The sequence below is a fragment of the Ochotona curzoniae genome, unplaced genomic scaffold (genome assembly GCF_017591425.1).
Source record: "Ochotona curzoniae isolate NIBS_2020 unplaced genomic scaffold, NIBS_Ocur_1.0 contig_430, whole genome shotgun sequence".
Classification (NCBI taxonomy): domain Eukaryota; kingdom Metazoa; phylum Chordata; class Mammalia; order Lagomorpha; family Ochotonidae; genus Ochotona; species Ochotona curzoniae.
In genome coordinates, this window is record NW_024466219.1 from 12,921,737 (window position 1) to 13,209,458 (window position 287,722).

Below are 287,722 nucleotides of genomic sequence, written 5' to 3' on the forward strand. Positions count from 1 at the left end.
GGACGCCATAATTCTGCTTCTGTCTCTTTTAAAAGATTTACTCATTCATTCATTTACTTATTTGAAAAGCAGAGCAGCACCCCAATCAGAGCTATGACTCAGTTGGCTAATCCTCCACCTGGGATCACGTATGAGGTCTGGTTTGTGTCTCAGCTGCTCCTTGAGGATGGTCCAAGGCCTTGGGACCCTGCGCCTTCATGGGAGACCTGGAAGAAGCTTCTGGTTTCTGGCTTCAGATTGGTTTAGCTCAGTCATTCTGGCCATTTGGGGAGTGAACCAGTGGATGGAAGATATTTCTATCTTTCCATCTCTCTAAATCTGCCTTTCAAAAGAATCTTTTTTATTATGATTATTAATTACATTGCATTATGTGACACAGTTTTATAGGTACTGGGATTCCCCAAACCCTCCCCCCATGGTGGATTCCTCCACCTTGTTACATTACCACAGTTCAAGTTCAGTTGAGATTCTTTCATTGCAAGCATATACCAAGCATAGAGTCCAGCATCTTATTGTCCAGATAAGTTCACTTTCAAAAGAATCTTTAAAAAAGGAAAGGCAACGCAACACAGAATGAGAAAGTACAAAAAAAGAAAGATTTCCTATCCATTGGTTCACGATCCACATGACTGCAAGATCTGATTTAGATCAGGCCAAAACCCAGAGCCAAGAACTCCACCCAGGTCTCCCAAGTGAGCGCAGGGGACCAAGCCCCTTGGGTCATCTTCCACTGTTTTCCCAGCATTTTTAGCAGGAAGTTGGATTGGAAGTAGAGCACTAGAACTTGACATAACCCATTTGATCTGGCTGCTAGTGCTGCAAGTGGTGGGTGAACCTTCTGTGCCACAACATCAGCCCCCTTTTCATTTTTTAAATATGACTCAACATGTCAATAAAGAAAGCTTTCTCTTGGCTAAGCCCTCTCCTGGACAGAGGAGTAAACCGAAGGAGAGCTTGGCTGAGATCCCACAGCTAGTCTCAGTAAACTGGCAGGAGAGATGTACAAATATTAGAACAGAACCCATATGCCTGGTACACACAATTCCAGAGTCAGATAAGCCTGGGTTTTAATCCCAGAATTACTGTTCAAAGCCAACAGTCCTCGAAGTTTCTTTTTTTAAAAACATATATTTAGGGATCCTTGCATTCAGTGCTGGGATTCCATATGAGTGCCAGTTCTAATCCTGGAAGCCCCGCTTCCCATTCAGCTGCCTGCTTGTGGCCTAGGGAAAGCAGTCAAGGATGGCCAAAGCCTTGGGACCCTGCACCCGTGTGGGAGACCTGGAAGAAATTCCTGGCTCCTGGCTTCGGATCGGCATAGCACTGGCCGTTGCGGTCACTTGGGGAGTGAATCAATGGATGGAAGATCTTCCTCTCTGTCTCTCCTCCTCTCCATATATCTGCCTTTCCAATAAATAAATAGATAAATAGAAAGGAAATGATAAATAAGAGTGAAGGAAAAAGTTATTTAAAAAAGAACATATATTTATTTGAAAGGTATTGACAAAGTGGGAAAAATGGATTATCTTCTACCTGCTGGTTAATTCCCCAAACAGTTGCAAAAGCGGAGGCTGGGCCAGGCTGAATACAGGAGCCCAGAATGCCATCCCGCATGGATGGCAAGTACATGGGCCAGCTCCTGCAGGTATACCAGATGCATTAGCTAGGAGCTGGCTCTGAAGAAGACCCCCCCTCTCCCCATCAACACTCTGATGGGGACATCTCAATCTAAGACATCACAAAATAGGCCCCTTATATTTTACTTACAATCTCTTTCAGTCTGAGGTCCATCCTAGGGAAAATGGGATGAAATGGTAGCCAAACACTGAAAAAATTTTTTTAAAGATTTTGTGTATAAAGTTTAGCTTGGTGCCTGGCAACAACTTTCAGGTCAAAAGGACCTCGATAGAGAGCAAGGAATCAACTCCAGACGAAATTGTCTCTGATGGGAGGCCTGACGCTAGGGTCCCTCAGGACAGAGCCTCGTTTGAAACACAACTTCAGGATCGTGGTTAAGGGAAGAAGGCACTAGAAGGCAGCAGAGTCTGGTGGGGTGTGGGATCGGGTGAGCAAGGACAATGAGCATCCAGAGAGGAAAATAGAGTAGGGACAGAAGGAGGGTGGGGCAAATGAGACACTTCAGATAACTGTCATCCCCGATAGAGGTGGACGGGAAGGATGGGTCTGCTCTGGGGACCCTGGTGGGAGGCAGGGGCCTCATGCTGAGAAACAAGGAGAGTGGAGCGGTTGTTTCTCTGCATAGCACGGCCATGTCCATACCTCAGCCTCCATCCGGCTCCTCTGGCAGACACGACAAGTCCAGGACTGCAAACTACCCAGGGGAGCAGGTTCTGAAACCACAGCCTCTCTCCCTCCCTCTGGTTGTCCCAGCCTAAACAAGACAACCTGGGGAGGGGGGCCACACGCTGATGGAAAAATACACACTTGGCTGGAAAAGCAGCTTTATTTGTATGTGTTGAATTCCCGCAGCAGCCAGAGGATAAATAGCTGGTCCTAGCCTGTGCTCAGAGCCTGCCCACTAGGTGGGTGGTAAAATCTGTTCTTATTTAGATAGCTTTTGGGGAGAGGGGCAGAGGGGGATTGGGAGCTGCGGGAGAGGGGACTTGGAAGCTGTAATGTTTATATGATCAGTCATGGATGTCATCTCTCCTCTTTAATTAGGGGTGTGGCATGGAGAAACAGCTCAGCTGGCATGTCCCAGGGAGCTCGCAGCCCGGAAGGCAGGCAGGCCCAGGGCAGGCCACTCTTTGGGGCCCACCTCTTGATGGAGTCTCCCTCCCTGCCGGCTGAGGACTCTGGCAGGTGCTACTTCCGTCAGCCCTCACAACCGTCTCACGAGTTAAGGACTACCTTTCTCCCCACTTCAGAGAAGTGAAAATGGAGAAACAGATGGAGTGGAAGGGAGTGCTACCCAGGCTGGGGCCAGGTCTTCTTGATCTGAGGCATGTAGCCCTTTGCCACCCTTCCCTGGCCTGGAATGAGGAACCTCAGCTTTCCCAACTCTTGAGCATGTTCATTCTGCCCCTAGCCCAAGTCCTTTGCATTCGTTAAGACAAAGAGAAGGATGGATGACGTCTAGCAACTTTTGTGATTTCTTGTGACTAGGCAAATTCCTTCTAACCACCAAATACCCAGTACTCGCAGTTAGCTAATGTATACATAAATATGTTTCCAGATAGGTCTAAGCACTATAAAAAAAAATGTACAGAGCTAATGGGCTAGGAGTTTCTGAGGCTTGAGGGTTTCCTTAGAAGGGACAGACAAGGCTTCTGGGATAACCAAGGCCATCATGGACAATGGGGAGGCAGTGGAAATAGCATATGTGGAAGTCCTGATGCAGGAATGGTTGTGTCCGAACAATGGGGTAGAGGTAAGCATGTCTGGATTATGTGCCAGAGTTAAGTGTACACGAGGAGGTAGCAGGTGAGGGCCAGATCACATCTGTTCCAATGGCAAAACCAAACACCGGGAGGATTCTTAGGGACAGAAGGCCAACTTCATTTGTGTTGTCAACAGCTTATTTTTGCTGCTATGAGGAGCATGAGCTGGCTGGGTCAAGGAACCAGAAGGCTGTGCTATAGAGCAGGGGAGAGCCTGATCTAGTGTTAGGTGGGCACAACTGACCACACCTGGTGACAGGTAAGCAGTGAAGGGGCTCTGTCCTGTATCAGAGGTGTTTCTGTAACTCCGTCTGCACCCAGCTCTCATTTCCCTGGCCACCACATCATCTTGGTTCTGTGGGGAGTGGGCCCGTAGGCTGCTGGGAAGAACACAGTCCTCACTGCTGCTAGTGGGAAGAGGGCATGAAGCTTCAGGACTGCAGGTCTGTGAGAAGCTGTGCCCAGTAGCTGGGGGGATCAGGAAGCCGATTTACTGTCTGAGCTTTAGGGCACCATCCCAGCTGCCTGCCCTGCCCCAGGTAACAGATCTGGAGAACTGGCCTACGAATTCCGTAGAAGTCAGCAAGCAGTCTGTATTTTATGGCATCACCTGTCGTTATGGACACAAACTCACATTCCTCATCTTCCTTGCAAGTTGAACACGCATGCTGTAAGGCAAGATTGCTGGAGCCCCGATGTCAACACTGCTCAGTGTTTGCTCAGCAGGGGCAACTTCTTCCCTCTTCAACTGATTACCACTCCAATCTGTCAGACAACAATACTCAGCAGGGATGGATTCAGAATCCCTGAACAGGGGGCAGAATGGATGTGCATTAAGGGTTGGGAAAAGGAGGTTCCTTATCCCAGTGTTCACTAAACATACATTGAGCAAGTAGTTACAATATCATTGTCGTCCTCATCAGCTACAGAAGTCACAGCAGGTGAAAGCTGCAGGGGTGGGCGTTTGGCTGAATAGTCAAGCTACTCCCACCCCATGTGGGACTGCTGGGGTTCAGTACCTGACTCAATTCCTGCTAATGAACAGACAGCAGTATTGGTTCAGGTAATTCTGCTTGATTTGAATGAAGAACTGTATTTGAGTTCTGCTTTCCTGGTTTCAGGCTGGTCTGCCCAACCTATTCAGGCCATTTGGGGAGTGACCAGTAGATGGAAGACCTCTGCCCCTGTTTTGTTCCCCTCTGTTAAGTCCCTTTCGAACAAATAAATTAAAACACAATGATCAGGAAGAGCATTGCAGTGTACCGGGCAGAGCTGCCACCTGTGATGTCAGCATTCCACGTGGGCACTGGGTCATGTCCTAGACACCCCACTTCCAATCCAGTTCCCCACTAAGAGCCTGGACAAAGCAGTTGACAATGGTCCAGGTGTTGGGCCCCCGTGACTCATGTGGGAGAACGGGGTGAAGCTTCTGGCTCGTCTGGCACAGTGCTGGCCATTACGGCCATTTGGGGAGTCAATCAGCAGGTGGAAGATCACTTTTTCTCTCTCTGCAACTTTGACCTTCAAAATAAATGGGGGCCCAGCCGGCGTGGCCTAGTGGCTAAAGTCCTTGCCTAGAATGTGCCAGGATCCCATATGGGCACTGGTTCTAATCCCGGTAGCTCCACTTCTCATCCAACTCCCTGCTTGTGGCCTGGAAAGCAGTCGAGGACGGCCCAAAGCCTCGGGACCCTGCACCCACGTGGGAGACCTGGAGGAAGTTCCTGGTTCTCGGCTTCGGATTGGAGCAGCACCGGCTGTTGTGCTCACTTGGGGAGTGAATCATCGGATGGAAGATCTTCCTCTCTGTCTCTCCTTTTCTTTGTATATCTGACTTTGTAATAAAAATAAATAAATCTTAAAAAACAAAACAAAACAAAGACAAAATAAATAAATGAATCTTTAAAATAGTAGTAAAAGAGGAGCCCAGTGTGGTAGCCTAATGGTTAAAGTCTTGGCCTTGCAGGTGCCAGGATCCTATACAGGTGCCGGTTTCTATCCTGGCTGCTCCACTTTCCTTCCAGCTCCCTGCTTGTGGTTTAGGAGAGTGGTGGAGGATGGCCTGAGGCCTGACCCTATACCCACAGGGGAGACCTGAAAGAGGCTCCTGGCTTCAGACTGGCTCGGCTCTGGCTGTTACGGCCACTTCGGGAGTGAGCCAGTAGATGGAAGATCTTTCTGCCCCCTTTCTCTCTGTAAACCTGCCTTTCCAATGAAAATAAATTCTCTTTTTAAAGTCATTATCTTTCTTTTTAAATTTTGTTTTAGAAAGATTTATTTTTATTGGAAAGTCAGATATATAGAGAGGAGGAGAGACAGAAAGGAAGATCTTCCATCCGATGGTTCACTCCCCAAGTGACCGCAACGGCTGGAGCTGAGCCGATCCAAAGTCAGGAGCTAGGAACTTCTTGTAGGTCTCCCACATGGGTGCAGGGTCCCAAGGCTTTGGCCATCCTCAACTGCTTTCCCAGGCCACCTGCAGTGAACTGGATGGGAAGCTGGGCTGCTGGGATTAGAACCGGTGATCATATGAAATCCCGGCGTGTGCAAGGCGAAGACTTTAATGACTACGCTATTGCGTCGGGCCCAAAAATAAATAAATCTTTAAAAATTAGCAAGAGGATTCATCATCTTACTCCTACGTATTTTCAGTCTTTTAAAGAGTAAGAATCCAGGCCCAGCATGGTGGCCTAGCGCCTAAAATCCTTGCCTTGAATGCGCCGGGATCCCATATGGGTGCTGGTTCTAATTCCTGCAGCCCTGCTTCCCATCCAGCTCCCTGCTTGTGGCCTGGGAAAGCAGTCGAGGACAGCCCAAAACCTTGGGACCCTGCACCTGCATGGAAGACCTGTAAGAAGCTCCTGGTTCCTGGCTTCAGATTGGCTCAGCACTAGCCATTACCGCCGCTTGGCGAGTGAATCAACAGATAGAAGATCTTCCTCTCTGTATGTCTGCCTTTCCAATAAAAATACATAAATCTTAAAAAAAAAAAAAAAAAAAGACTGTAGTTCATAGAAAATGCCAAAGTCAATTATTCTTTAAAAATAAATAAATAAAAAATAAAAAGCAAGAATCCGTGAGCATTCAGGGTTAATGTTTCTCACAGCTGTCCGACATTCGCGTCCTGGCGATGGTGCTAAGCTGCCAAAACAAAGCGCAACAACTCCAAATATCTAACATCCTGATCACAGAGCTCTCTGGCCACTTCACTCCCAGACACACACTCAAGATAAACACACTCACAGCATTAAGTGATAATTTATTTTTCAGGTTTAAAAGGCTTCATAATATATATGTACAAGATAAATAAACTACAGAGAATTACTGTAGAGCAAGGTACATAAACACAAGGTCTTTTTTAGCATACAAAAACTATGTCACTGAATTTAAAAAAAAATTTCAAAAGATGAAGGCAAATTAGAAAACATCAACAAAGCATAAACTGGACCAGGACAAACCCCTAAACATCAAAGTGAAATTTCTTTTCTGTGCCTCCGAGCTGCGTGGCTTTCCTTTTCTGCGTTGAGCTGTGTGCTTCAGAGTCAGCAGCCTCTGCTAGCGCATCGGGCACCTCTTCTGCTTCCACCTAAAACAGAGTGGACCAGTAAAACACAAGGGCCACATAAATGTCAGCATGGACACAGATGCAGCAGCGTAATATTATTTCCACTTCTTTGCTGCAAGATTTATACGCTACGGCCCAGCACAGTAGTCTAATGACTAAAGTCATCGCTTTGCATGTGCTGGGATGCCATATGTGGGGACCAGTTCATGTTCTGGCTGCTCTGCTTCCCATCCAGTTCCCTGCCTGTGGCCTGGGAGGGCAGCGGAGGATGCCCCAAAGCCTTGGGACCCTGTACCCATGTGGGAGACCTGGAGGAAGCTCCTGCCTCCTGGCTTCAGATCAGCTCAGTTCCGACCATTTTGGCCACTCGGGGAGTAAACCAGCTGATGGAAGAGCTTTCTCCTCCTCTCTGTATCTCTTCCTCTATCTGATTTTCCAATAAAAATAAATCTTAAAAAAAAAAGAGATTTACATACTGTACCATGTACATAGCATTGCATCTTTCTCAATTTTTTTGTATGTTAAAAATATTTTTATTTCTTAATTAAAAAAAAAATGTTTTAAAGGTACATTTTCCATCCACTGTTCACTCCCAAATGGCTGTAATTGCTGGAACTGGGCTGATCCAGAGCTGGGCTGATCCAAAGCTGGAAACCAGGAATTTTTTTGAGATCTCCCACATGGGTGAGGGATCCCAAGGCTTTGGGGCATCCTCCGCTGCTCTCGCAGGCCACAAGCAGGGAGCTGGATGGGAAGCAGAATAGCTGGAACATGAACTGGCATCCATGTGGAATGCAGGTGCTTGCAGGTAGAGGATTAGCCAGTTGAGCCATCAGACTGGCCTGTAAAATACTTCGACTTCTTTAGGACGTGCTCATTTCCATATTCTTGCCTTTTCTATTTTGTTAAATGAGGAAACCTTATCAACTTAAGCTAGGGGAATTTTCTCTTTTTCCTTCTTCCCTGAATGGAATTTTACATAGAAAATGTAAAATTAAAAAAATTAGTTTCACTCTCATGCATAGTCCCTTCCTTGTATTAAAAAGCTTGCAAATAAGAATGCAAGTGACTTCCCTTCTAGTCCTGCTCAAGAATTAAAACACATATACTCACATCTATAAATTAGTATACATTACTTTTATATGTATAACTGTTATAAGTTGATTGCACTGATTACAAATTATTCATTTGTGTGTATATATGTACACACACATGTATTTATATATACATAAATTAACCAGATGTTGTCTGCCCTCTAGTGTTGCCACTAGATGACAACTGTTAGTAAAAACCTACTGCTGGCTAAGCTACCAGGATTTTCTGCTGAATAATCACTTAGGGTTACAATAGGAGGACATGTCAACTAGTCAGGTGCCAGGGCTGTGGCGTACTGGGTTAAGTTGCTACCTGTAGCATCAGCATCCTACATGGGCGTTGATTTGAGTGCTGGTGGCTTTACTTCCATCCCAGCTTCCTGCTAACGTGCCTGGAGAGCAGAAGATAGTCCAAGTGCTTGGATCCCTGATTGTATGTGTAAGACCAGGAAGTAGCTCCTGATTCCTGGCTTCTGCCTGGCTCAGACCCAGCCATGGGAGCCATTTGGGGAGTGAACCAGCAGACAGAGGACCTGCTATATCTCCCTCTCCTGCTTACAACTGTCTTTCAAAGAAATAACATCAATCCACCAATCTTTAAAAAAAAAATGTAGCCCGTTAGCTGCCCAACAGCAATCTATTTCGTGCACAGAGATGATTATAACACGCGTGGACTACTGACTACCAACCAATAGTCGAAGCTTCTTGTGGCATCAGATTTTTACAGACCGAAGGTCACATAGGATAAGGGAGGAGGTGTTGAGCTTATCTAAGGGACCCATCAATTGCTCCCATACCCTTGTTTGGAGCTCTTTTGTTTTGTATATCCCACCAAGTGTTCTCATTCACATGCTGTCCACTCAGTTGTTCTCACACAAATGATATCCATTTAGTTATACAACTGGCATCCATTCAGCTGTTCTCATACAAATGTTATCCTATCAATGATAATCTATGCTCGCTGACCTTCTAGAGTTCACAATGTCCTTCTGCAGTAGTCCTAGAACTTTAATAAACAGTACTTCGAATCTGAAGACACATGCACAATTAGTGAGTTGGTAATAGCAGCAAACGTCATACATACCATCTGTTTCTGTCGTGCGTGCTTCTCTGTCCACAGCCTGGCATTCCTGAGGAAGGCTGGTCTGTTGTATTTAAATTCTGAGGACTGGGATCCAAGAAAAGAGCCAATGGAGAACAAGCGAGCTGCAGTGAGAAGCTCCCGCAGGCCCAGCTGTCCCAGCCACCCCAGCCGGTAGGACAGGCGCTGCAGGGACAAGGGAACACTCACGATGTCGGCCATCAGCGGGTCGTCAGGGTTGGGCTCCGCCATGAGTAGCTGGATGGAGGTCAGCGCGGTGGCGATGTTGAGGGACGGCCTCCAGGCACCCTGCCCACAAACAGACAAGCAGTCCCTGTGATGTCCGGACTGGACAGTCCAATTCCGATTTTACAGATGAAGCAAACATAAACCCACTGTGTCAACTCTTCTCCCGTTACTCACTTTTGGCGGCAATTTAAGAACATCTAGACAAATCCTTCCAGCAGAATCGATGTTTGGATGATAGATTGGAGTCAGAAATCGGATCTGAGGAGGTTCAAACGGGTACCTTCGCATGCGTAGGACAGCAGAGGGTTTTCATTATAACATTTCTTCTTAATACATTTTAAACAGTCTCCTACTTTCCCATGTTCACACACATACATACATATGTAATGCTGGTATTAACATTCAAAAATATTAGGAAGACAGCCTTTAGCAGGCAAACCTCTTTTCAAATTTCTAAATATTTCAGTATGTATCTCCCAAGTATCAGGACAGTCCCCCTATGTAATTTTAGTGTGATTACACTCAAAAAACTTAAATTTTCTTAATTATCCCTCCTCTTCCCCAACTGTTTTACAGTTAGGTTTGTCAAAACAGGACCCAGTTCTGATTCATAAACGGCATTTGGTCAGTGAGACCTAAGCCTTGGCAAGTCCCCAGGCTATTTTCAAAACTTAAGCAAGGCACCCTCTCTGTATTCTAATTAGTTGGTTCAGGATCTGACCTGGGAATAGATATTCACATTTCATCAGATAAGCAATTATTCCCTTCCCATTTTTCACAGCTACAACTATTAACTTACTGAGCAGAGCCTTAAAGGAGGGTTGAATTAAAGGGGGGGCCTTAACACTGAACTGGAAAGAATGTGCTCGTTGCCATGGGCTGGGGCCACAGAGGAACAGGAAGTAACTGCTGAGTAGGTATAAAGTTTTAGTCTGGAAAGATGAAAAAAAGTTCTGTAGATAAATACTGGTGATGGTTCAACAATGCAAATGCATTTAATGTTACTGGGATGTACACTTAAAATTGGGGGCAAAATGGCCAATTTTGCTATGTATATTTCACCACAATCTAAAGAGGGGGGAAGACTTACATATGGCCTAGTCATTTATGTTAGAAAAGAAAACTGAACCCCAGAAAGATAAAATAAATTGCAGAAGTCATCTTAAGTCATAAGAACAAGGTTAAAATCCAGGTCCTTCAATCCCTATACTTAATACTCTATTACAGGGCCCTGTTTTATGATATCTTATCCTGTAAGTAAAAATGGAATTCACACTAACCTTTCAGGGACCATGACCTCCAGCTTGAAGACACCTTTCTCATAAGGTGTGTTAGATCCACCTAATATTTCTTAAAAGAAAAGAAACCAGAATGAAAAAGTCAAAAGGGAATAAGGAAATCAGATGATCCGAGTCACCACACCATTCAGACTGAATGAGGGTTATGGTCCTGAGAAAGCAAGGTTTGAGAGGAACTGTTCTCCCAGGGCCTTGGCACAGCATGCTATGGCGATGGACCCCAAGCATTCGCAGTGTCATACAAAGGACACACAGAATATCTATAACCTACACTGCAAGGTGTTGGCCACAAGACCAGAGAACGCACGGATTGGCTTGGATTGCAGTATTACAAAAATTTCTGTTTCCCATAAGGTTTCACGGATATTTGAGATGTTGGTTTTGGCTTAACAATGCTCTAGAGCTGATGTACACTTTTGGCTACAAATCAGCACAACATGTTGCAAAAAGTCAAGAAGCAAGAAGCGACAAGCAACCTTCTCCAAACAAGCAACCTTCTCCAAACGGAAGCAAATAGGATGGGGGCAACACTTGGGCAGTTTTCCACAGTGCGGTGACTGGTGACTCGTGACTCGCACCACAGACCCCTGACACGTACGAGCTCGCAGGTCATCCATTTGGTCCTTTTCCTGCCAGCACGTGATGCCCGGGGGTGGCTCCGTGGCTAACATGTGCAGCTCTCTCTTCAGACGCGAAGCTCTCTGCATGATCACACGTGAAGTAAAACTACAAGCAGTTGTCCACACCCAGAGAGGCCGCAGCACACTGTGGGAAGAGAGACAGCCATGAAATAGCAGCAGCGACTGCGGAGCTGGCAGCACACGGCCTCCATTTAGTAAGACAAAATATACATATATTCAGATAGTAAAGAACAGGTGGCTCTTATTTATCTCCGTTGTGACAAGAAAGCATTTTTTTTTTCATTTGCTTCTTAGAAACTTACTCAAATTTTAAAAATAAATTAAAAATGTAAAAATTTCCGTGAAAACTAAAATACTATGGCTTTAAAATTTTTAAATGCATGTTTGTTTCACTAACAAATTATAAACTCATGAAGACAGGGCTTGGGTCTGAAATATCTAAAATAGGCAGTGCCAGAGACAAGGACAGACTGGTGGAGGTGGGGGCGGGGACAAGCTGCTAAAGGGCAGTAACTGTTTTTGATGTGATGAAAGTGACAGCAATGCTTGTGCAACTGTGATTAGGCTTAAAAAGCACTGAACTATAAGTTGGTAGGTTGTCTGGTTTGGAAATACTTCAGTAAATGTTCAACAAAGCCAATGTTCATCAGCAGGACAAGTGAATTATAGTATAGCTATAAAATGCAACACCAAAAAAAAAAAAAACCACCCTGAGTTATTAATCTGACATGAATGGATCTCAAAAGTAATTATGTTGCGGGGCAGGCACAATGGCATGGCAGGCTAAGCTTGGGTCTGTGGTGCCAATATCCCAGATGGGAGTCCATCAGAGCTATGGCTGCTCCACGTCTGATCCAGCTCTCTGCTAAGGTGCCTGGGAAGGCAGTGGAGAATGGCCCAAGTACTTGGGGTCCTGTACCCACGTGGGAGACCAAGAAGATGAAGAAACTCCCGTCTCCCAGCTTCCAACCAGCACACCTCTGGCCACTGTGGCCATTTGGGGAGTGAATTAGCAAACAGAATATCTTTGTCTCTCCAACTCTGCCTTCCCAATAAAAACAAATCTCTAAAACCAAAGTAATAATATTGAGTGTATTTAGCCAAACAAAGAGAGTACATATGGTTTGGTTCCATTTTATATGTATTTCTAGGAAATGTAAACTAGTTTATAAAGGCATACAGACTAATGGCTGCTTGGAAATGGGGGGGTATGGATTGAAGGAATTACAATGGGACATGCGGCAACTTTCAGAGGTGGTGAACATGTTCACCACACTTTTTTGGGTGTTTGGGTGGGGGAGCCTGAGTTACAGAGAGAAAGAGTGGGAGAATAACAAGAGCTTCCATTGATTTGTTCATTCCCCAAATGGCCAGAACAGGGGGTGCTGGGCCAGTCTGAAGCCAGGAGTGTCTGTGAGTGCAGGGACCCCGGCACTTGGGCCGCCCTCCACGACTTTCCCAGGCACACTAGCAAGCTGGCTTGGAAGTGGAACAACTGGGCCTGGAAATGGCACTCACAGGGACACCGGTGGTGCTGGCAGCAGCTTTACCCACTATATCCCATTATATCCCAGCACCAACCCCCATGCTATCTTGAGGGTGACAATATTTTCACAAGTGTATATCAAATCAAAACTTACCTCTTTCAAAATAAATTATAAATCAAGAAAGCTAAACTTAAAAAGAGTAAACCAGCAGACAAATCTTTTTCTGTCTTTCCTTGGCTAAGTAAATTTGTCTTTCTGATGAAAATAAACAAACTTCTAATATTTAATCTGAGACTAAAATCACATATTTTTAAGGTAGATACAAGATAGAATGATGTGTAAATTTCACTGGGAGGCCCAGCACCACAGCCTAGTGGCTAAATTCTTGCCTTGAATCCACCAGAATCCTATATGGGTGTTCGTTCTAATCAGACAGCTCCACTTCCCATCCAGCTCCCTGCTTGAAGCCTGGGAAAGCAGAAGAGGATGACCCAAATGCTTGGGACCCTTTGCCCACATGGGAGACCCAGAAGGCATTCCTGGCTTTGGATCAGCTCAGCTCTGGCCGTTGCAGGGCACTTGGGGAATGCAGAAACAGACAGAAGATCTTTCCGTCTTTCTTTCTCTCTGTAAATCTGCCTTTCCAATAAAATAAATAAATAGATCTTAAAATTATTCATTGGGTTCTCATAATACAAAAATTATTCATCAAAAATAGCAACTTTTTAAGACAAACCTGTAAAAATGGCAACATTTAAGTAACTACACAAACAAGTTAAATATCTGAAAAATCACATGCACAGCAACATGGCAGATGCCAATGGGTCATGGGCATTTCTGAAGTGTATTTTCAGAAGAAAAAAAAGATGTTATATGTTTGGAGGTTCAAAGATCTCAGGACAGAGGACTAATAAATACCAAAGATCCACGATACATACATAGTAACTCGTTTCTTCCATTAGAAGGAAAGTTCTCTGAAAGCAAAAAAATTTCCTATTTTCAGGTCCAGCACAATGGGCTAGTGCCTAAAGTCCTCGCCTTGAACACACAGGGATCCCAACAGGCGCTGGTTCTAATCCTGGCAGCTCTACTTCCCATCCAGCTCCCTGCTTGTGGCCTGGGAAAGCAGTCGAGCATGGCCTAAATCTAGGGACCCTGCACTTACATGCGAGGCTTATAAGCGAGGCCTAGAGGAAGTTCCTGGCTCCTGCTTTTGGATTGGCTCAGCTCCAGCTGTTGGGGCCGCTTGGGGAGTGAATCATCAGATGGAAGATCTTCCTTTCTGTCTCTCCTCCTCTCTGTATATCTGCTTTTGCAATAAAAATAAATCTTTTTTAAAAATTCGTATTCCTTTTCAAAATTAGGTAAGTGCTTGGCTTAGTGTTTTAAAACAAACAACAAGAAATCAAATGAAGACATCCTGAACAGGGTCCCATGGGGACAGATTAATCTCGGCATTGTCACATTTTAGGATCAGGTGCTCAGGAGATCCTAATTTTTACCACATCCACTTAGAATGACTTCAACTAACCAGAGGTCAATTGATTAATCTGTAAAATCTACAGTAAAAAGTTTTAATTCCACACATTCTAAAAGTGATTTCTTTCTGGGACACTATATTCACCGCATAAGTGGATCGTGGCATTAGTCCACGGTTGTCATTTATGAGACTCGTCACCCGTGATGCCTTTCTTTAGAACCCTGAATTTGTGTACTGCATGCATTAAGACACTCTGCTCAATCAAGTGGCAAAGACTAATTTTAGTTTTTTGTTGTTTTTTTGAAATCTACAGGTAGGATGCTCCCCCACAACTAACATTCTTTCAGAGACAAGTAAGCAGAATACCATACCAGAGTACCATTAGAGCAAGCCAAAATACTAAACAGAACCAAAACAACACGGCAGCTGTGGCCGTCTTCCTCTTCAAGCCCCTTCCACACTGCCCGAGACCACCTGGCGGGGAGCCACCTGACCGGCTCACTAAGCTCACCTCTTCTCCCGCACTACGTGATTACAACCCATGAGAGCAGCATTTCTCAGGGTATTAACAAAGGGGAGCAGCAGGACAATCCTGTCTAGGCACACAACCCCACCCAGCCTCACACTTAGCGCCAGGCTTCCAGGTTCTCCGCACGCCCGGCCACCCGTCCGGGGTCCCCGAGACCCCGCCGGAGGTCGCAGCCTCAGCCCACCGGTGGCAAAGGTCCAGTGTCGGCCACAAACAGGGCTCCGTCCCCGCCGCCCCTCCACCCCGCCACGGGCCCACTGACACTCTCCGTGATTCGCTCGCTCAGCTGGGGATTCGGAAAACGCTTCCCGACGCCGAATCACCTCAACGCCGCCGCGCCAGCAGCCGGTTCCCGCGTCTGCGCAAGCCCCGGTGGTTGGCGTAGCCCCGCCCCCAGACTGTGATTGGCTCTCAGCAAGCCCATGCGACGAACGCAGTCGCCTATTGGCCAGCGCCCGGAAGCCGCTTCCGCACACGCTGGGTTCAAACTGGAGCGCGCAGAGATCGCCGCTCCATCTCGCGCTTCCCTGTTTGGGGTTGCAGAGGACTCCAACCCGAGTTCGATAGGGGTCCGACTTTGTCAGCCAGGAAGGAGCACACAGTCACCTCACGGGAGCAGCAAGCGAAGGAACTGGAAAAAATTATAACCTGGAGAAGGTAGCACCTGATTGCAGTCTGCATTTTTTTTTAAAGATTTGTTTATTTTATTGGAAAAGCGGATGTAGAGAGGAGGAGAGACAGGAAGATCTTCCATCCGATGATTCACTCCCCAAGTGGCTGCAAGTGCTGCGCCGATCCGAAGCCAGGAGCCAGGAACTTCCTCCAAATCTCCCACAGGGTGCAGGAACCCAAAGCTTTGGGCCGTCCTTGATTGCATTCCCAGGACGCAAGCAGGGAGCTGGATGAGAAGTGGAGCTACCGGGATTAGAACTGGCGGCCAAATGGGATCCTGGCGAATTCAAGGCGAGGACCTTAACCATTGCGCTACTGCGCTGGTCCCAGTCTGCATTGATTTTTAAATATTTTTGACATTATAGATTTGTATTACTTCAGAAGCCAAAACATGAGAGGTAAAGGGTTAAAATTTAAGCAGTGGTGAGATGGGATAACAGGCCACTGTGCTGCACCAGCATCCCATACAGGCACCAGTTAGTTTTCTGGCTTCTCCACTTCTGATCCAGAATCTCTTGGTCTTTTTTTCTGTCACTCTGCCTTAAAAAAAAAAAAAAAACAACATTAAAGACAAAAAAGATACCCCAGTCCTGGCTTGGATCTGAAGGCTATTGGAACTTGATAGCCTTTGGGAATGTGCTGGTGGTTGGGGGTGGCTTTCGTTTCACTCTTCTCAGCTCCTCTATGCAGCTTGAAATGGTTTGGCAAGCAGTAATGATCAGGTTTGAATGTGTAAATTAGTATAATTTTGGCCACAGCAGAAATTTCTCTTCTTCTTTTTTTTTTTTTTAAGATGATTTGTTTTTATTGGAAAGGTTGATTTACAGAGAGATCTTCCATCTGTGGATTCATTTCCTAAATGGCTGCAGTGGCCAGAGCTGAACCGACCCAAAGCCAGGAACTTCTTCCAAGTTTCCCATGTGAGTCCCCAGGCTTTGGGCTGTCTTCTCCTGCTTTCCCAGGACACAAGTGGAGTAGCAGGACACAAACTGCATTTTTGACAATGGAAAGGATAAAAAGGCAGATGGCAGACTGCAGAAGAAAAAGGCAGGATGGGAAAGGAAGACAGAAGACCCCACGTGTGGAGTGTACAGTTTTCACTTGTCCACCAGAGGGAGACATGTTAACTAGCGGAACAGAAGCAGGTAGATTTTCACAAAGTGTCAACAGATGTCATTGGCTTTTAAAATGGAATGAAATTATACCATTTGCAGCTAGATGGTTCTAACTAGAGACCATTATGCTTTTTAAAAATATAAATATGTATGAACAATTAATTAGTTTATAAAAACCTCTCGCTGCAGGAATGCACCATAGCTGGCTCTGTACGTTAAAAATCAGAAACCTTATTTATACCAATTCATATCATTGTCAGGACTCACTTGTATGTGAGAACACACTTAGAGTATTTATATATGACATTTAAAGTATCCTACTACTTAATAAGAAAATTCTATGTGTTTGTTATTAGAGATCCTTGGGTGGGATATGTTTTAGAAGAAATTTTAAGTCATAGGCAAATGAACATTTTTGTGGCATGGGTTTTATTTGGCTGAGCTTAAATTGATTAGATTATAATATTGATTACTACATTTGTAAATCACAAAACTAGAAGATGCATTTCTCTTCCTCTAGGTAGTTATACACTTAAATTATCCAAGGACCTTTGCTATTAATATTTTTTTATGTAAAAATCTCCTATGCCCTGGTACCCGCCCCCCCCCCCATGAAGAAATGAAGCAAATAAACCGTTAGAGTAAGGAAGTACTTTCTGCTTCTAGGACATTCCTGTGTTGAGACTGAATTCTTGTTGAAGTTTAAGCTTGTGTCCTGGGAAGGTAGGACGTGGCTAATTTTAGCTTATTTTTACAACTGGAATCAGGTATTTCTTATTTCTGAATACAAAAAGAAAATATAGCCAAAAGAAACAATGTTACTGATTCCTGACATTTTTATCCCGGTTTTAGAAGACTAGTGTGTTAGTATAATAGAAATCATGTTTATATGTTTGAGCAGCTGTCGTGTACCAGGAGCACAACGCTAAAGGTGCCACAGAACTGCAAAGAGGTGGTAGGCTTGGAGCTAAGTATTCCCTCTTATTTGATTAATACAAATTTCTCTCTTTAAAAAAGTCTTTCTTTATTTGAAAGGCAGAGAGATAGACATAGGGAGTCAGAGAACTTGCATCCATCAGGCCGTTCCCCAAATGACCAGCACTGAAAAGCAGGAGCCCAGAACTCCATCAGGGTCCAAGTCCAGGGACCCAGTCCTTGGACCAACATCCACTGCAGTCCCGTTCATCCACAGGGGCTGGATCAGAAGCATTTGGGATGCCCTTGTTGCTAGTGGCAGCTTATCTGTTGCACAGCCATGACAGCCCCAATATCAATTTCTCTTTTATCCTTTAGGAAGAATGCTGGGAACTTGTGAACAATTTTAATTATTCGTAAGAGACTGAAATGGAATATGAAGAGGCTCCCTGTTGATATGTTTCAATGTGAATCTTGGGAAGATTTCTAATTATAACAAATGATAAGACAGGACAAGTTTTGTGGTAACTATAAAACATGTAATAAGGAAAGCAAGGTTGATTAATGTGTTACTAATTTTATGCATATTGCTATTCACAAAGATGCTATAAGACTTAATTAGTATTTATAAGGTATTTAAGGATACCCAACCAAAGCATATAGTTATTAAACATAGTAACATTTTGAATTTACATGTCATTTTTATTTGAGGCTCTCCTCTCACTGGGTTGCATATTTTCTTAGAGCAGGATTTGCAATTCAGCAAAAATTGAGGACTGGGCAAATGTCCACATGTTAACCTACACTAAAGGGCCCTAATCATCTGTACAACAGCTTTTCCGGGAACATTTCAAACATCCAGGACGATTCAAAGAAGCTAATAACTGTGTATGTTCTCATTCATTATTGTTTTAGATTTTGTTTTTATTTGAAAGGAAGGTTTACAGAGAGACAGAGTGAGGCTGAGAGATCTTCCATTTGCTGCTTCACTCCTGAAATGGTCACAATGGCCAGAGCTGGGTCAGCCTGAAGCCAGGAGCCAGGAGCTTTTTCCAGGTCTCTCACATGGGTGCAGGGTCCCAAGGACTTGGCCATCCTCCCCTGCCTTCCCAGTGGAAGGAGTGGATCAAGAGTGGAGCAGCTGGGTTATGAACTGGTGTCCATATGGGACGCCGGTGCTGGCAGGTGAAGTATTAACCTGTTGAGCCATCACACAGGCCCCTCTTATGATTTACTACACATTTAATTATGTTTTGTTCAGGGCTAAGGATCTGGGGGGTATAGCTGTTAAATCAGTCGGAAAGATATAGGTATTATAACCCAAGTTCATGTTAAATATAAAAATGCCTCCATTTACTTCCTTAAGAATTTAGTATGTGACGTAGAACTTTGAGAACAGGGAGGGAATCACAGAAGACCAAGCAGGATTCTGCTTTTAAGATGGAGGAAAGAGTAGAGGAGGAGGAAGAAAGAAGGGAAATTATTTTGAGCAGGCATGAACAAGGTACGACAGGTAGCACTAGGTATGACCCACACTACTACCCTATGAGCTGTAATTACTCACATTTTATACATAAGGAAGCAGGTTCTAAGGCGACTAGCCTATGGAATTAAATTCAATCTGAATTGAAAGCGTAAGCTCTTTCCGCTAGACCTCTGCATGGAATAAGTGTCACGCTGGCTGTATTCGTGTAAAACATGTAATATCATATGTGTTTCTGTGATTAAAACAATATTAACAAAAATCTAGATTTAGAACCAGTTATAGGTCTTCTGGGTATTTTTCACCCTAATTCTCCCCCATTAGAAAATCGAGATGATAAACTGCAACCTTTGCATTCCAAAGGTGTGTTGTGATCCTTACGGAGTTAGGATTAGGTAGCAGTGAAGTCCAGAGTAAACTACGACTCCCGAAATGCCCTGAGGAAGTGGCTGACAGGAGGGTGGAGTGACAGATCCAGCTTTGGAGCAAAGGTGACCCCGCTGGCTCTAGCGGCGGAGGCCGGAGCAGCCCGTTCTCGCCTCTTTTCTGCTGCATCTAGGGATTTGTAGTTCGCTCACGGCCACGGTGTGTGCCCTCAAGGCAGGTAGTTTACTACAAGTCCCGTGAAGACGCGGGGCCCGGGCAACACCTGCGTCACGAAGCCAAAGGAGCGCGCGGGCGGTGCTAGGGGTGGGAGGAGTAAAGATGGCGGTGCGGCGGTCTCCGCCTTCTGCTCCCGACTGAAGCGCTCGGAGGGAGGCGGGCAGTGGCAATCGGAGCCGCTACAGCGATCCAGTGCTGATAGTATCGGCCGCCGCCGAGGCCGGAACCATGGCGGAGCTGGAGCACCTGGGCGGGAAGCGGGCCGAGTCGGCGCGAATGCGGCGGGCTGAGCAGCTGCGTCGCTGGCGGGGCTCGCTGACAGAGCAGGAGCCCGCGGAGCGGCAGCCGCCGACGAGGCGCGGGAGCCCCCGGGTCCGCTTTGAGGACGGCGCGGTCTTCCTGGCCGCCTGCTCCAGCGGGGACACCGACGAGGTGCGAAAGCTGCTGGCCAGGGGTGCCGACATCAACACGGTCAACGTGGACGGCTTGACAGCCCTGCACCAGGTAACTCCCTTCTCGGGGTCCGGCAGCCGATCCCCGAGACCCCGCGAGCCGCCCCCGTGGACAGTGCTAGGTTCCCCGTCGAGCCCTTCCGTGAGGATACTGTCTCTTTGGGCTACTTGGTTTCATTCCTGGCTGCCTTTCCTGCCCCTGACCCGGACCCCAGGGTCTCTACGCGAAGGCTTAGGGTCACCCCGACGCCTGGTCAGTGTTTGTATTTCCCTCCGCCTACTCTACTCTGGTTGTCATGGTTACTGGCGATCGGGACCCGGTGTTATCCCTACCCTATACATTAGTCATCTCCTATTCCATCCTGTCGGTGTGCCTGTGCCGGTGCATATATTTCTGTGCCCTTTCCAGAAAATTCAGTTTCCTTCCTATTCGTGTGACCCCCCATGAAAGAATAGCTTTGGTCACTTAAAAGAGTGCAGCTTGGTGCCGGGCAAAGGCACGCAGATCTCGGGATACCAGCCCTCCTGTTGGGCCGTTCTGTGGAGTCTCACAAGCAGTTTGTGTCCCCTGACTGTGGGTCTGAGGAGGCCCCTGACCTCATCGTTAGGGTATCTGACATGCTTTCCAGCAGTGCCACCAGCAGAGCCAGGGCTTCCCAGGAGATGGAAGAGAGATCCTGCTGACTGCTTGAAACTTAGGGAGTAGCCTTTCTGGTTTTTCGAAGCCCCCTTAGAAACCAAATGTCCTACGTATAGTTTCTGGTAGTTGGATGGTGGGTGACCTGACAATTCTGTGCTTGAAAATAACACCTTTGCTTTTGTCTTATGCCACAATATTTTGTGTATTCAGACTGTCCTAAGTCACTGTGCCCTCTGCCCACTTGAACTTTGTTAGTTACTTCAGTAAGCTGAGAGCTAGGCACCAACTCCTCATCTCCCTAGTTTTTCTTCTGTCTCTGCGAAGTGGATGCATGAGAATCCATTTCTAAATCATAATTCAACTATGTCAGGTTGTTCTCCTATTTGACCAGTAGCCTAAAATTCCCCCCTCATTATATTCCCATCCTCTTCCAGGTGGGAAAAAATCTCTTCTCGCTCTATTTTTATCCATTTGTTTTCCCTTCCCCACCAAAGGTAGCAACCAATACTCGTACCGTGCTTTGCTGTTTGAAAATTCTCTCTGTGTCTCCCCTCCCATGAGTCTCAGGATTGACCGAGGTGGGTGTGGAAGGTGTGGCCCTTCGCGCTTTACAGCTGAAGAGAAACTGGAGTTCAGGAAAGTTGTTGCGTGTGCAGGGTAGGCGATTACAAGGAAGAGGAAGGGTGACCTGCAGGCGTGGATTTTCCTGGTTGAAATCACTGAGCTCTATATCACACTCAAGAAGGAGGTGGGGATAAAGTAGAGTAGAAACTAAGCTATGCTCAATTTTAATGGAGTCTCAAGCTTGGAATTTACGAACTCTTTGGGAAAGTAAATTCTTATTGGGGTTGTGAGAAAGATTGAGTTATGGATTTTTAAAAAAGATTTATTTGTTTTTATTGGAAAGTCAGATTTACAGAGAAGAGAAGAAAGCTCTTCCATTGACTGGCTCACTCCCCAAGTGGCCGCAATGGCTGAACCTGAGCTGATCCAAAGCCAGCAGCTAGGAGCTTCTTCTGGGCCTCCCACGCAGGTGCAGGGTGCCAAAGCTTTGGGCTGTCCTCTATTGCTTTTCCAAGCCACAAGCAGGGAGCTGGAAGGGAAATGTTGTAGCCGGGACATGAGCTGGCACCCATGTGGGATCCCAGCATATGCAAGGTGAGGACTTCAGCCACTAGGCTACTGTGCTGGGCCTGAGTTCAGGATTCTTGACAAAAATCACCTTACAGGTCCGTGGGGGCTGGAGAAGGAATATCCAGCTTTCCATTCCATGGCATGGCTGTCTGGAGTCACATTTTGTGGAAGCAGCTTCCTGAGAGTAACTTGGTAGCCTTGTGTCCCCTAAGATTATTCTGCCAGGAAGTCTAGTCCTTGCCACACCCATTTCAGTATTGCCCCGAGAAAAACTCTGCCTTGGAGGTCAGTCTGTTAGATATCCTTCCCACAGCACGTAACCACTTTTCCTGAGTCCTTCTCTCAGGACAGGCTGCCCTAAGTGCTTCTCTTCACGTCTTCCCCCCAGCCAGGATGGGGAAGTGCCAGGTGGCAGTTGATACACTCTTGCAGGAAGGGGATGACAGCTGTGGCTATTCTCCCCTCCATCCCCCCTCCCAATCTGTAAATAGGCATTCCTCTCCATTTGCAGGGCTGGCAGTGAGTTGAATTGATAACTGTCTTCACTGTCAGATAAATTTGGGTAGAGATTAAGTTTCTCAAAGATTTGAGATTGAAACAGCTTTGCCTTTATTGCCTTGGGAACTTTTACAAGTCTTTCCAAAGAGTTACAATGTTTCTTTCTGATCTGAAGAACTCCCAGGATACCAACAAGTTTATTTTCAAAACTTGTGAGGCCAGCAGGCTAGCAGGACCACCTACATTAGGACTGGTTCTCCTGTGAAATGGAGGGCACATGGTATCATTATCTGCCTTATTTAGTTACTATGGCCATCTGTTATACAGCACGAGGTGCAGTGTGTGAATAATTGCTCCCCTTTGCCTTGTCATGGCTACTTGGCCAACTGGATTATCATCTTGGCCTGTTGGAAGAGCCTGACCAGATCCTTAGGGGGAATTTTTTCTCCTCCTCCCCCAAGGTCACAGTAGAGGAGTTGCGCTGCAGGTGGTGGTGCCTTGGTGCGACTTTAGACTTGTAGACCTTTCTGTCTTGGCAGCCTTTATTGAGGCCACAAAGTGCTGAAGTCAAGATAACAAACCCCAGGAGTCCTATTAATAATACTTGAAGTAAACGAGGATAAGGAGTATGTCAGACGTTAGACCAACTCTGATGAAAACCTTGGAAACTGGCTTTCCTGAACACGTGAAGATTTGTGGTCTGTGCATTCTCAAGAAAAAGGTGTTAATCTGGTTAAGTAACCCTTGAAAGCACTTGTTTGCTCACAGAGGAATTCCCAATTGTATACACATTATAAGGAAGGGGTGTGTGTGCTAGATTGGTACTTTTTAAAGTTTTGTTTTGTTTATTTAACAAAGTTTATTATTAGCCCCTTCTTGGTATTCTTTTTTATTTTAAGATTTATTTTATTTTTATTGCAAAGGCAGATATACAGAGAGGAAGAGAGACAGAGGAAGATCTTCCATCCAGTGATTCACTCCCCAAGTGACCACAACAGCTGCGCCAAAAATCCCCCCAAAGGATCTGGTCAGGGTTCTTCCAACAAATCAAGATAATAATCCAGTTCGGTGCTGTGCTGATCTGGAGCCAGGAACCAGGAACTTCCTCCAGGTCTCCCACACGCGGGTGCAGGGTCCCAAAGCTTTGGGCCGTCCTCGACTGCTTTCCTGGGCCACAAGCAGGGAGCTGGATGGGAAGCAGGGCTGCCGGGATTAGAACCAGTGCCCATATGGGATCCCTGTGTGTTCAAGGCAAAGACTTTAGCTGCTATGCCACTGCTCTGGGCCCGCTTCTTGGTATTCTTATGAGGATCTTAGGTCACACTATATCTAGAAACAGGTTCTTAGAGGGTCTAGCTACCACCTTCATAAGGCTGTAGTAAAAGACAAATGTTTGCTTTCAGAAAGGAGATCTTCTAGGATTTGTTAAAAAAAAAAAAAAGAAAAAGAAGAAGAAGAAAAAGAAGGCCAGGGCCTGGCACGATGGCCTAGCAGCTAAAGTCCTCGTCTTGAATGTACCGGGATCCCATCCCATATGAGCGGCCCGTTCTAATTCCAGCAGCTCTACTTCTCATCCAGCTCCCTGCTTGTGGCCTGGGAATGCAGTCCAGGATGGCCCAAATCCTTGGGTTCCTGCACCCGTGTGGGAGACTTGGAGGAAGTTCCTGGCTCCTGGCTTCGGATTGGCTCAGCACCAGCCGTTGCGGTCACTTGCAGAGTGAATCATCGGATGGAAGATCTTCCTCTCTGTTCTCCTCTCTGTATATCTGACTTTCCAATAAAAATAAAATAAATCTTAAAAAGAAAAAAGACCTTATCAGAAACCTTGAAAAAGAAGAGAAAAGAAAAGAGAAGAAAAGCAGGCCAGCTTATTGTTTCAATTCCTGTTCTGTTGGTTCCTTCCTCCAGGCTCTGTGTGGTGAGGGATCCTATAGTCAGTCCACTTAGATCTTGCCTCTGGCCAGTCTGCTTAGTCTTCAGTTAGAGGGACACCAAGGAGGCTAGAATAATTCCATACTTGACTCAGAAATTCAGGTGGCCTGGTATGGTCTCAGGGTTCATGTTTTGACTCCCAGAATAACTGCAGACTGCAGTACAACCTGTAGTTCTAGCCTAGTGCTGCCTGCAATTGACCTTGTAGCCTCAGGAGTGTTAAAATTGCATACACTTCTGGGAGAGAGGTGAGGACAGGCACAGATGAGGGATCCAGCCCTGGGAGAGAGGTGAGGACGGGCACAGAGGAGGATCCAGCCCTGGGAGAGAGGTGAGGACGGGCACAGAGGAGGGTCCAGTCCTGGGAGAGGTGAGGACGGGCACAGGGGAGGGTCCAGCCCTGGGAGAGGTGAGGACGGGCACAGAGGAGGATCCAGCCCTGGGAGAGGTGAGGACGGGCACAGAGGAGGATCCAGCCCTGGGAGAGGTGAGGATGGGCACAGAGGAGGGTCCAGCCCTGGGAGAGTTGAGGATGGGCACAGAGGAGGGTCCAGCCCTGGGAGAGTTGAGGATGGGCACAGAGGAGGGTCCAGCCCTGGGAGAGGTGAGGACGGGCACAGAGGGTGAAGGAGGATGGATAGAGCAGCGTGTGATTGAGAACTGAGATGCCAGTTGCTACAGTTCAGTAGTCAAAGACTGCATTATGTGTGTCAGCTGGCATGGCAAAATGAGCGTATTCATGCTCTTTCTTCTACTCCAGAGTCATTACACTTCTCAAAGTACATCTATCTGTAAAGTGACTTTTACCTTATCGTGAATATTGCTGAATTCTGTGTAGTGGTTGAATTCATGGCAACATGGGATTCAGAGAAATCTGTTTGCTCCTTGATTGCCGTGCTTCTGGAGCCCTCATCCATCCTGAGGCATTTTATTAGGTTAGCTCTTAAGATTGGTTAATGTGAGCATCTGCTTATGTTGGGCATCTGGCTCCTTGCCACATGAGCAGTAGTTCCAACTTTCTAAAGCACAGTAAATCTCAAAGCCAAATTTGGCAATTAGGGTTTCTTTCTTTCTTTTTTTTTTTTTTCCTTGTTTCTTTCTTTAAGATTTATTTTTGTTGGAAAGTCACATATACAGAGAAGAGGAGAGATCTTCTATCCGGTGGTTCACTCTGCAAGTGACTGTAGCAGCCGATGCTGAGCTGATCTGAAACCAGGAGCCAGGAGCTTCCTCCAGGTCTCCCACATGGATGCAGGGTCCCAAGGCTTTGGGCCATCCTTGACTGCTTTCCCAGGCCACAGGTGGGGAGCTGGATGGGAAGTGGAGCTACCGGGATTAGAACTGGCTGCGCATATGTGATCCTGTCGCAATCAAGGTGAGGACTTTAGCCACTAGGCTACTGTACCACGCCCATCAATTAGGGTATTTTTCTTTTTATTTTTTTGTGTATGTTTGTTTGAAAGTACAAAAGTACAGATACAAATGACTTACTTGTTTCTAGTCAAATTTTGCTCCTCCCTCTTCCCCTCCCTTTTTGTTGGAACAGCAGTGGCCCAGGCTAGGTGGCAGCTGAGAGCTGTTCTCCCCCGTGGGTGGCAGGAACGCAGTTCCTTGGGTCTTCACTGCTGCTTCCCAGGGTCTACGTTAGCAGGAAACTGTAGTCAGGAGCCAGAAGCAGCAGAATCTGGGGAGCTTGACTGGTGTCTTAACTGCTAGGCCGAACACTCAACCCCACCCCCCCCGCCTTTTTTTTCCACTTTATTTGAAAACAGATACACACACACACACACACACACACACACACACACACACACAGAGAGAGAGAGAGGACAGGGCAGAGAAGGGGAGAGAGAGAAAGCAAGATCAGCTAGGCTGGGCCAGGCCAAAGTCAGGAAATCAGTCTAAATGTGTCACATGCACGGAAAGGACCCAAGTGCTTGAGTCATCATGTACTACCTCCCAGGGTACACATTAGCAGGAAGCTGGATTACAAGTGGAGGGCCTGGGGCTCAAACTAGGAACTCTGATTTGGGGTGCAGCATACCTGTTATGCCACATGTCGGCACCCTCCTTCTCATTCTTGGAGTCCTCTATTAAGTAGCTGCATACCACCACTGGGGCTGTTAGAATTTTTTGCATGTTTTAGAATAGGCAAGCTGTTGGCATATGCAGGGTAAGCGCAGTTCTGTCAGTGGTAAGGGGTTGAGTGGGTCTTGCTGTAATTTGAATCATTGTTTATGTTTATTTTTTAAATACTTCCCAGCTAAGATATACTTTATATATGAAAATCACTCCTCTTTGTGTAGAGTTCTTTGAGTTTTGACAAGTGTGCAGTCAGGACTTCCGCCCTAGTCAGGGTGTAGAACCTTACTGTCACCCCCAGCACTTGAGCATGTCCACTTCTCTTTGTGGACATACCCGCTGCCATGGCAGCAGCCATTGCTTTTCAGTCCCTGTAACCATGATGCCATGGAGATGGGATCACACAGTGTGAAGCCTTTTTTTATTGGGCTGCTCTCATGTTCCATATTGCATTGAGATTTATCTGTGCTGTTTCTGGTTGTAGTAGTTTGTTGAGCTTGCTTGCTGAATGGTAAGCCACCATGTGGATATACTCCAATTAATTCATTTGCCAGTTGAAGCACGGTTGGGTTATTTCCAGCTTTTGGGAATAATGAATCAATCCTGTATGAACACTGGTATGTAATATTTTTGTGAACATACCTTTCGATTTCCCTTGGCTGAACCACTGAGTTAACTTAGTCTTGTGAGGAAAGGGCCAGCCTCTTTCCAGTGTCACTCTTACCATTTTGCATCCCAAACAGCCAAGAGTTCTAGATGCTTTGTATCCTGTCTTGGCTTGGACCTGTTTGGCTGACTTGGACAACAAACATTCCTTCCAGCCTGGAAGTGGGAGGTTGGAGATGAGGCAGGCAGCAGGACGGCCCCAGGGTAGACAGCTCTCTGTGCAGCTCAGTCGTTCCCTGATGGACAGCAGCGTGAGGTCTCCCTAGAGGACACTAATCTCACTCGACAGCTCCATGATCCAATTTGCCTCCTAAAGACCCGGCCTGCTAACATCACACTCGGCCGTAAGTTTTTCTAAGATTTATCTATCTATTTGAAAGGCAGAGTTCAGAGAGAGGGAGACAGATTTTCCATTTTCTGGTTCACTCCCCAAATGGCACCAATAGCCTGGGAGCCTGGAGCTCCGTCAAGGGCTCCCATATGACTGGCAGGGGTCCAAGGACTTGGACCATCTTCTGTTGCCTTCCCAAGATGTTAGCAGGGAGCTGGATTGAAAGGAGAGCAGTTGGGACTCACATCACCTGTCCCATGTGGGATGCTGGCTTTGCTGCTGGTGATTTATATGCTACATTGCAATACTGATCTTCTGAGTACACTGTTTTTAACACTGATTTTAGATCTGTTGCATTTGTTTGAGAGAGAGAGAAAGATCTTTCATCCACTGGTTTACTCCTCAGATGACCACGCTGTCCTGAGATTAGCCTAGCTGAAGCCAGACGCTTCTTTCTAGGTTTCCCAGGTAGATGCAGGGGTCCAAGCGCTCGGGCTGTCTTCCATTTTCTCAAGTGCATCAGCAGGGAGCTGGATCAGGAGTAGAGTAGCTGGGACTTGAACTGATGCCTGGGATATGATATGCCAGCACTGTAGGTGGTGACTTAACCCACTCACAAGGCTGACCCATTTACACTGCTTTAGATTGCAGATTATATTGCCTCATTTTTAAAAAATTTTAAAAATGAAAATATACAATAAAATCGAAAGTGATTTAAAAATCTGCTCAGAAGGGCCCGGCGGCGTGGCCTAGCGGCTAAAGTCCTTGTCTTGAACACACAGGGATCCCATATGGGCACCAGTTCTAATTCCAGCAGCTCCATTTCCCATCCAGCTCCCTGCTTGTGGCCTGGGAAATCAGTCTAGGGCGGCCCAAAGCCTTGGGATCCTGCACACGCGTGGGAGAACTGGAAGAGGTTCCCTGGTTCCCGGCTTCAGATTGGCGCAGTACCTGCCGTTGTGGTCACTTGGGGAGTGAATCATCGGACGGAAGACCTTTCTCTCTGTCTCTCCTCCTCTCTGTATATCTGACTTTGTAATGAAAAATAAATAAATCTTTTTAAAAAATCTGCTCAGAAATAAACACCATTAACATTTTATGTATCTTTTCAAGGTGTTTTTCCTGTGGTTCATAATAATGAGTGAATATGTTTGCAAAAATTAGTAGCATGCATTTGCTTTGGAATTTTTTTCTTTTAACTGAAATAATTTTCTTTACATTACTATATATGTAATGTAAAACTTTTGACATTTGAATAATATGTCATCATTGCATGCCCTATGGGATTTTTCTTGTCATGAGTATTTTAGATTGTTTTACTTATAACTGGCCTTGAACGCCTAATGGTAGCATTGTAAGTCCGTGCTCGGCTGTGGTGCAGCTTCTGCCCTCGAGGACGTGGGGTCTCTTTGGGAGACAGATAAATCAGAAAGCAGTGGCGCCCGTGCTGACTCCTTTGATCCGTAAGCAAGGGTGTGCCCCTAAGCGGAGAGACACAGAAAAGCGATCTAGGATGGAAGAACAAGGTAGGCATGGGTGTGAAGGCAGGGGACGCTGGGGAGTCCTGCGGCTGTGCTGGTGAGGTTAGATGTGAGGACAAGGGTGTCATCCTTGAGGACTTAGGGAACATCAACATTAGGCTGGGCGGCTCAACTGTAGTCCTGAATAGAGCACTCTTGTGGGTTTGAGCTGAGCATAATGGAACCAAAGCAGAATTTTCACACCAAGAAGCTGTGGTTGGTTTTATAATGAATGGAAGGAGGAAGATGAAAGAACCAACTAAATGAAAGGATGTGAGAGGGGAGAAGTGTCAGGGAGTTATCAGCTTTAAATTGGAAAGAATCCTATTCCATGGAAATAGGATTCAGTCCACTGTTGGGGCTGAGGTGCTCTGTAGACATCCCAGGAAAAGACCTTATGGTCATCAGTGTGTCTCAAGGCTAGCTAGTAATTCACATGAAAGTGAGAACTGAAGGGATGAGGGTGAGGGAGGGTGGAGAAAATGCAGAGAGCAAAAACCACAACTTAGTGGTGGGCAAAGGATACAGAAATTGAAGTTAGAGCCGTTGGCACGTGTGGTGGGGCTGAATAATTATCCCCTTCCCCTTGACCTCCGTGTCCTATTCCCTGGCCCTTGTACAAGTGTTTCCTTAAATGGTAAAAGAGATTCTGGAAGGAAAAAAAAGAGAGATTCTGCAGGTGTTAGTTTGTTGGCAATTCTGATATGGATAGAGCATCCTGGATTATCCAGCAGAGCCCGGTGTAGAGAAGGCAGAGAGCGGTAACAGGACCAAGATGACAAAGGTGAGGATGCTCTGAGGGAGGGGCCAGGGGCCAACAAATGTGGGTGGCTTCTGGACGCCCCAAAGGTGACAGACCCTCCAGAAGGAGCCAGCCTGGCCAGGGCGGCTGATCTCAGCCTTCTGATCCCAGAATGGTAGTGTGTTGTAAAGGCTACCCAAAAAAGGCCAGTGATACCGAGGAGTATTGGTGAGTGGGCGGTCATTAGTAGAAAAGAAATTGAGTAAAAGCCCCTCTCCACCCCCAAATTTTTGTATTTGGTCATTTATAATCTTTGAAGGAACAATTTCAATAGAGAGATGTTTGAGAATTTTCATGCAGGCTATACAAATTTATTTTACTATTAAGGATAAATAAATAAATTTCTATTGACTTTTGAATGGAATGAATTAGATGTTCCTTCAATGTGATTATAATTTAAAATATACAACAAGACTCCTTAGAAGCTAATTTCTGGCTAGTTACAGTGGTTTCATGATTTATGAATTAAGAATATTTTAGGATATTAAACCTGACACTAGAAGCAGAACGATTACGCCCCTGTTCACTGATGGGCCAATTAGCATCTTTAGCTCCATCTGCCTCCCAGTCTAGTTTCTGGAGCGCTTTAGCTGGGGGCAGCCTTGGTGGCCCAGCCTAGGAAGGCTAATTTCAACAATTTGTTCTACCATTTATTCCCTTACATTTATTTACTGAAAGTTCATTCTGTGCTTTTTGCTTCTTTCTTCCTAACAGTAGGTACAAAGTAGAAGCTAAGTTGGATTTTGTAAAGGGTCTCTGAAATTTCCGGTCCTCAGCGGCGCTGATCTTCGCTGTCAGTGTTCCTGCATTTGGAGTTGGGGTGGAACTGGATTCATCGGTCCCGAGAGCTCCATCTGGGTTTCCCAGGTGGGGGCTGGGGCCAAGCGTTTGGGCCATTCTCTGCTGCCTTCCCAGGCACCTGAGCAGGGAGCTGGACTAGAACTGGAATAATCAGGATAAAAGCCACTACCTTAATGGGTTGCTTTATCCACTTTACTTTTAAAGATTAATTTATTTTACTTGAAAGTCTGAGTTACAGAGAAATAGGAAGAAATGGAGAGAAAGAGATCATCCATCTTCTACTGCTTTCCCACCAATAGCAGGAACTGGATCTGAACTGGAGCAGCCAGAACTTTAACCCATATGAGCTGGCCTGTTGGAGATGGCAGAGAATTAGCTTGCTGTGCCACTGTGCTGGTCCCCATATCCTTGTTGTTTTTTTCTGTGTCTTATTTGCTCAAGAACTGGGTTATTTGAACTCTGGAGTTTCCCAAATCTGGATTTTGCTCACTGCTTACTTGTAGTGTTGCTGTGCCTCTTTGTCCCCTGTATTTTTGCGTAGGCCAATAACTGCATCCAGAGATTTGATTTAATTCATGTCTGAATATTTTGGTGATTGTTATTCATAAATGGGAATTCAGCTAGCATTTAGCTAGCTTTCGTTTTCTCATTTAGTGGCCATTGATGGCTTCACAGAATTGTGATGTTTTAAGCCAGTCTTGATCAGCCCTCATAGCTGAATATGATTTCACAGGAGGATGTATGGTTTTACAAACTGGGTTTTACTTACATAGTCCCGTTTCATGGGAGGCAGGCTTCTTGGTGACATTTTTGCCAGCTTTCTTATTTTTTTAAGTTGGTTGACTTAGCTAAGACATACAACGTTAAAGTGCAGAAGCAGGCCTGTCGCAGTTGCCAAGCGGCTAGGGTCCTCACTTTGAACGTGCTGGGATCCCATATAGGCGCCGGTTCTAATCCTGGCAGCTCCACTTCCCATCCAGCTCCCTGCTTGTGGCCTGGGAAAGCAGTCAAGGACGGCCCAGAGCCTTGGGACCCTGCACTCATGTGGGAGACCTGGAAAAGACTCTGGGCTCCTGGATTCGGTTCAGTGCAGCACTGACCATTGTGGCTGCCTGGGGAGTGAATCATCAGACGGAAGATCTTCATTTCTGTCTCTCCTCTTCTCTGTATATCTGCGTTTCCAATAAAAAAATACATCTTAAAAAAATAGATAAATACATGTCTTGGTCCTGATGTGATGGCTCAGTAGCTAAATCCTTGCCTTGACTGCACTGTAATTCCATATGAATACTGGTTCATGTCCTGACTGCTCCTCTTCCTATCCAGCTCCTTGCCTGTGGCCTGGGAAAGCAGTAGAGGACGGCCCATAGCCTTGGGACCCTATATCTGTGTAGGAGACTTTAAGAAGCTCCTGACTCCTAGCTCTAGATTGGCTCAGCTCCAGCCTTTGTGGCCATTTGGGGAGTGAACCAGCAGATGGAAGATATTTTTCTCTGTCTCTCCTTTTCTCTGTAAATCTACCTTTGCTATAAAAAGGATAAATGAATTAAAAAAAAAAAAAAACTCTCAGTGGCCCAAGGTGTTAGGCCTCTGCCTGCAGTGCTGGCATCCCCTTATGCACACCAGTTTGAGTCCCGAATTACTCCAGTTCTGATCCAGATCCATGATTCTCATGTACCTGGCAAGGTAGTGAAGGATGACGTAAACCCTTAGGCCCCTCCCTGTATACGAATGGGAAGAAGCTCCAGACTCCTGGTTGTTGATTTGCCTGGCTCCTGCCATTGCAGCCACCTGGGAGAGTAAGCCAGCTCATGGAAGATTGTGTGTGTGTGTCTCCCTCTGTAAACAAGATAAATGTATTTTTATTTATTTATTTATTTTTGAAGATTTATTTATTTTTATTACAAAGTCAGATATACAGAGAAGAGGCGGAGAGACAGAGAGGAAGATCTTCCATCCAAAGATTTACTCCCCAAGTGAGCGCAATGGCCGATGATATGCCAATCCGAAGCCAGGATCCAGAAACTTCTTCTGGGTATCCCACACGGGTGCAGGGTCTCAAGGCTTTGGGCCATCCTCAACTGCTTTCCCTAGCCACAAGCAGGGAGCTGGATGGGAAATGGAGCTGCTGGGATTAGAACCACCGCCCATATAGGATCCCGGCGCGTTCAAGGCGAGGACTTTAGCCACTAGGCCACTGCGCCGGGCCCGACAAATGTATTTTTAAGAGGAAATACATGCCTTTAAAAATTGCTGTTTATTAGAAAGACAGAGGTAAGCACAGACAGAGCAATTTCCCATTCATTTGCTGGATCCCTTCTCATATGCCTGCACCAGCCAGGGCTGAGCCAGATTGGAACAAGAGGCATGGAACCCTGTCCAGGTCTCCCAAACAGGTGGAACAGACTCACGTAGTTGGGTTGTCCCCTAATACCTTCTAGGGCACACATTAGCAAAAAGCTGGAATTGGAAGTGGAGTCCTGATTTGAATCCATGTACTTTGATATGGTATTTGGACATCTTAAGTGACATTTTTTTTTTAAAAGATTCATTTATTTATTGGAAAGTCAGATATACAGAGAGGTGGAGAGACAGAGATGAAGATCTTCCATCCGATGATTCACTCCCCAAGGGAGCACAATAGCCGCTGCACCAATCCGAAGCCAGGAGCCAGGAACTTCCTCCAGGTCTCCCACATGGTTGCAGGGTCCCAAGGCTTTGGGCCATCCTTGACTGCTTTCCCAGGCCACAAGCAGGGAGCTGGATGGGAAGCAGGGCTGCCGGGATTAGAACCGGTACCCATAAGGGATCCTGGCGAGTTCAAGGCGAGGACTTGAGCCGCTTGGCCACGCCGCCGGGCCCCCTTAGGTGACATTTTAACCCTTTGCCAAAATCACAGTGGCTTAATTATTTCAAGGAAGTAGTTACCATTTTTTTTTCCTAAGATCAGAAGATAAATTTCCTGTCTTGTCTCTTTAATGTGCTTCTGTATTTTGAATTTTTAAAAAACGAAGAGGATTTTTTATGAGCAATTCCCAACCCCACCTCTTGCCAGCATATAGATATTCGTTTAGCACCTGCTGGATGCTGGATCCTTTAGTAGATGCTTGGAAATATAAAGGGGCAGCTTCTGCTCACAGGAATCTCACAATTACTAAGAAACTTGTAGTTTTCGAGTTTGAATCTAGTCTGTATTCCTCCTGTTTAATGTTGATTCCTTTTCCTATCTGTTCATAATAGAGCAAGGTGTTGATCATTATACAACTTTGCCTATGTATAGATTATGATAATCAAATGTTTCTGCTCAGCCTTTTTAAAATAATAAATTCATTTTGTTTTTGATGATGTCAACATCGTTCAGAAGGCTATGTGCCTATGGAGGCTGCCAGTCAGGGTTGTGGAATGGGGGAAAGTGGATGAGACAACTTTGCCCAATCTCCCTCCCTCTTCCTTTTTTTGTGGGAAGCAGGGAAAGGAGAGAGGGCCACTCATATCAACCCACCTGCATTGGTACCCGGGAATGGGGGGGTGGCCACCTGATGTCATTCCAGGGTCCCCTATGTGGAACATGTTCCAAGGGTACTGCTTCATGGTTTTAATAGTTTTGAGGTGCTGTTGATTTCATTGCTCCAAAGTTGAGGAAATCCTTCCAAGGTCCATTGGCTGACATAGTCCACTTTAGAGCATTAATTCGTCCGGATACTGTCAAAGCTTGACTGGGAGCGCTGTCCAGTTTGTTCTGCCTGCCATGGTACTAGATGTCCTTTGCAAGCCTGAGAGAACTGGTTGTCATCCCCATGTTCATGTGAGCATGTCTCCACTGCATGGGTTTCAGCAACCAAGGAGACCCAGTTCTGACGCATACACTCCACGGTCACACAATTGCTCCTGTGGTTTTCACTGAGGTTGGAGTTCTGAGTCCAATGATCCAGTTGGGAATCCCCAGAGAAACCTCACCTGAGGTGACCTCAGACTTGACTCCTGTGTGTGCCAGCCAGTGCTGGGTCTGGCTAAGTCCATCAACCATGTCAACCTACACACGTGCTGGTGGTTGTAGTCACCTGGTTAGTTCTGTTTCCACCCCATCTCATGTGCAAACCAATGGATGCTGCAGAACAGTCCAACCCTGCACACACTCATTTGGCCCTAATGCACACCAGCAGGAACAGCAGCCTAGTTGGAGCAACCCTCAATAATCTCTACCAGGACTGTCCCCAGCCCTGTTTCCTGTGCATGCTGGAGTGTTCAGCAGACTGGTCCAGTCTGTCTCACATCCCATCTGGCTCTCAAATACATCAGTGGGTGTTAGAGCCTAGCTCAGCCTGACCAATCCCACTATGCAGCCCATACTCACACTGGCATGTGCCACTTCCTGTCGACCCAGACCTGCCCCCACACCTGGTTGTTATGCTCACCAGTGCAAGTTGCAACATATCAGAGAGGTGCTACTGTTTCCCTACTGGATCCACTCCCAGTCCTGGATTCTGCACTTTCCAGCTGGTTCTGTATTCTAGCCTGACAGGACTTACCTTTATTTCCAGCACTTGCCAGCTGATGCTGCGGCAAAGCCCAACCAGCCTGCATTTACTCTGGCTCATGCATGTACCAGTGGACACAATGACTTAGCTCAGCCAGACTCTCCCCCTAACCCACCTCACATGTAAGCCAATATACTTTGTAGCCCTGCTCAGCCTGGTCTGTCCCCAGTCCTAGCTTTCGTGCTCACTAGTGTGAACAGTGCCCATCAGGGGTTCCCCTACAGCCCCCTACAACTCTCACTGATAGATGCTACAGCCTAGCCCTGCCAATTCTGCCCCCATCCCTAGTTTTCATGCAAACCAGTAGGTGTGATAGCCTGGCCTAGTGTAGTATGGCCTGCACCCGATCTTGGCTTCTGTTCATGCCAGTGTGCTATAGTTTGGCATGCCCCTTCCTGGTCTTCCACCTGCTCCCCTCCCCCAAGCCAACCCAGACACCTGCCATCAAGTGAAGCAGCGCTGCCTGGCCTGACCAACACCGAGCCCTGACTGATGTGCTCACCAGCAGGAGTGACGGCCCACCAGGGGTATTACTCAGTTTCCCTCACTAGGCCTACTCCCAGACCCAGATCCCACGTGTGCCAGTAGGTGCTAGGCCCCTACTCAGCACAGTCTGCTCCGCCAGCATTGGCCTTGGTGTGTGCTGGTGGTTGTTGTGGTTTGGCCCACCCCACACTCAATTCTTGGGTGTGCCTATGGATGCTGCAGCCTGGATGGACCAGTCTAGCCTGTTCCTAACCCCAATACCCATGAGTGTTGATGAGTTCAATGGTCATGCCTAGCTCTGCTCTTCACCACCTCCAGTCCTTGAGTAAACACAACTGGTATGGCAGTCCCACAGGGATGAGTCTAGAATCACCCACAGAATTTACTCCCAGATCTAGTTCTCTTATGTGCTAGTTAGTGTCATGGTCTAGCCTGACGCTACCCGTCCCCTCTTCCAACACTCACTGGTGGGTACTGTGTTTGATCCCTGTCAGGCAGCCCCCTATCCATGGCGGGCAGCAGTTGATATAAACAAACCCTGCTCAGGTCTCCCATGTGGGCAGATGTATTGGTTTGGCCCCAGAAGGTTATCTGGTTTTCCTCTCTAACCTGCTTGGTCTCAGCACCCTCATGTGCTTGCAAGTGCAGTAGCCTGGTTGGAGGAAGTCCCCCAGAAGTCACTCCTTCCTTGTCAAGTTCTCCTTCAGCAGTCCTCTCTCTCGCATCTCCAGACCCCCTCTCTTGAGCAGTACATACCCCCCATGCCCATGAGTGTGCAGATCCTCAAGTCTGGTCCTCCAACTGTGTACCATGCCATCCTGAGCCCCGTTTGCCCTCCAAGGGTCCATGTATCCATGCATGCTTGCACGCAGGTCCCCAGGCCCTGTCTACCCACCATATATCTCAAAAAAAAAAAAAAAAACCAAAATAGGCAACTATATTGACTCCCTGGTATAGTTAACCCAAATTCAGCATTATCCAGGCCTAGGATGCCTGCCAGCTATTAGCTGCTTTTCTCCCAGCAGTGTAACACTTGCCCAGGTACAACGCAGCCTAGACAGTTGCTTGCAGCTGGAGTGTCCTCATCCTTTTCTGATCCAGGATGAACATGTCCATCTTTTAATTTCAGTTCAGTTCACAAATCATTAACTGTTTTACTATCTTTCCTGTAGATTTCCAAAATTACCAGCTCCTTTTGGGCCCGCTGGTTCAGTGAGATAAGATAGTAATTTATTAAAATAAACATTTATTTATTTATACAGAGAGAGAGAGAGAGAAATTGGTTGTATCTGCTGGTTCATTTCTTAGGTAGCTACAATGACTGTGGCTGGGCTAAGCCAAGCTGAAGCCAGAAGTCAGGAACTTCATCTAGGTTTTCCAAGGTGGGTGGCAGTGCCCTCTTCTGCTGCCTTCGCAGGCTTGTGAGAATGGAGCTGGATCAGAAGTGAAGTGACTGTAAATTGTCTAGCAGTTGTCCATATGGGATGCCATCATTGCAGATGGCAGCATAACTCAGTGCACCACAACACCAGCCACAACATTAATGTCTTCAGCAGTAAGAACCACCAGGAAAGTGGAAGACAGCACCTCTTGAACGTCTGCCCAGATTTCCAGGATTCTCTGTATGTATTTAATTTGTTAGAGGATTGTCATGTCCCAGTACATTACAACAAATGAACATTATAGACCATCTGATCCACCTCTGTCATTTTACGGAGGAGAGATTTGAGGCATAGAAAGAAGACTTGAGGAACATCTTAAACATGATAGAGGAGTAAGATGTAATGTCCTATTGATAAAGTGGATATTGGATTTCTGCTTGATACTCTTTTCTGACTGTGAAAATGTGGATTGTATGCTTTGAGAAAAAGCAAAATATTCCCTAAACATTTTTGAAGAACTTTTGAAGGAGATTGATACCTTAAAGTTTTGTTGTTTTTAAACTTCAGTATAATAGAAACATGAAGGTATAATTATTTACATTTCAAGAGAATTAATCTAAGGGTTTTTTAAGAATCAATTTCATTTGACTAATTCATCTATATATCTACTGCTAAACGGTATGATAACATGAAAGCAAAATTGTTTGTAAAAGAAGGCAACTGTGTGTACCTTCCTGACACATTAGGGGTTTTTTAATTGTTCTTTTTCAGGCTATCTTAGTATCTGCAAGTATTTTGACATAGTTGAACTAACAATGTGTCATATATTGAGTTCCCTGTGTATTGGGTGTTGTACTGTGTGTGCTTTGATTTTTTTAAAAAAAATTTTATTGGAAAGGCAGATTTACAGAGAGAAGGAGAAAGGCCAGAGCTGATCCAAAGCTGTGAACCTCTTCTGGGTCTCCCACGAGGGTGCAGGGTCCCAAGGCTTTGGGCCGTCCTTGACTGCTTTCCCAGGCCACAAGCAGGGAGCTGGATGGGAAGCGGAGCTGCCAGGATTAGAACCGGCATCCATATGGGATTCTGGTGTGTTCGAGGTGAGGATTCCAGCCACTAGGCCACTGTGCTGGGCCCTTCTATGTATTTTTCAGAGACATCCAAGACACGTGGTTTTGTAGGGATAGGTTTCTTTTAGCATTGTTTTCCTCTGGCAGTTTTGATCAGAGTTCTATGCTTATAGTCTGTGAGATAATGATCTCTGTGAGATTTGTTTCTGTGATCACTTTCATTCCATGGTACTCCCTGTAAATGACATTCAAGTGGCACCATTGGAAAATGGAGGAGATTTGGGGGTTTGGTGTAAAAATTCACTTTATTTTTCTTAAAAAGTCAGTATGAAATTTTACTAAAAAGCAGACACTGGGGCCTGGTGCAGTAGACTATTGGCTAAAGTTCTCACCTTGCATTCACTGGGATTCATATGGGCACTGGTTCTAAACCCAGTGGCTCTACTTCCCATCCAGTTCCCTGATTGTGGCCTGGGAAAGCAGTCGAGGACAGCCTAAAGCCTTGGGACCCTGCACCCATGTGGGAGACCCAGAGGAGGCTCCTGACTCCTTGCTTTGGATCAGCTCAGTTCTGGCATTGTGGCCACTTGGGGAGTGAAGCAATAGACAGAAGCTCTTTCTGCCTCTCCTCCTTTCTGTATATCTAACTTTCCAATAAAAATAAAAAGAATAAGACTTTTAAAAAAAAGCAAACATTTAGGTGGCTAGTGTGGTGGCTTAGTATGCTGATCCTCCACCTGTAATGCTGACATCGCATGTGGGTGCTGGTTCGTTGCCAGCCGCTCTACTTCCCACCCAGCTCCCTGTTAATGGTCTGGAAAGGCAGCAGAGGATGGCTCATGTCCTTAGGATGTTGCACCCGTGTGGGAGACCTAGAAGCTCCTGGTTCCTGACCCCGGCCATTGTGGCCATCTGGAGAGTGAACCAATGAGAGGAACTTCTCTCTCTCTGTCCTCCCTCTCTTTGTGTGATTCCCTCTCACCCAAATAATAAGATATTTTTTGCTCCTAAAATTGGTTTGATTGCTGTCTTTTCCTAACCAGATTTTAAACTTAGGGACAGCATGAACTATATCTTATTTGATATTAACTACAATTTAGTATGTATTATCAGGAAGAGGAGATATATCTATTAAGTTTTAGGCATTGAAAATGAGATTTATTCAGTGTAGGTGGGGAAGTTGGGAGGGAAGGCAGGGTGGCAGTATCACTGTGCTCCTAAATCTAATGTGAAATATGTGAATTTGTTCACTTTCTGAAAGTGGAAAAAAATTAATTTAAAAGAAATGGAAAAAAAAAAGACTGTTCAGTGACTGAACCAGGGGGGAGAGAGTGGTGGTAAGAGGAAAACAGAGTAAGTTATTTCAGTTGATAGTTTAATGAAAATGATGAATTAGAATTTGCATTCATATTTCAAACTGCCTAACTTCTTTTGAAGTATTTTCTTTCTTAACTAATTTATTCTTATTTTAATTTTTGTGTTTTTTTTTTCATTTTGTATTAGTTAAGCTGTGGTTGACTAGGGCTTAATAAGGAATTAGAAATTTGATAGTATGTTCTTAGGCTTTTTAAAGACCAAGAGAGCTAGAAGGAGAGCATAAACCAGGATATTGGTTGCTAAAAATATTGCAGAGTTTGGCTCCCCGACCTTCAGGGGACGAGCCTGTGTGGGGAGTGCAGCCGCGAAGGAGTAAGTGCCTCAGATGTCGAACTTTCTGGCAAAGTTCAGACAGTTCTTGTTGTGTCACAAGTATTATAATTTTGAAACCAGCTGGCAACGAACCGAAAGCATAAACTGAATAACTTTATAGAAACGTGAGAGTGCCAGTAAGAAAAAACAAGAAAATCCTGATTTTAAAGCATAGTTTGTGGATTGATATGTAAATACAGTATTTGAAGCTTTATTTATTTATTTGTAGGTAGACTGTCTCTCTGTATCTGCTTTTTGAATCTAACAACATAAACCTTTGAAAAACCATTGTATCTTTCTATAAATTAAGTGTGGATTAAAATTAACTTTTATCATTCACAAAAAGAACTCTTGTGGGGTTATTGGTTTGTGATGAAGCAGTGTGGAAAGGGTCCTGACTTTTTTACCATGTAATATTCCGTGCTATAGTAGATAATGACCAGAGCAGAGTACCTCAAGGATAGTCGCTTGTTGCTTTCTGAGTTAAGGGAGAGTTGTTCAGAACAGCAGAGAACTTGTTAGTTGCGTTGTCCCTGTGTCCAAGGTATGGCTAGAATACAAAGGAAAAAGAAATGTCTTCCTCGGCAAGGTTGTGTACCATTTGGTAACGTAAGATACAGTTACACGAAAACAAAATAGTTTGCTGTTTGGGGAGGAAAAACTATGGACTGAGTGGACTGGCAAGTTCTAAGGAGATAGAATTGACTCTTAGTTGGAAAAAGTAAAGTTCCAGGCTGATTGAACATCTCACAGTTGATCGCTGCATGAGCAGTTGAACAACCTCGAGTTGAGGATTAGTGAAAGAATGCGTAATTTGGTGAGGTTGTGTTGGTTGCATTGATTTGAGGAGGCAGACTTAGGATGCACGGAAGTGGGGCTGACCTGATGGTGCAACTGGCTAATCTTCCATCCTGTGGTACCAGCACCCCATTTTGGTGTCATTTCTGGTCCCTGCTGCTCCACTTCTGATCTAGCTCCCTACTGATGTGCCAGGGAAAGCAGTGGCTTGTAATGTGGAGGACTGGCCAAAACCTTGCAACCCCACACCCATGTGGGAGACCTGGAAGAAGCTCCTCGTTCCCAGCTTTGAATCAGCTCAGCTCTGGCCATTGAAGCCATCAGGGTAAGGAACCAGCAGATGGAAGACCTTCTCTCTATATCTCTGTTTCTCTCTCTGTAAAATCTGCCTTTCCAATAAGAATAAATTAATCTTAAAAAGAAAAGTGGCACAGAAGTTGGGCCAGTATTGTAGCACAGTGGTTTAATGTGCTGCTTGTAGCTGGCATGCCCCATGAACTCAGGCTGAATCTCTCAAGAGGTAGCAGATACCAACTACTTAAGCCGACACCTGCTGCCTTCTTTTCCATCTCCCCAGGGTGCTCATTGTAGGAAGCTGGGATCATGAATGGAGCCAAGACTGAAACCCAGCCTTCTGATATGGGATGTGGGAATCCCAAGTGTCATGCCAAATGCACAAAACTGCTTCCCAGTGTTTTGTTCTGATGCTTTTCCGAGTTTGTAAACCATGGATAAAACTGGGATTTGCTCCCTCTACTGAATCATCAGGACTTGTTGGTTCTAGCTCTGCAGTGTCTCTTGATTCTTTTTGTCTGCACAGTGCTAGTACCCTAGTTCTGGCTCTCATCCTCATGTGAACGAGTAGGTACTGAGTAGATACTTTAAAAATTTTTATTGCTAGATTATTGCCATAATGTGCTATAGATCTTGCTCCTTTCACCAATTTCTCACTTATATATATATTTTTTTTAAACTTAAGAGGTCTCTTTAAAATATCAATCTACTAATACAACTTTTCTTTAAGAAGAATTTTTAAAATCCATCCATGGTCACCAAAGCTAGATTCACAACAGACTGTCTCTGACTTTCTCCCTCTGGGGGTTTGTTTTCTCTTTAGCAAACCTGGATTAGAACCCGGGAATCTGTATTTGCAGCCAGGCATCCCAGTTACTCTGGTGGGGTTTTGCTTTGTGGACCCGTGGGCGTGGAGGGAAAGGCCTGTAGGATACTTTCTGCCTGCCTCGCCGGTTTCTGTCTCTGCTGCTCTTTAGCCTTACCACATTCACACACCCACACCTTTCCACCTTGCGTTTTCCTGAACATTCCTTGTGAACTTTTGCTCCTGCCATTTCCTTTCCTAGACTGCCCTCTCTGCCCTCTGGACCCTGACGCTCCGAGGCAGCTGAGGTGTCGCTTGCTCTGTGACATACGCCCTGTCAGAATGTCGTCATCCCTGCTCCTGGTTCTTATAGCACCCTGCTCTCACTCAGTTCAGTTACTACACATGACGCTACCTCATACACATTCCTGTCTGACTTTTCTCTGATGGCAGGAAGTATGATCTCATCAGTTCCCTGCATACCATTTGAATAAGTATGTCAGTGTTCCGGAACATTCTGAGAGATGAGTTTGCTCACGCTCAAGAGGAGCAGAAGACTGATCTGATCCTCGAGGAACTGACGTGGCAAGAGGAACCACGGGATGATCAGAGGAGGAAGTTGAAGAACTAGTCAGTGTGTCATGGAGGCTAAAGAAGCAAAGGGAGTGTGTCCAATTGGTCATCCATTCGTTTACTTTAAACAATACACATTTATTGAGCATTTACTAGGTCAGGCTTTTTTTTTTTTTTTTTTTTTTTAGATTTTACTTATTTTTATTGCAAAGTTAGACATACAGAGAGGAGGAGAGACAGAGAGGAAGATCTTCCATCCGATGATTCACTCCCCAAGGGAGCACAACGGCTGGTGCTGCTCCAATCCGAAGCCGAGAACCAGGAACTTCCTCCAGGTCTCCCATGCACGTGCAGGGTCCCAAGGCTTTGGGCCGTCCTTGACTGCATTCCCAGGCCACAAGCAGGGAGCTGGATGGGAAATGGAGCTGCTGGGATTAGAACTGGTGCCCACATGGGATCCCATCACGTTCAAGGCGAGGACTTTAGCTGCTAGGCCACTGCTCCAGGCCTTCATCACTGTTTTATATGTCAAAGAGTATCATGTGCTTTGGGGAACTTTAATGTGTATTCATGGCTAAAACAGAAAAAGAAAAAATAAAAACCTGCAAAAAAAAATCCACCTGGTTTCTGAGTAAGTTTATACTTGAGGCTTCTTTCTGTCCTGTTATAGTTAGCTCTCTCGGGCCCGGCGCGGTGGCGCAGTGGTTAAGGTCCTTGCTGGTTCTAATCCCAGCTGCTCCACTTCCCTTCCAGCTCCCTGCTTGTGGCCCAGGAAAGCAGTCGAGGACGGCCCAAAGCTTTGGGACCCTGCACCCTCGTGGGAGACCTGGAAGAGGCTCCTGGCTTCAGATCGGTATAGCATCGGCCGTTGTGCTCACTTGGGGAGTGAATCATCAGACGGAAGATCTTCTTCTCTGTCTCTCCTCTCTGTATATCCGCCTTTCAATAAAAATAAATCTTAAAAAAAATATATAGTTAGCTCTCTCTATCTTGGAGGACAGAGGCCAGTACATAAACTATTGTTCTCCCCTCCTCCAAATGGCAGACTTCCCCAGGGGCTCAGGTCTGCTGTTTTTCACCATCCTGAAAGGTTGCAAATAAAGTCTAGATAACTATTGCTTACATAATGCTAGACTGTTTCTTTTTTGTTATTGTTGTTATACAATTTAAAGTCTTAGAATGACGCTTTCTTAATTTTGTCAAAGAAATTACTAAAATGACACAAATACAGGGAGTTAAAACCTACCAGGGGCCTGGCACAGTAGTCTAGTGGGTAAATCCTCCCTTTGCATGTGCAGGGATCCCCTGTGGTTGCTGGTTCTTATGCCAGCTGCTTCATTTCCCATCTGTCTCCCTGCTTGTGGCCAGGGAAAGCACTAGAGGATGGCCCAAAGGCCTGGTACCCTGCACCCGCGTGGGAGAAGCTACTGGTTTTGGATCAGTTCTGCTCTGAATGTTGTAGCCACTTGGGGAATGAATCAGTGGACAGAAGCTCTCTGTCTGACTTTCTTCCTCCCTGTATGTCTACCTTTCCAATAAAAATAAATAAATATTTTAGAAAAGAAGCCTATCATGACCTTTAAGTCTGAGAAGTCATAATTTTTTCTGATGAATCCTTGAGAAATCAGTGAAGTCATTTGAGACCCCTTTGCCTGGGTGGAGAGGGATGGCTTGTTTGGTGCTTGCAGCCGGAGAGTTTTGCTAGCCACCTGGTGCTCTCTGCCCAGGGCAGCAGTTGCCCAGGGGAGCTGTTTCTCAGATGGTGAGTAAAGAGGAATGTGTGTTTCAGACAGTTGCTGTGAACAGGGTGGGAACTGTGATTGCTGTTCTTGCTTCTTAACCCTTTTAGTGTGAACCTTGAAGTCCTCTACCCGTCACCTGCCCTGAGAGCTCTCAGCCACCCTTTCTGTCCCTACCTACTGCAGTCTCACAGTCAGAATGTGCCTTGTCATTGCTGGTGCCTACCTGCTCTATGCTAAGACTGTTCATCTGTCCCAGTAGGTTATTTCTCTGAATATAATGTATCACTTTGAAGATCAGTTAACTTCACCAAAGAAATGATTATGTACATTCCTTTTTAAGAAAGATTTATTTATTTTTATTACAAAGTCATATACAAAGAGGAAGAGAGACAGAGAGGAAGATCTTCCGTCCGATGATTGATTCCCTAAGTGAGCGCAATGGCTGGTGCTGTGCTGATCCAGAGCCAGGAGCCAGGAACTTCCTCCAGGTCTCCCACATGGGTGCAGGGTCCCAAGGCTTTGGGCCATCTTTGACTGCTTTCCCAGGCCACAAGCAGGGAGCTGGATGGGAAGTGGAGCTGCCAGGATTAGAACCAGCGCCATATGATGAGGACTTTAGCCACTAGGCCATTGCGCCGGGTCCTGTACATTCATTTTGAATTCTTTGATTTTGAGTCTTCTATCACTTGATCTCAGGTACTTAAGATATAGACTTTGGTTGGGAATTCTCCCTGTCTCTCTCTGTCTTTGTCTCTTAGATAAATTTAAAAGAAACACACCGACAAACATTAGCCTTGTTAAAGTCTTTAGGGACCTGTAAGTTGCAATATTGAGAATCAATGTAATAAAATGATTTAGCATGTAGGTTATGGAGCCCAGCTGGTTGAATTTGAATGCTGGCTCCTCAGTTTTTAGACATGGGTGACCTTTGGCAAGTTACTAATTATTTTCCATTTTTAAATTTTTATTTGCAATGCAGTGTTGCATGGAGGAGGAAAGACAGAGAGAAAGGTCTTCTGTTCATGATTCACTCGCTAAGTGGCCACAACTACCACAGCTGTGCCAGTCTGAGTCCAGAAGCCAGGAGCTTCTTCTGGGTCTCCTTCCACGTGGGTCCGGCTTCCCAAGGCTTTGGAACATTCTTTGTTGCTTTCCCAGGCCAGGAGCAAGCTGTTGGATCAGAAATGCAGTAGCTTGGGCATGAACTGGCACCCATCTAGGCTGCTGGTGCTATAGGTGGCGACTTAGCTTACTATGCCATGACACTGGTCCTAGTTCCTTACTTTTTTTTTAAAATAAAAATAATAATGTGAATAATAATGTCCATCTTATAGACTTGCTGGGAGAATGAATATATGTAACAGTGCTTAATTAATAGTAAGAATTCAATAAATATTAACTGGTATTTTATTACCCTTATTGCTACCTCTAGTACTACGGTGATTTCTAGTACTTCACAGGTCAGAGACAAAGCAAGTATTAGTGAACATCTTTGAGTTTTATCTCTTACTGCACCATCTGGGCCATTCTGTATTCCTTCCCTCCGATTGCAGTGGCAGAGGTATTTTTCCTAAGGCTAATTCTTCCATATTTGCTATGGAATCTTTCTCTCTAATTTCATATCATCTCACCTGATTTCAGTTCTTTCCTTTCATATGGAAATTGACATTAAAAGTAATTCCCTGGGATCCCTATCTCCTCTCTTTCTAAACTGTATTCTTCTCTTTTTTTTTCACAAGAGAAAGATTTGTTCATGTATTTTTTAAATTTTACTTCTCTTTTTATTATCACTTTTTGATATAGTTCCATGGGCCCTGGGATTTTTTTTAGCTTGATCCAACTCTGTTTCCAGCTTTTTGTTTGTTTCCCCCTGCTGACAGGAAATATCTTCTAATTTTGAGATTCTTTCTTCTGTCTCCTTCGTTCTATTTTGGAGACTCTCCACTGTACTTTTAACTTGCTCCACTACATTCTTAGTTTCTGATATATTAGCTTTCATTTGATTCATTTCCAGTGTGATATATATATATTCTTTAAATTCCTTGAGTACCTGGTTTTTGTGCTTCTCATTGTTGATAACAAGTGTTTTGAATTCTGTATCCCCCATTTTCTCGATATCTTCCTCAGTCAACTCTGATGTTGGCAGAAGGTTTTGCTTCTTTGCAGGGGAGTCTTCAGTAATGTTCATTGTGGCTTTGACTCTTCTTTTGCTCTTGGTTATTGTACTTCTGTTTATCAGATTCTTTTTCTGGTGGCAGGTTTCTAAGCTGTGTCACCCACAGGTCTACAGTTCGATTTTACTTATTGCAGTTGGCACATGGCTCTTTGTTTGCAGTCACTTGTGCCATTCCCTCCAGAGAGTCCCGGGTCTGGGTTCTTAGGTTAGCTTTCCACCGTGGTCTCCATAGCCCCAGCTCCTGGCTCACCAGCCTCTGCCTCCTGTGATACCGTGCTGAGGCTGCACTGTTGCCTGTGCAACCTTTCTCCCACTTCTGGTTTGAGTAGATTCCAGGATTAGGAAGACTCCAGGTGTCCTATATAGCTAGGTTGTTGTTTGTGGTGACCTTCTGGTTGGAGTGGGTTCCAGGATTAGAGAGACACCAGGTGTACTATCTAGTTAGGTTGTTGGTGGCGCTGATCTTGTCGGAACCTGTTGGATGTTAGGTCTGGGTGCCACATGGACCTATTTTGACCGGTACAATGTCACAGTCGGTATTATTTTCCTGTGGGACTCAGCAAGCTCTCGCGAGCTCAGCACATGCACAGTTCTCTGTTGTCCCCTGCAGTCCCAAAGCTATTGCCACAGTGTGCAAAATGGCGCCCAACGTGCTACCACAATAGTTCTTGATCTGCTGGCCGTCAGATCCGAGGGCTACCCAGACCTGCCCCGTATGGAACCCGTAGAATGCCGCGTCGTTGCAGTTCACCAGTCAGAAATGAGCTCACTCCCTGCTCAGAGCATGCTCAGTCCTTTCCCTTGCCCTTTCCTCCTTACACAAAGTGGCGCCCAACTCAGCTCTAGGGGCTGACTGGGCTATGAAATTCTCTCTGTTCTCGCACTGCCTGAGATTTGCTGCTCTGTCTCTGCTCCTGGTCAAATCAAACGGACCAGCAGGACGGACAGCACTTTGTCTGGGTTCACCTCCTAAGCTCCCAGTGAAAGTCCCTTCCCACCTGGTTGCTGGTGGAGTTCTGTCTGCTGGTGGAGTTCAGATCGCCGTGCTGGAGTATCAGTCACTGCAACACCCCTGCTGTGCTGTAAGAAATGCACCTGATGTGCCACTACTAGAGTTCTTGATCTGCTAGCTATCAGGTTTGAGGGCTACCTGAACATATCTTGGGTGGAATCTGTAGGATGCCAAGTTGTTGCAGTTCTGTGAGTCAGAAATTAGTTCACTCCCAGCTCAGTGCACGGGCAGTCCAGCCCAATAGCCCTTGCTTCCTTAAACAAAATGGCACCCGATACGGCTCTAGGAGGTGGACTGGATTGTGAAATCCACCCTGTTCCTGCACTGCTCGTCTGGGACATGCTGCTCTGTCTCTGCTCCTGTCAAATCAAACAAACCAACAGGACAGTCAGTTCTTTGTCTGGATTCACTTAGGGAGCTCCCGGTGAAAGTCTCTTCCCACCTTGTTGCTGGTGTAGCTTTGGCTGCCAGTGTGAATAGGACCGCCACTCACTGAATGCTGTTGGCATAGCAGTCACTGCAACATCACACTGTTTTGTCCATTGCTTTCCTGTGTATGTCAGTCTCCAGGTGCCATCTCTGCTTCACTGGCTAATATATCTCCCTCTGTTTAAAAGTTTCCTTACCCTGTTCCATTATCCTGATTCTTTCTCTAAGCCATACTTTTCAAGGCTTATCAATCCTTTCATTTCTCTCTTTGTTTAATTCTATTCCTCTATTGCCTTTGCCTCATGACTGCACTGCAACACATCTTGCTAAGATCATTAGTGACCTTCACATTGCTAATTCTGTTCTCTTTCCAGATGTTGTCTGCATTTTCCACTTCCAATTTTATGTTTATCACTGTCATTATTATTATTATTATTAATTTACCATGCTTTTCCTTCCCCAGAGGATGTTTTGGGAGGTCATGGAAATACATGGGGATACATTTGAAATGTGTGTTTCTTTTGGCTAGCGTTGTGGCAGAGTGGGTTAATCCACTACCTGTGACATCCCCATGTGTCCTTGCTGTTCCCACTTTCCAATCCAATTCCCTGTAAATACAAAAGCAACAATAGGTAGCCCAAGAGCTTGGACCCCTGCTACACCCTTGGGAGACTTATAAGTTCATTGCTTAGCCTTGACCATCACAGCCATCTGATCCACCAGTGAATAAATGATATCTGTCTATCCCTCTCTGTAACTCTGTCTTTCAAATAAATAAGGAGATGTTAAATAGAAATGAGTTTCTTTAAAGAAAGCAAGGCACCATAATTGACTTTTTTATCTCATTAAAATTAATCCACGAAATGCAACAAAACCTAATCCCATCAAACATATTTATTAAGTAATGTATTATTAGAAGAAAATACCAATGATGTGATTTATTTAAAATTACTGCTTTATGAATGAATAATCATGAGGTTATCCAAATACAATAATTTTGGAATATGACTCATAAAACTATTTCTTGTCACTGAAGAAATTGTTAATACCAGTGAAAACACTGACAAGAACATAGGATAGCGCTAACAGAAATAACTTAGATATTTTGAGTTTTTTGTTCATTAAATTTGATAGATTTTCATAGTCTTTGATCTCGTGCTTTAAAGAGAGAAATAGACTTCTGGAGAAATGGGTAATTCTTAGCCAGTTCATCAGCACGCACATACACACTAAAAACTAAGGCAAACTAAAGAGCTCTGGGATAAACCAATTCTGATTTCATTGTTTCCACAGCAACCAGCTGGGATTTTACAAATGTGACATTAACTTTAAGACCTAGAAAATGAAAAGCCCCTGCTTCATTCTCACTGTCATGTTAGTGTCCCTTGGTAGGCTATGACCTAAATTTTGACTGGACTCTTCATAGTTACGGCATTTAATGACACTAAATTGCCTTTTGGAAAATGTTCCCTGTTTAGTTATTGAAATCTTTTCTTCCCTTAGCTTATTCTTCAAAAACAGCTTTGATTTTTTTTTTTTTGAAGAGACAGTGTGCCAGGCATGCTGGTTAGCTCAGCATTACCAGACACAAGGAACCTTCTGTCAGAGGAATTGTGTTGTGTGGCACAGAATCAGTTGGGCACGATGTTGTAGCTTGCCTGGCAGAGGTTGAAGTGGCAAGGGTAGTGTGTTAGGTTGCCCAAGTAACTGTTTGAGTTGGGTTCCTGAGTAGCTGAGAACACATCCTCCTTTGAGTGGCCTTGGTGGATCCTTTTGATCTTTGACTATTTCCTGAAGAGTTTAACACCAGGATCAGAAAATGGCTCCCATTCTATTAACTTCTTAGTATATTGAAAATTTCAGATTTCACTGTTAGTCTTTCCCAACTACCAAATATGGATTATTTTGTATAAATTGAGATGGGAAGTGGGCTTTTGAATTAATCAAAGCTAGAATTACGATTATTATTGTGTGGATTCTAGCATTTTTGCTACCAGTAATAGCACTAAGACACATTCTGTGTACTTTCTGAATATGTTTGAAAATGAATATTATCATGATTAATTTTACTCAAAATAGTGTATTAGGAATTATTTTCATATTGTATTCATATTTGCCATATAGCTAGGAGATTAATCTTAGTTATTAATATTAGGTAATTTTATGGTTAATAATGCCATTAAACCATTATTAAAAATACCTTTAAAAGTTTGCTTTCCATGTGTAGGTAGTCTAGACCCTTAGGGCACAGTCAGTAACTCACAGATTCATGGCAGCAGTCTGGTTGGAAGTTGATCTGTGAAAGATGACTACAATGAAGTGCAATTATTGCGGTAGATGACGAGGATCACGGCGGCAGTGCCTGGTGTCTGTTAGGATGCCAAGGACAGTCAAGGCAGGCTTCATCGTGGTGTTGTTTTAGCGAAGTCTCTAGGATCACTTAGAAGCTCCACATAAAATAAATGGCCTTCCAGTCAGGAAAGATAGCATATGTAAGTGTGTGGAGATCTGTGAAAATGGGGAATATTTGGAGAATTGTTCACAACTGTGGGAGTAGTTATATAGCTCGTAGTAATCTGTGTGACTAGTTAAGTTGTGCTAGTTGTTATTCTAACTGCTGTGCATAGAATAATATAATGCTCACAACAATGTTAAGAGATAAATATTGATATTCTCATTTTAAAGGTAGGTCAGTAAAGCAAAAGAAATTAAATAATTCACACAAGATGTTGTAGCTAGTAATTTTCATAGCTTGCATTTAAATGCAAACTTTCTGGCCAATGCTGTAAGTCAGGGAGAAGCAAACAGTAGTCTACAGGCCAAATTTGACCTGCTCCATGTTTCTGTGTAGCCTATAGGTTAAAAATGGATTTTGCAGTTTTACTTAATTAACAAAACTATACTATTTTTTGGCATGAACTTTATATAAAATTCAAATGTTAGTTTCTATAAAAATCTCTTGAGCACAATCATTCTCATTGATTTTGTAGTTGTGGTGGCTGCTTTTTCATTATGGTGGTGGAGTTGACTATTTGCAGGGGACTGTGACCCACAAAGTCTCATCTACTTTCTTTGATTTGTCTCTTTTCAAGAAAGTTTGCTGACTCCTGCTGTAAGTTAGTACACTATATGGCCTCACAGTGTGTTTTCTTTTATTGAATAACATAAAAACGATCTTGCACTAATAGCAGGACTTGGGTCTATGTTCTTGTTATGTTTTAGAAGTCTGTTTTCATGTTTGGTATCTTGTGTCCTCATATCACCCTGTGTTAAAAGGACAGTTCAGTTTGATGTCTTCTGTCATATGGCCAGGAAACTTGATTGTGGAAGGACTGGGATGGACTGTGACATTGAAGTCAGCCTCTTTTGCCTTTACAGTATGTTGTCATGTCTGTCATTCTGTCCTGAAATCTGACCTGGATTTCTGTCCTAGATAGACAGTTTCTCAGAGATTTGGTTTGAGAGGCAGAGACAGACTAAAAGAGAAAGGTAATGTCCACTCTCTCCCTAACCTTCAGCAACAGCATCTGAAATTCTGTCTTGGCAAGCTTCACCTAATTCCGAGCACACTGCCAGCAAAGTGTTCCAGCAAACTTGGATTTGATTGCAGATTAGTGAGCACTTGCTGTCGATGAGACAGGGGACGTTTCCCAGCTTCATGTCCATAGGGATGTTACTGCATTGCCAGCCTGTGTATAGGAAGGTCTTTGCCTGAACAGTAAATCTTGGATCCTTTTTCAGATTTTCATCTGTTCATTCTACTTTTAGGACCTGAGCTTTCTTCCTTTTTGCTTTCCTGATCTTAGGATTGCCTTCTCTCCCCAACTAAATCATAGAGGCTTTCGCGGTTCCCTCAGCACTGCCACCAAGCTGAGCTGGTCAGGGCGAGTAGAATCCCACTTTCCTGTGTGACCTGAGGGTGTGGTGGTGTTTGTCACCATGCAGCGCTGATTTTTCTTCCCTTCTGCTAGGATACAGCAGTCTAAGGGTTGAACTACAGGCCATGTTTCTTATATTATTAAGCTTGGTTTTCAAAATTAAGCTCTTTGTATTTCTAATGTATTCTCGTTCGGCTCCAGTAGTGAATTTTCATACTCAGATATGAAAAATTGATTATGTTTGGATTTGGATTGGTAAGGCCCAGCAGAACCAAGCTGCTGCTTTGAGAGATCAGCTATGTTTCAGCGTATAACCGCATTTCCTTAGCCACTGACAGTGCTCAGGTGTCCTCAGCATCCAGGGGTCAAATGCCTCAGGGAGGCAACTCGCTCCCCTACAGTGATGGGTGATCCACGTTCAGTACATGTGTACTTGAAATTTGTGCCTTCAACTGTACATACATCCTGAACCAATGTGATAGTCTAGTTAAGGATTTGCATAGTTTAAGTATTTGGAGAAATGACTGATGTTTGAAATATGAGTGGATGAATATGTGATAAAGCAGTATAGGACAGTGTTAATGATGAAATTTAGTTTGTGTGAGTGTACAGGTATTCACTATGAAGTTTCTTCAACTTTTCTGTATGCTTGTGTATTTTTGTAATAGCTTATTTTGGGAAGATGTCTAGATAGGATGTGTAGGTGATTTGACAAAGTAGGCTGCAGATAGTGTAACAGAGGGATGCCACGACTGGCCTCTGGAAGGCAGCTGCCACTGTACTCCAGCAAGTTGTTTCTTTGTGGGAATCTGGCCCTGGTGTTATCAGAGATTCTATTTTTTTTTCAAAGATTTATTTATTTTTATTAAAAGTCACAGAGGAAGATCTTCCGTCCACTGGCTCACTCCCCAAGTCACAATGGCTGGAGCTGAGTTGATCTGAAGCCATGAGCCTGGAGCTTCTTCTAAGTCTCCCATGTGGGTTCAGGGTCCCAAGGACTTGGTCTGTCCTTGACTGCTCTCCCAGGCCACAAGCAGAGAGCTGGATGGGAAGTGGAGCAGCCGGGATACAAACTGGTGCCCATATAGGATCCCAGCGCATGCAGCACAAGGACTTCAGCCACTGAGCTACTGCACTGGGCCTGAGATTCTAACTTTTTAAAAAGGAATTTCAGGTCTGGCGCAATGGCCTAGCGGCTAAATTCCTCGCCTTGAATACTCCCGGGATCCTATATGGGTGCCAGTTCTAATCCTGGCAGGTCCACTTCCCATCTAGCTCCCTGCTTGTGGCCTGGGAAAGTGGTTGAGGACGGCTCAAAGCTTTGGGACCCTGTACCTGTGTGGGGACCTGGAAGAGCTCCGGGTTCCTGGTTTGGAGTGGCGTAGCACTGGCCATTCTGGTCACTTGGGGAGTGAATCATCGGATGGAAGATCTTCCTCTCTGTCTCTCCTTCTTTATGTATATCTGACTTTGCAATAAAAATAAAATAAATCTTAAAAAAATTTCAATTATGGAATTTTCTGTGTATAAAAACTCTTTCTTTGTAAACCACTACATTAAATTTACCAATCAAGATTTGAATTTTATAGAAAGAATTGGGAGTTTCCTTTTTAGAGGTATTGTTATCACTAACGTGTGACTTCAGGAGGGTTCAGCTGTGGCTGAGACCTTAGCCCATAACCTCAGGTCCCCTGTTGTGTGGGCTGCTGTACAATAATGCTCCTTGCCAGGGCCACGTCACAGTGTTCCTGACACTGACCTAACTAGGCCTTTGCTACGTACGGGCCAGGGAACAGCTGTGAGATTGGGCTGCTTGGTATCAATTTCCCTGAGTTCACTTTAGGATTATTTAATATGGAAAGGGCAGCAGTTACATGGATGCTAGTTTGAAGCTCAAATATAATTCCTGGATGTAAGTCTTAGTCTTTTAGATAAACTAACACTGGATGGGAATCACAAACAGAAAAAATTTCGCTGGCCTCGTTATATTCCCTGATTTGGCTCAGTGGTGTCAACAATCCAGTTAGAGTCCTGTGCTCTTCAGAATTTCAGAGTTGCAAATCCTGCCCCTTTCCTGGCGTCCTACTCTGTTACCCTGGTTTGTCTGTTCTGCCTCAAGAGTGCTTCTCAAGTCCGTCCCCTCCACGGCGTCTGCACCGCCAAGGCTGTGCATCAGACCTCATCTCAGCTTTGGCTTCCCGTCTCCTAAGCAGCATCCCTGCTACAAGTTTTCCTGCCAGCAGTTAAATTTTCTTCCTAGTCCAACTGCAGTTATCTAAGATATGGTTCTGATTATATCACTCACTGGTTTAAAACTCCCAGCACCTCCTTGTTGCCTTCAGGAGAAAGGTTAAATTCTTTATCCTGGGGAGAAAATGCAGCGACTTGCAGAGCCACCGCCCTACTCTACCACGCTTCTTATATTTCCCAGTAGGCTGTGGGGTAAAGTTTGAATTCCTCATTAAGGCCCATAAAGCCCTGCTCAGCTTCCCATTCATGCTCTTCCCTCATCTGAGTACAAGCAGGCCAACTCTCACCATTTCAAAACCTGGCGTTCTAGCTTTCCTTCAGACTTTTCATCCATTGTTCCATTTCCTTCAGATGGTCCTAATCATGACTCTCTTCATTTGGCTGTTTCCTTTTTTGCCCCAGATCAATAATGTGTATCCAAGGAGGTGCCTTCCGTCACCTCCGGACAAAACGAGTGACCCTTCACTCAGTACTAGAGTACTTTGTACTTATCTCTCGTTCTATACTCAGTTATGATTCCTATTGCCTTGGGTTATTTACATGCTCCTTTCCATCACTAAAGGTAAAATCTTACACAGTTTTGATTCCTCCACCTCTTCTCAAGGACTGTCTTAACAAGTGTAAACCTCAGTAGATGTTTGTCACATGAATAAATGGAAAAGCATTTTATATTCAGAGAACACTGATTACTAAGGCAAATTCTTAACCTGTTCTTGGGTAATGTGAGTCAGTGTCAGATCCGGAATGTAAGTCTGTCTTCTCAGATTTTCTGCCAGCGCTAACAATAGACTTGCTGGACCCCTCCACTGCCCGTGACTCCGCAGCCCCTGAACTTCCTTTGCTAGCCATAGGAGTCCTGACCTTCAGTCCCAGCTGGGGTTCATTTCCCTCTCTTCCTAGCGAAACCTGACTAAATACGTTTATATCTACAGGAACTTCTGGTCCTCAACTGTATTTATGTCTATTTTAAGTATATCATTTTTACCCTTTCTTGTGTCAAAAGGAGTGTTCCTTGCTAGTTCCTAAAGACTATACAAGAGTGATGATAATAACAGTAGCATTTAACTATGTGTCAGGCACTAAATGTTTAACCCTAATGGTAGCCATAGGGAAGAGTTATGGTGGTTGGAATGACAACTTTACAGATGAGAAAGCTGAAACCTACAGAGATAACTTGATTCATGAACATGAAACTACTACCTGGTAGACCTGGGATTTGTACCCAGGAAGTTTTCTTCCACAATCTCTGCTCTTAACTAATTATTCCCCTGAGTAGAATTCTATAACCTCTTGCTTTGGTATCTTCTCCTATCATGACTTTTCCTGTTAGTGGAGGGATGACATGACAATAAGTGATGGAAACTAATATATGAAATTACTAGCTTTAACTACCAAACTCTAGATAAAAATGTGCTGGGAAAATGATAAAACCTCTAGTTTACTCTTGTCATAGGGATAACATTCGATCCACTGATTTGTGCTTCCAGCCTATCTAACCTTCCTGTGATGTCTTTGTGCCTTTCTTGCTTTCAGGTCTCAACGTTGTCTGCCTTCTTTGTAGGCACACTTGATGCCCTGGAGTCTCATCCATGTTGTGGCTTTCGGCTGTGTTCTTGTAGCTTGTGAAACACTTGTTTATGAGCACGGAGTGATCTGGAGTTAAATAGAAAAATCCCTCTCTGTGGGACAGCAATTTGCTGCACATGCCAAGTTGACAACAGAGTAGATCTTTGTGGGGAGTGGTTAAGACAGATATCCAAGACACGAGGGAGGTTTCTAATCCAGACTCATGCTAATCAACAGAGTGATTACCAAAGCATGGGTTTTTCATTTATTATAGTTAGAAATGACCAACATATACTCACCAGTTGGCCACATTGCTCATATGAGATTATTGGAGGACTATGCTAGTCTCAGGTTACCCTATAGATGCTAGCTAAATTACATATTTTTAGAGAGGTGGTATCTAATATTAAAAATGTTCCACGAGCCAAATGTTATTTTTCCTCCCTCAAATATTATCTTGGGGCCATCATGATGGTTCAGCAAGCTAATCCTCCACCTGCAGTGCTAGCATCCCAAATGGGCACCATTTCATGTCCTTGGCTGCTACACTTCCCATCCAGCTCCCTGTTTATGGTCTGGGAAAGCTGTCGAAGATGGCCTAAATCTTTGGAACTCTGCAGTTATGTGGGAGACCTGGAAGAAGCTCCTGGTTCCTGGTTTTGGATAAGCTCAGTTCTGGCCCATTGTGGCCATTTGGGGTGTGAACCAGTAGATTGACCATCTCTGTGTTTCTCCTGGTAAATCTCTTTCAAATAAAAATAAATGAATGTTTTCAAAAACGTTATCTTGACGCTGGTCTGTGAGCTGTATTCTGAATGCCTCTAAATTGGTAGGTAGTTATGCAACTGAGTATGTGACCTTCAGTAAGTCATGTCACTTTTCTGAGCTAAATCTCTCCATCTTTAAAATGACAAGTCCTAATGCTATTGTATGAGCTACTTCACTGTTTCCTTCCTTTGCAGCTTTGTCATAGTAATCTTTTTTTCCAAGGAATTTTTTTGATCACCTCTGTTAAAGGGAATCATTCCATTTTTTTCTTAGCTAATTTTTATGTACAGAATTTGTAAGAATGGAATTTCAACAGAACTTCATTCCTTATGTTCAAGTGTCAGACTTTCTCAGCTGTATGTACTCCTTTGACTTGAGGGAAAGCCTTACTTGGAATTTTTACAGCTACTGTGCCTAGCTTATTGTTTCTCAAAATTACCATGATCAGGGGGCCCGGCGTGGTGGCGCAAGTGGTTAAAGGTCCTCGCCTTGCACGCCCGGGATCCCATATGGGCGCCGGTTCTAATCCCAGCAGCCCCGCTTCCCTTCCAGCTCCCTGCCTGTGGCCTGGGAAAGCAGTCGAGGACGGCCCAAAGCTTTGGGACCCTGCACCCGCGTGGGAGACCCGGAAGAGGCTCCTGGCTTCGGATCGGCATAGTATCGGCCCGTTGCGCTCAATTGGGGAGTGAATCATCGGACGGAAGATCTTCCTCTCTGTCTCTCCTCTCTGTATATCCGCCTTTCCAATAAAAAAATAATAAAAATAAATCTTTAAAAAAAATTACCATGATCAGAAAATCATAAGAGGGGTTGGAAGATTGGAACTACAAGTCTTCTATTTGAAGGTGAATCCTGAACTTTGAGCCTAGGTAGTTTTTATTTTCTTCTTTTTAAATTTGAAACGTGGAGAGACAGAGACAGGAAGAGACAAAGACAAGAGAGAGACTGATATTTTTTATCTGCTGGTATACTCCCAAATAACCACAACAGCTGGGACTGGGCCAATCTGAAGTCAGGAGCCTGGTGTTCCATCCAGGTCTCCCATGTGGATGATGGAGAACTAAGGACCTGAACCATCATCTGCTTCCTGGGGTGCACATTAGCAGGAAGCTGGATTTGGAAGTGGAACAGCAGGTCGCTGACCCTGGAACTGTGTATGCAAGTTTCCCACGTGGTGACATAAAAGCAGTCTATACTGATGAACCTCTGGCTGCAGCTTTCATTTTCAGGGCTTGCTCTTGATCACTTTTCCCCTTAATTTTTTAAAAAAAAACCTGCCTTGGTGGGAAGATTGTGATCAGATATGTTTAATTCTATGTAGTGCAAAAGTTCCCAGGTGACACCCATAAGACAAGTTAGCGTTTTCTCATGCAGGTGCTTAAATGCATGAGAAACAGAGAGGGTTGAGGGAAGCATTACTTGAAGTAGGGCTGAGGGCATTTACAGCAGCCCTTGTTAGGATCTATGAACTTACTTTTGAAACTTCATTCTTGTTAACCCTTAGGCACTGTGATACTTGTTCTTAACTGAAGGATTTCTCTGGCCCCAACTTGTAAGCATTTGCAGCCATGTGATATTATGTCAGTCCGCAGAGAACAAAAATCTCAGTCAGTGTGACGCTCCACGGAAAATTCTTGACTTCTGCTCTCTCGACTGTCCGTCTTGAAGACTACGGATCAGTGTCCAGACCTGCCTGACCACTGAGCACATCAGCAGATATAGTTCTCACTGTCTGGAAGCCAGGCTTCCTCTGCCAGTGGGGCTGTGTGTCTTTCACACAAGGTTGACAGATGTGAGGGTCACCTGTCACATTGGAGCTGCCTGCCCTGGTGATTCTCACGTCGTTAGTTCCACTATATCACGATTGGAATGGAGAGGCGGGTACTTGGAAGGACTGATTCAAGCACTAGATCAGTCAGCCTGTACTATGTTTGTCCTCGGTAATTTTATGCTGGTGGTGGAGATTTCCAAATTTACTGACCTCCTTTATCACCTTTAATTTACTTGTATAATTTCCTGGCATATGATGAGGCTACTTGATATGGGTAAGGGGGTTTTGAGCATAGACATACTTGATTTCAGAGGAAAACCATCAGTACTGCTGTCCCACTCTCAGTCCTCAACTGAAATACCTTCAGCAAAAGGCCTGACAGGAAAACCTCAGTTAAAGTCTTTCAGGTTTTGCTGTTTGAATTAAAGACTGATTAAAAAAAAACTTCCTATTTAATGTAGTTGGATTTTGAAAAATAAGCTTTTTTGGGGGGAAGGTCACTTTAAAAAATATTTTTTGATGATTTTTACATAGTTAATTAGGGTGATAAGGGTCAAGGGCTACAGGAAGGTGGGGGAAACCATTATTTCCACATTGTTTTTTTTTTTTTTCCTGTATCTGGGAGAAAGGGGGAGATAAGGGGAAAAGCCAACCCCAGCCTCCCAAATACCTCTGTATCCTAGGATGGATGACAGCCACACGACACCACCCCAGGGTCCCTGATGTGGGGCACACTCAGAGGGTCCTGCTCAAGAGGCTTTGATAGTTCAGCAGTTCTGAATTACTGCCAGTCTTGCCACTCCAAGCACGATGAAATCTCTCCAGAATCCACTGGTTGATATAGTCCACTTTAGAGTCTCCATTTGCCCAGTTAGTCGCTGCTAATACTTGGCTGGGGTAGTTGATCGATTTGTTCTGTCCTCCATCCTGCGTTATGGTACCAGGTGTCCTCTGCAGGTTCTAATGTACTGCTGTATCCTCCATGTGCACCTGGATATTCTGCTCACTTCTCCATTTAAGCCACTGAGGAGGCTTGGCTCTGACACATATACTCCATGGTCAGACCATGGAACCCGCAATTCTCTCCATGGTTAGGGTTCTGAATCCAGAAGGTCAGTTGAGGGGATCCCCCAAAAAACTTCATCTAAGGTGATCCCAGACCTGATGCTTGTGTGTGGTTGCCAATGCAGGATCCAGCATAGTCTGTCACCCCAAACTGTCTCCAGCCCTGTCTTCTGTACAAACCAATGGGTGTTACAGCTCAGCCTGATCCTACCCACCACACATTCAGCCCTCACGCAAACAGGTGAGGGCTGCAAGCTGGTTGGAATGACCCACAATAACCCCACCAGGCCTGTCTCCTTCCTTGGTTCCCATGCTTGTCAGTCCATGCTAGACAGGCTGGTCTAGTCTGTCTCACATCCCATTCAACTCTCATACATGTCAATGAGCATTGAAGCCTAGTTTTATGCAACCAGCCCCACTATCCGGCCCACACACTTGCCAGCGGGTGCCACTGTCTATATAGGTATGCCTGCCCCAGTCCTGGTTCTCATGCTCACCAGTCAGAGTGTCAACCCAAGAGGGAGGTGCCCATTATTTCTCCACTGCTGGATCCTACACTCTCCAGAAGATTCTGCAGTTTAACTTAACAGAATCTGCCCCCTCCCCGCCAGCATTTGCCAGCTGAGACTGTGGCAAAGCCCAACCAACCCACACCCACTCTAACTTATGCATGCACCAGTAGGAACAGTCAACCCAGCCTGGTTTTCCCCTGATCCAGCTTACATGAAGCCAACAGGTGTTATATCCCTGCCCAGTCTGGTCTGCACCCATTTCAGTTCTCACGCTCGCCAGTGGGAGCGGTGGCCCAGCAGGGAAGCCCCATGCATCCACCTTACTGGGTTCATCCCCTATCCGGGGTTTCATGTGTGCTGCTTGGGTGCCCGGCCCAGTCTGGCATGGTCTGCCTCACCGCCTTAGCTTACCCATTGCCAGTGGGTGCTGTAGCCTGATCGGGTCTGGCCCACCCACAGTTCCAGCTCACATTGGTGGGGGCTATAGCCTAGCCTCCCTCTGTAGGCTGTGCCTGTCTAATCATCTTTCTATGGCTTTGTAACAAATTACCACAGACTTTGTGGCTTAAAGCAGCAGAAAATTATTCTCTGCCAGTTCTGGAGACCTGAAGTCTGAAACCAAGGTGTCAGCAGGGCCACACTGCCCCTGAAATAGAGATATGGTGTATTTAATATATACATATAGATTAATATATAAGAACACATTTACTCATCAGTGGATTTTTGGATTGCTTCCATATTTTAGCTATCATGAGTAATGTTCCTGTGAACATGGATATACACATATCTCAAGACCCAGCTTTCAGTTATTTTGAGCATATACCCTACATTTATGTTTTAATAGAATAAAATGATAATGCTGTTTTAAATTTGGGGAGCCACCATACTGTTTTCCATAGAGGCTGAATCATACATTGCCTTCAGCAGAGCACAGGATGCCAATTTGTCCACATCTTTGCCAGCACATTTGTTATTTTCTGTTTTGTTTTTTCTGTAGTAATCATCCTACTGGGAGTGAGATGATATATCATTGTAGTTTTGGCTTACACTTCTCTAATGATTAGTTATATTGAACATCCTTTCATATGTCATCTATGTGTCTTCAAAAGCTTATCCAAGACTTTTGTATTGAGGTATTTTTTAAGATTTATTTATTGGGCCTGGTATGGTAGCCCAGAGGCTGAAGTCCTTGCATTATGTACGCCGGGATCCCATATTAGTGCCAGTTCATATCCCATCTGCTTCATTTCCCTTCCGGCTCCCTGCTTGTGGCTGGGGAAAGCAGTGGAGAATCGCCTAAAGCCTTGGGACCCTGCCTCTGCATGAGGGACCTGGAAGAAGTTCCTGGCTCCTGGCTTCGGATCAGCTCAGTACTGGCTGTTGTGGCCACAAGGGGGGGGTGAAACAACAGATGGAAGATCTTTTCTTCTCGCTGTATATCTGCCTTTCCAATAAAAACAAATAAATCTTTAAAAAATCGTATTTATTTATTTGAAAGGCAGAGTTACAGGGGTGGGCGGGGTGGAGAGCAAGAGGTCTTTTATCTGGTGACTCACTCCCCAAGTAGCCATGATGCCCAGAATAAAATTAAGAGCCTGAAACTCCATCCGGATCTGCACCTGGATACAGGGGCCCATCTGTGCTTTCCTCTGTTGCTTCCCCAGGTGTATTAGCAGGAAGCTGGATTGAAGGTAGAACAGTGGGACTTGATGTAGTGCTCATGTCATATGCTAGTATTGCAAATGGCAGCTTAACACACTGTGCCACGATAGCAACCCAAGCTGATTTTTATTTTTATTTATTTATTTTAAAGATTTATTTTTGTTATTATTTGAAAGGCGGATATACAGAGAGGAGAGACAGAGAGGAAGATCTTCCGTCCAATGATTCACTCCCCAAGTGAGCGCAACGGGCCGATACTATGCCAATCCGAAGCCAGGAGACTCTTCCGGGTCTCCCACGCGGGTGCAGGGTCCCAAAGCTTTGGGCCATCCTCGACTGCTTTCCCCGGGCCACAGGCAGGGAGCTGGAAGGGAAGCGGGGCTGCTGGGATTAGAACCGGCACCCATATGGGATCCCGGGCGTGCAAGGCGAGGACCTTAACCACTTGCGCCACCGTGCCGGGCCCCCAAGCTGATTTTTAAAATGTTGAGTTTTGGAAGTTCCCTATGTATTCTGGATATTAATTTATATTACAGTCATCATTTGCAAATAATTTCTTACATTCTGTGGGTTGCCTGTGGCTGTTAGTAATGTGTTCTGCGTGATTTGTTGAAATCAAGGCAAGCATAGGCTCAAAAATCCAAACAAGTCTCTGTGAGGCTGCACTAACCCCGCTTCTGGTGTGACATCTGCCCAGGCACCTGAAGCTAGGTTCTGTGGGAAGGGAATTATTCTGAGACGGAGGCAGGTACTGTTAGCACTATTATGAGATACAACGGCAAGGTCAGAGCTTCAAGTCAGCACTTGGTGGCAGTGACAGTTGCAGGCTATTTTGGGAACCAAGGAAGCTTTGTTTGTGCGGTCTTCTCTGCACTCCTTGATTTAACTCTGGGATTGATCAGCCCTCAGTCACTTTTGCCTTTGATAAAGAGAGAGAAATGCCAGGTAGAGTAGAGATGTCACAGTGCTTGTTGACATAGATTTTATTGGGGAAATTAGCTGTTTTTTCCTTGGAAATAGCTTGTCATTTTCAGAGAAATGTGACACTCTTGTTTTTAGGAAGTTTTATGTATTACATGACAGTTTTTTTTTTCTGAATGGTTTTTTGAGCGAATAACTGTATTATAGCTCCATTTTTTTAAAAGGAGGCTTAGTAATATTCTGTATCTTTTCAGGGATACAAAAATAGGAGGCACTAGATTTAGGTCACAGCAGAAGAAATTTGGGTTAAAGGGAAAAAAGAATGCCCCCATTGTTGTCATGGGCAACAATAAAGCTTGGTTAGCTTCCTTCCCAAGAAAAAGAACAGCCGATTTGTCTGGAGCATTTGGTGCAGCCCGTGGTGTGGGCTCCGTGGGCTTGGGCTGTATTTTGTAGATGGACCAGTCTGCCCGTCTGTGAGCTTCCATCGGGGATGAGTCAGCAGCACAGCTGCAGATGGAGTGGAAAAAGGACATCTAAATTTAGTTATTATTCACTTGAGAAGGTTTCCAGGGACCATTCTTTTCTCAGTCCTCTTGGGTTTGTTTGTTTGTTTGTTTGTTTTGAGGAGGAGGGGACAACAATGGGAGAAAGAGGAAGGAGAGGCAGTTACTCCAAGGTATTCATGACTATCCTGCAACCCTATGATTGGTATCACCTCCCACCTCAACAGTTCCCCAGCTAAACCACAGTCCATAGTATTTTACTCACGTGACTCCTGAATTTAGGTGCTTACAGGACTCTGAATGTTACAGGGGGAAATTTTTGTATTGGTGTTTGTGATGATAAGCCCAGGGAGAGGGAACTGAACAAGCATTTAACCAGCTGGCTGACTACTTCTCTGAGGTGTTCCTTAGGAGATTGGTGAGCTATCAAATTATGTTTCATATTAACCAAGTTTGTTCTGTTATTCTTTCAAACTTGCTTACAATGCCATTTCCATTCCAAATACTGGAATCCTAATAGTTGGGATTTGTAGACAATGATATCATAAACGTTTTAGATTTATAGACACATTTATGGATTTATAGAGAACACTTTTACAAATTTTAAAAGCAGAACTAAAGTCCTAAGGTGATTAAGAAAAGGAAGGAAAGGACTTACATTTGACTGTGCCAGCCCTTGTGACACTGGCATCCTGAATCAGAGCACCAGTTTGAGTCCCAGCTGCCCTGCTTCCAGCACCCAGCAGCTGCACCTGCGAAGGCAGTGGGGGCTTCCAATTTTCACTTGAATGATCAAACTGCATCTTTGGCAACAAGTGCTACTCATTTTCTCTGAATTGTTAGGCTTGCTTTGTTCATTTTTAAGTCAGAATGCCATAATTTGTTAGTTATCTTTTAAGTAAAAGTAATGTTTTATGAGGCAGTTTATCTTGCAGCTCAGAAAGATACACAAGTTCTCTCTTCGAAACAACTGTTACACGTGTATTTGATCATGTGGAATATTAAGATTTACATTCAAGAATTAATATAATTATTTTTACTGTTTCATGAAGGTTGTTCTTTTTAAATTTGATTTTTTTTTTTTAGCGTAAAGGCAAATTTATAGATAGAAAGAGAGACACAGAGAAGAATCTTCCATCCACTGGTTTACTTCCCAAGTTGCCACAATGGCCAGAGCTAAGCTGATCCCAGAAGCGTCTTCTGGGTCTCCCATACAGGTGCAGGGTCCCAAGGCTTTGGGCCATCCTCAATGGCTTTCCCAGGCCATAAGCAGGGAGCTGGATGGAAAATGGAGCAGCTGGGACACAAACCAGTGCCCATATGGGATCCTGGAGCATGCAAGGTGAGGACTTTAGCCACTAGACTCATGTTCTGGGCCCATCAAGGCTATTCTTACTTGAAACTTGGCTTTCAAAAACAGTATATGATAAAAAATATGGGGCTACTAGTATTTTTTAAATAAAAGATGTATCTATCTATTTATTTATTTGAAAAGCAGAACTATAGAGAGGAAGAGACAAAGAGAGAAATCTTGTACCGACTAGTGTATTACCCAAATGAAGGCTGAAGCCAAGAGCCAGAACTCCAACCTGGTCTCTATATGGGTGGCAGGAACCTGAGTAGTTGGCCATCTTCTGCGGTTATCCTGGACATGTTAGCAAGAAGCTGGATTGCAAGGGGAACAGCTTGGATTTTAACTAACACAAATATGGGACACCAGGATTTCAAGCAGTGGCTTAATTCTTTTTGCTAAAGTGCCAGCCCCTTAGCTACAGTTTAAATTTATTATTGTTATTTTATTATTATTATTATTTTTAGTTTTTTCAAAGAAGAGATTAACCAACAGATTTTGTTTGTTTAAAAATCATTCATTTAGACTATACTATTGTAGCAACATGGGAAAATCTATCAGGGGGTGGGATCTCAGTCTATACAAATTTGTTCCACAAAATTCAGAAATTCAAAATAAAAATAGAACAAAAAATAAATTAAAAAATAATTCATTTAATTAAAAGTCAGAGTTAGAAAGAGGGAGAGGCAGAAAAAGAGAAATCTTCCATCTACTGCTAAATTATTCCCCAGATCACAATGGCCAGCACTGGAACAGGCTGAAGCCAGGAGGCAGGAGCTTCATCTGGTTCTCCTGTGGGAGGAAGGGGCCCCGAATACTTAGACCACCTTTCTACTGCTTTTTCTGTTTCTTTTTCTTTCTTTCTTTCTTTCTTTCTTTCTTTCTTTCTTTCTTTCTTTCTTTCTTTCTTTCTTTCTTTCTTTTCTTTTCTTTTCTTTTCTTTTAGGCCATTAGGAAGGTGCTGGATAGGAAGTTGGGCAATAGGGACTCTATTGCTATATGGGATGCTGCATTGTAGGCTTGTAGGCTTTGCAGGCTTTAGCTGCTGTGTTACTACAACCTGCTCTGATAGGCAGGTTTTTAAAAGATTGGTATTCCTTGTTTCACAACTATGATAATGATAATGTTTTAGAAGCCTTAATAGCGATTAACGTTGATAACTTGGCCCTCTTTATCTTTTGTATTCTGTTGCTGTGTCAGGATAGCCTTGGTTTTTGGAGATCCCTTTGCTGTTCATGACTGTATTGTTTAGGTTATGGTAGACCTAAGGCCCTCACTCAAAGCTTCTCTGCTTCTCCCTGCTGAATGAGACAGGCAGCGAAGGATCACTAACCATCCCTGACTACAAGCACACTTTACAATGTTTAAAGCCATTCCGAAGATAGATTTCCTCCCTTTGGAATGTTCCCCTATCCTTTTTCACCAAAACAAGGGGTGCTTAACAGTTATACAAGTTTTAAACTATACCTGTTAAATGGCAAAATTGCATTTAATCCTGACATTGTTTTCTATTTCTCTTTCTCTTTCTTTCTTTCTTTCTTTCTTTCTTTCTTTCTTTCTTTCTTTCTTTCTTTCTTTCTTTCTTTCTTTCTTTCTTTCTTTCTTTCATTCTTTCTTTCTTTCTTCCTTCCTTTCTTTCTTCCTTCCTTCCTTCCTTCCTTCCTTCCTTCCTTCCTTCCTTTCTTAAGCAGAGTTCAAAAGAGAGAGATCTTCCATCCTCTGGTTCACTCCCCAAATGGCTACAAAAAGAAGGATTGGGCCAGGTCAGGGCCAGCAGCATCCTCTGGGTCTCACATGTGAATGCTGGAACCCAAGTTCTTGGGCTGACTGTCTTTTCCTAGATTCACATGTGCCTTAACAGGGTGCTGGGTCAGTAGAATAGCTGTGACTTTTTTTTTTTGAGTAGCTGTGATTTGAATTGATGCCCACATGGGATGCTTACATCGCAGACAATGGCCACAAAGCCAGTCCACAGATTGTTTTCTGTTAAAGTTCATAGCAAGGGACGGGATTGTGATGTAGCGGATAAAGCTACTGCTTGCTGTCTACAACTCTGGCATCCCATATTAATGCTGGTTTGTGTCCTGTGTATTGCACTTCTGATCCAGTTCCCTGCTGATGTACCCAAAAAAGCAACAGAAGATGACTCAAGTGCTTGTGCCCAAGCCACGCACATGAAAGACCCAGATGAAAACTCCTGGCTCCTGGCTTTTGCCTGGCTCAGCCCTGGCTGTTGTGGCCATCTGGGAAGTGAGCCAGTGGATGGAAGATTTCTCTCGCTCTCTCTTTCTGACTTTCAAATAAAGAACTACATCTTCAAATTAAAAAAAAAATATAAGCAAATCAGTGATTTTCCATGTGCCTTTTAAAAATTGCTGAATATACTGTTGAAACAGCTCACTCATTTATAGCACTTCAGAAATCATTTCCACAGTTCTAATGGTACTAGTAGCACTTATATAAAGGATAGTTCTATTGTACTTCTAGGCTTAGGAATCACACCTGGGGCATTTGCATATGCTCTGGAGCAGAGCATAGCAGAAATTAGTAAGTGCTGAGTGAATGAGCAGCTTTTTCTTTTCAGGCCTGTATTGATGAGAATTTGGACATGGTAAAATTTCTGGTGGAGAACAGAGCCAATGTCAACCAGCAGGACAACGAGGGTTGGACACCACTTCACGCGGCAGCTTCCTGTGGCTATCTCAACATAGCAGAGTGAGTGAGTCTTACAGGGTAGGGTGGGGGTGGGAGCAATGGCCTTCTCCTGTCTTGGGACTTGGACTTTCAAAAATAGTTATCATCTCTTTCTATTACAAAATATGAAACCAAGGGATGAATTATTTTTAAGAAATAATGGCAAATATGTTTCATATAGCTCTAAGATCAGTTTTTTAGATTGCTTACATTTTGGCATCATTAATACTTTCTGAGATGTGCAAGGGTGGCTTCTGTCTGGTGCACTGTCTGAGTTGGGTTTCTGAACAGGTGTAGAAGGGTACATTGTAGGCAGATGTCTTTTTTTAATAAATATTTTTAGTGTTATTTATTTTAAAGTTTTATTTATTTATTTGAAAGTATGACAGAGGAAAAAAGAGAAAAATCTTTGATTTGCTGGTTCACTTCCCAAGTGATCACAACTGCCAGAGCTGGGCTAGACCAAAGTCATGAGCCTGGCTCTCTCTTTGGCATGCAGCACCTGGACCATCTTTTGCTACTTTCCTAGGTGCATAAACATGGAGCTGAGACAGGAGCACAGCTGCCAGGACTCATCCATGGGTCTCAATATGGGACACTGCTGTTGCAAATGGCAACTTAACACCAGCCCCTTCTTTGTAAAATCTGTGTTTTAAAAAATTTCTGCTTAGTACAGATGAAGGTGTGAAATGCCTCATGTTAATCATAATGCATAAGTAGTAGTAGAAGAATGGACCTAAAACATGTGGACAAAGGGCAAGGTAGATATTGGCAGGTGTTCTCCACATTGGCAGAATGAGTCTGTTTACTGAAATGTATCAGGGGACTAACCTCCATGACAACTAGTGCCTCTCCTCTGGGCAGCAAAACTACATAGTGCCTGGAATATAGGGGCTCTAAATAAACATGTTCCATTCAACCAGGCAGCTTGTTTTTAAATGGGACAGAGACTTTGGTGGTTGAACATCTTTGAAAAGAAACTGCTGAGTATATTCTAAATGAGGAAAAATGTAAATTGATGGATTCTGTAATAGATTCATGATATCCTATGGTCCCTTGAAAATAAGATTGCATATTTTAAGGCCATTGTCCATAACATGATTAGAGCTCCATTACATTTGTCCTATTCACTTGGCAGTCCTGTAGGGACCTGAGAATGACTTACCCCGGAGTCTGGTTTGCCCAGATTTCCTGGGGGAACCTGTGTCACTGGGTCTGCTGCCGAGCCAGGCATCCTCAGTGGGAGTTCAGCCAAGGGCAATTCAGAGCCAGGGGAGCCCAAGGGAGCAGTGGGTTGCTTCTCCGAAAGAGGATGGACCCCAAAGCTAACAGGAATGACCAATGCAATTTTCTTGTGCATTTTCACTCTGTGTTCTTTGGTTGAAGTCGGTCACCTTCTGACACCCTAAGCTGCCCTCTTCTCAGGGTGCTGGCCTTACTCACTGACATCAGCAATCTGATATCTGAGAGTCCGGGTGACTCCCTGTGGATGGATTTTCCTGAGTACATATATCTGAGACTCATTTGTACAATGTTCTGATCCTCACTGGCTTTTTTTTTTCAGTTATATATATTTTTAAAATTTTATTTTTTTTTAATGTTGTTTACATAGTTGATAAGAATGCAGGCCCATGAGGATCAGTGAATAAGGCGAGGAGGGTCAAGGTATTGGGGAAGGTGGGTGAGGCAAGTGCTTCCCATTTTCCTTTTCTTCCCTTTTCTCCTGTATAGTTATTTATTCAGATAGTATGTTTATGTTAATTGAGCTCTCCAAGCTCATTGAATTCATGGATTTCCTTTTTTCTCAAGGGTTCCCCACCTTTAAAAAAATCTTTTTAAATACTTATCTAAGGAATAATGCATGGTTAGACTTTGGATCACTGTGTTGGCATTATCCTTCTTTTTCAAAAGCTGAGTTCAGGCTTAGCAAAAGATATTACATGGATGTTTTACATTTTAATTACAAGTAAGAGTATTACTCAGAAGCTATAGATTGACCTAAGAGTAGTATTTAATTTGGCGTTATAGCTTATTGAAATTCCAATATATATCAGAATATATTAAGTACATTGACTAAGTATAATATATATACTTACATATGTAAGTGTATATAAATATATACATAGTATATATAAGTAAAATGTATAAGGAAAATGTATTATCAATTTTTTAAACTATTTAGTTACAGAGAGATCTTCCTTCCTCTGGTTCACTCCTCAGATAGCTGCAATGCCAATCTAAAACTAGGAGCCAGGAACTTCTTTCGGGTCTCATGCATGGGTGGCAAGGGCTCACACACTTGGACCATCATCCACTGGTTTCCTCAGACCATTAACAGGGAACTGGATCAGAAGTGAAGCAGCTAAAACATGAACTGGTACACCTATGCAGGATTCTGGCATCACAGATAGAGGCTTAGCTCATTGTGTCACAACACCTCCCTGCAGACTTTAAACACATGATGAATGAATGGCTATTTCTGAGCCTTTGGGTAAGTATAAGGATTTACATGGCCAAAATAGATATTACTGAGTAGGTTGATTTTTATTCTTGATTCAGTGCAATTGTAAGCCTTGAGATTTTTGCTGTTTTCCTCCTAAAACTGGAGAAAATAGAAATAAAGACAGCCAGATTATTTTCAGGAAACAAATGTTCTTGTTCATGGGCTTAAAATTTATAAGTGTGCCAGAAAAGGACAAAGCAGGGACCTGGGTACCCCCATGATATTGTGCCTTATCCAGTGGGGGATTGAACAGATGTTAGAACAGAGTGGACAAGATGTATCATTTCATTTAAACAATGGTTATGGAGTGCCAGGAGAAAATGTCAGAGCACTGGGGTAATGGGGAGGAAGACACAATTGTTACCCTCAATTGCTTTCAGTGTTGAAGTAGTTACAGCAAGGTACAGTGTACCTCATGACAGAAGTCCAGAGCTAGTGCTGCGGAGCAAGGAAGGTGGTCAGGGTTTAAAGAAGGGAGAAAGAGAATCTAGTTAATGAGAACAAGCCAAGGCCTCATGAAGGACAGGCATTTTACATGGGCCGTGAGAGATGTGAAAGGTGCCCACAAGAGCAAAGAGAAGAGAGGGCTGTGCTTGGAAATAATAAGTGGTTCAGTTTGATTAGAATATAGGATACAGTTGAACTCAACCACATTTATTGAGTGCTTATTATGTGTGTTGCATTCTGACTTTACAAGGTGAAGGACATGTGGTTCAATGTTTCTTTGACCCAAGGGAGAAGAATTAGAAAAGCTACTGAACATATAGACGGGAAGGAGTAATTGGAGGACAAAATCTGAGAGGCTCAAAAAAGATGCATGATGTCAAAAGAAAAAAAAACCCATACTTGGCTTTCAAAGTTGAATTTACTTACAGCTCTGTTTTTCCACAAATTTTTGAAAGTGCCTATACACTGGTACTTCATAGAATTCAGACTAGAGATGGAGTTAATCTAGGAATTGGAAAAGATGTGTCATTCTCTGAGACTGTGAGAGAAGAAAGGGCATAGTTAATTGTGCATGCCTTTGAGTTTTTTCTTTTTGGAATTGATCTGTAAATTTTTATTGAGGTTCTGTTATAGCAGTTGCTAGGTGCCAAGAAAGCATAACAGTCTTAATCTAATCATTGTTGATTGTTTTTCCTCTGCCAACTCTTGGAATGCAAGTGTGGCCATTATTGACTAACTCTTTTGAAAAATGTGCATTGTCTAGAGAGTGGATCCTTGAACTTAAACCAATAAATGTTTATTGAATTGTTGAATATATAGAAGCCTAATTCAGCTCATTTTCTTTTCCCCTTTAACTGCTTATGATCATTTGGTAAAGTCCCCAGTATTGTATCTTGACATGGAGAAAATGAACTAGACACAAAGTCCGAAGGCTGAATCAGGGACCAGTGTTTTAGTGTAGCAGGTAAAACTGCCGCCTGTAGCACGGGCATCTCATATGGGTGTTGATTCCTATCCCAGCTGCTCCACTTCTGATCCAGTTTCCTGCTAATGGCCTGGAAAAAGCAGAAAATGGCTCATGTGTTTGGGCTCCTGCCACCAACGTGGGAGACCTGGAAGAAGCTCCTAGCTCCTGTCATTGTCCTGGCCCAGCCCCGAGTGTAGCCAGTGCATGAAAGATTTCTCTTTCTCTGTGTCTCTTCCTCTATCTGACTTTCAGATAAATACATTAAATTAAAAAAAAAAAAGAAAGAAAGAAAAAGAAAAACTGGGTCTACTCTCCCACTTTCCAGTTCCTTGATTTTTTGAAAAAATTACTTACTATATGAGCTTCAGTTTTTTAAAGTAGACAATAGTACCCATATAACCTATTTCAAACTGTTACCTAAGACTTATTATACAATTTTTTGTGAAAGCATTTTAAATATAAAAAAAGAACCATACGGGCCCGGTGCGGTAGCTAGCAGCTAAAGTCCTCACCTTGCATGCGCCGGGATCTCATATGGGTGCCAGTTCGTGTCCCTGCAGCCCTACTTCCCATCCAGCTCCCTGCTGTGGCCCGGGAAAGCAGTTGAAGACAGCCCAGAGTCTTGGGACCCTACACCCGCATGACAGACCTGGGAGAGGCTCCGGGCTCCTGACTTTGATTTGTCACAGTTCTGGACATTGTAGCTGCTTGGGGAGTGAATCATTGGACAGATGATCTTCTGTGCCCCTCTTCCTCTCTGTATATCTGACTTTTCAATAAAAGTAAATAAATCTTTTTTTAAAAAAGGACCACATAAAGTCCAGATTATCAAACCTTGTTTTTTTAAAATTCACTAGAGAAGGTTTTTTTCTTTAGGATCAAGTATTCTGTTTGGGCTTAGAATCTATGTAGAGGTGAATGTTTGACCCTTACCCCGTAGAAGAGTGTTTGAATTGGAGTCCAGCTTCCTGCTGATGTAAACTGGAGGAGGCACCAGGTGATGGCTAAGGAGATGGGTTCCAGCCTCTTACCTGGAAGGGTTGGACTGCCATCCCAGCTCCCAGCTTCACCTGGCCTACAGACACTCTGCCATTTGGGAAATGATCCAGCAAATTAAAAACCCTGCCAATCTCTCTGCCTGAAAATAAATAAAGTTTATTTATTATTTTGATGTTTCTTTGGTAATTTAGTTCCTTTTAGTGTGTAAGAGACTTCATGTGGATGACTAGTTGAAGGGAGAGTTTTGTGGGAGCATAACATAAGTGTATGTATACAAATTCTAATGTGTGCTTTCCTTTTATCTTTGTACCCATAACACTACTTAATAAATTCTCATGTGACATTGAAAACATTTTTCATAAAAGTTGCTTATTTACATAGCCTCTGGGACGCCTTCATTCTTACATTATAAATTCAGTAAGACCTTTTGGGAAATCTGTGTGGATGCCCGGGATGGTAGGTGAGTTCTAAGGGCTATGTGCCTTCCCTGTGTATTTAGAAAATGTCTTGCTGTGTTCTTAAAAAAGAGTAGGACTTATGAATGTGAGTGTGAAAGAAATACTGTTTTATGGCATTGTTTTTGTCAGAAAGTAGAGAAGTCTCCAGTCCTGATACATGAAGGCTAATGGAGTTAGAAATTAATATGGAATACTCTACCTGGGGCCATATATTAAAACCCCCAATTAGAGGGCTTATAGTGTTCTGAACCCTAGGTGCGTGGCTGTAAATTGCTGTTCCATTGACAGAGGTAGTACTGATGCCGAGTCTTGTCTGCACAGATATTTCCTTAACCACGGAGCCAGTGTGGGCATTGTGAACAATGAGGGCGAAGTCCCCTCTGACCTTGCCGAAGAACCTGCCATGAAGGATCTCCTCTTAGAGCAAGTGAAGAAGCAAGGTAACTGGCGACTGGATGGGCTGGGGGAGCCTCTTAGACATTGCCGCTCACAGAAAGCAATCCCTCTGCTGTGAACAGCTTTTGATTATCATGTGACAGAAGATTAGATCTGACTACCTGGTATTAGTCATCAATTACCAACATTGTATATCCTCTTAACTCACAAGACAAGCCAGATGTCAAACGTATGACCAGCCCTTCCTTGTTTTTGTCATTCTGAGACTGCATGCTTGACACAAAGTTAGGAGTCATTTGATCAGGAGCATGAGCATTTCTTACTGTGCATTATTTGGTATTGCGTTTTACTATACATTGCAGAGTGACTTTACATTTTGATGAGAGGTAACAGTCATGCTGGTGAAGATACTTAGTATAACATTTGAAATGATCTTTAACCATACTAACCATGAAAATTATTCTGGTAGTATGTTAGGAGAGGAGGCTAATTTAGAAGACTACAGGGGCCCGGCGCACTGGCCCAGCAGCTAAAGTCCTTATCTTAAATGTGCCAGGGTCCCATATGGGTGTTGGTTCTAATCCCGGCCATCCCGCTTCCCTTCCAGCTCCCTGCTTGTGGCCTGGGAAAGTAGTCGAGGACGGCCCAAGGCCTTGGGATTCTGCATTCACGTGGGAGACCTGGAGGAAGCTTCTGGCTTCTGATTATCTCAGCTCTGGCTGTTGTGGTCACTTTGGGAGTGAATCATTGGGCTAAAGATCTTCCTCTCTGTTTCTCCTCCTGTCTGTGTATCCGAGTTTGCAATAAAAAAAAAAAGAGATGACTGTGGAAACTGACATCATGGTGTAGGGTGTTAAGCTGCTGTCTACAATGCTGGCATTCCTTATGAGTGGCCATTCAAGTCCTGCCCATTCAAGAAAGTGGCTGCTCCACTTTCCATCCAGCCCCTTGCTAATGCTCCTGGGAAAACAGTGAAAGTTGACCTGAGTTCTTGGGCTCCAGCAACTACATGGGAGACTTGGATAAAGCTCCTTGCTTCAGCCTGGCCCAACCCTGGCCATTGAAGCTATCTGGGGAGTGAATCAGGATTGAAGATCTCTCTCTGTCTCTTCTTATCTCTGTAATTCTACCTCTCAAATAAATAAATAAAGGTTGTAAAAAGGATTGTATTTATTTATTTAATTTTATTGGAAAGGCAGATTTACAGAGAGAAGAAGAGATAGAGAGGAAGATCTTCTGTACACTGTTCATTCCCCAAGTGGCCGCAGAGGCTGGAGCTGAGCCAGGAGCTCCTTGTGGGTTTCTCATGTGGGTGCAGGGGCTCAAGCACTCAAGGCATCTCCGACTGCTTTCCCAAATGCATTCTGTTGCCAGGATTTGAACCAGCATCATATGGAATGCCAGTGTTGCAGACAGTGGGTTTACTTGCTACATGTCATGGTGCCAGCCCCTTCAGGGAGGGTTTTTGTTGTTGTTGTTTGTTTTTGTGGGATTTTTTTTTTTTTTTCGGAAAGGCATAAATACAGAGAGGAGGAGAGACAGAGAGGGAGGAAGATCTTCCATCTGATGATTCACTCTCCAAGTGGCTGCAACGGCCAATGCTGAGCTGATCCTAAGCCAGGAGCCCAGAGCCTTTTCTGGATCTCCCACATTGGTGCAGGGTCCCAAGCCTTTGGGCCATCTGTGGCTGCTTTCCCAGGTCACAAGCAGGGAGCTGGTTGGGAAGTAGGGCTGCAGGAACACAAACTGGTGCCCTATGGGATCCTGGCGCATGCAAGGCAAGGACTTTAGATGCTAGGTACTGGCCGGTCTCCAGGGAGTTTTTTGAACTACCTGTTTATATTCTAAAAATGCTTATTTTTAAAAAAATATTTTTCTTTCTAGCTTTTTCAATTGTTCTTTTTTTTTTTTTAAGATTTATTTTATTACAAAGTCAGATATACAGAGAGGAGGAGAGACAGAGAGGAAGTGGAGCTGCCGGGATTAGAACCAGCGACCACATGGGATCTCAGCGCATTCAAGGCGAAGACCCTAGCCACTAGGCCACGCCACTGGGCCCTAAAAATGCTTATTTTTATCTAGTTTTAGAATAATTAATTTCTAAAAATGGAGTAGTACTTTCCTACTGGAGATCACTGGATTCTTTTTAATGAAAAAAAAAAGTTTGTGTTTAACACCAAGTAGAGAGCAGGGAAAGCAGGCTTAGGAAGTCTTCTAGAACCATAACAGAACTATGAGGAAATTGTGATTTTTTTAGTCTTTCTGCTAAATTACGTTGGGAGGATTTTAGTCCAGTAGCCTTTCTGATATGCTTTGTGAAAGTCAGAGTCAAAGACATGCTCATTTGTCTGCATGTCTTCCAAAGCTGCTTTTGTTTTACAACTGCGGAAGTGAGTAGTTGTGATAAACTGGATGACCTCCGAAGCTGAAAATATTTAATATCTTGCCATTTACGGAAGGCATGCCAACTCTCCCTTAAATAATGTTGTTCTAGGTCAGTAATTGCTGAAATTTACTGTCTTATCTGTGTGATCTTTGAGGCCTCTTGAATTGTTTTATGCTTAGTATTCCGAGTACCACTTGATTTTGTCCCGTAAGATTTGCTTTACAATGTATAAATAATTTATTATTTAACAAACAGGAATTAAAAAAATAGTTTTGAGAAGCCGCATTTCTGTCTTCATTGCAGTTAACTGTGCATAGAGTTCTGGTATTTTCTAAATTGGTTACCTTGTCACCACATCTCCCCAGACCAGACAGATAATACTTAAATAGTTCATAAGTTCAAATTTAGGAGCTCAGTGGAACACACCAAAAACAGATGCAAATTGCTAGTGGGTGCAAAACTATTTGAATACACATGTTTGTGTTTGAGACTTTTCCTTATTTTAGATAATAAAAAATACCTGACTTCACTCCCTCTATACTGGCCAGATGTTGAAGAGGAGTTGGCTAAAGGAAGGATTTCTTAGAGTTGTTCCATATGCTTACTTCGTTATGTAATGGGCAAAGTGGCTGAGAGAATTTCCCATACACTGGTTCATCTCCCAGATGGAGAGGCGGTCCAAAGCCAGGAGTTTCATCCCGGTCTCCCACATTGGTACAGGGGTTCAGGAACTTGAGCCATGCCCCACTGCTTTCCCAGGCACATCAGCAGGGGGCTGGATGGGAAGTGGTACAGCAGGGATTTGAATCAGCTCCCATAGGGAAGGCTGATGCCTCAGGAAGAGCCTTTATGTCCTATACCACAGTGGCAGTCTATAGAATGTCTTTTTACCTGCATGTGGAAATGAGGTTTAAAGGTAGTTCACAAAATTTTTGATGCCAATCATACTTCAGAGTAAACTGAAAAAGATAGCAGAGTGACCTAGGGTATCAGAGTTCTTCGGCAGCTAATGTGTTTTGTGCCTTGGGCAAGACACCTTATCTGTTAAGTAGAGATAGTAATATCTATTATATTTACTATAGAGAATAACTGGGAAGTTGAGATCATGTAATATCTGAAAGGACTTTGAAGTTAGCGTCAGCACAATGGCTCAATTGGCTAGTCTTCAGCCTGCAAGCACTGGCATTCTGTGTGGGATGCCAAGTGGCTGCTCCACTTTCCATCCAGCTTCCTGCGTACATCCTGCGAAAGCAACGGAGGATGGGCCAAAGCTTTGGTATCCTGTGCCTGCATGGGAGACCTGAAAGAACTTCCTGGCTCCTGGCTATGATTGTCTCAGCCATCTGGAGAGTGAACCAACAGTTGGGTGTTCTTTCTGTCTTTCCTCTCTGTAAATCTGCCTTTTAACAAAATGACTTCAATGTCCGTAGCTTTGTACAAATATTATAACGTGAAAACAATGTCTTTTTCTTCTTTGTGTTCTATTGAAAACAGTTTTAGGTTGTTCTCTCAATGGATCAGCAGCACAATAACATTTAGCCTGTTCATTTTGCTCTGGTAAAACCAGCAATGTGTATATAGCTGCCATTGCTCTTCTAATTTTGCTGCATAACCCAACTTTATAAGGAATAAGCTATTGTTTGTGATTGTTTTCGTGATGCGCTTTGAACATAAGGACAATGTACTGTCTGGTTTCTGTGGAGCATTAGTAATGCTGGCTGTCTGGTATGTACCTCATGTAGGAGTCGACCTGGAGCAGTCAAGAAAAGAAGAGGAGCAGCAGATGTTGCAGGATGCACGCCAGTGGCTCAATAGTGGGAAAGTAGAAGACGTGAGGCAGGCACGCTCTGGGGCCACTGCACTCCACGTGGCTGCTGCCAAGGGCTATGCTGAAGTACTCAGGTATTGTCCTTGTACGTTGGTCAGGGATTTGGTTGACAGCAAGATGAAATGAGTTTTGGGAGCAAGTGGTGAATTAGGTCTTCAACAATGGCATGTTTCCTTTGTTGTTGGTTTCTTCTCTAATTACTCAGTCTTTGCTCACATTTTCCTGACATTTTTTCATGGATGTTCTGCTGCCTTACTGGCATTCCTTTGGCTTTTACTGAATCAGAATCCCCAGGCCTAAGAGGTGACTTCTCTGCTCCTGTTCCGGCACTGTGCATTGTCCTTTGTGTCTCTGCAGCTACCTCCTCTTATGACCTGAGATACAGGACAGACTTGGCCTCACTGTGTTGTTCTTTGACTGCACTGGTTTCTTTGGGCTCTCAGATTAGATTAATTGTATAGATCTGAAGTGTCCAGCTAAAGTTCGGTAGTCAAACTTATTTGAAGGATTTTGACTCAACTGCATGATTCCATTTCTCCTGCCATGTATGCATGATTTTTGCAGTATTTGGTGCCTAATGGTAATAAGCTTTCCCAAATGGATGGCATTGAACTCTTGCAGTGCCTTATAGGCCACTTATAGGCTTGGGGTTTCTCGTGAGTGTGGCAGCATAATGATCTTCTGCTGAGTTCAATTCCTAGAAAGTGTCTGCAGGCCCTTAATAAAGGTAACCCCAAGCAACCGAGTACAGTGGGGCTTCAAGAATCAAGTCTTTCCTTTTCCAGCCTACACGTTAGGTTATAGTCTTAATAAGAACTCTCTGTAAATAGTTCTGCAGAGTTGGAGAATGTTTGAAAGTCCACACAAAAAGGGATGTCCTGGAAAGATTAACCAAACAGAAAAATGCTAAGGTGCTCTGAAGAGAATCGAATCCCCGTTTTATAGTTATTTCCTCCCTGCATTGTAATGGAGTTGTGATTTGGCTAATCAAATTTGACTAGTTGATCTTGGGCACACACCTTTCCATGCACTCTCCTTATATGGGTAACATGGATATGCGTAAGAAATTTCTAAGCTGTGGCACAGGGTTGGTAAAGATCATCTCTGATTGGTGCTCAAAGCAGTGACCAGGAAACTTGAGCTGCGCTTTCTGGGGTGGGAATAATCACACAAACCCTGTGGTTCAAGGCCAAAAGTGAAATACCAAGTGGTGATTGTTTATTTGGCAGAAAACTACACTACAAAGGAAATAAATGTCCTATTTGGGGTTTTCTGCCTAGGCTCCTGATTCAGGCTGGCTGTGAACTCAACGTTCAGGATCATGACGGCTGGACTCCCCTGCACGCGGCTGCACACTGGGGAGTCAAGGAGGCCTGCTCCATCCTGGCTGAGGCTCTCTGTGACATGGATGTCCGGAACAAGCTGGTCAGTGAGTTTCCCCTGCCTAATGCACAGTAGGAGTGGAGGGGTCTGAGAACCAGAGGCTTAAAACCTCTGTTCAGTGGCCAGACACTGACCTCCCCGGGGAAGCTGGGATGTTGCCCCCTACTTTCCCACCCTTGTCTCCAATGTCAACCCAGATAGGTTTTCCAAGTCACATTTCCCTGACCTAGTCTTCTGATTCTGTTTATGTTGAAGCCTCTAAAAAAAAAGGAAAAAAAAAAAAAGATATTTGCCCATTGGCAAAAGTGAATTTTGAAGGGGCTCGAGGTTGCTGTGTCTCCCGCAGGGGTGGGCCTCATAGAAAATCATTTGGTCTGGCTCCGTCAAGGAAACTGTTGTGGAACTCAGAATTCACTAAGTCTATAGTAGACTAATTTTTAAGTTCATAATTTTGTGTTGGTTGTGAATGATATTATAAATATCCAAATGACAGAAAAATTTTCCCACCCTTAGGAGAAGAATAAAACCTTCTTTAAAAATTTTATCTAATTTTATTTATTTAAAAGACAGTTTTACAGAAAGAAGGAAAGACAGAGAGAGAGAGGTCTCTCATGCATTGGTTCACTCCTTAAATGGCTGCAGTGGCCAGAGCTGAGCTGATCCGAAGCCAGGAGCCTGGAGCTTCTTTCCAGGTCTCCCACATAGGTGCAGGAGCTCAAGGACTTGAGCCATCTTCCGCTGCTTTCCTAGGTCATAAACAGAAAGTTGGATAGGAAGTGGAACAGCTGGGACATGAACCAGCAGCCATATGGGATGCCAGAGCCATAAGCAGAGGATTAACTAATTGTGTCACCATGTTGGTCCCAATTCAAAGCCTTTTGGAAAAAGCTTTTGTTTTTTTTTAGGAAGGAAAATATTTATTTTGTTTATTTGAAAGGCAGAGAAATATGCGTGTATAAACACACACACACACACACACACACACACACACACACACGCAGAGGCAGAGATCTTTTATCTGCAGAGTAATTCTCTGAATGGCTGTAATAGCCAGATCCTCTGCCAGGTCAAAGCCAGGAGCTGGTTTCCCACAGGGAATCTAAGTCCTTAACTGTGTCCCACTGCCTTTCCAGGTGCAGTTTAGCCCACTGCATCACAAAACCAGTCTCAAACTCCTCTTGATTCTGAACCTACAGGTCAAGGTCCTTATCTGTACCCATCTTTTCTAAAAGGCTAACTCCTATTTATGTGCCCTTCTTTCACCTAAAGGAAATGGTTCCTTTGACTTGATATTTAGCATACATGTGTCTTGGAAACTCCCTCTGGGTTCCTTTTTTTTTTTTTAAAGATTTATTTTTATTATTGTTTTATTGGAAAGGCGGATATACAGAGAGGAGAGACAGAGAGGAAGATCTTCCGTCCGATGATTCACTCCCCAAGTGAGCGCAACAGCCGATACTATGCCGATCCGAAGCCAGGAGCCTCTTCCGGGTCTCCCACGCGGGTGCAGGGTCCCAAAGCTTTGGGCCGTCCTTGACTGCTTTCCAGGGTCACAGGCAGGGAGCTGGAAGGGAAGCAGGGCTGCCAGGATAGAACCAGCACCCATATGGGATCCCAGGCAAGCAAGGCGAGGACCTTAACCACTGCACCACCATGCCGGGCCCTCCCTCTGGGTTCTTTAAGGGCCCATATTGAACTTATAGAAATTAAGGCCATTTTGGAACAGATACAAGTAGAGGTTTCACTTGATTATTTGGGAAGAATCCTTAAGCACTAGAAGTGAATGCTGATTTCGTCAAGTTGTTTTATAAAGTATGAAAGTCTGTATTTAAAGGATTTGCTGTTTCACACTGTTTCCTATGTGATAATTGGTGGTGTTATCTTAACAGAAGAGAGATGAGTTAGGGAAGGGCGATCATTGAAGTCAAAGGCAGAAAGTGGGTGTGAAATGACTCTCCGACAGTTCTGCATTTGTTTCCAGTCAGTCATGGTGCCCCCTTTTCTCTGCCAGGGCCAGACACCATTTGACGTGGCTGATGAGGGTCTTGTGGAGCACTTGGAGATGCTCCAGAAGAAGCAGAATGTGGTGAGTCCTGGTTGCTAATTTAGAAACTTTTCCAACAGCTTGCAGTCCATACCAGAGATCTCAGTCACTTGCTTGAGCTATGTCTGCCGAGAATGCAAATGGACAGATCTGCATTCCGGAAGCATTGAATGCTTCCTGTCAGACCAGTAAACAGTCTAACAGAAGGTATCCCAGAAACCACTGTTGCTCAAGTTGGCTCACTGTGAGATAAGGTAGCCTTCAGGTAGACGAAAGTGAAAAACAACAACAGAGACGTAATAATTACCTTTGAATTCTAGAACATGAATGTGGTATGTCCAGAGTTGTTTTGTTTTGTTTTTTTTTTTTATCAAATAGAAAGTATCAGAGTAAGGAATACCTCGTACTTTTTTTCTTATTGGCTCAAAGGATATCTTTAAAGTTTGTTGGTTACATAGAGGGAAACATTGCTTTCTTAGGAAACACACAAAACTGGCATTTTGTATTGAACAGGACTTGGTCAGTGATTCATATTTATTCCAGAATCACAAAACATGCAAAGTTCAGTCCTCTTCTCTCCTGCTTGTTTACACTGTGTGTTGTTGCATGTGCTCTTCTGCTTGGTCTAGTCCTACAGAACTGCAGACGCATGATACCAGATAGCCTACAGACTGGGAAACTCACCCAGTGTAAAGATGAAGAATGAATGTGTTACTTTTTTTTTAAGATTTATTTATTTTTATTGGAAAGTCAGATATACAGAGAGGAGGAGAGACAGAGAGGAAGATCTTCTGTCCAATGATTCACTCCCCAAGCGGCCACATCGGCTGGTGCTGTGCCAGTCCGAAGTCAGGAGCCAGGAACTTCCTCCAGGTCTCCCACACGGGTGCAAGGTCTCAAGGCTTTGGGCTGTAGGCAGGGAGCTGGATGGGAAGTGAGGCTGCAGGGATTAGAACCAGCACCCATATGGGATCCTGGCACGTTTAAGGTGAGGACTTTAGTTGCTAGGCCATGCTGCCGGCCCCTACTTTTTTTTTTTTAAATATATTTCTTCATTTGGAAAGCAGAGCAGTGGAGGAAGAAGAGGTGGAAAATGAAAGAGAGGCAGAGAGAGCGTGCTCCTCCATCTGCTGGTTTACTTTAGAGATGGGCTGGCCAAAGTCTCAGGTGACAGGGCCTAAGTACTCAGGCCATCAGACCCTGCTTTCTCATATATATTGGCAGCAGAACCTGGATCAGAAGTGTAGTAGCTGATACTTGAACTGATGTTCAAATATGGGGTCCCAGTGTAGCAAGTAGTGGCTTAAGATGCTATGCCACAACACCAGCCCTACTAGGTTGTTCTTGCCTCCCATAAATGGAATGAGTAGTTTGGGTGAGGGGAAAAGATCATTGACAGTAGACTTGCACTGGTGGTCTGATATGGGATGTCAGCATTGCAAGTAGTGGTCTAACTTACAGTGCCACAACACTCCCCCAGAAATTTGACATTTCCTCTTACTTTCTGTCATTTGTAAGCTAAGCTCCCCTGGGGGATGGGTTTGTATAGTTAATAGGGCAGCACTGTTTTTACCACCACTGTTTTTCCGCTTCCGTGTTGGATGAGGATTTTTTTCTGTCTTGCTAAGGAGGTCCAACTGATGCATTTCTTTTTCAGTTCGCTCTCTGACACAGGTCCTATCTTCTGAATCATAACCGTTTTTGGATCTTTCTAGTACCGCTCATTTTTCACCAGTAGTCAATTTCTTCCTTTGTTTCTGTTTTCTCAATTTCCAGCTTCGAAGTGAGAAGGAGACACGGAATAAACTCATTGAGTCAGATCTGAACAGCAAGTTGCAGAGTGGATTCTTTAAGAAGTAAGACATTTAGGCTTGGCAAATAAGTTGAGCTTCACTGTGCATAGATGCCATACTTGGGAAATTTACACAATCAAAGAACTTTGTGTTTGATTTTAGCCTAATGATCTTTAAACATGTGAAAACTTTTTCAGAGTAAGGAGGTTGTATTGCTGGGGGAGGAGAGCAGAGGATACTAAAGATGGTTAATTATGTTAAAAGTTAGTGGAGATGGCCTGCGAGATTCCTTTCCACCCAGCTTAAGTGTTCTCAGCCTCCTTACTTGTCACTTCTGTGATTTCAAGGACTGAGTCAGCCTTGTTTACCAGAGTACAGTCCCACACCCAATTCCTGATATCTAATGAGTTCTCCATAACAATTCTTCAATGATTTTTAAACAATATTTATCTGTTCTATCATCATCAAAGTTTGCAGCTTTCCCTTTTCTAGTATACCACGGAGTCCATATTTCCTTGAGTCACACCCTGGAATGAAATGCCAGTCTGCAGTTCGCAGAAACCCGGGGTTTAGAGAAATACACAGCTGTACAGAAGCCCTCCAATCTCTTTCTGCTACCCCCTCTGTGTAGGCTTATGGACTTGTTCCCTTCATGACATCTGATTGCTAGGGAGTGAAATGGTGTGTCCCTTCTGAATGACCCTCCAATTGTCATCTTTAATTCAGCAAGGAAAAGCTGCTTTACGAGGAGGAGCCCCCCAAGTCTCAGGACACAGAGGAGGAAAACAAAGAATCCAGCAGCTCCAGCTCAGAGGAAGAGGAGGGTGAAGATGAAGCTTCAGAATCAGAAAATGAGAAGGAGGCAGGTAATGCAAGTATGTTCATAGCAAAGGTTCTCGATTTTCATGCCATCGTGAAGAGATCAGTGCTTGTGAGAGAACTAGCTAGGTCTCTCTGGGCTTCCAAGAGGACTTGAAATTCTGCTTTTCAAGGACAAACTGTTCTAGTGACAACTTGGTTGTAAACATGTGAAGTATGTCACAACATCTGTCAGTTGCTGTTTAGCCATATGATAAGGTACACAAAGAATTTCTTCTGCAAGGGAGCCAACTTTCCCAGCCTCGGGGTGGTAGATGGCTTAGAGACCAGATTCCAAAAACTCCCTTGTGCCTTAAGGCACAGAAGGTAAGATCTTGCAGATCCGCTTTTGGTCAAATACTTCTGTTTATTTTTGTGTTATTTTAAAGATTTATTTATTTTTATTGGAAAGGCAGATTTACAGAGATGAGAGACAGAGAGAAAGATTTTCTGTCCTTTGATTCACTCCCCAAATGACCTGAACAACTGAAGCTGAGCTGATTCAAAGTCGGGAGCTAGAAGCTTCTTCTGGGTCTCCCATGTGGGTGCGGGGTCCCAAGGCTTTGGGCCATCCTCAACTGCTTCCCCAAGCCACAAGCAGAGGGAGCTGGATGGGAAGCGGAGCAGTCGAGACATAAACCAGTGCCCATATGGGATCCTGGCACATGCAGGGGATGGATTAGCTACTTGAGCCATCACTGCAAGCAATGGTCAAATACTTTTAATCAACAGGTTTCAGATTTGTCTGATCCTGTGAAGAGTCTGTAAATCTTTTAGTTTTTTTTTTTTCTAATGTAAAGTTCCTTGCATTTCTGGGTGAGGAGTTGAGGACAATGCCAGGTTGCGTTTAGCAGGGATCCCCAGAGAAACTTCGTCTGAGGTAATCACAGACCTGATTCTTGTGTGCGTTTGCTAGTACAGGGTCTGGCACAGTCTGTTGCCCCAATCAGCTTATGCATATGCTGGTGGTTGCAATTGCTGGGTCAGTTCTGTTTCCAGCCCTGTCTTCCATGTGAACCAATGGATGTTGCAGTCCAGCCCAATCGTGCCCACTTCATACTCGGCCCTCACCCAACCAGCTGGAGCTGTAGCCTAGTCGGGGCAACTCCCCGTAATCCCTACCAGGCCTGCCCCCTACCCTGGTTCCTATGCATCATAAGCAGCTCCCGAGGACTCAGACAGAAACCTTAACAGTGAGTAAGGTGGTCAGGTCAACAAGCTGTATCTCCCAGGACTTGATTTAGTCGGGCAGTCACTGCGAAAAGAGATGCTGGATCCTATGGCGCAGAGATTCAGCTGTCAACAGAATAGTTGTACATCATTGAACATTAAGGACAAAGTGTGACTACAATATGTCCTGTGTTCACTGGAGTATTATCCAGATTTGAGTCCATAGTAGGATGAAATGTTTTCAGTTAAAAGACCAAGTTACAGGAGAAAGGTCACAGCTGAAGTGTATAAGGCAGCCTGTGCGTAAGCTCTGGAGTAGCTGGCCTACCTGCTATAAAGGTCTTCAACTCACGGTGTTACCTGGGCCCCCACTCTGGGTGAGGCTTCACTGACCACATCTCTCTCAGTTAATGCAGAATGCAGCCCCTCTTCAGGTCTCAATTTGTGAGACTCGTTGTCACCAGAGACGTGAGAAACCGTCAGCTCTGTGGAGAAAGCACAGGCATCAGCTAGGCTTGCAGGTCAGAGCTGATCTCTACTGAGGCTTGAATTTCTGTTACTAATAAGCTGTAACTCTAGAAGTGAGAAGGTAATAACTATAGCAACTTATAAATGTCATTTCAAAAATAATTGTACTATTTATTGAGTAGAAGTTCTAGGTTTCAATGGTTACCTAGAATTAATATGTGGAATTACTCTTTGTTGCTACCAAGACATTAGAAAAACAGGAGAGAGCTGGCTGAACTACTGCCCTTGCTTTATATCTCTGCCTCAGATCTCTTGTTCCCCACAACCCTTCTTTACATTGCTATTGGAGAAGAACACCCAAAGCACCTTTTTGATCACGTTGTACCTCTGATCAAAGACCTTCTATCCCCTTCTTCTCTCCATCTTTGCAGAATAAATCCCAAGCCCGTCACCCAGCCTTCAAAGCCTTTTATAATCTAGTTCCAGCTGACTTTTCACTGCGGTGCGTGAGTGAGAATATTCTCTCACCAAATCAGATTGCTTCATTTCCTCAACCATCGTGGCATTCCTGCCCCCAAATGTTTATTAGTGCATTAGAATTCATTTCAGACCCTAGCGTGCTTGTTAAGTGATTCATTAGAAGCTGTACGGCCTAGCAGGTTGAAAAAGACTTCCTTTAGGTTTTTCTGGTCCAGGAAGCTGAAAAGGAGTGGACTTTTTCCTTCTCCCAGCCATATAATGGCCCCCGTCCTGTGTCCTTGTGCGCTGCTGCAACATTCAGTATTTTGGCTGGGACTGTGCTGTGTCACACTGCCTCACCTGCCAGCTCAGCGCTTCACACATGGTGGACATTTACCGTCGTCAAATGTTCTTTGCTGTGTGTATCTAGTAGAGGACTATGAAAGCATATATATGAATGAAAAATGAGTGATATAAATGCAGGCAGGGTATTCACTAGTCAAAGAGAATATATCTGGCTCAAGGAATTAAAATAAACATTACATTTGCATGGTGCTTTTTACTTTCTTTTTACTTTTTACTCTCTTAAATGTGGCTCTTTAACCCTTACTGCCAAGCTCTGTAGAATATGTTCTTTTCAGCACTTTGTAGCGTGGCAAGTTGAAACTGTTTGAAATTCGGAATGTTAGATTTCATAGCTGGGAGGCGGCCTGCCAGAGATCCTGGCTTCGCTACGGGACTTCTCAGAGTGGCTGGGATCCCGGAAATGCTCTGCCCACGAAGTGAAACTGTACAAAGCATGAGTTCCCCAAGGGAGAGGCTGTATAAAAAAGAGGCACCGGATGAGAATCTCAGGTCAGAGCAGGTGTAGGAAGTGCAGCAGAAAACCAGAAAGGTGGAGAAAAGCCAGGGTGTATATATCTGTATCAGAGAAGCCAGAGGAGCAGTGCGAGCAGAGCGTTGTTCAACCAATCCTGGAGAGCCGTTTCAGTAGTCCTCACAGGCATGGAGCTGGGTGGGAAGTGGAACAGCCCGGACATGAATCATCAGCTATATAGGATGCTGGTGCTACACGTTGAGCAATAGCATCAGCCCTGATAAGTTTACTTTTGTACTAAATATTTATGAAATATTAAAAAATTGAAAAATATTTTTGAAATCCATTTATAGTCTTTATAAAACTCATTTTCTATGAGCTTATTCAAGCATTTGAACTTCCTTTATATTACTTATCTCATACTTTTTTTTTAAGATTTATTTATTTTTGGGCCCGGTGTGATAGTGTAGTGGTTAAAGTCTTCGCCTTGCACGCGCCAGGATCCCAAATAGGTGCTGTTCTAATCCCGGCAGCCCTGCTTCCCATCCAGCTCCCTGCTTGTGGCCTGGGAAAGCAGTCGAGGACGGCCCAAGGCCTTGGGACCCTGCACCCATGTGGGAGACCCAGAGGAAGTTCCTGGCTCCTGGCTTCGGATTGGCTGTTGCGGCCGCTAGGGGAGTGAACCATCGGACGGAAGATCTTTCTCTCTGCCTCTCCTCCTCTTTGTTTTTAAGGATGCACAGATACCAAATTGTCATGTGTCTTACTGTAAATGTTTTAGTTATCTTTTGAGGTGACTGTAGACAATTTGATTTGGATTTTGTTTTTATTTTCCTTATTTGATTTAAACAAAACATTTGGTGTATCAGTTGGTTTTGCTGTATAATACAAACTTGGTATCTTACAAGAAGAACTTGGGGACCCTGCTGTGTGTTGGCAATTTGAGAAGGTGGCTTGTCTTCTCTACATGATGCTGCTGGGCTCAGATTTTTTTGTAATCTGTGGGTAAGATAGCTAGGGAGGTCAGATCCTTTGTATTGGCTGGCCTGGAGGTTTTAGGGCAGGTAGGCCTTGTGTCTCCTATTGCAAAGCTGGCTAGTCTCAGCATTCTTAAGGGCATCTGAATTCCAGGAACATCCAGAGTCCAAGGTGCAATACACAAACACTTTCCCAGTTTCTGCCTGTGTCACATCTGCTAATGTCCAGTGTCCATGGTGAGTCATACGGCTAGTCCCAGAATCGATCTGAAAAGGTACTACCAAGGAAATGAATTCAAGGGAGCACGTCACCTATCTGTCAGAATTGGCTAGGAAGGTACATTTCTTGGGGATAGAGATATTCAGATATTTTTTATTTTCTTTTGATTCTCTTTTTAAAAATATTTATTTATTTTTATTGGATAGGCAGATTTAAAGAGTGAGGGAGACACAGAAAGAATGATTTTTTGCCCACTGGTTCACTCCCCAAGTGGCTGCAAGGGCCAGAGCTGAACTGACCTGAAGTCAAGAACTAGGATACTCTTTCAGGTATTCTGCATGGGTGCAGGGTCCCAGGCTTTGGGCTGTCCTTTACTGCTTTCCCAAACCACAAGCAGGGAGCTGGATTGGAAGTAGAGCAGCAGGGATTAGAACCGGCATCCATATGGGATTCTGGCTTGTGCAAGGTGTGGACTTTAGCTGCCAGGCTACCATGTACCAGGCTCCTAAATTTTCAATATTCCTGACAATAACTACAGACATTCATAGCTCACAGAAGAGATTTAACTATCCCCCGTCATTGAGCTGCTCAATGTAAAAATACTGTCTATAATTTTTAAAATAATTCTCAAAGTGAGAATCAAAATTTCCGATTAACCAGTGAGAATATAAAGGTTCAGTAACTAATATAAATGATTAGTAACTTGGCAAGTGTCACAGCTTACAGTTGTCACTTACCTCACAGGTGCATTAGTCTGGGAGCTTTGTTTCCAGAGTACAGAGGCCCAGAACCATGCCCCCGAGTGCAGGCCTTGTGCTGGCAATGTAGCATGCAGCAGTGAGCAAAACAGGCAAGATTCTGGCCTGATGACCTTGCTGAGATGGCCACTCCTGTTTACGTTCATGTGAGTTTAGTTACTAAAAACCCAAAGCTTAACATGTAACACCCTCCATAATGCTTTTTATTTATTTCCTAATGTAACCTAAGAATATCTGTTATTTAAATTGGGCCTGCTACTTCACTAACAGATATGTATATTTTTATTTTTGACCCATTGTTTTTCCCCTTTCTTTTTTCCTCCACTTGCCAGTCAGTATTCTGGTTTCCTCCATGGTTTGATTTCTTTAGAGAAATTTGGCTAAGATCACACCATTCACTGGTGGTTTCCTCTCTCAGGGGATTTTTCTCTTGTATGAACTCCTGTAGCAATTGTTGATCTGAATCAACCGATTATCACCTACATTATCTGTGCTGGTCTTGTTGCTATCCTTATCTCTCTTTCTCTCTTCCTCTCTTTGAAAGTTGTATTTATTTATTTAAAAGAGTTACAGTGAGCAAGAGGGAGAGATCTTCTGTTCTCTGGTTCCATTCCCCACGTAGCTACAATAGCTCTAGCAGGCCATGTCAAAGCTGGGAGTCATCCAGGTCCTTACATGGGTGGCCAGGGTCCAAGCACTTGGGCTGGGTCTGCTGCTTTCTCAGGTGCATTAGCAGGGAGCTGCACTGGAAGTGGTGTAACGGGAACTCAAACCAGCACTCTTTGGGGATGCAGGCGTCAGATGGTAGCTTATATCACTGCACAACAGCAGTAGACTTTTAGTATTTTTCTTGATTATAATTAGCTACAAAGCAATACCTGTCAAGCTTTTTCTGATCTTTTCAGCTCGTCCTCCCAAAAAACACACAAAGTATATTCATAATTTGTAGGTACTGATGGTTTTTATAGGTAACAACTGCTTTGGAGGCAGTTTTCAATTTTCATATGGAAACTGAAGTTAGATCTTACCAAGATGCATAAATCATTGAATTTGCTTTCTTCACCAGCATCTGTTTGAGATTCCATCTTAGTTCAAGCCAGGTATTATATGGCTCTAATAATATGTTTGAAAAATGGGCAGCCTCTTTCTGTTGGCAGAGAAGGACACATAGACATGAAAACAAGATTTCATATTTGCACTTGTTTCTTCCCTTGTCTTAAATAACAGATAAAAAGCCAGAAGCCGTTGTCAACCATTCCAACTCTGAGAGCAGAAGTATTATGGAGCAGACACCAACACCAGCTCAGAATGCCTTCTCGGCTTTTTCTACTAGGAGAGTGAGTACTTTGGAATTAATCTGACTGTTGCACTTAACATTTGGCTATGATAACACATTTAGAAACACCTTAAAGGGGCCCACCGGCGTGGCCTAACAGCTTAAGTCTTCGCCTTGAACGCGCTGGGATCCCATATGGAGGCCGGTTCTAATTCTGGCAGCTCTGCTTCCCACCCAGCTGCCTGCTTGTGGCCTGGGAAAGCAGTCGAGGATGGCCCAAAGCCTTGGGACCTGCACCTGTGTGGGAGACCTGGAGGAAGTTCCTGGCTCCTGGCTTTGGGTCGGCATAGCACCGGCTGTTGCGCTCACTTGGGGAGTGAATCATCGGACGGAAGATCTTCCTCTCTGTCTCTCCTCCTCCTCTCTGTATATCTGACTTTGCAATGAAAATAAATAAATCTTTTTTAAAAAAAGAAAAACCTTAAAGATATTCTCTCACAAAAATAATAAAGATACAGTCTTCTTCCATATCCAAGGACTGCACACTGGGAAGCTTAGGTAAACATCTGTTTCTTGCAGTTCTGGAGACCCAGATATCTCAGATCAAGGTACAGTCAATTCAGGTGAGCCCTAGGGAGAGCTCTCTTTCCAACCTGAAGCTGGCTACCTTCTTTTTAAAGATTTACTTATTTTTATTGGAAAGTCAGATTTACAGAAAGATCTTCCATCTGCTTATTCACTCGCAAATGGTTGCAACAGTCAGAGCTGAGCCAATCCAAAGCTAAGAGCTAGGAGCCTCGTCTGGGTCTCTCCTGCGTACAGGATCCCAATACTTTGGGCCATCCTCCTTTGCTTACCCAGGCCACAAGCAGGGAGCTGGATGGGAAGTGAAGCAGCTGGGCCACAAATCAGCACCCATATGGGATCCTGGTGCTTGCAGGAGGAGAATTAGCTGGCTACCTTCTGGCTACTAATGCTCCTAATATGGTGGAGAGAGAGCTCTGTTTCTCTTCTGGAACCTGAACCAAAATCCACATGGAAAGCTGGCACTACAGGCGATGCTTTATTCACCATACAACCATATTGGCCCGTGGTGTTCCTTATAAGGGCACTAGCCCTAGGAGATTAGGGTCCTTACTTTAGTAGCATATTTCACCCTTATCATCTCCTCATAGGTCCTGTCTCCAAATATAGGTACATTAGGGGCTGGGCTTCTGCATATGAATTGGTGCGATTCAAAAATTCAGTCTGTTATGTTGTCTTAAAAAAGTCCTATAAAATCATCATCAACCTAATTTGCACTGTTTTATGACACAGATAAAAATAGTCTGGGAACAAAGACATTTTGTCATTTGCCCATTTTCTTCATTATCTGCATGTAGCTATATCAAGTTTGGAGTGGATTAGTGAGTCATCTAGTTATGCTTTTTCTATCTTTAAACCCAATTTTCCTAGAAAAATCTTGATACTTTATGTTGAGTACAGGGCAGAGGTAGAAAGAAATGTTAAACCACAGAGGCAGCTCCCCACGCATCCTGTGCAGGCCGCACAGAGTCTCCCGCTCCGTGTGGCCAGCCGGAGCCAGGACAGTGCCGCACAAAGCAGAAAAGTAGCTTTGATGTTAGGAAGTGACTTGAGTCCTTTGCAGTGAAGTTGTGGGAAAAGTTCTGGTTTTATAATTGTTTCGGATCTTTGCACCTCATTAGTTGGAAAGATGGGCATATGGCAGCACTGTGGAAATGGGGAGCAAAGCCTTGACTACTTCTTTAATCCTTGAAATATCATTATGTACCATTCCAGAAATTTCAGATAGAATGTGGGCCTCATTCACGGCCCAGTTACTTGACTGTATCTCACATACTGCCTTTGCTTTTATATAGAATCAGACTTCCCATTTTTAACGAATGAAAATTAGATAAAAAGATAAACATGCGTTTACATTTGGTTAAAATAATGCTGGAAAAGACATTTTCCCTTTAGAAAAAGGGGAGCATTCAAATATTCATAGTTAATGGGATTTACAGCTAAGTTTATTTTTATACAAAAAATTTTTTAAATACATGCAGTTTTTCACATAATATACATTTTCCTTTTTTTTGTTTTTAATGACTCATGGGCCTGGTATGATAGCTCGGTGGCTAAATATTCACATTGCACATACCAGGATTCTATGTGGGCACCGATTCATCTCTTAGCTGTTCCATATCTCTCCCAACTCCCTACTTGTGGCTTGGGAGGGCAGTGTAGGATGGTCCAAGACCTAAAGGCCTTGCACCTGTGTGGAAGACCCTGAAGCAGCTCCTGGCTCCTGGCTTCAGATTGGCTCAGCTCCAGCTGTTGTGGCTATTTGGAGAGTGAGCCAGTGGATGAAGGGTCTTTCTGTCTCTCCTCCTCTCTGTGGACCTGCCTTTCTAATAAAAATAAATAAATCCTTTTAAAAAGTGATTTATTTATTTTAAAGGCAGAGACACAGAGCAAGAATGGGAGACACACAGGAAGAGATCTTCCATCTGCTGGTCCCCATCCACACAATGGCCTAAGCCAGGAACCTAGAATTCCATTCAGATTTCCCAAATAAGTGGCAGGGGTCCAAGCACTTGGACTATCCTCTGTTTTCCTAGATGCATTAGCAGGGAGCAAGATCAGAAGTGGAGTAGCTGGGACTTGAACCAGTGCTCATACGGGATGCTGGTCTTGCAGGCAGCAGTTTAATTCACTGTGCCAGATCGCCAACTCATAAAGTATGTTTTTCAGGAATATTGACGACCTCTCATATTCATTGATTTCTTGGTTTTTATACATCCAAAATAAGCATACCTAAAGGAGAATTAAGCTTATTATTACCGTTGTATAGATAAGCTTGTTGAGACCTAGAGAAGTAAAATGTCTTATTTTCAGTGACACAGTGAGTCAAGAGAAGCTGTATTGCCAGAACACCATCTCCTGAGTCTTTACAGTAGCACTAACTGCAGATGGAGGGCAGATAGCATTTAATTCCTGCAGGAGCTGTATCAGGTCAGAGCAGTGTGTTAAGGTTCTGAGGCTTTGCTGGCCTAGGGAGGAGGGCCTGCAGCAGTTGCTAGCCTCTGCTGGGCGAGGAAGGGAGAACTGGCGGAAAGTGACCGTGCAGTCATCCTTCTAGCACTGTCTGTTGCCTCTCTGCAATTAGTTAAGTGTGGAGAAGACAGACACGCTGGAAAAGAAGCATCGGGACCTGTGTTTTGTTTTTAATTTTTGTCTTTGTCTCTTCCCTCCTAGTTCTCCTCCAGCCTTTTTAATAAGTCAGAAGAGCCCAAAGATGAATCCCCTTCTTCATGGAGGCTGGGACTAAGAAAAACTGGCAGCCACAACGTGCTGAGTGAGGGCGCCAATTCCAGGGAGGCGCTAAGGGACCGGGGCTCCTCCATCCATCGCTCCTCGTCAAGCCCGCGGATTTCTGCTCTGCTCGACAACAAAGAAAAGGTGCCATGTCGGCAGGGAATGGGGGACTCTCAAGGCAGTTTGCTTCCATGAAAATTCAATCTTGGGAGCAAATGAAAGTACCTTCAACCCTGTGAGTTCATTCTGGATGCACAAAACCTTTGAAGAGAGCAAGTACATTGATAGTTTAAGCAAGTTGCTGTTTGCTTGCTTTTGTTTACCTGGCCAAGAGAGGGGAAACAAGTTATAAAAATAGCTTTCTTCTTTTGACTTACTGTGGTTTCATTCTTCTTAGCTACCAAGCAAAACAATGGACAGAAGCATGAAAATTTGAATATAACCTAGAAGGTTCAGAAAGTTAATCTTTTGATGTTTGGAAACAAAATTCCTTAAGCTGGGCTCAGAATTGAATAAAATTCAGGCAAGCCAGCACTTAGAGGAAAAAAATACATGCTATTTTTCACTAGCAGGATTATATTCAGATTAATTTCACAAATAGTTCACCTGTGCATTCACGCAAGATGAGTATGTTTCTGTTTTCTTCACTTTGGGTTCCAGATTTTGCAGGGCGCGTTTAGTACCCTTGTTCAAGGTCAGACTTTCTTATCATCAGGGTCCTCTTGTGTTGTCTTGCATTTGTGGAAGACCCACAGAGAGACAGGATGTTGTTTGGGTTCACCCCGCACCATGTATATTTGTCATGGGTGTCCCTCAGGAAGTGGCATTTTAGGGAAAAGATTTGCTGGAGACTAGAGATGGTTCTTTGTGCTGGTGGCCTTTCGCAGCCCCCTCTCTGTCTTGGCAAAGCTGCAGCTCCATGGCATGAGCATTGCTATTTTCCTTGTTGATCACCCTGACACTTCCCATGAGAACCATTTCCCTACTCTCCAGGTTTAAATGGAAGAGGGTCAGGAGCAAACATTTGATGCTAACCTGTAGTGTTGCTGGAAGTGAGGTTAACACTGAGTCCAGAGATAAGATTGTATAGATACAGTAAGTTCTGCTTTTGGACACCAAGTGTGTTTACACCGTGTCAATATGTTTTTTTTTACCGTGTCAATATTGTATGTTCCCCATGCTTTATACCTGATTCTTATTTTACAGGAGAGAGAAAATCGAAGCTATTTTAGTTCACTAGCATCCCGGAGGCTCAACAGCACAAGTGACGTTGAAGAGAAGGAGAACAGGTAACCTCAGTGCAGGCTGGAAGTGGCCCTCTCTGCTTTGCTGGGTCTGGCCATCTCCTCAGTCTTCCTTGCTTTTTTTCTGTGAATTTCCTGAGCATGTGATGGGTTGTTTGTTGTTCCTGTTTACATTACTTCCCTGTCCTTATTTCCTTGCTCTGCCCTTCAAATTGTAACCTCAGCTTAGACGTTCCTGTCTTTAGGAAGTTTCCTTTGACTCACCTGGCTGTGGCTTAGGTGCAGTTCACCAGCAGGCTCTGCAGAAGTAGAGTCTGTGTACTTTTCCATTGTTCACAGTGCCTACCACTGTGCTTAGCACATAATAAACACTAAAACTATTAATTCAGTAACTCACTTCTGATTTGTAAGTACATACAGTTTAAGTGTTTCCCATCAAACAGATGAAGAAATTAAAATGATAGTTTTTTTTTTAACAAGATGTATTTGAAAGCCAGAGAGAGAGGGTTAGAGAGAGATCTTGTCTCTCTTAGTTTACTCCCCAAATGGCTGTAGTGTCCTAAGCTGAGCCTGATCAAAGCCAGACACAAGGAGCTTCATCTAGGTCTCCTGTGAGTGACAGGGGTCTCTAAGCACGTGGGCCACTTTCTGCTACTTTTTCCAGGCCAGTAGCAGGGAGCTGGATCAGAAGTGGAGTATTTGGGACTGAAACATGCCATTTGCAACAATGCCAGACCTACATAATAGTTGGGTTATTTTGGCTATTGTTAATAATGTTTATTTAGGAAGAAGTTAAAATGACTGTAGGGATTTGGATGTACTGCCACGCTCAGGACAGGGTTTGGTCTAGAACAGTTCTTCTCTAGATGGAATCCTCCAGCTAGCCTTATCGGTGTCTCTGGGGTGCAGGAGGGAACGTGGTACACTTGCTGACTCTTAGCTTCCAGCTCAGAGCTGCTAAATTAGGATCTGCAGCTTTACCAAACCCCATCACGGATTCAAATATACTCACATGGACACATATGTATAAATATTAATATTAAAACACATTCATGTTAATGTATAAATAGTATATATGTTAATATTAACATTTGAAAAGGGCTGCCCTGTACAGCCTTGTGGAGTACGGAGAGTGAGAACTTGTTTTGCTAAGACACCAGTTGTGAATCAGCAGTGCAACTACAACACCTTCCTGATGCTTCTGCATTTCTGATGCTCATGAAGGTTCCAGCAAGGCCTCTTTCCTTTCTCCTTCTGCAGTACCTCTTTCCCTGACAACCTCTCTTACCCAAGGCCCTCTTTCCTGACTTACACATAGCCCGCTGCCAGGGACTGACAGCTCTTCCATTAAGGGTACTTCACATGAGGAGTTTGGTACTTTTTGAAATCATTTGACTTTGAAATTTTTGAAAGAAGGGCCCAGTGCCGTGGCTAAGCAGCTAAAGTCCTCGCCTTGAATACACAAGGATCCCATATGGTCACCAGTTCTAATCCTGGCAGCCCCGCTTCCCATCCAGCTCCCTGCTTGAGACCTGGGAAAGCAGTCAAGAATGGACCAAGGCCTTGGGACCCTGCACCCGCATGGGAGACCTGGAGGAAGTTCTTGGCTCCTGGCCTTGGATTGGCTCAGCACCGGCCGTTGCTGTCACTTAGGGAGTGAATCAACGGACAGAAGATCTTCCTCTCTTTTTCTCCTCCTTTCTGTATATATCTGATTTTGCAATAAAAATAATAAAATTTGAAAAAAGAAATTTTTGAAAGAAAGCAGACAGTAATACTTAACTCATTCTGTATAGGAATCAGACAGATGAAGATAGATTGCTGGAGATGAGTCTGGTTCCTTAGCCATGTTGCTGTGCTCCTCTGCCAGGCCCTTTTTTCCTGTTTGCATTGTATTTTGGACAGAAACTGGAGGCAGCAACAGTGTTGTGTTTTCCTATATGCCTCCACAGAGAATCAGCTGTGAACCTGGTGAGGAGCGGCTCCTATCCCCGGCAACTGTGGAGGGATGAGGCCAAGGGAAATGAAGCCCCGCAAACGATTGCTCCTTCTGCCTACGTGTCAACCTACTTGAAAAGGTACCTGGCTCTCGGGGGCAGCAGATGGATTTCCTCCACTTTGGCTGTGGAAATGTGGGTCAGAACTGCATGCCATCTTATATCCAATTATCACCGCAGAAATGAATCAAAAATGAATTACTTTTAGATTTCTTGGGATTAACATCTTGACTAACAAAATTAATTTATTCTCTTGATAACTGAATTAAAGGAAGCTAATTCCAAATTTTCACCACAAACCTGACTTTTTATTCCATCCTCTCAGTCCTACTAAAATCTTCAGTTAGACACGACTTCTTCTAATCTCTGGGCAAGACTGAATGTAAAGCACCCTTGGCCAGCTGCTGCCTTTCCTTTTTCTAAAACTAGAGTAGTTTTCATCGCAAGTTGTGTTTTTGGGGGGAAGAAGGGAGGGGCACTGTTGGGTGGTAAGGGGTGGGAAATGGGCACAATTTTCTGTTGCATTAATGACGTTTTCTAATGAAGCCTCTTAACTTAGGGACTTGAGTTTTGTTTTTTTTTTTTGGATGACTATAATGGCCCTCAGATCCATCAAGATGAGAAACTCGCAAGTTTGGTGCAGAGAAGGTACATGGGTTTCCTTCTTCTTTTCTCATCTGTTTTCCCTTTTCTGCAATTATTTTCTTTGCCACATATTAGCCAGCACGCAGAGCACCTTTGCCAGAGCCATTAAGCCACAAGATATCCTTAATTAATGTTTTAATTTGAACCTCGCTGCTGATGAGGAAGAGTCTGTTTCTCATTGCTTATTTGAGTTTTTTCTTCACTTCCACTTCACCCCTCCAGCTACCTCTCCCCATCATAGCCTTCAGTAGTTTTCTAGATGACTGGTTGGCTTTGGAACCGGCTTTGGCCAAAGACTGTGTGACCAGATTAGCTATTTGGGATCAAAACTTTTTTGCGTTTGACAGGAAGGCTCGTATCAACTAGTTAATGTCAGATAATGGGAAATAGTTATTAAAAAGTTATAAAACAAAGAGCCATTGTGCCTTAAAATTTTCTTCAGTGCTGCAGATAGATCATGTAAGAAAGGGCTGTATGTTGAAAATATGCAAATATTCAGTGATCTATTATCAAGCCACGTGTTTTTGCCTTTATAAAGCTCTTACCTATTTGTCTTAAAGGTTGAGGCCTTGGTCTACCTATCTATATTATTATTCCTTTTTGTTGAAATCAAAAATCCATAAATTTTTTCTAACAAAATGATGTTCTGGATTGAAAGAGAGAAAGCTGCCATTTAGTTTCCTGTCATGAACTACTTTATGATGAGATTGTTGATTTTCATGATCCAAATAATCAGGAGACAGATCGAGTGGCATTGGTTTAGTAGATAATAGTTTGGCAAAGTTATGATGAACAGAGGTGGGAAAGACTGCGTTTCAAATGGGGAGCATGCTTAATTGTGTGAGAACTTCTAGAGAAACATTCTACAACTTTGCTTCAGACCTTGAATTTCCCAATCTCTTCTCTTATAACCCTAAAGCATGTTTTGATTCTGTAAAAATCCCATGTCATCACCATTTTTCAAAGAAAGTGTGGGAAAGCTGTCTTGCACCAGCTATGCCAAACTTCAATGTACTTTCCATTTTCTAACCCTTGTCTTTAGACTGGAACTGTTTTGGGCCAGTTAAAAGTTTGGTTTTTTGTTTGTTTGTTTGTTTGTTTGCTAAGTGTTGCCTTAGGGGGAAAAAAGGTATTTTTAAATCTAACCTGTTTTTTTTTTTTTTTTTTTTTTTTTTGCTGTAATTGAAAGGGTTCTTAGGATAGAAAAGTTGCCTTTTATCACTGATACAGTATTGCTTCTATACTTTCAATTCTTCCAAAGACATCTTTGCTTTAAATTCAATAAGTGTAATTCCAAAGTCCTTTTTCACAAGACTTCTTTACTTCTGGTTACATTTCAAATCTATTCTTCTAAACCTCTCCACATTCTCTGATCTTACTTTAGCTTTGGCAGCACTACTTTTTTTTTTTTTAAACCAGATAGACATTTGGGGTTGCATGAATTTTTTTGCCTTGGGCTTCTTGGGAATTTTTTTTTTCCTAATAGAATTATGCTGTTTCCTGTTTATTTTCTTCTCTTAGCTTCAACTCTTGTATCATATATTCTACTGGTTGGCTTTTTGGTTAAACATCATCTCTCCTCCTTCACACTTCTATCTTTTGGATGATTGACAAAAAGATCATCTTTCAAAGAGTGGTGGTTCCTTCACTCCTTTGGATGATTGCTTGCTTACTGCTAGGGACCCAGCTCTGGCTCGAGTCATCACTTCACTTCCCAGTTATAATTACCCTTTCTTTGGTCTGCATTCCTTTTAAATGCACAATCTGGGTGGGAAGGTGGTGCTGGGAACTGGTGGGTGAGCAGCATGTCCTGAAGAAAGTGACTGTGTGCTGTTTTTCAGTGCTTCATTTGGTAGAAGTAGTGACCCCACAAGTCCCTACATTTCAGCCAATCGCACTTCATCTCCTGCTACCTCACCCATTACCATTGGTTCATCTACCTCTCGGGGCAGCCAGTGGCAACCTGCCTCTTCTTGCTCTACACCAATCAGTGCAAACACTACTGCATCTGTACACCATGGCAGGTAAGGCTTCTGGAGCCTCTGGAAACACGTGAGATGTGAAGCAAAGAGACCTTGTCACGAAAGGAAGCAAGCTTGAATTCCTGTAAAAACATCCATAATTTAATGAGGGTTCTTTTGCTTTGACTTTTATTGCCCAATGAACAGTTACTTATTGAATAATTAAAGGATAGGTGTCATTGCACTTGGTGTTTAACCATGGACTTAATATAATTACTGTCATCTCTCAGCCACCTTATCAATTATGATTACAATTTAGGAGTCATACTAAGTATTAATAATATTCCCATAGTTATGTAATTTTCCAGTAATTATGAGTAAGAGTCACTTATATTTAGTCTTTTTTTGGAAGACACATACAAACCCAAATCAGAAGAAGGGCTAACTCATGTTACAAAAGATACCTGAAGCCTTTTGATAAATTCCTGCCGGTGACAGAGTTCTGCTGGAAGCGTGAGAAGACAGACATCTGTGTTGGTCCAGTCTGTGTTCTGGGGGCTCATTCTGCTTGGTTTCTAATTAATCTAATGGATGGCATAAACTAAGCGGCACTGTGAAAATGCAACACAACATTAGTTGCAGTTTTCGATCCTTTTTGTGTGGTCAGTGACCTTTTGCCTTTAGATAGGGCAGATGGTCCCTTTTTCTGATATGTCTGCTTCTGTTGACACCATGAAAATGAAAAATAATGCTGACCATAGTATTGCTATGAGAATGTCAACAATGACATTGCTTGATTGCTACTTTAACTTACTTGATAGTTTTTCCTAAAATAAATCATGACCATTACTTTGGCCAGGGTTCACAGGTTTATGATGTTTTATTCATAATTGCATTAATAATATATTAATATAAGTATAATTATGTTTAGAAATTAAGATCCTCATATAAATCCAGTTGCATGACCATAGTTAGCTCTTATCACTGTAGACAAGAGGCAGGCTACATAATCAGTCATGAAGAGCTGAAACTGGGAAAGATAATTACTGCTACTGTGTGTTGAACTCTTACGTGGGAGGCATTAGGTTAGGCACTGTATAAAAATTATCTTGGGATTTAGTTTACTCAGATGTAAGCATACGTTCAAGTAATTGTGGCTTAAAGGAATGCCTGGAAATAGGGCTGGCACAGTAGCTCCACAGTCTTGGAAAGATCCCAGTTCTGCTGTGCAACTCTAGTCCTGACATCCTGGCTTTCGTATCTGTGGGTGTCTCCTAGTCTGAGATCAGTACTGGAGCTCTAGCTGGCATCAGTGCAGTCTAGACAGGACGAGGGAGAAAGGGGGGCAAGCAGGCAAAGCAGAATTCCCCTGCACCAAGAATTTTCCAGAAGCACTGTTTTGTGAATCATTGGATACCGCTAGTGACTGGGAAGACTTTGGGAAATGTGGGTTTTTAACCTAATGTGTTGCTGCCCTAATAATCTAGAGGCCCTTCTAGTGAGGAAGAAAAGAGACAATGATATGGGTTAGAATACCAGCTGTCACAGGCACTTCTATATTATTGGTCATCTCTTAAACAGTGCTTTAGTACAGGAAATTGTATTCCTTTTTATAAATGAGGAAATTGAGAACAAAATCTTAATTATCTGTCCAAGGTCACATGGCTAGCCAGGAACTCGGCCAGAATTTGACCCCAGGTTTGTGAATTTCAAAGATCTTTAGCTATTTTGTCACAGTTTTGTTTGCACTAAGTTTATGTTTTATTCTGGGCACTGCGTTTGGTGTTCTGTGTACATTATTTTATTTAGTCATCATAAAAACCCTATATTTTACGGCATCATTCCTATTTTTATACATGAGAGATCAGAGCAGTTAAATGAGTTTCAGCTCATCTCCAGGTGATTGCAAAGGCCAGGTGTCTTCGCCATCATGTACAGCTTCTGAACCCTGTTGTAGAGCTCTTATTCTACTACCAGCAGTCTGTAGAATTATACCACCTTTCAACATAATAGCGGAAGACCTGTTACATAATTTAATGAAGAAGAAGATTTCAAACATTTTTACATCCTAAGAAACTGCAGGTGCTAATATGTGTTATTATCCAAATAAAATTTCAGGTATGGTCTTGATAAGTGTAATTTTTTATAGCTGTGTTTTTGGCTAATTTTATTTGTACTTCCCAAAGGTTGTTATGTCTTGTAAGCCTGAGTAATTGTCTTCAACTTTCACTTAATTAGAAAAAAAAATAAGTTGTCATTTTGATCTGAATCAGTTGCTTTTGAAGAAATGGTTTGTGCTTTTTAGCCATCACTCCTGTCTTCAGAAGTGCCCTATATTTGTGTTTGTATCTAAGTATTGAGATTTTTGTATTATCTGATTATTTCTTCCAAGCTTGTTTTAATAATATGATTATTTGAAAGTGAACGTATAACTAACTACCTGTCACATTTCTGGCAAAAATTGTGAGTAGGTAAAAAAACAGATTTATAACATTCGTGCTTTTTGCTTTTCTCATCTCTGTATCAATTTTGGATCTGTTACCCCAGCAACAAGCTGTGACATCACAAATGATAGCTTTTGGGGTGGAGAGCCATTGGTTGTTCCTAAGTCTTTGTTAAGAAACAAAGATCTTGTTTTCATGTAAATGGATCTAATTATACAGCTTGCTGCAGAAAAGTCTATAAAGGTTAGATATAGAATCCTGTTCAGTTTTTGTTTCAGTTTCTCCTTTATGCAGTTATAGAAGTAGATAATTAGGTATTTGTTTTGGTCGCATGGAAAGAGAAGAGCAGTTGGTGAGCAAGAACTAACCATACTGAGGTTGTAGAGGTTTGTCAGATGTCTGTGGATAATCCAAGAAGATGGTTATCAGATGTACACTGAAGATTCCCACAGAAGTGCCCATTGTCAAGAAGTGAGGGACAGGTGACTACTGAGATTGATTGTAAGTGAATTTGGTGTGTTTTTCATGTGAAGAGAAACCCTGTCTGTGTGCATGGTTGGAGACCAGATGGTGTTGAAGTCATTGAAAATGTCCTTGCATATGTCACTCTCTTGCCTTGTTCCATAGCTAATGTTTCTGTTTTTTAATCTCAGGCAAACAAATAGATAAAAACCCCACAAAATGTAACTCCTTGGGAAGAGAATGTGAGATTAACTGCGTAATCATAGTGTTCAAAGATTTAAGAGCTTGGAATTGATAAGCAAATAAAATCTGAGCAGGCTGATTTTCTAAGTAGGCCTGTCTGTTACCCTTCAGTCTCTGGCCCGGGACTTCATTGTGTAGCATCCCTGAGCATTCATTTTCTGCTTGTGTCTTTTTAATTTCAGGACCCCTTACAAATCCCAGGCTGACTCAACAGCAGAGAAAACAGCAGACAGTGTCTCTCCTAGCACCCCGCTCTGTGTCATCACCAATCGCCCTCTTCCTAGCACTGCCAATGGAGTGACAGCCACCACTGTGCCTGCCTCCGCTGGAACGGACTCCTCTGTGGAAGCCAGGGAGAAGAGAAGGTATGTTAGGTTACTGTGATTGCATTTGTGGGGCTCTATTTTTCAGGCAGAAGAAAAAAAGAGTGGACATGGTTTTTTTCCCTCCCAGTCTCAAATAAATATGAAAAGAGATCTTGATTACTGCATGGGTTGTCTCTGCCTCTGAAAGGTGTTTGGCAGAGATCTTAATTATTATTTCATATAGGTACTTCTCTTATAGACATAGTCACACCTTTATTTTCTCTTGTATATGTCTTGTGAGAGAGACATTTGTCGGGCGTTGTTTTTGCATTTTGCTTTGTTGTGGGTAATCCATGAGGATTTTTCTTGCAGCCAGGAAAAATAGTAGTTTGTAGTAGTATGACAAAAGACTCGAAGCAATAGAGCTAGGATTATTGTTGTAGCTACTTTGAGTAACAGAAAAGGAATGGCATGATATGGTGAAAGTGTAGCGACTAACTTCTCTGTAATCTGTGTAGCGAGAAATTGTGCGAGAACAGGTGTGAACTGACCTAGTAGAGATTTAAGGTCAGAGCTAAGAAAGATTCCTTGATTGTCAGAATTGAGAGGCATTGAAAGATGTGACCAAGGGAAAATGGCCTGTTTTCTCTCACTTGAAGGAATCTAAATAAGAGAAGGTGCTCCATTTGAGTGTGTCAGATCAAGTTAAACATGAAGGCTGTCATTGTTCCTGTTTAAGATTTTTTTAAAAAGGTGAAATCTTATTGAAATGTGGATTTATTAATATTATTTCAGATATTCCAAGGAAGGAGATTTCATACTTGTGGGTATCTGTGTATGAAATGTGTAGTAAGTCAAGCAATCTTACCATCTGTGAGATGAAATAAGAATTCAACCTTTTAGTTGTTATTTAAAAAGAAGCTCTGAGACATACATTTTCAGAAGAGAGGGAAGGGAAAGGATATGAAGTGAATTGGAAAATAATGTTTTCCTTTCCTTCTTTTCCTACTTCCCTTTTCTTCTTTTGAACATTTCTTTATATAAAAGTTGAAGAAAATCAACTTTCTCAGCAAAGAGGTTTCAGAACCAACAGCTGTCCTCTCTTAATTGGCATCCAGCCAAGGGAATATTGATAAGTCAATCTTGAACAGTTGATGTTTGTCTGTTTACTAATTAATATGTAATTAAGATACTGTTAGTCTCATCTAAAAAAGAAATGCCAAAGTAATCTTTTCATTAGCTTAAAAAATGTTTCCGAGTGGAGAGAAGGCAAATGAGTTCATCATTAAGACCTTGGTCTGAAAAAGGAATGGGGAAACCGGGCTCTTTTTTTTTTTTAAGATTTAAAAATTTTTTATTAGAAAATCAGATGTAGAAAGAGGAGGAGAGACAGAGAGGAAGATCTTCTATCTATTAGTTCACCTCCCAGTTGGTTGCAATGACCGGAGCTGAGCTGATCCATAGCCAGGAGCCAGGAGACTATTCCGGGTCTCCCTCGCGGGTGCAGAGTCCCAAAGCTTTGGGCCGTCCTCTACTGCTTTCCCAGGCCACAAGTAGGGAGCTGGATTGGAAGCGGGGCTGCCAGGATTAGAACTGGTGCCCATAGGGGATTCTGGTGTGTGCAAGGCGAGGACTTTAGCCACTAGACTGACCCAGAAACCAGGTTTTTTATCAGCCTGCAATATTAAATAATTAATTGCATGAACTATTAATTTAGAGAAACTTAGAGTGATAATTACTCTTTTCTGGGAATTTTGTAACCTCTGATCACTAAGGTAGCATTTTTTTTTTCTTAATGAAATGTGTTTAATCTATAAATATCATTGAGTACCTGCTATGTACCACACATGATAGCTGTAGCATTTCTTACCAGAATGCAAATGTAAGAATAAAAGGATAAATTAATATATAAGACTTTCGAGGTGAATCTTGTGTATCAAGTGCAGGTCAAGATGAGTGCATTTTAGAGATGGTGTAAGGTAAATAGGGAGTGTTAGATAAGGAACTGCTGGATTAAGTCACTTGATAATATAACAGTAGCCCATTCTGGGGCCTGGCGGTGTGGCCTAGGAGCTAAAGTCCTTGCCTTGAATGCACCGGGATCCCATATGGACGCTGGTTCTAACCCCGACAGCCTGCTTCCCATCCAGCTCCCTACTTGTGGCCTGGGAAAGCAGTCGAGGACGGCCCAAAGCCTTGGGACCCTGCACCCATGTGGGAGACCCGAAAGAGCTCCTGGCTCCCGGCCTTGGATTGGTGCAGTACTGGCCGTTGCGGTCACTTAGGGAGTGAATCATCGGACGAAAGATCTTTCTGTCTCTCCATCTCTCTATATGTCTGACTTTGCAATAAAAATAAATAAAAATATCCATTCTGAAAAGAATATTTAATTGAGCACTAGCTGTTTGTTACTAGATACGGATAAGTTCAAATGGCATATTGATGCATCAGACAAATATGCCCTTTGGAAACATACACTAATGACAAATACAAATGTTAAATAATATTGTATTTTTTGTTGTGTTTTTAAAATTTATTTACTTATTTAAAAAGCAGAGTGACAGAGCAGGAGAGAACTTGGTTGAGGTGGGGTGGGGAGGGAAAAGGTGTAGGAGAGAAAGCTCAATTGATTAGTCTTCCGATTGCTAGTTCACTCTCCAGATGGGTACAATAGCTAATTCTGGGCCATTCTGAAGCTAGGAACCAAGAACTGCATCCAGATCTCCCGTGTGGGTGGCAAGAACTCAAGTACTTGGGCCCTCTTCTCTTACCTTCCCAGGCACATTAGTAGGAAGCTGAGATGAAAGTGGAATAACCAGGCACAAGCCGGCCCTCTGATGGGCTACAAGCGGCATCATAACTCATTGCACCACAACACTGAGCCCAGGAATTGTACTTGCTAGATATATACCTTGGGGTCAGTGTGGTGGCACAGGGCGCTAATCCTCTGCTCTGTGGTGCCGTCATCCCATATCTGAACCAGTTTGTGTCCCAGCTGCTCCACTTCCCATCCAGCTCTCTCTGCTTGTGGCCTGGGAAAGCAGCAGAGATGGCCCAAGCCCTGGGAACCTGCACCAGTGTGGGAGATGTGAAAGTAGCTCCTGGCTCCCAGCTTTGTATCGGCTCAGCTCTGGTCATTGCAGTCATTTGGGCAGTGAAGCAGCAGGTGCTCGTTCTGTCTCTCTCTCTCTTTCTCCTTCTCTCTCTGTAAATCTGTCTCTCAAAAATATTTAAAGTAAATTTAAAAAGGTCTAAACCTTAAAAAGACAGTATGGATAGTTGTGCCAGTGTATTTCAGAAGATCTCTCTTACAGAAGGTTTCCCTTCTGGGGATCCAAGAATGTGAGGTTGTGATGCTCAAAAGTAGGTCTGCAGGATAAATAACAACTAGATGAAGAGAAGGGATGATAATTGCAAGCAGGAAGTAAAACAGCTGAAAAGCTACTAGTGTGGGCAGGTGCTCGCTTCTTTGGAAAACTCAAAGCATTCGTTGTAAGGAAATATCGAGGAGGAATAGTTTAAGATGAGGCCTGAGGAGTATGTAGGCACTACTTAATGCAAGGTTGCACAGCCAGTGCTGCAAGCCATGATGAGCCATGGGAAGAATTTCTTTACCAGCTTTATATAGATGTAATTACCAAACTATACAACTAACATTTAAAGTGTATGAATAGTGGTGTATAGCATCCTTACAGATGTGGGCTACTGTCACCGCCATCTGGTTTGGAGCCTTCACATCATGTCAAAGGGAAGTCCTAAACCCATTTCTCCATTGCCCTTTTCTCCTGCATTCTCTAGACCTCCGCCACCACTGGTGTACTTTCTGTCTTTAAAAATTTGCGTATTTTGGTCCTTTCATATAAGTAGAATCAATGTGTGGGCTTTTGTGACTGGCTTCTCTCCGTGTTTGGAAGATTCATGTTGATACATATAGTAGAGCTACATTCTTTTTAATGACCACATGTCATTCCATTAACTGAACTTACCATGTTTGTTTATCAGTCCACATTTAAGTTATTATGAGTAATGTTAGTATAAACATCTGTGAGCAGATTTTTACATGGTCATGTGCTTGTACTTGCTCGATATATACCTTTTCATTTTCCCTGGGGATATACTTAGTAGGAGTAGAATTTCTGAGTAATGTGAATTTTTAAAAAATGTCTAGCTTTAAAATTTTGGCTTTAGAATAGAGTATGAAACAAACAGAGGAAGAATGAACGAGAATAAACCTGTGATGCCGTTAAGGAGACTGTTGCAGAAGGACGGTGTGACAACACTGTCGGTGCAGAGTTTGGTAGATGAGGTGGAGAGACGTCAATAAGTCCAAAATCTATCTAGGAAGAGAATTCCAGCAACATGATGGATGAGGTCCCTTTGCCATTATAAACATGGAAGAACGGAGGTGAGTATAAAAGAGTTAAAGAGAATACCCAAATCATAAAAGTGAACAGAATTTAAAAGCCATAGTGGTTTGCGTGTCCTAGGGTTTGTGTAAGGCCTAGACAAGATGATATGGGGAAATGGAATTAAAACATTAGCTTATTTTAATAAAAGGATTTTTATAAATCATGCATAGATTTTTCATAATACCTATTAAGCAGCAGCTTAACCTGCTACTCCACAACACTCACCCTCTAACAAAATTTTAAAATATAGCACAGGGACCTCCAACTGGTATTTGAATAGTAACATTAGTTCAAAGTGGCCAGATATTCTAAAGAGAGAAACTAATGAATCTGGAATTTTTTCTAATATGAGATTTTTCAAAATGATATCTGAACAGTGTTGTTTAAATGGGAATACACATTTTTTACAAGGCATCTAAATTGCTGTGGAATGCCAGGAGCCAGGCACAGGAAGCCGTTTTCCTGCCCTTGAGGAGCTTTCCTGGAGGAAGGCAAACAGGGCTGTGCATAGGCATGCATGGATGGTGTGGGAGCACAGAGCGGGGGACGCTAAGCTGAACGGGCTGGGGTGAATGGGGTTGGGAGGCACCAGAAAAGGTGACTAGAGTTGAATTTTGAAAGACAACTGGGAGTTAATATGACTAATACCAGAAGGGTGATGTTGTGAAAGCAGCATGGGAAATTGAAGAGCCAAGCAAGTTCAAAACGGCATTTCTCAAAGTGTATGTGACATAGGATTAGATGGAGGGAAGAAAATTTTAAAAGCATTCTGTGACCAGATGCATTTAGGAAACAGGTTATATAAAATAAAACAGGGTCACCCCAAAGCCACTTTGTAGTCAACCCTCTGGATAGGGGTGAGCAGGTCTGCAGAGTGGGGCTTGGGAACGTTTAGAATTTGCAGCATTTTCCACAAGTCCATGCCCACGGAGTAGTTTTGTCGTCTTTTCCAAAGAAAGCCAGTGGGTGTACTTTGGAAATTATGGAACTGAAAAGATAGGCAAGAACCAGATCATGCAAATTTTTGCCTGTGTTTTGCTGAGAAACTTGAACTTCTCAAAGCTGAAGGCTTTCTAACAGGAGAATAATTTGATCAAACAAAATGTATCATTTAAGCTTTACAGAATTAATGCTGTTTAATTTCTCCCTGGAGACAAGTATAAACTGAAAGGGAAAAAATCAGATGTTTTGAAAACAGCTAAATTTGCCTTCTGAAAGAGCGTGCTGGATGTTAATTCTTCTCTTGAAGCCGCAGCTTTCTGTGTAATCAGCTCATTGTGTGAGCATTTTGATCCTGCTGGGAAGCTGTGCTGGAGCTCCGGAGGCTGTGTTCGCAGGTCCAACTTGAAACAGTTAGGGAGTAGTGGGATAAATGGGGCTCGAAAACCCGCCACAGCAAGACCAGCCCATGGGAAGCTCTCAGAAAAATCTCCACTTGCCTTTCAGTTAGAGTGCTTGAATTGAGGAGTAGGCAATACTAGATTAGATTGCACAGCTAGCATTCCTTTTTCAAGAGTTTTGTTCTAAGAGGGGGTGAGTGGGTGCATGTAGTCTAGTCTCAGCCCTTCCCTCTGTGGCTCTGTACTCGGTTTGTTATCATATTTTTAAATGAACAAAGATAGATACAAATGGATATGATACCAAATAGTAAAACACACACACACATATATGTTAATATTTTCTGGGGGTGTTTTCCAAAGTTACAGTATTATAATGGGACTAAAGAGAAAAGGGAGCTTGAAAAAAATAACTTGAAGAACAATAGTCCCTCATTTTGCGGGGTAGGGGTGGAGGGGTGTTAAAATTTTCTTTATTTGAGATGCAGAAAGAGAAGATGAGACACAGATCTTCCATATGCTGGTTTACTAGGCAGATAGGCCAGCAGCTAAGGCTGGGCCAGGCTGAAGCCAAAAACCAGGAACTTCATCCAGATCTCTCCTGTGGGCAACAGAGGCCCAAGCACCTGGGCCAATCTTCCTCTGACTTCACAGGAAAATTAGCAGGAGCTGGATTTGAAATAGAGCAGCTGGGCCCAGGAACAGTCCCTGTTTATGATATAAACTTGTGAATGTGTGCTGTGAAATTGAAGAGTAAAGTAGTAGTCAGAGATTCGGGATTTTCAGGATTCTGGATAATTTTTTTTTAAAGATTTATTGATTTTACTTGAGTAACAGAGAGGGAGAGACAAAGACGTTCCATCTGCCTGTTCACTCCCCAAATGGTTGCAGTGGTCAGAGCTGGGCTGATCTGAAGCTGGGAGCCTCGAGCTTCTTTCAAGTGTCTTTGAGCTATCCTTTGCTGCTTTTCCAGGCCATAGTAGGAAGCTATATCAAAAGTAGAGCAACTTGGACTTGAATTTGTACCCATATGGGATGCTGTCACCACAAGCAGAGGATTAGTATGATATGCCACCATGCTAGCCCCAGAATTTTAGGTAATTTACAATTTTGTATATATAGCTCAGGAAAGATTTTTTTGAACAGTTTATTGCTTTTAGGAAGAATGCCATCTTGGGTTTGTAAAGTCCCTTTTTTCCTCCCCTGAAAAGCCAGGTGCTCCAGTGTATTTTGTTTATGTCACGGAAAGAAGCAGAAGGTATGCTCCCTATTTTACAATGGGACTGCCGAGGCCTGAGAGCATAGGGCCATGTGCTTAATATCACTCTTGGGGGCTGAGGCCCAGTAGAGACCTACATCTGGGCCTCCCGTTCCTCCTCATTGAACTCGCTAACCATTTCTTATACATTCAGAATAAGGTTTAACCCAGAGGTTAGTCTGTCTCAAACTACAACCCCAAATCCAGCTGTCTCAACCTTCTTGTCACCCTGAGCCCTACTGTTCAGGCTTTGGCATGCTCCCAGGGGCTGCGGAAACCAACCCAGTCATCTGGTTATAAAGAGGCTGACTGCCTGTCAGGCAGTAGGACAGAAATGGCAAGTGACAGGCAGTTGGCAGATAACCCTGCAGGGATGTGGGGGCCATGCAGCAGCTGTCACAGTAGCATAGGGGTTGGGGTCATTTTCCAAAGCTCCAAGCTTTCCTTAGCAACAAAATGTAAACAGTTCCCCAGGCTAATATTAGAATCTGATGGTGTCTGTCTTGTGTTCTGCTTCCCCTCCCACCTTGTCCTCGGCCCTTTCCTCTCATGCCGTCCCTGAATTTTACATCTGGTATATGATGCCCTTGCTTTTCTTTTATAGAAAGGGCTAAAATAGTTTTTCTCTACCAGAAGCTAAAATTGTTTGTCTCTCAAAATTAGCCCCTCTTGCTTTCAAGTCTGCCATGCCTGATCTAGACCCTGTCGAGACTGGGTCACACACACACACACACACACACACACACACACTCACTTCTGCCACTTCTACCTACCTTCTGGGGTCCCTTCGAGGCTTTGTGAGGTAGTTATTCCTGCTAATGTGAGGCTGTCGGCAGATTAGTTGGGCACCATCTCTCAAATGTTAGAAATTTAAACCAAATAGTTAAACTCTGAGTTCATGATTTTTTTTTTTTAAAGTCTTTGATTCATTCTTCTATCTTCAAGCTACAAGTTGTTGTCAATTTATAAAGATACTTCAGCAAAAGAAATTCTGCAAACTCTTCTAGTCTCCATTTTTGTTCTAAAATGGGTGTTATTTTAATCTAAAAGTCCACAGCAATGCTGGTCTACTGATCTAAGTGGTCTCTCTCTTCTTATGTGTGTATATTGACCAGGAAGAGCATGAGATGAATGTGGCAGTTGAGACACTTGTTGCCATGGTAATATCTGGAGATCATGTACAATTAGGTCTGTGCAGTGGACTCCATACAATTTTGGGAAAGAGATGTTTTACTTGGGCTCCAGGCTTTAGGTAGCAGAATCACCTGAGACTTCCCAAGGCTGAAGATACCTTGCAAACAGAACTGTGGACCTATCTATAGTTCCAAGCTCCCTAGATAATTGTGCAAGGATGAGCCTGGTAGAAAACCCAAGGAATCAAGTTAGGGTTCCACTTCAACCTCTTATTGTGTAATTGAAGTCAGATTCCTTTCCATCCTGTTCCCCTGTAGTAGGAGCACTCTAAATTATTTGCTTATTTGAGGATTAGAAATAATTCATGGGAAACCCATATGTCCCCAAGTGTATCTTATGGTATCTTTGTGAGGATCCAAGAAACAGACTATGTGGAAGTGTTTGACAAACTCTAAAACAAATTAGAGATCTAGTACTTGGCAATTATTCATGCCATTACCAGTAGCATGCTTTATTTGACTCTCATTAAAATTTGTTCACGGCATCTCCAGAACTAATGTGTGTGGAAGTGCGCTCCATCCAAAACACTGAAGACTGACATTCTTTCAGTTACATTATCTCATTTTTAAACTCTGTGCCAGAACGATCTCACTTCTCATGGCTGTAAGGTTGTGTTTTTATTTAAGCCAATTTGCTGTGCCTGTGGTCTCCTAACCTGATATTTGGAATGGCATGCACTAGTGTGATACAAACTTTCTGGAACTTTAAAGGAAAATCTCCATCATGGTGATGTGGTGGCAGCTACACCCAGACACCTTCTGATGACTCCTTCTTGTCACCCAGAGGTGTCCAAGAATCGAAGCCACAGCTAGTTAACTAAGTGTGATGATAATAGTATCAACTGACTCTTGCAGGAAAGTTTGAGCCTGGGCTCCCAACCCCAGTGTTAGTCTTTATGCTAAAATTTCTAATGGGGCTGGCATTGTGATGTGTTGGGTTAAACCACTGCTTGGGATACCCACATCCCATATTGGAGTGCATGGGATGAGTCCCATCTCTGCTTCCAATTTAGCTTCCTACTGATGTACACTCCAGGATTCATCAGGTGATGACTCAAGTACTTGGGTCCCTGACACCCACTTGGAAAACCTGGGTGGAGTGCTGACTTTGTGACATTGGTCGACCCAACCCTGACTGTTGTGGGTATTTGAACAGTGAACCAGTGGATGGAAGAAGATCTCTCTCTTTTTCTCTTCCTGATCAATGAAAACAAATAAGTAAATATTTTTGAGGTCACGGATCTCAGGTATTTCTCTTCCACTGTATTCTTGCCTAAGTTCATGGGGTCAGTTTCTGTAGTTTCCAACCAGGTACTATGCATCCTGTGCCATGGTGAGATAAGGGGGAGCATTTTTCACATTTTAACATCTCTTGAGATCAAGATCACTGCCACTTAGCATTCCTGCACATGGGAATTGGGTCACTTGTACCAAATTATGTCTAGATAAGTTTATCTTAAAGGACTTCCAATAACATTAAAGTAAGTGGTAGTATGATAGGCTGATTGGCACTGCCTTTACTTTTCCAGCGGTGAATAAAGCAGCAGTCCCCACTTACAAAGCACTATTGTCTAGCCCCTGAGAGTGATGTTGTCTCTCTATTTAAAAACAAGAAGTAGAATGTGAATGCATAAATATTTTCTTCTGATGATGGGGAAGGTGGTTTAAAATTTATGATGATTGCACTAGAAAACATTGGTTGATATACTTAGTGTGTATGTGGATTATAAAGCCATTTAATAATATTAGTCCTCGGTAACTCCACTCAGCAATTTGGCAAGAGAAGACTTGAGTGATGTCTGCTAAGAGTTACAATGAGAATTAGAGCCTTGAATTAGAACCTTATTGTCTTTCTCCCCGTTTTTTTTTTTTTTGTTGTTGTTGCCAAACACAACTACTGCAGTGCTATCTCACTTCATTCTCTAGAGACAAGGACATTTTTCACGTAGCTCCTTAGTCTACTACTTCCCAGTTCTCCCTCTCAGGACACATGCGTTTGGAAGAAAGAGCAAGGGAGCAAGTGCTGCCTCAGTGGATTAGGCTGCCGCTTGCCATGCCTGCATATCTTATCAGAGTGTCTGTTCAAGTCTCACTACTACACTTGCAGTCCACCTTTCTGCTAATGCATCCTGGGAGGATCAGGTGATGAGTTGAGTGCTTGGGTTTCTACCACTTGTGTAGGCAACCTACATGAAACTTTTGGCCCCTGGACTTTGATCTGGTCCAGCTCTAGCTATTAGGAGCATTTGGGTAATAAACCAGTAGAAGGAAAAAACTCTCTCATCATTCAAGTATGTGAAAGTAAATAACCATTTAAAAAAGAAGAAGAAGAAGAAATGGAAGGACAAGAATCATTTCCCTGTGCATCAGCACCCCCAGTGATTCTGTCCCAATGCCTAAGCACTTCAGAGTGAAGGAGCAGTCACCCAACACCTGTGTCTCAGAGCCCTTACAGGCATGGTTTACAGTTAATCTCCTCCTGATAAAGTGGTTCTTTTTTCAGAGCTGTGAGTGTTGGTGATATGTAGGAGGAACCCAACTTTTGTACTCTTACCCAACCCCCTTCTCTCCTACCAGTTGATTTCTCTATATTAAAAGAAAGAGGTGGTTGCTTGTAACAATCCCATAAAATGGAATCTGGTGTTTACTAGGGAAGGACAGCCAGAGGAGTGGCACTTATTAGATTTCTGGGAAAGCTGTTGCCCAGGTGTATGGCAAGGCGTGTCTGAGGCTGTTTGATCTCAGCTGAAATGATTTCATCTGGCAGTTGAGTTCTTTGCCTTTCCTGGTGTTATGGAAATCAGAAGCTCAGGAAGTTGCCCTGTGTTCTGGGGCGTTGAGACAAGCCTCTACAAATAGTCCACGGGCGCTTTCAGGGTTGGGACCAGCGCAGGTGTGGGGAGCTGAGACATCAGCAAGTGCTGGACATGGAGCAGCTAAATCAGCAGGTAAGATTCTTTACTTGACAGCCTTGGTGTCCTAGATAGGTGTTTCTACGCTGCCCTCCTGGTGGTTGTTTGGGTAGCAGGCTTGGTTGCATACATCGTTGAGTTGATGTGATTGGGAAGCTGCTGGGACGAATAAGATGTTGTGTTCAGGATAACCAGATGGGAACTTCTTCTGTATTTCTTCATATTCCTAATGCATTTAAACATGTGCACTGACTTCAGTATCAGATCCACAGGATTACTGTAGCAGAGAACAATTAAAAATTTCAGGAATTATGAACATTTTTCTCTCTTGATAAAAAGCTGGTGTTGGTACTGTCATTTCTAAGCTGGGTGGTATTAATACACGTTGTGTTTGTATTGTTTTTCTTTTTGATCTTAAATATAGAATTTCTATTTTAAATCTGTAAAACAAAAATAATCAGATATTTGGGGCCATTTCAGAGAGAATTTGTTTTAGAAAGATGAAGGGCAGATCTCAAATTGAGTTGTCCTTTGTACAGAAAAATAGAAAATGAAAACACCAGTTCAAGGAGACTTGGATAAAACTGTTGGCTGCATACTGAATAATCAGATTGAATCTTAATTAAAATAAGTGTTTTTCCATACATATAAGAGGAGAAACTTCCTAATTGCTCGTGTCCTTAGGAACCTGTTTCTGGACAAAATCTGAAGCCATGTGGAATGAGGCAGTGTGGCAGAGTCCGCTGATGGCTAGCTATTCCGCTAGAGCCGTGACTAATCGGAATCTTTGCAGCACATCCAGAACCATTCTAGTTTGTCTCCCTATTCTTACCCCTGTCTTTCTGGTCTTCTTGCTGTAGATTGTAACTCTGGTCACTGTAGCACTTCATCCAGGTGAAACAATGGGCACATTTCCTGGATTTGTTTTTGCTTGATGGCCTTTTCCACTTGTCCACAAAGAGCCTTCTTGCTCCAGCCGTGTTTCTCACGTCTCTGCTTGATGCCACCCCATTCCTCCTGCAAGAACTCCTGCAGATTAAACTCAGCTGCTAGCCTCCCTTTCCCAGCCCAGGTGGAGGCTGCTCTTCCTCCTCAGTGTTCTTCTGTGTTGCTGCTTTTAGGACTTAACTAACTAAACCGCAGTTGTCACTCATCATGGCTGCATTGTGAGCTTTTTTTTTTTTTAAAGATTTATTTTTATTATTTTTTTTATTGGAAAGGCGGGATATACAGAGAGGAGAGACAGGGAGGAAGATCTTCCGTCCGATGATTCACTCCCCAAGTGAGCGCAACGGGCCGATGCTATGCCGATCCGAAGCCAGGAGCCTCTTCTGGGTCTCCCACGCGGGTACAGGGTCCCAAGGCTTTGGGCTGTCCTCGACTGCTCTCCCAGGCCACAGGCAGGGAGCTGGAAGGGAAGCGGGGCTGCCGGGATTAGAACCGGCACCCATATGGGATCCCGGGCGTGCAAGGCGAGGACCTTTAACCACTTGCGCCACCGCGCCGGGCCCCATTGTGAGCTTTTTATAGCTACTTTTTTGGGGATGTTCTTCACATCACAGAGGCTAACATATAGTAGCTACTGGGTATGTGTTCAATGAATACAGCTGTTTCTCAAATGAAAAAAGGGGAACAAGTGTCATGAAGCAGTGGGTTAAGCCGCTACCTGCAGTGCCAGAATTCCATATGGGTCCCGGTTCGAATCCAGCTGTTTCACTTCCATTCCAGCGCCCTGCTGTGTGCCTGGGAAAACAGCAAAAGATGACCTTGTGTTTGGGCCCCTGCACCCACCTGAGAGACCTGGGAGAAACTTCCATCTCCTGGTCTCAGGCTGGCCCAACTCTGATGTTGTGGCCAGCAAGAACTCTCTTTGACTGTTTCTATCTCTCCTTCCATATGTATCTTTACCAAATAAATAAAATAAATCTTAAAAAAAAAAAAAGACCCTGTTAATAATCTTCTCTTTCCATTAGGTGGCAGTAGAGGAATGTCAGTTGATACCTCATTTAAGCCAGTATAACGCTCCCTAGACCTTGTTTTGTGCTTAAATCATTTGCAGTTGAGCATTTTAAGAGTGAAAGGAAACATAGAAATCTACTGGTTTAGGGAGGCCCTTTGTGCCCTGTCACTGTGGTCCTACTTTACCCAAGAGCAAGAGGCACCAATGGAGTCGCCCCATGGCTTGCCAGGCAGAGTGCCTAGCTTACTCTCCAGCTACATACAAGGTGGGCCTCTGAAAAATCTGGTCTCAGTTTCTTAATTGGCTAGTTGGGGGAGTTAAAGGACCTCTAGTCAATATTCTAAAATTACAGAGTTCTAAATCTTCAGCGACTACCTTACATTTATATGTTCAGTGTTGTGATAAGAAGTATGGATCTAGTAAGAAAGGGATTTACCCTAGGTTTATGCCTTTGGGATTGAGACCATCAAGCATACACATAGTGGGGCCAGCACAATATTATAGCAGCCTAATCCTCCACCCGCAGTGCCAGTATCCCATTTGGGCACTGGTTCATGTCATACTACTCCACATTCCCATTCAGCTCCCTGCTTATGGCTTAGGGAAGCAGCAGAGAATGGATGAAGTCTTTAAGCCCCTGCAACCACGTGGGAGACCTGGAGAAAGCTCCTGGCTTCAGAGCAGCCCAGCTTTGTCCATTGAGGCCATCTGAGGAGTGAGACAGCATGTGGAAGATCACCTTTCTGTTTATCCTTCTCTTTCTCTGTAAAATCTGACTTGCAAATAAAACTAACTAAATCTTTAAAAAATATACACATAGTAAATTGTGAGTATATATTACATAGTATTTCCTTGATACAAAATTATATTAGACAATTATATTAGGAATTTAGAGAAGAAGGTCAATTGTATAGAGTGGAATGGTTAGAAAAGGTTTTCTGGAGCCAGTGGAGGTAGAATTTAAGTTGGATTTCAGGCATAAGCAAGGCTTAACTAAGATAAGAAAGTTGTGTTTGGGAATTTACCATCTGCCTGGCAACCTGGTAGGTGTATTGAATCCTCACAACTCTGAGATAAGAGAAGTAGAATTCAGATGGACTGAGGAACCTGTCCGTAGTCACAGAATTAGCAATAAAAAGGCCGGGAATCAAAGTCATGCCTTCTGGATTTCACGGTCCAGTCTTGTTCTTCCTCACCATCCAAATGCCTCCCACAAATCAGTCTCTGGGCCATTCTGTGCTGTGAACGTGTTATGACCACAGTGGTTGGATTCTCCTGTTACTTCTTCATGGAGGAGATAGAACTTCTGAGAACTGTTTGTCATGGGAAATACCACTTCTAAAAGTAAAGCAAGTTCAAACATTCTATCCTCTTTGAAATTTAAATGGAAATATCAAAGTCAGGGGTACAGAAAGAGATGGAGAGAGGGAGATCTTTCATCACTAGTTTTTCCCTAGATGACTGCAATAGCCAGGACTGGATCAGGCCAAAGTCAGTAGCTTCTTCTGGGTCTCCCATGTAGCTGGTAGGAACTTAGAACTTGGCCTGTCTTCTGCTGCTTTTCCCAGGCCATTAGGAGTGGCCAGAATACAAACTGACATCCATACAGGTGCCAACATTACAAGCTGTACAACAAACAATCTTCTGTGACATAATGCCAGACCCAAGGAAAATATAGACTTTGTAAGAACTCAAAGAGAAGCTCTCTTATAGCTCACCTGGCTCATCCACAGTTAGGTGAAGGTGCTAGAAACAAGAAGTTTATCTTTGGAAGAGTTTCCAACCTTTGATAGATGTGTTTATATTTTTAGAAATATTAGAAAATCTGAATTAGCTGATAACAGTTGCCTGCATGATGTTTCTGTATGTTTTTATTTTTGTTATTCTTTAAATAATGGTTACATGGTTGATCAGGGTGGAATGGATCAAAGTTTAGGAAAAATTGGATGAACTCATTGCTTCCAAATTTGTTATTTCTTCTTTTTGTTGCTGGGGAAAGGGGAAAGACAAAGGGGCAAACCCTTCATGACTTTGCACACATCCCAGGGACGAGGAACTCCACCTTATATCAAGCCAGAGTCTCAGTGGGCACATATTCTGAAGGTTCTAAGTGGTTTGGATAGTCGTGGAATGCTATAGATCTCACTGATCCAAGGATGAGGTCACCCTCCAATGTCCGTTGGCTCCATTCACCGAGATGTTTTGCTGTCATCATTTATTTGGGATAGTTTAAACTTTTTTTTATCTTTCTCAGAGAGTCACCTTGACTAGTATAATGATCCAGCCTTTGGGTTTATTTGCTTTGAGAAAGTCTTAGTTTTCAAACCTAAGAAAGAGAACTAGAACGTGATTCCTAACCTCAATATACTTGTGCTAAAAATGGCTCACTCACCTTTTTTGTTTGTTTAAAAAGCAAAAATACCCTGGGCCCGGCGCGGTGGCGCAAGTGGTTAAAGGTCCTCGCCTTGCACGCCCGGGATCCCATATGGGCGCCGGTTCTAATCCCGGCAGCCCCGCTTCCCTTCCAGCTCCCTGCCTGTGGCCTGGGAAAGCAGTCGAGGACAGCCCAAGGCTTTGGGAACCTGCACCCGCGTGGGAGACCCGGAAGAGGCTCCTGGCTTCGGATCGGCATGGTATCGGCCCGTTGCGCTCACTTGGGGAGTGAATCATCGGATGGAAGATCTTCCTCTCTGTCTCTCCTCTCTGTATATCCGCCTTTCCAATGAAAAAATAATAAAAATAAATCTTAAAAAAAAAAAAAAAAAAAAAAAAAAAGCAAAAATACCCTAATTTAGTAGAAATACAGACAGCAGCTATAAACAATAATTGAATGGGAAAATGACCAGATTAGTGTTCAGTGAAGGTTAAGAGCCACAGGTGTGTATACCAATTACCCTGATGAGCTCAAACACATTGTATACATGTATTGCCATGTACAGTTACTGTCAATTAAAAAACAACAGAGGGCTCTGCTCTGTACCTAGTGACTGAAGTTCTTGCCTTGCATCTGCTGGGATCCCATGTGGGTGCCAGTTCATATCCTGGCTGCTCCACTTCCCTTCCAGCTCCCAGCTTGTGGCCTGGGAAAGCAGTCAAGGACGGCCCAAAGCCTTGAGACCCTGCACCTGTGTGGGAGACCTGGAAGAGGCTTCTGGCTTCAGATCAGCCGAACTAACACTATTGTGGTCACTTGGGAAGTGAACCAGCAGATGAAAGATCTTTTTGTCTCTCCTTCTCTCTGTAAATATGACTTCCAATAAAAAATAAATCAATATTAAAAAAAAAATGTTTTCCCTGCTTCCCTGAATACTTTCTTCTCTCCTCCAGAGGCAATAGTAATGATTCTGTAGTTGGTCAGAATGTTTTGTTTCCACTGGTGTTAATATTGACAGCCTACCTGAAGCAAACACAGCTTCCTTATATACACAGGTTAGAATACCCTTTTTCCTTTGTAAAATGCTTATTTAATTTTATTTGCAAGGCAGAGAGTAGCAATGCTAGCCAGACCCTCACTATCCTTAATCCCTTTTCTCTGTTGACCAGGCAGATTATGCAATTCCTGGGAGGGAGTGTTTTTGAGGATAATATACTTGGTTTGATACTGTAGGAGAAAGTGGTTAGAAGTTGGGAAGCAAAAGAAGCTGAATTGTAGTTCCAAGTGGATCAGCTGCATAAACTAGACTGGGATGAAGAAGGGTGGATCTGCAAGGTTGTGATGCACACTAGTGATATGGTGTAACTAGCTCCGTTTAGGTGTGCTGGACTCTTGTGTCCCTGCAAGGCCATGCTTTGTTTTTGTTTTTTTTGTTTTTTTTTTTATTTAGTCACTTCACTTTAAAGTGCTAGAGAGAGAGGTAAACGTTGTTTGAATATCAATGATTACTTTTTCAAAGTTAAAAGATTTTAGCCTTACCTTTAAAATGACCAAATTTTCCACAGTAACTTTGAGTGTAAACATTCGGCATACTCTTAAGATCAACAATGTCACTAATATGTTTGTATATTGTGTTTGTTAGGAAATAATATATATGAATTTTTTCTTTTATTTATTTTTTTAAAAAGATTTATTTATTTATTGGAAAGTCAGATATACAGAGAGGAGGAGAGACAGAGAGGAAGATCTTCCGTCAATGATTCACTCCCCAAGTGAGCACAACGGCCAATACTATGCTGATCTGAAGCCAGGAACTTCTTCCTGGTTTCCCACACGGGTGCAGGGTCCCAAGGCTTTGGGCCGTCCTCGACTGCTTTTCCAGGCCACAAGCTGGGGGCTGGATGGGAAGTGGAGCAGCCAGGATTAGAACCGGCGCCCATATGGGATCCCAGTGCGTTCAAGGTGAGAACTTCAGTCTCTAGGCCACGCTGCCGGGCCCGATTTTTTCTCTTTTAAAACTTGTTATGCCTTACAACTACCTATTTACTTGTATCCTGGCTTGATCAAATCTTATTTTACCACCTTTACTGCAATATAAAATCTGAAAAGTACCACATAAAGTCTCTGTTTCTCCATTGCCATTCTCTAGAGAGCTTTCCTGTCTTGGATTTGGTGTTTATTTATCTCAGATCTTCCTTACTGCTATTCATTTATGTGCAGATACATAGTGCATTTACATGTTTTTATATAAAAGGGATCATTTTGTACATATCATTCCAGGATGTACTGCTTATATTCAACTCAGTTTGCTCTTTTTAAATGCTTGTTTTTCATGATTGTACCACAGTTGGTTTCTTTCCTGTGCTGATAATCATGGGGGTCTTTCCTGTGTGACTGACACTCAGGATGATGCGGTTACCGTTCCTGTATGTATTTCTTTATAACAAGGTGAAGGAGTTTCTAAGGGTGTTGAGTTCCAATTACAATATCTGATTCTGAAGAACAAAATGTACCTTTACTGCAGGATACCTGATTATTATTCTGCTTATACTGTCACTGGCAATATATCAAAATGCCTATAATTTATCATTTATACTTGAAATGTTATTTTATTTTTATTCTTTTTTTAAAGATTTATTGATTTTTATTGGGAAAACAGATTACAGAGAGGAAAGATAGTGAGAAAGACCTTTCATCCACTGGTTCACTCCCCAAAAGGCCACAGTGGCTGGAGCTGAGATGATCCAAAGACTCAGGAACCAGGAACTTCTTCCTGGTCTCCTATGTGGGTGCAGATCCCAAGACCTTGGGCCGTGCTCCACTGCTTTCCCAGGCCATGAGCAGGGAACTGGATGGGAAGTGGATCAACTGGAACTCAAACCAGCACCGTATGGGATGCCGTACTTGGAGGTAGAGAATTAGCCAGTTGAGCCATTATGTTGACCCCTCTAAATATTATTTTAAGGATTTATCTATTTATTTTTATTGGAAAGCCAGACTTACAGAAAGAGGGAAGACAAAAACTTATTTTAATTCTTGCTAATCTAGGAAAGGTGAAGTAGCTTCTGCATGTTTTAATTTTTCTTTACTGCTGTTGAAATGACATTTTCTCTTATATTTATAGATTTTTCTGTTTTCTTTTTTTGTGAATTATGTGGTTATACATTGTATTATGTTGTTTAGGTTATTGCTTTTTTTTACTGATAACAGTTTCTTCATATATTCCAGCTATGAATATTTTTTGCTGGTTGTGTATTTTTATTAGTTTTTGTTAATCTTTTAATGGCTTATAGTATTGCTTCATATGAGTGGTTTTGTTCCATAATTTGCTTAAACCATTCTCCCTGGTGCTTAAGATTTGGATTGTTTCTGGTCTGTTTTGTCGTCAGTGATCAATATTTGAGACAGCTGGCCAGGTCCAGCTGGTCCAGCCCGTGAGTGTGAGGTAAAGCAGTACCGCCTGGCCTTGCTGGAACCTGCCATCCTTGGCATCACTAGCACCTGCTGTAACCAAGGAGCTAACTGTAAAGTGACCTACATATGTAAAGCACTGGGATTTGCAAAACTAGCTTTGGCACTTGAGGCTGGCATGTTTTTAATAGAACAAATGTTCAGATGGAAAAGAATTCAGGCCCATGTAGCTTTTCCTTATTTATTTGAGCTAGGTCACAGAAACACCAGATTAACATTGTCTACACAGAAGGAGCTCTCTGAGCCCTAGTATGGTGCTGTATATGTCGAGACTAGAGCAAGGCTGGGCAAACATTTTCTATAAAGGACTAGAGAGTCAATGTTTTTATTCTTTTCAAGCCATTTGGGTTTCGTTGCAACTGCTTGGTTCTGTCACTTTAGTGTGGTAAGCAGTGGATTGCCAGTCTCATTCAGTTATGTGTGGTCCTGATGGCTTTGGCACTTTAGGGCTCACAACCTGAAAGATTTATATTGAGCCTTTGCAGGAAAAATGTGCTAACCTTAATGCCTGCAAATTCAGCACCGTTGAATTTTGAGCCAGGTAGTTCTTTGTTGTTGCCTTCTGTGGGGTAAAATTGTACCCTGTTAGAAACTAATGGTCCAGAGGATTCAGGAAATGCTTAGATTGGCTGAAGGAAAATACCTTTCTTTTTATCTTTAGTTATTCTGCTGACTGGAGTGTGCCTGTGGGTTCTTGCTTCAGCTCCAGCTCTGATCTCAGTGTTGGATTAGAAAGGCAAAGACACTCCAATGACACACGAGCATTGGCATGCAATTTTTCCAACCTGTGATATCAGATCCTATCCTGATAGGTGGCATATTAAATCTGGACATTTTTCTGGCCTGTAGCTAGCTAGCCAAATTGAACAGTCCTTAACCCATTGGTAGAGTACTTGATGGTTTGTCTCTACATTTCTGGCTGTCACTGTTTGTGTTTTATCTGTATCTTCACCACTGTTGGCATTTGCTCGCTGACCAGACGGCCTGTGCCTCCAGGGGCTGTATTTACAGCTCACTTGGGTGAATGCAGCAACTAGCATAGCCCAAGGGCAAATGAAATAGTACCCAGAATGAGAATGATGCATCTCCCTTGCTGTATCTTCTTTCACATCAGGAAGAAATCCTCTCCCTCCCTTTCTGCAAATGAGATGTCATATTGATTGGTTTGATACAGTGTATAAAATATGCATCTAATGGAATGGTATTTTAGGAATTATCAGCAGCACTGGCTTTTCCAAGACCCAAGATTTTGCCTTCCTCTCCTTTCCCCTCCCCTTCTTTCTCCTCCTCCTCCTTGCTAGTAGCAGCTTTCTTAGCAAATTGCAGGCTTCGCCTCTGGCTTGCTGGATAGCGGTGGCACAGCAAGCCTTTGCTAGTTTCCAAGGGAGACCGGGTGCTGAGACTGCAGTCTTTCCCAGCAGCCACTTACCTTTCTTGCTATTCATCTCCACGCATCTCTTGACCTTCATGCTGCTATGCAGGCCTGCGCAAGGAGGTAACGGTCTGTTTTCTCCGAGCTCTCTCTGTCAGTGGGGACTGTGGGGATGTGGGGTGCTTTGGGGTGAGGCATATGGAAGCAGCAGAGTGTCAGTGCTGCAGTTAGTTCTCTAAAGCCTTCCACATCTGTGTGCTTATTCCTATTTGCTGTGCCTATAAATAGCTTGAAGGTAGGAGCCTCAGCACTACCTGATAAAACTGAAAAATACTCTGTGTAAAAATGTAAGTTTCCTGTAACGTTCACTCTGGGAAGCATAGAAGAAAAAGAACTTTGAGAAAAAAAATGAATTCATTTTTCTGCTGTTGGACTTAACTAGCTAACAAACTTTATTCATGGCACGATTCTACTCTGTTAATAGTGTGTGAGTTGATTCTCGTTTCTAGGCTTAAGAAGCAGAATTGACAGTAAGATCTTGTAATTGGATTCTTAGGGTATCTAGAGCCATGCAGTCCAGTATAGTAATTGGTAATCATGTGTGACTGCTTAAATTAATTAAAGTTAGATAGAAATAGGAATTCCTCAGGCACACCAGCAACATTTTAAGTAACCCTTAGCCAATTAGATTGTGGTAGGTATACAACTTTCCCTCTGTCATACACAGTTCTATTGAACAATACCAAAGAAAGTGACCCGTGGATATAGAAACTGAATACAGTCAGCTCTCTGTGTCCATAGATTCTTTTTAAGATTTGTTTGCTCTTCCATCTACTGGTTCACTTCCCAAGTTACTGATGACTAGGGATGGGCCAGTGTGAAGCCGGAACACTGGAACCCCCTCTGATTCTCCCACTTGTGTAGCAAGGGCCTAAGTACTTGAGCCGTCTTTAGTTGCTTTCCCACGTACATTAGCAGGAAGCTGGATTGGAAGTGGAATAGAAGGTCTTGAACTCCTGATGTGGAATGCTGGCATCAAGCGGTGGCTTAGGTGCTGCACCACAGTACCCCTACCTATGGATTTTGTATGTGTAAATTCAACCAACCCAAAGTTGAAAATATTGACGGGGTGGGGGTATTCTATCTGCTGAGCATATACAATCTTTTTCTTGTTATCATTCCCCAAACAATGTAGTATAACAACTATTTACACAGCATATATATTACATTAGCTATTATTAACTTAGAGAGTTCTTAAAAGGATGCTAGAGGGTATATATAGGTTGTCTGCAATTATTACATCATTTTACATAAGGTCCTTGAGCCTCCATGAATTTTGAGATCATCAGCATGTTAAGGGGTATCTTGGAAGCACAGATATTAAGAACAACTATATGAGGAATCCTCACAATTTCATGAAAATGCATATTACAAAAACATTATGCATGAATTTCAAACTTTTGCACCAAAACAAACACCTTCTAATCCCATTTTTAAAAAAGATTCATTTACTTTTATTGGAAAGTGGATATACAGAAAGGAGGAGAAGAGACAGAGAGGTTTTTTTTCTGTAAATGTTTGGATATCTGCTAGGTTTCTGTCAGACTAATGAATAGATATTTATCTTTTTTTTAAGATGATGGAAACTTTTTTGAGGTTTATCTATTTTTATTTACTTGAAAGGCTGGAGAGAGAGAGATCGAGCTTCCATTCACTGGTTCAAGCCTTAAGTTCCCATAACAGTCAGGGATGGTCCAAACCAAAACAGGAATTCGAAACAACATCTGAGTCTCCTATGTGGGTGGTAGAGGCCCAAGCCCTTAAGCCGTCATCCCCTGCCTCCCAGGGTGTGCGTTAGCAGGAAGCTGAATCAGAAGTGGAGGCAGTATTACATCAGAAGTGGAGGCACTTCAATAAGGAATGTGGGTGTCCCAGGTAAAGGCTTAGCCCATTGGGCCACAATCTCTTCCCTTATATTTTAGTCAGAGAACCTAGAGACTATTTGTTCAGAATTGGTATTGATATTAGGATTTCAAATAATTCTTGGATGTGGAAAAAGAATGAAAGCTAAGTTTAATATAGTGCAAAATTTTTGAAACTCATGCATAGTTTTTTCATAATATTCATTTTTATGAGGTTTTTTTGAAAACCCTTTTTATGGATTTACTATGGTTTAAAGCTAGACGGGGCCTTAAAACTATATACTTGGGGCCATCATTGTAGCATTACAGGCCCCGCCAGTCACACGACTGCCCCTAGGGGCACCAATTCATGTTTTAGACTGTTGCGCTTCCGATCTAGCTCCCTACTAGTACACCTGGGAAAGCAGCAGAAGATAGTCAAAATACTCAGGCTGCTAAACACACTGAGAGACCTAAATGAAACTCCTGGCTTATAGCTTCTGCGTGGCCCAGGCTCAGCCAATGTAGCCATGTGAGGAACGAGAGATTCTCTCCGCCCCCTTGCCTGCTTCCCTCCCACCCTCTCTGTTGGTTCTCCTTTCTATATAACTCTACCTTTCAAATTAAAGAAAAATAAATAAATAAGTCTTTAAAAATCTGTAGACTGACCCTCTCTTTTTTAAGTTAATAAGTTCCAAGAAATTAAATGATTCTCTTAGAGTCAAACAGAGCATTAATTGCAAATGTGAAAGTAGAATCAGGGTATCTGTTCTTCCTGCTGCACCACGATGCCCGTGAAGATCTGAGTTACCAGTCACTAGTTGATACGGTCGTTATCTCCAATGTCTGAACCATAAGTTAGAAGAGTTTTTGTTTTGTTTTGCTTAGTTCACTCAGAAGACAGAAATATGTTAAGGGAGGATTCATGCTTACAAAATTTAAAGTAGACTGATACATCAGAATTTCAGTTTAGTCCACATTGAGGGACAAATATGGCAACGTGAGCACTGCCTGGCCGGGACTTCTGCTTCAGGCGAGGGTGTGTTTTGTTTAAGATAACTTTCCTGTTAAGAATAATTAGAAAATGGATAAATATATATTTTTAAATCTCTGAAAATACTGGGCAGTTATTAAGAAGCAAGAACTTTGAGGCAGGGGTGGGGAGCCATTTCTCTGCCAAGGGCCATATAGATATTTATAGCATCATTTTCAGGTCATGCAAAATTGTCAGCTTAAAAATTAGCCTGCTAAAGATTTATTGAATTTTAAATCCTGCTTGCAGTGGTCTTGGAAAGGGCAGACCAAATGATTTTGTGAGCCTTATACAACCTGACTTAAGGGTTCAAGGTCCTATAGGGAAGGAAATCATAGCAAAATGAACTCAGCATTTGACTATACTTTTCTCCTTCAGACATTTGCTATTCAAGATGTAAACAGTAGCCATGAGGCAAAGAAACATCCAAATTTTCAGGAGTCTCCCGGGGCAAAGAAATAAAAACTAGACTACAGGAAGAAGAGTCCTAATAGATTCTTTTATCTTGGATGACTGATGATTATATCCTAAGGACTTAACAGAAATACCATGTGCCCATGGTTGTCAACATGTGGTCCACACCCACCCAGATCAGCATCGTCAGCTGAGAATTAAATATAAATGTTCTCAGATCCCACCAATACCACCTCTATAGAGTCAATACTACTGGAAGTGTGCAATTTCTATTTCACAGGTCCTCACTATGATTCTTACACAGTGGAATTTTGAGAACCACTTCCTTAGCCTAACTTCCAGAGGAAAATATTTCCTCTCCTAAAGGTGACAGCATCTCCCAGATCTGCGAAGAGTCATCATAGTTGTTACTGTTATCACTATGGCCAATTTCTGCCTTCATTGAAGTTTTTATGTTAAATTCAAAAATTACCAAAGTCATGAAACCATACACCATTACTACAAAAAAAAAAAGACAAGATCCTGATGTTCTTAAACAAGTACTCAAAATAATTGATTAATAATATTCAAGAAAATAGAAGATAAAATGGAGACTTTCATCAAAGACTAAGAAAAAATAGACATTCTAGAACTGAAAAATAAAATAAATGAAAATAAGAAGCTCACTTGGTGAGCTTGTATTAGACCAGTTAAAGAGAGAATTAATGAAGTGAACGATTGAATACTGTAAAATATCAGACACAAAGGATGGAAAAGATAACAAATAAGTCATACGAGGAACATTGTTAATAAGGTTTAATATAAGTAGTTAGAATCCCAGAAAAGGAGGAGACCAAGTTTTGTTTTGTTTTCTTTTTCATGGAATGTTAATGTTAATGGATTTGAGTGTTCAGTAGACACATTTTTATTTTATTTTATTTTATTTTCACATTTTTATTTTAAAGTAAGGGTTTTAGAGGGAAGGAGAAATAGGGAAAGAAAGGGGGAGAGAGAATCTTCCGTTCACTAGTTCACTCCCCAAATAGCTATAATGGCCAGAGCTAAGCTGATCTGAAGCTAGGAGGCAGGAGCTTCTTCCAGGTCTTCCATGTGGGCCCAAGGACTTGAACCATCCTGCACATTCTTCCAAGGCTGTAAGTTGGGAGCTGGATCAGAAGTGAAATAGCCAAGACATCAATGGCACCCACATGGGATATTAACACTGCCCGCAGTGGCTTTATGCGCTGTGCCACAACTCCAGCACCAGAACAGTCACAATTACTGATGAAGCACTGCAGGGACAGATCCTGGGCACCCACCATGGCTCCCGTTCAGTATATTTCACAGATGCTAGCATAGCATTAAGGCAAGAAGAGAAACAAAAGTTACAAGGACACAACGAAGTGGTGACATCCTTATTTTATAGATGGCATGATTCCCCATGGACATAACGCAAATATTGATAATCTCTTGAGTTCTGTCCTTTCTATTCACAGCTGATGGCCTCCCTGCCATTCTGACTTTCTCTGCAGGTCCTATCTGACTCCCGTACGGGATGAGGAAGCAGAGTCCTTACGGAAGGCCCGTTCCAGACAAGCTCGGCAGACGCGAAGGTCTACTCAAGTGAGTGGCTCTTCTATAGTGCCATTTCCTTTATTTTTGTCTTGGGAGTATAATAGCAAAATATTAAAATAAGCACCTTATTCCAGCCACTGCATTAAGTGTGTTAAATCTTATACTTCATAGAATCAAATGAGTTCATAGTTCTACTGTCCCTCTTGAGCTCTATTCCTCCAAGCTCCGTGTAAGACTAACGTTCCTGTCATTTTGCTTGGGCCTCCAAGTGGATTCAATCTTAGAATGTAGAAGCCTCTTCAGTGTGTGGAGGCACTTTGTCATTCCTTACTGTATTAAAGACCTTGAAGATCTCCACATCCTTACCACATTTTAAGATTCTCCAAAGGAAAATAATTTGGCATATCTTCAATGTTAAACAGTTACCATTTGACTTAATGGTTCCATTCAAGTATATCTGCAAGACAAATGAGCATATATGTGTCTGTCCATATAAAAACTTTTAAATAGATACTGTAATGATAATATTCACAATTGCTAACAAGTAAAACAGCACAAATGTCTATCAACTTATGAATGGATAAACAATAATGCTCATGCAATGAAATATAACATTAGAAGGAATGAAATACCCATAGAAGTTACAACATGAAAGGACCTTGAGAAAGCATTAAGCTAAGAGAAAAAGGCAAATGTAAAAGACTCCATCTACTGTATGTTTTTCTTTACAGGAAATTTCCCTAATGGACAAGCCTAGAGAGCTAGAAAGTAGACTCCTGCCAAAGGCTGGAAGGCGGACAAAATAGAAAGTGACCACTAGTGGTGTGGGATTTTATTTGTGCTGATGAAATGTTCTAAAATTAGAATGTGGTGTTAGTTCATCACCCTGAAATCTGTGAATATGCTTAAATAACAACAGTGAATTACATACTTTAAAAGGATAAACTTTTGTTTTTTCTTTTTAATTATATTTGGACAATCTTTACATAGTTAATTAGCGTAAAAAGGTTCAAGGGCTATAGGGAAGTAGGTAAGACTATTATTTCCATGTTGTTTCCTTCATGCTTAAAGAGGGATATTAAGGGAGAAGGCCCACCCAGTTTCCCACCCTCCCCAGGTCCTGCATGTAGGGCATGAATTGAGGTTCTTGCTCTGGTGATTTTGATAGTTCAACAGTTATGAATCGCTGCCGGTCTTGCTGCTCCTAGCACTATGAGGTCTTTGAAGAATCCACTGGTTGACATAGTCCATCATAGAGTCTCCATTTGGCCCATATTTTGCTGCCAACATATAGCTGAGGTGGTTGATTGACCTGTTCTGTTCTGTCTTTTCTTGGTTAGGGCTCTGAGTCCAGCAGTTCAATTGGGAAGATCTCCTAAGAAACTTTGAGGTATTCTCAGACCAGATTCTTGTATGTGCCAGCAAGTACAGGGCCCAGCACAGTCCATCTCCCCAATCAGCTGGTGATTGCAATTGCTGGGTTGGTTCTGTTTTCAGCCCCATCTTCCACTGGAATCCATGGTTGTTGCAATTCAGCCTGGTTCTGTCCAGCACATACTCGTCCCTCGCATAAACCAGTGGGAGCTGCAGCCTAGTTGGAGCAACTCACAATAACCCCCACAAGGCCCGCCCCCTACCCTGGTTTGCCAGTATGTGCGGGAGACTAGTTCAGTCTGTCCCACATCCCATTCGGCTCTCGTACATGTCAGTGGGTATTAAAGCCTAGTTCCATCTAACCAGTTCCACTATGTAGCCCACGCAGATGCTGTTGGGTGTCTGTCTAGCCACTCTAGCCCCTGTCCTAGCTTTCGTGTCCTCCTGTGGAAGTGGTAACCCAAGAGGGAGGAGCCCACTGTTTCCCTCCTAGGCCACTCCCACTCCCAGATCATGCACTCTCCCGATGGTTCTGTGGTTTGACTTGACAGAATTAGCCCCCAGCGCCAGCTTCTACCAGCTGATGCTGTGGCTAAGCCCAACCAACCCTCACCCACTCTAATTTTGTTTGCACCAGTAGGAATAATCAGCTCAGCCTGGCTTTTCCCTGATCTAGTCCACATGAGGTGCCCAGGTGTTGTAGCCGTGCTTAGTCTGGTCTGTCCCCATCCCAGCTCACACTCTCTAGTGGGAGTAGCTATCTAACAAGGGAACCCCCCCGCCCCTCCCGCGTTATTCCCCCTGCCAGCTCCGCCCCCTCCATTCCTGGTCCTCACACGTGCTGGTTGGGTGCTGCATTCACATCCAGTACAGGCAACCTCACCTTGGCTTTCTGTATTGTGCTTAAAGGATAAATTTTAATATTTGTGGCTTATGTTTCCATAAAGATTTTATACTCCCTCTCCCAAACAAAAGAATCCCTGTGAGCCACTGAATCGATTTAAGGAAGAACATGATGTAGTGTATGTTATATTTTATAAAAATTATCAAATGAACAATTATTGGAAAAGATAGGTAGTATATTTGCTGAGCCTGGAAGCAAGAGGATTGGCTAGGAAGCTTCTAATGACAAACCAAGCTTACAATGAAAAGAGCATGAACTCAGCCTATAACGGCTATGAGAATAGAGAGAAGGCTACTGACTGGAGCTATTTACGGAGGCAGGGGATGATGAGCCCGTGAAGCAGAAGGGAAAGAAGTGACCAATAGGTGAAAAGGGAACTGGGATACAGTAGTGGCCTAGAAGGAATAGTCAGCTTTCGTTTAAAGGGTCAAGTTGCACAGTTTTAGGAACCTGAGTTCCCATGGGGAAGCTGAGCTGAGAAGGGGCCTTGTATCCTCCAGAACACAGACTGCAGGTCCTTGCTGTCTTCCCTGACCATCCTGAGTGTTCTTCCTGCAGTTTTTCCTGATGTTTACCCTATTTGCTTGTCTTTCTCTCCATTAGAACGTAACTGCTATCATGACTAAAATTGACTATGTATTTTTTGGGTAAAGTTCACAAACTTTATCATTTTTATGTGGACAGCTCACTGGTATTAAGTACCTGCACTTGGTTGAGTAGCTATCACCATCATCCATCTCTAGTACTTTTCTGCAAATTAAAACTATATGTTCAGGAGAATTAAGATGGCAGAGTAGGATAAGAACATGTTTAAACAGATGGAGAAGTATTAGTCAGTGTGAAGCAGAAAGGGCACATTCCATGAAATAGGAGAGGACAGAACCACAACAGAGAGGTACTTGGAGAATGACAGACACAGGAAAACAGCAGACAAAACAATGTGGTGTTACGGTGACTGATACCCAGCAGCCTTCAGCAAGCTGCAATCTGAACTCCACCGACAGCCAGAACTCCACCAGCAACAAGGTGGGAAGGGATGTTTATCAGGAAGCTCAGGAGGTGAACCCAGACAAAGAACTGCTTGTCCTGCTGGTCTGTTTAATTTGTCCAGGAGCAGAGACAGAGCAGCAGATACCAGACGAGCAGTGCAGGAACAGGGTGGATTTCACAATCCAGTCCACCTCCTAGAGCTGAATCAGGCGCCATTTTGTTTAAGGAAGTAAGGGCTATGGGGCAGGACTGTGCATGCACTGAGCTGGGAGTAAACGTATTTCTGGCTCATAGAACTGCAACAATGTGGCATTCTACAGGTTCCACCCAAGATAAATCTAGGTTACTCTCAAACCTGATAGCTAGCAGATCAAGAACTCTAGTAGTGTTGCACCAGGCACCATTTTGTATAGTGTGGCAAGGGCTTTGTGACTGTGGGGACAGCAGTGAGCTGTGGATGCCCTAAGCTTGGCAAGAACTTGCTGAGCTCATTGCATTGCACTGGTGCCACAGGAAAATAATACCAACTATGGCATCCTATGGGTCAAAACAGGTCTGTGTGGCCCTCAGACCTAACAGCCAACAGGTTCCAGCAAGATGACCTGACCACCAACAACAAGCTAGCTATATAGGACACCTGGAGTCTTCCTAATCCTGGAACCTACTCAAACCAGAAGTGGGAGAAAGGTTGCACAGGCAACAGTGCAGCCTCAGCACGGTATCACAGGAGGCAGAGACTGGTGAGCCAGGAGCTGGGGCTATGGAGACCACGGTGGAAAGCTAACCTAAGAACCCAGACCCGGGACTCTCTGGAGGGAATGGCACAAGTGACTGCAAACAAAGAGCCATGTGCCAACTGCAATAAGTAAAATCGAACTGTAGACCTGTGGGTGACACAGCTTAGAAACCTGCCACCAGAAAAAGAATCTGATAAACAGAAGTACAATAACCAAGAGCAAAAGAAGAGTCAAAGCCACAATAAATATTACTGAAGACTCCCCTGCAAAGAAGCAAAACCCTCTGCCATCATCAGAGTTCACTGAGGAAGATATCGAGAAAATGGGGGATACAGAATTCAAAACACTTGTTATAAAACTTCTTAACAACAAGAAGCATGTAAAGGGAGGTATTCAAGGAATTCAAGGAATATATCACACTGGAAATGAATCAAATGAAAGCTAATATATCAGAAACTAAGAATGTAGTGGAGCAAGTTAAAAGTACAGTGGAGAGTCTCCAAAATAGAATGAAGGAGGCAGAAGAAAGAATCTCAAAATTAGAAGATATTTCCTGTCAGCAGGGGGAAACAAACAAAAAGCTGGAAGCAGAGTTGGATCAAGCTAAAAAAAAAGTATTTAAGAATTGAAAGACATTATTAAAAGTCCAAATATAAGAGTTATGGGAGTCCCAGAAGGTGCAAAAAGAGAAGCTGGGTTTACAAATGTATTTAATGAAATAATAAAGGAAAATTTCCCTAATCTAGAGAAAGAATTGGGAAACAATGTCCAGGAGGGGCACAGAACTCTGAACAGACTTGACCAAAAGTGATCTCCATGACATGATAATCAAGCTCTCTTCAAACAAACATAAAATCCTTAAATGTACACGTGAAAAAAAATCAACTGACATATAAAGGAATGTTAAAGTCACAGGAGACCTCTCACAGGAAACTCTACAGGCCAGAGAGAATGCAATGACATATTCCAGATTCTAAAATGAAAAAATTGTCGGCCCAGGATAACGTGCCCAACAAAACTTTCCTTTGTCTTTGAAAATGAAATAAAATTCTTCCACAGTAAAGAAAAGTTAAAAGAATATGCCTCTTCCACACCTGCCCTAGAAAGGATACTTAAAGATGTTCTTTTGACAGAGGAAAGGAATAGCACCCAGCAAAACCAAAGGCAAATGTGAAGAATATCCCAGTGAAATAACAACAGAAAACTAAATCAATGAACAACCCATTGCTAAAATGACAGAACCAAATTATCACCTATTTGAATTAACCCTGAATGTAAATTGCTTAAACTCATCAATCAAACATCATAGATTAGTAGACTGGATTAAAAAACAAAAGCCATCTGTTTGTTTCCTTCAGGAGATACATTTTACCAACAATGATCAGCGGAAATTATATCTCATGGTTTCTGATGTTTTTTGTTAGTTTCATCTCTTCAAAACACTTTCTTCTGATTAAATTCTTCAGTGACTCAGATCATACAGTAATATTTTCCTCAAGAAGGTTCTTGATTTTCTTTTTCGTTTCTTCAGCAACACATTAGTCATTCAGTAGCATGTTATTTAACTTCATGGTGGTGTTCATTTTTTTTTTCTTCCTATTGTTGATTTTTTATTGGTGGCTTTTCATTTAAGGGATGTGTAGTAACTATTTAATGGAGGCTATCATGGGTAAATGTGAGGATACAATACAGTATGCATCTCTACTTCAAGGCAAAGAAGGGTTCCCAATGAAACTGTTTACTATATCTTGACAATAGGATGCTGGACTCTGCCATTGTCCATGCCCACAATAATGAACTCTGTATTAAGAACTATACTATAGTAATGACATAGGGGAACTCAGGGAGAGGGTAGGGAATTTGGGAGGGTATGAGGGAAATCCCAGGGGCTATGGAACTGTATCTTATCATGATAATAATAAAAAGAAGTAAAATTAAAAAAAAAAAAACCTGTATGTTCATCGGTTACTCCCATTGCCTTCTTGGCAAACCAGCATTCTACATTTTGTCTTTATGAATTTGACCACTGTAGGAACCATAGAGTACCCATACTTATTCTTTCATGTCTGGGTGATTTTATTTACTATACTATCTGGGTTTGTATTATAGCATGTATAAGAATTGGCTCCCTTTTGAAAGTTGGATTATATTCCATTGTATGCACATGCCATGTTTTATCTGTTTATCTATTGATAGACACTTGGGTTGGTTGTTTCTATGTTTTGACTGCTGCAAATAATGCTGCTATGAGAATTGCTGTCCAACTTTCCTTAGGATGCTTCTTTTAATTTTTTTTTCAATTTTATATATTCAAAAATGGAACTTGCTGGAGCATATATAGTTCTGTGTTCAATTTCTTGAACTGCCCTACTGTTTTCCATGGTGGCTATACCACTTTACAGCTCTATTGTCAATGCACAGGATTTTAATTTCTCTGAATCTTCACTAATACTTGCTTTATGATTTTTTTTAATTAGCCATCCTTATTGCATGAAAATAGTTATAATTTTCTCATCTTTTCCCCAGCATGTTGTAAACAGTCTTATGTTTGTTAAAGAAATAAATGAGTGAGGAATGATTTATAAGGCATTATAAACCAATCTAGGATGGTTTTAACTTTGTGTATCAAGGGGAGAGAAGATAGGGAATAGCTGGAAGAGGACATGGAGTTGAAGGTGGGAGAGACTGAACACTCAAATACCTGCGAGGGGTTCAGTTAAGAGGGAGTGAAGGTGTCTTTGGGCATGCAACTTTTGAGACGATTTTATTAGATTCTCAGTATTCTTCGTGAGATTGTCTAATCCTAGTCCCCAAAAGAACATCTATTGTCAAAGTAAAATCCCGGTTCCCCAGCATGGCATACAAGATCCATCAGAATCTGGCCTCTGCCTGCTTTCCTGAATGGAGCTGTCCTCTGTCTCCTGTTCCCTCAACTACCCTCTTTTATGGTGTACCTCAAACTTGCTAAATTCCTGAATCATCCATGGCTTCTTTTGTTTCTGTATCTTTGCACAGGTTTCCTCTGTCTCTAATGCCCTTCTTCCCACCAGGGATAGGTGTTCCTTTTATGTGTTTCTGCTAATCCTATGGTCCAAAGGGGGCATTAACTCTTGGAACGTCTCTGATTGCTAGAGTTGGGAAATGATGTTAGTGCAAAGCTTGTCCAGGATTTTATGGGGTTGATCATTGTGCTAGCCCAGCTCTGATTTTTTTTTTTCTTTTTTGAGGATGGCTTATCTTTCTACAGGTAATCTCTGCCATTCAGAGAAATTTCTTTTAGTCACCATTTGATCTTGGAAAGTAGAAAGCTTTCAAATAAAGATTGAGAACGATTTGTTCTGAAAGAAATACATGTATAACAGGAGGACATCAATGTTGACCTATTTTTCTAGAGATCACATTGAAAAAGCTAAAATACTGAGTTCTAAATGTACCTAGACCAGACTTGGGCTGGTTTCATTTCACACTGAGATGCTCATTTTAAGCATGTGTTGTTTGATATGGCTTTTAGGCATTTGGGGACTTTGATTTGGTGTTTGATCTCTTGGAGAGCTCCTCTGCTCGCTCCTGGAGTCACTCTGTAGTTAGGGTGAAACTGACTTACCGTCATGATGTTTTCCCAGGGGGTTACCCTAACAGACCTTCAAGAAGCAGAAAGGACATTCAGCCGGTCAAAGGCCGAGAAGCAGGCTCAGGAGCAACCTGGCGAGAAGCCTGTCGACCCTGAAGGGTTTGAGGAGAGCACCGGGAAGCATGAGCCCTCAGCAGCCCCAGCAGAGGAGGCTGCAGAAGGTCAGCAGCCCTGGGCCCGGGGTCTGGATGAAGAGGTGAGCTCAATTTTTCTGGCATGTGCTGTGCTAAGAGCAGAGTGATTGATTTGATGGGTCTGTCTCTCACTGATTATTCAATTGCTGTGTTCTGTGTCTCCATGGGCAACTGAGAGCAAATACTGTGCATGGCAAACCTGTGCAACTAGAAGACTTCAAAGGACATCAGTCTTTAAGTCATCGTTCTTCTAGAATAAATGTCCTTCTATTCTAAGAAGAGGTCATAGTGTAATAAAAATTAAAATGTGAAGATTTATTGAATGTTGACTTTATGATAGTCATTGCGGTATGTTAATTCACTTAATCCTTACAACTCCTGCTTTATATATGAAGAAATTAAGCCAAAGCTAAGTGCGGAGGCAGGGAATTGAAACATAGGCAGGCCAGCTGCACTGCTAACTCTCCAGATGCAAGTGCATTGCTCCCCAGGCTCCTGTAGCTCTCAGAGCTTGTGAGGCACTCCAGGGCATCGCCACTGGGCTGGACATGTTGCTAGACATTTTAATTTGTGTTCCATTTCTCTAAAAGAGTTTGCTGTCACAGGTATCAGCCATTGTCTCTGTACAATGATCATTTCTCTCCCTTTCACTCACAGAAGTGTCCTGGTTCAGACTCCTCTAAATTTTGTGGTTACTGTGGTTACAGGAGAGAGCGAGCTCTTTGTTCTAAATCTAACTAGCAACATCCCAGTGTGTATTTTGTTTTATTAGCTGCTTTTCATCGAGTACTTGCTGCAATGTATTAAGAGCCTAGCACACATTATCTTATTCAGTCCTCACAACACTGTCTGGAGAAGGTGTCATCCCGGTTTTACTTGAGAAAGGGGGGGAAACTGAAGCTGAGAGAGGTTAACTAATTCAGGATCTCACAGCCAGTAAGTGTTGAAGCCAGATTTTGAACCAAGTTCTGACTCTGAAGCTTACCATATTTTGTTGGTTCTTACTTATGTTTAAAGGGACTTACTCCATGGTCAGAAGGAAGCTTTGTTTTTTCTGGTCTCCCTCCTAAATGGCAGGGATCCATGGCTAAACCCTCACTTGCTTTCTCCCAAGTGTGCATTAGCAGGAAACTTGAATTAGAAGCAGAGCTGGGATTTGAACTCTGGAACTTCATAGGGAGTGCAGGTGTCCCAAGTGGCATCTTAACCATGGCACCAAGCACCTTTATAATTTATAAACAAAAGACACACAGTCTCTATATTGTAAAATTGATGCATAGTAAGACTTTATGTATACATCTACAGTAAACCAAGTTAAAGCTTGGTGTCAAACTCTGCCTCTTCTCTCAGGGGAAAAAAATTTCAAAGGGGGAAATGGGAATCTTAAGACGTGGTTCTGGCTCTTGGCACAGTGCTCATCAGCTCTGTGATTGCAGGTAATCCCTGTGTCTTCCTTCTTTGTATCCTTCAAGTTTTTATTTTCATACATAAACCTTTCCTTTCAGCACCTCATCTTAAAAGGGCCACCATTCTTCCATTTTCAAGCTAAGGCCAAAAAATTTTATTAACATAGTTGATGTTATTCTAGTACTCTTTGGTGAATCTAGAGAAATTTTCTCAGAGTGCTGCTGCTATAATGTTATTCTCAGTATACAAGCTGGTTTTTTTTGTTGTTGTTGTTTAGCAATTTTACTAACTTCCGAGTATCTATAACTGTTAAGCCTCTTCATGTATGAAAAGCCCATTCTGAATAAACCTGCTGTGCTTATCTTTTGGCTGAACTTGACCTTTAACATCTCATCCCACGCATTATTTCTAGCCTGTTTATCGTCGCTTGAGGTATTCATCTCAGCCAGACAAACCCACAACCCCAGTATCTCCTACTGCTTCAAGACCCTCACTCTACACCAGTTCCCACCTGTCAGGGACAAGTAGATCTTCAGCCCCTGAGTCGGAGAGTTCAGAGACAGCTGAGAGCACTGTAGGCGCAAAGGAGATGGACAGAAATGGTATGTAAAGCTTCAGAGATGCACTCCCCCACCCCCACCCCGTGCACATGCCCCAGGAGCCTGAAAGCCGTGCTTTGTCTCTGGCTAGAGGGTGAAGAAGCAGACTTGGATGACCAGTCCTCCAATAAGCTGTCCATCCGCGAGAGGAGGCGGCCCAGGGAGCGGCGGAGAGGCACGGGCATCAATTTCTGGACAAATGATGTAAGTACGTTGCTCCGTGCTGGGGGTGTCATTCTCAGCTACCTTGAGTCCTGCACAGTGGCCTGGGGCTTGTGCATTACCAAGGAAGTATTACCGAGGAGGAGAGAAGAACTTAACTAGGTTGGGACTCATTTAGTAAATGTATACTACATATCCAGTAACTAGAACTTGGTAAATAATTGGTGAAGAGTTTAAAAAAAAACAAAACTGCAAATTTACAACAGCATCTAAACATGGCAAATGAATCAGCTTGCCAGGTTCTATCAGTCTTCCTTAACATTGCCCTAAAAGCCATAATTAAATAGCATCTTAATATCACACCTAAACAGAAAGCTGCAAGAATTTCAAGAGCTTAAAATTGTTAAGCAAGATAATAAGTTCCTTTGATCCAATTTTACTCCTTTGGTCAAAATAAGGAACAAATAATATAAAACAGATTAACTTTGGGCCTGACATGGTAGCCTAGTGGCTGAAATCCTCGCCTTGCATGTGCCAGAATCCCATGTTGGCACCAGTTTGTGTCCCGGCTGCTCCACTTCCCATTCTGCTCCCTGCTTGTCACCTGGGAGGGCAGTAGAGGGGAGCTCGAGGCTTCTGGACCCTGTGCACATGTGGGAGACCTGGAGGAAGCTCCTGGCTCCTGGCCGTGTATTCACTGAGCTCTGGCTGTTGCAGCCACTTGGGAAGTGAACCAGCGGAAGGAAGAGTTTCCTCTCTGTTGTTCCTTCTCTATGTAAATATGACTTTCCAATAAATAAATCTTTAAGGAAAGAAAAAAAAAGTTTAACTTTGACTTTAAAATAAAAATAGGCACCCCTATGCCTAGTAACTATAAATATATACCCAGTGCATGAATGCACCTCCCTTATATCTTGCAGCATACCTTTCTCACTCAGCCTTGTTATTGATGTTTTAAAAATCAAATGGCAGTAGTCTGAAGTCTGACAGCAAGGAGTCGTGCACCCTCTTCTCGCACGTCACCTACCATCACCCTGCAGACAGAGGAGGAAGGCAGAGACATTACTGTCACCCTCTGCATCCCAACCGGTGCCCCACGTGGGTCTGCAATCCCCTCACCTTTGTAATGAACATTTAATAAACTAAATTTTTTTAAAAAAAAATCAAGTGTCAGGCCCAGCTCTGTGTCCTAGCGGCTGGGGTCCTCACCTTGAATGCACCAGGATCCCTTATGGGTGCTGGTTCTAATCCAGGCTGCTCCACTTCCCATCCGACTCCCTGCTTGTGGCCTGGGAAAGCAGTTGAGGACGGCCCAAAGCCTTGGGACCCTGCACCGATGTGGGAGACCTGGAGGAAATTCCTGGCTTCAGATCAGTGTAGTACCAGCCATTGCAGCCACTTGGGGAGTGAATCATTGGATAGAAGATCTTCCTCTCTGTCTCTCCTGCTCTCTATACATCTGACTTTCCAATTTAAAAATCTTTTTAAAAAAAAATTAAGTGGCCTTGGTATCTCTCCTCCCCTTCTGAGAGGCACCCCACCTCCCTGCTCTCTCTCAGGAGGTGCTTTTCCCTTCCCTTTTTTTCCTCATTCATCTGGTCCTTTCACAAATAAACTTCTCTGTCTACAAAAAAAAAGTCAAGTGGCCAGTGACTTGACTTGAACAATAGGACCCTATTTGCCATCAGATCATTTGAAAATTAGCTTGAGGTAGTAAAAATCATCTAATAGAAACTGATAACAGTATAAAGCCAAATAGACTGGTAATTATTGACAAAGATAAGATTAATTCTCTCTTGAAGCTGCCTCCTTTCCAACCATGGTTTGATTTGACCTCTCTGGGTGCAGGTGAGCTCTGTGAGTGGACAGGCTGTGATGGCTGTTAAAAGTGATAGCCACAGAGCCTCACACTGCAGTCAGCCCCTGCTGCCCCATGTGAATGGCAACCTGCGTAATTGATGGGAGCTGACCTTGGTGCTCATCTTGTTGGTTTTCTTCCTCCTCCCTTTTCAGGACGATGCCACTGATGTCTCTGAAGAGGTCAAGCAGGCATGGGTAAGTGACAGACCAGTGAGGCATGTTCCTTTACAGCTCAATTTTGCACTTGTGTGGACAGTTTTGGTAGAAGAAAGAGCAAGCTCAGGGGATATTAGGAGATTGGCATTTCTTTGAGCAATGTGCTTGGTGTTAGTTGGTGGTGTTATTTTCTCCTGTGGAACAGCGATTTAACAGGTTTTCAGCATTTTTCTGTGTCTGTGGCTGATTTCTAATGCTGTCAAAGGATCTTTTTGTTTCTTGAATGTGTCTTATTGGATTACATAAAGTACTTTGAAATATTTTGACGAAAAATAAGCACGATGCCAACTTTCTGACATGTTTCTGAAAGCTTGGCTCCTGACCCCAGCGCAGAATCAAAGTATCTAGGATGAGGTTCAAGGGGAAAGGAAAGAGAACATTTAATCTGTCAACAGGTGAGGAAGTAACAGACTTCCAAGGCTCAAACACTATTCCCCTGTTGAGTGAGAGTGTTTTGGGTTTTTTAATGAGGCTACTAGGAGGGAAAGTCAGGAATAAGGGGAGCAAAGGGTAGGGACAGCTACATTCTGGCCTCCCAGGCTGTAAGGGGCCGTTGGAGTCACAGGAGTTAGGTAGTCTGCATATCTTCTGAATTCTTCCGGAAATGTTTGTAATAGTGAGTGGGCTTCAGGGCTCTGTGGGTTGGGCCTGGAGTTCCCCTGCCTAGACCTGGAATTCACCTAAATGAAACAGCTGGAGACAGTACTGACCACTGAGGGGTCATCTGTTGGAGAAGCAAATGACCTCCTGGGTCTGGTCCAGCTATCCTACCCCCTCAAATACAGTGACTTAAACTAAGGTTAGGAGATAGGGCCTGGTGGTTTCTAGCATCTACATTCAGAGCATTGCTTGGGGGGCTCTATTTCATGTTGGTCAGCACTAATAGAGAGGAACATATATGTGGAGAATGTAAAACATCAGACAGTCCAGAAGGTATTTATAGCTTACTTTGAAATGAGAGTAGACACCTGGCCTCTTAAACATCTCTACTGTGGAAATGCTGGCACTCAGCTTCTCTACAGTGAAAGGACCAAGCCCAGCCTTGGTGAGGAGCCTCCTGACTCCCCAGAAACCAAGCAAGCACTGTGGGGAGGTGGCAGCTTTCGTCTCAGTGTTAATTTTCAAAAAGGAAGGAATTTGGTCTTGACAAAATTAACTATTGGCATATGCTTTCCTGTCGGACATAATGTAAAAAGATGTATTTTTTGAACTCTCCTGTTTATTTGAAGTGTTTTTCTTAAATTATACTTAATGCCCCATACTGAAAATTGGCAACTAATTCATTTTTAGCAGAGGACATATTGGCCTGTCTATTATTCAAGATCCTTCAACCTCTGGTTGAAGCTAAGCTTCTTAAAAGTGAGCTGTGTTGTGTAGAAATAGCACATAGAGGTTCTCTTGTGTGGAGGTTGAGGGGGAATTGCCTCACCTCTTAGATTCAGGGGCTTGGGAAGGATTTTGGAGGCAAGGACAAGTGAACAAAGTTCCTTTGGCCTGCATTATGGCATAGCGGATAAACCCACTGCCTGAGATGCTGGCATTCCAAATGGATGCCAGTTGGTGTCCTGGTTGCTCCATTTCCAATTCAGCTGCATGCTAATGGCCTGAGAAAAGCAGCAGCAAATTGTCTAAGTGGGCCCTGCCACCAGTGTGAGAGATTTGGGAGAAATTCCTGGCTCCTGGCTCCTGGCTCCTGGCTCCTGGCTTTGGCTTGACACCCTGCTGGCTGTTACAGCTGTCTGGGGAGTAAACAAGTGGATGGAAGACCTCTCTCTGTTTCCTTGAATCTAGCTCTGACTTTCAAGTGAATCTGAAGAATGAAAAAAATAAAAGTTTCTTGGGGATTTTAAGATATCTAAACAATGAATCTAAATGAGAGATTACATTGCATTTTAATGGACTGTAATCCCTAAAGCATTTAAATCCAAGGAATTACAAAAAGGAAGGTTTTGTTTGTTGTCATAAAGTCTTTTGTCAGTGAAACTTTTTCTACTTTTCTAAACTTTTAGTACAGGACAATCCTAGCCTAGGGCACCAAAGAAAATTAAAATGATCTTAATGCAGTGCATCTCTAAGAATTTCATTTTAGGATCATTGACTTAAAATTATACAACAGACTTTCTCATGAAAGTCATTTATCTGAAAAATACTCATCCAATTGGTTGAGACATCTGCTAGTGTTTCGCAGTATAAAGGAGACTGCAGCGTGAATCCAGGAATAATAGCCAGCTAACTCTGGCCTGGCTGCTTGGGACAGATAGTACTCAGGACAGGGTTGGTACAAGCGTATTCCAGGTGCCAGGGCCAGGCTTGCCAACAGTGCCAAAGAGACAGATGGTGGTCAGCACAGGGTGAAGCATCCTTTTTGGAAAAGTCTACTTTTTGAACAGATTTGTTTTACTTTAAAGTTGGAGTTACAGATAGAGAGAAGAGACATGCAGAGAGATCTTCTACCACTGGTACCCAAATGGCCACCACAGCCAGAGCTGGGCTGGTTCAAAACCAGGAGCCAGAAGCTTCTTCTGGGTCTCCTGCATGGGTTCAGGAACCCAAACATTTGAGCCATTTCCACAGCTTTCCCAGGCACATTAGCAGGGGACTGGATTGGAAGTGGAACAACCAGGGTATGAACCAGTACCTATTTGGTATTCTGGCATTGCAGATGATGGCTTTATCCACTATATCATGACACTCATGTCCTAGTTTTATAAAATGAATCCTTTCCAGGATTCTGACATCTACTTCTTTTAAGCTAAGAGATAGTTTTCAATCACTAAGACAGATTTTAATTGTACCATTTGATAAGGTTTGGCACCTGGATTTAGCAACATAACCACAATCCTAACCAGGATATGAAACTTTTTCATCACCTTAAAAAGCTCCCTTGGGCCAGCATTGTGACATAGCAGGTAGGCTGCCACCTGCAATGCTGGCATCTCATGTCGAGACCAGTTTGTGTGCCAGATGCTTCACTTTCGATCTAGCTCCTATAATGGGGAAAAGCAATAGATGAGTGAAAAGTGGTGCAGCTAACACATAAACTGACACATTAGCATGGGATGCGGTGTCACAGGTAGTGGCCTCACACGCTATGCTAAAACACCGACCCTGAATAATACTTACTTTTATGGGTAGAAAGAAACTTCATGATTATTACCTGCATTATGCCACAATGTGGGATTAGTGCTAAAATGACTTTTTAAGCATATATTTTTCTATTTTCTTCCTATATTTCTTTCTTTTTTTAAAATAAATTAACTGGTCTTATTTGAAAGGCAGAGTTACAGAGAGGAGAGACAGCAAGAAGTATCTTCCATTGCTGGTTCATGCCCCAAATGGTCACAACAGCCAGTGCCATACCATCCTGAAGCCAAGAGCCAGGAGGTTTTTCCTGGTCTCCCATGTGAGTGCAGGGGCCCAAGTAGTTGAGTCATCTACTGCTGCTTTCCCTGGCACATTAGCAAGGAACTAGATTTGAAGTTCTGAGGCAGCCAGTATTTGGACCTGCACCCGTATAGGATGCAGGCAGCAGCTCCACCGTCCAAGTCACAGGGAGGGAGAGCAGGGAGGACTTCTTAGATTCTAAAAGAAAGTGGTTGTTTTTGTTGTTGATTTTAATTATTTTTATTTGAAAGGGAGGTTTTACAGAGAGAAGGAAAGAGCTCTCCCATTCATTGATTCACTCCCCAAACGGCTGGAACTAAGTTGATGCGAAGTCAGGAGCCAGGAACTTTCTGGATCTCCCACATGTGCGCAGGGCCTCAAGGACTTTCTCTGATTTCCTAGACCATAAACCTGGATGCTGATTCAGAACTGAAGCAGCTGGGACTAGAACCAGTACTCATATGGGATACCAGAACTGCAGGTGAAGGATTAGCCTATTGAGCCACTTCCCCCAAAAGAAGATACTTAAGTTGATTACTGCCAAAGGAGTGATTACAGTATGGCTAAGAAGGCCCTTTTTGTTGTTTAACTTAAATCTCTGTTAATGACATTGCATGCAGATAAGACTTGTGGTCAGGATTGGTCCTTTGTATGTGGTCGAGAGAGCTGCCATCCCTCTGTATTGTGGTGACACTGAGGGATATGCCTTGAGGAGTCAGGAACCAGCCCTTCAGTAAATCCATGGACCAGTGAAATGAAAAACGGGATGTATAATTTGACATCTATAATTTGACCTCCTTGACAGATGTGTTTAAAACAGTTGTGTTTCATTATCCATATTAGGGAAGTGACAGGTAGTCAATAACTCCTTTGTCTTGTTAAATGAAAAAGAAACAGAATCTTAACTTGCAGAAGAAGGTAACTCCTACCATGCCTGAAGATGCCTTTAGACTCCGGGGTGTGTTTCGTGTTTTCTTTATGATACAGTAGCCTTTCCTACTTGGGGAGGGAGCGTTATGCTCCAAGATTCCCTGAGTGGATGCCTGAAACCTCAGATAGCAGTGGACCCTACAGATACTACGTTTTGTCCTATGTATACATACTTATAATAAGGTTTCATTTGAAGATCAGCATAGTAAGTGCTAAGTAAGAGATTAACAATAATAGATGTTAACAAAGTAAAATAATCATAGCCACATTTTACAATAAAATTGCCACTATCACTTTTTTTTTTCACTATCACTTTTCAAATTTATTTTTGTAAAGTCAGATATACAGAGAGGAGAGACAGAGAGATCTTCTATCCAATGATTCACTCCGCAAGCGTCGACAACAGCTGGATCTCAGCCAATCTGAAGCCAGGAGCCAGGAACTTCCTCCAGGTCTTCCATGCAGGTGCAGGGTCCCAAGGCTTTGGGCCATCCTCAACTGCTTTCCCAGGCCACAAGCAGGGAGTCGGATGGGAAGCAGGGCTGCTGGGATTAGAACCAACACCCATATGGGGATCCCTGTGCCTGCAAAGTGAGGACTTTAGCTGCTAGGTTACTGCACCGGGCCCAGTATTACTACTTTAATGCTATGGAACCCTTAATAAGTAAAATAAAGGTGTATTGAACATAAGCACTGTAATACACCAACAGCCCTTATGATGAACAAGTCAGCTGTGAGCTTGGACTAGGTGGTTGGTTGTGATCAGTGGTCTCAGGGATGACTCACAAGCAGGGTAGTATGAAATTTCAAACTACTTAGAATGGCATCCAATTGTAAACTTATCAATTAGTTTTGGAATATTCTGTTTACTGTTTCCAAAATGTAGTTGCCTTTTGATAAGTGAAACCATGGAAGGCAAGGTGGACCCTGTAGTAGAATGCTTGCTCGGGAAGGAAGAAATAACTCAGATAGCACAGAGCAGGAGGCCGTCTGGATGCTTCCCACCTTTGTCCACACGCATCTTCAGCCCACATACCGTTCCCTTACAACGAGTTTTAACTGCTGCTTGTTTGTTGGTTTTCCCTCATTCATTTCCCTGAGACAGTTTCCCGAATCTTGTGTAATTGAATTTATCACTAGAGGGCACAAGTGGTCAACAGAAAAAAATGTTGCCAAACAAGCAGGATGGGGCCCTAAGCTGAATAATGACAGAATTGCTTTTGTTTACAGGACTTTTTAAAAAATTTATTTATTATTATTGGAAAGGCAGATATACAGAGAGGAGGAGAGACAGAAAGATCTTCTGTCCAATGTTCACCCGCCAAATGGCTACAAAGGCTAGAGCTGAGCCAGTCTTAAGCCAGGAGCGTCTCCCATGCAGGTGCAGGGTCCCAAGGCTTTGGGCAATCCTCAACTGCTTTCCCAGGCCACAAGCAGGGAGCCGGATGGGAAGTGGAGGTGCCGGGATTAGAACCGGCACCCATATGGGATCCCAGCGTGTTCAAGGCAAGGATGTCAACCACTACTCTATCGTGCTGGGCCCAGGAATATTTTAAGAATCCAGTTCAGTGTAGTAAAGTTGTTAGTCTCCCAACTCTTCATTTTCATTACAAGCGGAGTTGAAAAGGAATTTAGAGGTAAACTGGATTAGGGACCTTATTTTCTTCTTTAAAGACCTATTTTATTTGAAATGCAGAATTACAGAGACATCTTCCATCTACTGGTTCACTCCTCAAATGGCCATCATGGCCAGAGCTAGGCTAGTCTGAAGCCAGGAGTCAGGAGCTGCTTCTGGGTCACCTAAAAGGGTCCAGGGACCCAGGGACTTGAGCCATCTTCCACTGCTTTTACAGGCCGTTAGCAGGGAGCCAGATTGAAAGTGGAGCAGTTGGTACTTGAACCCGCACTGTGTGTGGCAGTTTTACCCACTGTACCACAGTGCAAGTCTGAATTGTGAGAAAACACGTGAGACTGTGCTAGATGAACACCCAGCATTCTGCGCAAGGGAACATTTGTTTAGCCTTCTGTGGCCCGTTCTACGTTTGGTTTTTCTACTCAGCAGGTTATGTGTTTGAACTGACTTGCTAGTAACACCTCACCTTGAATGAAAGAATGTCTTCTGCAAGGACACCTGGGAAGCCCACTCGGGGCTGAAACATGTTCTAGGTCCTTGACCCAGAGGGGTGATTGAGGCTTTCAGAAAGTAAGACTTGCATACATTTATTAGCAACATTTTTTTAAAGATTTATTTATTTTTATTGGAAAGCCAAATTTACAGAGAGAAGGAGAGACAGAAAGATCTTACATTGTCTGGTTTGCTCCCCAAATGTCCGCAATGGCTGTAATTGAACCAATCCAAAGCCAGGAACCAGGAGCTTCTTCCAAGTCTCCTGAATTAGCAGGGAGCTGGTTTGAAAGTGAAGCAGCCAGGACTCAAAGTAGTGCCCATAGGGGATGCCAGCATTGCAAACAGCAGTTTAACCGGGTGCACGACAAGGCTAGCTCCATCTATTAACTTGACTCACCTTTTGGTTCCCTCCCCCGCTTTTTTTTTTTTTGCCGTTTGATCCCCTTTTTCTCAGCTCTGTCACATCTCTGAATAGCCACGATTTCAGTTAAGAGGATTTCTTCAAAGATTTTATTTCTAATTGCATTGTGTATTAACATCTGGCTTTGCTGAGAGATAACTAGAAAGTTAAGTATAAAATGAATTACATAGTTGAGTCTCTGAGTGCCATCCCGTTAACCTTCTCATAAAGATGGCTCATGACTGACCCAAAGAGGTCATGCAACTCCCTGTGATCCATTATTATGCCTGGGCCGTTGGTGCTGCACTGCTGTCTTCAGTCGGATCTTTGTGCTGTACTTCTTCCATCGTGTATTGTAATGATGAGCAATCTAGAATAGCAGCGAGGAGTGCAGACTCGAAAGCTGCAGTTCCTGCCCTTAAACTCCAACTTGACCACTGAAGAGCCTGGGTAAGTGACTTGACCTATTTCTCCTCAATTTCATCATCCCAAAGTAAGGATAATGGCACCTACTGGAGTTGTGAAATGGAAATGAGGCAATATATTTAAATATTAGAGGTGACTGAGGTCCATCTAGATTCTTTCAAAGTTCATAAGTTCTTAAGTCTAAATGAGAGTAATACTTTGGGAGTACTTTCCTTGACTTTAGAATCTTGGTTCTGAGGTCATTTATTAGTTTATCCTAAATGAATGGATCATTTGGAGAGTAAGAGAAGAAGCCCAAACTCCCGTATAAGGCCAGTGTATGTTCTGACGCATAGCTGGGACATTTTGAGGAGTAAGTTTTTAAAGGAATTGTTGAGGTACAGGGGAAATAGTTAGAGAAGGGAAAGAAGCAAAAACTAAGAGTTTTGAAACTTGCCGGGACACTTTGAGCTTCTGATCAGCTCCTGTCCCCTGTGGGTTTCTCGGTCAGTTGAGCCGATTTGATTTTACACCTACATGATTTTCCTATTTATGCTGCTGTGGGAGTTGTTTCCAACTCTTCTGGTCCTGCAGATCTCTCCCCGGCCTTTTCCCTTTGAATCAACAGCAGTCCTTTTTCCTGCTTTTTTCTCTCATTTTTCACAGATTTGATTCTGGCTTTTTGCTGAATCTTTTCTCTCAAGTAGTAACTTTTTAATCTTGCTTACTGAATTCTGTGAAGCTTGTCTGCTGCAGGCCGTACAGCGACTCTTCCATCCACTCCCCACTATGGGGCGGTATCTTTGCCGTTCTCCTTTTAGGTAAAATTCGAGGTCTGTTTTGCTGTCCCTTCTCTCTGACTGATGATTGCCTAATATGGTAAGGAATTTCCCAGACAAGATTTCACTGCTGAGATAGAACAACAGTTCGGCTGACTTTAAAGAAACCGTAGGTGAGCTATCCAGTAGAATGAGTTGTGTAGTAAAGTGGTGTTTTGTTTTGTTTTAAGCATGCCTCTATTGCTTTTAACAAAGTTGATAGAGTAATAAAATATTTCTTTCTTCAATCTTTTCAGGTATACTTTTGCAAGGGGAGACGCGGGGCATAGTTTGTTCCCAGAATGAGAGAATCCTAAGAAAAGTGAAAGCATTATACTGTTTATAAGCATATGAAAGTAAGGATGCATTCAATAACCAATGACTGTTATACACAGTCCTGTTGTAGCCAGCCTCCAGGAGCTGGCAGGCATTCTATGTGTGGAAAAGCAAGCTGTCCCAGATTTGCACAACTGATGACAATGGGTGGTCCCAGAAAGAAGATACAGGTTGAGAAATGGCAGCCCACCATCTCCATGTATGGAATGCGTCCTGTTGTCCAATGTGCATTGAAGAATTTTCTGTGGTGGTTGACTACACATTGGCCTGGAAGGATCTTTCCTTTCACTGTACATTTACCCTCACTTAGCAACTGTAGTTTCTTAAAATACTGACTGCAGATACTGTGATTTTCTATATATGGGTTGTGCCTTGCACTAGCCCAAGTTGTATAAACCATCTTAAGAACAGTTTCTTTTGGCATCTTCCTTTTATGGACTCTATTAATTTTAGGTCGTGCGGTTGCCAAGGAGATCTCAGCAACCAAAGCCCACATGTATTCCTTTGAGACCCTGTCATTTTTTGGACCTATTATCTGCTTCCATCAGTGAATTCTGTTTTAATCAGAAACCTTGTTTTGAGATGGAATAAACTGACCTTCTAGGTATCTCATTCTGCATCCAAAGATGTAGAAAGTTCATACAACAAGTGAGGGTAGTGAAGTTAATCTTTGGACCTCTTATGCTTCTGATTTCCCCCTCTATCTCCAGTTGCCTTCAAGGTGTTAGTGAGTATTAGCGACCTGTGACCTTTTTTCTTTGCTGGGCAGACACTAATGGGTTTGAAACTCTACTGAACTTAGAACTCTATGATTATAAAAGATGCATTCCATTAAGGATCATGTATGAAACAGAGGAAGATACAAAACATTGGTTCTGAAAAGTTACATCTCTAGAAGGTCCAAAAAATCATAGGGGCACCTTCAGGGGACAGAGAGCCACCGCTAGTGGCAATGTCACTTGTATCATAATGACACTGTTCAATATGATTATATTCCACAGGTCAACATTTGATGATTCTGTGATGTATCCAGAATCACTTGGGCTAGTGTTATTGAATCAAGAATTAACACAGTAGAGTATATATTTCATTATAAATCACCTTATTTTTTTATGCTACATAATTTTTGTGATTTTTAGATAGATTTTCTTTAGCTTATTTTTCAATGTGAGAAAGAGAGAGAGAAATAGAGAATGTAAACTCCTATCTGCTGATTTACTTCCGCAAATGCCTACAGTAGCCAGAGCTAGCTAGGGTAAGAGACAGGTGGCAGGAACCCAACTTTTGAAGTTGAGTACTAGAGTTAGGAGTCAAACCTAAGTGTTCCAGTACGTGATGTAGGCATCCAAACTGCTAAATACTGCTTGTTCCATAGCCAAATTTGATATCGATGCATTTCATTTCAAGATAGTAAAGGCTGGGGGTAATAAATGCTTGGTGTAAATTGAAGACTGTTTCTATTATAAAGAATAAGAACAGACTGCCCATAGCCATACTGTTCAGAAGAAATTATTAACATTTCTACTGGTATTTTTATATAGTTTTCTTTTTTCTTTTTTGAAATTAAGAAAAAATATATATTCAAGATCCACTAATGATATTCTTTGAAAAGGGTAATTTTCAACTTGTACATTCCTAGGACCCCATCATTACCATGATGACAATTTCATAAGGCTGTCTTCAAAGTGTTTGGGCTCAACTCTTTTATCAAAGTACAGTTCTGTGATGGCTTTGATCATAGAGAGCCTCCAGGAATAATTGTTCCTCTTTTGGATGAAGTCTGAGGGTTACCTTGGTTACAGGAGTATTCATTTCTTCTGTTGATAGCATGGCCACAGAGTCTTAACCATGGCTTAGGTTTAGCTAATGTTAGTGTTCTAGCCCCATGATTGAGGTAGAAGGCCTAATGTGGGATTTGAAGCCCCTTTTCAGTAAATAGAGTGTTTATGGGTTTGCCCCAACAGGAATGTAGAGCTAGAGGCACTAACAGATGTTGTCTATAGAAGTGTTATTGTGGTAGGACCTAAAAGGTAGGATAGCTGGAGTGAAAATGTAAAAATGTAAAAATGAAAGTTTTTTTTTTATTATATTTTTGGACAATCTTTACATAGTTAATTAGCGTAAAAAGGTTCAAGGGCTATAGGGAAGTAGGTAAGACTATTATTTCCATGTTGTTTCCTTCATGTTTAAAGCGGGATATTAAGGGAGAAGGCCCACCCAGTTTCCCACCCTCCCCAGGTCCTGCATGTAGGGCATGCTCCAAGGTTCCTGCTCAAGTGGTTTTGATAGTTCAACAGTTATGAATCGCTGCCGGTCTTGCTACTCCTAACACTATGAGGTCTTTGAAGAATCCACTGGTTGACATAGTCCATCATAGAGTCTCCATTTGGCCCATATTTTGCTGCCAACATATAGCTGAGGTGGTTGATTGACCTGTTCTGTTCTGTCTTTTCTTGGTTAGGGTTCTGAGTCCGGCAGTTCAATTGGAGAGATCTCCTAAGAAACTTTGTGTGAGGTGCTCTCCGACCAGATTCTTGTATGTGCCAGCAAGTACAGGGCCCAGCACAGTCCATCTCCCCAATCAGCTGGTGATTGCAATCGCTGGCTTGGTTCTGTTTTCAGCCCCATCTTCCACTGGAATCCATGGTTGTTGCAATTCAGCCTGGTTCTGTCCAGCACATACTCATCCCTCGCATAAACCAGTGGGAGCTGTAGCCTAGTTGGAGCAACTCACAATAACCCCCACAAGGCCCGCCCCCTACCCTGGTTTGCCAGTATGTGCGGGAGACTAGTTCAGTCTGTCCCACATCCCATTCGGCTCTCGTACATGTCAATGGATATTAAAGCTTAGTTCCATCTAACCAGCTCCGCTATGCCTCCCACGCAGATGCTGTTGGGTGTCTGTCTAGCCACTCTAGCCCCTGTCCTAGCTTTCGTGTCCTCCTGTGGAAGTGGTAACCCAAGAGGGAGGAGCCCACTATTTCCCTCCTAGGCCTCTCCCACTCCCAGATTATGCACTCTCCAGGTAGTAACTTGACAGAATTAGCCCCCAGTGCCAGCTTCTACCAGCTGATGCTGTGGCTAAGCCCAACCAACCCTCACCCACTCTAATTTTGTTTGCACCAGTAGGAATAATCAGCTCAGCCTAGCTTTTCCCTGATCTAGTCCACATGAGGTGCCCAGGTGTTGTAGCTGTGCTTAGTCTGGTCTGTCCCCATCCCCGCTCACACTCTCTAGTGGGAGTAGCTATCTAACAAGGGAACCCCCCTGCCCCCCCTCCCCCGTTATTCCCCCTGCCAGCTCCGCCCCCTCCATTCCTGGTCCTCACACATGCTGGTTGGGTGCTGCAGTCACATCCAGTACAGGCAACCTCACCTTGGCATTCTGTATTGTGCACTGGTTTTTGTCACGAACGAATCTGACTCAACCCATGTCTCTGTTCTGGTGCTTGGATTTGCCAGTGGATGACATGAACTGGTTCAGCCAGGTCTGCCCCCGACCCATGCCATATGTATGCCAGTGAGTAACTTTCCATAGCCTGTTCTGGGCTGTTTCCTATCATGTTTCTTGCGCTTACCTGCCAGGTCTATGTCCTGCCAGAGGAGTTGCCCAGGCTCCTCTATCAGAACCTCTCCCAATGCCAGGTTTCACGCTTACTAGTGGGTCCATGAGCCAGCCCTACCCGGTTCACCTCCTGTCCTAGCAGGAACAGTGGTTTTTCCTGACTGGCCTTCAACCCAATCTGGTCCTTGCTCTGACTCACCAATGGAGTTTCCTAAGTTCCTCCACTTAATCCACTCCCAGACCCAGTTCTCATACATGCCATTGGGTTTAGGCCAAGTTCCAGTAAAATCTGGCTTTCCATTTGGCCTTGTATAAGCTGGTGAACATTGCAGCCCGGCCCACCCCACACCCTATTCAGGATGCACATTTGGGTGCTGCTGCCTTGACCAGTCTAGACTGTTGCAGGTTCCTTTACCTGTGGCAGGCTTTCACACCTAGCTTAGTCCATCTCCACCCGAACTCTTGAGCTAACCAGTGCGACTAGAATTTCCCACCGGGTTTGGCCCACACATCCCCCACAGAATCTACCCCCAGGTATGGTTCTTGAGTGCTAGTTAATGTAATGGCCCTGCTTAATGTGACCCTTCTCCTGATCCATCATCATGTCAGGTAACAGGATATGATTCTGATGGACAAGCCCCAAGCCATAGCTTTTGCATGGACTGGTATTTGGTGGTCAGCATTGTTCAGAGATTACTGGTTCTACAAAAGAAGAGTTACTGTATTTAGGGTTGATTCACATCCTAGAAGTATAGTGGGTTCAATCTGAAGCTACCTAAGCAGCAATTCAAAGAACCAAAACCCCAGAGGTCCAGGCCGTGTGGCCAGCAGGCGGAGCCTGGCGCCAAATGGCACACTGGCCGCCTGGGGACAGCTCACCATGTGCATGTGGTGGCTGCGGTCTGGGATCCAGGCATGAGCCGCCCCATCCTGAGACCCAGCAGTTTAAACTCCCAGGCCCAAAGTTGCGCCCCTCCCCAATCCCATTCACTGCCCAATGAGGGCAGCGGGTAGATCCCAGGCCTGCCTAGTCACGAGCCCTCCCCCCTCAGTGTACTCACCCCAAAGGGAGCATCCCCCAGAGCCCAGGCAGACCCAGGAATAGCTCACCATGTGCACGTGGTTGCTGTTGTCTGGGATCCAGGCACCCTATCTTGAGACCCCTGAGACGCCCTGTCCTGAGACCCACCAAAAATGAAAGTTTTTAACAAACCAGTTTTATATTTTAGATTTTCAATCAAGCAAGTTTAAAACTCAGCTAGCATCTGTTGGTAACATTATTCTATTCATACAAAAACCATAATTTTGTATTCAAAAACATATTTAATAAACATCCACATAGATGTACCTTAATAGAGTGTATTCTTTTTAAGACTTTTGGGGGTTGCTATTGAATTTTAATTCTGTGCTATTACAATTTGAACTTATTATACATAAAGCTATTTTAATGCTATTAGTTACTAGAAGTAAAGGGACAATATTTTCAAGCCCATTTGCAGAATAATAGCTCAGACTAAAGTATGGATAATCTTGGAGTTTATAGTTTTTGTTGTGCTTCTGAAATTTTTATTCAGGTGATAAAAACTTTGTAATAGGAAAATAACATGTTAGGTTATCATCAAATAGAACATTTTGTACTTTAAGATGGTATTTCCTTTAGAGTTACGGGACTTTTAAAATGATATGCCAAACTGATGAGTCATGTCCTTCACTGTCTTTGGTGCTGTGTGCCAAGTTCCCCCTTTCCCACACGTTGAGGGCAGCTGCTGGCTGGCTGCAGGAAGAGTCAGTGCCCTGCTCCTCTGCAGCCCAGAGAGAGGGCACGTACTTACCCTGGCTCTCCAGTAGTGTGGGTTATAGGGCAGGTCAGAGGCAGCAGGCTCAACCTGGCCATCATCCTTGGCCCATTACTGCACTAGGTCGTAGTTAACAAACTTTTTACATGATGAGCCTGATAATGTTTTCTACCTTGAGGCCACAGGATCTATATGTATAAATAGAGAGAGTGCGCATCCTCACAATATTTCAACAAACTTTATTTATAAAAGCAGACCACACCACAGTTTGCTGACCTCTGCTCTAAGTTACTGCTGTAGAAGTGTTTGTTGATGTCAACATAACTACAATGTCAGTTTTCTATCATCCAAGTGCCTCCTTCATAGCTCAGCATTTCCCCAAGTCCCCTGATTCTGTACTGTCATTGACAGTTTGGGAGATGATGAAAGTCGTCTAGCTGGAGGGATGCTTGTCTGTCCTCAATTGGAAAAGACATCAGTAGGTTTTGTTCATGCACTAGGAAGCAAGCTATAAAACTTCCTGAATGTCAGAGTGAAAGAGAGAGGGGAAACTTATTTCCAGGTCATTTTAAATGTTTCTCTGTTCTGTTTCTTCCTTGAGCAGAAACTCTGAAATGGTGTCCTAGTGTGTCCGTTGTCCCTCTCTATTTTTCCATTAGATCCTGTTCATTCCCATTTTCCAATGACCTGTCTCTGAGATTAACCAAGATTATAATATGGGACTATTTTATCATTCGACACCTGAGAAATCTTGACCTTTTAAAAATATATATTTATTATTGTTGGAAAGGCAAATCAGATTTACAGCAAGAAGAAGAAACAGAGAAAGATCTTCCATCCTCTGGTTCACTCCCCAGGTGGTTGCAGTGGCCAGAACTGACTAATCTGAGGCCAGGAGCCAGGAGCTTCTTCTGAGTCTCCCATGCAGGTGTAGCGTCCCAGAAAGCTCTGGGCTGTTCTCTACTGCTCTCCCAGGCCACAGGCAGAGAGCTGGATGGGATGGAGCAGCTGAGACACAAACTGGCACCCATATGGGATCCCAGTGCTTGCAAGACAAAGATTTGGCCACTGAGCCATCGTGCCATGCCCAAGAAATCTTGTCCTTAAGTGAGATTGCTGTTAAGGTTCACGAGGACTTAGAGGTACCTGTTAAAAGACTGTTAATTGTTGATTGCCATTTGAGTTTTGCATCAGGAATATATTTTGGATTTTATTAGTCTTTCTTGTCAATTCAGCCTACTGGGAATAGGCAAGAAGGACTTTGGGGAATTTGAGGACAGGATGACAGAATTCTTCAAAGCTTTGACAATGTCCTTGCTTGAGATGATAGGATGCATGGATTTTTGGAAAGAGAATCTGAAATCTAGATTTTTTTTTTCAACAACCTTCAGGAAAAAAGTGATGAAACTTGACATTAACAAAGTAGACCATAAAGACTCCCATGTTGTGAGAGTTGAGCCAAGTAAACAAAGTAAGATTCCTTCTCAAGAAGGAGAGTGAACCCACCCCCATCGCACCCCCCAACATAGGATATGTTGTTTGAGAAGACCTGTTCTGGATCTCACCAGATGTTTCATCTAGTTTAGTATGAGTATTTCTGGTGAAGCATTATTTGGGCAATCTACAAATTCTTCTCTCTGTATACAGAAAGAAGGATATACAGAGAGAAAGATCTTCCATTTGCTGGTTTACTCACCAAGTGACCGTAATGGCCAGAGCCAAGTCAATCCAAAACCAAGAGCTTCTTCCATATCTCCCATGTGGGTGCAGCGTCCCAAGGCTTTGGGCCATCCTCCACTGCTTTTCTAGGCCACAAACAGGGAGCTCAATGGGAAGTGGAGCAGCCAGTATACGAACTCGCACCGTATGGGATCCTGATACATGCAAGGCAAGGATATAGCCACTAGGCCCAAAAATAAATAAATCTTAAAAAAAAAAAAGGAGAAATGTTAATAGAAGGTGGAATGCCTAGAAATTATATTATTAAAGTCTCTCAGGGAGCAGACATGTCGTAACAGTGTTTATAGTGGTATAATGTTTAGGCCTTGCTAACGTGAGTAGATCATCAATAAAGAGTGGGGTTGACTGTGGCACACTAATGGGTTTTAGAACCAGCCTTACTTCCTCTTTGCATTAGAGACATAGAAATTTACAATGCAAAAATCTTGCCACTCAAAGTACTTAACATCTTAATGCAGCAGGAGATATTCCTATTAGACATCCAAGCTGAGATGCCAGGTGGGTAAGTGCACATAAAAATCTAGTTCTCATGGAAGATATCAAAGCTGGAGAGATGCTTTGATATTTGGGACTAATTGCCTTAGTAGTATAGTATTTTGAGTCAGAGAATTGATTTCCCTGAAAAGAACATAATTCAAGAATAAAAAAGGGCCACAAAGTTGGTCCTAAACAAGAACAGAAAGATTTCCAATATGGTAATATGCAGATAACTTCAGAGATGTCTTGTTAGAAAATGAGGCAATTCTTACATTACTGTGATGCACATACATGTCTGCTTTTACCTAGATAGCAGCCAGAGCTCTGGGTCTGGGTGAAAGATAGTGAACTTTGTGTCTGCTGATAGATATGGGCAGAATGGAATAATTTAAGGATTACAAAAACTCATCAGGGGCCAAACTGCTGCTTGCAATTCCAACTTCCCATATTGCAGACCAACTTGAGTCCCACCTGCTCCACCTCTAGTCCTGCTCCCTGCTAGTGTGCTTGGGAAAGCAGTGGACAGTGGCCCATGCCGTTGGGCCCTGCCACCCATGTGGAAGATCTGGATTAAACATTGTGCTCCTGGCTTAGGATTGGCCCCACAAAATGGAAGACCTGTCTGTCTTTGTCTCTCTCCCTCTGCCTCTCATTGCCTCGCTCTGTCTCACTCTGCCTTTCAAATGAATAAATAAAATTTTAAGGATGAATCTATATTTTACCAGATGTGGATGGTGAAGAATAAAGAGGAATCTAGAAATCTAGATTTCTAGGAGAAGTACAGTGATTTGTAGAAGTAATATTGGCTTTAGGGCCCGGTGCTATAGCATAGCGGCTGATGTCCTTTCCTTGATCGCACTGGGATCCCATATGGATGCCAGTTCTAATCCCGGCTCCCCCACTTCCCATCCAGCTCCCTGCTTGTGGCCTGGGGAAGCAGTTGAGGTCGGCCCGGAACATTGGGACCCTATGCCCACATGGGAGACCCAGAGGAGGCTCCTGCTTTGGATTGGCTCAGCTTTGGCTGTTGCAGCTGCTTGGGGAATGGGCAGTTAGACAAAGGATCTTCCTTTCTGTCTCTCCTTCTCTCTGTATATCTGCCTTTCCAACAAAAATAAACAAATCTTTTAAAAAGAGAGAGAGAGAAAGAGGAGATAATATTGGCTTTGGAACCAAAAGACCAAAATTCAAAACTGGTTCTGTCTCTTATTAATGGTATCTTCTTGGAAAAGTAGTTTATCAGCTTAAAATCCTATTATGTACATCTGATGCAAAGAACAGCAAACAGGGCCCAGCACTGTAGCCTAAGGCTGGGGTCCTCACCTTGAACACTCCGGGATCCCATATGGATGCTGGTTCTAATCCCAGCAGCCCCACTTCCCATCCAGCTCCCTGCTTGTGGCCTGGGAAAGCAGACAGGATAGCCCAAAGCCTTGGGACCCTGAACCCGCGTGGGAGTCCTGGAAGAGGATCTGGACTCCTGGCTTCGGATCAGCATAGCACCAGCCGTTGCGGTCACTTGTGGAGTGAATCATTGGGCGGAAGACTTTTTCTCTCTCCTCCTCTCTGTATATATCTGCCTATCCAATAAAAATAAGTAAATCTTAAAAAAAAAAAACCCAGCAAAGAATAGTAACATATTTAAAATGATTATCAAATAAATATAAGTGACAAGTATGATAATATTTTGCTAGTCTATTTCCCACATCTCATAATTTAGACTTCACATGATTTAGCATTCACATAAATTATCCTCATTCCTGAAATTCTTCTTGTTTTACTACCTCTTCTTTCCCCACTTCCTTATGAAACACATTTTCATCTTTTAGGTTACGCACTGCCTCCTCCAAGAAACCTTTCTTTGATCCTTCTTGAGTTCCCTTGCTACTTGTTTTTTTTTTTAAGAATTATTTTTACTTTTATTTGAAAGGCAGAGTTAGAGAAGTGAAACATCTGCTGGTTCTCTCCCCAAATGGCTGCAGTGGCAAACCAGAGCTAAACTGGTCAGAAGCCAGCAGCCATGAGCTTCTTCCAGGTCTCCTACATGGGTGCAGGGGTTCAACCACATGAGCCATCCTCCACTGCTTTCCTAGGTCATAAGCAGGGAGCTAGATCAGAAGCGGAGTGGCTGGGATACAAAATAGCACCCATACGGGATGCCAACACTGCAGGTGGAGGCCCAGCCTGGTATGTCCCAGCGCCAGTCCCTCCCCTTGCTACCTTTACAGTGTTGTATTTGCCAATTGGATTCTTTCAAGGCAGGATCTGCTTCTTGTTTGTCATTTTACTGTTAATGTGTAGCAAAGTAGCATAATTTTCTGAAGACGTTTGTTTGTTTGTTTGTTTGTTTGAAAAGCAGAACAGTAGAGGCTTCTTCCTTCCACTAGTTCACTCCCCAATTGGCTGCAGCTGCCAGGTCTGGGCCAGGACAAAGCCAGGCCAGAACTTCTTCCTGCTTTCCTGTATGATTGGCTGGATCTCATGTACTTTGAGCCAGCTCCTGCCTTCCCAAGCATGTTAGCAGGATGCTAGGTTGGAAGTATGGTAACCAAGGTGCAAAGTGGCACTCCGATAGGGGATACTGTCATCACAGGCCACTGTGTATCCTGTAACTCTGCACCATAACTACAGCTCCTAAACTCAGAACACATTTGGAATTAAGATAATGGTTTTGCTTTTGGATATGTTGAATTTTTGGGTATTTGTCAGACATAGGAAAGTTAATGTGTTACATACAATTAATTACATGGGCCGGAAATACAGGGAAGTACCAGAGCTGGAAACAATGCTTTGGAATGTAGTCTCCTGTTGTTCATTGTAAACTGTGAAAAAGATGGTATCTTCCAAGTTTAATTTGGAGAAGTGGTTCTCACTTTTTTTGTTCCCAATTTTCTGAGGAATATGATGTATATGTGTGACCAATTCTGTGTCACAGTGATTCTGAAGTGAGGGATGGTGAGAGGAGCATGGTCCCCAAGGGGGTTCTGCAGAATAGTACACTGCTAAGGAGATCCTTGGCGGCGACAAAGGGCAGGATGCTGAGAACAGAGCTCTGGGAATACCAGAAGAGGAAAGGTGCTCATGAAAGAAAGAGATTGAGAAAAAAGTGTTCTCCCATACAAGGCAATGAAAAGTTTCAAGGACTACCTGATGGAAACTTTGTGTAGCTAAAGCGCGAATGCTTAAGTAATTGGGAAAGCGGTGTCTTAATCCTGGCCTAGCTCAGTTTAGGGAGTTGAAACTTTACCATCAGGCCTCTGCTACCTTCCTTTCATAAGCCATAAAAAAAGAGTGTCAAGTCCCTGAACTAATTTCTGTAGCCAGAGATTATGTAAAACTGAGAGTGGCAGTGCAGCATGGTGGTTCAGAACCTGAGTTCCAGGACCACGAGGACTTCAGTCCCCTGCTCTTTCTTCCTGTATGTAAGTTTCCTCAGTTCAAAAAAAATGGAGAAATAGTAGCTCTTTACATGAGATAATATATAAAGTGGACAGAATAGTAACTGGTGTGTAATAAATGCTCAGTAAATGACTGCTGCCATGGTGATGAAAGTGAGTGATTTGGCCATGGAGTGATGACTCAGTAGGAACAGTCACCCTGTGCTATGGGGATAGTTGGAACAGGGCAGCTGCATGGAATAGAAGATCAGGATTCTGTTTTTTAGAAGAAGTGAAAGTAGGATGTGCATTTGCTGCAGGATTTAGGACAGCACTTGGAATGTCTGCACCTGGTTTTGGGTCCTAGGTCCACTTCCAATTCCTGCTTCCTACTCAGCGCATCCTAGGAGGCAGCAGGTGATGACCCAAGGACTCGGGTCCCTGTCATGCATTGGAGAGACTCAGGAAGAGCTCCCAACGCCTGGCTCCTGCTTGGTCTGGCCATGGCTGTTGTGGGTATTTAAAGTCAACCTAGACAAGGAAGATCTGCCCCCTTTTTCTCGTATCTCTCTACCTTTCAAATAAAGAAAACTGGGTTTTTTTTAGTTTCTCTTAAGAAAAAAAATAAAGGAAAGCATCAAGTGCTAGAAAGCGCTAGCAACCAGCAGCCGTCTATAATCACATCCAACAGTGGTTTAGCAAAGGAGAAGTGTTGTCTTGTGAGGGCAGTCTGGGGAAGGAGCAAGACTACAAAGCAGCAAAGAAACAGGCCCCACTCTTTGTGACTCATTTGCATGTAATGATTTTGATGGCTTTTCTGGAGTTAATAGGCTCGGTTAGTAGTCATTTGCTTTATGGGCAGAGCTCCAAGATATTTTGCTGCAGAGGGGGGAAAAGTCCAAACAGGTCCAGTCATGTCATTTGGCACATTGTAGTGACTGATGGATTCCCTGTAACAGTCCTCAGCCTGCACCTCTGCTTTCTGTCCTTGTTGCAAACAGGTAGATGATAAATCAGCATTCCTGGCTACGCCCACGAGGATACCTTGAAGGCATGAAAAGCAGTTATACTCTGGCCCTAAGGAACATTTGCCACATTTTAGACCAAGAGTTAAGAATGGAGTTACTGGGTTTGTGGCTGAGGTCTGATTGTCAGACCCTGGCAGGTTCTCATTACAAAGAATCTTGCCTAAACCTCCCTTTTTTCTGTTTTGCCTTTTCTGTGGCTACCTTACTGGTTCACAGAAGACTTTCAAAGAGAAAGTCTGATTCAGAACTAAGGTCTTCCAAGTCACCTAGGATTCCCTTAGCTGAAGTATTTACAGAGTGCAGATGTAGGAAAAAACTCTTAAGAATTTCTAGGTTAGAAGCAGCCCAGACCAGGCCAGGTAATGGTACTCACCAGCATATATTTGGCTCAGGTCCAGGGTGAGTCAGGCTAGGCCAATTCATATTACCTGCTGGCAAACCTGAGAACCAGAATGATGTATGGATCATGCTGGTTTGGGCAGCAATACCAGCCGGTTTACATTAGGGCCAGGTCTAGGGGCTATGTGAGCTTGGCAGGGCTAGCTTGTAGTCCCCACCAGAATGAGCTGGAACTGGGGGCGAGGGGGTGCTGGGCAAGGTCAGGTAACAGCACCCACTGGCAAATGCTGAGGTGAGGCGGGTCATGCAAAATTGGGCCGTAACACTTAACCAGAACATGTGAGACCCACGGGGGTAGGGTACAAGCATGGTAGGAGGGTTGCATGGGACTCCTGCTGGATCACTACTCTCACTGGTAAACGTGAGAGCTGGGATTGGGGGCAAACCAGGCTGGGCAGGGCTACAGCACCTGCTAACCTGCATGTGGGCTGGATCAGGGGAAAGCCAGGCTGATGCATGCATAAAGCAGAGTTGGTGTGGGTTGGTTGGGCTTTGCCACAGTCTTAGCTGGCAGGTGCTGGCACTGGGGGCTAATTCTGTTAAGCTAAACTGCAAAATCACCTGCAGAGTACAGGATCCAGAAGTGGGAGTGGGTCCATTAGGGAAGCAGTTGGCACCTTCCTCTTGGGTTGCCATTCCTACTGGTGAGCACAAGAACCAAGACTAGAGGCAGGCATGGCTAGATAGAGAGTGGCACCACTGGCACTAGTGTGGAATGGATAGTGGGGCTGGTTGAGTTGAACTAGGCTTCAATGCCCATTGACATGTATGAGAGCTGAATGGGATGTGGGACAGAATGGACCAGTCTGCTGTACATATTAGCAAGCATGGGAACTGGGGCAGGGGATGGGCCTGGTGGGGGTTATTAGGGGTCGCTTCAACTAGGCTGCAGCCCCCACTGATTTACGTGGCCAAGGGTGTGGTGGGCAGAATCAGGCTGGGCTGCAACACCCATTGGTTTGTGTAGAAGACAGGGCTGGAGACAGAACTGACCCAGCAATTGCAACCACCAGTGAACGCATAGGTTGATTGGGGCAACGGACTATGCTGGACCCTGTACTGGCAAGTATACACAAGAATCAGGTCTGGGATCACCTCAGATGAAGTTTTTTTGGGGATCCCCTCAACTGAACCTCTGGACTCAGAACTACAATCATGGAGAGAATTGCAGGTTCCATGGTCTGACCATGGAGTATATGTGTCAGAGCCAGGCCTCCTCAGTGGCTTAGACTGAGCAGTGGACAGCATCCAGGTGCACATGGAGGATACAGCAGCAGTACATTAGAACCTGCAGAGGACACCTGGTACCATAACGCATGATGGAGGACAGAACAAATCGATCAACTACCCCAGCCAAGTATTGGCAGTGACTAACTGGGAAATGGGAGACTCCAAGGTGGACTGTGTCAGCCAGTGGATTCTGGAGAGATTTCATCGTGCTTGGAGTGACAAGACTGGCAGCAGTTCAGAACTGTTGAACTATCAAAATCACTTGAGCAGTGCCTTCAGAGCATGCCCCACATCGGGGATCCTGGGAAGGTTGGGAGGCTGAGTGTGCCTTCTCCCTTTATCTGCCCCCATCCCCCAGATACAAGAAGGAAAAAAGAGAATATGAAAACAATGGTCTTACTCACTTTCCTGTAACTGTTGACCGTTCTCACTCTAATCAACTATGTAAAAATTATCAAAAATAAAATAGTTTCTAGGTTAATCAAGAATGGCTTTTTAAAAATTATTACATTGTATTATGTGACAGTTTTTTAGGCACTTGGATTCCCCTTCCCCCACCCCCTCCCCAAACACTCCCCCCATGGTGGATTCCTCCACCTTGCTGCATTGCCTCAGTTCAAGTTCAGTTGACATTCTTTCATTGCAAGCATATACCAAGCATAGAGTCCAGCATCTTATTGTCCAGATAAGTTCAACGGCTTCTTATGGAGACCATCTCTGGTCCGAAGGTAGAGCCGGCAGGGTGTCATCCTGATCAATCAAAAGCCCCAACATAACATCTGCAACAATCCACAACGTCATGGAATTAATAAACATAGTATTGAGTAATCAATATGTTAAAAAAATTTTACATTTTACAGGTAGTATTTTTCATACTGACATCATTTCATCTTAAATTAAGGTAAACATGTGGTATCTAACCTTTTGGGATTGGTTCATTTCCCTTAGCATTATGGTTTCCAGTTGGGCCCATTTAGCCACAAAGAACTGCATTTTATTTTTTATAATAGCTGAATAGTATTCCATGGAGTAAATGAACCATAGCTTTCTTATCCAATCTTCTGCTGATGGGCATTTCGGTTGCTTCCATGTTTTTGCAATTACCAGTTGTGCTGCTATGAACATAGGGGTGCATGTTGCTTTCTTGTGAAACAGGTATTTCGGATATATTCCTAGGAGTGCTATTGCTGGATCATATGGTATGCAGATTTTGAGTTGTTTGAGTGTTCTCCATACTGATTTCCATAGAGGCTGTACCAACCTGCAGCCCCACCAGCAGTGGAGTAGAGTTCCCTTTTCCCCACATCCTCGCCAACAAGTGTTGTTGGTGTGTTTTTGTTTGTTTGTTTGTTTGTTTGTTTTTTATGTGGGCCAATCTTACTGGCGTTAGGTGGTACCTCATCGATGTCTTAATTTGGATTTCCCTTATTGCCAGGGAGCTTGAGCATTTTTTCATATGTTTGTTTGCCATTTGGGTTTGTTCCTTTGTAAAATGTTTGCCCATTTCCCATGCTCATTTCTTGAGTGGCTTATTTGTTTTGGTGTTTTGGTTGTTTTGTAGTTCTTTGTATATTCTGGAGATTAGCCCCCTATCACCTATGTAGTGTGCAAAGATCTTCTTCCATTCTGTGGGTTGCTTTTTTGCTTTGTTGATTGTTTCCCTTGCTGTACTGAAGCTTTTTAGTTTGATGAGGTCCCATTTGTTTATTCTGGTCTTGATTGCTATTTCTTTTGGTCCTTTTTAGGAAGTCAGGACCTACTCCTAGATCTTGCAGGGTATTTCCAACATTTTCTTCCAATAGTTTGAAGGTTTCTGGATGTAGGCTTAGGTCTTTTATCTATGTAGATTTGATCTTAGTGTATGGTGAGAGGTGTGGGTCTATCTTTTTGTTTCTTTGGGCCTTGAGTTCATGGAAAAGGAAGCCCTTGACCGTGGCATTGCCCTCCCCTCCTAGGAGCAGTCTACAAGTGGAGGAGCTTTTCCACTGAGGGCTCTTACTTGGGGGGATGTGCCCCAGAAAAGAAAAAAAAAGAGATGGTGAGGTACTGATGGGCAGAAGGCTGCCTCAGCCGCATCGTTCTTCCAGAGGCTTCAGCAGCAAACCAAAACAGCAGGCTAAAGACACGCTAACCTGCTGAGCCTACATTCTTCATGTTTTTCTTACATTTTATATTTCTTGCAACAAAGTGAATCAACTTTCACTTTACTGAGTGTAAAACTGAACCTCAGGTTTCTGAAAGTAAAGCCACTGCTCACATTGTTTAAAAAGAGAGAGAGAGAGAATGGCTTTTTAAAAGACAAGTTTAAGTAGAACTTTTATAAACATGTTCTCCCCAGCTTTCCCCACCCCCTTATATGGTCAGAGTCTTCAGAAAGTTCATAGGAAATGTGTATCATTAAAAATCTATGGACTTCAGTTTTTTGAACCAAAATAAAATCAATTTTTTTGAAGTTTTGTTGTTGTTGTTGTTGTTGGAAAGGCAGATATACAGAGAGAAGGACATACAAAGAGAAAGAGCTTCCGTCTGTTGGTTCACTCCTCAAATGGCCGCAAGGGCAGAGCTGAACCAATTCAAAACCAGGAACCAAGAGTTTCTTTCAGGTACCCTACATGGGCGCAGGGTGCCAAGGCTCCAGGCCATCTTCTACTGCTTTCCCAAGCCATAAGCAGGGAGCTGGATGGAAAGTGGAGCAGCTAGGATATGAGCAGGCGCCCATATGGGGTCCTGGTACATGAAAGGCAAGGACTTTAGCCACTAGGCTACTATACTGGATCCATCCATCACCTTTTTGAAATAATCTTGTTTCAGAAAAACTTAAGAGTTCTAATTTCTGTCTTTACCAGTTGCTGTGACCTAAGCTTGCTCTATGAAAATTTGTTCTTAGCTATATATTTAACATTAGTTCCTTAAAATGTCTCCCATAATTTATTTCCTAAAAATATTTTTATTTTGCTATAATCAGCAGGTAAGCTTCACGTAATGAACCTGAATTAGATAGTAGCAATTATTAGAAAGATATAGAAATAGATAATAAAATAGATAATCAATAAATATAAGGAAAAGTATACAAACTCGGGAACACCCGAAACATAAAACTACAATTAAGTAGGTTTTTATCACTAATCTTAAGCAAAGACTTTGAAAATAAAATGTCTAATTTACAGGTGAATAGTGAATTGAGAATTGAGCTTTTTCACATTTTCCTGTTGAGAATACAAATTAATAATTACTTTCTGGTATGCAAATTGCCAAATTGTGAGAGGCTCCAGTTTGATCTAGAGTTTCCTCTTATGAAAGTTTATCACCAGGAAAGACTCCTAAATATATAGAAGGCTTTTCACACTGAATTTTCATTACAAGATATAAGAGTTCTATAAACATTTAGTCATTCGATAAATACTTGAGTTGCTACAAGATTGTTAGGTCCTATTGAACAAAACATAGTCTATTTAGCTGTCTAGAATAATGGAAAAGTTGGAAACAACCTAAATATCCAGTAATCTGGCAACAGTTCAGTAAACTATGACTCATACACACACTGGATACCATGAATCATAGCTTGTCCTACCACCCATTTGGGAATGTTTCCGTGGAATACAATGTGAGACAGCCATCAAAAATGAGGTGCAGGGTACACTTCTGGCACAGCAAATGGAGTAGTTGCTTGGGACACCTTAATCCCATTTCAGAGTTCTTTGGTTTACTTTTATTTTTAATATTTATTTATTTGAAAGGTAGAGTTAGAGAAAATTCCATCTGCTAGTTAACTCCGAAAAGGACTGTAGCAGCTGGAGCTGAGGCCATCCAAAGCCAGGCGCCAAGGTCTCCTTCTGGGTCTCCTGCATAGGTACAGGGGCTCAAGCAATTGAGCCATCCTTTTGTGGTCTCCCAGGCACATTAGCAGAAAGCTGGATCACAAGTGGAACAGCCAGAACTTGACCTACTGCCCTCATAGGATGCCAGAAACACAGGTACCAATTTGAGCCACTATGCTACAGTGTTGACCAGAGTTGCTGTTCTGAGACCCACACTTCCAATCTAGCTCTCTACTAATGTACCTGGGAGGCAGTGGATGACAGCATAAGCATTTGGGTTGCTGGGAGATCTGGATAGTTTCTGGCTCCTGGCTTTGGCTTGGCCCAGCCATAATGGTAGTGGACATTTAGGGAGTCAACTAAGCTAGAAAATCTTTTTTTTCTCTTTCTCTGTCATTCTGCCTTTCAAATAAATCCTTTAAAATGTCATTAGAGATAGTACAATAACCTGGAAAATACTTACGGTAAAATATAACTGAAATAACCAGATCCAAAGTTATAGATATGACTACAACTAGGGTAGCAGGCAGCAACTTGAGGATCAAAGGCCCAGTAAAGACTCAAAAGTCACCAAAGAGTTAGTAGTAGTTGTGTTGCCGTGAGGAGACTAAATATGACTGACTTTTTTAATTATTTATTTTGTAAAATTTTTAAATGAACCCTTATTGTTTATGTTGTGTGCGTTTTCCCCCATAAGTGCGTTTGTCAAAATATGCTTATAAAGGAAAATTTACAAGAAAGTTAAGACTGCTCAGTGCCCTTTGCGTGGATCCAATGGGAGTTTTGTCAGGGAGCTCTTCTGACCATCTGTTTCTGCAGTGCCGGAAGTATTCAGTCGTAACTAGCAATCTACTGGACGCCATTGCTAACAGTTGAGTCTGTATGACAGCAACAGTGATGTCTCATGTCTCATGTTGTACATCAAATGTAGTAATGCAGATGTTGAGCTACCTTTCAGTGTCTACTCTTAAACAGAATGTCTATGGAATATTACCTGAAGACTGCTTGACATGTGACTGTCCACATACTGTTTGTCTTTTGGAGTAAATTTGGTTTTTAATTGCATTGTAGCCAAATGGAAAGTTTCATGTTGACTCATGGTCAAAACTCTGAGAAGTTCTGAGATTTATTTTTTAAAAGATTTATTTATTTTTATTGGAAAGCATATCAGATTTACAGAGAGAAGATCAGAGACAGAGACAAAGATCTTCCATTTGCTGATTCACTCCCCAAGCGGCTGCAATGACAGGAGCTAAACCTATCCAAAGCCAGGAGCATCTTCCGGACCTCCCTCACATGTGCAGGGTCCCAAGGCTTTGGAACATCCTTAACTGCTTTCCCAAGCCACAAGCAGAGAGCTGGATGGGAACCAGGACTGCCAGGATTAGAACCAGTGCCCATAAGGGATTCCAGCATGTGCAAGGCAAGGATTTAGGCATTGAGCCACCGTGCTGGGCCCTGAGATTTATTCTTGAGTGATTGCCATCTTGACCCAACTTTTAGTTCTTAATCTGATCTTTCTTTTATTCACTAGAAATCTAGCTTTATTCTTTTCTTCCTTATTCTCCTCCCAGAATTTTTTTTATAAGATTTATTTATTGGAGAGGAAAAAAAGAGAAAGACACACAGAGAGATCTTCCATCCATTAATTCACTCCTCAAATGGCCACAGCATTTGGAGATGGGCCAGTCCAAAGCTGGGAGCTAGGAGCATCTTCCAGGTCCCCAGCATGGGTACCGAGACCCAGGTACTTAGCCATGTTCCACAGCTTTTCCCAGGTCATTAGTATGGAGCTGGATGGGAAGTAGAACAGCTGAGACTCCAACCAGTGTCAACATGAGATGCTGACACCACAAGTGGCGGTTTTACCCACACTGCCATATTGCTGACCTTTCTTCTAATTGTAAAACTTGATTGTGCAGGGTTGGGTCTCTCATATCCAGCAACTTTGCAGAACCCAGCTTAGTGTTGTGTCTGCACTAAGCTTAGTGTTGTTTGTTTTGGTCAGGTCGGTTTGAAATTTGTTGTTGCTATCTTCTTAGCTATTAGTGATAGTCATGTTTGTTGAAAAGGTGTTTAACCTTTGTTGTGCCTAGAGCTTGTGTAGAGTTTTTGTTTGAGTTCTGTTTTCTACTTAAAGCTTTGATTGTGTCTCTACCACACAGAAACTTCTGGCAACCAGGCTGCTCTTTTACAGTTCAGCAATCAAAGCCATCCATCTGGTAATCCTAGCTTGCTTTTGATTTAAAGGCTGATTTCAAGAAGGCATGGTTTTCTTCCTTTATGTGACTTATTCAGCAAGCTGAAAAATGGAAGACTTTGAAAAGCACCAAGTTGTTGAGGTTACAGAATTTTTTTTTCTGGAAGGTCTTTTACAAGCTTTTTAAACACAATTCCCTTATTTCCCAGATGAAAAACCTGGGCCCCAAAAGGAAGACATGGCTCTTCCTAAGCTGTACAATGACTTAGTAGAAGAGAATGCACTAGAACTGTTCTGAATTCCCCCAGCCAGCATTCTTTCCATCCTGCTGATGGCTGTCTTCCAGGTGCAAGAGAACAGGTTGGTGTTTATTACAGGGCTGGCTGCAGTGGCTAACCCTGGTGCTGCAGAAAGCACCGTCATCTTTTTCTTAATCTGATGCCATTTATGGGAAGCCTTGACAGAGAAGGTTTACAATAAAGTCATCTTGTGGCTGTCATGAATTTCACACTTTTATTTAAAAAAAAAAAAAGCTTTGTTTACTTATTTATTGAAGGAAAGTTATGGAGGAATTGGGGGAGGGGAAAACAGAGAGGTCTTTAATCTACTGGTTTACTCCCCAACTACCACAGTGGCCAGGCAGGGCCAGGCCGAAACCAGGAGTCGGGAACTTCTTCCAGGTCTTCCACGTGTGCGCAGGAGCCCCAAGCACTTGGACCACCTCCTACTGCTTTCTCTGACACCCATTAGCAAGGGTACAATCAGTAGTTCTGAGTTTGAATTTTGAATGAATGCTAATGTTTAGGCGGTGAGGTCCAGAGAACTGAACTGCTGTTATTTCCAAATTGGAAGTTGTTCTGGGACTTCTGTGTCAGGGTGAGCACACAGTGAATTTTATTTTTTATTTCAAAATAAGATCATAACAAGTCAATATTTTTTAAGTTTTTAAAATAGCCATATTTAAAAATAAGAAAGTCGGGGCCCAGCACGGTAGCCTAATGACTAAAGTCCTTGCCTTGCATATGCCGGGATCCCATATAGGTACTGGTTCTAATTCCGGCAGCCCTGGTTCCCATCCAGCTCCCTGCTTGTGGCCTGGGAAAGCAGTCAAGGATGGCTCAAATCCTTGGGACCCTGCACACGCATGGAAGGCTCAGAAGTTGTTCCTGGCTCCTGGCTTCAGATCAGCTCAGCTCCTGCCATTGTGGCTGCTTGGGGAGTGAATCATCGGATGGAAGATCTTCCTCTCTCTCTCTCTCCTCTCTGTGTATCTGATTTTTTAATAAAAAATTTAAAAATCTTTATTTAAATAAAAAAGGAGTTTTTTTTTTAATAGCAATGATAGAAAGTCCAGTGTGATTGGGGTGGAGGTGGGGCTGTGATTGAACACAGGCAACTTGGGTGAGTTTTTGCAAGGAGCCTGTCCACTCAGAACATGAATCCAGAAACAAAGAACCCATTAAGCTGTCTGCAAATGGAGACTGTTAACCAGCTCACCAAGCAGAGTCATAGCCAAGAACAAGCTGCTAACCGCTGACCAAAAAAGAACTGGCAGAAGCGAGCACAGGGACCCACTCAAGGTAGAACTTGAATCCAGACCATCTGGACCAGTCACCCAGAGCTGAGCCACCTAGAAGAAGAAACCTCAGAGCTACTAGTTCATAATCCAGTTCAAAGTAGGAATCTTACCAGATCCAAGATGGAGCCCTATAAATCCAGGTATTTAAATTTTAAAACTAGGGCCCGGCATGATAGCCTAGCAGGTAAGTCCTTGCCTTGAACACGCCGGGATCCCATATGGGTGCCGGTTCTAATCCCAGCAGCTCCACTTCCCATCCAGCTCCCTGTTTGTGGCCTGGGAAAGCAGTCGAGGACCGCCCAAAGCCTTGGGACCCTGCACCCATGTGATAGACCTAGAGGAAGTTCCTGGCTCCTGGCTTCAGATTGGCGCAGCACTGGCCGTTGCGGCCATTTGGGGAGTGAATCATCGGATGGAAGATCTTGCTCTATGTATACCTGCCTTTCCAATAAAAATAAATAAATCTTTTTAAAAATTTAAAACTATCAATGACATTGAGCCCTCATTACATCACCAACAACCCAGTGCAATTTTTGACTATAAAAAGTATTCAGGAAACCCAACAAATTATCCCTTCGCACAGGGCCTGTAGTACATTTTCTTAACAGAGTCCCCACTTAAATTTAAATTTTCAAGCTTAATAGCAGGCACAGTTTAAAATGATGTCTTCTATTTTTTATGTTTGATCGTAATCTTATCCCTTTTCTCTATTGTAATATTGCTTATTTGTACTTTCAGTGGTTTTCTTGGATAAGATTATTAAAGGTTTATTGTACAAAGATCAGCTTCTAATTCTTCCAACCATTTCTATTGTTATTTTGTTTTCAGTAATTTCTGCTTTTGTCTTAGTTTTATTTAATTCTTTCTAGTTTATCTGTAATTCCCAGCCTTCTGAGTTGACACTTGGATCACTTATATTCATTGTCTCATTTTCAACCTCAAGCAAATACTTGGCTTTCTCTCTTTAGCTAACACTACAGGATCTAATGGAAATGAATTTCATTGTTTAGTGCTAAATATTTTGTAATTCTCATTATAATTATCTCCTTACTAAATTCAAGGACTATGAATGGAGATTTTACCTTCCACTGATATTCTTTTCATCTCATACTATCGCTGCACTGTCAGTATGAAAAGCCCTAACACTATTCTACCTAAATGGCCTTTCTTTTCAGCACATCCTACCAGGTTGGCCCCAAAACTTTCCTGCAGTGTTCAGAAATCTTCACTGTCTCTTTTGCAACTTCTCAGGTTATCTTTGATATCTCTCTTCTCTTTCATTCTTTCTTTAAAAAAAAATATTTATCTGAAAGGCCAAGCTAGAGAGAGATGGAAGGAGAGAAAGATCTTCCATCTGTGGCTCACTCCCCAAATGGCCACAATAGCCAGGCTGAAGCCAAGAACCAGGAGCTTCTTGTGGGTCTCTCACATGGGTCCAGTGGCTCAACTACTTGAGCCATCCTCTCTGTTCTTTCAGGTGCATTAGCAGGGAGCTGCATGGGAAGTGGAGCAGTTGGGACACCATCTAGTGACCAGCTAGTGACCAGCTGATAATGCTGGTGCTGCAGGCAGTGGCTTAATATGATGTGCCACAGTGGTGGCCCCTCTTTCATTCTTTCTAATTCTCTAAACTGTAAAACTCTCTAAACTAAAATATTTTTCGGGCCTGGCATGATAGTCTAATGGCTAAAGTCCTTGCCTAGCACACACCAGGATCCCATATGGGTGCTGGTTCATGTCCTGGTTACTGCGCTTCCTATCCAGCTCCTTGCTTGTGGCCTGGGAAAGCAGTGGAAGATGGCCCAAAGCCTTGGGACCCTGTACCCTCGTGAGAGAACCAGAAGAAGCTTCTGGCTCCTGGCTCCAGATTGGTTCAGTTTTGGCTATTGTGTTCACCTGTTTTTTCCTTTGGGACAAGGTTTTTTTTGTTTGTTGGTTGGTTGGTTGGTTTAAGGCAAAACATGAAAATGACTCAAGAAATAGGAAAATAGAAAACCCCAATAACCATTAAATAAATATAATAGTATTTTCACCAGCACTACCACAAGCATCTGCCATGGACATGAAGTCTAGATTAATTTTCAGGATATACTTTATCAAGCTTTCAAAAAGTAAGTATTTGTTGAATACAGTTTCAGAGAATAAAAACAAGGAAATCAGAATACACACTAGATTGTATTGCTTCCAGCTCATTTATAAGTAACAAAGGGAGGTGGAAAAAATTAATAAAACATCTAGAGTCTTCCCACAAACAATACTAGAGAAAATGAAGCATGTGACTGCCTGTACCTGGCGGGGCAGGATTCACCAGGCAGGGCCTCAGACTTCATGCTCTTCTTTCTCTGTCATTGGCAATAGATCTGCGCTGCTCTTTGGATTTTGGGTTCTGGTTGTAGCCGTGAGTTTTGCATACTCAATCTGTATTGTAACTAAAAGTGTACATTTATGAGACAGCTACGTCAGCTAGTTTGTGGCATGGAAAAGATAGTTTTTTAACTTATTTGTTCTGATATTCTGATAACTAAGCCTATGGAGATTTACTGTGATAATATATTGGTATCACCACATAAATTGGTAGGTCACAGTACATGCAGCATCATGCACACTGTTTAGAAAAGTACCTGGAGAGGCCAGTCCAGTGGCTCAACTGGCTAATCCTCTGCCTTTCAAATGCTGGCATCCCAAATGCATGCTGGTTCGTATCCTGGCTGCTCCACTTCCCATCCAGCCCCCTGTTTATGTCCTGGGAAAGCAGTGGAGCATGACTGGAGTGTCCTTGGGCCTCTGCAGCCATGCTAGAGACCTGGCTCCTGGCTTTAGGCAGCCTCAGCTCTGGCCATTGTAATAATTTAGAGAATGAACCAGTGAATGGAAGATCTCTTTCTCTCTCTCTGTTTCTTCTCTATATAAATTGGCCTTTCCAATAAATATAAATCAATCTTTAAAAAAAAGAACCTGGGCACTCAGACAAAGCTAGCTGTTTGTGCTCCCAGAGGGCAGTATGTGGTTATATGTGCACAGTCAGCCCCATCATCATGGACTTACTTCTTTCCTGTGTTAGAGGCAAGCAACAAACTCCAGGAATTACATTAATTTGATTCCAACTTTGATGTTGCTTACCATAAGCACTGCCATGCCCCATGAACCTCATAAGTGGTGTGTCTTAGAGATAATCTAGGAAAGAAAGTGTTCTCCCTATGGCATGGTCTTTCATTTTCTTCCTTCCTTCCTTTTTGATTTTGTGTTTTGCAAAGTGAGGATATTGGGCATTTCCTATTTGCTAACCACAAGGAAAAACTTCTGTGTCCTCCTCAGTATTGACATGTATTTTAGCAGGATCATAGCCCAAACTTTCACCCGAGAAAAGCCCAGGAGGGAGACAAAAACTAATCTCCAGTGGAGATGTGAAAGCAGAAAAAGGAAACATTAGAGATTTGGAGGATTCAGTTTATACAAAAGAAAGTAACTTGATAATAAGGGAAGTAAGAGAATTGGAAATTAAATCTAGTAGCAAAATGGGATCTTTCACTTCAAGCTTTTTAGTGTGTTTAACTGAGAATATATAGAGAAAGTGGATCTAGATGACACTTAGACAGCTAATAAAACATGGGGGAAATATGCTGTGTGTCATCAGCAGTTGTCTGAAAAACAAGCGTGTACATCAGTTCATTGTAGACCAGGAAGATTGTTTTGTGTACTCTCACAGGATCTGAGCTGTATAGTTCGTTATCACAAAATATAGTTTTAGGTTTCTAACCATTAATGCATTTTTAAAGATTTATTTATTCATTTATAAATTCAAAAAGCAGAGCCACAGAGGGAGAAACAAAATAAGATAGATCTACCTTCCTTCCACAGGTTTACCCTACAAATAGCCACAGGAGCCAGGACCTTCATCCAGTCTTCCACATGGTTTAAAGGTGTCTTGTACTTGAACCATCATCTGCTGTTTTCCCAAGTTCATTAGCAGGAAGCTGGATTGGAAACAGAATAGCTGGGACTAGAAGTAGCGCCCTAGTATGGGCTGCCAGCTTTGCAAATGGAGATTTAACACTCTACATCATAATTCTAGCCCTTCAAAGTATGTTTGATGAGAGAAGGAATATTCTTAGTAAATACAGGTCACTAAAGCACCCTTCATATCTGGATCAACTGGAAATTCACAACTATGAAGACTTCTTGAGGTACTTAGATTTTTTCAAGTTTACACTTATTATTTATTTTTTCATTTGTTTGAAAAGCAAGAAGGCAAATAAAGACAGATGGACAGAGATCTTCCGTCTGTTCCCTTCCCAAGTACCTGCAATAGCTAGGACTGGTCCAAGCCAAACCAGGAGCCAGGAATTTAATCTGGGTCTCCCAAGTGGATGGTAGGGGCAGAACCACTTGAATCATCACCTGCTGGCTTCCCGGATGCACATGAGCAGGAAGCTGAGTTGAAAACAGAGACAGAACTTGAACAGGCACTCTGACATAGTATAGAGCCATTCCAAATCATGTATTAATTAGTACACCCAATGCCTGTCCCAAAGTATATAATTTCTAGATGACTTCTAGACTGCTTTTCTTAAGATTCTGCAATTACTAATAATAGGAAATAATTGTTCCTTTTCTTGACACCTGATTAGGCATCCAGACAAATCTAGGTTTTAAAGAAAGCTACTAGAGTGTAAAAAGTAATTGAGGTTATTGGAATTTCTGAACTTTTGTGTGTAAAATATATAATTTTATGTGAAAGCTCATATGATTTTATATGAAAGAGATTTCCACCCATTTTTCACTCCCTAAATGTCCTCAACAACCACAGTTAGGCCAGCCTGAAACCAGGAACCTAGAGTCCAGCTGGGTCTCTTGCATGGATGTCAGAGACTCGAGTACTTGAGCCATTACCTGCTGCCTCTTACGGTGCATGTTAGCAGAAATTAGAATCTGAAACTGAGTAGACTGACCACATAACCCTCCCTTGTGACTAGGGCCAGTATTAAATATGAATTATCAACACTGATATTCCCCGTCTCCAAAAAAAGTGGGATGCAGCCACTCCAAGCAGCATCGTTAGCTGCTACATCAAATACCCCATAATTTATTTTGTAGGCTTTTAGTATTCACTGCTTACATTACATTATAGAGTTCATCTTCAAGAAGAATATTATTGGTGCGGTATTTGTTCTAACACAGGCACCCACATCCCATATTAGAATGCCTGAGTTTGATTCCTGGCTAGATCTCCAGATCCAGATTCCTACCAATACGGACCCTGGATGGCAGCAGTGATGGCTCAAGTGATTGGAATCCTACCATATGTGTAGGAGGTCTGGATTCAGTTTCCAGCTCCCAGCTTCTGTCTTGACCAACAGGTAGTGGGGTGGGGTGTAGTGGGCATTTGCAAAGTGAACGAACTGATGGGAGCTCTCTGTGTCATTCTGCTTTTCAAATAAACTCTGAAAAATTAAAAAAAAAAAAGAAGCCAGCTCATTGTTATCAAGCATTTGAATCTGAGTTTTAGGTATGTGCAACCAATTTTCACTCTTAAACTTACTCTAGCACAGTATGTAACCAGCCATATACTTTTTAAGTTCATTGGAAAGATTCTGTTTGCCCTGTTATTGCTTCTGATTAGTTCAGGCTTTGTCCCCGTCAGGATGCTGTGAACATTTTGGCAAGGTGATCCTTCACTGACAGAATCGTCTTCGCACAGTGAGACAATCAGCATCCTTGACCCTGACCTACTAAATGCTGGATGGACCCTCCCATCATTGTGGCAGTGTCCCCACATGTTTCCCAATGCTCCTGTGTGAAATTTTGCGCTTGTCCCATCCCATTGAAATGATACCCTTGAAAGGCTAACTACTCCCAACAAGCCATTAGAATGTACTCTCAGTGGATGAGTTTTCTTGACCTGATTGGTCAAAAGCTCTTTTGGTTAAAAGCTAAAAGAATCTCATGCTTCTCTCTGCTGTGCATTTCCTTACCTGTGAAGTAAGGCTGACTCTCCACTTGGGAATAACTCATTTTGAAGGCAAAGTGAGAATCATTTGGTGCTAGAATCCCTAACATATAACCCTCCCTCGTGACTGGGGCCAGCATTAAATATGAATTATCAACACTGATATTCCCCGTCTCCAAAGAAAGTGGGAGAGTGTCTTCACATCACACAAATCAAAGCAGAAGGTCAAAACTGGGCAAGTGGACAGGGGAAAGGAATAAACAACAAGAAAACTATTTCCTTCAGAACGTCTCTGTCACCTTCATTCCTGGAACAATGTTTGTGCCCTCTGGGTACCCAGTAATAGCAGTATAAATACACAGGATATAAATGAAGCTCCTGTAGGTTGTGGCCATCTTCTAACTTGACACCATGGACTCCTTTAAAGATAGTTTAATATAAAGTCACAAATTATTGACATGAAAGTAGAATAGAAGAACGAGGGCCTAGTGCAATGGCTCAATTGGCTGGCCTTTTCCCTGTAAGTGCCAGGATCCCATGTGGGCCTCAAATCATGTCCCAGCTGCTGCACTTTCCATCCAGCTCCCTGCTTAAGGCCTGGGAAACAGTAGAGGACGGCCCAAGTCCTTGGGACCCTACAGCCATGTGGAGACCCTAAGGAGGCACAGCTTTGGCCTTTGCAGCCATTTGGGGAGTGAAGCAGCAAATAGAAGATCTTTCAGTCTCTCATTCTTTCTGTAAATCTACCTGTCCAATAAAAATAAATATTTTTAAAAGGAAAGTAACAACAAGTTATTAATTTTAGCAATATGGAGATTATATAGGTCTTAAGATTTCCTATAATCTCTTTGAAGACAAGAACTGTATGCTAAAAAGGTTTATATATCCCTAGTAGCATCCTGCATGGAATGAGCACTGTGAATTTTTAGATAGATTGAGGGAAGAGATGTGTCAAGTTGATACTGAAAAGTAAAAATATCCTTCTGGGACCTTACATTCACAGGCTGGGTAAATATCTGAACCCCTTTTGTAGGCTAATAGTTTCTCTTTAATGGCACATACAACAAGCAGAGTGATATGTTTTTTCTCTGCACTTAGTTACTGTATTATGTTTGGTGCCCCAAATGCAGTATGCTTACAACTTAAGACAGAGGTGACCGCCACCAACCTCTCTTATGGAAAAGAGCAGTGTTGATCTTCAATCATGAGTTTACTGAGGGAAATGTGAACCTTATTCTTAATTTAGGAAAAATATGAGTTGGAATGGCAAACATTCTCCTGATGCCCCTAGTGAAAGCCCTTAGGTGACCTTTAAGGACTCTATTCATGCCACATGGCACACAAAGTATGCGCAGGGTGTGTTTGAGTAGTCTGAATGTTTGCCTGTTTGAAGATGATTCTTGGAATTATGCCACGTGTAACAGCAAATCTTTCTCTGCTGGTCTGTAGTGATGTTATTTACCAAACCCCAAAGTGTGTTCTGATCAAGTGTAATACTAGGTCCCATCTAGAGCAAGGTGCCAGTTTGCTAGCTCAGTGTGGACTATGCTTCTGTCCTGCCTGACTGTAGACGACCCTTCCTCTCCGTGTCTGTGAAAGACTCACACCACCTCTTTGTATTTACCATCTTTAAACATTGCTTTAAAACTTTTGACCATGATTCACAGTGACAAATACATTTTACATTGTGAGCTAATGTAAGAAATGTACAATATGTAACTGGAACAACAGTTTTAAGGAAACATACCCTTTTTGTACTATGCGTCACGTACTCTGACGGTCACTATTCCTTTTCACTTTATGGTCAAGTAGTTGGGAGCCACTGAAGTGATTCCTGACCTACTGCTGAGCCTGTGTCTGCAGCTCATGACTGCCTGGTGTCAGTTGCAAACTCAGTTCTTTAGGGAACGTGTCATCTTTGTAATGAAAAGCTGCCTTCCAGAAATTCTCCAAAGTCGTCATCTCTTTTTCTTCCTTTTCTGTTCTAGGAAGATAGAAAAACTGGAGAATTGTTTTCTTTTTCTTTTCAAATAGTTCAAGCCTGTAGAAATATTCCATTCTTCCTCACCCAGAGACCCACTTCAGGTGACTGATACTAGTTGTGTCGGTGTCTTGTGTAGCAATGGCAGAAGGATCCATTCAAGGATCGTAGTTACGCCCAGCTTGTGTGTCTTTCTCATCAGTCTGTTACTGTTATTGTTGAGCAAAGCAGTCACTGTCCCCCTCACCGTGAATCTGCCTCGTGTCTCCTCATTGTTAGACCCAGTTCATGCATTTGGGGACCACACCATCACAGGAGTGGCGCTGCACTCTTCTTATTTCATGCTACCCATTTGCCTTATTACTGGTGGTGTTGAATTTGATTAATTAATGTGAATTAAGATGATGTTTGCCAGGTTTCTCCACCTTAAAGTTCTCTTTCCTCCTGTATAACTAATAAATAGTTTATAAGGTGACACTTTGAGATTATGTGACGACTAGTTGCTTGTCTACTTTCTCCCACTAATTTGGGCATCCGATCGTATTTCCTTCTTGGATTGATTTTATAATAATGGCTGAGCAGTGGTGATTTTTCTAGCCTCATTACTGCCTCTGTGTTTATTATTGGCATTCTATTATAAGGAAAAGATTTTCGTCCTCTTCATTGATTTTTTCTTCCATTTATTTTCTGTTCATTTCTTTATGTTAGGTGTATATTTTCCTGTTTTATCTGATAGGTTATAATTTGTTGTTCTCCTTATTTTGATGCTCAGGTACTCCTATGTTTAAGACTTATTTATTTGAAAGGCAAAATGCAAAAAGAATGGGAGAGACAGAGAGAGTTCTTCCATTCACTGATTCATTCCCCAAATGGCTGCAATGATCAGGGTTTGGGCAAGTGGAAACTAGGAGCTGGGAATTCCTTCTAGATCTCCCATGTGAGTGGCAGGGAGTTAGGCCATCATCCACTGTTTTCACAAGAGTACTAAAAGTAAGCTGGATTGAAAGCAAAGCATCTGGACTTGAACCAGAACTCCATCATGGGAGTACTCCAGCATCTGCTTAGCTCACTGTGCTACAAGGCTGGCTGCAGGTTTGGCTTTTTGTCATGTCCCTAACACTGTTTCAGACCTTTCTTTCCTTCTGGCATAAGAGACCTAGGCTCATTTTTCTCCTCCTGCCCCAAGGCTCTGGAATTAGCCATTTCCCTAGGGAGCCCTGTTCTTGTTAAGGGTTGGGGGGTGGCATTTAGGTACAATGATAGTGTCCTAAATGCCACTGACATGTTGTTCTGCTCAGGCCCATTCAATGGACACAACAAGGAAATATGTATGTGATTATAGATAGGCTTACTTACATGTACATACAAACACACATTCACCTGTTATTTTTCTATCTGTATTGAAAGTCATGAATCCATATCAGTTCAATTTCTGTGTTCTTCCACAAGTTTCATTTTACTTTTCTTTCTTTTTTATCCCCCTCTCCTATTTTTTACCTGCCACTTCCAACAGTATCTTTAGTGGGTTTACTGATTAGTGCAGTCTCCCACTCAATGCCCATATCCTAACTAGATCAAGCTATAGCCCTACCTACTCCTATGCCTTCCTCCAGTGATAGCATAGGAATAAGGAAAGTTTGAAAGAGAGAGGAAGGAAGACATGATTTTATCTTAAAGCATTTGAAAAGGAGATCTTTTTCAGTTCATATAATTACAAGGAAAATGAATGCATGGAATATAAAAACTGGGATTAAACTCTTTGCTTCAACTTTTCCTTCATGCTCCATGTATATTTTATAAATGTGTGTAATATTCACCAAGCAATGTTACAGATTCACGATGAGCATGCACTTTGTCACCATGCTGGATGGTGTATAGTCTGTATGATGGGACTTCAAAAGCTTCATGGAAAATAAAGTTAAAAGATAAGGTACATTGTTCATGAACTTTTAAAAAGGATTTTTTTAAAGGTAGAGTTATAGAGAAGAGGACAGACAGAGGAATTTTCCATTTGCTGGTCCCCTCCCAAAAGGCCACATCAGCTGGAGCTAGGACTATCTAAAACCAGTGGCCAGGAACTTCTTCAGGTCTGCCACATGGGTGCAGGGCCCCAAGGACTGAGCCATCTTCCATTGCTCTTCCCAGTCATCAGCAGGATCAGAAGTGCAGAAGCCAGGACACAAACTGGCAACTATATGGAATGCCAGCACCACGAGCCCACTACAGTGCCTACTATGCCGCAGCACTGGCCTATTCCTGAACTTTCTGAAGACCTCTCATGTCACAGACCTCAACTTATAAATAACTCCACAAGTCACCATTATTATCACCAATTCAGAAACATGCCAAGCAAAATTCATCAAAGGCTTAGAATTGATCATGTCAGGTCATTAGGCAGGAATGTGAATTTCAGCTCAAGATACCTTGGGTGCAAACCCATACTGCTCCCAAAGCACGTGTTCCCCACAACAGTGGGATGTTAGTTGCTTTGACAGTCATTGTAAGGGGCAGGGGAGCGTTTTATCGAACACTAAAATTCTTAAATCATGACACTTAATTTTCTTTGTTAAAAAAAAATACAAAGAGAAGAAAATAGGTGCTACTCAGTTGGTTTATTATTTTCTTCCTCTAGTTGAGAGTTGGGAGAATTGAACCAATGGTCAGTGAGCAGGGTTGATGCTGTGAGGCATTTTATTGGCAACATACATTTTATTTACATGTTGATGGATGCCATTTCAGAGACATCCTCAGGCTGACTACCTGAAACACCTTATTCAGTTATAATTAATAACCCCCGAAAGTTTATGATCTCCTTTCCTCCCTCCCTCACCCAGAAGAAATAAAGCATTCTATCCTTACTATCTAGAGTAAATTATTTTCTAAACAAGTGGCTCTATGTAAAGCTTACCCAAAAGGAAACCTGTCTCTGCTGAGATTTTTCCCATCCTGGCTTGTTAGGTTACTAAATCTTCATTTAAAGAACTTCCTCCTGAGAAAGAGAGAGAGATTTTTTTTAAAACTCTCAGATCTCCCTCCGTGCTGACTGGGCAGAAGACGTGTGTCATCAGGCAGCCTTCTGAGTGAGAATGGAGATGCCCCAGGCCAGAACGCTATAATTTATGACACACCAGTGTTGAGAAAAATGTACGCTGGTATAACCTCTGCATTTCTAATTCAGGAAAGAGTCTAGAAATGTGTAATACCTGAAAATTAGTTCTTTTTTAAAAAAATGAAAGAAAGAAGACTTGGCTAAGAAACTTTTCATTCTGTTCTTATTTTCAGTGGGTTGTAAAAGATACTTTCATTTGTACAAGGGAAGCCTCTGAGTCAGAAAAAGCAATAAATGTTAACTAAGTAGAGATAAAATTAATATATAAAAGAACAAATGAATAAAGAGAGAACTTAAATTTGACTTTCTGGAAGATTTATCTCTATTCCTATATTTCTGACATATTGTAGAAAGCATCTCAAAACCCCAAAATCTTCTTAAAGGATTGAATTTCAGATTTACCTAATCAACCAAAACAGTCCTCAGTTAGACGTGTTTTGCCGCACTTACTGATTTTGGATAAATCATTTAACCTTGCAGAATTTCAGTATCCTCCTCTCTAGGAAAATAACATAAAATTGCTTTTTTGACCTGGTTGAGAGAGTCAGGTAGAATCATTTTTAAGAATGATTTGTTTTGTTTTGTTTAAAGATATATTTATTTATTGGAAAATCAGATATACAGAGAGGAGGAAAGACAGAGAGGAAAATCTTCCGTCTGATGATTCACTCCCCAAGTGAGCGCAACAGCCGATGCTATGCCGATCCAAAGCCAGGATCCAGGAACCTCTTCCAGGTCTCACACACAGGTGCAAGGTCCCAAGCTTTGGGCTGTCCTTGACTGTTTTCCCAGGCCACAAGCAGGGAGCTAGATGGGAAGTGGAGCTGCCAGGATTAGAACCGGCGCCCATATGGGATCCCAATGTGTTCAAGGAGAGGACTTTAAGAATAATTTGTAAGATAGATGAGCTTACCATTGTTAATCCTTCCTGGCTGGAAGTGGATATAATATAGAGTAAGAGACCATTTCCGTGTCAAAGTTGTTATCAATGAATATAAAATCACCACATAAAGTTTAATCAGTTTGGGAAACTGCGGTGATCAGAATTGTTTTGTTTTATTTTGCTTTGCTTTGCTTAAGATTTATTATTTTTACTGGAAAGGCAGAGTGAAGGAGAGTTAGCAAGATTGTACACCAGTTTAATCCCCACGTGGCTGCAACAGCTGGAGCTGAGCCAATCCAAAGCTGGAGCCAGGAACTTCTTGCGGGTCTCACACACAGGTATAGGGTTCCCAGGCCATGGGCCATCCTCGACTGCTTTCCCAGGCCACAGGTAGGGAACTGGATGGAAAATGGTGGAGCAGCCAGGACACGAACCCACACTCATGTAGGATCCCAGTGCGTACAAGGGAAGGATTTAGCCACTGAGCCATCACTCCAGGCCCAGCAATCAGAATTATTCTCACTAACCACTAAGCCGTATAACTTGCTGACTGTAGGCATGTTACTATTTGAGTTAACATCTATATTTCTGTTATAAATAAAGAGTTCTAGTATAGACAGGTTCACTCTTAACTGATGGAATTAGCTAGATAAGCTGTGTCAAAATGGAAGATTCAAAGACCTGAATTAGCAAGGTAATTGAATATTTAGACACGGTGTAAATGATTCTAGCTTGTGAAAAACTACTCAGTCTTCTTTAAGGAGTTTTTTAGATTGAAAGTAAGTCAAGGCTGGTTTAGAAATTCTTTTCCGTCTGTGTTCCTCAGACCAAGCCCTAAGGAGCTGATCACATCCTCTGATTTAACTTGTCAAAATTGATCCCAGGAATTTAAAAAAAAAAAAAAAAAGGACATTAAGACTGTTGGGGGAAAATCATGGCATGATGGGAAGGTCTAAAGGAAAAAAAAATGTAAATTTCATGTGGATTTAGGGAAGGCAGGATAGACTTTCTAAAATCCCAGAGAAGTTACTTGTTAGTTAAGGATAAACTTCACGGCTTAGAAGGCATTTGGCCCAGAAATGTTGGATAAAGTAGTGATGACAACACAGTGCAAAAAGATGTTGTTTTCGAGGCCAAATCCAAAATCCTTCAACACCAGGCAAAAAAAATTCCTGTCTTTTTAACTCTTGATTTCCCCCTGCACTACTGGTTCCTGTAGGCCTGCAGTTCCACTACGTTCCTTTTCTTTCTGCATTTCTGATCCTTACTTTTTTTCCCCTCTCCTGTATACCTTTGTCCGCCTTGCCTTCCCCAACTGCAGCATCTTAGGCAATTCTGACAGACTTTCTACTAAATGCATGGTGTATGGAGGGCTCCCTGTCCTGTGGACCAAAGTTGCAGTTTGCTGCCCTTCCTCACAGTGTAAGGAGAATGACATCGCATTAAAACGGAGCATAAAAGACCAGGGGTACTTTGACTAATGTTTCTGCCTTGGCTTTGTTGCTTAAGAGATTCAGAAGTGGAAAAATCGCCATTCCCTTACTGAGCGAGCGTGTTCAGAGCATGTTTAGAGTGTGTGCAGACCGCTGCCAGCTCTGAGGCCGTGCACTGTGGAAGGCTGCGGGGTCTGCCCCCGACCGTGGCCCCCGGAGGGCCTCCCTGTGTTCCTAGAAGCGGGCAGGCTTCCTTTGCCTCCTACAAGTGGCAACCCGAATTCAGAGTTGAAAGTGAATCTTTGCCCTTGGCTCTTCTCCAGCATTCCTCGCTGAGCGAGTAGGGATTTGGAATGTCAGAAAATAGAAGAGGGGAGGGGAGATGTGTGTGACTGTGAGTGTTTATATGTAAGAGCAGCCCGGTCTGTGAGCACTTCGGGAAGCGGACTTCCTCAGACCGCTTCCTGCTCCTGCACTCTTGGTTCCTTATTTATGGGTTTTTTTTTCTGTCGCTGTTGTTTATTTGTTTGTTTTCTTAAGTTGTTTAGCCTGAATTTGTCACATCAGTTCCAAACTCTTACAGCTCAGAGGAACCAAGCTCAGAGAAGACAGCATGATTTCCAGAGAGAGTGTGTTTCTCCCTCAGGATAAAGTGGCAGTAGTTGTTCCCAGACTCGTCTCCGGCAGAACCCAAGGTCGTCACTCCTGTGGGATTTAAACTGGTGTCATCAGGAACCTAGACTCAGATGGTACTGGAGAGCAAACCTCCAGACGAAGTGTCCTTGTGGGAGAGTCAAGGACTGAAGCTAGGCATAAAAGGCGAATATCCTCTCGTGTAAGCCGCCAGTCCTGAGCACCTGTGGCTGAAGCTGAATTGAAACTATTGATGGAACACGCTTCTCAGACTCTGTTTAATCCTGGACTGGTTCAGAGCTCAAGACTGTAATTTACAGGGTGGCTTTTATCCTTTATTTAGTTCTTTCCAAAGTCATCTTGCATCAACTCGAAAGGAGAGATTCTGGGAGGGTAACCTAGAGGGACAGCTGCCCAGCTGTGTGTGAAGAAGCCAGTGGTTGAGTGTGTCTGTCTGCATCCCGAGGAGCCATGTCCTCTTTATATACCCGAAGTAAAGAATTCACTCGGAATAGAAAATCGCAGTCTGATTCTCCCCCAGCATCTCCCTCCCCGACCGCCAAGACACTCCGAGTAAGCAGCCTTTTTTACTTCTGTGTGTTCACAGTGGTCGCCAAAGTGGAGAGTGTGTGTTTGTGTAGCTTGGGGGCTGGGGGGTAGGGGTTAGACCAAAGGTGTTTCGGAAGGTATGGAGATCCATAGAAGAAAACAGAAATTTCGCAAGTAAAGACCCTGTTGGTTTCACTACATTCATGCTACTAAATACAGCGTTAAGTGAAAGCAGACTTAAATATGTCAGACCGCAATTTCTGTCTTTTAACATTTCACCATCAGTTGTATCACAGACACTGATTTGAGTCTTTATCATGATATTTTTAGGGATTTTCTTAACTTCCATGGCTGTATTTAGTTGCTGTCTTTTGTTTATTTTAGGGGAAACTTTCCCAGAAGGTCATAAAACGATCTGCTGTAAGTCTCAATTGAATGCAAGTTCCTGTGGATACTTGTATATGTGTGTTTATGCAATAGAAATTGCCTTTGCCTGCTTTTCATATCTTTCTGTGAATGATAGAAAAACCACAATGTGCAAGGGATTAATGCAAAATTGGAACTTCCTTCCTCGGTCACCAAGTGCCATCAGAGAATGTGGTGCTTCAAAGCTCAGCGGCCCTTGGCTGCTGACAGCCAGCAGTGTGGAGGTGCTTGTGATGTCCTGGGCAGAGCCACATGACGTTTGTCTTCATCCGCTCTGGTGACTCTGTGATGAAGTGATTTACATGCAGGCATTTGCATCTGATTTCCAGCCTTCCTCTGCAGGAAGCTGCCACAAGCAAAAACTGCTACCAATAGCAAGCAATGAGAAGTCTTAATGAGCATATTAGGTAGAAGACGAGTAGCAGTTCCTTCTTGGGAAACGAGTTTGGGCTATATCGTGTATACAGCTTAAGGAGAGGCATGGTACCAGCTTCCTTATTTGGAAGCTGTGGAGAGAAAACTTTGCAAAACCCGGAATAGACCACTGTGCTTCTTTTCCATTATTTCACACCCATTTTCAAGTTCTTTCTCACCTACAAATTGCCACAAGGTGGCATTTTGAGTATGGCATCTTGGTGTGCGTCCACGACCAGGGATGCTTCATTACCAGGACAGCAGAACAGTGCCATACGCGGCTGAGAGCCCGGGGAGGGGCTCCAGCGTATGTGGCAGTCACTGAGGTCCGGGCGTGCTGCTTTAACTCATGCTTTGCAACCTTTATTTTCTGTGAAGTCACAGTATTTTCTCACCAGCTGCTGTTGAGTAGTTTCTGGTAACTTTCAGTGGAAATTCACAAAACTGAACACCTTTGGTTTGTGTTTTTCTTTCCCGCTTTCCCCATCTGTGGTCCCCGGCAGCTTGACTGGGTGAACAGAGCCTCTTGATATTTGCTGTTCGCCCGTCTAAGAGCGGCTCCGATGGCTGCGTGTGATCCTGGGGATCGCTCAGCTGCTGCGCCTTTTCTGTGTTTTCGTTTTTTCTTTGGAGTTAGGCATTCTCGTCTCATTCCTAGCAGCTACCATCCACCCTGCACACCCCCACCCCACCCCCTCTCCATCCCTGTGTTTTAGACAAAGGTCATAGTGGGAGAAAATTGGGGATTTGGATTACAGGAAACCAAAACATGAATGGTCTTAATAAGAGACTACTTCCCATTTTTAGTGGTCTGCGGCTCTGGATTCCCACAATAGCACCAGCTTACTGTAACCAACTTCCAGTGTCCACATAGCTTCAGGCCAGCCTGGAGAATGTGGGTTTTCATATAACACTCATGTTCAATTGTGTTGCTTATGTATTCAGTGTCTGAGACAGTGAAAGAAAAGCAAGATTAATTTGGAAGCCACGAATGCTCAGACTTTATTATAAAGCTCTAGGATTCATTTCCTAATATTCCATTAGCTTCGTTCTCCTTTCATGTCCTTTCGTGTCTGATTAGGGTGCCCTTTGATGGATGGTTCTGTGGTGGTGGTATTCTAGGCTCACATGCCTTCTGATGCCTAGTTGTGTCTGACGATCCCCTGCCACGGGTTAAAGGTGGCTATTGCTACATCCATTTCACCCACAAGGAAGCCAAGATACATACAAAGAAGTGACATCCTCAGCAAATGTGTAACAAGCTTGATCTGGTTCAAGTCTCTAGCTCCAAAATCTATATGCATCAGCAAGGTGGACTGTATACCAGATGGATTTGAAGCTCAAGGTTAAAAGACATGCTGAAGGGGCCAGCACAGTGGTGTAGTAGGCTAAGCTTCTGCCTGCAGTGCTGGTATCCTATATAGGTGCAGGTTCGTGTCCCAGCTGCTCCACTTTTAGTCCAGGACCCTGCTTATGACCTAGGAAAACACCAGAGAATGGCTCCAAGACCTTAGATCTGTACACATGTGGGAGACCCAGCAGGAAGCTCCTGGTTCCTGGCTTTGGATTGCTCCAACTTTGGCCATTACAACCATTTGGGAATGAATCAGCAAACAGAAAATTTCTCTCCTTCTCTCTGTAAGTCTACCTTTCAAATAAAAATTTTTAAATCTTAAAAGATAAGGGGAAAAGCTAATAGTCAAAATCTTAAGTAGCCATGGGGGTCAAACATGAATCCTTGTTGGGGCCACAGGAAGATGAAGTTGTAAAGCCGATGTCTTTACCAGCGGAGGAGCTAATAGGTCCCCCGGCCTAGTTCTCAAACTCTAGGCAGCTGCTCATAAACGGTGGGCCCACAGAGCAAGAGGCCCCAAGGGCCCCAAGGTCTCAGGTTTCTCTTAAGGGAGGAAATGCTTGGGCCTTCCTAGCAAAAATATGAGAAGTTGTGTTGCAGAGTTAAGGCCAGGGCAGCTTGCCCATCATCGTCATCCAGGTTTCTGTGGCTTGTATTCATGCATGCAGGTTCTTGAAGGGTTACATAGAGGTGCTGTGCCTGTTCCAGTGTTCTTCAAATTCTGAGCCAGCACTGAAAAGTTTATCATATTTTTCCAGTGATGTGAAAGGGAATAAATATTAAATGTTTTCATATGAGGAGAATGCCTGCAGAAAATTTTTAAATAATTGGAAAGAGAATATTAAAGCACCTTGCTTTCCATCAAATGTTTAAGAAGCAATAACCAGGCCCAGCATGATAGCCTAGTGCCTCATATGTGCCAGCATCCCAGATGAGCGCCTATTTGTATCCCTGCTGTTCTACTTCCCATCCAGCACCCTGCTTGTGGCCTGGGAAAGTAGTAGAGGATGGTCCAAAGTCCTTGAGACCCTGAACCTACATAGGAGATCCAGAAGCTCCAGGCCCCTGGCTTCAGATCTGCTCACCTCTAGCCATTGCAGCCACTTGAGGAGTGAACCAGTGGACGGGGGATCTTTCTGTCTGTCTCCTTCTCTCTGTGCATCTGCCTTTCCAATAAATAAAGATAGATAGATAGATAGATAGATAGATAGATCTTTTTTAAAAAAAAGTAATAGGCAGGATCATTTTCCAATGTTTGAAAAATTGAAAATCTTTTTTATATACCTTTTTTATTTAAGATTTATTTATTTTTATTACAAAGTCAGATATACAGAGAGGAGGAAAGACAGGAAGATCTTCCATCCGAAGATTCACGCCCCAAGTGAGCGTAACGGCCGGTACTGTGCCGATCCAAGGCCGGGAACTAGGAACCTCCTGCAGGTCTCCCATGCGGGTGCAGGGTCCCAAGGTTTTGGGCCATCCTCAACTGTTTTCCCAGGCCACAAGCAGGGAGCTGGATGGGAAGTGGAGCCGCCGGGATTAGAACCAGTGCCCATATGGGATCACGGTGTGTTCAAGGCAAGGACTTTAGCCGCTAGGCCAAGCCGCCGGGCCTTATACCTTTATTTTTAAACTCCTGGCAGTACCTACTGCTTTTAATACCATATAATACAATAGTTATGTATTTAGTAAGCCTTTGACCTTTTTTTATTAATATAAAAATTTAATATTTATCTGGAAATTGTGTAACTAATATACTCCCTAATGAAAAATCACTCATGTGCAGAAGATAGTGCCTGTCTGTACCAGCCATGAAGGTCTGAACTTTAAAAATAATAGTTTCACTCTCTGAGTACAAATGATGCCATTAATCAATGGCTTTTGAAAAAAAAAAAGTGTCTTCTTCCTCAACACAGAGTATCTCTCCCCCAGTCCTTTTCCTAGCCCCCAATCCCTCACTCTTTCCCCTGAGAATGGTTCTAGGGGTCTGTGTGCTACAAATATATTGCTGCTTGGGTCTCTGCTGACCCTGAATAATGAAGCAGTTTTTAAAAAATAACTTCTTTTGGCTTGCACGTTAGTTCAACATCTCGTCTCTTCCCATTGGCTAGCAGATGGACTCATGGCTGGCTTGTCAGGGGAGCAGAATAGCTTCCAGATTCCTGCTCTGTGCTGTGAGGAACCACACTGGGGTAACTCAGGGGGGTTGGAAGGCACCACCTCTCTTCCCACACTGTGAGGAACTGCAGCATAAAATGCCCAGTGCACATAATTTCCTTTTTACAGTCATTTTCTAACATTAAAAAAAGAAGGAAATCCTGAACTACAAATACTCTGCTACCTCGAGCTCTTGTTTTCACCACTGAATATTATTGGATCTAAAGTTTATAAATTCTGTCACAGAAACTAGTCAATTTAGACAGTTTATCATTTTTTTAAAGATCCCAGGAACAAGAGCCAAATGAGTAATCACTAGTTAGTGCTCTCAAGTTATCATTCACTTGCTTAAAAAATGCTTTTGAGGAGTCTGCCTGAGAGAAAAACTGCTTACAGAATTCCCAGATTGGATTGCTTGTATGGTATTTATAAAATAAAGGATATATCCTGAATTTAGTCATCAGCTGAACCCCAGACAGATTTTCATGGAATTAGTATCTGTGATTAAATAATTTACCTACATCTAGAAAGCCAGGGTCAATAGCATTTTTCCATTTAATCTGGTATTTCTTTTTTATTTTTTATTTATTCTTTTCATCTGCTACTTCTTTTTTATTTTTAATCGGAAAGATAAATTTAGAGAGAAAGAGAGACAGAGAGAAAGATTTTCTATTCACTGGTTCAATGCCCAAATGGCTGCAATGGCCAAAACTGAACCAATTGAAGCAAGGAGCCTCTTCTGGGTCTACCATGCAGATGCAGGGTCCCAAGGTGTTGGAGCATTCTCTTTTGCTTCTTCAGGCCACAAGCAGGGAGCTGGATGGGAAGTGGAATAGCCAGCACACAAACCGCTCCCATCCGGGATCCCGGTGCTTGGAGATGGAGGTGGTGATGGAGTTGAAGTTAAGCTATTGCTCCCAGCCCATGGATTGCTATTTCTTTGGGTCTTAAAATATCAACAGAAAATACAAAATTTTACATAATAATGTCATTCGTTTATAACTTGCTTTGTTTTATAACTAACTATGAACTAATTCATATACCTCTGATAAACAATTAGATGATGAAAGATTGCACCTTTCATGAGAGACTAACCATGTGGCAACTCTGTGTAGGAGGCCAGAGCTGTTCTGCCTCATTGCCTCCTAGATTGTGGGTGTTGTCATTCTTTGCACATGCTTTGTGCCCTCTCTGGCAAGTGCCAGACCATTCCTTCGTGGTGTGTCTTGTCCTCTGTTTCTTCACCACATTGGGCACCTCACCAATCTGGAATCCATTTTTACTCTATAATCTGCTGTCATGGAATGAGAAACGTTTGTCTTTGTGAACAATGCTAATTAAGAATGCAATCTGTTAACCATTTTTCCTGCCTAATTAAAACCACTAGTATATTGGGTTTTTTATTTTTCTTTCTGGCTTTTTTTCTACTCCAGAAAGGAAAATAAAGTAAAATTCTTTAGTTCAAGGAATCATCCAAGGCAAGAACAGTACATGCAACCTGTAGAAATAAAGTAGTTTCCCCATCTAGAGTCATTACATTAATTTCAAGCATATATTGGCTTAGTTTACTCAGGTTCTTTGTAGACCTGAATGAGATGGCCTCTGAAACCTTCGTTGACCAGAGAACCTGAGAATTTTGAAAGCATCAACTCCTCTCCTGCAAGCCATATCCTGCCCTTGCCATTCTAATTCTGTGGTTATGTGGTAAATAGGACTTTAAGCCACCTGCCCTATTTTAAATCTTCCCACAATTAGTATACCATTTTTGAACATTGGCTGTGTGGTAAACTCTGTATTGGGTCCTGGAATTCATAAATCAAAGACACAGTTCTTGACCTTAAAGAAAAGACAGAATAATTGAAAAGATAAAAAAAGAAAATCAGGATTCTATTACAGGAAATACATTTTCAAGTAAAGACAGGCACAGAGTCCTTCAGGAACTTAGACAAGTGGTAAGTGCATTCGTCTGACGTTTGAAGAACAGTAGAAGCTGGTTGAGTAAAAAAGGCAGAAGCAGCACAATACAAAGATAGAAAAACTGTGGCAGTAACAAGTGGTTTATCCAAAAATCTAGTTGGAAATGAGACTGGAGACAGCAAGGATCAGGTCATGTGGGTCTAAACTCTGTCATTTTGAGGGTTGAAGGAGTTCCTCTATGAATAAAGGGTGAGATTTGAAAGTGAAGCTGCTGTGGTCAGAATTGCATAATAGAGAAGTAACTAACAGCTTTGGAACCTGGGCTGTGGGGGAGGCTTAGGAGGCATCCAGAGCGCTTGCCCTTTTTTGCAGTGTTCCAGGCAAGAAAGGCTAAGGTCCTGACCAGACATCCTGTGGACAGAGAAACATTCAGCTATTCAGAAGATGGAGTTTACATAACGATGTGATAGCAGGGAGGTGGAGATGGCAGGGCACGCGATGACTTCCAGTCACCTGGTTAGGTGATTGACAAATAGTGATGGGACAGAACTGAACTGGCAAACATGGAAAGCAAAGTGAGGCTGAATAGGGGGATGATTTCAGTTGTGGGATATGTTGAATTAAAGGGACTTTAAGAACTTCAGAAAATGGTGTCCAGAAAGTGATTTGTCTAAAGTGGTTTGTCACTGGAAACTCATGGAGGACAACAGGCAGCCCCTGGATGCTGTTCCTTGTGTAGAGCTATTATAGTCAGTCTTATGGTAAGTGACCATTCTTAAAGGATCCAGAATTTAGGGTTCAGTTACTTTAGGGTCAGTTGGTTGTAGGTTTGCGGTAAATACCGACTTTGGTATTGTTTTAGTTTCTTTTTTTTATTGTCATACTATTTGGATGAACTCACAATAACTTACAGTCAGAAGCCTGAAAAGAAACAGAATTGATTTTTATTAGCCTTTTATTCTGGTCCAGCCCCCTTCTGGTTCTGAACTTGGCCTGCTTATTGCGCAATAGGCGGTGGTTATCCACGGGTAGGGCCTCAGTGCTCACGACAGCCCTGCACTCAGCAGACTTCCTTGGTTACATCTGTGTGTTCTACCGATGTGGCGATTGAATAATCAATCTTTTAAAGTTGGAGTGAGCATTTTGCCTACTGTTAAGACTCCTACTTCCCATATTGGAATATGTAGATTCAGGACCTGGGTGCAGCTAATTCCAGCTTTCTGCTCATGAAGACACTTAGAGGCAGAAGTGATGTGATGACTTCAGTTCCCACCACCCGTGTGAGAACACTGGACTGAGTTCCAGGATACTCAACAGGTGCCTGAATTCTAACCTCATTATGATGCTTTGTGAAAGCAGCATTTTCGTATAGGAGTTGTATGTCAAATAACAAATGACTATTTTTTAAACTTGCTTGTCTCCAAAAGTATTCTGTGTTCAAGTTGAACTAAAAAATAAATGGTACTATATTAAATTCTTTATTTTCCATGATCTAGTTCCTTAAGCTCACCCTTTTTAAAAAGCTCTTTATTTATTTAAAATCCCATTTTTAAAAGCTCTTTATTTATTTGAAAATTAGAATTACAGAGAGGTGACAGACTTTAAAAAAAGGAAAGATCTTCCATTCACTGGTCCTCTCCCCAGATGGCCACAATGTCCAGTGCTGTTAGGCCAAAGTCTCCATTTGGGACTTTGACACGGGAAACAAAGATCCTGTACTTGGACCGTCTTCTGATGCGTTTCCAGGCACGTTGACAGGGAGCTGGATTGGAAGTGGTAGGGACTTGAATCAGCACTCATATGGGAATGCCAGCTTTGCAGACAGTAGCATAGCCTTCCACATCACAGCTCCAGTCCCAACAAATCCTATTTTAGCAAAGGAAAAACCTCTTAAAATAAGAAGAGACAAGCCTAAATCAGTAGCAAACTGTGACTTTGGATAGGTATGGTTTTATTATTTTTTCAATGTTCATGATAAAACAGATAAGAGCTTTGCCAAGAGAAAGCTTGGCAAATGTCCTTGAACATTGCGCGCAGAATCATTTTGAGTGAATCTGTCAGTTACTTATAAAATAGTGACTCTTGAACCATTGGTGTACTTAAAAACATGTCCTTTAAGTAGTCAGGTTTCTTTAATGTTTTCATTTTTATTATTGTGCCTTGAAAAAAAACTTACATGGGCCCAGCATATTAGCCTAGTGGCTAAAGTACTTGCCTTGCATGCGCTAGGGTCCCATATGGGTGCTGGTTCATGTCCTGGCTGCCCCACTTCCCATCCAGCTCCCTGCTTGTGGACTGGGGAAGCAGTCAAGGACAGCCCAAAGCCTTGGGACCCTGCACCCATGTGGGAGACCTGGAGGAAGCTCCTGGCTCCTGGCTTTGGATCGGCACAGCTCCAGCCATTGCGGTCCCTTGGGGAGTGAATCTTCGGATGGAAGATGTTTCTCACTATCTCTCCTCCTCTCTGTATATCTACTTTCCAATCAAAATAAATAAATCTCTTTTTTTAAGTATAAGTCTTTAAAAAAGAAAACTAGGGAGACAAGAGAAAAGAGAAAAAAAGAAAAGATAACGACGCTTACATGGCGCATTGATAGCCTTGGACTCAAGACCTGTTGAATTCTAGCAAGTCTGAGGCAGAGAGCCTGTGTTCCTAAAGTTTTACTTCTCTGACGAACCCTGCCATTGCTCCAGTCTAAGTGTGTAGACTGCACTCATGCCTTCTCTCCCACAGGCATACGTTTGGGTTTAAAAAAGAAGAAGATTTATTTACTTATATTGAAAAGTCAGATTTACAGAGAAAAGGACACATAGAAAGATCTTCTATCTGCTAGTTTACTCCTCAAGCCAGAGCCGAGCCAATCCAAAGCCAGGAGCCAGAAGTTTCCTCCAGGACTCCCATGCAGCTACAGGGTCCCAAGGCTTTGGGCCGTCCTTGACTGCTTTCCCAGTCCACAAGCAGGGAGCTGGATGGGAAGAAGTGAAGCACCTAGGATATGAACCAGCACCCATATGGGACCCTAGCGCATGCAAGGCAAGTACTTTAGCCACCAGGCTACCACGCCAGACCCACAGGCATATATTTGTAAATACCTGTTGTGCTCGGGGAAGTGGGTTTGCGCACCCACCCTTTGTCCACAGACCCTTGCGTTCTAAAAGCTCATGTTCCCTTTGGGCTCAGTGAAGGACCAGATGGAAAAGTGGAAGAACAGAAGAAAACTTCACTTCATCCTTCAGAGCTCTGTGTGTCAGGGCAGAGTAGCATTTGGAGAGAACTGTGGCCCAACAAGGGCCCAGCTTATGCCAACTTTCTTACCAGTCACTCTTGGCAGAGTTGGCTTTCACAACCACACAGTTTCAAATTCACTGAAGTCAGTCATATCCTCCTATATGTTACACATGTGAGAAGCTGTGGGGAGGGGGGCCTGGAGTTGCAGCACAGTGGCATAAACCACTTTTTGCAACATCAGATTCCATGTAAGCATTGGTTCCCATCTAGTTGCTGCATTTTGATCCAGCTCCCTGCTAGTGCACCGGGAAAGAAGCAGAAGATGGCCTGAGTACTTGGGCCCCTGCACCCACGTGGAAGACCCAGATGGAGTTCCTGACCCAGCCCCAACCACTTCAACCATTGAGAAAGAGCCAATAGATGGAATATTTCATTCTCTCAAATTAAAAACAGACTAGATAGCAAGAGCTGCAAATGTGTTTGTGAAACATAAGCATTTATATGTTGCCTTTAAATATCAGCCTATGGGGGACTTAATAAAGTCATATACTTCCCTCTACAACAAATGCATCTTATAACTTCTCAAGAACATCTGGAAATTCTTTTATTTTTTTTTAAGATTTACTTTATTTTTATTGCAAAGTCAGATATACAGAGAGGAGGAGAGACAGAGAGGAAGATCTTCCATCCAATGATTCACTCCCCAAATGACCGCAACAGCCAGTGCTGCCCCGATCCAAAGCCAGGAGCCGGGAACTTCCTCCAGGATTCCCACACGGGTGCAGGGTCCCAAGGCTTTGGGCCGTCCTCGACTGCTTTCCCAGGCCACAAGCAGGGAGCTGGATGGGAAGTGGAGCCGCCAGGATCAGAACCAGCGCCCATATGGGATCCTGGTGTGTTCAAGGTGAGGACTTTAGCAGCAAGGTCACCACGCCAGGCCCCTAGAAATTCTTTAGAAGCTGGTAGTAGTAACAAAGAAAGGATATAAACCTATACGAAGATTAAGAACTCTAAAATTTTATAATATTTCGGTAGCATGGCAGACACAGCAGAAAAAATAAGTCTGTCACTTAGTGAATTTCATCATTGTTATTTTAAAATTCAGTTAGATGTGCTACAGTATGTGAAATGACCTCAATTGTTCTCATGTCTCCATGTGATATTAAAGTGGCATGTGTTCTCAGAAATATTTATAGTATAAACTGAATGGTGATACTCTGCTCCAACTTCCTGCTTACCAGTTTTTGTTCCTCTTTTTTTTTTCCGAAGATTTATTTTATTTGTATTTATATCGGAAAGTCAGATATACAGAGAGGAGGAGAAACAGAGAGGAAGATCTTCCATCCATTGATTCACTCCCGAAGGGGCCACAACAGCTGGAGCTGTGCCGATCCAAAGCCAGGAGCCAGGAGCTCTTCCTGGTTGCCCATGCAGGTGCAGGGTCCCAAGGCTTTAGGCCATCCTCGAGTGCTTTCCCAGGCCACAAGCAGGGAGCTGGATGGGAAGTGGAGCTGCCAGGATTAGAACTGGCACCCATATGGGAACCCAGCACATGCAAGGTGAGGACTTTAGCCACTAGGCTACTGCACCGGGCCCTTTTTGTTCCATTTTTATTAAGCAGTTGATAAATACAAATTAAGCAATATAGTATGACGATAAATGTGATTGAATTCTTTTGTTTTGTTTGGAAGCTAGTTGTTTCTCACACTGTCTCACACATCTGTTCACATGTGAGTGAACAGTTCTGCCCAGTCAAGATGGGGAAATGCTTCCAGCATTGTTCTGATTCTGGTGTACATAAGCACCCAGGGCAGCGGGTAGGCTGTAATTCTTACTCTCAGAATGCCAGGGATAAACTAAACTTTCAGAAAAAGGAAACTTGTAAGAAAGTTGGCGTTAGCTGGGATCTTGTTAGGCCACGGAGAGAGAAGGCTCCTTGGAATAGTTGTAATTTCTAAAACAACTCCCCGAAAGATGTCCAGCCCGACCTTCAGAAACTCCAAATGTTCATGGAAACAGAATTAAAAGGTATTTGAGTTACGAAAAAATAACTTTGAAATCATGCAGCTTTCTCATAATCTGTGTATTTAGTGCACTTCCTGAGTCCCCCCCAGAAGGAGGGGGCTCTCCTGTGATTGTGTCTCCTGGCCCCCCGAGAAGAAGGGGGGCTCCTGTGATTGTGTTTCCCCCCAGAAGGAGGGGGCTCTCCTGTGATTGTGTCGTGGTCCGCAGCAGATGGCTTTTCCTGGGGAGGTTTCACACACACAGGTTTCCCCTCACACAGGCTGTCTAGGCCGAGAACTTTCTCCGCCAATGACAGCAAGGAGAGCCAGAGAGATGGGAAGTGCAGAAAGAATTAAGGACTTCTGATACACAAGACTACCAGATAGCAAATGGGTGTTTTAAGACACCAAGGTTTGGGCCTGGTGCAGTGGCATAGCAACTAAAGTCCTCGCATTGAATGTTCCAGGATCCCATATGGACACTAGTTCTAACCCACAGCCCTGCTTTCCACCCAGCTCCCTGCTTGCAGCCTGGGAAAGCAGTCGAAGATGGCCCAAGGCCTTGAGACCCTGCACCGGCATGGGAGACCTGGAAGAGACTCCAGGCTCCAGGCTCCTGGCTTCAAATTAGCTCAGCTCCATCCGTTGTGACCACTTGGGAAGTGAATTAACAGATGGAAGATCTTCCTCTCTGTCTCTCCTCCTCTTTGTATTTCTGGCTTTGCAATTAAAAAAAAAAATCTTAAAAAAAAAAAATAAGACACTAAGGTTTGTGGTGATTTGTTTTGACCACAATAGTACAATTGAATATTGGACTAGATCAAGGAAATATCATTAGTGTATTAGATATGTACATTTAACAATTAACACATGGGGCCTGCGCAGTACTGTAGCAGGCTCAGTGCTCCACTGTAATGCTGGCATCCCATGTGGGTGCTGGCCGGAGTCCCAGCTGCTCCACTTCTGGTGCAGCTCCCTGCTAATGACGCGGGAAAGCAGCAGAGGATGGCCCAGGGCTTTGGGTTCTTGCACCCACGTGAGAGATCAAAAAGAAGCTCCTGGTTTCAGACCAGATCAGCTCTGGTCATTGCAGCCTTTTGGAAAGTGAACCAGCAGATGAAGGATCTCTCTGACTCTTTCAAGTAAAAATAAATACATCTTTAAAAATAAATAAATACAGACCCTACTGCCACTGTCCTCTGCTATCACACCTTTGTGTAAATTCTGAAGTTTTAATTTTGTCTGTGCATGTATTTCCACATTGCACAGCATCCCTAAATGTTTTGCTGAAACAGTAAAAGCTCAGAAAGATCCACTTCAAACTCTTGTCTTTCACAGTGACCCTGACAACCTGAGGTCCTTGCCACAGCCTCGCTCCCATCCTTGCTTGTTCTTCACCAGCCACTCATCTGAGCGCTCCGAAGGGAAAGGCTGGTTCTCCACGGGCCAGCCCAGAATAGCTCAGATTGTTTCCCCTGGCTCAGTTCGTGCACGAGAACATGCTATGAAACGTTCCTTCTGCTTAGTCCCTCTTCAGGGGAAATGTAAATAGATTTTTTTCCCATCACTGCGGGGTCAGGCTCTGACTCCAAAGGAGCATGAGTTAAGCTAGTTTCGGCCTTGGCAGGAGACGTGGGACTTGGGCTCCGTCCTTTCCCTGGGGCCTTGCTTTACAGAACCATGATTTTATTTTAAACTTGGTAGAAGGAGTTTGGTTTTAATTACATGCCTTCCTAAACTCCTGATAACTTTCAAGTTGAAAAGCTTTTGCAGGGATTCTTGCGAGCCTTTCTCTGGTGTTTGCAGGGCTCTGTGCATGTCACAAATCAAAACCAGCCAGGCCCCTGTCCCGTTCTAGGATTGCCTTGTGAATTAATGGTGATCTTCACTCTGTTCTTTTATTATAACCAGACCCAAGCAGTGAGATTATTATGGGAGAATTTCAAGAGACATGAAAGGAAGGAGCCTGTTGCTTAGTTTGGGGCATTGTTTAAACTGCAGTTCATCTAGCAAGGTACTCTTTTTACCTCATCTCTCTGTATTCACACTGGTTCTGAGAACAGAGAACCAGTGTGTTGAGTCTTCTGCTCTGGGGTCCCATTCAAAATATCTGTTGCTTCCATTTGGACCATAAAAACTGGGAAAGCAATTCCTTCTCAGAACAGTTTTGCTCTGGTTCAGACACACCAGAGCGTCTTATTGTAGGGACCATGATTCATTTTGTCTTCAGTAAGAGGTAGAGCAAAATCATCTTGAGCAAAAACACCTGGAGAAATTCCTTTAATACTTTCTGACTAGGGCAGAAGACATAGAACATTTGGGCATAAACCTGCAAATTAAACAGAGACTCGCGCCTTTCCTAAAATGCAGGCTATCATCATGAACAGATGAGCTGTTCGGACCCTACTGAAAGAGTCCAAGAAGAAGAATAACTGCTCTGTTTTTCAGGAGGGAGCTCAGGGGAAGCCATGCCCAAGAGGAACCCACATTCCCAGTCACCGAAGCCTTGTGTCCTGGGCCGTGTCCTTGTTTCCTGTCCAGGCGGCTGGCCTCTTCGCATCCTGGAGGAACTTGTTAGTGTTCCTTGCCCTAGACCGCATTTGTCTTGCCTCTTCCAATGTCACCTACTTATCTCTCACTCTCCAGCTTTACTCAGGAGCCTCCCTGGCAGACCGAGCGTTCAGTTCTCTAGAATGAGAAGCAGTGTAACCCTGCCAGTTGAACTAGGCTGAGTTTGACTGACAACAGGAGGAAAAAAAGTGGAGGAATGGAGGTTAAATCTCCATCCACTCCAGATATTTTGCTCCTTTACACACACAAAAAAGCCCAAGTTTCTTTCTCTCTCCTTAAACCTAACTAGTGTTTTCCACAAAATCCCATTTGTCCAGGATATCTGGATGCCATATATAACAATTATTTCTAAAGATACTCTGCTAACAAAAACTGTATAGGAAATATAATCTAAAAACCTAAGCCATTTTATCAGAGGCTGGAGAATTAAACACTAAATCCTGGATATGTTTAAGTAATCTTGCCTTTTAGTTTATAAGACCATTTTTTAGGCAAAAAAAAAAAATCTGGAGGGAAACCATTTCCATGAGAGAATATTAGCTCCTTTAAAATCTGCATATCCCCATTTTCTGGGTTTTTTTTTGGAAATAATTATTCATATGACAGTAATATACCTCTGCTGCATCCCAACCTCAATAATTTCTGAAGTTTTAGATTTATATGCCCTCCTTGATTTGGCTGAGTTGACCTTCCTAGCATTAACCCTTAAAGGCAATAATAAAATCCCCCAGGATTCTATACAGCTCCCAAAGTCAGATAAACGTGGGGTGACGCAGAGAGGGCACTGGAGAGGTGATTAGTAAAAAAAGGATGAAATGGGGGCTCCTCTGATCTCTGGATCCAAATGAATTGTCCACTGCCTGACCTCCTGAACCATTCATCACACACGTATTTTTATAAAAGGTCACCCCAAATAATTCAGTAACAGTAGTAATGTACCTTAAGACAATGACAAACAGCCAACTGTGAGATTGCTTTAGTTACTCTGACAGGCGGAAGTGAGAGAGCTTCCCTCATCATCGTCTCAGATGACGGCCAGTGGGCTGCACCTGTCAGCCCTCGGTGGAGGATCCCATCTACACAGCCGCAGTGTACCCACATTAGCTGAACACTTTCCTTGGGGTGATGACAGGGCGTGGAGAGATTCAGTGTGCTTCTAGAGCATTCCAAAGGAAAAGGATAATTACATGTCATTCTTATAAGAATAAATCAGTGGAAATGATTAGCATGCTTTGATAAATATAATGACTAGGATTGATTTGCAGTAAAGGTACCAATTTCTGTTTTAGTAGAAAAAAGAGGGGCTTGATTCTTTGCTCTAGAGGCAACTGTCAGTGTCTGTACAGAATATTTTTAAAACTGAAGATGTTGAGCCTGGCACTATAGTTTAGTGGCTAACGTTCTCGCCTTGCATGCACCTGGATTGCTTATCTGCACCAATTCTAATCCTGGTGGCCCCGCTTCCCATCCAACTCCCTGCCTATGACCTGGGAAAGCAGTAGAAAATGGCCCAAAGCCTTGGGACCCTGCTCCCATGTAGGAGACCCGAAAGAAGTATTTGGGCTCCTGGCTTCAGATAGCCTCAGTTCCAGCAGCTGCTGCCACTTGGGGAGTAAATCAGGACAAAAGATCTCCCTCTCTACATCTAACTTTCCAATAAAAATGAATCAATCTTTAAAAAAAAATTGAAGGTGTAGCAAAATCTTACAAAAAAATAAAATATTTACAAAAAGGAAAGACAAATGTTTTCTTAAAAAAAAATTTTATTTTTGTTGGAAAAGCAGATTTATAGAGAACAAGATTTTCCATTTACTTACTTACTCCCCAAGTGACCACACCAGCCAGAGCTGAAGCCAGGAGCAAGGAGTTTCTTCCTGATCGCCCACATGGGTGCAGGGTCCTAAGGCTTTGGGCCGTCCTCTACTGCTTTCCCAGGCCATAACTAGGAAGCTGGATGGGAAGTGGAGCAGCTGGGATACAAACTGGCACCTGTATGGGGATACCGGTGCTTGCAAGTGGAGAATTAGCCAAGTGAGCCATTGCTGCAGCCCCAGAAGGACAGATATTTTCACATGAAGTCCTTCATTGCAACACAAACAAAGTCAACAAATAGTCATGATTTAACTTTCCCAAATTTCTGTCACTCAGTTGTCAGCCTGGGCAAAAATTGTCTTACTATTCAATAAGATCAAAGAAAAGAAGGCATCTAGCAGGCCAGTTTGATTCTCACTGGGTCACTTTACTCTTCCAAAGAGGGTTTGGATGGACAGTCCATCACTGGACGAACTGTTAAGAACGGTTCTCCCAGGGCCAGCATGATGACATAGCTGGTAAAGACATTATAAGAAGGCCTGTTCTAGATGCAGTAGAAAGAGGGTCTCCAGAATTGACATTCACTGGGAAAAGTACGCCAGTTGAGTCTGTGAGTGTAACCCAGGTTTACATGGAGAAGGCCTTTTAGCAAGCCTGTGGTGACTTTAATGTTTCAACAAAGCAGGTTGCTCAGTGATTCCTGATAGCTGAAGGAGTTGTTATTCATTTGATAGATTACTGGAGCTTGTCTCTTCTTCCTTTTGTCTGTCCTTGAGAATTTTGTTGTTACATCAAGTTAACACTTCAAAGAGGAAATAAATAAATACCCTAATCAACCAAGGTAATTGCCTGAGTTCTTTTTTAAAAAGCAAAGAGGGTGTTATCATGGCAGGGAAAGTAAGTCAGTGTAAAGCCGGGACCTACTGCTTTGTTGTTGAGTTCATTTAGTGATGAAGCCTTGATTTTCATTTCTTCAGCTACACATTAGTCATTCAGTAGCATGTTATTTAACTTCTTGATGTTGTTCATTTCTTTTTTCTTCCTGATGTTGATTTTGTTTTGTGACTCTTCATTTAAGGGGATGTATAGTAGCTGTGTAATGGAGACTGTCGTATCTAGTAACATGTTATTTAACTTCATAGCATTGTAAATTTCTATTTTTCTTTCTATTGTTGATTTTGTATTATGACTTTTCATTTGAGGGGATGTACAGTAGCTGTGAAATGGAGACTAACATATCCAGATGTGAGGATACAATGTAGTATGCATTTCTACTTCCAGACAAAGATGGACTTACAATGAAACTGTTTACTATATCTTGACAATAGGATACTGGACTGTCCGCCATTGTCCATGCCTGCAATGATGGACATATGATTGTGTATGAAGAACTATACTTTAGTAATGATATAGTGGAACTAGGTGGGGGGTGGAAATTGGGGCTGGGATAAGGAAAATACCAGGAACCTATGGAACTGTATCATAAAATAATAATAATAATAAAATAAAATTTTAAAAAGGACCAAGACCAATGTTTAAAACGACCAATGCAAGAGTTATGGGAGCACCAGAAGGTGCAGAAAGAGAAGCTAGGATTAAAGGTGTATTCAAGGGCCCAGCACAGTGGCCTAGCGGCTAAAGTCCTCACCTTGATCGTGCAGAAATCCAATATGGGCACTGATTTTAATCCCAGCAACCCTACTTCCCATCCAGCTCCCTGCCTGTGGCCTGGGAAGGCAGTTGAGGACAGCCCAAAGCATTGGGATCCTGAACCTGCATGGGAGACCTGGAGGAAGTTCCTGGCTCCTGGCTTCGATTTGGCTCAGCTCCAGCCACTGTGCCCATATGGGGAGTGAATCTTCAGATGGAAGATCTTCCTCTGGGTCTCTCCTCCTCTGTATATCTCACTTTGCAATAAAAATAAATCTTTTTTTTAAAATCTATTCAATAAAAATAATGAAAACTTACCTAATCTGGAGAAATTGAAAAACAAATTACAGGAGGGGCACAGAACGTCCAACAAAGCTGATCAAAAGTGTTCACCACAACACATGATAATCAAGCTCTCTTCAGTTGAACATAAAGAAAAGATCCTTAAATGTGCACCTGAAAAAATATCAAGTACTCTATAGAGGAAACCCAATCAGACTCACAGCTGAACTCTCAGAGGAAACACTACTGGACAGAAGAGAATGGAGTGGCATATTCCAGATTGTAAAAGGAAAAAAATTTCAGCCCAGAATAACATATCCAGGAAAGCTCTCCTTTGTCTTTGAAAATAAAATAAAATTCTTCCACAATAAAGAAAAAAATGGAGTGATTAAGCCTTCTTCTGCGATTTCAGAATGCCTCCTTACTTCTCTCAGTGTTTTGCCAGTGTCCTACAGACTTACCCTCTCCCTGAAATCCCTTCAGTCCTTTCCTCTGGCTAAAGATCTAGGGGAAACGCAGGAACTCGCCTGTGTTGTAAGATTGATAAGTTACACTATTTGGTTGAGAAGGCTTGCCAATTTGTAAAGGGGAGGAAATTAATGGAACGAATATTGAGATTTAAAGAAATGTCTTACAAAAAATTCAGCGTGCCATCCCTAGAACACAAGGTGGGCTGGCCTGTAGGGGTAGGTGGCAGTTTTTTGTTTCGCATTTTGCTGGCATCCAGTTTTAAAAGAGTCTGTCCCCACCTCAAATGTGGCAAGTCACAGAAGGCAAACAAGTGTGAGCTAGAGCTGAGTAGCCTTTTGTGCACTCAGAGACTTATTAAATGGTGTCCCCTCCACCGCTGTGAAGCTGAGATGTCTGATTTGGAAAATGTGTTTGTAAGTGGAAATGATAAAAGTAAGTCCTTTGCTAATAATGTTTTCTCTTTTTTTTTTTTTTGTTTTTGTCTCCTTTCTCTAGCATGAAAGACTTTCTAGGTAAGAATTCACTGTTTTATATGCATGTTTAACAGTTGTGAAAGAGTGCATGTCTAATTCAATTTAGCTTTATGTAATAATTTAGTAATGGTTCTCACGTCCCTTCCTTCCTTTTCATTCACAATAATTCAAAATTTTATTATCTCCTACCCAAAAGTTTGGAACAGCTTTTTCACTCACCTTTCTGGCTCCAGATTCTTCTCTTGCCATTTTTATTTTTACTCATTTGTTTGTTTACTAAAGCACCAATGTACCAGACTAGGAAAACAGCATGAATAATATACTATCTTCATCTGCAGTTAGCTTTTAAACCAGTAGAAAGACAAGTCATCTCAACAGAATGTAGTAGGTGCTTGTTAGACATATGGGATTCAGAACACAGACAAGAAGCTACTTCATTGCAGAGTGTAAGCCCGCACTGGCATTGAGGTTAGATACTGTCTTTTAATGGTGGATCCAGCCCTGCACCTTGTCCATAGCTGGTGCTCAGGAATAGTTTCTTGGATGAACTGAAGACTATTCTGTAATTGTTGAAAATTTTAAAAAGGATATCAGAGTTTGGAAATGATCCTTTATAATTTTTTACCTCGAATATAAGGATAAAGAACCTATCTTCCTAAAAGAGAAAATAAATGTTAAAGTAATGGAAACTATGGATCCAGAAATTTCTTTTCTATTGCTCCCCTGCTGTAGAAATTAGGAAGTGCTAGGGGAAGAGGAGGTTAGGGGATAGAACAGGACAGATGGGTTCCACTGTAATTTCTGTGGTAATTGAACTGGTTCTGCCTTCTTAATATATTCTAAGGTGTGAGTGTATATATTTTTTCTCTGCTTATCGTCTCATGGGTCATCAGCCAAAGATAAATCATTAGTTTTAACGTAACATAGAGCTGCTTAGTTTTTAAATTGATAGGGTAGTATGGTGCTGTAGTTAATCTCCTATGAACTCTGTTGTTACAATGGCCATTTGTGAAAGACGTTCCCTGTAGACATCAAACTATGTTGTAAAACTGTAGTGGTCACAACAGTGAGATGTTATATCAGGAATAAAGAATAGGGGCCAATGTTGTGATGCAACATGTAAAAGCTGCTGCCTGCAGCACTGGCATCCTCTATAGGCATGGGTTCGTGTTTCAGCTGCTCTACTTTAATCCAGCTCCCTAGAAATGACTTGAGGAAAAGAAGCAGAAAGAACCCAACTAGTAAGGCTCCTAATACCCGCATTAAAAACCCAGATGAAGCTTCTGGCTGCAGCCTGGCCTACCCCTGGACATTGCAGCCATCTGAGGAGTGAAAAGGCAAATGGAAAATTTAGCTCTCTTTGTAACTTTTTCAAATGGATAAATAAAATCTCTAGGTAATAGTATAAAATAAAAATAGAGATCTAGATAGGACACTCTATCTGTACCTCCGCAAAGTCATAATTTAGAAGTGGCTTTCATCCAAGTGGGGTCAGAATTATTCAATAAATGATCATTGGGACAATTGACTATACATTTGGGAAAATATATACCCTCAAGCCAAATCAAAAAATAAAAACAAAAAACATATCAGATGGATTACTGTTTTTAACAGAAAAGTTTTACCACAAAAGTAGAGTGTTTTATTGTCTTAACATAGGAGAGATCTTTCCGTGGATGAAACTATCTAAGTAAAAATTCAAATTTAATGTTCTAAAATTTTGAGTCTTTACTCATAAAAGAAACTAAAAACAGAGGGGGGAAAGTGAAGTGGAAAAAATATTGTAGCCAATATTTGTAAAATATTTGTAACCAGTATCAGACAATTCTAAAATCCCCTGCTACATGGAGAGTTCTCCAAAAATAATGAGAAAAAGGTAATTCCTCCAGTGGATGAAGCCCATGACTAGGCAGCTCAAAAACAAAGATAAATATCCAAAGATATGGAGCCTCTGTGATGATTCTAAAATAGTAAAGTCAACCTCAATGAGATTTTATATTCCTACAGTTGGGTTGGAAAGAATTAAACATTCTAGAAGGCCATATGGCAACACATATTAGCATTTAAAATGTAGTAAGCCCGTGACCAGGCAGCTACCCTTGTAATATTTATCAAAGAAAGCAGCAAAGTAAATGCATTATGGTTCATAATAGCGTTGTGTAGAGTATCTAAAAGAAATGTAAAACAATGCATGTTTTATCAATGGATGATTATATCATCATATAACTACACAATGGGATATTGTGCAGTCATTTTTATTTTTATTTCTTTAAAAAATGATTTATTTATTTGAAAAGCAGAATTACACAGAAAGATGGGGAAAGACAGCACTCTTCCATCCTCTGGTTCACCCCCCAAATGGCTGCAACTGCCAGAGCTGGGATAGTCCAAAGCCAGGAGCCAGGAGCTTCTTTTTGGCCTCCCACGTGAGAGCAGGGGTCCAAGCCCTTGAGCCGTCTTCTGCTGCTTTCCCAGGCTGTTCGCAGGGAGCTGGACTGAAAGGGAACAGCCAGAATTGGAAGCAGCGCTCATGTGAGATGCTGCCTCAGAAAGCAATGGCTTTACGTGCTGCTCCACAGAGCCAGCCCCAATCTTTTTCTTTTTTTAACGAAGCCAATTTATTTTTATTTACATGGTACAGTGCTCACAGTCATAGTGATACATAAAGGAAGGAGGATGAGCTAAACAAAATATATATTATATAATTTTATTTATAGGTAAATGTATTTTAACATTTATGGATTTGACATGCATCAAGACTACACAGTCAACAGAGGTTATTTCTTGGACAGGATTATGAAGGGCGTCAGTTTCTAAGTTTGGCACGTACATTAGTGAATTGCTTTTGCAAGCCTTGTGCTACTTTTAGAATCAGGAAATCAATAAAGAAGTTTAACAAAAATTAAAACATCTTGAAGAACATGAGACTTAGCATCTCTGTGAGAGAGAAGTAGCCATTCCACAGGTGTTAGTTACTTTGCCTCTCTGCCTGTGTGTCATGCTTGTTGTTATTCCTCTACCCGTCTGCTACTCACTGCAGCCCCTCCGCCACCCCGGCTCTGACAGTAGCAATCATAGGAAAGAGACACAGGATGCAGGTTCTGCCGCTGTGACTCTTCAAGCCATCCTAACTGGGGGGTGCAGAAGTCTGTGGGCCTGGTTTATACACAGCAGCCTCAGACCTCAAGTCTGGGTTAAGGTCAGGATGATAGTCGTACACTTCACAGGTAACCCGTGAGCATACCAGTGCTGGAAATGAAACCACCTGCAACTCTGAGAGCTCAAAAATGCTACAAGATTTAGAAATCTCAATCATAGACATGAGTCTTGACATGGAATGTGGATAAGAGGGTAGGAAAACAGCTGTGGGCATTGTCAGTGGTACCCCTGAAATGTTTGATTTCAAAAAGCTTGTAGTACAGCCAAAACCATCTGTACATTGACCCAGTTGCCATTCAGCCTCCGGCTCGTTCTCCAAGACCGTATGTTTCTGATTCATTAGCAGTTCGCCGTAGTCATTTTTTAGGAGCCATTGAGATCCAAGGAGCTCATGCTTTTAAAAGCACAGTCTTGAGGGAAGCTGTTCAACCCCAAACTAATTTGAAAAGCTCTAAGATTTAAGTCAGCTCTTGGGTCCAAACCACCAATTATTCATGTAAACTGCGTTCTTGGCAAATGACAGCCTGCCTCTCCAAGGACATGCAGCTTAGCCAAGAGGGCCCAAAATGCAGGCTAAGAAAGCCAAAAGAAGGATGCTATGCATTGTTTCTGGCTGTAGTTCTCAGATGCTTCTTAGGAAAGCACTCTGCCCGTAACATTACCTTGCTCAGCTTCTCCCTCTGTCTCCCACAGGTTGGAATCTGGAGGTAGTAGTAACCCTACAACCAGCGATCCTTACAGCGACCGAGCATCAGCAAGAGCCCGCCGCGAGGCCCGCGAGGCCCGTCTGGCCACCCTGACCAGCCGTGTGGAGGAGGACAGCAACAGGGACTACAAAAAAGTAGCGCCTCTCTTTCCCAATCTTCCTAGTCTTGCATTATAACATATAAATCTCTTGACCCATTTCCCCAATATAAATAAAAAAAAAATGAATGTAGTTCTGAATCAGGTAAAAAAGAACTTAAGTGACAATGAATTCCTTGCAGCCTTCTGCAGTTATTTAATTTAGAAGCATATGGAAGAATTAAGAAACTAAAGATTTTTAAAAACAGTAAAAATAATTATAGCATGAAAATCATTTGGCTGTTTTTTAAACACATTCTTTTAAAAAGATCTTATGAATATGAACTAAATATTTTGTAGGGGTAATAAAAGTCAAGTATGTATATGTGTCATTATATATGTGTATATATATATCATTATCATCATAATCATCATCATCTAGGTTTAGAGAGGATTTGAATCACTTTATATTTCATTTTCTTTGGTTTTTTGTGGAAAAGTACCTGGCTCCATAAGTAGATGGGGAAACTTTTCTTTTCAGGTACTTGAGATCCCAGGAAAAAAATATTTTTGTTAAGAAAATGTTTGTTTTGCTAACCAGGATTTGACTAACACCACCCAAGGCTGCTTCCAAAAATTAATTATCTTTTGTGTGGGGAGCCACACTTTGCGGCACTGTGAGTCCCCCATAGGAGAAAATGAAATGGCCACTTTCCACCAGAGGTGGACATTATTGAAGCTGGAGCATCGCCCTTCTCCTGTGGTCAGCATCTGACACTTCGTTGCTTTCCAGAGGCAGGCCACACATGCCAGCGCATGCCCTTCTCCCTGGATATCTTCCTCCTCCAGCTAGAGCAGCAGTCCCCTGGGCAGAGAGCCCCCTGGGAGCCCTACCTGCTAGCTGACCTGCTTCTCTTCACTCCCCAGCTCTACGAAAGCGCCCTGACTGAAAACCAAAAACTGAAAACAAAACTTCAGGAGGCTCAGCTAGAACTGGCAGATATAAAATCCAAGCTTGAGAAGATGGCCCAGGTAAGGGGGAGGAAGAATAAATCAAGATGGGGAGGCAGGGATTAATGAGGCAGCAAACTGGACAGGAATCTGAGGGACAGGAAGTGAGCTAGATGCAGCCTCCTCAGGAGTGGGGCCACAGCTGCTGACACTCTGATGTGAGCATTCAGCGTGTAATGTGAAGTTGAAAACTGATAGTTCAGTGAACAGCTCCTGATGATCCAAATGCTGGTAATTAATGTTGTTAATCATCATCTTAGCAGAAAAGTAGCCCTAAGAAGTTAGACCTCAAGGGTGTCTCCTGTCTTGTTCGTCATGTCTCAGTTTATCTGCACATCGCCTCTTGGAGAGGGACAAGCATGACCTTCAAGACCTAGAGTGGACAGGTAGCAAGTTAGACCTACAGAAGTGAGTGGTTTGCTTGATCCTATAGCAAATCCAGACAAGTTTATGTTGTCTGTCCAAGCCACCACCCTCCTTTGGCATAGGAGGAAGGAATGTTCTTCTTCTCCTCAATTAATTAGATGATGCCATGGAGAGTTCTAGAGGTGAAAACCTCATCCCCAGTGACAAACCCTGAGCTGACAGCAGAGACAAGCACTGTCTCAGCTGTTGCTGAGTTAACACAAAACCTGTCGCGTTATTGCCCTCCTGGAATGCCTAGGGACTGAGAATTTTGAAAGCTGAACTGAATGACCCTTTGCTGGGAGGACATGAAATGAAAACCAGAGGTGGCTAGTCATTTTGGCAACATGATATAATCCAAAGCAATGACTCAAATGCTGAGGTTCTATGGCATTGTGTGTGGGGCTTTGCCAGGCAAAGACTCCCTGAAACTCTTGCTGACATCCCCCTGGAATAGGATGAGCAAAGGGTCCCAGCACTTGGCAGACAGCCCCTACGGAACTGCATAGAATCCCAGGAGGCCAGCCAACACATACCCACACTTCCCGGAACAGAACTTGGCAGGGCCCCAAATGGAGGAGCTCTCCTGTCATTTTGGAAGAAGCATGCCCTCTGCCGGGTATAGTTGACAAAGCTGGCTCATACAGGGAATTCCCAACACCTACTGCAATACACACCAATGGAGCATAAGGGAATTTTGTAGACAAGTAGATTTCTAAATCTGAAAGAAAATCCATGAAGTTGTGGCCCTGTCACAAGGCAGAGGGATGGGCTAAATAAACCTACACGTCCCTTTTTACCCCAACATTAGTGAGTCAGGAAAAGACCTCACCTGCCCTCACTCTCTTCTCAACAGTTAGCATATTTCTTGACCTTTTAGGGTTCTCATTTTTTCTAGCACCTGTGCTGATGAGCAGCACAACAAGCTTGCTGACATTGACCTGAACAGAGGGCATGGAAAAGGAAGTTCTGCCTTTCCCAGTCACTGGGGAAAAGCATTCACTCTCTAGCCAGATGCTTTTCTGGGTGTGTCAGAATATACTCAGTTTTGCCAAGTACAAAGTTACTGAAATTCAGAGGGAAGAAACAGTGGTGTGACAAAGCAAATCTGCTTACCAAAAATGGAGCTGTTTAGTTGGACAGAGGAGGGAGAGCCTGTCAACCCCACACATATATGTGGAGATAATTGCCAAACGTTCACACATAGCGCTTCTACTTAAAAGGCTCACCCTGTTAACTCTAGGGGCCTAAGAGTTGAAACAACCAGAAGCCTAACTGTATTTAAAGATCCTAAAAATAGGGATGACATTACAGCCACCACAGTTTCTTACCAAGACTTGGGAGAAACAAATATGGTGCGGGATCCCCTCCTACAGGTTCCTTTCCTTGGCTCCACAGTAGATGCAGTGTGAAGGCCGAATGCCATGACCTTCAGAACAGGTGGCGAGGGCCCAGGACAGGAGCCAGAATTCTAAGTTTGACTGTTGATTCTGGCTATTCCTTAGTTTGGGGAGAAAAAGAAAATAAAGCTTCCCAAAAGGTCCAACATAATTTATGTATCAAATATTATCTGTGCATGGAACTGGGCAAAGTAAAAATAATCACAACTTCTTCCCAGTTCCATAATGCTAAAATAGTGCTAAACTGGAAGGGACTTAAGGGTGCATTTCCTCTTCCTGTTTAAGGCACTCAGGATCTTTGTGATATTTCAGTCTTTCTAACCTCAGAAAATTTTACCTTGAAAGTCAAAAAGGATCTAAAGTATTTCTGAATCTTTTATTCGAGTAAAACCTTACCTTATCTCAAAGCTATAAAAAAGATAAAGGAATATTCTGTTCAAAGCTAGGCAAATGCTGCTGATGGGTTCCTAAGAAACCCCGAAATCCTACCCACTGTACAAGCCTCTGCTCTGGAAAGGAGGTGGTCTCAGTTCCCCAGAGAAGAATATTCTGGCAAACAGGGATTGTTGAAGAGTGTCATGGGGCTTAGACATCATGCCCAGGGTGTCCAGCCTGTTAAAGGGTAGCTGATGTGGTGTTACTCAGAGAAGAGGGAGAAGTGATACCAGTGCATGAAAATGGGTAACACTGAATGAAGGGGCTGAAGTGGGTCAACAAGGGAATGTGCTGAGTACACTCTTTGGACTTGGGAGTATCTGAGGGTATTGTAAATGTCAGGGAACACCAGCACAGCCCCCTCCCCTGTCCCCAGTGGGAACACTGCAGTGAGGCAGCGCTGTTCAGCTTAGCAGTCTCTTGAATGTTTGGGGATCCTAGCCACGATGAAAGCCCAGAGCCACATCATCTGCCACTGGATGTCTGAGGGCGAAGCCTGACCAGCCTGGGCTCTCCACCAGCCCTGAGACGGCTTCAGTAACAACTGTCTGCTTTCCATTTGCCCCAGCAGAAACAAGAGAAGACCTCTGACCGGTCGTCCATGCTAGAGATGGAGAAGCGGGTATGCGCATGTTTCTCTCCCCACTTCATCTCTTCTCTCCCTTTGTTGTTCTTGCCAATGTAAAAAGTTCATCTGAAGGAGGCAGGAGGTCTGCCACATTCCATCTCTGCCTGATGATGAATTCTTTCTGCCTGACTCTGAGCAGTGCTGTTGGCTTCCTCAGAAACTCAGTGCTTTCCATATACTCAAGGCTCCCCAACGGGTCACTACCCACATGCTCACAGCCATGTCATATCTTGGCTCATTGCGAGGCCTAGAAACAGCTCCCTTCCCCTCACCATGGCCGAGGGCTCAGGACTGCAGTGTGGGCTGGCAGAGTCTGGGCTCCCTCTGCCCTAGGCAGGGCACGTCCAGTTCAGTGGCTGCCCTCCCGGCTGCTCTCAGAGTATTATTCTAGGATTTGACCTTCTTGAATTGGGAAAACTCAGTGAGATTTATTGATGAACCCTAGCCTTGTCTTGACTCCAGGGATATTATTTGTTCCCAATCTGCTCTTACTGTCTGTTTAATTTGGAAAGCAGCTACATTTTATATTTTATTCCCTTGGTCTGTAACCAAACCTCCCTGGTATCTCATCTAATCAGACTCCTCATTGGGTTAGTGGCTGGGAGAAAGAAATGGATAGAAATTATGGGTTGAATATTTCTTTGTAGCCCACACTGTCTCCTAACCATCTGCTCCCCGTTGGAAAAAAAGCACTTTCCTAGAAATTTGGGGAGCACTAGTGAAGACAGAAATGCCTGTTGGTTAACAGAGCAAATATCTGGTCATTGGAGTCATCTGACATTCCATGAATTCTTCAATCTACAGAGAACACCAAATGCCATCTACCCACTGAGAAGCAGATGATCAGATAGGCTCTTGTCTCCCGGGCCTGTTGGCCTCTGTCAGTGTCACACACCTGTTGGCCAGGAAGCTGGAAGGCAGCAGTCCCACTGCCTCTGACAGTCTCATTGTCTCTAAACAGGAGAGGCGAGCCTTGGAGCGGAAGATGTCGGAAATGGAAGAAGAGATGAAGGTATGGTCTGGTTTTCTTTCTTTTGCTATACTTACTGTCTGAATGTATGCCCAGAACGGACATCTGAACATAGGCCTTCCCGCATTTAATGTTTGCTACAAATTTAGTGCCCTCAGGAAGGAATGATGCGTGAAGAGGTGAGCAGCCACTTTCCTGAGCCATCTCAGGCTCTCTTGGCTCCTGCGGCATCTGCTACAGCTGTCTCAAAAGTTTCTGGGAACAAACGCTGCCTTTAGTTTAGGGGATTCCTGAGGCAGGCTGTAGACAAAGCCTGAGCTGAACTTTGACCATTTGCCAAGCAGTGGCTTCTCCCTGGACCCCTCCCTCTCCCAGCCGTTGGCTGAAAGGAGTACAGATTGAGTCATTCTGCAGCAGAATAAAAATGTATTCACATATTGATTTCCTGCAGTATTTCCATTTCCTCTGCAGTATCAGGAGTGTTCGGCAGTCTCCCACCAGCATGAGCTCATGCTATCAGCACCCTTCAGGCCTCACTGCTTTCCTCCCACCCCCACCCCTGTACGGTGCTGTACAATGACTGTCACCTCATTAGCCACTTCAGGAGGCAGCCACCTTCCTGGCAGTCTACCCCAAGGAGGCATGTCGCTGCCATGGGAGGGGCTGGGACTGCAGCGACAACAGGGCTCTCAGGATGGTCATGGGGGCTGCTTTGGGGGCATCTTCTCCCTGCAGCCACAGCTCCTGCTCAGTGTTGCTTCTTCAGGGACCTTGCTTTCCTGGCTCTAATGCTAAACAATTTCCTGGGGGCATCATCAATACCAGGCAGAGCCCCCACATCTCTTTCTGGAAGCAAGTATCCCTCATGTGCAGTTGGGGCCCGTTGGCACAGACGTGATTATTCCCGTGGCCTAAAAAAGGTGATTATTTACCGAGGGGAGGGAGGAGTGTGAAGCATTTTCAGATTCCACCAGATTATAGTAATTCCTGAATGAAGGAGAAACACCAAGTCCTTGCATTCTCTACTCACAATCCCTAGGCTGTAACTGATCTCATTCACACAGAATTTCAGCAACATCTGCTTGTCTCCAACACTGTGAGTCTTCTGCCTTGACTCAGAGTAGCAAGAAGTGAAAGTAACAAAGGGTTGATTCTCCTGAGATTATCAGGGTGACCTCACACTGCTGAATCTGTCTTCTGGCTTCTACTCTCCCACTTAGGGCTGTGCGTTTATAGAGCTAAACAGTCTGTGGTGACGGCATTTACATAGTCCCTGGTTGTGGGGGGACTCCTGCATTTGGAAACCCCCTGAGTTTTGCCATCTGGAGACTGCTGGGCCACAGCTGTCTGTGATGCTCATTGAGAAGTGTCTTAACAACTAATCAAAAACAGGGAGATGAGGCCAAAGCCAGTGCCTCCCGGCGAGTTCCCAGGAACCCAAAGGAGCCTGCACCCAGCTGTCTCAGAACCCTGGGTCACATCCATGCAGGACGTGGCAAATGTGGGGAAATGGAAGACCCTCGTCATTTTATTCCAGTTCTAAACTGAAGAGCACAGAAGTCCCTCCAGTGGTTCTAGCTGTGGTCAGTCCTGTGGGCATGTTTCTGTCTCTCTCACACCACCAGGCTCTGCTTTCCCAAGCCAGGTCATAAGTTCTTTTCTCAGCAGTTTCTAACACATGAAAGTCTTCGCTCTCCTGACCATCAACTGTTTATCAGCAACTTCAAAATCAGTTATTTAAATTACCAAGTAGAGCTAAGATCATGGTCACTTTAGCCCCTAAACCAGTAGACAAGCTGTTTTGAAACAGATTTTTTTTTTTTAGTGAAAAAATCCATCCATATGACCAGTTGCTATTCCCCATTACCAATTACAAAATCAAATGGAGAATAAATGGCCCCATGTGGAGCTTGTGCTCTGAGACTCCTAAATACTGATTGTTCCAGGTGTATAGATCATCCTGCTACTGGCTCCTACAAGAGGCCTAGTGGGAGGAGCTCGTGTGCCTCCCAGCCGCACCAATCGTACCCAGACATGAACCTTCAGTTACACAGGCACCCAGGTAGAAACATTAGCAGATTTGGGTAACTGGCGCCAAAGGAGACTAAGAAAATGCTCATTCTGCTCTCCACCGCTTCATGCAGAGGTCAGTGTCTCCAGAGTGACTGATGGTCCCAGTCCCTGTGCCTTGGTGACCAACCATCTGGCCGAATTTGGGACCCAGCAGGACTTGGGACAAGTTGGTCTCCATGCTTTTTGTATTTTCTGTTTATAAAGAGTCTCAACTTCCTTACAGCAATGAATAGGGAGCAGTTTGGGGATTAACCTCCAGTGAACCCTTGAAGATAGGCTAGATCCTCAAGGAAGTCAGAGAGTGACCTTCGTGCCGATTGTTCCATCTCTAGCAAAGTCCAACGGCCAGGTGAAAGGGACCCATGAGGGGCTCATCCAGGCGCGTGAGGGTCTCTGTAGCTGTAAAATGGGTTGTGCCGTTCTAGCCCCTGCTAGGAAAGGTAAGTATTTATGAATTCTCCCCAGGAGAAACTCCACCCAGATCCTGGATTGGAGTGGGATTATGTGCCAGCTTCCAACAGGTGTGCATGTCTGTGTGAGCTGCGCTGGGCCTGCACTTGATCCTGGGATATGCCCACATCAGACCTGGTTTTTTTTTTTCCCCCTACTGCATCCTCCATTCAGCACTAGTCTCCTTGCTGGACCTTCTCTCCTTCCTTTCCCAGGTCCTTGCATGTGGGGAGCCCAGCAACCCATCTCCTTCTGGTTGGTCCTTAATTTTTTTTTTTTTTTTGGCTTCCTTTAGAAATACCACCAACTGGGCCCCAGCGCAATAGCATAGTGGTTAAATTCCTCACCTTGAAAGTGCTGGGATCCCATTTGGTCGCCAGTTCTAATCCCAGCGGCCATGCTTCCCATCCAGCTCCCTGCTTGTGGTCTGGGAAAGCAGTCGAGGACAGCCCAAGGCCTTGGAACCCTGCACTCGTGTGGGAGACCTGGAGGAAGAAGTTCCTGGCTCCTGGCTTCAGATTGGCTCAGCTGCAGCCATTGTGGCCGCTAGGGGAGTGAATCATCGGATGGAAGATCTTCATCTCTAACTCCTCCTCTCAGTGTATCTGACTTTCCAATAGAAATAAATTAAAAAAAAAAAAAGAAAGAAAGAAATACCACCAACCAAACCTGTTCCTAAGCCCTGCTGTCTCCTACAGTTTGCCATACCCTGCTCTCCTGTCCACTTTCTTGCCATGCCTAAAGTTCAATATTACTTTCCATAGAATATTCTACCTGATAGTGTCCTGTCCCCTCTGTCCTATTGATAACTTTCAAATTTGATCTGCTCGTACTCATGCATTAGATTGAGTTACTTTCATAATTCATGTCTTGTTTTAAAGTTTTATTTTATTTTTGTTGGAAAGTCAGATATACAGAGAGGAGAAAAGACAGAGAGAAAAGATCTTCTGTCCACTGATTTACTCTCCAAGTGGCCGCAATGGCCAGAGCTGTGCCAAACCAAAGCCAGGAGCCAGGAGCTTCTTCCAGGGTCTCCCTCACAGGTGCATGATCCCAAGGCCTTGGGCCATCCTCCACTGCTTTCCCAGTCCACCGGCAGGGATCTGGATGGGAAGCTAGGCCTCCAGTATTAGAACTGGTGTCTATATGGGATCCTGGCACGTGCAAGATGATGACTTTATCCACTAGGCTACTGCTCATGTCTTTAACACTGTTTCCTGGGAGACAAGGCCTGCTTTATTCAATAATTGTGACTGTGCTAAGAACATTGGTCCAGTATCAACGTTTAAGAGTAATGAGAGCCAGGAGCTTTACATTGGCTCTTAAATTTGGTCCTTGCCTGTCTCCTTAAACCTGCACCATCATCTCCCTCCTCCGTCATCTCCTTGGCCAGTTTGCTTACAGAAGATAAAGGGGATTGCCCAGTCTGACCCTCCAGGGGCTGCCCTCGCTTTGCTGCCAGATGATCATTCTCCCTGCTTGGGGAGAGATGTTCAGCAGCCTGTCTCTGCTGGATTTTCCTTTTCACTGTCTCTCACCCACTCCCTTCATGCTTGATTTTCTTGTTTCTTCGCTCCCGAAGAGCTATAAATGCACTCATCTTTCAAATCTGTTCTATTATGTGGGCATAAGAAACTTTTCTCTGATATCTGGCACCCTTTCTGCAGTCATTATAATGCCCAGGAGAGTCCATCTTCATCTTTGAAACCATTTGCATAACAGAATCAGTTCCCTCTTCCCAAAGAGTGCTGGTCTTGGTTTCAGATCAGCGCAGTTGGCCACCTGGGAAGGTCGGATAGCAGTTCTGACAAACATGGGATGAATTCCTGCTGTAATATGAGCCATTAGGAAGACTGCTAGAAATTGATTGGTCCTTTGTGCCATTTGCAATACAATAGTAAGTATTAGTAAGGGCTGATAATAAGGGCTGACAAGCATGCTGGTCACCACACATTCTTGGACTTTTGTGGCCTGTCCACCTTCGAGTGTGCATCTGTTGGCAAATGTGTCTCTAAGCAGCCCCCAGGCTCTGCATGAACTGAAACAGAGAGCACAGCTTGTTGGGAGTTCAGTAATGTATATAATCACATGCCACATACAGAAAATGTGGAAATCATATTTTGCGTGTTTTACTTTTAAAAAAGTAAATGAGGTGAGAGAATACCCAGAAATGAAGCACAAAGAGGCAAGGGACAGGTAGAAGGAAGAGATGAGAAGCAGGGAGAGTTTGAAGGAGAGCAGCCAGGTGTGGGAACACACTGGATCCTCAGCTGCAACCTGAAGGATGGGGACAAACATCACTCGGGGACTCCGGCTCCACCAGGCTCTGGAGACCCAAGCCACATGGGGGACTGTCCTCAAAAGCCATCCTGATGTGCTTTTTGAGAGCCTGGTTGGCTGTGTTCCTATGGCTGACCTTCCGCACACTTAGACCTTGGCCAAGAACCGCAAGCACAGCTCTCCCCTCCTTGCTGCTTTGCCCTAGTACCCTCTCCATTTGCTGTCATTGCTCCTGCCTTCATCATTTCCTTTCTTGCATGCAAACTAAAAACAAAAACAGAAAGTCATGTGATCTCTTTGTCCTACTTTTTTCTCTTCTGGTCTGTCTTTGTCTCCCCCTGTCCCGTCTGTCTGTCCCCTCCATGTCTCACTCTACAGAACCTCCACCAGCTAAAACAGATTCAGACCTTGAAGCAGATGAACGAGCAACTGCAGGCTGAGAACAGGGCCCTGACCCGAGTGGTGGCCAGACTCTCCGAGTCCATCGAGTCCTCGGACACCCAGGAACTCTAGCTCTTGCCCCTACTCTCCACCTCACTTCCCTCCTCCACTGCTCCAGGCAGGTTCATTCTTCTTGGGCTCACGCCGTCCTCAGAGCCTCCGCATGCAGGTCCTCTGGGATGCAAGGACCCAGGACTGAAACCATTGGCGGGGACATGACAGCCTAGGTCAGGGGAGGTGATGGGGAGACTCACTGGGAGCACTTTGGGTAAGATCATCATGTTACCTTCTTGACCTCTGGGGACTACTTGTAAATTTGTTCATGGGGTTCCAGGAAGTATGCACCTAGGGTGCACATACGTGTGTGTATGTTCACACACATTGATGTTGTGGAATCATTGCCACACAGGTAGACCTTTCTTTGCCAACAGCAACTTATGTGATTGGGATTGAGTCTGAACTGCCTCTTGGGGTCAGGCCTGAGATGACACAAGGAGCAGGAGCTCCCAGTCATGGTTCCTGTTGGAAACACCAGACACTTTCAATATATACCAGTGCTTGGACCCTCCTAGAGACAATCAGTGGTCTGGTTTGAGATCCAGGCATCAGCATTTTTTTTTTCAAAACCCTCTTTTTGGTTCTTTTGGCATAGCCAGAATTGGGAACCATAGACCTTTGGACTCCAGGAAGACCTCAGTCCCTGTATTTGACAATATTATTAGAAAGGACTGGAACTAGAGATTGGAGGTATTCTGGTCCAGGCTTTCTAGCGAAAAACAGTCTCCATCCCAACTTGGAACAGAATTAGATAAGCATTTTGTCTCCTTCTGCAAGCCTTGTAGCCTCTTCCCTGCTGGGGAGGCATTTCTCACATCCCTGTCACAAGTCTCTGGACTCAAGGCATGTGTCCCTCCCCTGCCTCTGTGTGCGTGGGCTGCGAGGCAGCCTGCAGCCTGTATAAATGACCTCCTTACGTGACCAGGCCTTCCCTAACAGGTCTAGCTTTGCAGAGGAGATGGTGGCTGTGGAGCAGGGAGCAGGTTTATTTTCAACGGAAACTCCCTCCCCCAAAAGAAAGAAAGAAAGAAAGAAAGAGAGAAAGAGAGAAAGAGAGAAAGAGAGAAAGAGAGAAAGAGAGAAAGAGAGAAAGAGAGAGAGAGAGAGAGAGAGAGAGAGAGAAAGAGAGAAAGAGAGAAAGAGAGAAAGAGAGAAAGAGAGAAAGAAAGAAAGAAAGAAAGAAAGAAAGAAAGAAAGAAAGAAAGAAAGAAAGAAAGAAAGAAAGAAAGAAAGAAAGAAAGAAAGAAAGAAAGAAAGAAAGAAATTGTTTGCCAATTTTCCTGGCTCACAGACAACTTGCTCTCTGTCCCATGGTAGTGTGATGGGGTCAACACTGTTCTGAAACGAGTTTTTAATTTTCAGCAGCAATCTAATTAGGCCTGACCAGGGCCTGTTCTTGTCTGCCTGTCTATTTGCTTTTGCCTTGAGGGTCAGTAGCTGACAACCAATATCCACTAGAACTGAAGCATCCAAATTACCATAGGCCTGAGCTAATACCCAGCTGCAGATGCTGCCACAGGCAGAAAGCAAATTGAAAGGGAAGTGCCGCCACAGCCTGGCTGCGAGCAGCCCCTGGTCCGGCCAAGCCTACACTTTCAGATGAGCACCAAGATGCCTGGAAAATTCGACATGGATGAACGAGAGACCCTCCCAGAAGTCCCAATTATTTCTAGTTGCCTTGTTTGTTGCAAGACAGTATAAGATAGGAGACAAAATTAGATCTTACTAATCGTGATAACAGCTGTCATTCATTAAAGGCTATGCTAAGTGAGTGCTGTATGTTAAGGTTTCTCATGCGTTTCCTAGAATGGCCATTAAAACTGAGTCACAGGTTAAGGAACTTGCCCAAGATTACCCAGCCAATTAAGTGCTAAAACCAAAACCAATATGTCTGTCTCCAGAGTCCAAGATCTTTCCTGCTGTGACGACGTAAGCTATCCACACGTTTGGCACCCAGGGCCAGCCATCTGTTACACATAGAGGTGGCTCTACTGAGCAGCTACAGGGCACTCCCCACATTGCAGCTGAGGTGGAGGAAGCTTCTCTGTGCTCGGACCTCCTTGGCCAAGGTCATCTTGCAGAGAGCCACTTAACCATCCCAAGTTTTCCCATTGCCAGTGCTCGATCTCCCGTAGCCTGGGTCAGCAGACTGTGGCCCACCAGTTCAGCTGTGAGCCCTATACGTAGTCAAACAGAAATCAGAGGAGTGTCTGAAAGTACAGGAAAATGATAGGGATTTCTAATGTCAGCATCATCTGAAAGTAAAGCTTTATGCAAATGAGCCATGTTAATCTACTGCCTGCTGTCATTATGTCTCAGGGTGCCTTTGTGCCATGATGGCCAAATGCAGTACTCCCCATGGAGACTGTAGCCTGTGAACCGCAAGATGTGTATTGGCTGACCCTGTACAGGAAAAGCTTGCTGACCCCTGCCAGAAGGAAAGATGAGATAACTAAGCCAAACTGGCCCATGGTTAAGAGATTTTGCCCAGCCTTTTTTCTCTTAACAGTCCCTTGGAGATGCCATTTTATCTCAACCTGTAGTGCAAGCCCCTTAGTAACCAAGCATGAGGAAGTGCCCTCCACACTCCCACGGTGGCTGGAAGCAAAGTGGCTGAATGGTCCCAATGGCCTCATCTTCTTTTTCTTTCTTTTAAGATTTGTTGATTTATTTGAAAGGCAGAGTTACTGTTATGTATCTAAAGTAACCTGACATTAAACTGTGGATGCATTGGAAATTTAGAAGCTGAAATGCAGAGAGTGGAAATGATGAAACTCTGTCAAACCTCATACCTGTGTCATGCTTTCACATATGTTCTTATTTAACCCTCCTTTCACTCCAAAGATACGTCAGATCACGTCATTCATTTCCTCCTCTGTCTTTTGAAAGAGAGGTCTATGAGGCTTCCCCGCCTTGGTTTCTACATGCCATTTCTTGCTCTTGTGACACTCCCTGCAGATGTCTGTAGTAGCTTGTTGCAGCTGCAAAATTGCCTTCCAGTTGTTGTTTTTTTTTTTTTTAACCAAGAAATTGAGTTCTCAATGTGGAAATGAATCACCAAAGCTCAATAGATTACTTGTACATTTATAGGGAAACGCAGCCCAGCTATGATTTGATGAGCTGCAGAGCAGTGAAATGTAACCCTTTGCCTGATGTAGCTTCTTCCCACCTGTGGATTCCTATTATGGGGATGTGGCTCTCCAAGATACACTGATACCCAGCACGGGACATCAGAAAGCAGATGGCAAAGTGAGGCATCAGGATGCCACCTCAGCTGGCCTTTCCTGATAATCTCAGGAAATGCATCTATAAGCCTCGCTTCCGGTTGGCAAGGCTGGCAGGCTGGAGGCATGCAAGCACACAGCCAGAGTGCCATGAGTGAGGTGGAGATAGGAGAGACCAGGTCAAAGCCCTAGAGCTTGGTCAAGATGCTCTCGGATCCGAGCTCCCTGCGGCACGTGTGCGGCTCTCTGGCTTGCCTTTCAGCGGTGGGAGGAGGAAAGCACAGTGCCCAGGTCAGACTCCTCCCACGGGCCACACCTGGTCTCTGCCTTGAGAGGCAACAGCTCTGGGGGGCTGGTGTTCTTTACTAGCTGCAGAAATAAGTACACAGAGAAGTTGAGCAATTTGCATAAATTAATACAGGTCATTGATCACAAGGGCAATCCTAGAATTTAATTTCTCATTTCATTTCCCACCCCACGCCACCTCACTTATCATGCAAATGAACTGTGGACTTGGGCACGCCTGGGCTCAGTGTTAGAGTTGCCATTCAATAGCTGGGTGCCTTGGACCAGTTATAAAATTATGCTTTGCCTCATTTGGATTACTAAGGATAGCAACCATGCCATACAGACTCATAGGTCACAGTGAGACCCTTGGGCATGGTACCTTCCATGTTTTATAATCTGTAATATCTTCCTTTGATACAAATTATTTGCATATCTGATGCAAGCACACATGTATACTTGCATAATATAGCATGCCTCTTCCTTGAGAGATTGAGGAAACAAAAATCATATTCCTTAAGGTACACTTAGCCAGAGCCAGTGCCAAACCATTGTAACCTCTAAGTCCAGACCACTCTTTTTTGGAGGCCTTGCCTGCTACAAGGCTCCTGTGGGTTTATATGGCCAGTCAATCAAAGGACATCCGTATTGATCAGACACAGATTTCTGTAGTCTTCCTGGTAAAAATTAACCTACCCACTAACCTAAACCTCTCTTGCTACCAGCAGGCCCACACATAAACTGTACCCTTATCAACATGTCATTGGGATTTTTCCTGATTACCTGATCACATAATAAAAAAACAAATGTCCAGGCTAGATCTTGAAGGTATTGTTTTTCCCTTGCTTAACAAGTTGGACAACACTGTGTGTTCCAAGATGACAGAACTGATAGAATTGAATTTCCACTCCTTCCATTTCCCCTGTAAGCTTCTGTTTCCTAGCATTATAACACCATCCCCCAGAACTGCTGAGAAAGCTTGTCAGGGAGCTTTGGGAAGAATTAAATAAGTCAAGTGTTCCTTGTGCTTCGCAGCGCAGTGACCCTGTGTGCAAGGTCCTTGGTTTGGTGGTTGAAAGTGGATATGTGTCATATGCCCAGGGATAATTTGGGTGGATTATTTCCACTGAAGAAATAATCAGGAGAAGGACCCTTCAGTCATCCAGGCACAGGGCAGGGCAGCTGAGTTCTGCACCCCAGGCTGGCATTCCTTTTTTGATGGGACGTGATTCAGTGTCCTCCTTTGACTCCTGTGTTTGACTCTACCCTCTCTCTGTCCCTGAATTCTTTCCCACGTCTTCACCAGCCATCTTTGGCCACCTTCCCAATTTCTCTGGACTAGAGGTGAGTCCAAAGACAGGAACCATTAAAAATAGTTACTGATTCAATAAAATGAAAAGGTACACAGAGTACAGTGTGGAGCTCACATACCAAGAAATAGGATGTTCCTGCCAAGTACACCAGATCAAAAGATGAGGTGGTAAAGTTCCCTAAATGTAAACAGACTCGGTAAGTATGGAGATTCGGGGTCTCTGTCATCATCACCGGGAGGAGGGCGAGGACAGTTGTGACACAGGCTCCCAGGGCTGGCCTGGCCTGGTCAGGGCGGGGAGAGGAGACTGGCCTACCAGGCTCTAACACACCTTTCCCTGCGCCCCCTGCAGGTGTTAACAGAACTGAAATCCGACAACCAGAGGCTGAAAGACGAAAACGGTGCCCTCATTAGAGTCATCAGCAAACTGTCGAAATAGACACGGGCCCAGCTACAGAAAGACGGGATTGCCTTGGCGGCCCAGGCCCCTCACTTCCAGCCATCGCCTTCCAACCAAAGGAAGTGAATGTTTTGGTGGAAGGACCTGCTTGGGTCACCTCCTCTGCACTGTACATTCTCTGCACTCAGAATGCCCTGCTCCTCCCACGCCCTCACTTGCAGTTGTATGAGTTTGAATTGAAGCATGTTTGTGATCATGTGAGCCATCTGGAGAAGGCCTTGGGGGAGGACCTCCAGCCAGCTGTGGACCCCCAGCTTCTTGCTGCTCAGCCGTTGTGGTTCACACTGGATTTGGTCCAAACACTTAGGGCTTCTCCACAACCCAGCGGCCTCTGATGCAGGTGAGTCCTGTGGTGGCCAGGCCAGGATGCTGTCTGGGGCACAAGGAGACACAACAGGATGCGCCCTCAGGCTGTGTGTGCTGAGTCCAAGGTCATGGTGGCTCTGCATTGAGGCTCTATTCCTCACCTCTCAGGAACTGGCTGATTTTTTTCTGTCTACAACCAAGTAATATCCCAAGCCAGTCTTAACCCCTTCGCCACTTCCTTTCTTTTCTTTCCTGTTACTCTTTCTTCTGCCTCTGCTCCCTTCCCCTGACCCCCTGGTGGAGAAGCCAAAACACAGCACCGGACCTCAGTTGTTTGGAGCTGTTACAGGAAAGCGTTAAGGTGGAGACTAGAAGATCACCATACTGGTGTCTTGGTGGCACCACCAGCCCCTGTCCCCCAAATCCCAGACCACAGCCCAAGTGTCAGCCCACTGTTCTCATTTCCCCCAACAAAATTATTTTATTTATAAGAAACCTGGACTGTCAGTCCTCACTTCCGCCTTGCCTCCCTTTGGCCTTCTTTCCCCATTCACTCTGGCAGCTTCCCCGAGTGATAAATGAAGTCACTGCAAAGAGGCACGAAGGGCAGGGAGGGTGCACTGCCGCAGGTGGACTAGAGTGGAGTGGGCCGGGAAGATAAGCCTGTGAAAGTAGGGTAGCTGATGGCACTAGGAACATTGTGACAAAGAAGACAGCTTATGCTGGGCTGAGAATGGTTGTGAATTTTATTACTTCTAGTGATTGGATTTAGGAAAGAGGTGTTTGCTTCCTTGGAAGCCAAGAGGAACAGTGACAGCTTCCTAGAAATGGAATAGTTTCAACCCAGGGATGAGGATCATGGCATTTTAGAGTGGAGAGGCCCAGAAGCCTTTGGTTCGATTTTCTATTGTTGTGTACCAGGGACCCCTGTGGTCAGTCAGCTGCTGGGGTCTGGGCACCAATTACCATAAGGTTGAGCAACTCAAACCACTGGTTTCTCCTAACGGGAGCAGAAGTCTGCCTGTGGTTCTTTCTGTTGTCTGGATCTGCCCTTGGGAGCTCTTCATTGTCCCGGCCCTCACAGCATGGCCACACTGTCATGCCTGTCACATCTTGGCCAAGCTCCCCTTTTAGAATATGCCCAGAGCTGGACAGAATACACCATCAGTTCAGCACAAAATGAATCCATTCATTCTTGATGATGGTCCGTTATTAATATGTAACATCTTTGCCTTTTCTAAGAGTTGTATCCCTTGAATCATAGTCAGTGTGCAGGCCATTTAAGTCCTCATCTTTTAGGGTTGCCAGTGATCTTTGGTGCTTAGAGTGACCTAGTCTCTCAACATATACTACCTCCGCTTGTTTACTGCTTACCTGAGAGTAGCATTGCAATTCCCCACACACACCCCACAGCCTTGGAAACGTTACGTGCAGTTAAAGCCCAAAGCTGTAGTTCAAAATCCCAATTTCAGAATAGGAGCTCTGACAAAGCCCCATGTTTACAGCATGCAAAATTCTCACTTCCATCTCCACCTGTTTTCTAAGAAAAGCTACTCTTAGCCTTGGAACATTGGGTTTCATGGGAGCACCATACGCTTGGTCTTCATGGAAGGCTCAACCCTCCCACTCAGCATTTTCTTCATTCTAGGAAGAGGAAGAGGAAACGACCACAGGAGTTTCCTAGTGGATTCCAGCACGTCTTGGATACAGGGGAAGAAAGGATAGCAACTTCTCTCTCAGGAAAAAGTAAAAGATATTAGGGAAACATTGGAACCCTCCCCCAGTCCACAGTCCCAGAAATGAAGTTAGAAAGTTCCCTCAGGTCTGTGTGTGCCTTCCAGATACCAGAGGAAGGTTCTGAAAACTCTTAGGCCAGTGTTAACACCACTGCTGCTTCATGCTTATTCCAAGTTTTTCTTGTGACAAGATTTGCAAGCTTTTTAATCTCAGGAGTGCTATATTCTATAGGCAGGAACTGATGAAAACAAAATGCATCCTAGGTCATTTCATGCACTTTTTCTTATGCAATGGATAAACTCTGAGTTCTCATCTTTGTCCAGAGAGAAAAATGCCGTTTCTCCCCGGACACAGTGACTGGAAGGCCCGGAAGGCAGTGGATACAGAGCTTGTTGCTGCCAGCTGTGCTCTGGCTTTGGCATCTGAGCTGCTTGGCCAGTCATCTGCTATTGGTCTTGTCAGTGGCCACAGCCCCAGCCCCCCATCATCGGCTGCTAGTTTGAATACTCCTGGGTGCCCCAGAAAGCTCCAGCTGGCGGGGTAGCACAGGCGTGGCCCACACGTGTGGGGCTGCAGTCTGTCACTTGGTCTTGTGTGGTCTGTGGGAATGGGGATGCTCGTACTCAGCAGAGCTTCACACCCTCTGTCCTCATGAACTTGGTATTTTTCAATATCCGGACCACTCCTTTGGGAATAGCAATTTGGCCATTCCAGAGAGCACCGGAGAATGCTGGCCCCAGCTCTGCCCCAGCCCTAGCGGGAGGGCCTGAGCTCAGCAGTTGACGGCGCAACCATGCCCTGGCTCTCCTGGGCCAGGTTCATCTGACAGTTCCTGTCTTGCTCTATCCTACTGTGGGTGTCTGGTGCTTTTCTGGCCCTCCCCAAGTTTCTGTCCCTGCCCCACCCTGTGTTTAGAGAGACCTGGATGCAGTCGCTGGCGAGGCAGCACGTCTGTGGCAGCATTTTTCCCGCTCTCCCCTGCGCCAAACAAAATGTGTGCTGACTGGACAGTGAGTGCTCAGAAAGAAGGTGACTACAACCCCACGTCATGGCCCAGTGCCCCAGCGCAGCACCCACTACTGGCTGTTTCTCCACCAGGGACATTTGTTTAAGCTAGAGATGAGGGAAGAAGAGACTCTCAGGGCTGGGCATTTGTTCAACCTCTGCATTTCTGGTGCCTTCGCAGCCTCTCCTGGCTGCAAAGACTGGACACAGTCAGAGAAAGCCAGTGTCTCAGCCCTAACCCCGCGGGCAGGAGCCTGTCCTGACGGAGCTATAGAAGAGCAGGCTAGCGAAAATGCCACTAGCTACATAGCTGTTGGCCTGCTCTGCTCCTCAGGCGGGAGAGCCTGGGGTTGTTCCCCAGTTCTGCTGCAGAGTGCACAGGCTGCCCTGCAGCTTCCTGCTGGGGCCACCCTGCGGGACCCCAGGTCCTCCTACAGCCCAAGAGGAGAGGCACCTGCGGCCCTGCTCAGGCCAGTTATAACTACAGTCAGAGTAGTTACAGGAGGGAAAGCGGGGCCCAGGCTCACCCCTCAAACACGGTGCGTCCCTCTGACCCATTGATAAGGCGCTCTGAGGACAGGTGAGGCCTGCTCATGGCTGTGTGACCCTGGGCAAGAGCATCTCTCAAGTCACCTTTGGTCTAAAATTCTGTGACTTACTCGTTCCTAGGGAAGATCTGTTCATCTCTTGAACTTGGAATTCCTGCTTCAAAATTCTTTTCTAAACTAAAAAATACAAGAGTTAATAATTCCTGTTTTCATATGGATTCAAACTGTTTCACCTCAGCATGTCAAGGTTGGCTTCTCATCCTTGTTGGCAAGTGAATTTCATACTGCGGGTAACTGAGTGTGACTGCCTTCCCTTCTAATGGTTTAGTAAGAATATTCAAACCTGTGGAGGTGGCAGTGGAGCTCACAGGGAAGTGTATGGGAAACAGCTTGTTGCAGGCAGCCTTCGGACAAATGGTTTTAATAGGAAATAGAGCCCTCTGCATTCTCTAATGGGATCTACCGTGGCCCCTAACACCCAAGCAGTAGACTAATTGCATTTCTACTTAGCACCAGCAGGCCCACAGTCTTGAACTCCCTGCCAGCAGCAGGAGAATTTCCCTCAGTAAAAACCTCACTCATTAATTCCGCTGAGCAGCTCCTCTGGACTCGAGGGCTCTGGTGCTGTTGCAGTCTTCGGTTAAAAAGCAGGTGTGCAGAGGAGGCTGCCAAAGCAGCAGGCATTTGCCAACCACAGTCCACTGTGTCAAAAGCCCCCTTGGGAGCAGTGCAAAGGGGTGGAGGCTCTGGGCTGTGTCCTGTGATGAGAGGAAGGCAGACATGTAGGCTTTGAGTGCAGAGCAGAGTGGAGACTACAAACCCTGGCAGGGAGGGGTCTCCCAGAGGCAAATGTGGGCAGTGGAAATGAGTGTTGTGCCACTGGTGACTTGGCTGAGTGGAGGTTTAAATGAGCTGCCCTGAAGGGTATTGACACTGTTTGGGAACAGTAGACCCTGTCAGGGACAACTGTTGACCGCCTGCGTCCTGATTGGATGGGAAGTAGATCAAATTCCTGGCAGCCCAGGAGCTGACACTGTTCCAGCTGCTAGGAAACACGGTGATCCCTGTGGCATACCAAGAAAAGGCGTGTTCACCTCTCCTCCAAGATTGGTGGTGGAGGGCTTACAGCCAGGTCCCCAAGACCCTCCTTGGGGAGAGCTGGTGAGATGTGGGTGTGTCTGAAAATAGCATTGCTGATGCATGTTCTGATTTGGCCGAAGAAGTTAGCAGTTGGCGGGTTATTCGTGCCTCTAGCCTATGTGTCTGTGCATGTGCACACACCCATCTGCTAGCCCAGAGCTTTCCAACTGTCTGGCATGCTCTGTTTTCAGAGTTATTTATTTATTTATTTATTCATTTATTTAAAAGGCAGAGTGAGAGAAAGTAAGAGAGTGATCTTCCATCCACTAGTTTATTCTTCAAATGGTTGCAACATGAAGGGTTAAGCCAGGCCGAAGCCAGGAGCCAGGAACTTTGTCTGGGTCTCACATGAGTGGCAGGGGCCTCTGGGGTCACCATCTACTGACTCAGAAGCAGAGTAGCCGGAACCTGAACCGGTATTCTTAAACCTGGGCAGCCAGCGCCTCAGGCAGCGGCTTCATCCCTGGCACCGCAGTGTCGGCCCCGGGGCTGGCATGTTCTTGGTGACGGTGGGAACTCAGAGGCCAGCTTTGTCCCCATGCGTCATTCTGTGCTTCCCACCTGCCTTCTCCCTCTGGGGATGGCTCTCTGAGCGCCTCCCCAGTGCTCTGACACCATAGACAGGGAGCTGCCAGAGTGATATTTTCTTTTGTTTCTCCTCTAAAGCTTCCAGTCAAATGTTACTTGGGTGGCCCTGTGGAGGTGACATCAGGATGCTCTTATGTACTTCCAAAACAAACAGGAGCCAGCCGAGAGGCCTGACTGAGCTTCACCCACCCTCTCTCCCACACCCCAACCCCAGGGCTGCGCTCCCAGCCCCTTTAGGGTGAGGTTGGGCTGGGAGGCCTCCAGGACTCCTCTAGCCTGGCCAGGGAGAGCCTAGGACACTGTCCTGAGAGGAATGGCTCTTGTCAGCTTTCACAGCAGAAGTGTGTCTTAGTGCATCAGTGCTCTTGCAGTTGCAGCTCACCCACTCCTGGTCTGTGGGAGACAGAGTTCAGCAGAGGTGAGCAGAGGAGGGGGGCTCAACAGAACCCCTAACGTTCCCCCATAGCTGGGGTCTGTTCCACTCTTGCCTCAGCATCTGGCCTGGCTTATTCTTGCCTACTCGGCAGCAATCTAGAAGATTCCAGCTTGTCTGCTAGTAAACAATGGCCAGGTACAGAGGGAGTGGAAGAAACAGGACACTTGGTTGCAGGCTGCAGGGGAGGGGTCTGCGGGAGGGGACAGTCCCAAGATCCCGTTCAGGGCAGTCTCTGAGCCCTTGAGAGGTCAGGCCTGCCTCCTGCCAGCCCTGGGGCTAGGCCATGGCTCCCACAACCGGCCCTTGCCGGTGCACCTACCCTCATGGGAAGGCTCAGCCTCAGGCTCTAGCACAGTGGGTTTCCTCCCTCCATGCTGGCCTCTGCCCTGACCTTATAAACTCCACTGGCGTCTCCACGCCTCTCCCACTTGGGCGGCAGTGTGCTACGCCTGTCCTCACTCCACCCCCCAGCCCTGCCACGCTTGTTCCTCCCGCACAGGGGAAGTGCCGGATGTAACTGTTCTTCAGCGGCGTTGTACGGATGAACTTGAGTCCACTGTAAATACACCTGGGTAGGGACGGGGAGCCAGACTCGCTTTGTGAACTGAATGTATTTTTATGAAATTTTGAGTGGCCTTTCAACCCCGAGATGAATGACTTTGTTTTACTGGTTGTTATTATATAGTATTAAGTATTCTGTGTTTGAAAGTTTGGGAATAATGATATTCACACCTATATGATGCTTGTAAACACAACAGTATTTATAAATGAGTAAATAAAATTGTGTTTTAACTTTGAGCTCACGTCTCCACAGTTCAGGAAATGGGGCTTACAGAATCTCCAATCTAGGCAACCTCTTGCACTTTCACCCGGTCTCTGCGATGCCAGAGAGGCCTCCCCACCAGCTGCTACAACTCCTGAGCACCTGGAGATGCTTGTGGTCTGCCCTGACCGAAGGGATGGGCGCCAGGAGCACCAGGGCACCCCCCAACCAGGGGGACTGCGTTCTAAAGAATCCTTCAAGTCCCGGCAGCCAGCTCCAAGTGACCAGGAATATGGGCTGAACCAGCTGGTGCTGAGCCCAGCCACATGCGCTCGCACCCTGCGGGCCCCAGGGGCGTTGGGGTCCAGAGCAGGGATCATCTTGTGCACGTGCACCTCCCCAGGACTGACCCTTCACCTCTGCCGTGCACGTGTCTTCACCAGAAGGTCGTGTTTGATTCAGGAGATTCTGGATCACAGGAGGCGAAATGCAAACAGACCGCAGAGCCGAACCCAGGGACGAGCTGCCTGGGCCCACTGGCACGCCTTGGGGGTGTGTGATCTCAGCAGGGAGGCTGGGGTCTGGTTTACCCATCAGCAAGCTCTGCTGGCCCTGTGTCCCCAGCCAAGCGGAAATCCCTGGTCACTGCTTTGTCGGGAGGTCGGAGGGAAGATTCTTTTCCCCTGCTGTCACCAGCTGTCGGGAGCCTGAGCAGCAGCAGAACAAACACACATGAAGTCACAGTTGAAGAGTTCAGGCCTGTCTGGTGCAAGGGGCCGGCACCACTTCCCTGAATCCCCTTGCTGGATGCAGTGAGGTCTGCGTTCACAGGACCAGCCGGTGGACACCAGGCCTCCAGCTCAGCCTCGGGACAGATGGGAAAAGACCCAGGCCCTGCTGGCATGTGTGGACCCCTATCTTGAAGGTGGGCCAGGGGAACCTAGGGCTTTAACCCTTCCTGGCCTTACAGGCAGTGCTGCCAGACTCTCGACTGTAGATTTTTCTTGTCCAACTCCCAACCCTGGCTCACACTAGCCTGTGCTCTGAACCCAGCCCTGTTGGATGGAAACACATGTGAAGCCACCCGAGCCCTGGAAGAAGCTTCCTGCAGCGCTGCCCCCCTCCCATGGAGCAATGGGCACTGGCACGTTGGCCACCAGGAGGTGCCACGAGCTCCACACACATCATGGAGTGCCAGGCTAAAGAGAATGGACCCCAGCCCTCACCCACATGCTGACCCTACACCCCACATACCCAGCACCCAGCAAACAACTCAGCGTCCACCCTCCCCCAGATTTGTTTCAGCTTATTTATTTAATAAGGAGACGCAGCTCATTACAAAATAACAGTTTGACAGGAGGTCAGACGAGAACAACAGAGTCCACAGAAGGTTTTGGAGAGCAGTGCCAAGCAGAGGGGGAGGGGAGGCCGGGGCTCCACAGGCGTCCTTCCCTGGAGACCAGGGACACTCCGCCTGACTGGCCCTGAAGTGTCCAGGCCCCCAGGGTATCCGTAGGAAGCACATCAAGTCCTCAGATAGGCAGCGGGCAGGGCAACACGGACGGGCTTCGGTGACAAGGGCCAAACTCTGCTGGGCACCAAGGAGGCTGGACAGAAGGGTCAGCCGCACAGCCGCCTGGCCAGCTGCCGGCCATGCTCCACTCACTTTTGGCCTTTGCCATGGGTGTGAAAGCCAGAGAGGCCCGGGGAGAGCTTAGCGGAGGCCAGAACTGGTCCTCTCTGCCCTCCCCAGCACGCCCTGGTTCTCCTGGGTGCTTAGAAGTGGTGGTCTGTAAGTGGCAGAGCCCACTCACCCCTTGTCTCACACCCCTGCCTAATCCTCTTTTCTCTCTCTCCTGCCAATGTGCCTTCTTCCCACATGGTTGCCCTGTGCAGCCAGGGCGCGGCCTGTCCCTCTCTAACATGGTGCCAGAGCTCCTTGGGAGCTCCAGTTCCCCTCTGCCCACCTCTCTGCACCCTGGTACACTTGTCTGGGTACACTCCTATCCCGCTCAGTCTCCTAAAGCCACGCCTCATGCCACCACTCAAAGGAGCCCTGGCAGGCCTGGGCCAACCAGCTCTAGGAGTTCTGCTCTACCCTAATCTGGGGGTGCTCCCTGTGGGGCCAGCACTGAGCTCTCTGCATTGCCCAGGGCTCACCCCCTGAGCCTTCCCCACATTGACCAGGAGCAAGCAGGGCTTGTACTGCCGGCCCTGTGGGGAACGGAAGCTGGGCTGCAGGCTAAGCTGCTGGCTGGCTGCCCCCTGGAAATCCCGGTGGCTCCTTGGGCATCCCCATGGAAGGCTCTAGGATTGTGGCATCCGCAGTACTTCCTCTCTACAACAGTCTACAGGTGCAGCCATTCCCCAGGGCACCACCAGAAGCCCCAACACCATCACCATCATGACATAGGTCTGAGGGAGCAGGAGGGGGTGACAACAGGGGAGCCCTTCACAAATATTCAGTGGGAGCCAGAGGGACATGGGGGTCCTGGGTGGAGCTGGAGCAGGCTCCAGCAGGAGACCCCCTTTATGGCTTTTCAGTTAATTCAGACAGTGGGAGAAGGGTACCACACCACACACAAACACACGGGACACGGGAGCCACAGGACACTGGACAGCAGGCTGGGTGGAGCACCGAGCCCGAGGCTGGCACTGCAGAGGGAGGCACAGCCCACGGGCCCTGGGGCAACAGCAGCTCCAGCATCCCCCAGGACCAGCTGCAAGTAGCTCCCCAGGAGGATTCCCCTCAAGGCAAGGGAGGCAGAGCAGGTGGGGACAGAAAAACCAAATGGGCAGACTCCACTAGGTCTGTAGGATGGGTGTGGGACTGTGGGTCCAGGGGCCTCTGGGCATTGCCATGCGGCTATTTACATGGAGTTAGACATGCATGTGGACCGCAGGGTCCGGCAGGTGCAGGGGGCAGTTGTTCTTGGATATGGCACAGTGCGCAAGGGGAGGGGTCAAGCGAGGCTCCGATGGCTTCAGAAGGTTCTGGTTTTGTTGTTGCTTAAAAAATGGATTCGTGTGTCTTCCAAGTCACAGTGTCCCCTTCTCAAGGTTACAGCTTGGAACACAGGCGAAGTCAACTCCTTGGTGGCCCCACAGGGACCGAGGGAAAGGAGGGAGGGGTCTGCAGGGTGGGCTTTCCAGACACTGCACGGGATAGCCACTGCCAGCTGAGTTCCGGCCGCTCTCAATGTCCATGTGTCACAAACAGTGCCTGGGACGTGCAATACTTACAAACTCTTTGTTGTCTCCCTGCCAGGCTGGCAGCCATACCATGGGGCTCTGGGCCACCAAGATAAGATTTGATATACCTCCAGGCCCACTGCCACCCTAGGCTCTGACCAGCCTGAGGTGGGAAGGAGGAGAAGAAGGGACCACACAGAGGCTGGCAGAGGGGCGCAGTTCTTGGCTCATGCCATCTTACCTGATGGGGAGATGCCCCTGCTAGGACAGGCTGTACCTCTAAGACTGGAGGACACAGGTGCCTGGGACGTGAGAAAAACATGCAATATCCTCTCCCTGACCTGGGGTAGGCCTGTCTCTTGTCCTGTCTGCTGTCACCCAGCCTGCTGCACAGAGGTGGACCCACAGGAGAGCTGTAGGACCTCCCTCCCTCTTTCTGGAACCTTGCATCCCAGACACAACTGGGAGTGGCTTCCTGGGGGAGAATCAGCTTCCTGGGGGAGCCATGGCCTGCTCCCCACTGACCCACCACAAGGACTCCAAGAAAGTCCCTTCCCATGCCTGCCATAAGATTGCTGCCTGCCTGGGACTGCCTCAGCTTTCCTTCCCCATATGCCAAAGTCTGCCAGCCCACGTCAGTAGTTCTGGCAGCTGTTTCCCTTCCAGGATTCCTCCATGAGGAGGAAAATGAAGCTGCCGAGCCTCAGCCCAAATGTGTGTGACCCTCAGGGTTTGCAGCCTCAGCCCCTCTGCATAAGATCCACCTCTCTTCAGGCCTCTAAGGGGCCAAACACCCTGCCCAGCCCAACCCTTGGCGCCTACAGTCCCCAAGTCTCCACAGCCCCAGAAATTGCCCTGCACTTCAGGGAGGGCCTGCAGGCGTAGGACACTTACAAGTATCAGCACGTGCCCGCCAAGCCTGTGACCCCGACAGATGCCACACACTCCAGACACTGCACCCAAGTGTGGGACCCCCCCACCCCAACACACACATGGCTTCCCATGGCTGCCGGGTCTCAGATCTCAGCCCTGTCCCCTCCCGTCCAGCCCCCACTCTTCTATGGGAGCACAGAGAATGCAGTCCAGCCAGTCTTCAGGCACAGGGACACCCAGACCACCACAGCTGCTGCTTAATCAGATGGTTCAGGGAGCAGGAGTGGGGTGGTAAAAGGTGGGCAGGGCAAGGGTGGGAGAAGGTGGGGAAAGGGGAATAAGGAGAGGAGGTTGGACAGAGAGGGATGAGAGGAGAGCCTGAGGGAGCACCCCTCAGCGCTAGGGGTGGGAGAATTCTCGTGGCCACCCAGACACTGAGGTACCTGCTGCCAACAGCTCATAATCAGAGTTGACCTTCCGCCATCCCACATACATGTACTCACACACACACACAGAGACAGCATATAAAGTAGTTGACTTCCGACAGCCACCCCTGAGAAGGTGCGTGCAGACAGCCAGGCTGAGTCAGACCACAAAGCCCAGCCTATGCATCCCCACCCTGTCCCCCACCATTTTCAAAAGAAGAGAAAGGGTTCTCCAAGCCTGACTCTTCTCAACAGCATCCTTTTCTCAGGCGCCTGGAGTGGCTACAGCACCCCACATCGGAGGAGACAGGAAGTGCTGCTGTTTTGGCTGGGCAAGAAAGAGATTCCCAGGCCTCTGGAGGCGCTGTGAGTTTTCTGGGGGGAAGAAATGAAAAGAGCCTGAGGGCCTACTGGGGGGAACAAAGGGGCCAAAGGAAGGAGGGCAAAGAGTGGGTCCTGACTCTCCCACCCCGCTGGAGGGTTGGCAGGGACTCGGTGTAACATGACTGACATATATATGGCTTTTTATCAATGTCAGGGACAATAGGTTCATGGGGGCTGGGACATGACCGAGCATGGGGCAGACACCCTGGCCAGTCTCCACCCAGTGAATGCCAGCTTGGGGCCTCCCAGGCTGCTGCAGCTGCCCATGAGCCTGTCGTGGAGGCATGGAGGGCGAAGGTCTGAGAGCCAAAATGGTCGCCGGGGACCTGCAGGGCTGTCTGACCTTCACCCTCCCTTTGTGCCCACCACCCCTCTTCTTAGCTGGACCTCAGAGGCACTCAACACATGCCAATCATCCACTCCAAGTTCTCCGGCTCTGGACAAACAAGTCTGCAGGCAGCACTGCTCCTCTTAAAAAAAGACGCAGAAGCGAACACATAACAGGGAAGGCAAGGGCAGCAAAGGAACCGCCGGACAGGGCTGGAGGCAGGAGGCGGTCCCTGCGCTGCCTGAGGGGCGGGCAGCTTCTGTTTTCCGCTAGCTTGTTATTTATGAACAGGGACACCCTGGGACCCACAGTACCCGTGGGCGTCTGACCCATACGGGAGTTCATTCCCCCGGATGACCCAGACGCATGCTTCGGGGACACTGTGACCGGCAGGGAGGAGCCCAGGCAGCATCAGGGATTTGGTCCCAGTCCTGGATGCACACCCACGCCCCCAGCCTGCTCCTCCCCAGCAGCCACACGCTGGCAGAACAGAGCTGCCTGCACCCACCCCATACCTTAGCCCTGCCCGCCAGCTGAGAGATGCCCACTTCGACACAGAGGACTTCCTTCACTTCGGGGTCTCCCATGAACTGACCCCGCCCACACAGCTTCACTGTCCACGGCCGCACTCCAGGAACAAGAGCCTTCAAGGCAGACACACAGACACAGCCACGCACCCGCATCTACCACTGGCCTGTGGGCTGCAGCCCCTGTCCGGAAACAGGAAGTGCCGCCATGTTGTGGGTCTGGAACACACGCTGACAACAGGAAGTGCTGCCATTTTGTGCCAGTGGCAGGCCTGGGCAAGGTGAGGCGTGAATGAAGCTCTGAAGTGGTGAGGGGGGCTCAGTGACAAAGACATGCAGCTGGCCGCTCCTGGAACAACCAACAGAGCCAGGCTTCTCTGTCACCTCTCAGGGGACTCTCCTCACTCAGCCATCCAAGGGAAGAGGGTATTTAAAAAGAGAGAGAAAGGATGGGAGGACAAGGACACAACCACAGACGGATGGGAACACCTCTAGGTCGCATAACTGAGGTATTGAGAGCTCTGGATCTCGTCAGGGTCCGTGAAGGGCGAGGCCCTGGCCACCGCCGCTGCCGCCTACTTGTTCTTGCCCAGGAGCGCATCCACCTCCTCCTCAGGCTTCAGCGAGTGCCATTGGGCAATGGGCCTCCGCGGGTTGGCCAGCATGTCGGACCAGTGCCGGAGCTCCGTGCCCGTGGCATTGCTGCCCACAAAGATCTTGCCAATGGCTTCGTTCTTGCCCAGCTTGTCGTAGTCTAGCACGGTGACCACAACCTGGACCTTCTGCAGAGGAAAGCAGGGCAGGTGGGGGAGGGTGTCAGAGGGATGAGATGGCAGGCCAAGACAGGGCTCTCATGGCTTCAGTAATTCCCCCGTCATACTCCAAATGACGGGCATGGAATGGCCACCGAGCACCTTGGACTCCTCCAACTTGGGCTCCTGTGGAATCTGCATTTACCAGCATTTCTAGGTTTGTTCTGGGCTTCGGGGGCTGTGCAGAGCACTTGGCACCCAGAACAAAGTGAACGTGAACTCCACACCTAGAGAGTTCCACAGACACATCACTACCTCCTAACCCAGAGCCGTGAGAGCAAGGCTGGAGAGACAGACACGCCATCAGGAAAGGCTTCCCAAAGGAGGTGACACTGAACTGGGACAAGAGGGCTGAGGAATTCTCCAGAGGAGAAGACCAGGAAAGGAGTCCAGGAAAGATTAGCCTGGGGGGAGAGGGGGACCGGAGGGGCACACATCTGGTGTCTGCTTGGCACCTAGCGAGAAGCACAAGACGGGCTGGGTGGTGCTGTAGATGAGAGACTTAAAGTGGCAGGGGTGCTCTGAGACTTTTCACAGAAACAGTGGCTCATGTTTCAAAAAAAAAAAAAACATCCTGCAGGAAGAGGCACTGGGGACAAGGGGTTTGGTGGCAGCGAGGGACTGGTCAGGAGCTGCAGGGACCTGGAGCAGGTGGGCGGTAAGTACTGAGGGTGGGAAGGCGGAAGAAGAGGGCACCCTGGCAGCTGACTGCCTTAGCACTTGCTCACCTGCCCCCCAGGTCCCACCTGCCCCACTGGCTCCCTTCCCCCAGGGGCTGTGGACCAGAGCAGGCCCAGCTGTGCTGCTTGCTTTGCCTCCCCAGCTCCCTGCCTAAGCCCCCAGCCCTGGTTCCCCCACACACCTGAATCTGCTCGAAGGGGATCTCAAAGCTGAAAGATTCGTTGAAGTAGGGGTTCAGGGTCTTCTTTTTCACTGTTGTCTTCTTCTTCTTGAGCCGTTTGCCATTCTGCATCAGGTGGATCTTCACGTAGGGGTCTGTGGAGGGAAGCAGCCTCAGCCCCACCTCCCAGTGTGTCCCCACCCTGCAAGGCCACCAAGGACCAAGGCCAAGGCGCCACCGGCTTCCAGCGCAGCAGGGAGGTTACTAGGGCCTGGCGGTCAGCTCTGAGTGGCAGGGTTGGGGTTGCTAGGAGCAGGTGCATGGGTGGGGTGGGAGGACACCAGAGGCTGAGGAAGGACTTGGGACTCTGCACAGGGGAAACTGAGGGGATCAAGTGGTCTCATTTGGGGTACATGGGGCAGGAGCCCTCACACAGGACTAGAATCCACATACAGGACTGGCCTCTGAGAAGGCCAGAACAAGGGGGCATCCTCCCAGAGCCTGCTGCCTCTCCTAGGCAGCTCGTTGGAGAGGCATGCTTTAGGCTAAGCCTTCCTCCAACTTGGCTGGGAAAAGTCAAATCCTACAATAGCTAACCTGGCAGATAAAATCTCTTTGGGCCCTTCCCCTATGGCCCATGGTCTGTGGCCAGAGTGCTCAAGGAGGCAGATCAGACTGAGGCTAGGGAACTCTTGTGGAAGAGGGGCTGGGAAGCCAGAGCCTGGTTGCCCCATGGGGAGACATCCTGGTTCCCCAGTGGTAAAGTTTTCTCCTTGATTAGTGGTGCAAGATTGCAGGGTGCTCGGGTCATGTCTGGCTCGCTGGTGCCACCCACCGACCGCCAGGAGCGCTGCACGCACCTGAAAGGCCGCCCACGTCCATCTTCTTGAGATTCTTGGCCTCCAGGATGCAGACAGTGAGTTTGCCGGCTGTGGGCACGTAGCGCAAGGAGGTGCAGATGTCGCCGAGCTTTTCCGGCTGCCCACAGAGGAGAGGGAATGAGGCCTCGAGTCATTGTAGTCACGCCCCTGCCTCTGGCGTGGCTGATCCCATCTTGCCAGGACCCTCCAGCCAGACAGCGATTGGCCCTCCCCTTCCCGCCCCCACAGCCTCAGTCTCCTGTGCCACCTCCCTGATGACTGTGGCGTTGGCTCTTCTGCTGCACCTCCGTAGGCTCTCCTCTTCACTGTCATACACACAGTGACCAACCAGAACCCGGGGCTCCCAGAGAAGACAGCCCAAAGTCACATGACAACTCCAGGTGGGAGCAGCATGGCAAGGGGGACTCCTGACCACAAGGGTATCCACATTTCAGAAGCGCAGGTTAAACCACTGCCTGAGACACCTGTCTCCCATTGGGAGGACCTGGGTTAGAGCCCCAGTTCCCTCTCCATTGCCTGTCCTGCAAAGGCACCTGCTGGGACACAGCAGGGAGTTCTCAGGCTGCTGCCGCTCACATGGGAGACAGGATGGAGTTCCAGTTCCTGGCTGTAGCCCCCTGCAGGCTGCTGCTGGTATCTGGAAAGTGAATCAGTGGATGGAAATTTTGTCTCTCTGCCTTTCAAATAAAACAAGATTTAAGAAAGTTTTAGAAGACTTAATTGGAAGACAGAGTGACAGAAGGAGAGAGAGAGAGCATTCTCCCATCCACTGACTCCCTCCCCAAATGCCCACCACAGCCAGGGCTGAGACAGGCAGAAGCCAGGAGCTCCATCCAGGTTCCCCACATGAGTGGCAAGAACCCATGTACTTGAGACTTTGTCTTCTGTTGCCCAGGCTCTTTAGCAGGAAGCTCGATCAGAAGCAGAGGTGGGATTCCAATATGGGATGAGAGTGTTTCCAGCAGCAGCGTAGATGCTGTACCACAGTGCCTGCCACCTTCAGTTTAATGAAGTTCCTGGAAGTGCATTCCCCACCAGTGTTTCACAGCACACTGGTCATGGGGCGGTGAGGGAGGGCTGAAGCAGCTGCTGGGGGACAGGTGCCCATACTGGGCATCCTGGAGAACAGACATGATCTTTCTGAATACAGCAACCAAGGCACAAGCCACTGGCCTGGGGCTGAGCAGAACCTCGGCTCCCCCCAAGCCCCAGACTGTGCACCTGCTTTATACACACCCCTCATCCACAGCTGGGAAGAGCAGCGCCCCCATGGAGTGGGAGCAGCTTGCCCAAGCTCAACAGCTGGGCTGCTTGGAGCCAACACACCCTAAGCCACGTCATTGGCCTCCAAGGCCATCTGCCCAAGAGGTGGAAGGCCCAGCATGCCACTGCGTCTCTCCCTCGGCCTCACTCTCACCTCCTCCTTTTCGCCACCCTGCAGGTCTCTCCACTCCTCAATGGGCTGGCCGAGGTCCACTGTGTTCATGGGCACCTTGACCTCTCCGATAATATCGTGTTTGGAGAAACGGTCAAAGTCATAGATGGCCATCACCAGGGTCTTGCCTCCCAGCTCCTGGTAGGGTACCTGCAGGACACGAGGGGGTCAGAAGGGGCCAGAGCAACTGGAGGCTGGCCAATATGCCCACGTTTCCAGCCAGCCCACAGGAGGGAGTGAGAGGGCAAGAGGACCCTGGGGACCATGTGACTCTCATGGAGGCACCTGCAGCCTGCCAACATCCCAGGCTGGGCTAGTTCTAAGCCTCGGCCTTCACTAACGACTGAGCACAGGTGCAGAGGGCGCAGTGGGCCAGGCAGGGGCTGGCGTCACCTTGAAGGTGAAGGTCTCATTGAAGGCAGGGTTCAGTGTCTTCCGATGCACTTTGGTCTCGTATTTCTTCTTCTTGTCTGGAAGGAGGAAGACTTTGACGTAGGGGTCTGAGGTGCCCCCCATGTCCAGGGCAGGTAGCTCAGCAGCCTGCAGGACACCCACGGTCAGCTGCAAAAATGGGAAGAAGGGGCCTGCAACTCAGCACTGCTTCCATGCCGAACCTGGCCCCAGAGCCCACCCAGCCACCCTCCCCCACAGCAGGAAGACCAGGCAGGCAGGCCTCCATCTCCATCCCTGGGAGCTGGGACAACTCAAGTGGAGATAAGAGACCGATGTGTCCAAGATAGGAAGGCAGGGCCACAGCAGTGGTCCAGAAACCTCCTCCAGTGCAGGCTGAGGCCACGCCAGGGTCAGCTACCCAGGGTGTAAGCCCTGTGGTTTGCAACCTGCCAAGGTCCACGCGACAAGCCGCCAGCCCCCCCGCAAGGAGCATCATTTCTCTCCTAGTCCCCACCCCCAACATATGCTGTGCTCTGGCCCCGCGTGAGCCCCACACACCTGGTTGGCTTGGAAATCGTAGTCGAGGGAGAACTGCAACTTGCCCAGGTTCTCTGGCTCTTTTTCCTCCTCTCCCTCACCTTCCCCTTCGGTCAAGCCTGTCTCTGCGTCGTCGTCATCCTGTAGGGCTGGGGGAGAGGTGCGTGGGGAAGAGAACAGCCTGGATCCACCTGCTAGTCCACGCCCACCTTAGAGCCGCCAGTCAGGGTGAGTCAGCAAGGGTAGCTCTGCCCAGGGTGCAGCCTCTCCCAGCCCAATAGAACCCCCAGGCAGCCCCTGGAGCCCGCCCTGCCTCAGAAGACGGGGCTGGATAACAGGTGCTCCGCTGAGGGGATTGGCTTCCCAGGTAAGCTCCTCCCACGGCTCAAGCCCCGCCCACGGGCACAACGTACCAGGAGTGCAGTCCGGAAGGACAGGAGCAGGGTGAGTTGAAAGGTGAAAAGAGAAGGAGGAGAAAGTGATCGGATAGAAAACTGCAGTTTGAAGCAGCCCCCGGGTCACAGCCACGCGCGACCCCCTTCCCCGACATGCACACGTGTGGCAGGTTGCCTCAGGGCCTTGTGCACGCGCATTCCTGCGTACAAGACCTGCCATCCTGTTTTCTTGCAGGGTATCCCGAGTGGGAGCTTCCTCCCGGTTACCCCCAGTAGCAAACCAGGGGACAAGTGACGCCCAGCGGGGGCTGGAGGGCAGGCTAGGAACTTGAAAGGACAAACTATGACCATCAAGGGCAACTCTGCCGGCACCAGCACCCGTACTAAATTGCCGAATGACTGGGGCCCGAGTCCATCTAGCCCTGCCTGGTGGAAGTTGACGGATGGCCGAGGACCTCCCTCCTACTCCACCAGACACTTCAGGGCCCACGGAGCTATTATCTTACTATCCTCTCACACGAGTGGACTGCCCTGTCCCATCGACAGCTGGGGACACGAGGTCACCCCAGACCCGCAGTCTCCAGGGCGCACATGCTGCCAGGCTATGGGCATCCTGAAGCTCCCGGCTTCCCCTGACGGCAGCTGCGACTCCCCGGCAAGGCCCATCCCCACAGCCCACCTGGCCGCCCTTCATGTCCTTCATGTTCATGGCGTTCTTCATGCCCTTGCCCTTCTCCTTCTTGTTCTTCTTCTTCTTGCAGCAGCACTTCTTACAGATACAGAAGCAGCAGGTGAGGAGCAGGAGGCCGGCGACCACGGCAATGGCGATCAGCGCCCAGGGCGGGACTGCCCACAGAGAAGAGAACCCCCCATGCTGTGGTCAGCAGTGCCAGCTTCGTGGCCCCTGCCCCCTCAAAGCACCAGCAATGATGGGTTGTGACCATGACCACCTCCCCAGGCCCACGCTCCACACTGTGTGACCATACCGCCATGCGCCGTGTGCATGAAGGCACATGCTCTTTGCCACCTATGACTGTATGTTCTGTCCATGTGAGCACCTGGTCTTGTGGACACAGCCGCTAGCTAAGAGGGTGAGCGGTGGCACACAGCGCATCCTCTGGGCTCTGAGTCCTGCCTTGCCTGATTTTTGGAGGCCTGGCCCTGGCAGGGGGAGATGGGTGGTCCTTGCCAGACCCAGGGGTGGGAAGGGTCCCTGCACCCCAACCGTTACACCACTCTTGATGGGGCTGAGCAGGTACTCTCAGAAAACTTCCTGCAGCTTTGGCTGCACCTGGAAGGCTGGGCTGGACTGGGCAGCTCTAACGTGCTTGGACCTGGGCATGGAACCGCTGTGTTCTGCACCCCAGCAGGGTGGCCTCACCCCTGTACACTGAGTCTGCCATCTCCTACATAGTGGAGGCTCTTGTTTCCCACACCCCATCATGAACAATGTCAAGGGCTCCTGAAAACCAAGAAGGTACTTCAGCTGAGAGCACTGTTCCCTCCCTTGGGAGGCTGGGCCATGGGCCCTGACGCTCCATGCTCTGTCTTTCCTTCTTAGCAGGGCTCCCCAAAGAAGCCACCTGTACCCAGCCAATCACACCCCTTGGGCTTGGCCCAACCCCGCCCTCCTGGCCCTCAGGAAACTCACGGGGTATTTTGTTGATCTCATTGAAGAACTTGTCCTTGATCTTGGCAAACATGTCCTCCTGGCTCTCCCCGGCACCCCCACTCTCGGTGGAGTTGTCCACAGGACCAACCAGCATTGTGGCCGTGGTGGTGGCAGGTGCCACGATGGGCTCCTGGTTCCTCTTGAAGATGTTCCTCATGGTGGCAGAAAGGATGTCTAAGGGGAGAGGGGTGGCACAGATGCAGACAGCTGTATCGCCAGGACCGGGGGAAGCTGCCCATGTCCACTACTTCATTTGTGTGCTCCCAGAGCAGTTTATGCCACATGGACAGTGGTGGTAAGGCAGCCACAGAGCTGGCATCAAGCTCCCCGTGGCTGCTTTCTGGCTCCTGCCATATTCAACCCAAGCAACAAAGCCTTGGCTTCACACTGTGCCCACTCAGCAGGTGGGGAGGCACAGGCTCAGAGGACCACAGATAGCTTTCCCAAGGTTGCTGGCCTGTGACCTGCCCTCCAAGCTGGTGGACCTGATGACTCACCTACAACTCAGTAATTCTTAAAGATTAGTTTCTCTGAAAGGCAGAGCAATCAAGAGAGGGGGACAGAAGGGTCCAAAGCCTCACAACGGCATCCAGAGGGAGTTGGAGCGAAGCCACAAAGGGACATAGGAGCTGGCATTCCTACTCAGAGCTGATGCTCAAAGACTAGTAAGGCTAGTATCAGAAGCTGCCATCTGCAATGCCTGCCTGGAGTCCTGGCTGCTCCACTTCCAACCCAGCTCCCTACTAATGTGCCTGAGCAGACAGCCAAAGCAGGCCCAAGTGCCAGAGCCCCTGTACTCACGTGGGAGACCTGGAAGAAGCTCCAAGCTTCAACCTGACCCAGCCCTGGCTGTGGCGCCTATGTAAGGGAATAGACCAGCTAATAGAAGGTCTCTTTCACCTTCTGGTCTCTCTCTCTGTCACTCTTTCAAATAAATTTTCTTTTCAATAAATAAATATTTTTAAAAAGAAGCGGATTACAGAGAACAAGGAAAGCTTAGAATCAGACAGGAAATGATCAGCGCAAATTCACTTGTACCTTACTAGGTGGGACACAAAGATTAGTTACTCCTCACTAGGGTATTGAGGATTTTTCTGCACACCTCTCCTAAAACTGTTCACCTAAACTGTTGACATTTGTCTTGTTAGAGTTATAAGCCAGCCTAGACTACCAAAAAAAAAAAAAAAAAAGCCAGGTTCAGCAAAATTATGCTTCAATGCTATAAAATGCTAAATATTATAATGAAAATAGACATGAGACATCTGAGCAGTAATCTATAGCCATTTTAAGATGTATAGAACCTGGTTGTATATAAACTAAAATTGAAATGTCAATGAAGTAGTCACAGGATGTGGTTAAGAACTTGCAATTTTTTTTAACATATTGGTTACTCAATACTATGTCCACTAATTCCATAACATTATAAATTGTTGCTGATATTATGTTGGGGCTTTTAATTGATCAGTATGACACTCTGCTGGCTCTACCTTCAGACCAGAGAAGGTCCCCCGAACAAGCCATTGAACTTATCTGGACAATAAGATGCTGGACTCTATGCTTGGTATATGCTTGCAATGAAAGAATCTCAACTGAACTTGAATTGTGGTTATGCAACAAGGTGGAGGAATCCACCATGAGGGGAGGATTTGGGGCGGGGTGGGGGGAATCCCAGTATCTATAAAACTGTGTCACATAATGCAATGTAATTAATAAAAAAAAAAAAGAAGAAGAAGATAAAAAAAGAAGCAGATTAGCATTTGGGACATTTTAAGTGAGAATTTCAGTATTTTCAGTATGGTTGACATGTTGAGACCATATGAGATATAAATAAACAAAACATAAATAGATGTTAGTATTCTGCCATTTTTAACATAAAATTTTATGATAAACCTTTTATCATTAAATTTTTCCTAATTAGATAGCTAAATAATATTCCATTCCATGGCAAGTTCATAACTGAGTCCACCACTGGTATCTAACTAGCTCCCAGCTCCTTGCTAATAAAAATTGTTCTGTGATGAGTTTGGACTTCAAAGTTACATTTGCACAGGCTTCCCAGGGCACCCACCCCAACTGGCCGACTCTGTAGAGCCAGAGTCCCCAGGACAGTGACTGTCCGTCAACATAGGGCACCCGGAGGTGTCTGCTGCCTGCAGCTGGAGGCCCACCACAGGGGACACACAGGGGTCCTGTGAGAGCCCATCACCAGAAGCATCACTTCCACTCAGTGACAACTTGCAGAACTTCTTTGTGAGAGCAAGCAGAGATGTCACACAGTGGAGAGCACACAACACTGGAGTTTTAAGGGAAAACTGGGAGACTTCTCAGTGGTCGCGAGGGGCTGCTCATTCCAGCAGCATTCCCAGCTCTCAGGCTCAGCCACTGTGGCCACAACAAGAGCAAACCATCACATAGGAGCTCTGTCAGTTAAACAAATCGATGGAAACTTTTTTTTTAATCTTTATTTCTTTTTTTTTTAACTTTTTCCATTTGTTATTATATTTTTGACAATCTTTACATAGTTAAGTAGGGTAAAAAGGTTCAAGGGCTACAGGAAAGTGGATAAGAGTATTATTTCCACATTGTTTCCCTCATGTAAAGGGGGATGTTAAGGGAGAAGCCCCACCCAGTCTCCCACTCTCCCCAGGTCCCTGATGTGGGGCATGCTCCAAGGTTCTTGCTCAAGTGGTTTTAATAGTTCAACAGTTATGAATTGCTGCCAATCTTGCCATTCCAAGTATGATAAGATCGTTGAAGAATCCACTGATTGATATAATCCATCATAGAGTCTCCATTTGCCTAGTTTTTCACTGTCAACATACGGCTGAGGTAGTTGACTGACTTGTTCTGTCCTCTGTCTTTTCATGGTTAGGGTTCTGAGTCCGGCAGTTCAATTGGGGAAATCCCCAAAGAAACTTTGTCTGAGGTGTTTCCCAGACCAGATTCTTGTATGTACCAGCAAGTACAGGGTCCGGCACCGTCCATCGCCCCAATCAGCTGGTGGTTGCAATCACTGGGTTGGTTCTGCTTTCAGCCCTGACTTCCCACTGGAACCAGTGGATGTTGCAGTCCAGCCTGGTTCTGCCCAGCACACACTCGGCCTTCACATAAACCAGTGGGAGCTGCAGCCTAGTTGGAATGACCCATAATAACCCCCACTAGGCCCGCCCCCTACCCTGGTTTACCAGTATGTGCAGGAGACTAGGCCAGTCTGTCCCACATCCCATTCGGCTCTCGTACATGTCAATGGATATTAAAGCCTAGTTCCATCTAAACAGCTCCACTATGCAGCCCTCATGGATGTTGTTGGGTACCTCTCTGTCTAGCCACCCCAGTCCCTGTCCTAGTTTTTGTGCTCTCCAGTGGGAGTGGTAACCCAAGAGGGAGGAGCCCACTACTTCCCTCCCAGGCCTCTCCCACTCCCGGATTATACACTCTCCAGTGGTTCTGTGATTTGACTTGACAGAATTAGCCCCCAGTGCCAGCTTCTGCTAGCTGATGCTGTGGCTAAGCCCAACCAACCCTCACCCACTCTAATTTTGTTTGCACCAGTAGGAACAATCAGCCCAGCCTGGCTTTTCCCTGATCTAGTCCACATGAGGCGCCCAGGTGTTGTAGCCCTGCCTGCTTAGACTTAGTCTAGTCTGCCCCCATCCCAGCTCATGCTTTCCAGTGGGAGTAGCTGTCTAGCAGGGAAACCCCCCTATATTCCCTCTGCCGGCTCCGCCCCTTCCATTCCAGATTCTTACGTGTGCTGGTTGGGTGCTGCAGTCACATCTGGTACAGATCACCTCACCTTAGCATTCTGTAATGTGCACTGGTTTTTGTCGCGACTGAACCCGGCTTGACCCACGCTCTGTTCTGGTGCTTGGATTTGCCAGTGGATGACGTGAACTGACTCAGCCTGGTCTGCCCCATGCCAAATGTATGCCAGTGGGAAAATGACCATGATCTGTTCTGGACTGTTTCCTTTCATGCTCCTTGCACTTACCCACAGGGTCTGTGTCCTGCCAGAGAAGTTGCCCAGGCTCCTCCATCAGAACCTCTCCCAATGCCAGGTTTCACGCTTACCAGTGGGTTCATGAGCCAGCCCTACTCAGTTCATCTCCTGTCCTAGCAGGAACAGTGGTTTTTCCTGACTGGCCTTCAACCCAAACTGGTCCTTGCTGTTGGATGTTTCAGCCCGGCCATGGCTTGTCCATACCCACATGTGGCTCACACATGGCTCAGTAGGGACTGAGACCTAGCCTAGTACATCCCACATCTACCCTGATCCTCCAGAACACCAGAGGGTGTTGGAGTCTGGGCCGGCTTGGTGTGTACAGTCCCAATCCACACTTGTGCCAAAGGAGACTACAACCATATCCTGATCAGAACACAGCCCCCATTCCAGCCCACACGCTCCTTGGTGGGAACCTCAACCCAGCTGGGGTATCCCCTTAGCTCCCCAACGGGGCCTGTTCCCAGCCATAGATCATGTGCATGCCAGTGGTTGTTCTGACTCAGCTTGACACAGCCCCTCACCTGTCCTGACCCCTGCCTTGAACACTGCGGCTTAGTGTCCCTGGCACATGCAGACCATGTGCAAGAGCCTATCTCGGCATGACCTGTGCTCCATCCTGATTTCTAATTTTGCTTGTGGGCTAAGGTTTGCTCAGTCCTGCCTGGTCCACCTCATTCATCAATGAAAACTTTAAAAAGCCTGGGGTTGGAAATCCCACACTTTTGCCTCCCTGGATATGCACCAACCTTCAGCATCAGGCACCACATGACCCTGGACACAGGTACAGGCTCTCAACCACATATGGATTAAACTCACTGCACACACACCAGGTTAACACAGCCTTGCTCCTAAAACATGACTTGAAACATGAATAAGCCCACTGGCCCTCGGCTATGGGCTGGCGGGCTGCTCTGGCTGGAAGAGGTCTGTGGGGAGCCAGAGCACCAAGCCTCTTCCCCATCCCCACCACTGTCCAGGATTGCCCAAGGCCACTTGTGCTATGGCGCAGTGGATAAGGCACATAATCCAATGTCAGAATGCAGCTGGGAAGTCCAACTGCTCTGTTTGTCCAATCCAACTTCCCGCGAATGTGCCCACGAGGTGGCCAATAATGACCCAAGGTCCTACCATCCATGTGGGTGACCCAGATGCAACTCCTGACTCCTGGCTTCAGCCTGGTCCAGGGTAGGCCCCAGTGCACTTGGGGAGTGAACCAGTGAATGGAAAATCTCTTTCTCACTGAGTAACTCTGCCTTACAAATAAAGAAATCTTTTTTAAAAATAAAAACTTTGTTGTGATAAAATTTATATGCCACATAATCCCACCTTTTGAAATCATTGTGCAGTCAAGTGATTTCTCGGGTTTTCACAGGGCTGTGTAACCATCAGCGTGCTTCAATCTTGGAACAATCTCCCCTCCCGGAAAGGAACCCAGCCCTACTGGCAGTGACCCGCAGCTGAAGAGCCATCAATCCACCTTCTGTATCTAGGGCTTGGCCGAGTCCAGCATGTGCTCTTGATGGAGTCACAGAACCTGTCATCTTTGTGACCAGCTCCAGCCACTGAGCACGACTTTTCCCAGGCCCGGCCACCCTTCTCTTCTTTCCTTCTGACTGACAGCTAACATCCTATTAGTTAACTGTGACACTTTTCCAACTATTTCTTCACCAGCTTACCAACAGCTGTGTGGTTTCCACTTTGGGCTACTCTAAATCATGTGGCTCTAAGCATCAACATATACATTTTGCTGTGGCTGGACGATCTCAGTTCGCTGGGTATATGCCCAGGAGTGAAATGGCTGGGTTGAATGACAGCAATGACCACAGTCCAGGGAGCTTCTGAGCTGCTGCCCAAGGTGGCTGCACCGGCTCACATTCCCACCCGCGTTGCGTGAGCTTCCCAGTTCTCCTAGCCTGACACTGCTTCCCAGCGAGGACCGGGCAGGCATCTCACCGTGGTCTGGATTTGCTTCTTCTCAAGGAATAACGATGCTGAGTCCCTCTTCACGCGCTTACTGCACATAAGATGGTATTCTTTGGGGAACAGTCTGTTCAAATCCTGTGCCAGTTTGTAAATTGAATCTTTGTATTACGTGTAAGAATTCTTTACATTCTCTGGATACCAGTGCCTTGCTAAATGGATGGCTTGCAAGAATCTTCATCCCAGGGTCATCTTCACTTTTTGATAGTATCCTTCAAAACACGGGTTTGTAACCTTGATGGTGTTCAGTATGTCTGCTGCTTTTGTCACTTGGGTACTTGTTGTATCTAACATGACCCAAGATTTAGGCTTATGTTTTCTTACAGGAGTTGCATCGTTTTAATTCTTGTTCTCATCTTTTCTTTTTTGTTTTTTGAAAGATTTTATTTTTGTTAGAAATTCATATGTACAGAGAGAAGATTCAGAAAGAAAGACCTTCTGCGGGTTCACTCCCCAAGTGTATGCAACAGCTGGAGCTGAGCTGAGCTGAAGCCATGAGTCAGGAGCTTCTTCTGGGACTACTATGGGGGTGCAGGGTCCCAAGGCTTTGGGCCATCCTCTGCTGCTTTCCCAGGCCACAAGCAGGGAGCTGGATGGGAAGTGGAGTAACCAGGACATGAACTGGCACCCATGTGGGATCCCAGTACATGCATGGCAAGGACTTTAGCCACTAGGCTACTGTGCCGGGCCCTTGTACTCATCTTTGTGTATAGTACAAGAAAGGAATACAAATCCATTCTTTTACATGTGGCTATTTGATAGAGTGCTACTTATTAGGAAGGTTATTCTGTATTGAAAATAATAACACAAACCATAAAATATCAGCTTTTCTGGGTCCCTTCCACTTCCATAGCTAACAGCTAACATCCAATGGGATGTTAGGGATCAGTTTGTTGTTTTCTGTAAAAAAGGAAAAAAAGCTGCTTTGGCTAGAGATTGTGTTGAATTTATAGAGCAGTACGGGGGCTGCCACCATCTCAACAACAAATGAATGAGTGATGTCCTTCCTGGGGACTGTCCTCCCATTTACTGGATGCTCTCAGCATAAAAGTCTTGCACTATTGTTGTTGCATCCATTCCCAAGTATTAGATTCTTGTGGATGATGTTGTAAATGAATCTGTTTCACTTGGGGGTTGTTCGCTGCCGGTGTATAGATGCACAATAGGTTTTTGTATATCACTTCCTACACATTGCTGAACTCATTGAATTGTTTTAACGTGTATGTGGATTCCTTAGGATTTTCACGCAGATTGAGATAATGTTACATCTTCCTTCCTATTGTGGATGCCTTTAATTTCCTTTTTTCCCCTCTCTCCCTGGCTAGAACCTCCAGCAAAAGCTGAACACACGTGATAAGAGTGGGGACTCTTGTCTTGTCCCTGATCTTAGAAGAAAAGCTTTCTCCATTAAGCACAAAGTTCGCCTGGGGGACTTCTTGGCGATGCCATTGATCAAAAGGAATCCATGTGGTCTTTTGTTCTGGATTTTTCATTCTCCTCTCCTGCCCAGCTGCAATCCTATCCCCACCTGGCACACAGTTCCCCACCCCCGCCCCCAGACAGATGCCTCTGCGATGGCTCCCTAGGGGACCCCTTCCCCTCCCCCCCTCCAAATGAAAGCAATCCGGAGTAGAGTAGCAACGCACAGAACAGGTAGAGAAAAGCAGATGCAAGAGACTCATTCATTCATTCACTCTCATAGTTCCTCAGTATTAGAGTTTACAGTAACAGGGATTAAACCGTCGTGTGCTGTGCGCATGAATGGAAGACTGTGGGAGACCAGATGGAATGAGTGTTTCTAAGGGCCCTGTCTGGCTCTATCTGGAGAGCGATGGTGCACTTCTGGGCTCTGGCGGTTGGGGACCTGAAGGATGAGTGTGAGGGGCAGAGGTGGAGGGGTGGGGAGCAGAGGTGAGTGTAGAGCCCAGGGGAAGCCTGGAGCAGCTGGGGAGGGGCAAGCATAGCCAGGACAAGGCTGGCAAGCCGGGCAGTGCAGGACCAGACACCTAACCCTACAGACCATATGGAGCACCTGACCCTCCCCAGAGTAGAGGGAAGCTGTTGGGGATGCTTATTGGGGTGTCAAAGTACACATTTGGAAAGGTTCATCTGGGTGGCAGCAAGTACAGAAGACTAATGTTGCAAGTGCCCAAGGGGGGGGGGGGCAGTGCCAGTACCCAGGAATCCCCAAACTGCAGGGCTCTTGGGGTGCCCAGTAGACAGGAATGACCGAGGGTGACTGAGAGGGTGGGGTGGCTTTCCCAGGACCCAGGGCCACATCCACTTTTGTTTTAAACATTCATCATTCACTTTATTTGTCTTAGGTGAAACCTTAGGCAGTAGCCACAGCCCCAGTCTGGATCCTTCACGCAGTCTCCCCAGCATGAGGCTTTGTGAACCAGGCAGTGAAGTCCTGAGAGGTAGACTTGGGGATCTCATGTCTTCACAGGAGTCGGGGCAGGTCGCTGTAGGCCCCAGAGACTGCTGGCACAGCTGCCCAGGATGGCAGTGCAACCCTGGCTTAGGAGGTGTAATCGTCAGTGCCAGCCCCGATGCTTCCTGGCAAGAGGCAGACGTCACCAGCACCTCAGGGATGAGCTGAAGCTCAGGGAGTAGGTGGCAGTCACCTTGCCAGACTCAGACACGTCCCATCTCAGGGACCCTGGCAGGGGGCAGGACAGGTCCTCCTGCTGCTCTCTGGGCAGTCTCTAGAGTGGCTACCATCAGGCCCCTGTTAGTCCATCACGAGTGGGAACCATAAGGCTGCAACTCCCTGGAGAGCCACAGGATCAGGGGTCCCCTGAGAAATTGGCCTCCCATGAAAGGCAAGTGTATGTGGTGGGCCAGAGTTGAAGCAGGCCGATTCAGGCCCCATGTGCCCAGCAACTCGGCCACTAATGGATGCCAGGTGCATGGACCGGAAGCCTCAGGTTCATCCTTCCCACTCCTGGGGAGGGAGTCGGCCCCACATGCAAGGCACCACAATCCACACTTGTGGACTCATAATGTTTCCTCACTGCCCTGCCTGGGGAACGGGGCTGCCTCCTCTAGAATCTTCTGCTGTCCACTTGTCCTATCACCACACTATAGCCAGACTGCTGGACTGGCATTCTCTGAGAACCCCTAACTGCCACTGCCTTGAGGACTGAGGTGTTGGGGAGCAGATGAGAACCTTCCAGAAAATGTGACGTCAACTTATTCCTTATCCTATCCTTTCTTCCCTTTGTCATGCACAGGTGGTGGTGAGTAGGCGGGACTACAGCACGTGCTGAGAGTGATGCAAGATGGAAGGGGCTGGAGAAGGGGCTGCTCCTCCCCCTGCTTACTGGGCATCCTCTTAACCAGCAGAAAGAGCAGCCCTGCAGCTCTGTCTTCCTACCTCCAGGCATCCAGAGGTGCTCAGAACTCAGCGGTCTGCGCCCCTCCTCCGTCAGGCCAGACCAAAGGGAGGCTTGACTGATGGATGCCCACGGAGTGGGCAGAAAGGCAGGCGAGATGCCCTGGTGCCCCTGCTCCCCGGCGCCTTAGCTCTGCCCAAAGCCAGTGCAGCTGGGAGCACTGGTGAAGGCTCAGGTGCACAGGAGCACCCTCTGGGGCTGCTGGAAAGGATCTCTGGGGAGACTGTGAGCATGGGAGCAGGTGCAACGGCAGTATGTGCGAGAGAAGGATGCACCTTGCAGACCTCCCGGGCGTGCCCCAGGAGCTGATGACAGGCTGCTTCTGCCAAGGAGAGCTGGAAAAGGAGGGGCTGGCAGGCGCTGCCCCCTCAACCCTCCTGTGTCCTTCACATTTTGGAGCCCAGGATTATCTGCCTGTCCTTTCTACCACCTCTGGCACTTAGGGGCTGTGTCCTGTGCTCAGACCTGCATAAGCGAAGACGGAGCACAGGGGTTGCACCACTCTCACAGGAATCCCCTGCCTGCCCCTTGCCGAGAGACCTCCAGGCAGGGGTCGCAGGCATCTCCCCCTCAAAACTGCAGTTTTTTCAAGCAGCAGGATTCCATATGGGTGCCAGTTTATATCCCGGCTGCTCAACTTCCTGTCCAGCTCCCTGCTTGTGGCCTGGGAAAGCAGAAGAGGATGGCCCAAAACCTTTCGACTCTGCATCCACGTGGGAGACCCAGAGGAGGCTTTAAACTCCTGGCTTCGGATCTGCTCAGCACTGGCCATTGAGGCCATTTGGGGAGTGAACCAGTGGGTGGAAGATCTTTCTCTTTGTCTCTCTTCATCTCAATAAATCTGATCTGCCTTTCCAATAAAAAATAAATAATTCATTAAAACCAAAACAACAACAACAAACCTGCTGAGACCCGAGGCACCAGCCTGTCTTCCCGTGGCTCCAGTGGGGTTCTTCCAGTTACGTGAGCTTCATCTCTGAGCTCATCAAAAGCATGTGTGCAGGGTGGGCATCTGGCACGTGGGTAAGGTGTTGCTGGGGACACTTGCCCCCATATCAGGGTGCCTGAGAGTGAGACCCGGCTCTGCTCCTGGCTCTAGCTTCCTGCTCATGCACATCCTGGAAGGCAGGAGACGAGGGCTCAGAACTTGAGTCCCTGGCACCCATGTGCGAGACCCGGATTGAGTTCCTGGCTCCTGACTTCAACCTGGCCAGGCCTCATCTGTAATGAGCACTTGAAGAGAGAAACAGCAAATGGAAGATCTCTCTCTCTCTGCCATTCTAAAACAAAAACAAAAACAAAACAAACAAACAAAAAAACCCTGAAAGCACATGTACACAGCCTCCACCCACTGCCACCCAAACCAACTAACCATGGTGTGGGGACTATGCACTTCAGTGGATTATACCACTCAGCCCTGGCCCCAATGGCTGAAGATAATGGAGATCTGACTGAATTCAGCTCATTGAATTGTTCCCAGCATTGTGTTTGTAGAAACCAAAGTAATGAGATGGAAATGGGCTAACCAGCAAGATGCCGCTCACAGATGCAAGCAGGCTGGAAAAAATCGATTCTTGAGGCTAAATTGATGTCTTCATCTTTTGCACCAAAGCTTTTGGTCCTGGGACACAGGGGACAAAGTTTCAAGGAATTAACTTTGTAGCTCATTTTGAAAATAAATTCCTTATTTCTTTGACTTTCTTGCACACCGAGGCTTGAGCAGCTTCCTGGGCCGGCCAGGAGGCCTTCCATCTCCATTACTCCTGCTCCAGCCACTCACTGGCCTTCTCTCAGGCTGTGGCTGAGATCAGCAAGTGCAGGCTAGCCCAGAAGGCCCTCGAGGCAAGGCCACAGCACAGGGGTGCAGAATGTGGGGGCTGCAAGCTGAACTCCAGATGCACCACACCGACCACCCTGTGCGTGGCCACAGGCAGGGTGGCTGGCCTGCTGAGGCCTGGGCTTGCACCTGGAAGTGAAGACCAGCGGTCCCTACTTTGGAGTGAGAGCCTGTAACCTATGCACACCTGTCTTATCTCTCTGCACCTCACCTACCATGCACACTCCTACATCACAGCAAGAAGAAGCCTGGTCCGCAGAGCCCTGGGGAAGAGCTGGCTTCCTCTGGCCCTGCCTTTGCTGCCCTTAGCTCATGTTGGCGGAACCGGACCTGGTCCCTGTCCCTCCCAGGCCGAGCCTAAGGGGTGAAGGCGAAAAGAGTGGTCAGGCCAGGCTCCTCACTCCTCTCCCCTCCCCTCCTGCAACCCCAGCCAGGGGTGACCTTGAGTTCCTCATCTACAGGAAGCTGGAGAGGTGAAGGGTTCGAACAGCCCAGTGGGCAGCAGCCGCCCACATCTACTACCAGCTTCCTGCTCCCCACAACTTCTCTCACACCCCCAGCCAGCTGCTGGGTCCAGGAAATGGTCTTCCGTTGGGTTAAGCTTCTGCCTGCAGGGCCGGCATCCCATATGGCAAGGATTCCAGTCCCAGCTGCTCCACTTTCGATCCAGCTCTTTGCTAAGGTGCCTGGGAGAGCAGCAGAGGATGACCCAAGCATTTGGTCTCTTGCACCCATGTAGGAGACCCAGAAGAAGCTCCTGGCTCCTGCCTTTGAACCAGCCCAGCTCCGGCGATTGCAGCCCTTTGGGGAGTGAAGCAGCAGATGGAAGATCTCTCTCTGTAATTCTGCCTTTCAAATAAATAAAACAAATCTTTGAAAAAAGGAGGGGGGGCACTGGGTGAGGGAGCTTGGGGCTAGAAGGGCCAGGGCTGCCTGGAAGAAGTGGCAGAAATGGGGTGCACCAAAAGGCCCAGGAGGCCTGCCCCAGAGTGTGCACACACTAGGAGGGGGTCGAGGTGGGGGCTTGGGCCCTGGCCGGCAGGGAGGTCACTGTCGGCAGAACTGCAGGGCCACAGGGACCAGCTTGGAGCGACACTAAGGGGAGACTTGTGGAGGCTGAGCCAGCTAGTCACACTGTGGGGTCATGCCGGGACCAACGGGCTGCAGGTGTGGTGGTGAGGGAGGCAGAGTATGTGGTGTGTGTATTATGTGGTACAGCGTGTGGTGTGTGGCATGGCATGTGCGTGAGCAGTCAAGATGGGGGCAGAGGTGGGGTGTGAACAGGCTGGTGCCAGGGAGACACCTCACTGGCCAGAGAGAGGTTAGAAATATTAGGGGCCTCCATGCACCTGCAACTGGCCCCTGCATGGGCCAGGGGCACCCTGCTGACTGCCTCAGGTATGCACACAGCACTCACAGTCCACCCTCCCACACCCTGTAGATACTGAGGCTGAGCCAAAGAGGAGGAGGAGGACCGTGGCAGGCGGCTGCAGAAGGAGGCCCCGTTAGCCGAGTAATGAAGTGGAACTGCAGCAGCAAGCAGGTCCTACAGAGAAGGGTGAGGAGGGCGGCAAGGCCGGGGAGCACTGAGACAGCTACGTGTGTTCAATGTGCTTCCTCACACACACGGGCATGTGTGCGCATCCACACACAGGTGCTATATGAACCCAGGCATGGACTTGCATGTGTGCACGTGTGCTCGGGGGGCTGCACAGCCACATGTGGGAGCATGAGACTCTCCAGGGAAGAAGGGTCTCTGCCACACCCCTTGTCAAGAGGCCTACACCTGGACAGTGAAGGAGGCACAAGCTGTGACCAGAACAGACTTGGGGTGGGCAGAGGCCACGGAGCCACCTGCCCCACTGCAGTGACATGGCCTTCTGCAACATCACTGTCACCTCTTGGCAGCACCACCAGCCCCTCCAAAAGTGGCAGGAGGTGGGGCGCCCTGGGGAAGCATGAGGACACCTGGCTTCTCCCCACCTCGACCCCTTCCATTGCAGTGGGGCATCTCCAGGGATTGCTCCAGGCGACTACAACTTGACCTTCTGCAGTGCTTGGTGCAGAGTGCATGCAGCGGGAGGAGGAAGCACTCCAGTATCACCCCCTCAGTGACAATCGGGGTGCGAGGACCCAGGAATCCCGCATGCTGTGTAAGGTGGGCCCCAAGCCATTGCTGCCTTCTTGTCTCCTTCCAGCAGGCTGGGCCGATTACACGCTCATGGCCAGACCAGCACCAAACAAGCTAGGGACACGGACAGCCACTCTGGTCCTGCCTGGGAGGGCAGGGTTGCCTGGCTCAGCCTTGTATGTGCCTCTCACAGAGTACACATCACTTGCACCTGATGTCACAGTCACAAGGGTAGGGCGCTCCCCACGGGGCTGGGGGTGGGCAGCAGGTGCCTACTGCAGCCAACCTTGACCATGAGCCCTGGCCTGTCTATTTACAAATCCACTTTGATCGATCCCCAACTTCCGTTTACTCCAAATCCTGTGCTGGCCTCTGCTGTCAGGGCTGAGGGTCCAGAGGGCTGTCCATGTCCCCTTCAGGTCAGGGTGGACAGAGCTCAGCCTTGGGGGCCACCCAGCCTATATGGTTCTTACCCGCTCAGAAGAGATGGCAAGGGAGGCCCAGGGATCAGTGTGATCAGAGAACAGGAAACCAGAGAAGGGCATCAGAGAGGCTCGCAGAGGAAGAAAGCATGCAATGGACACTGAGCAAGGGGTTGAGGGGAGCCCCGAAAAGCAAAAAACTGCTCCTCAGGGTCAGAGGGCAGAGCACGGGGCATGGAGACCAGTAGGGCCCAGGGACCACAGGAAATGGTGCTGGTGCCCAAGCAGGAACACAGATCTGTCAGGGCAGCAGTAGACTGGCCCTGAAACCCAAATTCCATCAAAAACCAATCAGCAAGTGTATGTGGAGCAGGAAGTGCTGGGAGCATCAAGAGGGCCAGGGCTCCATCACAGAGGGAGGAAAGCCGGGTCCTGCCCAGGGCCCACTACGCCAGCTCACCAAAGGCAGTGGCATAGCTGTAGCAGGCAGGCTGCCAGCAGGAAATGCTGAGCCGGAACCTCCAAGCCAGCAGGAAGGCGCCGTGGGGCTGGATAGCTCCAAGCATTGGGCAGGGCTGCTCTCAGAAGCACCTGCCAGAAACACGATCCTGTACATGTTCAGGACATGATCCTGCACATCCACTAGCCATGAGAGCAGCACGGGGATGGCAGGCCACTCCGACAGGGCATGGTGTGACTTCACCCACCAGGCGACAGCACCTGGTAGCACTTTGCTGGGGTCAAGGTGTTACTACGAGGGACATCACGGATGGGCCTAGGGCTAGGGACACAGTGTTGGCCTGCGTGGACTTCAAGGTCCCCCTGTCAGCCCCGAGAGTCACTCATCTCTGACCTCACTGTCCTAGCCCTTGCTGCCATCAGGGCTCCTGGGCCCAGGCCCAGCCGACTCTCACAGGGGAGTCACCATCAACCCCACGGGAGCTCACTGCCTCTCAACAGGGGACTGCAGCCCCGAGAAGCTGGCCTGCATCACCCAACCGGCACTGCATAACAGGGAGGGAGGTGAGACACACAGACACGGCCATCGGCACCTGTCTTCTCCCCAAGCAGGGCTGCTTCCCTCTCACAGGACAGAGACCTTAGTTCCTACCATAGAGACCTGAACGTGTCATGTTGCATGGGACCAATGAGTCACAGACCCACCAGGAGAACCAAATACTCCATGTGCAAAAACAAGGGGCAGGGCCTAACAAGGACACCATGGGGGCCGGTGATGCCAACCTGCTGGTATCAACCTAAGAGGAATAAAGACACCTGCCTTGCAGACATCTAAAGCAGTCTTATCCATCCAGGCTGAAGACTGGACTCAACCCAGACATCCGGCATCAGTGCAGTGGGCACGTACCACCCAGGACAGCCTTACAGTGGGCTATCTACATACCAGATCCCAAGCCAGACTCCAGCATGAGTGAACCCTGAACGCATTATATAAGGGCAAGGAAACCAGCATGGCCCCATCCTGAAACAGCACACATTCAGAGGCAGAAGGCCAAGGATACTTGGCAAGGACTCGGGGCTAATCGGGAAAACAGAATGACTGTTAATGTGTACGCAACTTCTGGGGTGAAAAACTGTTACAAAACTGGACTGCAGTGACGGTTGCATAACTCTGTGAATATGTTAAGAGTTACAGAATTGCACCCTGTAGGTGGGTAGACTGTATGTCGATGAAGCAGGTTTTAAAAGTAAACAGATATTTGAGGGGTTTGGTGCCACGGTTTATCAAGCTAAGCCTCCACCAGTTCAAATCCGGCTATTCTACTTCCGATCTCTCTCCCTGCTTGTGGCCTGAGAAAGCAGCAGAGGACGGCCCAAAGCCCTGGGACCCCGCACCCACAAGGGAGACCAGGAAGAGGCTCCTGACTCCTAGCTTGGTATCGGCTCAGCTCTTGGTATTGCAGCCACTTGGGGAGTGAAGCAGCAGACGAAGGATCTTTCTCTCTGTATATCTGCATTTCCAATAAAAATAATTAAATCTTTTTTTTTTTTTAGAAAAAGTAAACAGATTTATAAACTTACACACGATTATAAGTGGCATCAATCCCAACGTGGATTAGGCTTCCACACAACAAGTTGCCTAAGTGGGGCTTCCCCCAGGACTTCACCCAGGCCAGACTCGCGGAGCTAGGTGTGCCCGCCAACATCCTAGGGGAAACCTCCACGCCCTGGCCCAGTGAGGCCCCTGCTGTCTAGTCTCAGCCCCTCTGTGTGACGATCAGGAGCACCAGATGAAACCCCTAGCCTTCAGGTCAAGGCCAAATGCTTTCAGTTTTTGTTTGATTTTTTTTTGGCAGTCTTACAACTTTAACTAGTTAGTTCTCATCTACACGGACTGCAGGTTTTTGAAAGTGGTGACAGGTACACAGGTAACAAAGTGGAGAGCTTGTCAGGTGGATCTTCACGCTCATGGCGTTTTCTGGACAGTCTCACACGGTGTGGTATGGGACGTTCCGTATTCCTTTGGCCCGGGCAGCTTGGTTGAGACTGGTACCGATGTGCACTTCTGGAGCCCCCATCTCTTTCCTGGCAAACTTGCAGATCTCTTTGCTCGAGGGGACCGCTTCTAGAGGCCCACTCCGTGGACATGCTTATGAATGTTGATGGTGGACTCCTGGGTTCCCACCTTGTTGAAGGCTAACGGCCCTTTGTCTTTTCTCTGCCCTTCCTTATGGGAGCACTCTTGTAGGATCCAAGTTGGAAAAGTGGGGGATTGTGGGAGAGAGAAGGCAGTGTCTGTGAATAGCCCGGGGCATGGGGTGGGCGAAACACAGGGGTCAGTAGACCGTGAGCTCCTGGCAGACACGGGTTCAATTGAGGGTGACCATGTCCATGCAACCTTAGGTATCCAGAAGCCGAATGTCCAAGGCCCCCAGGGGAGCATAACTGAGCCACTGTCCCTTTCCAGGCCTGCACTCACCCCAGATGGCCAGGTGGGGCCGCTGTGGGGCAGCGGGCACCATGTGCTGCTGGCCTTGGGCATCCACAGCCTGGCCCTCCGTGTGGTGCTTGGCAGAGGAGGCTGGGGCCAGCAGGGAGGCCGGCAACATAACCACAGACCTAGCACTGTCAGCACAGCAGCTCCCACCCCAGGAGGTGATGGAAACGCTAGCAGGTTAGGAGCTCATAGGGGACAGGAAGGGTACAGGCTGTGACTGCGGACTCAGTGCCTTGCTCCTGGGCAGCCTGAAGTAGAGGGAACGGGGACGCAGAACTCCCACTCTCAGCATCCCACAAAGGTGCTGCCTCTGTTAGGGGCTCCCAGCTCAACAGAAAGCCCCTACTCTTTCTCTGCACCTCAGGACATGGCCAAGGATCAGCTCCCTGGCAGGGGATGCTGCGGCTAAGGTACAAGACTTCCAGCCCTTTCCCCTGCCCAGCTAGCAAAAGCTGCAGTTCCTGCCAGTGTCCAGCTGGCCCCTCTGGAAGAGCCACCCACTGGGCTTGGTGCCATTTGTAGGCAGCCAGGGCCTTGGCCAGGAAGTCTACACATGTCCAGAGCGGGGATACGGAGAGCCTAGTCCATATGGCCACCAGGCCTGTGGGTTCTTCCAGAGCTCCACCGGCTCACTGGCCTCTCAGGACATCCTGGGGGTGAGGTGGGCAGGGCCAGCAGGAGAGAGGGGTCTTCTCCACGTTGGCAAATGATGACAGCGAGGCTGAGGAGAAACCATGTGCCTGGGGCCCTGGGTGATGATTTCCTGAGGGGATTCACTGGATTCTAGATCCTTCTAATCTCATCTGGCATGTCCCCACCTCGCTTGCCCCCAGTTCTGGTGCTGTGGGTTCACAGCATGTCCCTTTTGGTCATGAGAACCATCACCCTAACAATTCTTCCAGCCAAGTCTTCCTAGCGCCGAGTGACAGCTGCTGTGACTCTTTGAGCTTTATGCAAAAATTAAGACATCAAAGCCTCACTTCCAAGAGCAGTCCGAGCTGCTCCTAAGCCTGCGTCCTCAGGCAGACAAATGACTGTTGCCATTTCACAGATGAGCAAACTAAGGCACCAAGGATTTCAATAGCTTGGTCCAGGTCCCACCATCAAACCCTAGGGGACTTGGCCCTGGCACACAGGCAGGCCAGCCTTTGCATCAGCAGGGCAAGGCTGAACCGAGGCCAAATCTGCCCCTCTGCCTCCTGCTCAGCACGGTGGGCTGGGGCCCCAGGGTGGAGCCACAAGACACCTACTCAAGACAGAGCTTGGGTGCCAGGTCGCATCTAAGTCTGGGAGCCAGGCCCAGTGTTAGAAGGAGGGGCTGCAATGTATCCCCGAGCTGCCAGTGAGCCACCTTGTAAGTCCAGCCATGCAGTGGGGAGCAGGCTGAGGGCAGGCTTGGGACTAGCAGCCAGGGGCAGGTCCACCGCAAGCAGCAGCTGAGGATACCTGCTGCCTCTCTCCTGGCTGTAGGGCTGGTCAGCTGGGCTGAGGCCAGACCCACGGTCCTCCCTCACCCTCTCCCGTCACCCTCACCTACTCGGCCCAAATTTCCCCAACCTCACCGAGGGCTCAGGCAGTAACTGTGACTAGCTGGCCTCCAACTACTGCCGGCTTGATCGTCGGTTGAGGGCCAAATAACAGTACGAACCTCTAGGAATCATATCCTCCCATAGCAGGCAGGAAAGCTGAAGGTCCCTGGGACAATGAGTGAGCTCCCCACACTGTCCCTGTCCCCACAGCTGATCCATCCACAGCAGGCATCCCCCGGGCAGGAAGTCCACCCTCGAGCGCTTCTGGCTGCAGCACAGCCCCGTGCCCGCTATGTGTTGTCAGCTTTCAACCATGTCCTTTGTTAAACTGCTAAGATGCCATGATTCCAGGGACCAGGTTGGCAGCAGTTGCTGCTGCTGGCTCTAGGAATTTCATTTCTGTTGGGGAGCTCTGGTGGCTTCACCAACTGCTCCCCAGTCTCAAGACAGAAGAGAAAATGGGAGCAGGATCAGAGAAGGGAAAAAAAGGAAAGACAGCAAAAACAAAAGCAGGAGGGGAAATCCTTTGCAGCCTCTGGTGACCTGCCAAAGACTTCCTCTGCGTCTTCCATTTTGGGGGCCAGATAAGGAGGACGGCCTTGCTGGCAGCTCCCGCAGTCTCTGCAGACACACCTGCTCTGAGAACATCTGCTCCGAGGCTTTCTGTGGAGGCTCTGAACGTCCCCTTTCTCCTGGGAAGTGGAAGTTGGAGAGGCCGCAGCTCCAAACACAAAGGGACACTTCTTAGGGACTAGGGGTTCCAAAGCTCTGACACAGGGGGCGAGATAACGTGCAGGATCCTGAGGCCTGGGAGCCGAGTGCCTTGACAGTCTCTCTCTGCCCCCTCCCCACCAACCCCAGCCCTTCCTGTGCACAGCAGAGGCCGGCTGAGGGGCGTTCCTGCAAGTGGAGTTTTGGTCCTGCAGTCTGTGGCTTTATCCTTCTGTCCTCCCTCCCTTCCCCGGCCCCCCAGGCTCCTTCCTCATGTGGCTCAGGGCTGCCACGGGGTGGCATGTCTGGCCCATGACCCCGCTGTGAAGCATAGCTAGAGAACTGAGCTATGGCCAGGGAACTTGAGTCTGTAAATGGAGCCCTCTCATCTGGGGTCTCAGGATTCTGAGCTGCAAAACGGTGGAGCCGGAGCCAGTGCTCACAGCACTTGCACCAGGCGGCTCCTGCCCTTCAGGGCCCACGTCTCCGCAGTAGTGTAAGAAGGTGGAATATGACTGCTCTGCTCACTGCTCCACAGGAAGGACAGGAAAGCTGGGACTGGAGTCGGAGGACACAGACACAGCTCCCTACCTGCTGCCCCTGAGCTGTGTAACCCCAGGCCAGGCACTGCCCTTCTCTGAGCTTTTCCCTCAATCAAAAACCAGCACATGGGCCTGGCACCGTGGCCTAGTGGCTTAAGTCTTCACCTTAAACGTGCTGGGATCCCTTATGGGCGCCAGTTCTAATCCTGGCTTCACTTCCCATCCAGTTCCCTGCTTGTGGCCTGGGAAAGCAGTAGAGGACAGCCCAAAGCTTTGGGACCCTGCACCCACGTGGGAGACCCGGAAGAGGCTCCTGGATCCTGGCTTTGGCTCAGCACAGCACCAGCCATCGCAGTCATTTGGGAAGTGAATCATTGGACGGAAGACCTTCCTCTCTGTCTCTCCTCCTCTCTGTATATCTGACTTTCCAATAAATAAATAAATCTTAAAAAAAAAAAAAAAAAACCAGAAAAACCAGCACACTGCAGATGACCCCCAGGTCCTTTTTCTGCCCCCAGATCCCGCAGCTCTACTCATGCAACAGCCCCAGCAGAGCCACGCCTACCCCTTCCTGGGCTCAGGCCATGGGCAGTCCACATGACTGAGCTGCTGGCCCCATGTTCCCTATCACCCGGAGCCCCTTGGGAGGTGCCTCACCCCATCATGGAATCACACCTGGCCTGCTGCTCCCCAACCCTTCACCACAGGCCCTGCTGGACCGGCATGCAAAGGGTGCCTGGCTCAGTCAAAGCACAGCGGGGGAGAACAGGAAATGAGGAAACTTCCTGTGCCTTTCTTCTAGTCAGAGCGCCCCTTGGACACAGCCCCAGACCCACCCAGGAAGCTCACTCCATTCCAGGGGTCTCAGGCAATACCCTAGGAACGTTAGTCGGTTGGTAAGGGGACCCACCTTTCACAGGCCCAGTGCCTGAGGCTCAGAGCAGTTAAGTCACTTGCATAAATTCGCACAGCTACTGAGAAGATAGCCTGGCAGTATCTGTCTCCTGAGCCTTTGCTCTTCCGTCACTTTTTTTTTTAATTTAATTTTTTTTTTATTGGAAAGGCGGATATACAGAGAGGAGAGACAGAGAGGAAGATCTTCCGTCCGATGATTCACTCCCAAGTGAGCGCAACGGCCGATGCTATGCCGATCCGAAGCCAGGAGCCTTTTCCGGGTCTCCCATGTGGGTGCAGGGTCCCAAAGCTTTGGGCCGTCCTCGACTGCTTTCCCGGGCCACAGGCAGGGAGCTGGATGAGAACCGGCGCCCATATGGGATAGAACCGGCGCCCATATGGGATCCCGGGCGTGCAAGGTGAGGACCTTAACCACTGTGCCACCGCGCGGGCCCTCTTCCGTCACTTTTTAAAGATTTGTTCATTTTCACTTGAAAGCAGAGACAGGGGAAAAAAAAAAAAACAGGAAAAAGAGGTCTTCCATCTGTTGGTGCACCCCTCAAATGGCTGCAACAATCAAGTTGGGCCAGACAAAAGCCAGCAGCCAGGAGCTCCACCCAGGTCTCCCACAAGGGTGGAAGGGACCCAAGCATTTGTGCCTTCTCAGGCGCATTAGCAGGGAGCTGGAAGAGAAGTGGAGCAGCCAGCTCTCCTCTAAGAGATGCCGATGTAGCCAGCAGCAGCTTCACCAGCGCTGGCCCACCACTGTCATGCTTACTGGTGAGTATCACCCCACTCCTGCAATAAGGCTGAGTCAGAGGGCAGTTGGGGAGCACTTCAGGGAGCGACAGAGGCAGGGCTGACAAGGGCCAGATCAAGCTTTCACCGCACACAGCTGCACGCTGAGACACAGGTACAACTCACTTAAGGTCACGTGCTGAGTATGGACAGACCCATGCCCTGGTCCTGTCGTCTGCCAGCCCCAGGAGCGGAGCCAGCCCTAGACCACACCTTCTACCCTGGCCCTGAGGGTGGCCTCTGGGGGGCATCCTGTATGGTCCTCAGAGGGCTGCCGCCTGTTAGGCTCAGGCCAACCAGCACGAGGCCCACTTGGTCTGGACCACCCAAGGGGAAGGAGCAGGCAGGAACCAGGCAAGCACTGACAGGAAGGTCCGGCCCTTTGCCCAGGAAATCCTCACTGCAGACCAACTCCAAGGTCTCAAGCAGACAGGGCTGCAGTAGGGCGGGGGTAGGGGTGCACTGGTAGCCACAGTGGCAACAGAAGGCACTGCAGGTCCCCACGTGTCCCCTGCTCCCCCTAACCATCCGCCATGGTCATCTGTGCCCTGCTGGCTTCTGCTGGCAGAGGACCGGGCACTTGGCACGGGTCTTGTTTAGTCTACAAAACCCTGAAGTAGGATCATCGTTTCTCTTTGACAGCTGAGCCAGGAAAGCCCAAAGACACAAGGCGACCTCAAGGTCATGGCATGCCCAGAGGATTCCCTCCCAGGGTGCCCAGGGCTTTAGAAAAGACCTTACTGGCACCGAATGTGTGGTCCAAGTTGCCTCCACTCTGGGGATAGGAGAGAGGGCACGCTGGAATGCCAAGAGACCACCTGCTCCCACTAGCCAGCCAACCCCACCTCCTGCTCCTCAGGCACCTGTCACAGAATGGGGAAAGCAAGCGAGGGGCTGGCCCAAAGTCACACAAGGTCACCCACATTGGAGGTGCAAGCTGTCAGTTCAACTCAGCTCTGCCATCGTAAACCCGGACTCAATCCACAGCACCTCAAGACCCAAGGGGACGGACTGGAGTGCACAGCAGGATGGAGCTGGACTGGAGGGAACAGACCATGACATTGAGAGGCCCTTGAAGCCCTCCTTTCAGCTGTCCTCTCATCACCCAGCTGGGGGTCCTGCCTTGTGCTGGGCTGGAATGGCTTTCATTTCAGTGGCTGAGTGTGTGAGCAGGATGAGGCATCCACAGACTCCCAGAGGCAAGATCACCCTAGCCAGCTGTGCCCCACACCGTCCCCTCCCTGGACCTGCACTTGGCCTGGAGAGACCTAGGAGCCCCTCTGTTCCAAATTCCCACTGTACAGATGAAGATACTGAGGTCCCAGGACCAAGTGCATCACCCAAGGTCATAGGCCGATCAGAATGGAGGCTGTGGCACTCCAGCGGCTGAGCTGAGTCCATGCCTCCGCACCACCTCTCCCTGCTGAGGCCCGCAGTTAAAGGCGGCGACTCCCCAATTGGCGGATGGGTAAAGCGCCCATGCGCCCCAGGACTGGTGCACCTCGGGCCCCACTCCTACCTGGAGTACCAAGCGCCTCCACCATCCTGGAGTTCAGACAGGTGCAGCAGCCAGTCCAAGGTCAAGCAGAAAACTAAGTAGGGCGCCGGGCCCCTGCGAGCCTCTTTCCCAGCCCCTTCTGGGTCTTTCCAAGCTGCAACTGGATCCCACGGACCCAGCTTCCTCCAACTCACGGCTGGAGTAGGAAAAAGTTGCCACGAGAGAACATAAAGTGTGGCCGTGCATCCCAGTCAACCCTGCATAGGACCGCTGGGGAAGGGCGCGGGGCACCAGAGGGCAGTGAGCCCCGGATGCCACCAGTGTCTCCCACGCGACACTAAGCCCGGGTGCTGCTGAGCTCCACACCGGGTCCTGCAGCCGCTCTTCGCTGCAATTGGGGAGTCCGTGGAGTCCAGGCGCCCTGCACCCATTCCTCACTGTAAATCCCCTCACCCGCCCTCCTCCGCGCTGCGCCTTAGCCTCCCCGCTAGTCTCCGAGGTCCACGCGCGGGCCCCTTGTCTCAGCATTGCGCCCCTCCCGGCTCCCTGAGGGGGGAAGCCAGGCCAAGGGTAAGGGTGCCTGGGATCACTGCGGATGCCTTCCCCGGGATTCCCCTCCGGTGAATTCGCGGAGCCTAGATCCCACCGTGAGGGCTCCTTCCCCCCCACTTAGTTTCCTGGACAGCGAGCGCCAAACCCACAAACTCGGGGTGACCCGACTTGCCGCCCCGCACGCGCCCGCGCCCCCGACCCTCGAGTGCAGCTGGCGGTCACGGCGAGCCTTCGCTCAGGGCTGCCCGCGCTGCGCCCTGGTATGGACTGCCTCTTACCCGGGCATATGCGGGCACTGCACGGCTGGAGCTCGTGGGGAGGACGGCGTGCGGGGACAGCTGAGGTCCGAAAGCGAGGTCCGAGTTTTCCGCTGCGGGCTGGCCGGCCGCTGCGGCTCTACTCCGGCGCGCCCGCCCGCTCTGCGGTAGGAGCCCGATCCACTGCCCCCGCCAGCCCATTGACATGCTCCTCACATCCGCCTGCACACAGCGCGGGCCGGCCCCTCCGAGGGCGATCCCCGCAGAACGTAGCTTAGGGACCCCGCCCCGGGCGATCCCCGTGCGGGAACGCCGCCTCCGCACCGCGCCCGCGCCCCCCCCCCCCTTTGCAGCCGGGACGCAGCGGACTGCGTGGCGAGGGCAGGGCACAGGTGAGGGAAGCGACTGGGTGGGCGCAAGGAGGTTAACCGGGCTCGGGCCCGTGGAAGTTTGGAATGGGGCTGAAGGAACCCTGTCCCAGCACCCCCTCTGCCAGGCGGAGGCGGCGCCGCCCACCCCGGGCCCTCCAGGGACCCTCCCGCCCACCTGCCGCCCCCGCCTCTAGGTGCTGGGACCGGCGGAGGGAAGGACGGGGCGGGGTGGGACCAGGACGAAGGCTTTCCCGAGTGGGGGAGAAGGAAGGGGGAAGAGAGGCGAGGGGGAACAAAGGGTTGGCGGGGGCGCGGGGCTGCTGCGGTGCGCGCTGGGGGTGGGGTCGGGCTTGGGGCCCCACGTGGGGCTGGGCGACAGGGGCCGCCCGGAGGCTGAGTTCCCAGGCCTCGGACCCCATCCCTGCCCCCAGCTCGCAACCGCCCAGAAAGCGTAGGACCAGAACCGCACCTAGGACCCCATCCCTGCCCCCAGCTCGCAACCGCCCAGAAAGCGTAGGGCCAGAACTGCACCTAGCTACCTGCCAATGCCACCTGCTCCCTAGTGGGTCAGGCAATGCCTCGCCATACCCTGGACGGGGAGCAGGGGTGCAGCCCGCCCGGTCTCCCTGCTGCGCCCTGTCCCGACACCCACCCCTGCCGTGGAGGCTTCAGGCCCCTCTACCCCTCTCCAGCCCTTCCTCGCGGTCTGATTCCTGTTCACACTTGGGACCAAGTTCTGGGGGTGACCCGGGAAGAGCCATTCTGCCCCCTATATCCTGTGTGTGTGTGTGAGAGAGAGAGGAAGGGGGGGTACATGGACTTTTTCCGGGAGCTTGCCGGCGCCTGCAGCAGGTCCCGTCGTCTCCCTCCGCCCGCGTCCCTGGCCCCACCGCAGCAGCGAGAAGCCGGCACTGCAGTGCTGCGGCGAAGCAGGCTGCAGGCTGACTCTCCCTCACCCTGCTCTGCACAAAAGCTGATTCGGGATTTCCAGGTGGCGGTGTGTGTGTGTGTGTGTGTGTGTGTGTGTGTGTGTGTGTGTGTGTGTGTGTGTGTGTGTATGTCTGGCTGGGCAGTGCACGGGGCAGGAAGGGTGTGTGCCTGTGCGTGCACGCAGGTGGGTGGGCTGGGGCTCCGACTGGCAAGCTTGAGCCTACAGCTCAAGGTCAGTTGCTCAGCAGGAGGGTTCCAGGGATCTCCCTCATTCTGTAAGCCATCCCCCCAAGTCCTCTGGGAGGGACCTATCACTTGGGGGTGAGCAACCTGCAGCTGCTTCCTTGCCCTGGAGAAACAAATGGTCCTCTTCAAGGCTCCCCAAAGGCAGGCAGGGTGCAGCTTCCACTTTGGGACTTCCTGGGTCACCATCCTGCTCAGCTGACTGGCATGCAGAGCTGCTCCGCGCTAGAGGATGGAGACCTCGTCATGCCTCCCGCCTCCCGATAGGATGGGTTAAAAGACAACCCCAAACGCTCGGGGCCAGATCCAGACAATGGAGGCCTCCATGAGCTGCAGGTGTTCTGTCCTCTTGGGAAGGGTTGGGAGATGGGGGGGCCAAGGGACCGTGTGCCCTGGGCGGTGCTGAGCCAGGGCGTCTGGGACCCCAGAGGACACCTCCTGATAGGGGCACTGATCTCAGGGTGCAGTCCCAGGGCACAGCAGGCAAGGGTAGGCACCTACCGCACGGTTAAGGTGAGGTGGACCCTCCCATATGTGACCCACCCCGGCTTCCATAGATTCTGCCTCCTGGTACCACCCCTTCCCTCACCCTGGGACCCCAGTTCCCCCTCCCCTTGGAGGTCTGAGAGCTGCATACTCTCCTGCCACAAAACCTTGCTTGGAACATGCCATCCTCACCCACTTCAGCATGCCAGCTCCTCCACATTCTACCAGCCTATCCCTTCCCTGTGTACCCTGCACTTACGCTCTGTGGCTCTCGTCACCTTGACCCTTCTTCCTCTTGTCTTTCCTGCACCACCACACCCCTCCCCACCTGTGAGGACCCCTTGCTCACCACACCCCTCCCCATTCATGAGGCCCTCTGCTCAGCTCCCCTGCTAGCATGGAGCAGGCATTCATCTCAGGGCTGCTGCCACCTGTATCATGTGGCCTTGGGCAGCTTACATAAACTGTGGCCATCTCGGCGACCTCACCTGCACCACGGGGCTTTTCATTATACAGTGGGTTTTCTGCAAGGCCTACAGGCTGCTGTACGCAGAAATGCACGCAGCACCAGCTCTGGCACGGCAGGAAGGAGGCAGGCCCCAGCCTGCTCCTGGAATCCAACTTCAGCCCTGGACTCCTGAATAAGGCAGAAGTTGTGGCTGCAGCCCTTTGGGGTCCACAGTCCACCCCAGGAGTCTTTGAGCTGGCCTCAGCTCTCAGCCCAGGCTCGAAACCACTGGAGCAGATACTGGCAGAGGCAAGGGGAGTCAGAGTAGGGAGAGCGTGGGGGGTGGGGGCTCCATCAGCATCATCCCAAAAGTAACCTGAAAGTCCACAGAAGTAAACACACAACAGGCCCTGCCTGCCCTCCCTGCAAGGCCCCACCTTCTGTGTGGGAGTTCCTGAGCCACCCTGGGACCCTGGGACCCTGCTAAGGCCAAGGCAGGATCAGGCTGCAGGGCTCCTGGCTGGAAGGGGGTCACATGAGAACTGTACAGGCTCTCTGTGCCTGCTGCCCTGCCTGAGAGGCTGCTGGTCCCCTGCGCCATCCCACAGCTGGAATCCTGCTGAAACAACTGAGCCACCTGCCTGCAGAGCGGACAGGCAGCCTAGCCGGAGTCCCGTGTCCAGCCACCCAGCTGAGGGCACTGGAGGCCCTGCAGTTCTTCACCTTGACAGAGTTCCCACCCACCTCAGCCCTGCAGAAAGTATGGGGCCTTGGGCCTTCCACATCCTGCAGCCCCCACCGGCGACAGCTGAGTGAGACACGCCTCTCTTCCATGCTTGTTCTTTCCATCCCCACTCCCGTGCCTGCTCCTGCTGCCCTGAGCCATCCTGTGAAATCAACTGCTGTGTGACTTTGGTCAGCTTCCTTAACCCTTCTGTGTACCACCTGTCCAATGGAAGCAGAGGTTCAAACAGGCACCTGCCACACTCTTCAGATGAGGAGGCAGCGGCTGCTTGTCATGTGCCTGCTATGCACCAGGCAGTTTGTACATGCGGTGGGAGCAAGGAACCCAGCACACCTGAGCCAGCCAGCCACAGACCGTGTGCGGAGCGTGTCTGACACAGGTGCCGGTGGGGAGCCCCTGGGAACGAGCCTGAACTGTGTCCGCAGCTGGACTCCAGACTCACGGGAAGGGTTTCACTTGCTTGTTGCTGATGGAGATGCAGCCAGAAAAAAAAAAAAATACAGCTGGCTAGACCAGCCGGCCTCCACAGTGAAGGGTCAGTGGGAGAGACCCTCTGGGCTCGCTTCACCTCCCACTTCTGAGCTCTGTGACTCGATGGTCCTGGCACCCGAGGAGGAAGGAGGGAGGAGGGAGATTTGTCCAGGCCATGCAGAACAGAACAGGCTTACAGCACTGGTGTGGGGGAACCCAGACCCGGAGCAGCAGCCCTGGAGCAGGTGTGGGGGCCCCCTAAATTGGCCCTGTGGGACTCTCAGAACACCTGCTGGGGGCACACAGAGCTGACAGAGGCTGGGATGCTTTGGACAGAGAGGTATAACAGCTTTCCCAGAGTCACATAGCTGGGACGTGGAAGCAGCAGGAATAAACCCCGACTGTCCGCTCCAGAGGCCACATGCCACGTCCTCTCCTGACCAGCTTTGTGCCTGTCCAATCACCACACATTCTCTGATCAGAAGCTTCCAGGGCTGTGGACCCTCAGATTCCACTTAATCCTCATAATTATATTAGGACATCATCACTGTCCCCATTTCACAGCTGAGAAAGCTGAGATACAAAAAAAAAAAAAAATCACTGCTCAAGTCCACACAGCTGGAGCCAGGACTCAAGGAGCTCTGTGGGGCTCTGACACCTGGCACCCACCTTCTTGAGTGAACCAGCACCCTGGCTGGACCTCAGAGCCAAGTCCAGCTCTCCCACAACAGAAGGCCAGATCTTGTCCAGCTGCCTGGAAGGGCTTTTCTGGACATGGAGAGTGACCCCGAGTTCTTTGTGGACTTGAGCTGGCCATGTAGGGCACATAAGAACAGGTATTTGGCCTCCTGAACACAAAAAAGGGAAGTGGGCTACCTTCCCAGAGACTTCAAGAAGACAAGATTATGGCTACAGATGTGCAAACCACAAGGGGAGAGCCTCAGTTTCCCTGAGCCAATCCCGCTCCTAGGAGTGGAGATTTGTCACCTAAGGGGACCAGGACATCTGTCGCCACCTACTGGCCAGGCACCTGCACATGTGTTCTTCCAGTGTACTTGGGTCTGTGTGCTGGCTGCCCAACCCAGCCACAAAAGTGTTCCAAGACACAGAGTCACCATGAAAATTCAAGGGGAGGCAGCTCTGACTAGCGCCTGCTCTCCCCAGCAAAGTGTGGCAGGAGTGGCCGGGAGGGCCTGCAGGGGGCAGGGCCTGGCTGCAAGTATTGGGAAGCAGCAAGGTAGATAGGGTGCCCCAGATGCAACACAGGGGATGAAGGCAAGGTGAAGTCAGCCTTAAGAAGTCAGTGAGAGGAGGACTCCCCACTGAGTGACAAATGGCACCGAGGAGAGAGAAGAGGGCCATGTGATCTGTGACATGGGGGTGGGGCAGGCTAGGCCCAACCAAGACACTGCTGGGTTTGGGAAGCCTGTGCTGTGGGCCCTCAGGAATGTGGATCTGGGGTGCAGGAAGGAGGCGTGCATGGGAGACACTGCGGAGGCCCCTGCTGCCTAAACCCTGGAGTGACAAACCACAGCAGTGACTGTACACAACTCCCGGCCAGTCCCCTGTCCTTCCCAGCACAGGCCTCTTTCTCACCTGTGTGGCTTTTTCCTAAAATTTCCAGGTCTAAGTTTCCATCAAGATATATTCTACCCATTCTATACAGCTGGCAAGTTTAGGTCAATTTTTAAATCAATCACACATCAAGTCAGAAATGGTGCCCATTATATCCTGCCACACAACTGGAGCAGCATCTGTGACAGCCTTGTCCGCAGGAGGGGCCCACGGGCCCCTGTGTGCACTTGTGGAGCAGGTGATGGCATGGAAGTTGGGCTGCCAGGGAGAAGCAGGTTTGTGTCAGGGGTTGCTATGTGAACAAAGGGGCACCTCCCAGGGCCACATGCTGGGGGTGATTCATACAGACTCCTGTGCCTTTCTCCTCTGACATTCCCTGAGCTGCTGGCACCTGCTTTCTAGTGCAACAGCTATCCCAAACCCACACAAGGGACACTGTGTCCTCCCTGCCCCCTGTACTCCACCGCAGTGGTGGGAGGAGCCAGAGCCCAGGCAGGGCCAGCTGGCTCCAGGCTGAGGGCTCTCTGACTCTGTCCACCAGAACCACCTGGGGAGTGTCCAGGTTCGGTTAGCCTGAGTGGGACCAGTGGCCAAGGGCGGGAGCTTCCAAAGAGAGCCATGTGGCTGTGCCTGGAGCTGTGTGACCTGGACAAAGGATGTATATCCTCTGAACTCCGCTTCCTTCCCTCCGTTCAGGAACATCCCAGCTCTCGCTCTCTCTCTCTCTCTCTCTCTCACACACACACACACACACACACACACACACAGCCCAGTGTCTGGGGCTTGAGCTGCCCTTGGGGACATCTTGTTTCCTTTCCACCTCCTCAGCAGCCCCAGCTCAGTGAGTGTGCCATGCCCATTGACACAGCCTTCCCCGGTCTCTGCACGTGTTGCTTGGACATTTCAGTGCCAATATCCTAACAGAAAACCTTGGCCATCACCCTCTGCCAGCCGCATCTGCTAAAGTGCCAGTGTAGGCCCATCAAGCCCCTACCCAGGGGTGCTATCCCGTCATTCCCTCTCCCAGGCCTCTCCTGCCCCCCACTGGCCCTCCCAGTATGCCTGTGCCATCCTCGCACCTGCTTTCCTGTATTTTTCCTTAACTGGGAGAGCAAGCTTGCTCTGTCCGTCTCCACCCTCAGCATGCCAGTCCCCACCTGTCCCATTCCCCCAGGAGTCACAGCTCGGCATCGCGTGAATGCACCATCGATGCAGCGCCCGGCACGTGGCTCATCTGGCCACAGGTGCTCACCCTGGGCCTTTGCATCCTGCACCATCTGAGCACAGGGCAAAAGTTGAAGCAGCTTGACCGCAGGCCTCCTCCCGGCCCAGCACCCACACAACCTGTCCCCAAACACTGGAGTGTCTCCAGGTCCCCACCCCCAAACAGCCAAGTGGGAGACAGAGAACAGGGAAATGGGGAGGGGACTAGCTCTGATGTGTGGGGTCCTCCGGACATGCCCTGCTTAGGCATAGCCCATAAGGCTGGGGAAAAGGGTTCTGCGTCCAGAATGCACTGACTAGGCTACCTGCTCTCTGGGGGTGACACCTCAGGGCCCTGAATGCCTAGATCTGGATTGGAAGGGCCTGTGTCTGGTCTGTAGGTGACCCCGGGGCTGCAGTGCCGGTGGAGCCCACTCCTCACCAGTCCTCCTGCCCAGGGGCCCCCTGTTCCCTTCTTCCTGGCCCAGTAGGGGAGGAGAGGGACTGAGTGTTCGTGCCACTGCCCTCACCCCACTTGGTACAACTTCCTGGGACTCAGGGTGACATTCGTGCAAAATTGTTGAGCGTCTTCCCCCGACCATCTTCAGACTCCGTTGCTCTGGCTGCCATTTAAATGGATGAGCTAATTAACCTAGCTAATTGCTCCCGAGGACTAATACTGTCACAGTCATGTTGCCCAGGAAGGCCACTCTCCATCAACTCTCAGCTGCCAACCTCCCCAGCCCAGGCAGGGGTGGTACCCCACCCTGTGAGCTCTATGCTGGGCCAACGTGGGCCTCTGGGGGCACCAGAGACCCTGCCATCAGCCACTCTGGCTAAGTTCACCCTGCCAAGCATCAATCCACTCAGCACTTTGTGTGAACCAAATCCTTCACACGTCAGTCGTGGCTCTCAGCATCGGTGAGCCTGAGCAGACAAGGTTATGCCCTCATGGGGTGGACGGCTGACATCTGTCACTGATCCCCCCACCACACACACACACACACACACACACACACACCAGGTCTGTGCAACAGCCAGTACCACGAAAGCATGCAGGGCGTTGCCCAGAGAGGAACTTGAACTTCTCAGGGAGATGCAAAAGGACTTCCTGGAAGAAATAGCATTTGAACCAAGGTTCGAAGGCCGGACAGAAACCATGTCAGTGGCAGGAAGCAGTCAACTCCTATGTGACTGCGTGCTGGAGATGGAGAGGAGTGGAAGATTTGAGACGGGAGCCCACAGTGCCAGGCCTTGGTACTGGGCAGGATGTGGGGAAAGGAGGAGGAGGCACCAGGGCATAGCTCCCAGCTGGCCACTCTCCAGGACAGTAGAGTCAGGTGCAGGCAGGGGCTAAGCATGAGCTGGGTGCCTGTGTGTGTGTGTCCGAGTATAGCCGTGTGTGCTGGTGTGAGTGCATGCGAGCCTGTGTACCTGTGTGTATACGTGTGCATGTGTGCCTCTGTGTGTGTGCCTGAGTGACCTGGGTGTGCCTGTGTGAGTGCATGTGTGCATGTCCGTGTGCTTGTGCGCTGACGAGTTTTGTTTGTTTGAAAGTCAAAGAGCAAAGAAAGATTGTCCATTTGCTGGCTCACTCCCCAAAAGGCCACAACAGCCAGGGCTGGGCCAGATCAAAGCCAGGAGCCGGGAGCTCCATCCGGCTCTCCCACATGGGTGCAGCAGCCCGAGCACAGGGGCCACCCTCTGTGCTTGGCCACGCGCATCAGCAGGAAGCTGGGTGAAAAGTGGAGCAGTGGGCCCAGCACGCAGGCCGTGCTCACCCTTTTCTTCTGTTGTCTTGGAGTCACACAAGCCCCAGACTTTCCTTTGCTCTCACTGAAGCTGATGAGGAGGCCAGGGGGTCTCCTCACCCATCTCACACCCTGCCAGAGGCAAGCCCTGGCCCTCATTCTCCAGTGCGGGAGGCTGGGCTTTGGCTCCCAGGCTCCCCAGGAAGCGGCAGCAACTGAACAGACTGCTCTTCAAAAGAGGCGATGTGGTCTGAGGTGTCCAAGTATGCCAGCCACCTCTCACCTGAGCTGCAGTTGGGCAAAGGCTGGGAAACGTGAAGCCCTGGTACCTCCCACCAGTCCCAGTGATGGGGACGGAGATGGCTCACGGGGCGATCATGGCAAGGACCTTGAGAGCGCACTGGACTTCTGATCATGGCACCAGCAGGTGTGACCACAGGCCAGGAAGTGAGGGACCAAGGTGAGAGTCTGCTGTGGGCAAAGACAAGGGTGAACCCCAGACTGTGCCATGAGAGGGGAAGCTGCGAGACAGGGGGTACAGATGTGTGGTGTGCATGAGTGTGTGTGTGTATTGTGTATATATGCGTACACCTGTACCGGCCTTGGAGCAGCCCGCACCAGCCTCAGAGGCTCTGCAATGCAGTGATCGGATTTTTTTTTTTTGGTTGTTGTTAGCTTTTTTTTTTTTTTCTGATTCCCCTAAAAGTCCTCATTTCCCAGAGAAATGTGCAGTCCCGTCCTTGGCAAGCATGGCCAGGTCGCCTGGGGACGTGCAGAGCCCTCTGCGTGAGGACACCGGTCCCCCCACCCCAGGTCCCCTGCTTCTGCTGCATCTGTGGCTGCGGCTGGAGGGGGCGGGAGTGGCTGGTTCTCCCTTCCTGAAAGCTGGGCCAGGACAGACGGAGCCGAAACAAGTGGGGCACCTCTCAGCTGCCTTCTCCCCAGGGGCCTGAGCCTTCAGTCAAGCTGACCTCTCCCCCTCCCTCTAGCCCAGCTGGCTTCTGATAAGGCCCCTCTCAGCTTGGGAAACCCGTGTGACTTTCTGATTTTGGGTTTTATTACACGGCATCTCTCCTCTCAGCTCTGCTTTCCCTATTAGAGAAGTGACTTGTGCCACCAGCTATGACAATAAACCCACCAGAAGGGGCAATGGGGGTGCCAGGAGTGCTGAGGGCAAACCTGTCTTTGCCAACTCTGCCCCTGCCCCAGGTGGAGGACTTTCAGGGCCACAGGGAGACACGAGGGGCTCTGTGCTGGCAGACAGGGACAAGGGATGGCTCAGAGGAGGGTCAGGCGGCACAGGGCCAGGCAAGTGCATTCAGCCCTGACTCTGCAAGCACCTGCTGGGGCCTGGCAGGTGGTGGGCACGGGCCCTGAGCTCTCTCCGCATGACTTGGAGGGGGCTCCGAGGGGCCCCGTCTGTCCCTCTCCTCTGGCACTAGGTCTCTCTCAGGCACAGATGGTCCTAGCTCAGGGGCAGCCAGGGCACAGCCCAGCCAATCTGGGCACTGCTGAGGGACAGGTGTCACCAGTCTGCCATCTGCTGACATGTACGCTGGGTTTGGGGGTGAGGGTCTGAGCTGCTACTCCTCCAACTTGTCCCCCTGGTCACGAGCCTTCTGGTCTCTGGGCAGGAAGTGCCCGGCCCCCAGCGTGGCACAACAGGTTGTCCCATAAAGGTAAATGCTCTGCCCCTCTGTTTTATGAGTCCCCTGGAAACAGGCTGGGCAAGCAGCCAGAGAAGGGGATAGCTCTCTCCTCCTGGGTCAGCCCAAGGCATGGCACTCTGACAGTAAAGGGGCCTAGAAGGGCCCACAGGAGGAGTACCCTCCCCCAGTAGAGCTGAAGGAGCCCCATGCAATGTTTAGCAGCCCAGGTTCTGGCCATGCTACCTTCCAGCTACATGGCCAGCAAGTCCACGGCCTCGATTTCCGCATGTGTTTGGGGACAGCCGTACCTCGGGGACTGCTGGGAGGATGCTACCAATGACGCCCCGTATGTGGTGGCCACCATCTGTCTTACCAGAACTGCAAGCAACAAAGGCAGGGCACAGCTGCTCCTGCTCCCGGGAAGTGCAGAGGCCCAGCCCCAGCTGCAGGTGCAGCTCAGTACCCCAAAGGGAGTCTGATCTCCCCCAGGGCCCAGCAGGAAGTGGTAACCCTGCCCTGCTTCCTCTCCCAGCCCAGCCATAGCGTTCCTCCCTCTCTCCTGAGACCTCGTGCGCTTTGAGTTTTCCTCCTACCGTCTCATACTTTGCATCTGCACGCCCCAAGTCAGCTCCTGACCGTATTCACCGACTCATGCAATTGTTGGCTGAATAATAGTGAGTGCCTGCTCTCTGTGCCATGTGCCCAGTCACAAGAACAGCACACAGGCCAAGGGAGAGCTGGCCCTTAGCAACCACCTTCCCCTGAGGACCCTCAGCTCCAAGGCAGAGGGCAGCATGGTGCTCCCCTAACAGACGCCACCTTCTGGCCACACCAAGCATGGCAGGGTAAGAGCAGCCATCTGGAGCAAACGGAAGGCTTGGCCTCCCTAGGCACTGTAGGGAACTCAGCCTTCCTTCCTTCCTTCAACCCAGCCGTGGCTCCTGGCACAATCCTGTGCCTCCTAATGAGCACGAGGACGGGATCAGTCCCCACATGTGCTGTCAGGCCATCAATAACTCAACCTCCCAGTGGTCCTGTGCCCCGGGGGGGGGGCCCCACGCAGCCTGGCAGGGGAAACTCAGTCCAGGGCCTCCATTTGTCAAATCTGTCTCATATCCATCATGGGGCTGCCAGCGCTCTGCTCCAAGGAGACAGGTGTTTTGAGAGAATGCACACTTGGCAGGCCCTGGCCTGCTCCCGCCTGCCTGCCTGCCCTGCAGGAAGCTCACGAAGCAGGAAGGGTCTGCCCAAGTCACAGGGGCTACTGAGGTCAGAGAGGGGCCCAAACATGCTTGAACCAGGACACATATTTCCTTCATTTGTTCACTCACTCATGCAGCAGGTACAGGCTCATCAGGTGGCGTGGCTGTGCTAGTCATACAAAGATGATGAGTCGAGGTTGTGACCTCAAGAGGCTCCTCACCTTGGGAGGAGACTCCCCAGGCTCACAGAACGACAGGATGAGTATGGTGGAAATCAAGGGGGTGGTGCCCACCTGGGCCAGGAGCCAGGAGGGGTCTGAGCAGACACTCAGCAGGGGGCAAACTGCCAAAGCACATGGTACAGGAAGGGCAGTCTACATGGAGGCACTCAGGGGCCAATGCCAGGAAGTAGGTCCTGAGGTTTGGTGTGCATGTGGTTGATGGACACTCCCAGATGGCCAGGGTCCCTTGTGAATGCAGTCATGCAGCTGTGTGGGACCGAGCTTGCCTGGTGGTGAGGCATATGTGCTGGGTTAGCAAGGTGACCTTCCAGGTAGCCGTGTGTTCAAGGCAGCCTCTGGAAGGGAGTGTCCATGATCCAAAGCCATCATGGGGGGCAGGTTGGAGGGGCCTGGGCACCCCATCTATGATCTGAGCATCCAGGCCCTCCAGGGACAGGCAACCAAAGGCTGCAGCCCTGAGCAGAACTTGGTTCTAGGCTGGCACAGTCTTTCGCAAGTCACAGCAGCCCAGGATCTCCATGGTGGTGAGAGAATCAGAATCAGAATCAGTTGCTGGGAAGTAGAATAATACACACTTGGCCAGTAGCAGGCACACAGAGCACCACTGGTCCACTGGCCAGGGATGGAGGCCAAGGTACCAGCTCAGCACAGAGGAGGACAGAGGTGAAGCAGTCCCTTGCCCCAGGGACAGCCGGCATCTTTGCAGGATGCTGGTGACCAACATCCTGGACCTTGAGAACCCCAGGCTCTTGGTTTTGACCTGGCCCAGTCCTAGTCATTGTGGTCATTTAGGGAGTACAGCAGTTAGAAAAGCCTTCTCTCTCTCCTCCCCTCTTGCTAGAACTCCACCTTTCAAATAAACAGATAAATCTTTTTAAAGTATAGCTTCAGCTGTGATATTGTAAAGCACCACAGGAGAAGGCATTACTTCATGCATGGACGTCTTTTTTCTATTTTCTACATTTTTCTCATTTCTGAATGTGATGGGCTTCTAGGAGAGCCTGGAGGTCATGTTCCTCTCTGCCTCCTGCTGGCACCTGTGTCCCTGAGCCCCACCCCTGCCTCCTATCCCAGCACAAGAGCCTCCTTTTTGCTGGTGGTGATGCCACCCACAGAGTGGCGCTGCGCTCGCAATTCCTTATTTCGGAAACAGACAAATGCACATTTATTTCTCTAGAGAATGAGCCAGCACGTGTGAGATGCTCTTAGCAGGACACAAGGTGACTGAGATGTGCAGCCTGGCAAGAGGCACAGGCTGGTACAGGGGCCCAAGCTCCAGCACACCTCCAAGTTCTGCATGCGATAGGAAGGGAGAGGAGGGTTTGGAGGTCCAGTCCTGGGATCACCTGGGCTGGCAGGAGAATGCGACCCTCTCCCCGTGAGCTGTCCCAGTAATTCCGGAGGGAGGTCACAGTCACAGCCCAGGGGGGTTCCTGATTGGTCTGAGACAGATCTACGCCTGGGTTGGATGGCAGTGTCCTACTCAGCCCCTGTGACTGACCCCACAGCCCAGCCCCACAGCAGCACTGGAGTCTCAGCTCCCAGTTTGGCATGGTTGGGCAGACAAAGAGACAGCACCTATTGCATCTGGCTGGCAAGACAGAAGAACTCAAGTCTCTTCTAGCCTTACATAATTGAACACAAGGGAATGACCTAACAGAGGATGGAGAGCTGAGAAGCCAAGCAGGAGGGAAAATTCAACATGAGTCCACAGGAGTGGGAGTTATTAACATCCCCAGCACCACAGGGAAAAAAAAGAAGCAAGATCAGGGACCATCAGGAGGAGAGCCAGCTGTTGCCAGAGGCCGCCTGCAGCTAAGGAGAACAGCTGCTTTACCGACCAGGGTCGGCAAGAACAGGAAGATGGAGTCAGGACCCATAGCTGGAGATCAAACCCAGACACTCTGCTAGGGCCTACATGGGCCTTTCTGGTTTATTATTTTATTTATTGTTTTTTGGAAAACACAGTTAGCAGAGGGGGGGGTTCACTCTCCCAAAAGGTCACAACAGCCAGTGTGAGCCAGAGGACAGTATAAAGTAAAAGCTGTCAAATAATAGCTTTACAAAACATTTATCCCAAAGGCCTACTGCCTGTTATAAATGAGACAGGAGTACAGGTTAGCAATAAAGTTAAAAATAAATGTATCAATGATGTAACATTTTGAAAATAGCCTATTAGTAATTTAAATTACATAAATCAAAGAAATCTGTGTTAACTAGTAATCTTATTGCTGGACAAAGTAAATTAATTTTTAGCAGCTGTTTAAAATCATTAAGATACTTTTACATCCTATCAGAAAGCTCTGGGAGTGGCTGTAGAATTCAGGTACAGCGGTGGCCTCAAGGCAACCTGGTTTTGCTGTTGATATGCAAATTATGTGCACTGCGTTTGCAGCTGAGGATCCAGATACTGATGAAACAAGCAGATGAATAAATTTACCCGCTTTAAACTTAAATCACAAAAGCTAGAATACTTTCTGACCAATAAACAGACAGTAACACATACATGATAGCAAGGTTGAACAACTTGTACAAAAGACAAAAACATCAAGACACTCGTGTGCACACACATACACACACTTTTGAGACTTAAAAAAAATTATTCTCAATCAAGCTCGGTAGAGCAGTGTTCACAAGAAACCAGTAACCAAAAGCCATCAAGTAAATAGTCTTGAACCAAGACCCTAAGAGAAAAAAGTCACCACGATGAAATCCCTCCATCAATGCAAAATCTAAATTTCAGTCCTCTCAATAATATAGCTATCCCAAGAATACATAGTGAATAGCCAGGTACAACTGTAGCGCTAAATCATTAAAAGTACGCAAACTAAAATTAAACCTTCACAACTCTATGGATGTATACAACATTTTGACATGACAGAATTTTACTCCATTTAGCAATAACCCTAATATAATCCAATCAGCCTGATCTACTGTCTCCACAAAATGAGAGATAAATCCGTTGGCATTCTTGAGGCCTCATAAGAATACCAACGGAAGCTCTAGAATTTGAAACTTCTGAACTCTTGGATGCCTTTTTAAGGATGGCTAAAAATACCTGAAAGAAGATTTTTTTGTTGTTGAAGTTAGTATAAAACATTATAGATTAGATTCAGTTATTGACATGAAATCATCACTTGAATACCTTTAAAACCAACACAAAACATTTACCAATTTAAAGCAGTGAGTATTTTGATAACCAGCTGAAAACACAATTATTTGACATATAAAAACACTTTGTATACAATGAATACCATGCTAATTTAACTTATACCTTGAAATAATTTAATAATGCATTAGAGTTAAATTCTATGCCAAATTATTTGCAATAAAATTTCACATTTTTTTAAAAAAAAATATCACAAATGAAATCTTAAGAGTTACAAGAGACAAATCTTTGAATTCTAAATTCCCAAAAGTTGCCATGGATATGCAGGTGAAGTTAGCTTGCTAAACATTTATCACAACAAAAGATCTTCCAAGGTACAATTTGCAAGTATAGAGGACAAATTCTGTAAAATCATACCTTTTTCCTTGACTTTTTCTTCCTGGTCATATTAAAAAGATACTTAAAAAGTGGATGGGGCCTGGCGCGGTGGCGCAAGTGGTTAAAGGTCCTCGCCTTGCACGCCCAGGATCCCATATGGGCGCCGGTTCTAATCCCAGCAGCCCCGCTTCCCTTCCAGCTCCCTGCCTGTGGCCTGGGAAAGCAGTCGAGGACGGCCCAAAGCTTTGGGACCCTGCACCCGCGTGGGAGACCCAGAAGAGGCTCCTGGCTTCGGATCGGCATAGTATCGGCCCGTTGCGCTCACTTGGGGAGTGAATCATCGGACGGAAGATCTTCCTCTCTGTCTCTCCTCTCTGTATATCCGCCTTTCCAATGAAAAAATAATAAAAATAAATCTTTAAAAAAAAAAAAGTGGATGACCAGGCAACAGAAAACTTAGGGTCAGGTAATGGAGGTCTGAATGAATCAAAAAGCGGCCAGCTGTCAGCAATAGAAGGCCTGACTAACAAAATCAGCATCCCAAGAACCGCTATCAGAGCAAAGCATTCAGCCAAGCTTCCAATGGGTGGGGTTTGATTGGTAGGTGCCTAGGCTTCAATCATGGAGATCGATGGGCCCTATGTGGCTACAGCGTCCCTCAGATTCTTTACGTCCTTAAAAGATAGTGCAAGGAGTTATTTGAATATCCCACCCTGGACCCTACGCCATTTCCTCTTCCTCACAGCTCATGAAATTCAGGCCAGTCCATCCATCCACCAATCAGACATAACCTGGCATTCCACCTGAGAATCCCACCCCCAATCTTCCATCCCCTTCCCCAACCTCACCCACTCACCAATCATCCCCAGGCATTCACCTGCAGGCACCAATCCCTGGGGCCTGCCCTCAATCCCTCCCAATCCCCCTTGCCCGCCACACCTTGCAGACAAAAAGGCCCCAGGTGCAGCGCCCTTGCCCTCCTCCTTCTGGCCTCCCTTCCCCTTCCCCTTTTCCCGCTGATCTCCACCCCAGCCCCCACCCAGTCCCCCGTTCCTGCCCCACTGGAATAAACCTCCTAAGATACCTCATTGCGTCTGGTGTTTTCAGCTCAAGGTAAAGAACCAGTTTGGGGGAATTAGCTGCGCATAATAATATCATTATATCATATGAACTAGAACTTAAGCTATTTTAAATAACTAACAGATAGTGCCACATGTTGCCTGATTCTATGCTCTTGCTGATCTTCTACCTCAACCACTGGGAAGGCAAAGCACCCAGCCAGGGCAGCTGTCTCAGGGTCTCCCTTCTGTGCTTGCTGTACTGCACACTCCACAGCTGAAAGGGAAGTTGAAAGCAGGTGTCCAACGCAAGCCCCGGCAGTGCATCTGCCCTGTTCCTGCCTCAACTGAAGGCAGAGATGCTGAAGTTGCTCCTATAAATCTTTCACAGTTGTGCCCAGACTTAATGGTGCTGATGGCACAGGTGGCGCAGAGGGCTCTGTGCCTGGCCAAAAGATTTTGCTCGGCACATGCTCAATGGGCACAAGCTCTATGGGTGGAGGATCCTCAAAAGACTCACTTCCATCCTCCACCCCTTCCTCCTCCTCAAAAGAGGACCATGAATCTTCTTCACATGGTTTCTCCAGACTTTGTCTAGTTTGGGGTTCCTTCTCCTTTTTTACCCTGGTTTGAGGTTCCTTCCCCCTTCTTAGATAATTTTTCAAGGAAGGGTTGCGCCACCAGTTGAGGGGATGACAAAGCAACATTTACCAAGCGTCAGGGGAAAATGTGGCTACAAGGAGAGTAAACCATGGGAATACATCGCAGATAGTTTCAATGAACTTCTGTGAGGCCTTAAGCTTAATGTCAGTGCCTTGTGAGTGGGGCAGATCTCAGATTGCCTTAACCATCTGCACTTTAGCGAGTTCTTGCCCCATGATAAATTTGACTTATGCCCCTGCAAAATACTTAATTCTAAGCCTGCCTCCAGATTTCCGGGGTCCCTCAGATTGTCCCTTGTGCCCTAGGAGAGGGAGAGGGTTTGGGGATGAAATCACTTCTGCCTCTGCAAAATATTTAATTCTAAACTTACCTTCTTAGGTCCAGGGGTCCTTCAGATGGTCTCTCATGCCGTGCCCCACATTGGGCGCCATTTGCTCTGACCAGCAGAGCCAGTAATGTGGACAAGGAGAGGGTCTGGGGAGCATCAAGAGGAGACCAGTGATGGTGGAAAACTCTGTAAAGCCTCCCTTTATTACTCCTTTTGTACTCTTTCCCCTTTAACCAAACAATAGGATGCCAATGAGTCCCATTAGTCCAGGTGCTTTTAGCCACAAGCCTATTTCTTGTAACTGCTCAGTTTAACGAGTGCTAATTAACTCCTTAGCCCACAACATCCTGGGCCTCCGACAAGTGGCCAGGTCCCAAGCTTGAGCCATCTTCCACTGCTTTCCCAGGCACATCAACAGGGAGCTGGATTGGAGTGGGGAGTGGACATCAAACTAGCATTCTGATAGGAGATTCAAGTGGCTGCAGTGCTAACCTCTTAACCATCAGGCTAACCACATGCTCTGGAATGGATTTTTTTTTTAATTTATTTTATTCTTATTGCAAAGTCAGATATACAGAGAAGAGGAGAGACAGAGAAGATCTTCCATCCGATGGTTTAATTCCATAGTGACTGCAATGGCCGGAGCTAATCCTAAACCAGGAGCCTGGAGCTTCCTCTGGGTCTCCCAAGCGGGTGCAGGGTGTCAAGGCCTTGGGCCATCCTCGACTGCTTTCCCAGGTCACAAGCAGGGAGCTGGAAGGGAAGTAGGGCTGCTGGGATTAGAACCAGTGCCCATATGGGATCCCAGTGCGTTCAAGGCAAGGACTTCAGCTGCTAGGCCACTGTGCAGGGACCTGAGAGTGGATTTAAAAACAGGCAAGAGCCTGGTGCAATGGCTCAATTGGTTAATCCTCCCCCTGTAAGGGCCAGGATCCCATATGGATACTGGTTCATGTTCTGGCTGCTCCACTTCCGTTCCAGCTCCCAGCTGTGGTCTGGGAACGCAGTTGAGGTTGGCCTAAAGCCTTGGGACCCTGTACTCACATGGGAGACCCAGAAGAAGCTCCTGGCTTTGGACCAACTCAGCTCCAGCCATTGTGGTCATTTGGGGAGAGAATCTGCAGATGAAGATCTTTCTCTCTGGGCCCCTGCCATCCACATGAGAGACCCAGATGGAGTTCAATGTTCCTGGTTTCAACCTGGGTCACACCTGGCTATTGTGACTATTTAGAGAGTCAAAAGTGGATGGAAGATCTCTTTCTGTCACTCATTACCTTTTAGATAGATAGATAGATAGATAGATAGATAGATAGATAGATAGATAGGGCCCGGCGGCTTGGCCTAGCGGCTAAAGTCCTCACCTTGAACACGCCGAGATCCCATACGGGTACCGGTTCTAATCCTGGCAACTCCACTTCCCATCCAGCTCCCTGCTTGTGGCCTGGGAAAGCAGTGGAGGACGGCCCAAAGCTTTGTGACCCTGCACCCACATGGGAGACCCGCAAGAAGTTCCTGGTTCCCAGCTTCAGATTGGTGTAGCACTGGCCGTTGCACTCACTCAGGGAGTGAATCATCGGTCGGAAGATCTTCCCCTCTGTCTCTTCTCCTCTCTGTATATCTGACTTTGTAATAAAAAATAAATCTTTAAAAAAAATAGATTTTTTAAAAACATTGAAGAAATGAGGTGAGGGACAGTGTCCTGGGTCTAAGAGGGATTCTGCTCCTCCCTGTTCCCGCGTGCAGGACCCCCAGATCCTGTGCTGGGTCTTCAGGTCTTGGGCTCAGTTACCCTGTGTGCACTGTTCCCCACATGAATGCCTAGTGCTCACAGGGGAGGAACTTGAGGCGATCCAGGGGTCAGGGTGCACGGAGGGCCACTCCAGGCCCCAAGGCCACGAGCCAGGAGTGCCACGTTCAGGGAGAAGTTGTTGGAACCCAGTTCCTCAGGTCCCCAGGAGTCCTGAGAGTCAGGGCGTTCAACCCCCACACAGCCCCTGCTTTGCTGGGTTTCCTCGGGCACCCAGGGGGCGACCGGAGTGAGCCCGAGGCACCTGCCCATGCCTGTGGCCCTGCTAGCTGAGCAGCACCAGTCACTGCTGACTGCAGGAAGGGGCCTGGGGCAGAGGGCTGCAGCTACCACAGCAGGAGACACTAAATCAAGATGAATGAAGTTCCCGCCAGGATTAATGAGCGTACTCCCCAGCGCTTAGGAGCGGAACGTGGCATGGCCACCGACAAGCCTGCTCCTGAACAAACTGGGTGGGAGCAGTCAGGGGCTTAACCCTCTCCCACCTAAGGCCTCAAAGCAAATGGAAAGGCGGTCCCTTCCTTCCCACTTCCACCAGTCCTGATTCACTGCTGCACGTGTAAGCCACAGCTACTCCTCTCCCACTTGTACTTGTGCACCAAATGCAGCTTTCCCCATCTGGGCCAGCTGGGACTGTGTCTGCCTCCACTGCCCCGACCATGCCACCTGCATGTGTGAGGCCAAGTTCAGCTTCTGGAGGGTCATGTTGCCACACCCTAATCAGTCCTCCTGGTAGACCACCCGCTGCCCTAGAACAATGATTAATAGGAGGTCTGGGGAGGACCAGAGCCAGGCTCTGGGCCCCGGGCAGCCACAGAGCTATTGCTACAGTTTGCTGGGGACTGCCAGGGCTGAGGGGCCCGAGACAGAGAGACCCACTTTCAGCAAAGCGAAATGAGGTCATTAGGACCGATACTCCCCCTAGAGAGAAAAAACTGGTTGAAATAGAAAAATCACAGCACCAGAGGCCTAGTGGGAAGGCGAGGAAACACCGCGCCAGACACCCAGAGCCTGCAAGCTAAAGCCACTTCTGTCCTCGCCAAAAAGCGGCTGAGAGACACAGAGGGTGCACTTAGGGGGGCTGTGGCAAAGCATCCCTCACAGAGACCACCAGGGACTCTGTCTACAAAAGTCCTCTCAGAAGAAAACAAGATGACAAACCTTCCCTAACCACGGGGAGGAGGGAGGAAAGAGAGCCAGACGTTTGTCAGAAACAGCTGGCGCACTAAAAAGGAAGAGGAAGAAGGAGGAGGGGAGGAAAGAAAAAGAAAAGAAAAAACAAAGAAAGAAAGGAAAGAAAGAGGGAGGGAATAAGACCTGGAAAACGAATCATCAGGATCAGCAGGTAGCAGGGAGCCCCACCAGGACTCCGCCCTGGGATTAACAAATGCTGAACAACCCTGCTTTCAGGCCCACTCCACAGCCAGCACTGACGATCAGCAGGGATTGAGAATTTACAAAACGTGCCATTTAAGGCGAGGCGCGGTAGTCTAGTGGCTAAAGCCCTTGCCTTGAACGCACTGGGATCCAATATGGGAGCCAGTTCTAATCCCAGCAGCCCCACTTCCCTTCCAGCTCCCTGCTTGTGACCTGGGAAAGCAGTCGAGGATGGCCCAAGGCCTTGACACCCTGCACCCACTTGGGAGACCCAGAGGAAGCTCCAGGATCCTGGCTTCAGAAGAGCTCAGCCCTGGCCATTGCATCACTATGTGAGTAAACCACCGGATGGAAGACCTTCCTCTTTGTCTCTCCTCCTCCTCTCTGTATATCTGACTGCAATAAGAATAAAATAAATCTTCTTAAAAAGTGTCACTTAATATTTTTTAGTGATGAAATATGGAGTTTATAACTGCTGGATGCAATATTATAGAACAAATATTTGTGCTTCCCCTCCAAAGTTCTCCCGTGAAAACTTCAGCTTCAGTAGGATGCTCCTTGGAGGTGGAGCCCCTGTTAGATAAGTAGGTTTTCAGGAGGTCTAATTAGTGTCCTTGTTAGATGGGACTCGGCCTACCTACCTACCATCTATCTACCTATATTATCCATCCATCCATCCATCCATCCATCCATCCATCCATCCATCCATCCTTCCATCTATCCATCCATTTACCCACCTATATCCCCTATGTCCATCTCTCTTTCTCTGCCACATGAGGACACACAGAAGGCAGCCATCACACCCACCAAGAACTGAACCTGTTGACACCTTAAACTTGTCCTGCAGGAACTGCAGCAAATGCTACCGCAGCTCAGCTCACCTGGCTCACGGTAATTTCACTGCAACAGCTGAAGCAGATTGAGACACACACTAAAGGGGAAATAAGAATTCTGCGGGCGGTTCTAAGCACAGGTTTGGCACAGCTATGGAGGAAATGGACGCAAGGGAGGACAGGTCAGAAGTTAAGTCATCCGGAGCAGCGGGCACAGCCTGACGGAGAACTGAGGTGGCAGCAGAGGAAGACAGGCAGCAAACGGGACGCAGAGCAGTCCCAAGGCTGCTCAAAGGGATCCACCAATCACCCCCCAACCAGCAAAAAAAAAGGAAAGACATTCCCACCGAGACGCATCACAGGAAAACTGCAGAAAATGACAGTCTTCAGGACCACTACCTGGCAGAGAGGAGGGGAGCCGGGGCTTACATGTCTGCCGACACAGGATACCGGATACCTGCCAGGGTGTGCACGGATGGGTGATGTCACATCTGGCCTGTAGCTCAGGCCAGCCTGGGACAGGCAGGGTGTTGCACAGCAGGTGTGAGAGCTAGGAACACCATGAGATAACAAAGGAACAGCCCCAAGTACACAGCACCCCACAGCACCTGCCCAGTGGGTCCCATGAAGCCTTGTTTAGAAACAGAAATGAGAGGGGGTAGACCCGGCATGATAGCCTTGTGGCTAAACTCCTCGCCTTGCACGCGCAGGGATCCCATGTGGGCACCAGCTTGTATCCTGGCAGCTCCACTTCCTATCCAGCTTCCTGCTTGTGGCCTGGGAAAGCAGTTGAGGACGGTCTAAACCTTGGGACCCTGCACCCACGTGGGAAATTCAAAAGAAGCTCCTGGCTTCTGGTTTCAGATCAGCTCAGCTCCAGCTGTTGTGGCTACTTGGGGAGTGAACCAGCGAATGGAAGATTTTTCTCTCCTTTCCTTCTCTCTGTAAATCTGACTTTCCAATAAAAATAAACTCATCTTTTTATTACATCTTTTTATATACAGCTAAAGCCATACCCAGAGTGAATGCAGAAGGATGGGGCGCATGCAGGGTCCACACGGACACCTGGCCGGAAAGTTCCCCCTGGTCCCACATTTCTAAGCACATTTCTAAGCACATCGGTCATGTTCACTGTGGGAAACACTTTGTATTCTTCCATGTGATGCCCACAGCGAGTTCTGGAAGGTATGTATGTGCCCCTTGGGCAGGAACAGAACTGATCGCCCAGATCCCAGCACTGGTCATCACACTAGTAACGGTGCAGCCAGGTTCAAACCCAGCCTGGCACTCTCGAGTCACACCTGTCCCCTTCTCTTGCTTTCCCAGACACGTTAGCGGGGTGTTGGATGGGAAGTGGAGCAGCCAAAACACGAGCCAGGTTTATGGAACGCTGGGGGCATGGGCAATAACTTCACTCAGTACCACCCAAACTGCTCCTCTGTATACCCTCACGCATCTAGCACATGCACCTCACTCAATTCCTGCTGGCTAACCTCATTCCTCTTCATGTTTCCTGCCGAAACTCAAATCTAAATAAGTCATATGCACCTGGCAATTCACCAGGGGCTAGATTTGACTTTTGGAGCTAACAATGCTTATCAGAAGATAAGCTTTTCCTGGGCCAGTCTCTTGGCCCTAATCAAAGAAAGCTAAGCTTAAACTGGATTCATGACACTTCCTTAATACTTAGACTTCAGGGTCCGGTGCGATAGCATAGCCTAGCAGCTAAAGTCCTCACCTTGAACACTGGGATCCAATATGGGTGCCGGTTCTAATCCCAGCAGCCCTGCTTTCCATCCAGCTCCCTGCTTGTGACCTGGGAAAGCAGTCGAGGACGGCCCAAGCCTTGGGACCCTGCACCCATGTGGGAGACCCAGAGGAAGCTCCAGGCTCCTGGCTTCAGATTGGCTCAACTCCAGCTTTTGTGGCCGCTTGGAGAGTGAATCAACGGATGGAAGATCTTCCCCTCTGTCTCTCCTTCTCTCTGTATATCTGACTTTCCAATAAAAATAAATAAATCTTTTTAAAAATGCTTAGACTTGAACACCAGCAGTGATGAAGAAATTCAGCTCTGCTCACAAACATGGGGCTGAGAGAGAGGCACAGCCTATGGACTTGCTCTATGTTCTTACCCTGCAGCATTGACATTGAGAGAAGAGATCTCTGTCTCTCTCCCTTGAAACAGTGAATTCCATGACTGTACAGATTGGGAAGTCATGGCTAAGGCTGCTGATGAAAACACGAGGCACTTCCACCTTGTTCTGCAAGGACACCCAGTCGCCATACTTTGAGGAAGCTCAAGCACCTTGTGGAGTCCCTGATGGACACGTGTGGCGAGTCCCTGCCGCTGCCAGCAGACCTCCTCTGGCCCAGGGAATAGCCATCTTGACATGCCACTACAGGATGTGACAGATCCTGTGACACTGTGTGGAAAACAGGAGAGCTGTCCCTGCAGAGCCCTGCCCAGCCCCAGCTTCGAACTACAATCCTTCTATGGTGCAGGCCCCCTTGAGTCCAATGTGCTTAGTGGCCACTGGCACACACACGTGCTGCCACACCCTGAATGAGCCCCAAAGGTGCAGGTGCGGGGAGTTGGGACCTCACAAAAGCCAGACAGCACTTGGGAGTTGTCACCACCATGGGCCACAGCTGCAATCTCCTACCTCTCTCGCCTCTTGCCTTTCTGCCTTTGCCATGGGACGATACAACCCAGATGTCCTATCACAGTGGTAACTGTGGACCATGACAGCCTAGTTCCCCAGGCAGGCTGGAGCCTTCTGGGCTAGCACTCTGCTATGGGGTTCAGGGCACCCCCTACAGCCGGTTACCCAGTTTGAGTTCTCTTTAATTAACCCTTCAGCACAAGCTCCCAGAGGCTGGCCACCCCACTCTCACCAGATTCCAGTCACCTGCCAGCCAGCTGCCCCTCACCCACGTCACTCCCAGCTTATCCCACCACCATGCCACTCTGGATCCAGCCCCAGGCACTCTCACCTTCCTCATCTCATAGTAGAGCCTCACAACCCCCACCCCAATGTCCTCCCCAACTCCCAGCCAGTCCGCACTCACACCCTCAGCTTCCTAGCATCCTCAATGCTGGGTTCTGTTCCATTCGCCTGGGACACCCCCTGGCCTTCAGAGGACCAGTCCTTCTCCATGCCTTTGCTGGACACCACCCCCTACTCATGTCCACAGATCTTCCTGGGCATGGGCAGGGTTTCCACGGCCCCAAACTTGTTCTCCCGCATTCCCAGTTAGCTGCTCAGCTCCCCTGGGTACCCAGCTTCTCTGTAAACAGGTCCCCCACCACCTCCTTGCCCCCCATGACATCCAGCCCTTCCCAATGCCACACTGAACCTGGAGCCCAATGCAAGGTTTCAAATCAACACAAGCCATCAGGCCACTGCTGCTGCCACA

At 46.0% G+C, this 287,722-nt stretch overlaps 3 protein-coding genes across 11 annotated transcripts; 1 reads left to right on the forward strand and 2 right to left on the reverse strand.

The window, feature by feature from the left end:
* Nucleotides 1-6,640: 6,640 nt before the first annotated feature.
* UBE2T (ubiquitin conjugating enzyme E2 T) lies at nt 6,641-11,446 on the reverse strand. Of its 2 annotated transcripts, none has more exons than XM_040985225.1 (6): nt 11,287-11,446; nt 10,671-10,740; nt 9,565-9,670; nt 9,352-9,450; nt 9,145-9,228; nt 6,641-6,987 (listed from the first exon to the last, which is right to left on the reverse strand). In XM_040985225.1, the coding sequence occupies exons 1-6, from the start codon at nt 11,393-11,395 to the stop codon at nt 6,862-6,864; spliced, it is 594 nt and encodes a 197-aa protein (XP_040841159.1). In that variant the 5' UTR covers nt 11,396-11,446; the 3' UTR covers nt 6,641-6,861. The 2 variants fall into 2 exon arrangements, with proteins under 2 accessions (XP_040841159.1, XP_040841160.1); XM_040985226.1 differs by having other exon boundaries at nt 11,283-11,393.
* An 8,244-nt stretch (nt 11,447-19,690) lies between these two features.
* Nucleotides 19,691-225,567, forward strand: PPP1R12B (protein phosphatase 1 regulatory subunit 12B). Of its 8 annotated transcripts, none has more exons than XM_040985445.1 (25): nt 19,706-20,117; nt 66,297-66,427; nt 72,102-72,220; nt 76,305-76,464; nt 77,671-77,815; nt 79,785-79,859; nt 81,594-81,673; nt 82,337-82,476; nt 88,565-88,674; nt 91,872-92,075; nt 93,138-93,220; nt 95,128-95,253; nt 97,659-97,841; nt 101,110-101,292; nt 126,378-126,468; nt 134,049-134,252; nt 136,010-136,199; nt 136,288-136,400; nt 138,372-138,413; nt 201,360-201,376; nt 205,190-205,337; nt 206,207-206,311; nt 209,099-209,152; nt 210,120-210,170; nt 220,603-225,567. In XM_040985445.1, exons 1-25 carry the CDS (start codon nt 19,842-19,844, stop codon nt 220,687-220,689), a joined length of 3,117 nt encoding a protein of 1,038 aa, XP_040841379.1. In that variant the 5' UTR covers nt 19,706-19,841; the 3' UTR covers nt 220,690-225,567. The 8 variants fall into 8 exon arrangements, 7 of the variants coding, with proteins under 7 accessions (XP_040841384.1, XP_040841380.1, XP_040841379.1 ...); XM_040985444.1 differs by lacking the exon at nt 220,603-225,567 and adding an exon at nt 215,310-216,435; XM_040985446.1 differs by lacking the exons at nt 97,659-97,841; nt 220,603-225,567 and adding an exon at nt 215,310-216,435 and having other exon boundaries at nt 19,695-20,117.
* A 7,520-nt stretch (nt 225,568-233,087) lies between these two features.
* SYT2 (synaptotagmin 2) lies at nt 233,088-240,088 on the reverse strand. The gene is made up of 8 exons (XM_040985227.1): nt 239,908-240,088; nt 238,936-239,102; nt 237,883-238,002; nt 237,325-237,492; nt 236,914-237,081; nt 235,476-235,593; nt 234,637-234,770; nt 233,088-233,744 (listed from the first exon to the last, which is right to left on the reverse strand). Exons 1-8 carry the CDS (start codon nt 240,083-240,085, stop codon nt 233,538-233,540), a joined length of 1,260 nt encoding a protein of 419 aa, XP_040841161.1. The 5' UTR covers nt 240,086-240,088; the 3' UTR covers nt 233,088-233,537.
* Between the last annotated feature and the right edge of the window lie 47,634 nt (nt 240,089-287,722).

What these genes read in the sequence shown, in the direction of transcription:
- PPP1R12B (XM_040985444.1), top strand. Translation starts at nt 19,842, where the DNA reads ATGGCGGAGCTGGAGCACCTGGGCGGGAAGCGGGCCGAGTCGGCGCGA. An exon ending in GTGTCAACCTACTTGAAAAG is followed by an intron (nt 95,254 to 97,658) that starts GTACCTGGCTCT and finishes GCTGTTTTTCAG; the next exon opens with TGCTTCATTTGGTAGAAGTA. An exon ending in AAAGGAGATGGACAGAAATG is followed by an intron (nt 136,200 to 136,287) that starts GTATGTAAAGCT and finishes GTCTCTGGCTAG; the next exon opens with AGGGTGAAGAAGCAGACTTG.
- SYT2 (XM_040985227.1), bottom strand. Translation starts at nt 240,085, where the DNA reads ATGAGGAACATCTTCAAGAGGAACCAGGAGCCCATCGTGGCACCTGCC. An exon ending in TGAGATCAACAAAATACCCC is followed by an intron (nt 239,103 to 239,907) that starts GTGAGTTTCCTG and finishes CTCTGTGGGCAG; the next exon opens with TCCCGCCCTGGGCGCTGATC. An exon ending in TCCCCTTCGAGCAGATTCAG is followed by an intron (nt 233,745 to 234,636) that starts GTGTGTGGGGGA and finishes TTTCCTCTGCAG; the next exon opens with AAGGTCCAGGTTGTGGTCAC.
- UBE2T (XM_040985225.1), bottom strand. Translation starts at nt 11,395, where the DNA reads ATGCAGAGAGCTTCGCGTCTGAAGAGAGAGCTGCACATGTTAGCCACG. An exon ending in AATGGATGACCTGCGAGCTC is followed by an intron (nt 10,741 to 11,286) that starts GTACGTGTCAGG and finishes TTTTCTTTTAAG; the next exon opens with AAATATTAGGTGGATCTAAC. An exon ending in ACGCACGACAGAAACAGATG is followed by an intron (nt 6,988 to 9,144) that starts GTATGTATGACG and finishes ACTCTGTTTTAG; the next exon opens with GTGGAAGCAGAAGAGGTGCC.